The sequence below is a fragment of the Pelecanus crispus genome, chromosome 9 (genome assembly GCF_030463565.1).
Source record: "Pelecanus crispus isolate bPelCri1 chromosome 9, bPelCri1.pri, whole genome shotgun sequence".
Taxonomy (NCBI): domain Eukaryota; kingdom Metazoa; phylum Chordata; class Aves; order Pelecaniformes; family Pelecanidae; genus Pelecanus; species Pelecanus crispus.
In genome coordinates, this window is record NC_134651.1 from 25,729,180 (window position 1) to 25,985,742 (window position 256,563).

A 256,563-nucleotide genomic window follows, 5' to 3' on the forward strand; every position below is an offset into this window, starting at 1 on the left:
GGGTTTCAGTTCTAGTTCTTTCCCTGTCAGCAGTTAATATTTCAGTGCGCTTTCAGCAGCTGTATGATTCCAGAGGGCTTCGTGCTGCAAGCTTGGGGTACAGCCATAGCTCACAGAGAGCTTCCCCAGGGTTACTTCAGGCAGAGCTGGAAGCAAGCCCTCGATATACAACAGCAGCAAGTATCCAACCCCAGACTTGGAGATGGAAAAATTAGGTACTACTTTGGTCCCCTGTGTCATCCCGAGTCACTCCATAGCAGCCAGACCAGATAAGAGGTCTATGACTGCCGTTCTTCTCTGTCAAGTACTTTGTCTGTTTGAAGTTTGCATTCCTGGATTCGTTCCCCTCAACAGACCCAAGTGAGAGCATTGTTAACTGCGTGTCTGTAAGTATTTGATTTTCTCTCTACTACCAGGAGGAAGAACCAAGATCCTGGTGTTCCTGTAGTCCTGGCAATATATATTCTTGTATGGATTCCTCTGGTGCTTGTTTTCTGCTGTTATTGTAGTTGGATTAATTAGATGAGATCTCTGACATAGGTCTCCAAGTGGTATGTTCAAAACCAGGGGTGGGGAAAGGGTTATGGCTATAAAATTAGAATAAATAGCCAGGAGTAAGGGCCAAAATAACCTTGTGCCACATAACATACTTGGTAACCCGTTATGTGTGCAGTACTCTTGCATTTACAAAAGAGATCCTTTTTAAAAACAAGGTTGGTCAGACTTTACATCATCCATAGTAATTTGTTTCCCCACGTATTTCCAGAAACAAGACCCATTTCCGTGCTCCAGAAAGCCCACAAAGTGGGCTCTGAGCTGAGGTGTAGCACGTTTTGGGGAATCTGCAAGCCTTGGGTTTCTAACTTCTGCATCACTGAGAGATGCAGCAAGAGACCAAAAAGCACAATGTCGTGTGTAAAAGAATTAAGATTTGGGGTGTATGGGGTGTATCTGACTCACAGTTTTTAACTTTTGGTGACAATGATGTGTCTTAGCCACGATCTTCATTACAAAATTCTCCCTGTCTTTGCAGTTAGATCCTCTTACTCTTCTCTGTCGTATCTCATAGATGAATTAGGAAGATTTCACTGGAAATCATCAGGTGATTTCATAGTGTCGTGGTTTAGCCCCAGCCAGCAACTAAGCACCACGCAGCCGCTTGCTCACTCCCCCTACCCCGATGGGATGGGGGAGAGAATTGGAGGAGTAAGAGTGAGAAACACTCCTGGGATGAGATAAGAACAGTTTAATAATTGAAATAAAGTAACAATATAATAATGATAATAATAATATACAAAGCAAGTGATGCACAATGCAATTGCTCACCACCTGCCAACTGATTCCCAGACAGTTCCCGAGCAGCGATTGCTGCTCCCCGGCCAACCCCCCCAGTTTATATACTGAGCATGACGCCATTATGGTATGGAATAGCCCTTTGGGCAGTTTGGATCAACTATGCTGGCTGTGCCCCCTCCCAGTTTCTTGTGCGCCTGGCAGAGCATGGGAAGCTGAAAAGTCCTTGACTAGGGTAAGCAGTACTTAGCAACAACTAAAACATCAGCGTGTTGTCAAAATTATTCTCATACTAAATCTAAAACACGGCAGGCACTATGCCCGCTACTAGGAAGAAAATTAACTCTGTCCCAGCCGAAACCAGGACACATAGGAAAGCGACAACTTTTCTCTTCCCTACTGCCATCCTTCCCCTCCCTGGGGCTATTACTTTGCTGTCACTTACTTCTTACTCATTCCTCAGGAGAACAAGCAGTTCCAAAGCAGCAAAATGAACGACCCAACTTTCCCACATATTTTTGCATGTCTGAGTGACTAGTCCAAAAGGTTCAATCTCTGATAAATTTTGCTTTTTCTGGGGGGACCGTGGTGGTGGTGGGGCTTCTATGTGGGGCCTCTGATGTCTAGTGAGGTGTAAGCTCTCACAAGTGCTTCAGCTGAGGCACGGGCAGATTCCCTCTCCTTCTTCCATAGAAAACAACTGCTCCCAGAAGACTCAGAGGAGTGATCTTTGGGTCTTCTATCCATTGTGAAACGTGTTAGATACTGGCCAAAAGCCCGAGAGCTCATTTGGGGGGAGACACACGGGCATTACCTTGACACGCAGGTGATCACAGATGCCTCAGTTCTGGGGGAAGCAGTCGAAAACACAGCTGGCAGAGCTGCAGAGCACCCGCTTCAGGAGCTGGCAGGCTGCTGTAGGAACTAAACTCCGAAGTGGAGAATCTGCAGTTGAAAACCACCTCTCCTCCCACATCTGCTCCAAGAGGGGCACTTTCAGCCTCCCCAGGAGCTTGCTGGGACTCCCAGGCTCTCAATTAAGATGCTTTCTACTCACCGGTCTGGCAAAGTGTTTTGTAAGTTAAGTCTTCTATGTGGTTGCTTTCCCACGGAATTCGGGGAAACTCGGGGTCTTCAGGCTAAGCGCCTGGACCACGACGCAGACAAAGCCGGCTTTGAGGCCCGTTTTCACCGCGTCCTTCCCGAAGGACGGCGTGCGACCCCCCGAGCGCCCCAGCTGCCGGGGGCTCCACGCCCGCTTCGAAGCCTGCCCGGGAAGGGGCCGTCCGCGCCGCCGCCGCCGCCGCCGCCGGGACCTCCCGTCGCAGAGGCGGGCTGGCGATGCTCCTCGCCCCCAGGCGGCTCCCGGGGCCGGGCCGGAGCTCCCCGCCCGGGCCGCCCCGCGGGGAAGCCCCGCACTGCTGCCGCCCGCCCCTCGGCTGCGGCCGGGCCGGGCCGGCGGCGCTCGGCGCTGCGCGGCGCCCGCGGCGGGGGCGCGGGGCGGCGGCGGGGGCGGAGCCGGGGCCCGGGGCGGGGGGCTGCGCCCTGCGCGGGATTGGCGCCGGGCGGCGTGATGCCACGTCCGGCGGGGGAAGCCCTGCCTCGCTCGGGAGCCTCCCCCGCCGCCCGGCTCGGCGCGCAGGTGGAGCGGTGCCGGCGCACGCACGGAGCGGCCCGCCGAGCCCAGCCCGGCCGCGCCGCGGGAGCAGCCCCGCTCCCCGCCCCGCTCCGCGCCCCGTTCCGCCCGGCCCGGCGGCGCCGCAGCCGGCAGCATCGCGGCGGGACCGCCCGGGGATGCAGCCGCGCTAAGAACAAAAGCCCTCTACGCGGTCACGCTCCGGGGCTTTAAAGCGGCCCGGCCCGGCCGAACTTGGATCGCTGCCCCCCCCCCCCCCCCTCCTCCGCCGAGCCGCCGCGGCGGCGTCCGGATCGAACTCGCCGGCGCCTTCCCCGCACGCCGCGGGCAGCGGCAGCGCCTTGAGACGCGGGGTTCCCCCGCCTGCCGCCCTCGCCCCGCTGCGCGCCATCCCGCCGGGGCTGCCCGGGGAGCGGGGGGGGGGGCCGCGCCCCGGACCCCGCGCCGCCCGGCACCGCACCGCGCCGCGCCGGGGACCCCGGCCGCCTCCCCGCTGCGGGACCTTGGCTTTGCCCTTCGCACGGCAGGTGGCGGGGCCAGCGGAGAAGGATGCGTTTCTTCCCGTGGGGATTTTGGCTGCTGTGTGTCGCCTCCGCCCCGGCTCGCGGTGACAGCGGCAGCAAGGCGAGGAGCTGCGCCGAGGTCCGGCAGCTGTATGGGGCCAAGGGCTTCAGCCTCAGCGGCGTGCCCCAGGCCGAGATCTCCGGTGAGTCCCGCGGAGCGCGGCGGGGAGGCGGCCGAAAGTGCGGTCCCCCCCGGGCCGGGGCAGCCGGCGGGGCCGCTGCGCGCTGGGGGCTCCCCGGGCTGGGCTCGGGGCCGCCGCGGGGCGGGGGCTGCGCCCGCCCCCCCGCCGCCGGAGTTGGTCTCGGGTCGTGGGCGGCGAAAAGTCGGAGCCGGGAGACTCCCCCCGAGGGCCGGGCACCCCCTCTCCCCTCGCAGCACCCCTCGTAGCCACGGCCCGGGCTGGAAGGGGTCCCGCTCCACCGGCGGCGATGCGGCCGCGGCTGTGAGGGAGGGGGTGATCGCGCCCAGTGCTCGGTGGTGGTTCTCTCTTTCTTGTTTTCATTGTCTCGTTTCTTCTGTTTTGAGCGCAAACCTGAAACGGTTTCAGGGTTTGGGTTCAGAAATCGGGATAATCGGACTGTAATGGGTTTTGGTGTCGAAGCTGGAAAATGCCACAAGGTTATGAGAGAGAAGAATTGATTTTTCTTAATCTTCTTTTGGATGGGAAACAAGCCTCTAAACGGCATTTGTCAGTTGTTACAAATGAAGCAGGAGTAAAATGACCCTGTGTCAAGCAGGTAAAGCGCAGAGGAAACCTGAGCAACCTACATGCGAGTGTGTCCTCTTCCCTTCATTCTGGTTTTGGACAAATCTTGGTTGATTTCCTCCTCTTTGCAGAAAATCACTGAAATCCCAAAGAATATTCAAGGTCTGGTTTATGTTCGTTGGGTTTTTTTGGGTGTGTTTTGGGGTTTTTTTTCCCCCTCTTTTCCTGAAAGCTTGGTAGAAATATGCTGAGGTGTTGTATTTTTTTTTTAATTGTCATTAAGTTTTGATACACCAACTTGTGACCCATATCTGAGAGCTTTCTCCTCACTTGTGGGAGCTTCCTCCTTCAGACAAAGCATAAAACATGCAGGCGTACGTGCCAAAGCCAACCTACAGGGACATCCCAGTAAAATTGCAGTTTGTAGTTCACATCTAAGCTACAGAAAGCCTTATGTTGAATATTTCATTGTGTAGTTTTCCAGGGAAACTAATTCGTTATTTGACCCAAGAATAGAAAGGGCTGAACCATATAAATGTCTCATAAATGTGAACAAATTAATACTTTCTTTGTCAAGTTGCAACCAAGAGTAAATTTCCAAAATAAAATGAGTGATCCTTGAAGTTAAATAGTGGGGAATTTCAAAATCATTTGAACATTGCTATTAATAGAGCAGTAATTCAGTTGAGCAAGAAAGTGGCTTTTTAAAAATTTGCATCTGGTTATTACACATGTGAATACGTTAGCAGTCATGTTTCAAGTGGAAAGTTCTTGGAAGACTGAATACTTACAAATACTCATGGAGATGGCTACAGCATTGTATGCAGGGGTAGTACTACAAGGGCAGTCATTCAGGATCACGTGAACTGCGGTTACAAGTATCACGTATCACAGGTTAGCAGTGAGTAGAGCGTCTTGTGCCTACAAATCGTTGAGGTTCAAAAAGTGACAGAGGACACAAAGATTTCTAGCAACTAGGAGTTTTGTTGCCTACTGTTTGTTGCTACGAGTGTGTACGCTGGCAGTCTTAACCAGCAGTAGTTAAAATTGTAGTATCAAACTGAGCATCTCTGGCTGTTACTGTAAACAGGGAAACTCTGTAGATAAATGCTATAAAAACTTGAGGAATACCGCATGGAAAGTAATATGAAGAAGTGCTTGGGGGAAGAAGGTCCCACACATAAACCTGCTGCTGATATTATTAGCCTGGTATTTAAAACAGCTAACGGACTTAATGATTTTCATTTGTAATTATCATGTGTATCTTCTGACTGACATATTCAGGACTGCCCATTTCTATTGCTGTAGTATATACCCAGTAAACTTAAACATTGAGGTACGTTAACACTAACCTCAGAAATGTTCCTAATAAAGTATAGCGTTGTGTACTGTGTATGCTTTTTAGCAGTTGTGCAGGTTAGTGCAGAAGCTCATGCCAGTTTTGTTGTCTCCAAAAGGAAGAATCTTGAGACCCTCCTGCAGTATCCCCACATGTAATAAGTACAGGATCGTGTAGTTCATAATTCCATGTTTTGTGGAAATATTCAATCATCGCTTGAGGCTGATTTCAACAGCTTTAATTCAGCTTGCTGACCATGGGAGTTGTAATTGGTATGTAGGGGGTCTTGTCAGGTTACACCTGATTGACGCCTGTAAATGCCTACACATCAACAAACAACAATAAAAATGTTTCTTTAACTACATTAGCAACAAAAGGAGGGCTAAGGAGAATCTCCATCCTTTATTGCTTGTGGGGGGAAACATAGTGACAAAGGATAAGGAAAAGGCTGAGGTACTTAATGCCTTCTTTGCCTCCGTCTTTAATAGTCAGACCGGTTGTTCTTGGGGTACCCAGCCCCCTGAGCTGGAAGACAGGGATGGGGAGCAGAATGAAGCCCCCATAATCCAAGGGGAAATGGTTAGTGACCTGCTACGCCACTTAGACGCACACAAGTCTATGGGGCCAGGTGGGATCCTCCCAGGGGCACCGAGGGAGCTGGTGAAAGTGCTCACCAAGTCACTTTCAATCCTTTATCAGGAGCCCTGGCTAACCAGGGAGGTCCCAGCTGACTGGAGGTTAGCAAATGTGACACCCATCTACAAGAAGGGCTGGAAGGAAGACCCAGGGAACTACAGGCCTGTCAGTCTGACCTCAGTGCCAGGCAAGGGTATGGAGCAGACCATCTTGAGTGCCATCACGTGGCACATACAGGACATCCAGGTGATTGGGCCCAGTCAGCATGGGTTTATGAAAGGCTGGTCATGCTTGACTAACCTCATCTCCTTCTGTGACAAGGTGAACTGCTTAGTGGATGAGGGAAGGGCTGTGGATGTTGTCTACCTGGACTTTAGTCTTTAGTCTTAGCCTTTGATACCATTTCCCACAGCATTCTCCTGGAGAAACTGGCTGTTCATGGCTTGGATGGACGTACTCTTTGCTGGGTAAAAAACTGGCTGGATGGCCAGGCCCAAAGAGTTGGGGTGAATGGAGTTAAATCCAGTTGGCAGCCGGTCACAAGTGGTGTTCCCCAGGGCTCAGTATTGGGGCGAGTTCTGTTTAATACCTTTATCAATGATCTGGATGAGGGGTTGAGTGCACCCTCGGTAAGTTTGGAGATGACACTGAGTTGGGTGGGAGTGTTTACCTGCTGGAGAGTAGGAAGGCTCTACAGAGGGATCTGGACAGGCTGGATCGATGGGCTGAGGCCAGTTGTATGAGGTTCAACAAGGCCAAGTGCCGGGTCCTGCACATGAGTCACAACAACCCCATGCAACGCTACAGGCTTGGGGAAGAGTGGCTGGAAAGCTGCCTGGCCAAAAAGGACCTGGGGGTGTTGGTTGACAGCTGGCTGAACATGAGGCAGCAGTGTGCCCAGGTGGCCAAGAAGGCCAACAGCATCCTGGCTTGTATCAGGAATAGTGTGGCCAGCAGGAGCAGGGAGGTGATTGTCCCCCTGTGCTCAGCACTGGTGAGGCCGCACCTGGAATACTGTGTCCAGTTTTGGGCCCCTCAATACAAGGAAGACATTGAGGTGCTGGAGCATGTTCAGAGAAGGGCAACGAAGCTGGTGAAGTGTCTGGAGCACAGGTCTTGTGAGGAGTGGCTGAGGGAACTGGGGTTGTTTAGCCTGGAGAAGAGGAGGCTGAGGGGAGACCTTATCGCTCTCTACAACTACCTGAAAGGAGGCTGTAGTGAGGTGGGTGTTGGTCTCCTCTCCCAAGTAGTTAGCAATAGGACAAGAGGAAATGGGCTCAAGTTGCACCAGGGGAGGTTTAGATTGGATATTAGGAAATATTTCTTTACGGAAGGGGTTGTCAAGCATTGGAACAGGCTGCCCAGAGAGGTGGTTGAGTGCCCATCCCTGGAGGTATTTAACAGATGTGTAGATGTGGTGCTTAGGGACATGGTTTAGTGGTGGGCTTGGCAGTGCTAGGTTACTGGTTGGACTTGATAATCTTAAAGGTCTTTCCTAACCTAAATGATTTTATGATTCTATGACAACTTTTGGCTAAGTTAAAAAATGCTGATTCAGTGGTGGCTCCAGTTGGACCTGTGCTGACGTTTCCTGATGGTGGCCTTCTCCATGTTGTCAGTGAAGTTCAAGAGCTACACCAAGAACCACGTTTTTGTCTTATTTCCAAGGCCTCCAGAGGCAAAAGCCCTTTACTTTCTCCCTCTCCAAGGGGATCTTGCAGTTCCTTCTCTTTCCATTGCTTGCCCTGAAGCAAAGTTTTCTACTCATTTCTTAGCCCCATGGCCTTGTCCCTGAAGTGGTGCTGCCATGCTAGGCTGACCTTGCTCCTGTCTGCTTTGAACTGGCTCCAGGCACTGCTTGGTGTGTGTTGCCGGCACCAGGAGCCAAACCACACACTGCTTGCACCCCCAGAATATGACTTCAAAAGGAGTTTAGTAAGCTCCCATGATGCAGGCTCTGATTCAGGCTGAGATGGCTGTGTTTATGTTGGTTTTAGAACACTTACTGTACACTTTACACCTTCTAATCTCTATTCTTTGTTATGATTTAAGAGGGTTATGAGTAATCTAAAGTCTCCACAGCTCAGCAGAAGGTAGTCCCTGCTTATGACTGTACAGATCAGTTAGAGAAGCAGTCGCACAGTTATTAGCTGGCTAATAGATAAGCACCTGATTCAGGGATAGGCTCTTGGCTTACCAGATTTCTCATGAAACACCTAGAGAGGGGTTCCTGGTTTTTTGCTAATGTTGTACAATGCCTTTAACATGTCTAAGCACTTTAAGGGTGTCAGGTACTGTTATTAAGTGTGTTGAGGGAATACACAAGGTGTTATATCTCACTACTTTAAAGTCAATGGCAAAACTCCCAAACATGAAAGAAGCGTCGGCTCATATTAGTAATCCTGACAGACAGACGTGCACCCAGAGTCTCTGGTGAAGATCTGCCTAGAAGAAGGGTTCTAACGCTGGGGAAAATGCCTCCTGCCATCAGGTTTGGGAAAGTTACAACACTTGCTTCCATAAGATGTGCTAACTTGAGCAAAGTTTTACTGTGTGTTGGAGAGTGTTCCCGCTCACCGGCTGGACGACCTGCACCCCTTTTCTGTGATTGCTACAAAATACAGGCAAACAGTTTGAGAGCGTCCAGTTCTTCTGTTTCCTCTCGAGTCTTCTGGAGGTAGCAAGACGTAGTTCCTACTTTCTCACATTCTTGCTACCCAGACACGATCACCCCATCATGGGTCCCCTATTCTGGTGACTGGGGGAGAGAGGTGCCCTGCACTAGGCGTACTTCTTAGTGCCTGCACTAAGCACTGGTTGTCTTGGGCTCACAGCGTGGTTTGTGACAAAGGAGAGTGAGCCTACAGCAGAAAATATTGCGCTTTTTTGGGGATAGCCAGCTTTCTCTGCTGACTTGGAGTGGTTTAGGATTACTGATGTTGGATGGGTGACTTCTCCCCTGTGTCTCAAGCAGAGATAGTTCTCTTATGTACTGGAGAAGACTTGAGATTTGATGTGGATGTGCTCGGACCTTGCTCACTGTTTGGGCTAGGCTTTTGCTTTGGTTTGTTTATTCCCCAGATTAATCCTTCCTAGACTTGGCTCGCTGCTGGGTTGAGCTTGTTGACACGGGCGATGGGTGTAACACAGTGAAAAAAGAGGAGAGCACAGAAAAAAGCCAGCTGGGCTTTGCCAGGCCATATTGCTGCTCATCTGGTCACATATCTCATGAGTATGCTTCCCTGCTTCCTTAGCTGAAGGAGTCAGAACAATTCTTTTAATCTTTTGGTTCTTTTAGGCTGCATAATTTATTTTTTGTAAGGAAAACATTGTCAAGTGTATGTGTTAGAGCCATTTGGAGGAGTGTTAGCTAAGTAGAGAACAGGTCTGTCTACAGGATGGAGCTTGACGAGGCTCTCTGAGTATGAAGAGGGTAATGAAACCCAGTATTGGAAGGCATTTTAACTTCTGGCAGTTGCAGTACGAAAGGCATAAATGCAAAGATGGGCAAACCTGCATCTGTGGTATGAAAAAGAAAATCTGGGACTTCTCCACTCCCAGTGAAAGATCTTTACCCCTTAATTGAAAGCGGACGCTCTGTTGCTCCAGCACTTCTTGAGGTGGTTGTTGTATTTGGTTTGTAGTTACTCAAGACAGACAGGATTTCTCAAGGTTAGCTGCTATATGGTGAACTCCCAAATGCAATATCAACCCATCTACGCTAATGAATTTGTTAGGGGCAAACTGGAACGGCCTTTGTAGCCTGCTTGGTTTAGAGTGCTATTTCTGCTGAGGCATAACGCAGGGAATTGTGCCTTTTCCTCCATCTGGCAAGTATGTTGGTGCCTCCAATGTTAGAGGAGGCCATGCCTGAACTCTGTATCTCCATTTCTGTTTAACGTAAAATATACATAGATATTTGCATATTTTACACTTTGTGATTGTTTTGTTAATTTATGACTGCAGAATGTGTGCATACAAAACAATTGTGAAAATGAGATTTATGGAGAAAAATGGGCTCCCTCTAGCGGTTAGCTACGGGACCAGCGGAGTCTCTGAGGAGCCTGTGTCTCCGCAGACCCAGTGCTTACCTAAGCTATGTCTGAAATCTGGAAGGCTTTATACTTAGATATTCTTTAGAGTTTTGTGGTGTTGACATTATTTTTAAGAGAATCTGCCTTTCTGTCACTGTGATATGGATGACTAAGCTCTCACCACATAATTATCCTTATCAGCTGTGTCTGACAAAACTATTTCAACAGCTTCTTTTGTTGGTGAAGCAAAAGCCTCATCTTTTCTGTTCAGAAAAACTTGCGTGCATGTATAGCTGGAGGCACCCACCACCACCACTGTATGAAACTGTAGAGCTCACCTCATCTCTCCTTTTTCTGTTCTTGCCCTGTAAGTGCCCTGCTTTGTTTGAGAGCACACGTCAGTCAGTCTCTGGATGTGCCGGATGGATTTGATGGGAGGTGTGTGGCTTTTGGCAGGGGTTGTGAAACAGTTGGTTTAATGTTCTATTGCTTTCAGTACAATTGTCTCACATTGAGGGGACCAGATAGACATATTCCTCTGGGTAATTTCAATAATTAAGTGTGCTTTGACTTAACCAAAGGCGGGGAGGGAGCTGCTAACTTGATTATCAAAAACGTGTATTTAGAGCCAGAGGTTTTATTTTCCTCACAGGTCACAACAATGATAACTGAAAACAGAGGCCGTGGAGCACCTGTGCTTCAGCAGCAGCTGAGCACAGGCTCTGCACCCTACTCGCCGCTGCCCATCGGACCAGGGAAGGGGGGTTAAGTAGCATTGATTTTTATTGCAGCATCAAATTGCATTAGGTGCAGTATGGAAAGTGAAGGCAGGATAAAAGGATGGCCCCAGCCTCAGAGAGCTGTTGGTCTGAGCAATAATCCTGACCCTGCTGTCTGCAGTAGTCTCAGCACTGTGTGGCTGGGGCCTGTGCTGCAGTTTTGGTCTCCTGGCAGCAGCCCAGGCGTTCCTGTTGCTTGTTTTGCAGGATTGTGGAAGTGAGGAGCAGGGTGGGTGGGAGGGTGATTGGCAGGTGTCACTGGTGTAGGGAGAACTTTTGTTTCTGCTTTCAGTGTTCAGGTGGAAATACTGGCTGGGAATTTCAGGGGAAAACCAGGGAAATGGACATCCCAATTCTGTGGAAATCCACAGGCGTCCTTGAGGGAAACAGCTTTAATTTCCGTTTGCTGCCCTGGCACCTGATGAACACAAGATATTTCTATATATTGGGTTTCTTTCTTTGTCCCATGAGGTGCTTTTGTGTACATCCAGCAGGAAGACGGCACGCTGCTCTGGCATACAGTTGGCCCTGCCGGCTCTGCCTGAATTCTGTAACAGGGCATACGTTACCTCCAAATGTGATTGCTTGCTTTCCCGCAAGCAGGAAAACAGCAAGCAGCTTCCAAGATGGTACGTGCACGTGTTGCTCCCGCTCGGAGAAGCAGTTAGAAAAGCCCCCCCCGGAGAGTTGCCTTCAGTGAGGCATCCTGTCCTGCGATGGCAGGGTGCCTGCTGCCGGAAGCGCAGCCGGCTCCCCGCGCTCGCTGTGCTGCGCAGCTGCTGCCCGTAACAGCAGGGCTTGGCTCTAACTGCCTTTGATGCAAAGGTCCTCCCATATCCCCTTGAACGTTCTGTGCTGCAGCAGGCGTGTAGCAAACGTGTAGTCACCTTTTCGGCTTTACCCGTGGAAGAGCATCTCCTTAGTCAAGTGTTAATTCAGAAAGGAGTTGGACAAGCTACTTCTGGTTGCATGGCTGTAAAGCTGAGGAGGGCGCTTGACGCTGACTTTCATCTGCCCCTTCTGAACTTTCTGCATAGATCGAGTCTTTCTGAAAATCCTAAGCAAGTCCCTCGTTGTTTCTGCCTGCGTAAGTTTGGTCAGCACTGGGCCATCTTTCCCAGTGCTTCTCCAAATACTTATTACCAGGCACAGCTGTGAGAAGGAAGGGGAGTTTCAGTGGGCAGCTTGGTGGGGCAGACACACCACCTGCTTGGGTGGTGGCCTGGCGCAAGTCCGTACAGAGTCTCTCCATCTTTAAATCTCCCTGGAAAAAGTCAACAGTCTTGCTTTCCTGTCTGTGGAATGAGGATTGACAGTGTCTTCCTGACAGCTGCGAGGATAACTCTGCCCCGTCATGACGGGGAGAGACCTGGGGAAGAGAGACCCTGAAGCTTGCAGGAACCCTCGTACCAGTTGCTTGAAGATTATTCCATTGTGTTTTGTAGGTTGTTTGCACAAAGTTGCTGTAGCTGCCGTTGCATTAGGATGTTTCCCCTCCAAGTTTCAAAAAATAAATAAAATTCAAAACTCTGTGAAAGCAGAAGGTTTCCATTTTTATCTCTTACCCATGAAGGACAGACTGCCCTCTCCTGTGATGTCTATATACCCTGAGACTTTGTTCCTCAGAATATGTTATATCCGTGACAGGGGAAACCTGTCTTTAAGTAATGTTTGATTCCCAGGGAATCGGGTTACCTCCATTGCCAGATTGTTCTGCAAAAAATAATGAAGCTTTAGACTGTAGACACTTAAAATGCTTGACAGACCTGTGAGCTAGGTCAGTCACTTCTGCCCAGTAATGTGTTCCCATTTTACTTGGAATTCTTCAGATATGGAAAACTTTTTTTTTTTCTTTTTTACGGTTTGAATAAGCAGAGTGTGCTGTGACAGTTATTCACAGTGCTCTCACTCTGAGTTTTAGAAAAAACATTAATCACAGTTGTGTTGACTGTACAGAGATTATAAAACTAATTTAATTTTTTGTGCCTTTTCATATATACTACAGCATGAATCAAAAGTACAGAATTACCCAGCTGTTATAAACTCCTATGCTAGCAACATGAGTAAACCAATTTTTTAAATTGCCGTGCATTCTTCTGAAGTATTAAAAAAAGAAGAAAACAACAACAAAAAAGTTTTACTGTGGTTTCAGGGAGCAATACGATAGTACTTATGCAGACAGTCGGTCTTTTACATGACTAAAATGCAAATACTCTATGACAAATAGTTTTGGCTTGCAAAAAATTGGTATTTTATAGGATTGTAAAACTATACTGTATAATTTAGTTGGAGTGTTTCCACTAGTTTTACCCAAGTCTCTTGCGTTTTAGCTGGAGCAGACAGGCATATTTCTAAAATATTGTCCTGGTTTCGGCTGGGATAGAGTTAATTTTCTTCCTAGTAGCTGGCATAGTGCTGTGTTTTGGATTTAGGATGAGAAGAATGCTGATAACACACTGGTGTTTTAGTTGTTGCTAAGTAATGCTTACCCTAGTCCCGGACTCTTCAGCTTCTCATGTCCTGCCAGCGAGAAGCTGGGAGGGGGCACAGCCAGGACAGCTGACCCAAACTGCCCAAAGGGCTATTCCATACCGTATGACGTCATGCTCAGTATGTAAGCTGCGGGGAGTTGGCCGGGGGGCAGCAATCACTGCTTGGGGACTGTCTGGGCATTGGTCAGTGGGTGGTGAGCAATTGCACTGTGCATCACTTGCTTTGTATATTATTATTACTACTAGTAATATATTGTTATTATTACTACTACTATTTTACTTTATTTCAGTTATTAAACTGTTCTTATCTCAACCCAGGAGTTTTCTCACTCTTATTCTTCCGATTCTCTCCCCCATCCCACCGGGGCAGGGGGAGCGAGCGAGCGGCTGCGTGGTGCTTAGTTGCTGGCTGGGGTTAAACCATGAGAGTCCTTTTTGGCACCCAGCATGGGGCTCAAAGGGTTTGAGATAACAACAGATTAACCAGAGCATATTAAGGAATCTGTCAACAGTTGCGGGTCACAATATTGATTCATCTGTTCTCGATATTAGTTTATCTGATCTGCACCATGTTCCTTTTTTTGCTGTACGTGTTAAAGATTGGTGTTGGTTTTTGCAGCTTGCTGTGCTCTGCAGTGATTAGTGATGTTTTGCCTGGGAGATTTGTTATCAAAACACTGACCTGGAGCATCATCTGGTATTTGGGTTTTGTACTGAAGCCATTACTGTACTTCGGGTACCACCTCATGGAGACAATTAGCAATTATACTTCTTCCTCTGAGAGGTTTTTTTTATGGAGGAAATAAAGAACAGCACCTTCGCTACCTTCTTCTATGATGTTTCCTCCTTCATTACAATAAATTTTCAGTATCTTGAACATCCTTGGGTAGTTAAGATATATCTATTGGTATTTTGGGGGAATATTGCTTCGGTTTTGATGAAGGTCAGTAAGCAATTTAAGAATGTCATCCAGAGATCTGCCCTAAGGCTGGATAGTTATGAGTGGCAGGGTTTGTGGGATAGTATGGGCAAGTACCTAGGACAGTGGGCACCTCCAGTGTTTTGGAACTTCGCCCCTGAACAAGTGCAGAATCCTGAAGAACTAGTATAGTATTTGGAAAAAGTATGTTGTCACTCTGGCAACTCCAGAGGGACACAGATCACTGCAATGTGCTGGGGCCTGGCCCATGCCTATCGAGCCCTGTTCAACACTATTCAGAATCCTCAAAGGGAAGAGGAGGTCTCTGGATCTGATGACAAAACGACAGGCACTGTGGCTATTCGAACCCCCATGACAGGCATCGCAGTTACTCCAACCCCAGTGACAGGCACCATGGCTAAACCAGAGAACCAACCCATGCCGGTATCAGTTGCCCCTGTACACAAGAAAAAATACACAAGAAAATCAGCTCATTTAGTAAGGGATGAAGATAGACCAGGGCCATCATGAGAACAGGAGGAGGAAGAGGCAGAACCCATAAATGAGATGGCGACCACCCGATCCCTATCCCTGAGTGAGCTGCAAGATATGCAAAAAGACTTCAGTCATTGTCCAGGTGAGCACATTGTCACATGGCTGCTCCGATGCTGGGATAACAGGGCCAGTAGCCTGGAATTAGAGGGTAAGGAAGCCAAGCAGCTGGGATCCCTTTCTATGGAAGGGGGCATTGACAAAAGCAATTGGAAAAGGAGCACAAGCCCTCAGCCTCTGGAGGCAACAGTTGTCAGGCATGAAGGAAGGGTATCCCTTCAAGGAAGATGTTATATGTCACCCAGACAAGTGGAGAGAGGTATCCAGTACCTGAAGGAATTAGCTGTACTGGAGGTGATTTATGGTGATGTGGACAATGAGCAGTTATCCAAAGATCCAGATGAGGTCAGGTGCACATGACCCATGTGGTAGAAGTTTGTATGGAGCGCACCATTGTTGCCTGCAAACTCATTGGAAGTAATGGCATGCAAAGATGGAGAGGAACAGACGATGGACGAACTGGCTGGCCAACTCCAGCAATACAAAGAAAGTCTCTCTTCCTCCCTATGGGCCTGCATCTCGGCTGTGGAAAAAACTGTCTGAAAAACTGTCCCAGGAGTTGAAGCAACTCAAAGACAATATGTCCTTCTCCTCACCTATACAGACCAGTATCTCAGCCATTAGAAGTAAGCGTCCCTCTGCTCAAGAGAGGGTATAAGGGGTACACACCACAGGCCACCCTGTGGTTTTACCTGTGTGACCACAGAGGGGACATGAGGAAGTGGGATGGAAAATCTACCTGGACCCTAGAGGCACAGGTACGTGAGTTGCAAGGAAAAGCTATTACAAAAGGTGGTTCTTCCAGGAAAATTGCAGCTGCAGTTTCCAGTGAGCAGTCCCCCAGATAGAGTAAAAGGGCTGATTTTACTTCTGATCTTAATCAAGGGACTCCTGATTCACATTTACAAGAAGTGAACAATGAATACTATGACCAGGACTAGAGGGGCCCTGCCTCCAGCCAGGTGGAGGAATGGGACAACCGGGTTTACTGGACTGTGGATTTTATGGCCTGGAACATCAGACCCACAGGAGTGTAAGGCTCTAGTGGACCCTGGTGCGCAGTGTACCCTAATGCCATCTAGCTATACAGGGGCAGAACCCATCTGTATTTCTGGAGTGACAGGGGGATCCCAACAGCTAACTGTACTGGAAGCTGAAGTGAGCCTAACTGGGAATGAGTGGCAGAAGCACCCCATTGTGACTGGCCCAGACGCTCCGTGCATCCTTGGCATAGACTACCTCAGGAGAGGGTATTTCAAGGACCCAAAAGGGTACCGGTGGGCTTTTGGTATAGCTGCCTTGGAGATGGAGGAAATTAAACAGCTGTCCACCTTGCCCGGTCTCTTGGAGGACCCTTCTGTTGTGGGGTTGCTGAGGGTCAGAGAACAACAGGTGCCAATCACTACCACAGCAGTGCATCGATGGCAATATCGCACCAACCGAGACTCCCTGATTCCCATCCATAAACTGATTCGTTGACTGGAGAGCCAGGGAGTGATCAGCAAGACTCGCTCACCCTTTAACAGTCCCATATGGCCCGTGTGAAAGTCTAATGGGGAGTGGAGACTAACAGTAGAGTACTGTGGCCTGAACGAAGTCACGCCGCTCCTGAGTGCTGCTGTGCCAGACATGCTAGAACTTCAATACAGACTGGAGTCAAAGGCATCCAAGTGGTATGCCACAGTTGATATCGCTAATGCGTTTTTCTCAATCCCTTTGGCAGCAGAGTGCAGGCCCCAGTTTGCTTTCACTTGGAGGGGCATCCAGTACACCTGGAATCGACTGCCCCAGGAGTGGAAACACAGCCCCACCATTTGCCATGGACTGAGCCAGACGCCACTGGAACAGGGTGAGGCTCTGGAACACCTGCAGTACATTGATGATATCATCGTATGGGGCAACACAGCAGAAGAAGTTTTTGAGAAAGGGAAGAAAATAGTCCAAATCCTTCTGAAGGCTGGTTTTGCCATCAAACAAATTAAGGTCAAGGGGCCTGCACAGGAGATCCAGTTCTTAGGAATAAAATGGCAAGATTGATGTCACCAGATCCCAATGGATGTGATCGACAAAATAACAACCATGTCTCCACCAACTAGCAAAAAGGAAACACAAGCTTTCTTAGGCATTGTCAGTTTTTGGAGAATGCATATCCCAAATTACAGTCAGATCGTAAGCTCTCTCTATCAAGTGACCAGGAAGAGGAACGATTTCAAATGGGGCCCTGAGCAACGACAAGCCTTTGAACAAATTGAACAGGTCCTAGTTCATGCAGTAGCCCTTGGGCCGGTCCGGGCAGGGCAAGATGTAAAGAACGTGCTGTACACTGCAGCTGGGGAGAATGGCCCTACCCGGAGCCTCTGGCAGAAAGCACCAGGGGAGATTTGAGGTCGACCCCTAGGGTTTTGGAGTCGGGGGTACAGAGGATCCGAAGCCTGCTATACTCCAACTGAGAAAGAGCTATTGGCAGCGTATGAAGGAGTCTGAGCTGCTTCGGAAGTGGTTGGTACTGAAGCACAGCTCCTGCTGGCACCCTGATGCTGGTGCTGGGCTGGATGTTCAAAAGGAGGGTCCCCTCTACACATCATGCAACTGATGCTACGTGGAGTAAGTGGGTTGCACTGATACCACAACGGGCTCACATAGGAATCCCCAGTCGCCCAGGAATCTTGGAAGTGATCATGGACTGGCCAGAAGGCAAGGATTTTGGAACACTGCCAGAGGAGGAGGTGACACATGCTGAGGATGCCCCGCTGTATAATAAATTGCCAGAAAATTAAAAGCAATACGCCCTGTTCGCTGATGGGTCCTGTCGTCTTCTGGGAAAGCATTGGAGGTGGAAAGCTGCTGTATGGAGTCCTGTATGACAAGTTGCAGAAACTGCTGAAGGAGAAGGGGAGTCAAGTCAGTTTGCAGAGGTGAAAGCCATCCAGCTGGCTTTAGATATTGCTGAACAAGAAAAGTGGCCAGTCCTTTATCTCTATACTGACTCATGGATGGTGGCAAATGCCCTGTGGGGATGGTTGCAGCAATGGAAGCAGAGCAACTGGCAGCGCATGGGCAAACCCATCTGGGCTGCCGCATTGTGGCAAGATATCGCTGCCTGGGTAGAGAACCTGGTTGTAAAAGTACATCATGTAGATGCTCACGTACCCAAGAGTCAGGCCACTGAAGAACATCAAAACAACCAGCAGGTGGATCAGGCTGCTAAGACTGAAGTGGGTCGGGTGGATTTGGACTGGCAACATGAGGGTGAATTATTTATAGTTCGGTGGGCCCGTGACACCTCAGGCCATCAAGGAAGAGATGCAACATATAGATGGACTCATGATCGAGGGGTAAACTTGCCCATGGGCACTGTTGCACAGGTTATCCATGAATGTGAAACGCACGCTGCAATCAAGCAAGCCAAGCAGTTAAAGCCTCTCTGGTATGGAGGACGATGGCTGAAATATAAATATGGGGAGGCCTGGCAGATTGATTATATCACACTCCCACAAACCCTCCAAGGCAAGCGCTATGTGCTTACAATGGTGGAAGCAACCACCAGATGTCTGGAAACATATCCTGTGCCCCATGCCACTGCCTGGAACACTGTCCTGGGCCTTGAAAAGCAAGTCCTGTGGTGACATGGCACCCCAGAAAGAATCGAGTCAGATAATGGGACTCATTTCCGAAACAACCTCATAGACACCTGGGCCAAAGAGCATGGCATTGAGTGGGTATATCACATCCCCTGTCATGCACCAGCCTCTGGGAAAATTGAATGATACAATGGACTGTTAAAGACTACCCTGAGAGCAATGGGTGGTGGGACATTCAAACATTGGGATACACATATTTAGCAAAGGCCACCTGGTACCTCAACACTAGGGGATCCCCCAACCGAGCGTGCCCTGCCCAATCAAAACTTTTACATACTGCAGGAGATAAAGTCCCTGTAGTGCACATGAAAAATATGCTGGGGAAGAGAGTCTGGGTTACTTCCCCCTCTGGCAAAGGCAAACCCATTCGTGGGATTGCTTTTGCTCAAGGACCTGGGTGCACTTGGTGGGTGATGCGAAAGGATGGGGAATTCCGATGTGTATCTCAAGGGTATTTGATTTTGGGTGAAAACAGCCAATGAACTGAATTGTATGATGTTAATTGCTATATAATACTGTATGTCATCACTTCTATGGTGGCTATATGCCATATCAATGGTATTATAGTAAGACTCGCCTAGATTTATGAAGAATGAACTTTGATGAATCCGAGCAAAGTGCAGCGGTGATGGAACCAGAACTGGCTTCAGCATGCAACAATCCAACACCTCCCACCACCTCTCCTGCCCTGAAGGACTGTTAGGACAGATGGAGCCCAAAGTCATGGATTGAATGAACTCAATGGACATTTTAGAGGGATGGCCCATAGACTAAGGGAATGATATCTGTGTGTGTATATCAAAAGACAGGAAAAATGGTGGCAATTAATTGGAATGTATTGGAAACGGTAGGACCTGGACATGACGTAGATGGTATAGAATAAGGGGTGGATACTGTCCTGGTTTCGGCTGGGATAGAGTTAATTTTCTTCCTAGTAGCTGGCATAGTGCTGTGTTTTGGATTTAGGATGAGAAGAATGCTGATAACACACTGGTGTTTTAGTTGTTGCTAAGTACTGCTTACTCTAGTCCTGGACTCTTCAGCTTCTCATGTCCTACCAATGAGAAGCTGGGAGGGGGCACAGCCAGGACAGCTGACCCAAACTGCCCAAAGGGCTATTCCATACCGTATGACGTCATGCTCAGTATATAAGCTGCAGGGAGTTGGCTGGGGGGCAGCAATCGCTGCTCGGGAACTGTCTGGGCATTGGTCAGTGGGTGGTGAGCAATTGCACTGTGCATCACTTGCTCTGTATATTATTATTACTACTAGTAATATATTGTTATTATTACTACTACTATTTTACTTTATTTCAGTTATTAAACTGTTCTTATCTCAACCCAGGAGTTTTCTCACTCTTACTCCTCCAATTCTCTCCCCCATCCCACCGGGGCAGGGGGAGTGAGCGAGCGGCTGCGTGGTGCTTAGTTGCTGGCTGGGGTTAAACCACAACAAATACAAATATTTTAGAAATTCTTTTCGTTATAAACTTTGTTCATAAATAAAAATATAATAAATGCACTGTCAGAAATGAAAATTAATTTTACAATTTTTTTAATATGCAGATAAAAAGAGGCTCTTTCAGTCTCTTCTGCTCTCAGTTCATGTTGTTGCAGTACAGTTTTCAGTGATTTGATTGTATAATTGATCCTGAAGTGCGGAACAAGCACAGCGTAAAGTGAATCTTGTATGACTGGTAAAGCAGGGGGCTGCTGTATTAGCATCTCTTGTCTATTCCTGCTGTCTCCCCAGATAAGCTAAATGATGGAAATTGGGTGCTATAATTGCCGTGTGGGTCTGGCAGGAGGGAGGTCTGGTCCTAGTCCTCATCTGGATGCAGATTTTCACCATGAAGCTGGAAAAGCCACTTCACTTTGCTCTTTTCAGCAGTTTCCTCTACTGTAAACACTAAATTGGAATGAGAGAGCTTGAATAACTCATGGGAAGTTTGGTTTATTAAACTCTAGTCCCTAGATGTAAGAGTGACTTAAAAGAGAGCAGTGGTCGTCTTCCCTGATGCAGTTGCTCGCTGTGCACAGCTGCATGAGTTTAAAACAGTTGTATAACCAGTTTAGATTTTACAAACATCTGTTTGGCTTTGTGACAGAATACCAAACAAGCCGTGCAAAAAAACCCCTTCTTGTTCCCCTTTCATTTGTGGGAGGTCTCACAGAGGCTTCTATGTTGAGGAGGCTGGTATTTTTATTAGAGAGGCTCTCTAAGGCCAAACCATAGCTGGAGACTCATCTGCTGCGAATTTGAGGAAGGGCTGCACAATAGTGGGAACCCGTGGGTAGAAGTCCTATTGAGTCTGCCGCAGGCTCCCCGGGGCCTGTGCCCCATCCTGTCTGATGGTGGTAGGATGTAGCAACATCCCAACTCCTTGTGCTCTGGGGGGGTTGGTGTGGAGGAGAGATTGGGAAGTGCCTGGGGAGGTCAGAGAAGTGTTCCAGTTTGCCTTTTATCTGCCACTAGCATGTTCCCTAAATGAATTTAAGCCCAGATAAGCAAAAAGTGATATGATGTTATATAAATATATGCATGAATCTCCGTAACACATCAGGTAGCAGAGTCCCTGCACAGAGTGCAAGAGTAGGGAAACCCCCTTGTTCCTCAGTGCTGCCCTGTTCCTCAGTACTGTCCTCGGGTCAGATACTACATTATGTCTTCCCAGGTGAGTTTGTGCATTTGTCCTCTTTCTAGGCTTTGCATTAAGTTGATTTAGAACAGTGATTGTTGGATTCACTGTGTCTCTGGAAGCTGTGTTTGATTTGATCAGTTAACAGTAAACAATAACTTAATTATCTCTGCTACACATTGACATTAGAGGCAGAAAAAGTTTCGATGTGGAAAGTGTGGCTTAAATTATTGTGTGCTAGAGTTTGTATGGGGTGATAATATGTGATACCACTTACTAGACACATTAATGCAAGGTGGTCAAAACTGTGTTAGACGTGAAGGGTTGGAATTAGGTGTGGGAGAGCAAAGCAGAGTGCTGAAAATTGCTCTTTAGATTAGGTTACCTGGCAAGTGTTTCACTTGAGTAGTTGCAGAGTATGAGAAGTGAGCCAAATCGTGCTAGAAAAGGACTTGTTTAGGTAACTGGTGTCCAACCTCGGGCATGTAGTGCGCTGGTGGCCTACTCTTTGCTTCTCTCTCCATGAAGTTTCACAGCCACTCCTTGCCTTGTTGACTATTGCTCTCTGTGACTACCTGAAAGGAGGTTGTAGCGAGGTGGGTGTCAGTCTCTTTTCCCAAGTAACAAGTGATAGAACAAGAGGAAACGGCCCCAAGTTGCACCAGGGGAGGTTTAGGTTGGATATTAGGAAAAATTTCTTCACCGAAAGGGTTGTCAAGCATTGGAACAGGATGCCCAGGGAAGTGGTTGAGTCCCCATCTCTGGAGGTATTTAAAATACATGTGTAGATGTGGTGCTTAGGGACACGGTTTAGTGATGGACTTGGCAGTGTTAGATTTACGGTTGGACTCGATGATCTTAAAGGTCTTTTCCAACCTAAATGATTCTGTGATTCTATGACTTGTGACAGGTCTGTTCTATGCCCAAAATACAAATTCTTGCAGGTGCACAGTGGATATATGCTGGGCTTGTGATGGATGAGGTCATTGTCTGGCCATGTGCCCTGTGTTCACAAATACACACACCTGTCATGCAGCTGGTCATGCAACCCATCATTGGGTGTGATGCGATGCCTGTACTTTGGTGTAGCATGCACTGCACCTTTGCTCTCACAGTGCATAAGGAATCGTTGGTATGGCTTTAAATGTGTCCATAAATGGAGGAATGACTCATTCTAGTGCAAAGCCAGGGCTCCGTTGCTTTACTTTCAGTGTTGGTATGAAGGTGACATTGGCATCCAGAACAATTTTGTGTTTGAAAGGGATGGAGCATACAGCTATGTCTGTTTGAAAAGCTGGCTGCTGCTGTTGTATGAAATAACACCATAAGAGAGGTTATGGTTTATTGCCAAGAAACTGGAAACAGCTCATGGGTTTTATATATTTATATATATGTGTGTGTGCCTGTATATGGGGTGGTAGCTCTGGAAAGGGAATTCTGACAAGCAGCTCTTGAGTCTGTGCTCTGTGACATGCAGACTGGACCATTCTCGGCTTTGGCTGGAGGAGGGGATGTGGCCTGTTTTGGCTTGCTTCTTCCTGGTGCTGCTGGTTCAGTCCCAGCTGTGGAGGGGCTGCTCCCATGGCAGCTTGCTTGTGCCACTGCCCCTGTAGGATGCGATTTCCCTGCCTGAGCTCAGATGTGCAGCAACCTCCCAAGATGAAGGTAAGCAGTTACATACAGAGACATGTGTGTTTCTGACACATAACTGGTTTGTCCCATCCCGGACAGTAGCATGGAGGACAGTTTGTTTTGCCATATCCGCATGTACTGCACTGTTGAGTTGTGGAATCACTTAAAGCCCCAAATGTCTCCATGCCATGCAGATGCCTTTCATGACGGGATGGCTTGCCTGTTGCTGAGTGGACTGGTTTTGCTGCTCTGTAGGACAGTACATTCAGGGGAAACCTAAAACAAATGCTGATAGCAGTTTTGCAGAACTAATTAAAATGAAATTTTCATTGGTAAATCTTCACAGGTGCCAGCAAATATAAATAAGCAAAGCTGAAGCTGTGACTTTGCTCTTGTTTAAATAAACAGAGAGCAAATACCTTCTGACAGAGGGCACATTTCAATTGTAAACCAGGAAAGAAAGCCACTGTGTTTAAATGCAGTATCATTTCTCCCACTATCCTGGATCAGCTGTCTGGGGGCTTGAGTTTTGTCTTAATAAGTAACACTGCTGCTGCTGTTTGTGTTGCACTGAAGTAATCTCCTGTCACAGTCATAAATGAAATATTTTTCACTGTTACCAATACGCTCTGTGACAGGGTTTAGGACTTAAAATTCCTAAATATATCTGCTGATGTATGTCTATCCAGCAACATGGTGTCTTGTGTTATCTTGCTATCACTGATATGTTTTGAGCATGTTGTATCGGTCAGGCTGATCTGGCTACCTTTTTGTCAGCTAGAGAAAAAGTCATCTGAAACGCCCCTTTCCAGTATTCTTTACAGGAGCAGCGGTTGCTCTCAGAGCCCGGTGTGCCAGCATGTGCTGAGAACCCTGCAACAGCAAACTTCCAGAAGTGGTGTGCAAAAACAATGTTCCTGTGTAGTTTTGTAAACTGAGGGATGCAGGGTTTGTGTAGTTAAAATGCATAAAAATACAACAATTGATTAAATAAAATTAACTATTTGCATGCTTTATTTTAAAAAAAAAAAAAAAGCGTAGAGTGCTTTATACCCTTCTGTTCAGTGCTTGTGAGACTGCGTCTGGAACATGATGTCCAATTTTGGGCTACCCTGTAAAGGAAAGGTATGGCTATACTGGAACGAGTCTGGCACAGGCCACCAAGATGGTTAGGCTGCTACAGTACGTGATGTACAAGGGGAAGCTGTGAAATCTGGGTTTGTTCAGCATTGAGAAGTAAAGTCTAGAAGAAAGAAGGCTAGGGGAGATCCCATTGCTGTCTGCAACTACTTAATGGATGGCAATAGAGAAAAGAGGCACAGGGGCAGGATGGGAGATGGCGGACCCAAGTTGTAACTGGGGAAATTTTCTTTTCATACATGGAAAGACTCTTTCAACATGAGTGAGTGAACACTGGAACAGGAGCCCAGAGAGGTGGTGGGATTTCCATCTCCATCCTTGAAGATATTGAGAGTTTGAGTGGATGAGGCCTTGGGACACCTGCTCTAGTTGGTCCTGCTTTGAGAAAGGGGTTGAACTAGATGGCTTCAGAAGACCTTTCGGCTTAAATTATTCTGTGATTCTGTGCAAATGACGCAATTGTGCCATACACAGACAAATTGGGTGTCTGGGCAGGTAAAGCTCTTTCGTTAATGAAGATCTTCAGAGGAGGAAGGGTGAAAGCAAATTCTTCCAGTAATGCAATGTAATGTTTGTATTTTTTGAACTTATTTATCAGTTTATGAAATATGACATCTAGTGAAATCAAAGAGGAGAAGCAATGTTCTCCTACCTGAGTAAAAACCTGTGCTGGTACTCCAGAGATCTGAGTTAAATTTTCTGCTCTCGCACATGTGTCTGGCATGACCTTGGGCAAGTTGCTTAGTCTGTCTGTATGTCCAATCCCCATCTGTCATTACTGTCTTTAAATTATAGTATCTTGGGTTTGTAATTTGTCTTTAAGTTATAAAGTCTTGGAGTACTAAGTCTCACTATTTCTCTATATTTCACTATACAGTATTTAGCACAATGGGACCGTAACTCTTCATCAGTCCTGTGATACATGAATAATAAACATTAACAGCGTAATTTAGGGCCATGTTCTGCCTCTGTTCTCATGATGTATAAAGACAGGGGGGTTTTGTTGATTAAAATGCTGTGCTGTTCAACCTAACGAAGATACATGGGCCTTGCTGAACAGATTTTTATGAGCCTGTCGTTGGCTCTTTTGGTTTGCTGGGTTTTTATTTTGTTTCATCATTACTCATTGATTGCAGGTATCTAAACAATTTGCTTGGCAGATCAGGGAAAAATAAATTCCTTTAATCTGTATCTTTTTCAGTTTAATTATTGCTAACTTGTTACTTTGTATTTAGTTCAATGGGTAATGAACTCTGTTCACTCTGTGGTGGAAAAGAGTTGGACTACAGAGACAGAACTGGTTTCTCTGGTTCTTTTGAAGATACAAACCAAAATTGCAGAGTCACTGAACACTTAACTCTATGTTAGACTGAAGGTTACCAGTAGGCGTACCGCTATTGCCTTTGCAGGCTTGAATACAGGCTAACATTATTTTGGTTGGTTCCATGCCTAGCATCGCATTACATTTGTTGCTTTATTTTTAGATGGTTAAGAAACTGGTGACTACTATGTAGACAGCTATTTTTGTCTTGATTATAAGAAAGTGTCTAATAAAATCATATCTAGTACAATCCTAATTATTACAGACAGACTTTACGTTTGCGACTGTGGTAATACTGTGTTAAACTACTTCCTGCAAGGTTTAATGGTGTGTTCAGACGTTCCCATTTCAGCTACAGCCAGGGGAATAAATACTTTGTTCACTCAGGGGTGCTGCGGTCTGTAGTGCCATGCTGCTGAGCGTGTGGGTTGCGTTTAGAGATTACCCATTTCCCCCGTTTCTTCACCCTGTAATTTTTGTCATCTTTTCATCATAGAAGACTCGGTAAACCATACCTCGCAGGCGCTGGCTGTCCCGCCGTGTTGTGCCAGCGGCAGCTTTGGGGGCGGTGGCGGTGCTGAGGAGGCGGCTGCCGGCCCCCGAGTACGCACAGGTCAGGGCCACCCCCATCGCTTTGCTTTCACGTCAGCAACTCGGTTCAGCCCCTGAAGGCAACATCCACTGTGTTGCATATAATACAAACAAAAACGCACCACTGTATTTTTAAACACCTTGGTTATGTATATTAAGCTTTCTTCCTAAGACTGAGGAAAGCTAGACACCAGAAGTTAGAGGAGACTAATGTAGCAGGGAGGGGCACGGGACACGTGGAGTCACTCTGAAAATGAACAGCAGATTGTTCATCCACTGCTGCCTGCTCTTACACCCTGGCAGGCTGGCTCATGCGTGCCCCCCTCAGTTCTGCACCTATTCACACAAGAAATTGAAAGAGTAAAAAATACGACCAAGACTTTCCCCTGATCACCAAGCCTGGGACTGTGGAGCAGACCGTGAAGCCTGCAAACACAGTCGCCCTTCGTAGAAATGTAACTTTCCTATCAGGGTATTATATTATCAGCTTTTTCAGCTAGAATGAAGTCAAGAGAAGAGGGATTTCAGTGAGAAACCATGCTGAATGGCTTCTGAGGGTTTGGCAACAAGTCATGGAAAGGTTGAGCGTGGCTATATGTCAAAGATCAGTGTTGAAATGTTTGTTGTGGGCTGGCTACTGTATTCTGCTCAGTCATCAGAAGACGGTTCATAGCACTCTTATTGTCTGACCATTCTCAGCACAAATTTAATGCAATGCACTTTCTTGCAAAATAAACAAGGAGAGAGATCCTGGGTGCCCTAGAATACTAAGCTGCTGCTCTGGAGATATTTTTCCACTCCTGGGGAAGGAGTTGTTCTTTAGACGGTGTCCCCCACAAAAGACCTCTTAATATGAATGACATTACCCGCATTTGTAGAAAGAGAAAATGACACTTGCCAAATTTGCAAATCACAGTTGTGTTTCTGTCAGCTTTGGCAGTTACATGGCTTCTGGTAACGCTAATGAAGGCAATCTGCTTTTAATTTAAAATCCTCCCTGAAGAAAAAAAATATCTGGCAGTTGAGGGATTCGGCAGTATCCTTGTGTGAAACTTCTCTTTCCTTATTTTCTATGGTTTGCTTTAGCCAAGGAGAAACTGTTAATTAAAAAATACTCCTAAAGTAGCCAAATATGCAGGAATGTACTTATGCAACAACTACCTATACCAGTTCTGCAGTAAATCACTTCTTTGTTTTCATTTGATGAGCAATTCTAATTAACCAAATAAAAATACTGCTTGCCTTGCACTTAACTCAGCACGTTTGCTGCTCCTCATCTGATTGAGGGACTGAGGACAGCAGGTTTTGTTTAGATTGCTTTTTTGGATTCAGCAAGACCAAGGTGGTCAAGCAGCACAAGGAGGGGATAATGCCCAGAGGAGGACTCTGCCTGTGGAGCAGCTCCTCCTGGCTGGAACAGGCACCAAAGGCTGCAGGCTCTCCCAAAAGGCTTGCCCTGGGTCGTGCCTCCTGTGGGCACAGAGGAAGGAGACAGAGGAGCAGGGGAAGACAGCATTGCTCAGACCACATTTGAATGCAGTTTCTCTGAAGGCATTTTCCTTAGTTCAGAAGGTACTGGACCAAACAGTGGATCCGGTCAGCATAGTTCTGTGCTTTGCACAACGGTAAATAGTCTGTACGTGGAGAAGAGCGTAAGAGAAGTGTGTCTGTGTGTAAAACATGCACGCGTACAGCAATGCTGATGTGGTCCTGCAGCAGAATCATCTAGAAATGATCAAAGTGCTCATGTGTCGTGGTCGCTTGCTTCAGCCCTCTGTCCTGCCTTGAATCCTTTGCAGCAGTTCAGAGAAGCTGCAGGCAGGAGCTGAACCATGGTATTCTGCCTTTTTCTGCTGTACAGAGCTTAGGACATCTTTGGAGCTGTAGAAATTTGGGGGTTGGGCAGGAGATGTCAGAAGTTGTCTTAGCAAGTATAAGGCGATCAGACTGCCTGGTCAACAACTGTGGTGATCCAAGTACAGTATTTTCACAGGTCCCATTTCACAAAGCACCGTCAGCTGCAGCCTGTCTGCCGGCATCTGGAGCAATAAATTATTTCATATTTTTGTTTTTGTTTTTGTTTTTTTTTTTAAAGCATATAAAGATAGAGAATTGTCTCTAGCTTTAGGACAACCGAAGTAAAATCTGCTGTAGAGTTGTCTTGAGCTTCTCCATAACTAAGGTAAGCATTTACAGTACCAAATGATGAAAGCATTTTGCACTTTATTGGATTGTAGTGGCTTCTTCAGCACTGCACTTCATGTGTGCAGGAAGGAGAGGTTTGGTTTGTTTCACAAATACTTCACAATGATTTGAAACATATTTGTTCCTTTTTTCATCACAAATGAAAAATGGCCAAAGCTGTTAGGCCCGTAGCTTATTACCCCTTTCCACTAACACCTGCTTTGAAAGGGAGGGAGAGCTAATGAAAGTGCTGATTCAACCTGAGGCAGAGTATCACTTGCCTTTGCTGTAATATAAGGAATTATTACAAGCCAATAGCTGGAGCAATTTTTTCTACCCGAAGTTTGGACATCCAGCAAGAGTCCTGACCACTCTGTTGGTGCTGGTGGAGCAGCGGCTGGTACAAAGGGCCGTAGCTACAGCAGTCTTCGAACAGCTGAGAAGCTGGGCACAGCATTTCAGGGCTGCACAAGCAGTGCAGTTTGCTCAACAGCACTGATTCCATGCTCCCCTCTGCTTTAAGGCTGTACCAGAGGGAGGAAATTCTGGTCTCATTGTCTCCTCCGGGAGGATTTATCTTGGAATTTTGAAACCTAACCTCCTGCTCCATCCCTAAATTTAAATCCATGGCTTCTGACTGGAGACAGAACCATATGTCGGTGAAGCACTGGGGCACAGCCGTCCTCTGTGTATTTATAATCTACTGTTGCATTAGGAGTTTGCTGTAGAAACCGGAGCCAGAAAAGGAACCAATGTGGCAAGATGCATTGTACGGGATCATAGAATCATAGAATTGTTTAGGTTGGAAAAGACCTTTAAGATCATCCAGTCTAACCATTAAGCTAACGTTACCAAGTCCACACTAAACCAATTAAGGGTAGACTAGACTAAACTATGTCCCAGAGTGCCACGTCTACCCGTTTTTCGAACGCTTCCAGGGATGGTGACTCCACCGCCTCTCTGGGCAGCCTGTTCCAATGCTTGACTACCCTTTCCGTGAAGAAAGTTTTCCTAATATCCAATCTAAACCTCCCCTGGCGCAGCTTGAGCCCATTTCCTCTTGTTCTATCGCTAACTACTTGGGAGAAGAGACCAACACCCACCTCACTACAACCTCCTTTCAGGTAGTTGTAGAGAGCGATAAGGTCACCCCTCAGTCTCCTCTTCTCCAGGCTAAACAACCCCAGTTCCCTCAGCCGCTCCTCACAAGACCTGTGCTCCAGACCCTTCACCAGCTTTGCTGCCCTTCTCTGGACACACTCCAGCACCTCAATGTCTTTCTTGTGTTGAGGTGCCCAAAAGTGGACACAGTATTCCAGGTGTGGCCTCACCAGTGCCGAGTACAGGGGCACAATCACTTCCCTGCTCCTGCTGGCCACACTAGTCCTGATACAAGCCAGGATGCTGTTGGCCTTCTTGGCCACCTGGGCACACTGCTGGCTCATGTTCAGCCGGCTGTCAACCAGCATCCCCAGGTCCTTTTCCACCGGGCAGCTTTCCAGCCACTCCTCCCCAAGCCTGTAGTGTTGCATGGGGTTGTTGTGACCCAAGTGCAGGACCCGGCACTTGGCCTTGTTGAACCTCATACAGTTGGCCTCGGCCCATTGGTCCAGCCTGTCCAGGTCCCTCTGCAGGGCCATCCTACCCTCGAGCAGATCGACACTCCCACCCAACTCAGTGTCATCTGCAAACTTACTGAGGGTGCACTCAATCCCCTCATCTAGATCATTGATAAAGATATTAAACAAGGCTGGCCCCAAAACGGAGCCCTTGGGAACACCACTCGTGACTGGCTGCCAGCTGGACTTAACTCCGTTCACCACTACTCTCTGGGCTCGGCTACCCAACTAGTTTTTTACCCAGCACACTTGGGCTGCTGGTATGCTGCCCTGTTAAGGGGCGTGCGATCAGCCTCTTCTGTGCTTGATGAACAAGCACTGGGAGTGGTGGAAAGATGGTTGGTGTCTAATCCAAAGGTCACCTGAGGTAATCCAAAAGCACTGTGCTGTTCCATTGAAGTGCCATGGTCATGTTTTCAGAAGCAGCCATGGTCTGAAGCCTTGCTGCACAAAGGAAGTCACTTAAACAGAAGGCTCACCACCCCAGCAGAGTCTTCTCGAGACTGCAGGCCAGTTGCATCTTCCCTGGTGACTCCTGTTGACCTGGAGGGGGCAAATAATATTAACAGACGGAGAAAATGTATTCTTGCGATTAGTGGGTGATGGGCTCCTCCTAAGCAGACAAGGTCTGTTCTTTTAATTAATTAGCTGTTTAATATGTTTGTGCAGTGGCATGCCTAACTAACGTGCAGTTACTATGAATACGCATACAAATGGTAGTAATGGGTGCAGATGGCCGTAATTACCCATGTTGATTTCTGCAGTAATCACACATGCAACACATCAAGTTGGCATAAAAATTGACATGTATTGGGTGATTTGTTTTCATCCCTTCATTGTGTACGAATGTGCTCGTGTGACCATCCTCCGTACACCTGGATTCCCTGGACTTGCTGCTGGGCTGTACCCACCAAGCTGAGACAAGGCTTTAGATCTTAACGTGTGCACAAAGAACTCAAACAAGATGAAGATGACTCTAACTTAGGTCTTCTGTGCAGTGTCCTACACCCAGTGCTTTGGACTACCTGTTTTGCCTGATCATGGTGCAGAAGCAGGTCTGTAGGGCTTCCAAGGGTTTCATATACCCATATGCAGTGTCTGGTTGGCCTTGACAGGGCAGCTCGTTCTCGCTCTCATAGCCAGGCCTAGGAGTGGTGTGTCATGGGCTTCGGTGCCCTGCACTTGCCTCATAGGAACATAAGAAATGTCTGACTAGATCACCCCATGGTCTGTCTAGATGTGCAAGCTGTGTCTGATAGTGCTAGCAGAAGATGATATTTAGGAATGGAGCGTGGCTGTGGCACCTTTCTGAAGTCTCTCACTTTGTACTCCCAAACACCCACAGTTTCTGAAGAGGGGATATCGGGGGGTGGTACATCCCTGCCCTGTCCTTTATGGACCTTTTGTCCATTAATTTGTCTAGTAGCTTTTCAGACCTGCTGGATATGGTCTGCCTCCACAAACACCCATGGCAGCAAGCTCCGTAAGTTCACCTCCCACTATGTAAAGAAGCACTTTCCTTTGTCTGTTTTAAACTGGCAAAGTGCTTGAGCTTGCACAGGTAGCTGCTCTTGAGTTGGATCATCTGTCCAGATGAATCCATAAAAGGGCTTTTATTAAGCCCAAATGCTAAGGAGGAGTTGTATTCAAAAGACAATTCAAGGTTTGGGGAAGTGGTCGCACCTTCTTTTCCCCGGGGGATGCCCAGGGGAAGGGGACAATATCAGATAGTTGTAGTGGTGTAACTTCAGAAAGGAAATTGAGCTGCTTTGAGTGACTTGAGGACCTGGGAAGTCCTTGTTGGCAACAGGAGTAACACTAAATAGCACTTGCCTGAAATGCATGATGGGCTCCCTTCAAGCCCAGTGACTGAGGAGCTACTTATCCATGAGGATGAGTTCTAGTTTAGGAAATGGCAAAGACAATTTAGGGGAAGTACACATCAGAAAGCATTTCTGGGATTGCTGAGCACTGCTCCAGATACAAGCACCGAACACCATCTGCTCTGGGATAGCTCAGCACAGAGGAGAAAAAGCTCTGGAAGCTGCTATCGCTGTGTGCATTGCAGATCCAGAGGGAAGCAAACAGTAAGGGAAAACTGCCGGCTGCTGCCCTTCACCCTAGAGGCGGCTCCGCTCCAGTGGTGGGGTGTGTGCATGTACCTGCCTTGCAAACTGCTCTGGGCAAAAGGCTCTGTCAGAATGAAAGACCTGTGGATAATTCATGTGTCTGCACTTCGTTGTGGAGTGGCATTAATCTTTGCATCAGGAGACTGCTGCTTTGTCTCGTAGGGTTAAATCTTGAAGGTTTGCGGTGGCAGTTAAAAAGCTGGGGGGTACAAAGAGAAGTTTAAAGAAGCCTTGTAAGAGAAATTCATGTCAGGGAGTGAATAATGTGCAGGCTCTGTGCAGTGTAATGGAGAGCCGATCTCAGGCTGATGACTTTAACGTAGTCAGTAGCGCAGAAAAGAATGGTAAGTACTTCCAAATCCTATGGCTGTCCTTTCTTTCTACAGCAAAAACACCTCTTTTGTGATCAGTTTTTTTCAGGCTTTTTTGTCTTTCTTGTAGCAGATAGGAGCCCTGTTAAATATTTACTTTTCAACTAACATTTCTGTATCTGGTTAATTTGTTTTGGGACACTATTTCTTGTTTTTTTGAAGCTTGTTTTGTTAGGCTGCTGGGTAAAGCCTTCCTTTTTTGACAGCCTTTTTACTCATTCTTTAAAGCGCTGCTTTGATGTGAGCTCAGAAACACAGATCTTATTCTTTTTATCGCTTTCCCCTGTCTGTTTAAAACCAGTTATGAGTACCACAAACTATTAAAACCAATCTAAGCTAACCTCTCAAGTGACAGATATTCAGGGCCTATCTCTTATTTTCGGAACTCTGTATAGAGCAGACTTTAGTTTTGAGGAAACAAAAAAGGATGCTGCTTGGTAAAGAAACAAGATTGCAGCAGCTCAAAAAGTGTTTTGTAAAATTCATCTGGAAAAAGGCAGAGCAGTGGGATGTCCTGGTGAGTTTAATATACCGAGAAACTAACTATCCATGCAGTCATGTCTATCCTGAATTTCTGTTTTCTACACTAATGTAGTCGATCCTTTGTTGATAATTGAGTTACCTGAATTCACTCCTCCTTCAGCCAGAAGGAGTAACAGTCTGGCAGGTTAGCTTATAGGGATATGCAGTTGGAAAGGACAGCTTGGTCATGAAAAACCAGTCCTCTAATACCTCATGCAGCCTAATGCGTGAAGGTCTGCTGAACCACCTCCATGTGTCCCCAGACACCACTAGCCGTGAAATGCTGCAAGGGCCAATAATGAGGAGAAGGCAGGCGAGATCAAAAGCATCACTGGTATCCCAGCATATTTAGAAAAGAAACTGTAAAGAAGAGCTCCCCAAGCTTTTCATCTTCCTCTTTGTGAGACAGCAACTTTACGGTTCTCTTAACGGCCCATCTCTGCTGCTCCATGGGGCAGAAGTGTATGTTGGTATGGACTAAGTGAGGTTTTATCACTTGTCTTGTGCAATCATGGTGCTGCTACTGTTTTTTGCAAATAATACCTGCCATCCTGGAGGCAGGTCTCTTCCAGCAGTGCAGCGTGCTGACAACCCCTCATCACGCACACCAGACGGCATCCCTGGGTGCCCGGGGCTGTCCCCGTGCAACCACCTGCTTCCATTCTAACCTTGGCTTTCTCATTGTAATCCACCCAGGAAACTTGTGGGCACAAGTTATCCCATTCAGGTCAGGAGAGGCCATCTGCAGTGGGTCCTCGGTGCTAAGGGAGTCAGGTGAGAATAGGAGAATTAAAGGATTCTTGGTGCCTGTGAGCCTTAAAACAGTCAGCTGTTCCCAGACTGTTGTCCGTCAGACATCGCTATGCCTGCCAGGTCCTGAAGCTGTCTAACTAGTAGTGAGAACTGGTAGAAATATTTTGGAGTGGAAGACAAGAGGGACAGGCATAGCACTAGCAAAAGGAAACCAGCTATTAAAACTGCTAGTAGAAAACTTGGATGTCTCCTTAAAAATAATTTTTCTTACTTCTGCAGCCAACTCTGACATGGTAGTGCAAGGGGCTGGTGGGAGACAAAAAAAAAAGAAAGGAACCCACCACCACCTTCTGCTAACTAGATGAAATAATTAAAAAATGCCTTACCTTCACCTTTTTCAACACTGTCATAATTTAAATCAAAAAAAGAGGATTTTTTTCCAATAAGTAATTATTTTTAAGTAATTTTTTTTAATTGGTGGTGTACAATTACCTGGCATTGCTCGGAGGTCCTTGATGTGCTGGGAAAGCCATGTTTCTCTAGGAGTTTGCTGCCCAGAGGTGCTGCTGTAGCTGTGAACAGCAGCAGCTGGGCTGTACTTGGCTGGTTCAGGGCTCTGGCAGGCCAAAATAGTGTCTTTTAACTCTATCAGATTGAGTTTCCCAGCATCCAGACTTTCAATAAGCGGGGTTTGTAGCTTTACCCTCGGAAGATCTGCCAAGCTCTTTTGCTCCTGCCTTTTTGGTCTGAATTAACCATTTCCTTATGGGCAATTTCCTCGTACTCCTTTTCCGCAGCTGCCTGACAATCCTTCACAGACCTTTGCAAAAGCTGGAGTGTTTGTTTGCAGTAACGTAAATGTTTGAGTTGCCAAATCCCATGGGACCCTTTATCCTTTCTACTGAAAGAGGGGATCCTTTGTAAGGCTGAAGTACCACCTCTGAGTCTGTATCATCCCCTGATGGCGTATAACATTTTCTGATGGTTTGCCCATGCTGCCTTCTTCCAGCTTGGTTCCTGTGGCCAGATTTTGCAAAGCGCTTGGCACCCAGCGCCTCACAGGAGGAATGGGACTCTCCCAGCGGCTCCCAGCAGCATGGCTGGGTGAAGCCACAGAAATGGGAGCGACAGGGCTGGGCGACTCTGACCGAAGCACCGTTGCCGAAGCTTTCCCCAGTGGCCCACGTTTCCCTCTCAGCTGTCCTTCTCAGCTGCTTGTGGACACAGACAGCTGCTGCTGTCTCAGCATGGGTTTTGCTTTGTTTTGTTTTAATCTGTCCACTTCATTTATGTGCCTGAATTAGAGCTGAGCTCTTTGAAGATCTAACGACTTGTTTAGATCCTTATGGGAGTACTTTTGAAAGTCTGGCCCTTAGCCTCTAAAAATCTTTGATTATAAACTCACACCAGATTGGAGAATGAGGTGTCTCTGCATGTTTTTTCTCTCTCCTCCCTTGCATTTAGCTGAGCATCGGGATATCTGGCATTTGCCACATCAGAGGGCTTATCTATAATTCATAAAGGAAAGCTCTCTACCTTGTCCAGTCTGGGAGTTAACAGTACCTTTTAAAAAGTGCTTCCGAGATGCAGCCCAATCCTAGGTCCTAACTTTTGTTGAAGCTCTCAAGGGTGTCTGTCACCACTGTAGCCTCCGCTTTCACTTTGTTTAGGTAAACACCAGCAAAGAAACCAGAAGCCTAGACAAATCGGAGCTGCTTCCTGCATGTCCAGATCACAGCGTACAGGGCTTCCTAAACCAGCCGTCTGTCCGAGTTCCTCTCCTTTCAGCAGTATTTCTGCAGCATTTGGTAAGGCCCCACGAGGGCTGCCCGTGGTGCGCAAGGACAGCCTGTAAAGAAGTTTCATCAGGACTGACAAGGTGAAAATCTGACTTGTCACACGCAGAGGTCAGCATTCTGAGTTTTACTGAATGTAGTCATGAGGAAAGGGTAAGCGCTAGTGGTTCTGGAGCCAGAAACCTCTCTGCAACAGAGACATGTAGCCAGGGGTTTACAACTACCCTGGTAACTGAGCAGAGCAGAACCTCCGTCTTCATGTTTCTGTTGCATCCTCTTACACACGCGCCTCTGTCAGCAATCAAAGCTCAGGCCAGGCAGGAGCTTCAGTATTTGGAATAAATGGGGAAAAGCAACTGGGCTGAAGCCTCAGGGCTTCTCAGTTGGCCAAGCTGCAGCTGCCGGCACACAAAGGATTTTAAGAGTATGATTTTCAAAACCGCCTGTGCTGACTGAAGTGTTTCCATTGAAGCTCCTTTTGACTTCACTGGAAATGGTCGGGCAGGGAATGAGTGCTTTTGCAGTCCAAGTCCAACAGATACCTGTGTCCATTCACTTGGACCTAACTTGCAGCCCACTGACTGATCTTGCCTCATTCTCCTTTGAGAACCTGCCTGTTCCTTAAAACCAAGTCTGGGGCTGTGTATGTCAGTTAAATATAGGCCAATCTGTAAACAGTGACCCATCTGTAGCAAATCCAGAGCCGCACTCTGTAATCCCAGCTTTGCGCCCGCTGCCAAAGGGACACAGTGCACATATAGGAACCTGCAAATCAAAGGGAATGACGTGCGTCTGACTCTGCTAGTGAAGCATCTTGTCAGCAATATAGAGGAACCGCCAGATGCCATTAACAAATAAATACACTGCTTCACCAAACAACAAATTTTAAGCCCAAGTTCTCTATATGGCCAATGTTGGATTCAGCATGGGCTGCCCGAGTGTGTCTCACCAATGGCAGAGCCTGGCTTCACAGGGTTTGGTGTAGTGGCTTTGCTTAGTGAGGCAGGGAGGCATGTGTTTGTGCCTCAGCTCCTGTGAGGGATCAGGTGTGCAGGATCTGCCCACGCCAGGGCTTCTGTCTCTGATGAAGACGTGCGGTGGAAAGAGCTGGGACATGTTTTCGTGCTTTGTGGAAGGGGAAGCGAGCAGTAGGAGGCTGGGGAAAGGGAAGGAGTGTGAAATCTTGACCAAATGAAAACTGATCTTTACAAACCACACTGCCAGGGATGGTGCCCTGGCACATGGAGAAGAAAGGCAGTCCATGCACTTGGGTCTGTGTCTTGGGAGAGGGGAGTAGGTTTGCATGCATGTGTGTGCAGGCAGGGCTGCTCCCACATCTGCTCTGGCAGCAGCTGCCTGACCAGATTCCAGCTGTGTCGTGCAATGGAAGTTTGTCACTATCACAGGGCTGAGAAACATGGACCGGAGGCTTCCGGCAACAGAGACCTGGTTGTTATTAGGACTGAGCTCTTACCAGAGCAAACTGTCTGTGGTTTGGGTATGTGTGTGTATCCAGAGTGCGTTTCCTCTGCCCTGTTCATCAGTGATTGGGGGGGGGGGGGAACTGTTCCACTTCGGTACACATGTCTGCCAGTAAGGGCCTCCATTTGATCAAGCCTTTGTGGTTTGCAGCTCTTGGCAGCTGCACAGCTGCTCCCTTCCTGGATGGGATGGGAGCCATCACCAGGAACTTCTCTTGTACTTGGGAGAGCCACACTAGGGCTGCTGGTCATTTCCTTCCTGCACTGCTTGGCTCTGTGGCACACACCTGCCCCACCGCAGGGACAGCAGGCTGAAAATTGAGCTGAAGTTGGGCTTGGTGCCACCTTCGTGGTGCATGTATAGAGCCAGACATCAGCGATGGGAGGAGGAGAGCTGAAGAGAAGGAACCCATCAGAGCAAACATCTGTGCGGCTTGGCAGTCCCTGTCTCTGATGAACACCAAATGCAGGTGCTTGAAGAAGGAACAGGGTGGGAATATTGTGATCGTTTGCCCCAGAATGCTCTCCCAGACTTGAGCTTCAGGTATCTAAGGGTTTAACAGGCTTTCTGGACTTTTTCTTTAGGACTGGGAAATGACTAACACATCGTCTATTAAGGGAGTTGCAAGCACCTTTTCTATACTACATCAGGATGGAAAAACATAGCACATGATTTCCAGCACCAATTCTTTCATCTGTCACAGAGTAAGCAGATGAAGAGGTCTGCCCATCTAAAATATCAGATCCCATTTTGTCAAACAGTGCGCAGGAAATAGCAGTGTAGTTCACGTACTCTTCTTCAATTTCAAGTCTCCTTGAATTTCATTCCTTCCAAGAGATAAATTTGTTGCAGAAAAGCTCGCCTGTTTCTGTACAGCAAGTGCTGCGGGGTGGGTGCTGGCTACCCACAGCCTGACAGGGCTGAGGCAGTGCAATTACACCTGGCAGAAGCAATCCTCAGGCTCAGGAGAGACTGTGTTCATGGCTTTTAAGGGACCTCATCATATGCCTTCCTGCTTAAATGGAAAGCATTAAATGGTCTTCTGTAGCCTAAAGGGGGAAATAACGATAGTGTCTTCAGGGCACCTTTGCCACATGCTGACTGTGCGACTTTATTACAATTCACATTTCTTTCATTGAGGAAATTGTCTGTCTGGTATGCTGTCATTTTGCCCCATTGCCTGCAATTACGATTTCTTCATTCACTTCCTGCTATTGAGACTCCAGTTTCTTGGAATTATTCCTTGTCTAATGACTTCCATTGCTAATTTAGTTCTAAGTGATCCCTGGACAGCCACAACCATAAATGCATGTAGGTGGCTGGGCGATTTGTCAGGGCTCTGCCTCTAGGAGATGCTTAGTTTCAGTACTTTTACGAAGTATTTTAAATAGTTATCATCTGTTTTATGTCTACATTATACAGCAATCCTGAACTATTTCTTTTTTCATTTTTAAGTCTAAACTTGTTGATTTCTATTAGCAGTTCCAGTTTTCTGGCCTGCCTAAAACATTCCCGCAGGACCGTACCAGGCTCCGAGAGCAGAGCTGGTGGTGCAAGCTGCCCATGGAAGCGCGCTTGCCTTTTGGCCACGTAGACGTGTGTGTATGGACCTGAGTGAGAAACATCCCTCACACTTGCTCTCCTGACTAGCACAGCCACTGTGGCAGGCTGGTGACTTGGTCCTCCAGACACCCCTGGAAAGCCTGGTAAAGACTTGCCCCTTGCTGATACTATATTCACTTTCTGGCCCTCAGCAGTCACCACACAAGTAACTTTCAAAATCTGTCATCATTATGCAGTTGAATTGACTAAATACTTCCTTTTCAGAGGTTCTTGCATGGATCTGGGCTGCCTGTCTTTAATAGTTTAGCAAAACATGGAGAAACTCTTCTGGGAGGTAATTTCAAAATTAAGCATATAGGAAATGTGTGCCATCCAGAGCTAACAATTTTATCTGGAGACATTTGTGCAATATTTTGCAGACTTATTAGGACCTCTGTTCCCACTAAAAATATCTGCTGTCTTCTGCCTTGGTAAGGTATTTGTTTCCTCCTATTCTTCCAGGTCCTAAAACAGAGAAAGAGATGTTGCTAGTGACCAGCAATAAGGATGAACTGGTCATAGCTGGTAAAATAAGATTCCACCTCACTTACCTAGGCATGCTATGGGATGTAACTGCACCTGTGGAAGGAAGGAACTCATGTTGTTACACTTTCAAAGCTACCATTGCGAGTTAAATGATATTTTTCACTCTATTGTTGCCATTGCTTCTTTGTTGTGTTGGAAGCTCAGCATTTTGGGGCGTATGCATTTTTTATATATGCATATATATATTTCCTCATCAACTTTTCCATCTGCGAAGCATATCCTAAGAGACTTCAGAACGGCCGCTCAAATAAAGTAACAGCAAAGCATTTGCTATCCTGTTTTGTGGTTGGGGAAATCAAGTTGGTATGCAGTGGAATGATTTGCTCAAGCTTGCTTTGAGAGCTCAGTATTCAGAATTATGTTTCCTAATTTTCTTGATTTTCATTAATTCGGTTTCACTCTTCACTGTGTTCTTAAGCTTTACAATTTCTACAGGTAAAAACAAGTGGCGGGATGGTAAGAGACAAGTGATTGAGTCAACTAGGCTAAGAATACAATGACACTGTACCTGTTAAATAGGCACCACAAAAATGTGATTCCTCTCTCCTCTTGCACCAGTGCAGCTTTAGGCTTGCTTTTAATCTTGCTTTGTCTCAGGACAGCAGCATGGTTCTTTCTGGCCGTGTCACCCTACACCAGAAAGGAAAGTTTTGCTGACTGAACCCAGCTGTTCCCAAGCTGGAGAGCCAAAAGTGGCTTCCTGGGGCAGCCAGGCCAAAATGGGATGCCATAAAGAGCCCAGATGGATAAAACCTGCCCTACAAACTAACATGCTGGAATGTTAAGTAACTGACACTGTACAGTTACGGTGGTACTAATTAATGTTAAGTGAGAACCAGCTCTTACATGATTTATGCTTTAGCATGAAATTTGTTTTTTTTAGTCCTTTGCACAGAGCGTGAATAGATAAAATGATTTTTTCCTGGCAATATCATCAGAACATAGGTTGTATTGCTGGCCAGGGTTAGGACACTGGCACAGCCTGAGCAATTTGTCACTAAAGCCCTTTCCAGGGTGGAAGTAACAAAGACAACGTGAGAGCCTGGGCCACGCATGGCCGTTCAGCTTGGGCATCATCAGCTCTCTGGGGCAGGTGGCTGTAGCGTTTTCGTGTGTCAAACACCTCTTCCGCCTATGGCTTGGCTAAAGGGCAAGCGCACCTCTCAACGGTGCTGGGTCATTTGTTGCTCTGATGAAATACCTTCACAAGGTAAGTTGCATGGATGCCCTTTAGCAAGTCTCCAGTGTAGCAAAGTGGCGGAGGGGTTGCAGTGTGCTGAACTGTCTCATAAGCGAGTGGGTGAATGCCTTCCCAACGCGCTGCGTAGCTACAGTGTCTCTGGTTGCTTTGTGGTGTTGGTGCGAGGAGAGGAGTCAGGCTGGTGGGCTGGAAGGGAAGGCTGAGGGGCTGCAGGTAAATGGGTGTATTTCCCGTTGATCCTGTACTGCGCTTGGCATGCATTAAAGCCGCACTACAAAGCTTGGCTGCCAGCCTCATGGTGACCACCTGCATGAAGTAAAGGCAAATTATGTTTCTCTGCTCCTTCTGGAAAAGTGGCTTTGTGCAGGGCTTGCTGCTCTCCATCTGCAGTGGAGAGAAGTGTTGGGAACAATGGTAAAAACTGCACATGCAGCCTGTAGAGAATGGAGGGGGACAAAGGTCCTTGTCAGCCTCACATAATCCTCATTTCGGTTACCCTCAAATTGCAGACAAAGAAATAATACACCACATTTTCCTAGAGCGTGAGAAAAGCAGATCTTATATCAACACAAATGCTCAATTTGTCATGTATCTTAATGGGATATCCCCTTCAGTGTAGCCTAGTCATTGAGTTGGTTCCAGCTGCTGAACCAGCACTTTATGAAATACGCTTTTTAGAAAAAAAAACCCTGCAGACACAAAACTGCATGTTACCATACATCCTTATATTCACTATAATGTTTTTTAAATGGACATCCAGGGCAGCACCTTGGTGGGAAAATGATCTGCTTTTACACATGGACCTCTCTCATGGTGATAGCCATATAAAATATGTGGGGTGGAAGGTCCTTCTTGATAACAAGGGAAGCTCTCTAAAGCCCAGAAGAGGTAAGCTGCTGGGTGTTTCAGGGGAATGACTCGTGTGTGTAAACTGAAGCATCAGTGTAAGAGCTCATAGATTTTTAAGGCCGGGAAGATTGTCCCCGTTTCAAACTGTGGATTGTGTCCCCTTTGAGAGTTACAGAAAGATTCAAAGGATAGTGGGCTGTCAATTATTATTAATAGCCTCATAAGGTGGTTTGTTTAAAAAAGCAAAACAAACCAAATAACCCTTATCAATTGTTATGAAAAGAAAACAAGATAAAAATCAGAGTCAATAAAGTTAAGTGGTTGCATACACATTCTCTTTCTTACTTAAGTGCTGATCGTGAAATTTTACCCATTGTTTCAGCCTTCAGTGGGTTTTATGAAGACAGACGAGCCATGAAGCAAATCAAGCTTTCAGAAAGTTTGATAAACTCTGCCTTTTTTAATCGCTCTGCATAGCTCCGGGTGTAAAATTAACACAGAATAGAGTTTGTAGGTTCAGGGACTAAGTAATCATTTTTTCCTGAGTTGTACAGCAAGCCCAAGAGAGCTGTTAGACGTCCTAAAATAAATAAATATTGAGCCCAAGGGAGAGATGAGTATGTAATTACCCAAGGTCTGGCTTTTGTGCCCTCTCAGAAAGTTAATTTAAACTTTGGATAGCTGAAAGCTCTCTGCAAGAGGCAGCACCAGAACATCGCTGCTGTCGGTGAATTTGTTTGGTGTGGCATTTTTATCTGCCAGCTTTCTGACTAAAATCCATCCACACAAGGAAATCGCATGGTTTGGAGGGGAGACACATATGGGGTTTAACTAATAGTTGTGAATGTGAATGACAGGAAAGAGAAGGAGAATAAAGGGCTGGTTCTGCATGCCCTTCAACCCAGTGCTCCTTTCAGTTTGCACAGCAATTTTTTTTTTGGTTGGTTTGTTGTTTTTTGCTTGGTTTTGGTGCTGATTTACATCATTATGCTTAGAAAAAGATGAACACGTCATAGCTAGGGAGAATCAGACTTCAAACATGTTCAGTTAAACAAAGGCGAGTCAATGGCATGATACAGGTATTGAGTGTAGAAACAAAAAAAGCCTTGCTAGAGATGAATCGTGTGGTCAGGCCTTGGGAGACTTGTTTGACCCAGTTACTCTTCACACTGTCTCACATCATTATGAGCTAATGCTCCCTTACCTTGGAAATCCCATTTGCTTCGCTGGGGTCACCCTCATCTAAAACTCAGTAGTGCATAGGGAGGTCATGAAGCCCATTGTATGTTTATTTTCAGTCTCTTTAAAACCAGTTGTATTTGGCAATGTACAACCTGATCCCTCATAATTCTTATCAAAGTCTTCTGACTGCAGAAGCCAGCCCAGAGTTGAAGATCTGAGTAGAGAATTGCAGTATTCGATTGTCTTTTTTCTTGCTGTTTTAAATCCCTCTACCTTCATTGTACCCGAGGACAGTCCTGGTATGCACAGGAGCCGGGTCGTGTTCTTTGGTTGCTTCCTCTGCTTCTGTTCAGCCTTCCAGTCTTTTTATATTTTGTCTCCTTGAGGCAAGTAGCAGCTGTAGCTTTAGCCCAGTATGGGGGTGGTAGCAATTTCTGTATATTGGATATATAAATACTTCTGATCACTTTCCTAAACATTAAAGCAAGATATCAGTAACTGGTGTCATGATTCATTACTGCTGTAGCTTTTGAAGCTGTGTCCAGGTCTCTGAATCATGTAACACAGCCAACCTTGGCTGGAACAGGAACCACTGTGGCTCACATGCGACGTCCTTGGGGCAGGGAGCCATGTCTGTCCTGTGTGCCTTTGGCGTATCTGCAGTGGGATTTGGGTTTATGCTGGAGCTCCTAGATCTTAGGCCAGTATTAATAATAAACCAAATCCTTCTTGGTAGTACTCCATACGCTCCTAGTCCTGTAGGGGGGTTGCATACAGCAGAAGTAGCTGAGTGCTGTGCAGACAAAGCGAGCTGGGGTGGCTGTGAGGAAAAAGAAGATTTCCCCCCAGGCCACCAAGTACTGTGTGGCTGGTGCTGTGGCTTACAAAAGCTGCAGGTTTTCTTGTGATATTTAAGTTCATGCCTAGAAGGTAGCAATGGGCGAGCACTGGATCATCTTTCAGACGTACCCTATACAGCGATGCATATGGAGCTCCACCAGGCTGGCGCTTTTCTGTTCCTGGTGCTAATCCCATTTATCTTTTGGACAGCAGAACCCGGCAATCCTACACCACCTTTAGAATCCTTGCATTCAGAAATGTTGCACAAGATTTGCCCATTATTTTTTCTTTAAGCTGCTTGGGTTTGGAGATTTTCCAGAGGTGTTCTTGTAATTTTGGATGTGAATGTTCTGTACCAACAAAAGAGAAACTGTCAGTGAACCTGCATTTCTTTTTCAGCTACTGAAACAAGTGGCAACAGTCCAGTACCTCAGCAATGATACTCAAGAGGAGGACGTTATTTTTACCTTTTTGCATTTGCAGAATTGCCTTGGTTTTTGGAGGAGGTAGCTAAATCATTGTAAGCAAGGCGCTCAGATCCAAACTGTGCTTCTTGTAACTGTGTCCTGTGACATCTTTGGACAATTTTGGGGTTATTGCTCATGAGCCTTGTCTCTTTTAGTGTCTTTCATTGCTAATGCAACTGCGTGAGCACTAACTACGATGGTTTTTATCTTAGGTTTGAACACATCTTAAATCACAGAAAACTATCAAGAAAAAAGTGGGTAAAACCCCTATATCTCAACAGGACTAGCCAACAAAAACTGTGTGAGATTGCTTATTTTGCATTTTTATAATGTAAGAAATCATCTGAAGCTGCTCTGAATTGAAGACAAAACCAGAAGAGATGTTTGTGCTGTGAAAATACTTCTGTTGCACCTATTTGGTACAGCTGTTAACTGTTGCACTTGAAGGCTTACCTGTAAAACTTGGAGGAATAGCTCCACAAATGCAAGTGGTTCCACATTTCATCCCTCTAGTTTCAACCACATAACTTGGAGTGGGATTTTGGCACCTAACCTCCAAAGACACCTAAGAAAATCCCAGTCTTAGGTCATTAGTTATTGAATTAGCTGGTTTACTCTGGATGTGTACCTTCAGGACTGAAGAAGCTGAAGTGCACACATTTTCCTGCACCAATGCTCCTAGCCCTGGCTGATATGCGGCTGTTCGAATCTGGCCTGAACGTACAAATTTTTAAGTCATTAACTCCTGCAGCCTCCTAATACTCTTGGACCTTTTTGCATACCTTGCTTCTTTTTGTAAGTAGAGAATTTGAAAGAGTTCTTGAATCGGGTGTTAGACTTTGCTAGTGCCTCTTTCACCTGAAAAACAACACCTAATTAAATTCAGGTTGGCAGTACCAAGTTGCATGAAGCCTAAAATGCACTTCTTCTGCAAGGCACTGAACTTTAAAGTACTGTACACAGACATAGATACAAAATATGAGAGGTTATAAGTCTCGACATAATCACTGTACATAACCGTGTAGAAATAAGGGCAGCTCAAAATGTGTTCCTCCCCTGTATGTACTGCTTATGACTGTTCAGTATTGTCTCTGCTTCAGTTAAAATGAAATCTGTCTAGGGAACAGATAGTATCTTCTTCTGCATTTCCACTGTAGAAAGCACACTATTGTGGTCTATAAATAATAACTGTTTATATAGCGTTTGCCTTTAACCTTTACATTCCCTTTGCAAATAAGTAACAGTATTGCTGTCTTTGCAGTATTCTTTATGTTAAGCATAGGGAGAAATAGCATTATTTAGAGAAAGGTAAATTGCAGCATAAGGGTATAATGTATTTAGTGTGGAAGACCACTGCGGTCGTTTCTGTTTCTGGTTTATAATGAAGGCAGACTAGATTTAAAACTAGTGATTGATGGTTAATAGAAAACTATTGCAGAAATCCTGTGGTAAAATATACAATTTGCATAGATCTCTCTGGACACTTTCCAGATTTTCATTTTAGGAGGCACTATTACTTCACTATCATTATTTTTCCTGGCATCCTTCATGAGAACATAACAAGGTGCTTTGCAGCGAATATCACTCAAGTTCATGACCGGTATGAAAGTGCGCAGCAAATACCCGACTTCAGCTCCAGAGGTTGGCGGTAACTGCACCAGGATGCTGATACAGATACGTGGTGATGCACTACACAGACATCCCTTTTGCCTTCTCTCATGGCCCCCCTTTGACACTAGGCACCTAGCCAAAGGGAGAGTACTAAGGTGGTGACGCTACAGAGTGAGAGTTGTTTCTGTTCGGTTGAACTGGAAGTAGCTATCACTGATGATTGTGAGCCGTCAGAGCATGTCCTCGTACAGATACCGGCATTCATTGCTACCTTGCCCCTCATCCCATCTCCTTTTTATCTATCAGTTAGAGCTAGCCATGGTCTGTGACAGTGAATACTTGTGTGCAGGGATCTGTGCCTGGCACATCTGGGCTCTGGTTTCTGTTGCCCTGTACACTGTGGACTTATGCAGTAAATTTCCGTGCTGATGAAGCAGAATCCACAAGTTTTTTTAAACTTTCAGGAGTTGTTATCATCTTCATTACCAACTAGAAGGAAGTCACTCACCTGAAAATGGGAGGCCCTGAATTTGCACAGGAATTTCCCCTGCCATTCACTAAGCTTTATGGACTATTGCTTATATGGTAAATACCAAGTCTATACGGCCTTCATGTCAAATATCTGGGCTGAATCTGGGAGCGAATGGCTGAGTGATGAGCTTGGATCTCCAGCCTTCTGGAGTTGCAGAGGACTAGCAAGTGATACATCTGCCCTTTCCACCTACACAAGTTGAGCTTTGGAAATTTTTAGTGTTTTAATCAAATGATGATACACACTGTATAGGGAATACTTGAAATGCTGAGCAAGTATTAGCTCATTTCCTTTTGCAATAATGCTGGAGGTGGGTGGCCAAAATATGCTTCTGCATGTGGAATTTCTGCCTTATCAGAGAAGGTGAAACTGCAAGGTGGTCCTGGCAGTCAGTGGCACTTTGGAAAGCTGATCTGGAGCTGATGGGACTTAATGCAATTCCTGCAAAATGTCATACAATACACAGAAATGTATTTCCAAGGCCAACTTCAAGTATTTTACACAGGTCAGCCTGTGTTTGGATATTCTTGCTCTCCAGGTTCTGCTCTGTCTCCATCACTTATATAAGGAGATTAGCCTCCTGAAATGAAGCCTTAAAATTTGTCAGGGTAAATGTTTATGCAAGTGATGGTACTGTATCTTCATCCTGTACTTAATGTGTAATGCTTTCACTTTGACTTACTTTCTTACCCGTGAGAATGAGGAGTAACATGGAAATCTTTTTTCATTAGGTTCCCGCGTATGTTGTGTGTAATGTGGCTTGCACAGTAATTTAAATGCAAGTATAAATTTGGTCTCCCAGGCATATTGGCTTTTGAAGTCCTGAAATTGCTGCATCTTTACCCACATAGAACAATCTACCCACCTTGGTTTGGAGAAGGTTCCTTGAGGTATTTATCCAGAGGCTCCATGTAGCAGCATATAAAAAGTTTTCTGTTATTTACCTCCAGTCTGACCTCTAAAGACCCTTATTCCATCTCCCAGAAAGAAACTTATTCACTGTGGTAAAGAAGTACAGCTTCAACATCCAGTCCCAAATTGCCTGAAATTGCACAGGGGGACTCCTTTTGCTGAGTACTCTGTAGTGCCTTGAGCCACTAAACAGACTTGGAGTTAAATAGACTGACTGTCTTGCTCTAAAACATCTGCCCAGATAAACTCTTTCTTTACAACCAAGAGCAATCTCTCCTCACTGGTTGTATGTTACATCCACTAGCATTAATCGCAACTACACAAAGCAATAGAGAGGTTTGAATTCTGGGAACAAACGTTGGGAATTAGTGCTTGCAGCTCATAAATAAAATAGCTGTATTTTATATGCAACTCTGTTCATTGGATCAGATGTCTAAAAATACATGTGAAGAAGGTGGCACGTACCCAGTTTTCTGGGGGAGATTGCCATTAAGTTGAATGACCACATGAAAATCACAGAGGAGAAAAGAAACCGAGAGCGCTAAGAAGTGACAAGAGATCGGTTTTTGAAGACAGTTTGGAAGCCATTGGAGGATTGATGTGGCTGACAGATAAGAGGGCTGTTCCAGGCAGCAGAGGTAGGCGATGGGGGATGCTTTTTTTATATATAATGTTAAAGTAATCTGAAGGGACAGCATAAAGAGCAGTCAGAGGTGAGCTGGGAGAATGAGAAACATGTTTTGCATTGAAAACAATGACCCAGCTTCCACTGAGCAAATGGGAGCTTCCTGAAGTCCAGAAGTTGATTTGTCAGCTACCACTGATGGTAAATCAGTGGAGGAGAAAACACTTCATGAAACACGTAATTCTGCACTGATACTTAAAACAGTTTTCTGCATTGCTAAAACTGCTTGGTGTGGATGGAGAAGAGTTGGTGGCCTTTCAAAGGGCCTCTACTGATAAGCTCTGTTTAAAGATAGTTTCACTGCTAGTAATTGGTTGACAGTACATACAGTATGCAGCAGTGTCCTGGTTTCGTCTGGGATAGAGTTAATTTTCTTCCTAGTAGCAAGCATAGTGCTGTGTTTTGTATTTAGTAGGAGAAGAATGTTGGTAACACACTGATGTTTTAGTTGTTGTTGTTTAGTTGTTTAGTTGTTGATGTTTAGTTGTTGCTGAGTACTGCTTATGCCAGTCAAGGACTTTTCAGCTTCTCATCCTCTGCCAGGTGCACAAGAAACTGGGAGGGGGCACAGCCAGAATAGTTGATCCAAACTGCCCAAAGGGCTATTCCATACCATATGATGTCATGCTCAGTATATAAACTGGGGGGGATTGGCTGGGGGGCAGCGATTGCTGCTGAACTGTCTGGGTATCGGTCGGCGGGTGGTGAGCAATTGCATTGTGCATCACTTGCTTTGTATATTATTATTACTATTATTATTATATTGTTATTATTATTATTTTACTTTATTTTATTTCAATTATTAAACTGTTCTTATCTCAACCCAGGAGTGTTTCTCACTCTTACTCCTCCGATTCTCCCCCCCATCCCATCGGGGTAGGGGGAATGAGCGAGCGGCTGCGTGGTGCTTAGTTGCTGGCTGGGGCTAAACCATGACAAGCAGTGATAGTAGCACATACATGTAAGCACATACAAAATAATATTAGCGATCAAGTTCAAAGTCTGGCAGGAAGCATAAAGCGAACAACTGTTCTTTCTCTTCTACATGAGTTAGGGAGCATTGAATGAAAACAACTAGGTGTCAGGCACAAAACAAGTGAGTTGTGGGCCTTTTTTATTTTTTTTTTTCCTTTCCCTCATGTGTGGCTACTTTCCAGTTTCAAAATTCTGGTACACAGGATGGTGTTTTCTTGCCGCTATAAAACTTGCAGTGAACTATCTAACCTGCAGCAGCATTTCATCCCTCGCAGCCTGCACCTCAGTGTTGGGTGACCCAGACAGAGAATGTGTATTTTATCTTGTTAAATTCATAAAACACTGAGATGGTTTCTGAGAGTCAAAGTGTCACATAAGTGCAAGACCTGATTATGTTGGGGAAGATGCTGTGAAAAGTGGTCCTGATCTATATTAGCTCACGTGAGGGCAAAGTGCACTTCTTAAGGGAAAAGAGTAGGTGCAGGAGACCTTGGAGTTTGTACTGTGGACCAAGGTCATGCTGTGAAACACCTGAAACCCTTGAACTGATGATTGTGCTAAATGAAGCGCTAACTCTTGATGATGCTGGTGCACAGCTGCTCCAGGAAAACCAGTTTGCTCCCTGCAGAAGACAACAGTATTTCATTTAGTTTTTTTTCCCTTCCAAGACTCTCTGCCCTATCCAACGCTTAGATGAATTGGAGCGACTGACAGGTAAGGGTGCAGTGCATTCATTGTCTTTGCATCACTTTTCCTCTTCTCCCCTCCTGGTTCGTTGCAGCTGGATGTAACGCGTTAGTGAACTCCTGCCTTAGCAGATTTCACCAGCCTGCCTTCTGCTGGGTTTGCCTAGCTGACGTGAACCATATTCGTGCTTGTGATAATCACTGTGTGCTTGTGTGATAATGCAACAGGGTGGCAGTTCTGTGCTTTGCCTCAAAGCAGGTTTTAGATAGATGCTTTTTCTTCTCAATGGCATCTTTAATCCAAAAAACAGCACTGAACCAAATAAGGCCTTTCTCTACACGGAAAAGATTTTGTTTTTAAAACTGTCACGTAACAGGCAGGAACAGAAGGGCACCACTGGCTAGGAGAGGAGAAGATAAAAATGTCTTGGCTCAGTGAGTTGTACCTAGGAGGTTTTCAGAAAATTGCACTAATTTCTTTCTAACACCCAAAGCAGTGTACTTCATGCTGACACATAGCTTGAAACGGAGGTTAATAGTGCCAGATGTTGGCTTGTCTTATTATTAATTGTTTGTATTAGAACAGCACTTGGTGGCCTTGTTCAAAGTGAGCAGCGCTGCTTGTGGTTCTGCTGCAGCGAAAGAGGCAGTCTAGGTCATACCTGCTGAGCAGAGGAGGTGGGCAAAGGGTGACAGGGGATACAAATGCAAAGGTATTACTTGTCCCGAGTCACAAAGCAAGTCATTGGCAGGGCTGGGAATAAAAATCAGTTCTCATAAAACTCAGCAGAAATAATATGTGGGTGATACCAGTTTTGGCGCTTAACCCCAGTGTAGTGCACTCACGGGTTTATAGTTTATAAGGTATCCAGTTTGATCCTCTTTAAGGGTTTGTTATCTTTAATCTCGGTACCTGTAAGTTTATGGGGAAAACTGGAAATGGAACAGGAAAGTGGCAGTCTCTTGAATTTGTCCTAATCCCACAGGTTACAGTAAACTGGTGGTGGAAGCATATTGCATATCATGGTGCTATGCATGACTGATCAGCTCTGTCCTTCAAATGCTATTAACTTCAGTCCGGTTAATCTATATTCCTGTATGTTGAACACAAAACGGTGCTAGTTGAGGGATTAGGGGAGAATTAAGTATTTGTTCTCTAATCCTGAATGTTTATAAATCAGTATTAATTACTTCAGGTGCTTTTAGAGAGTTTACATCCCAGTTTTTGTAATAATTTCATGATCCATCTGGCTAATAAAAATACTTCATTGCAAGAGAAGAAATAAAACCTGTTGCTGTGAAGTGTAAGCGTGTAAGATCTTTTGCTTAATGGGGTCTAATTGCTGTTATTATGGATTCTGATAAGTTAAAAATAATAGTGGGGCTAGCCACATCCCACATCACTGTCTAGAAAGATGCTGCATAGATTCAGCCCAGCCTGGGGGAGAAGAGAAGGAAGCTGAACCCAGGCCAGCAGGGCCCCCCTGTTTCTAGGAGTGAATTTATGCCTTTGGGGCTTTTAAGGGTGTATGGTTTCTTGGGGGCATGTGGGATGGGTTTTTTTTTTTGTTTTGTTTTCGGGGTTTTTCAGTGATAAGGCACAGGGACATCAGTGGGAAATGAGCATCCTGCAGGGTTTGTCGGCTGGCTGGCAGTGGTGTCGCAGGCGCTACGCTGTAGTGCAGCAGTGCTGTGGAATGGCTGGGGGGGAACAGAGGCCAACATTATCTTCAAAGGCTCATCTTTCCACTGGTAAGGACAGTGGTCTCAGAGCAAAGAAAAGGGGGCTTGGCTGGAGCAGGAAATCTTGCTCTAAGCATTAGCAGGGCTATTGATTGCCCCAGATTCAGCATTTAATCCTTCCTTTAATCACAAATCAATTTCACTGTGTGTTTGTGTTTTTTAAACTTCTTACCCCAATGCTTCAGACTTCAGAACAACAGTGTACCCTGTGCAGGGCTTTGGGGAATTGCGGCCCACCAACACCCTGACATTCCTGCCACTTCGGTGCAACCAGAAAAAAAAATATTTGGGGCAAGCATATCTATCAGAGCTTGCTATGTTTGTGTCTTTATCTTGGAAGGAAGGAGTCCTTTCTAATACTTTGTCTCCTTAAAGTCCTTAATCAACTTGGGATTTTGCTAGAACGAGTATTTGTTTTTCTTCCCTTTGATCTGCATTTAGCTCACAGAATAGACAGACTGACATGGGTTACGCTCCTGCCTGCGTAGCGCTCGATCTTCTGTATTAACTTCTTCCATTTAGTCCCGGAGCTAGCTTTTTGGCCTGCTGAGAAACAACAGGACTGGAAAATACCATGAATATGTGTGAATGAACATGGCATGCCACTGTATTTCCATGATCTCCATGTTTGATGTTGCCCAGCTTTTCCTGGCATTAAGATGCATCCGTTACAATTTCTGCGGAAGCGGTGGTGTTGAGCCTGCGGAGCGTGAGCCTGGGTACCTGTATGTGCATCCTGCTGGCTGCACATCTGCTGCCAGGAGAACAGCTACGGTTTTTTAGGGTGCAATGTATCAGCCTGCTGATTGCTGGCTTTTAGGATCCTGCTTCTAATGCATTGCTTAGCTAATGTTCATTACCCTTCTACACTGATTAAAATGGAAGGGAATCAGTTGTTGTGCATATGTGTCACAGAAGTGCTTTATAATGGCTAAATAATAATCTCCACAGGAAGAAGAAAACAAAATTATCTGAGAGAAAAATTTTGAAAGCTGTGGTGCACTTTCTTGTTCCTACTGAAATGCATTTTGTCACAATATTTAGGAGTATAAATCTGACGGGAACAGAATTATACAGAGAAAGAACTGAAGGTCTAGGCTCCTGAATTGGACTTTTTTTCTTTTTTAATATAGCTAATTTTTTCTCTTGGAGTCTTGGATTTGCTCAGTGGGATTGGTGGCCACATCCCACTCCCCAGCAGCTGTGTGCTGCCGTTGAAGGGAAGGTGCCTTGCCCTGCTTGGAACGCGACACCAGCCTTGAGCATGTGTGGGTGGTTCTGCGCGCTGGTGGTCACAACGCTGCTTTTGCGCCTTAAACCTTAACACAGCGCTTGCGTGTCTCCCTGCCTTTCATCACTCTGTAGCACAAATGCGTTGTGTGATTCATTATACTGTCAGTCTCATTTGAGGTATCTTTCGGGCCCACTTTTATTTATTAGTTTCTCATGAACTGTTTTTAACCATTCTTTTCCATGATGGTAAAATATATCTGCCTATATGCAGAAAAAGGCAGGGGAGAAAGGGAATGCCATGATTATGGGTGTTAAGGGGGAAGGGGGGTATCGCCATGGTTTTGGCAACAGCACATTACTCACAAGTGGAACAGCCACTGCTGAGTTAGAGTTGCCCCGCTGTAGTAAAACTCCCAAAATTTTACAGTGCCTCATGCCATCATGTTTGTGTGTATGCCACATCTATTTGGTGACATGATTTGTCATCTGCTTGTAATATCTTCCTCTGATCTCCTACTCCGCAGTAGCAGGCATGTTATTTACTGGACAAACACTAGTGTTTCTATTAAAATTATGTTGGAGCATAACATGTCAGTGGAAGGAGAGTTATAGATGGGTTGGGGGGACTTTCCCAGATTGCTTTTTAGGTGGGTGGCACAGCTGAAATTTGGACTGCTGTCCCTCCGCTATAAAGCAAGATCCTAGCTGATAGACCATGTTCCCTGAGAATCAAAGGTCTTGTTGGGACTGCAGTATTACTGTAGGTTTACATCTTTTCTGGCTTAGTTTTAAAGAAGATTATAATCTCTGTCTTGTATCAGGCTATGGAATAGCCTTTAAATGTCAGTCTTGACATCACTGGACATGTACTAGCCTTTTCTCATTTTCCACTTTTCTCACAATTGTATCTGTACTTGCCATATCACAGTGGCTGGCACAAGGGACACCCTTATCCCTCCAAGTTGGGGAGTGAGTTTGTTTGGGCGCAGGGAGGTTGTTTTGTGGCTGGTGTGGGATTTTTTTTCTGCTTTGTTTGTTTTTTTAATATCCAGCAAATACTTTTTTACATACTAATGCTCCCTTTAGGCGTTGCTTACTCAAACCCTGAACCCCCGAGAAGGGATTCTTTCAGTGTCTAAACCCAAGCCAGTCAAGGTCATCAGGACTCTTGGTCTTGGCTGTAATGAGTTTGATACTGTCTAATCCTGAATATTCCTGCCCGCGCAGCTCTCCTAAACAGAGTCATTTTAAGAAATGCAAATTGACCTTAATACTCTTGTTGGTCAAGGTTTTCCATTCATTAATGATTTATCCTCTTCTTCCTCATCTTCTTCCCGAATTGCTTTGATACTGGAAGGCTCAGTGGAGGAGAAGGTGGGCTCTGAGGACAGGATATCCCTGACATAAAAATAAACACACAAGATGGAAAAAGAAACCATCTTTAGCAATCAGCAAAAGGAAGAATGTGGAAGGTGATGAATGACAGAAGGTATAAAAGGCTGATTTCCAGCTACTGAATTACTCTGCTAGTGTGTGGTACTGAGAGAAGCAGTGTGATATATGAAAATAAAAACATTAACTATCTGAGCTGGAGACTTCACTTCTGAAGCAGAAAGCTAAGGGCGCCAAATCCTGTTAAATTTTAATGAGATTTTAGATACAACTCCTTGTGTGTCGCTGCTTGAAAAACAACACTTGAGACTGATAACAGCAGAGAGCCTGTGAGTTAACACCTGCAACCCAGCATGTGGCTTTCAGAGCTGAAATATTGGCCGCTCTGGAAGGCGCTTCGGTCAGGAGTGGTGGGAAGCAATTCCTTTGGCCAAGCCATCAAAACTGCTGTGCAGTTGCTTTTGCTGCCTCCGAGCTTCGTGAGCTTAGACGGCATGTGGGGCCTGTCACCAGGAGAAGGGGAGGGCTGGTAGAGTCCCCGTCCTTCCCCATCCTTCCCCACCCGCCTCTCTCTTCCACCCCTCTGTTTCCCAGATGCCCTCGAGCAGAGCAGGAAGGAGGCATTGAACCCTAGTTGAATGTGACAGAAGAGTGAAGCTTTGCGTTTTTTTTTTTACTGCTGTAATCACAGCTTGACCAATAGGTAATATGTCAGGTTTTGTTCTTGTTTATGGGGAGTGGAGAGGTGTAATCATACGTTGTTTTCCTTTTTGGGCATGTTTTCTTAACAGGATGCTATTTTTGTACCAGGCCTGCCTCTCTTTCTGGTGGTTGCAAGAACTGAAATGTTCCTCCAGTCTTCAGGTGTAGAAAGTAGCATAATAAGAATGATATCATCATTCAAGTGGATGAGATTTGTGAAAACACCTCTATTTTTAATAAGTTTTGCAAATGAGCTTTCATGAGGGCTGAGAGGAAGGAGAAGGGGGATAAGAAAGCTAGAAAGCTAAACTATTTCAAAACATCACTTTAAAGGCTTTAAAGTACCAATACTTATTAATTCCTTTGGCATGTATTAGAATAATATTAATCCTGATGAACTGCAATGGTATTAGTGCAGATGTCATAAGTACTTCTACAGGCATTCAGCTGTAATTTAGCATCAATTAGCTAGACCATTATTTGAAAGTGTTATTTTAATACATTAATTTTCTCAGTGTGTCCTCAGGCAGTTGCTAGAGCTGCTGTTAGCTTCTCTTATCACTCTCCATTTTTCTTTCTAGCTGTCTCTCTTCCTGTTCTCCTTTACTTGACAGTGAGTGCTTCACACAGCCACAGGACTCCTCAAGGGTGGCTGGCAGTGTGGCTTCACGTTCTGCTTAACCTAATTTAGCCGCCCGAAGCTGCTGCAAGGGATGGTCCTGCCTCTCTCCATATCCCTTCCCTGTATTCTTTTTCCTCCCTTGTAGCACATCTAATATTTCCAGAGTTAGGATTTTGAAAATTTGAGAGCAACTTTTGGTGAATTTTGTGACCTTGAACGCATCCTCTGGGCCACACAGCAGCTGCAACAGGTTGTTGTAGCCAGCGCCCAGAAATGTGGCATTTGTTCCTGTCCCTGCTCAGAGCCACGCAGAGATGCCCACCTGAGCGCTGGAGGCTCTGTAGCTGTGCTAGTGCCCTGCCAAGGGGCTGCATGGCCTTGCCTGTCACGGTGCTGTGACAAAACGGCTGCTTGTTCAAGAGCTGGCAGGGGAATGCCTGTGCCTCCAGCTGCAAAACAGACGCAGTGATTGCTCATTTTATCTCCCTGTTCTCGGGGAATGCCCTAAAAGCAGCTTCTGCCTTCAAAGACTGACTCTTATGATGTAGATGTAAAATGCCTAGTATGGCAAAGCCCTCGCACAGATTGTTCAGGGTTTCTATACATTTCTGTAGTACAAATTTTTAATAGGAATCTGATATTGGAGAGTGGAACAACCTTTTTCCCCATATAATGTCTAAGAGCTAATCTGTGGTCAGTCACTGCTGTGGAGCAGTCCGCTGTTTTGCATGGAAGAGTTTGGGATGTGTTAGTAGGAGTTTTCTTCTCAAGAAAAAATAGCCGGTGCCTTGCTCTTTCCCCACAGCACGGTAATGGACATCTTGGCTGATGCGCAGGGGAGTGGGAGCCAGGATACGCCGCGGAGGGCAGAGAGCCCTGCAGTCACCTACGCTGGCACTGGGATCCATTTTGGTGGGGCTCGTGATGCTTCCTAAGGAGCCCGATGAACAAGCTCCTGCCGCTGCCGGCAGCTCCCACCTAGCGAGCCGTATTTCAAGTTTACACGCAACATGTCAAGACAGGCAAAATTCCCATTTGTAAAAAGTGCTGTTAACAAATGCTTTCTTTCACCTCTGCCTCCAGTTTGCTATTCCCGTTCACTCCCTCTGGAAGACAAATTTGCGTGTCCTCTGAGAATGACCTTGACGGTCCACGTTAATGCCTGCAGAAGGCAGGGAAAGGACTATGGAAGTAGCAGCCTTTGGGTCTGGCTCTTACCAGTGGGGACAGACCTCTGTCCGTCTGTCTGACTTGTCTGTAGCAGTGTTTCTACTTGCATTGTTCTGTCATGACACAGACTCACATATTTTGGACTTAAGAGTTTTATGGCATCTTTTCTCCCAGCTTTACTGATCTTTGCAATCTTCTGTGCTCTTTCTGAGTATGCCAGCCAAAGATCATAAGCAGGACTAGGTTGGCAGGGGAGGTAATACCTCCTGTTAAAACCAGCTGATAATATAGCTCCGAACCCTTTCCTTGGACATAAAGTGGGAGATCCTCCTACACTTCAATCAACACTCTCAGTGTTACTACAGTTACTACTGTAAGCAATTTTTCTGCAGACCAACAGAAGCTTGAGTGTTAGCAGACCATGCCAAATCAGGAAATTAAAAATTTGCAAAACATATGGCAATCACCACCAAAACCTCCCAATTTCAGTAGAACCATCAAAATCACTGAATTCAGACATGTCCTGTACTGCAGTATATTTTATTTGTTGTACCAGATGTTTTTGTGCTACTGGTGTGGATGTGAGCAAACAACTGAAGAACTCTGAAGTCACGTGTAGAGGATGAAATACCCATTTACTAATGGGAGAACATTTTTCACTAAGCATCCACACTGTCTTACTCCTCTCAGTAATAAACCTCATAGGAGAGCAATGAAACAAATCTGTAAATGAAAATTTATTTGAATCTCTGATTTTTAGTTGCAGTAAAGATGATGGGGTTTATGTGACAGTAAGATTTCTCCCCATACACTCCTCAGTTTCCTCTTTTGTCCCAGATAAATGGGCAATAATTGTGGGTCTCCCTCCTCCTGTTCCACAAGCACTTTTCTCTTAAACTAGATCAGAATACATAGTGTTCTTAATCTGTACTTAGCTTAATTTATAGCTTCAGTTTTAGACTTTAAGGAAGACCTGTGACCATGAAGTTTGTCGTTTGCCATCAGTCTGATAATGATACCTCTCCCTATGGTGTATTCCTGCATTTAGTTATGTGTCACTTAGTGCCAATGTTATTATTTTTATGTGCTGTATTTTTTCCCTTTTAAGCAGTCAGAATTTTTTAAAGTGTTTTGCAAGTCCTCTTTTGCAAAGAGGAGATGATTGGTGTTTCTTGGTATTTTTGTTCTCTTTTTTTTTCCCTTGTCCTGTTCCCTTTATAAGAACATCAGTTCTGCTGGACATTGCTTAACCTCAGTGCTGTACATCAGGCTGGGACTTTGATCTGCCATCTGGCCTGTGCATTTGACCATGTTTTCTGCACAGTGATGTGGACTGAGATGCTTTAAAACTGATGGCCTTTTGTGTTGTTTTGCATGGATATCTAATCAGTCATTTAGTAATTAAACCCCTATGAGCAATACAATGGCTTTTCTTTATGCACTTCTCCTTGGCTTTCATACAAGCTTCTGGGATGTGTTTGCTGAAGTATTTTAGATTTCTTTTTGTAGACCAGCAATACCCCCTGTCGGTAATGTCATCCCTCCATCTCCCTGCCTCTGAGGTTCCTCCTGTTGGACTTGCGTAGCCAAACTGGGCTGACATCGCATCTTGTGAAGATTTCATCGCAGTGAGAACAGAGTCATTACTTTCCATCTTTTGTCTTTGTGAACATCAAAGAGTTGCAAGTCCTAGCAAGTGAGGTCCCAGGGAGTGAGGTTTGGTTGAAGGTTCCCATAAAGCCAAATTGGCAAGTCTGGTTGGTTTTCCTTTGCAAATTGTATTGGGAGTCTTCTCAGACATCTAAACTGAGCAGCAACTGCTGTTTGGCTGTCTCCTTTTGACCCAGCTGCTTCTGCACTGCTTGCTGGTGCCCGTAGGTGCTAAAGCAGTAGCTGTCAATTTAACTCATGCTTTCTGAGAATGGAAAATTCATACAGTGAAACACTGGGAGCTGACATTAGTGGGAGATCCCAAGTGACAGCCATTACCCTGACTGTAACCACTGGTTATGTCTTTCAGAAATTGCGAAGTAGCTCAAGTGATCAAGAGGTCAAACCCTGGCATTTATGAGGGCAACATGTGCAAGTAAATCAGTATATTATATAAATACATCAATACCTAAGGCACAGGGTGCAGAATTAAGGGATTTCCTAGTTTTATTGTTTGAAAGCAGAATTGATCTTTTGTTCAGTTTCTGATACATGTAGTCAGTTGAGGTATTACTTATTTATTTTGACATTGGGCATAGGCAATGCTGTAATGCTCCCTGGAGACGTTCAGCTGTCTCTTTTGTTCTGTTCGGGTTTTGATATTGCTGTCACTGTGGTTTCTGTGTACCTTCCAACCACGTGTTGAGCAATATGACTAGCATATGTCTCATTTAATTTCTTCTCCAGTCCTTGGGGATGAAGTTGCTTTGGATATATTTTGCTAGTTAAGCTTTTTTTTTTAATTTCTTATTTTTAATGAGCTACAGATGTGGCTATTTAAGCCAGTAAAATTTGACCAGTTGCCTCAACAATGTCAATCTTTGCTGTGCATTTGGAGAGTTGCTTTTCCTAAGGGTTAATCCTGAGGCATGCCGAATGCCCACAACTCCTCTTACCTTCAAGACCAGGTAGTGGGTGCTTGACACCTCTCAAATTCTGCTCCCAAACTTTATACCACCACGCAGCCAATTTGCTGAGATGCTTTCGTTATGCAACATGTGTGATATGTAAAACTGCATATTATTCTGAGGGCTTCTGAGGGCTATTCCAGGTTACAGTTCATTGAGATGAAACCAGCTATGAACTGTTAACTTTGAAGGACTTGTGAGGCTGCCTATCCTATTCGTCAAATTTAGTAGAATTGTACTTTTCCTCATTTTGTAAGTAGTGCTGTAACACAGACTGCAACTGTCTGCTTGAAAATACTTGGGAAGAGAAGCTGTGTTGTGGTCCTGTGCGTGTCTGTCAGTTCAGCTGTACGCTTATGTTGTCTTATTTACAACAGTCCAACAGCTTTCAAAGTTCAGTTGCTGGAGCTTTTACAAACAGAAATACGCATATGCTCTGCCCAGCCCAGTGAACAATGTTTTCCTGCAACCTTTTGCAGCAGAGATTGCAGAGTTTGAAGTTATGTTTTAACTGCTTACATTAGAGTGTCAGGATAGATGGTATCAGGAGAAAATAATCTCTTCCTGATAAAATTTGCTGCCTCATTGATACTCAGCTTGAAATAGAAGATTACAGGGAACTGTGCAGGTCTTGACTTTGTGTTTAAACACGCTTGTAATCAGATGTCTGCGCTGAGGGAGAGATCTTGAGTGGGTGTAGGTCACTCCACCTCTGTTGTTTGCTATGGCATTATGGTAGCTTGCAACTTGTTAATTTAAAGAAGATCACTGAGCTGCTGGCTCTCTGTAGTTGTTCTTGCACCAGTTGAGTGTAATTCTTGATACAGAGTCTCGTCACTGCCACTTCTTCTCTCAAAGTATCCCTGGAGTCAGTTGTGCATCTGTTACTTACTGAGGAAATACATGGTGGTTTTCCCCAGCTTGCCCTTCAGTCAGTCCCTGTGAATCGGCTGGTTCCTGCCAGCTGCAGGCAGGGCGGGCGGCCTCGAGGAGGGCTGTGGGGATGGAGCAGTGCCCGCGGGAGCAGCACGGGTGTGCAGGGTGCTGGGGAGGAAAGTATGGAGGTCTTTAGGCAAGGCTTTTACTCAAGGATTTGCTTGGTGTCACTGAAGGAAGGAGAAGGGGATTTGATGAGAAACTGGCATGTACAAGCAGGGAAGGACAACTCTAACGATGACGGCCAGATGCAATGCAGCGATGGAGAGCCAACTTATGTCTTGGTTATGATGCAAAGCCATGAATGTTTCCTCTGGACTGTGTAGCTATGTTAACAGACTGCAAGGTTTCTCTAGCGGCAGCTTAGTTCCAGCGTGTTTGGTGCTTACAGAGCGTTCCAGGAGCAGCATCAGGAAGATGCTGAATTTCAGTCAGCCACAGTGACTTTCCTTCTTGTTTGTGATCTAGATCAGGGTCATGATCTAAAGGCCCTGAAGGTGACAGCTGATGTTTAGTCACAGAGGGGTCTGGATTTGCAGCAGCCCTTGTGGATGGCCGCTAGATACTTATCACTGGAGTACTTCTCTGAGCCCGTCACTCACTGATGCAGAATTTAACTGAAAACTGAGCTGTGGGGTGGAGAAATGCTCTTCACTCACTTCACAGAAATGAAGCACAGGCAAGACTCTGTAGGGGAAGGTTTTATGATTAAATAGTTAGGACTTAGTTCCTACTGTCTTTACACAGATTAAGTTATGTTTTGAAAATCTCAAATGACTTGCTGCTATTAGGTGGAAATCCCCTCCCTGCAGCTCTTATACCTGTCTGTCTTTAAGATATCTCCTTAAATGCATCAATACATCAGCTAAACAGACACTACCTGTGGGACTGTCCAACCACAGAGAGCTCTGCCTTTTGGTATCTTGTGGGGTCTGGGAGAGCCCACCGGTGTAGGTACCGTAGTGGCTTCACATTTAAGGCAAAAGTTCCTCTCTGCACAGCCTAGAAATACATTCGGAAACACTTGCCATGAGAATAGAAGCACAGGAGGGAGGAGAGCGATTAATAGTCTGCATACCTGGGACACCAGCACCGACATAAAACTATCACAGACTTGGGAGGAACCCAGAGCACCTCCTCGGGAATTCCTGGTACCAATTTCCCATGGTCCCATCCGTGCTGTTAGCTGTGCAAAGGGGCACATGCTGGACTGCTATGGAAACTCTGCATTTCACATGAAGTCATTCAGTCAGTACATCCTGGATTGCTTTCTTTCCAATCAATGTGTTTTATGCTTGGCTTTGCAGTGTGTGAGGTGGAAATCAGTTCAGTTTAGCAATGTTGCCTATGGCTATGCCAAAGGCGGTTGTCTTTTTATTTTTTCAAAGGATATGATCAAGAGCATGTACTTCAACTAGTTTAATGATTATTCCCTTCCCCCACACACCTTTTGGTTCAGATTTCGGGTTTAGGTGATATCAAAAGATACCACCTCAGATTTAGTCGGAACATGTTTTGTTTTGGAGAGGTCAGTAAATGCTATTTCCTAATGTGGCAATACTGTTATTAAGCAAAACTCATGTTGCAGGTGCCATGTTTAAGGAGGCCCTCCTCGTCAAAGTAAAGAAGAGTTGTGAAAAGTTGTTGGGGTTTACATAAAGCGGCAATATCCATACGTACAGCTTGGCTGAGTGCAAGGCACGAAGAGCAGTCCAGATTTATACGTGTGCTTAACTGTGCAACGATAGCCTTGTCATAGCCATGCTGTGGCTGGGATCTGAATGGGAAATTTTTGTGCTCTGCTGCTATACATAGATCCCAGCGCTGATAACTCATGAGGCTTCATCACAAGCCTGATGATAGGGCACATTTGGTTGCCACGAGTGAGGCTTTGTGAGTGTGGTGGGTTGACTCTGGCTGGATGCCAGGTGCCCGCCAAAGCCGCTCTATGACTCCTCAACTGGACAGGGGAGAGAAAAAATAACAAAAAGCTCATGGGTCGAGATAAGGACAGGGAGATCACTTAGCAGTTACCACCATGGGCAAAACAGACTTGACTTGGGGAAAACCAGTTGAATTTATTACCAGTCAAATCAGAGCAGGATAATGAGAAATAAAAACTAAATCTTAAAACACCTCCCCCCCGTCCCCCGCCCCCCCCCCCCTTCTTCCTGGGCTCAACTTCACTCCCGATTTTCTCTACCTCCTCCCCCCGAGCAGTGCAGGGGGACGAGGAATGGGGGTTGTGGTCAGTTCAACACATGTTGTCTCTGCCGCTCCTTCCTGCTCAAGGGGAGGACTCCTCACACTCTTCCCCTGCTCCAGCGTGGGGTCCCTCCCACGGGAGACAGTCCTCCATGAACTTCTCCAATGTCAGTCCTTCCCATGGGCTACAGTTCTTCACGAACTGCTCCAGTGTGGGTCCCTTCCACAGGGTGCAGTCCTTCAGGAGCAGACTGCTCCAGCGTGGGTCCCCCATGGGGTCGCAGGTCCTGCCAGCAAACCTGCTCCAGCGTGGGCTCCTCTCTCTCCACAGGTCCTGCCAGGAGCCTGCTCCAGTGTGGGCTTCCCACGGGGTCACAGCCTCCTTTGGGCACATCCACCTGCTCCGGCATGGGGTCCTCCCCAGGCTGCAGGTGGATATCTGCTCCACCATGGACCTCCATGGGCTGCAGGGGCACAGCTGCCTCACCATGGGCTGCACCAGGGGCTGCAGGGGAATCTCTGCTCCGGTGCCTGGGCCACCTCCGCCCCCTCCTTCTTCACTGACCTTGGTGTCTGCAGAGTCATTCCTCTTGCATATTCTCACTCCTCACTCCAGCTGCAGTTTTGTGCCGGGTTGTTCCCCCCCACCCCCACCTTCTTAACTGTGTTATCCCAGATGTGCTACCACTGTCGCTGACTGGCTCAGCCTTGGCCAGCAGCAGGTCCACCTTAGAGCCAGCTGGCATTGGCTCTATCGGACATGGGGGAAGCTTCTAGCAGCTTCTCAAAGAAGCCACCCCTGTAGCCCTCCCCCCCCCTTCCCCAAAACCTTGCCATGCAAACCCAATACAGTGAGAATCATAGAATCATAGAATGGTTTGGGTTGGAAGGGACCTTCAGAGGTCATCCAGCCCACCCCCCCTGCAGTGAGCAGGGACAGCTTTAACCAGATCAGGTTGCTCACAGCCCCAGCCAACCTGACCTTCAATGTTCCTAGGGATGGAGCCTCCGCTACCTCTCTGGGCAACCCCTTCCAGTGCTTCACCACCCTCATTGTAAAAAACTTCTTCCTTATGTCTAGTCTAAATCTATTCTTCATTAGTTTAAATCCATTATTCCTTGTCCTGTCACAACAGGCCTTGCTAAAATGATTGCCCCCATCCTTCCTATAGGCCCCCTTTACGTACTGAAAGACTGCAATAAGGTCTCCTCGCAGCCTTCTCTTCTTCAGGCTGAACAACCCCAACTCTCTCAGCCTGGCCTCGTAGGAGAGGTGCTCCAGCGTCTTCTCCTTGAGAAGGTTGACTCCAATTGAAAAAAACACAACCGCACACAGTAGAAATCATAACCTCTTCATGATAAAGAGGAAGAGATAAAAGATACATCCCAAAGCATTAAACTCTGGAAGGCACATACAAAAGGTATGTATAAACCATACAATGTTTTGGTTGTTTGGGGTTTTTTTTTTAGTAATTTCTTTAAATTGTATGGTTGGGGTGTTCTAGTTGTTTTCAGGGTCTTGAAGGAGGCTTTGTTTTTTGAGCTTTCTTTATTTCTTGGGATTAGCCTTTCTGAAATACCTATGTGAAGACCCATCTTGGTGGTCTCCACTGGACTCATTCTCCTTCCAGAAAAACAGCTGAGGAATGAACAGAGCCAAGCAGGAGGACAGGATTCAACCTGACAGATTCAGACTTTGGTTCAGGTGCCCTTTGCCTCGCGTACCAGAGGTGGTTATGAGGCACAGCGTGTCAGTTGTTGATGCTGTAGCACCCGAGCGTGACAGGGACGCCGTCCCTCCGAGCAGCGGTGCGTCACCACGGCCATTGAACTACGTAGGCACATGGCCATCATCTTGCCGTAGAGGAAATCCATCCAGCGGGGTGGCAGGCAGATGTTCTGTGCTGTTTGCACTCGTCTCTGGGAGTCCTGCCGGATTTCTCTGAAACACAGCGGTGTGGTGTCCTTTTGAAGAATCAGCTAAGAACACTCCCCTGTGGCATATCTTGCTGATTGTCTATATTAACTGAATGGAGAAATTCTCGTTATATTCCTTTGGTTTTGATCACTGCAATCAAGTGAGGATAACTTTAAAAAGAAAGAGCAGTGTTATGCACTGCTGAACAAATGATGAGAGACTACTAGATGGGAATAATGCGTGATAGGAGAGAGATTTTTGAAAAAAATCTGGATTCGGGAACTAACTAGATTTAATGAATGCTGTCTTTTAGAACTCACACAGCTTTAAGTAAAAATCTTCATCTGGTGTATGAAATAAGCAAGAATTTCATATAAAAGCCCATACAGAAAGTGAGTTGGAGTTTTAGATTATGTGCGTAGATGTGACATTCTCCCTTCATTCAGATTTCCTTTTATTACTGTGTGTTTTTACCATGAACACTGCTGAACTGGGATCTGCCCACACAGAGCATATTGCAGCTTCAGTGCTGAAGGCAGTACCAGCATCCGTCCACTTTCGTATCTGAATATGTTTGGGGGGTGGCGGAATCCCTTCCCTTTTGGATAGCAGATGTCAGTCTCCTTCCTACTCTCCCGCAGCTCCCAGAAGTGAACTCTGCCTGGCTCATGGTGGAGTACAACACGAAGGAAAAGTTCTCCCCTGCAAGCACTGGATAATAAGTAAACAAACAGACCTTAAAAAAACTACCTTGAGCAACATTAGCGCAGACCTCTGCTCAGTGGGTAACAAATGCTGTATCAGGTTTCTCTGTCTCCTCTCGTGTTTTACACTCAATTACACCACCTTTGAAATAAGTGCTTTGGTCAAGAGCAGGAGACACTTCTGTCTTCAGCTGAAGAGTTCCTCCAGCTCTGAGCAGGATTTGGCAGAGTGTGTGCAGCACGCAGATGGCTGAGGCCACTGTTGTTACTGATACGGAAGCTAAGGCGGGGGGAAGATTTGGGAAGTTGGTAGTACAGTCTTGGGGAGCTGCGTAAGAGCCTGGAAACTGGGAGAGGAGGAGCAAGGATTATTGGTGCTGAATAGAGATGCAGCGGTGGCCTTTTCCAAGTGCTTTGCTTCAGGTTACTTCCCACCCTTGGCACTTGGCACCCATATGATGCTACTGTGATAGCAGTGGATTTTAAACCAATGCTGGTGGCTGAGATGCACGTGCTCCTCTGCAGAGTGGGTCATACTTCGGGAAGGAGGACAGCCTCTGTAAATGAGGATAGAGAGCAGGCTGCAGACCAGAATAAATATTTGAGTGCTGGCCAGCTGCCTCACCTGCCATCTTCCCCTGCAGCCTGGCTGGTCCCAGTGCTGGGCCAGTGCCTCTCTCCTGCCGGAGGGACTGCAGGTACCTCCTGCACCACCCCTGGAGCCAGCAGGCCAGGGCAAACTCTGCTCCAGGCAACCAGTCTGCCCCAGAGCTCGCCCTCGATGGGATCCTGCAGGAAGGGCAGGGGTGGTGGGAGCGGGTTGGGAGCAGACGTGCAGCACGGGCAGGCAGCGGGTGACCAGCAGGATGCAGGTGGAGCCGTCCTGGGACACGCAGTGAACACAAACCTGCCTCGGCGCTGTCTGTGCCAGGGCCTTTGCCCAGCTGCTTCTGGGCGCAGGGCCCGCCTTGGGACCAGCGTGCCAGGCTGCAGCCATCCATCCATCCTGCTCCATCCTCTTGTAATGCTGTTAGCTGTGAGCGCCAGGCAGGCTGTTGAAAGGCCGTGGATCGTAACAGGTGTTAATCCCTGATGGGTCTGTTGGCAAACTGGCAACCACTGGCTTGTTTGATAATCTCAGCTACCCCCCGAAGACCGCTGTCTTTGGAAATGGGAGCAGATGGTGAGAGTAGCAGCGGCCCCGCCGGCACACGCAGCTCAGCGCTTGCACCAGAGCAGCGTACTCGCAATGGGTGCTGATCTCCAACGTTTCAAGAGAATAGTAACTTGTGGCTTAAGGTGGTGGTGTCATGGCTTTGCTCAGAACATAATGTTACAGCCCTGCAAGCGTGATTTTGGTTTTGACCATTCGTAAAGGGTTGCCACCGCCTGTGTCTGAAATATGACACACTCACGATCACTGCTGTTGCGGTGGTTGTGGGTGACAGGGATCTCCTTGCTGGCCCTGAGCCCGCCCCGCCGGAGAGCTGGGATCCTTGTGGCCCTGTTCCCGGCCCAGTGTGGCACCCGTGAGACGCCAGGAGCGGAGCTGAGCTGAGGCACTGCCTGGTTCTGCCTCACCTACCGAGTGCCAGATTCAATCCGCGCTCCCTTGTGCTTCCCTCCAAAGCCAGCCCGCTGTGCGAGTTTGTCAGAAAAATGTCCCCTCCTCTGGGGGAGGGGAGAGGGAGAAAAGGGGGTTTGTGCTCCTTTTTTGGATGGACAAATGCAGCCTGATGAAAGGAGCCAGCCTCCAGGAGCACTGCCCAGCTTGGGGTGCAAGGGCTTGCAAGCCTCCTGTGCTTGCCCTCGGACAAACCCTGGCGTACCAGCACTTTGCGAGACCTACTAATGCTCCACCAGCTCTGCTATGATTTATAAGCTGTTTTGTGGGCACAAAATTGCAGATGGCTGCATATTATTAACTGCACCAGGAAAGGCGAAGCGTTTTCTGGAATAGCCTTTGGCTGCAGTATTGAATGGGAAACCCTTAAAGCGCTGTGGGTTTGTTCGGAGAGGCAAGGTTAAGCATGTGGCAGACGGGCATCCTTCCCCAGTGGGCTGCTTGCGTAGGGACCTCACTGGCCCAGGCAGGCTCGTGTCTTCCCTCTCAAGGGGCAGGTTGCATCTTAGAAGACAAACTGTCTGCCCTGCAAAATCAAAAGGAAAAGGCAGAATTCGTACCTGCAGGGCTTGGGTGTTGGGTTGGGTTCCCCCCCCCACCTTGTAACAAATCATGCCCCGAAGTGGTGAGGTTCTGCATCTGCTGGGCTAAAATTACCTTGTGATCTTAATGACTTGAAGTTTTAAAAATTAAATTCCAGCAGCAATTGATGTGGCAGATGTAGTTTCTTCAAATAAGGGAGAGATGATGAAAAGTAAAGAAGTATGAATAGATGATTGTTTTTATTAAAGGTATTATGGAGGAAGAAATTCTTCTCATGAACAGGCTTTCTTTTCTTATTCCCATCCTTTCAATAAATCATTGTCACGGTGCCTGTTAATACTGTTTGAGGATCTTGCTCAGGAATGTTTTAGATTGGAAGAAAGAAATTCATATAACAAACTGTCTCTGCGATCACTGTAAGGGTTACTGTAGTTTAGAGAAAGTAAAATATTTACCATCTGATTCACATAATAGGTAAGATAAAGATTGTATGCTAAGGTGGGGAGAATAGCCCTAGGGCGCAAGCCACTCCTACCAATGCCAGTCGGGGATTAATGAACGGCTTTCGCTCCTACTCGATTTTCTTTGCTTTGTACTTGAAAGTCTTTGCTGCAGCAACTTCAGACTATAATTAGATTGACTGGAAAACTGAATTATCTGCAAAGAACTACTCAGATCACGAATGAGGTGCATGAGCTTTATTTGTCCACCCTAAGCGTGTGTCACCTTCAACAAGCAGCAAAATAATTCTAGCATTTAATAAAATAAAAAAAAAGACGTGTCTTAAGAAGTTGGATATAAAGACATAGCAGTATTAGTCTAGAGAAAGATGAAGTGTCATGGCTTCTTCAGCATGACAGACTTAAATGAATGGCTTTGATAAGAGTTTTTGACTGGCAGCATGATTCAAAGAATAGTGTTTACCTACCTGAAGTTGCAGCACTTACTATTGGGATTAGTAGATTTCACTGAACATCCTTCTTTAAACTTAATTAAGCAACAGAAAACCCACTTTCTAGGCTTGAAGAAAAGCAGTTTTGATGATCATCTCTGTTTCTTTTTAACACTCATATTTTTTCATCTGGCCTCTATATTTGATGTAATGCTCTCATAGTTTTAGTAAAGCGTGATAATGCTGTTAGACAAATGTGCAGGGTCTGAGCATCCCTGTCTCTGGCACTGTCATTAAAGGCATCTGATTTTGCTCAGCAGCTCAGGAAGATTGACCTGTAATGCGAGTGCTCTGGAAAATTTGCAGATGCCTTTAGATACTGTACCGTCGTGCCAAACTCCCAGGGGCCCTGGGGAAAAGAATTGAGTTTGAGGTAACTGAACTAAATGTCCAGAGCAGTCCATCTTGCAAAGCCATGACAGCCATGTTCCCAAACCATGCTCCCTAGGGAAGCTTTGCTCACAAGTAATCCAGTTTTTGTTTGAGATGAGCTTGAGTTGCCTAGAGAGCTGTAGTCTACCTCAGCTTTCCTCTGACAGCAAACAGGAGGGGGACCACCAACCTGTTAGGCTTGCACTGCATGTTCCCCTTCACCTCTGCCAGCACCACAGCTAGTTGGATTGCATGAGAATTGGTCTGCCTGAAAACCCTCCTTTGGGGGGGGGGGGGGGGGCAGGGATAAGTCGTCAAAGGGGAAGCTGAAAAATAGGTTTGACCCATTTTTTTCCCATGTGGTGGGGTAAGCTGGAGGCTGATCTTCTGCAATGCCCGTCTGTCCGCAGCTCCCTGCTGGCAGCATAGCGTAGTGCCAGCACCGCTGCACTGCTGCGGCCTCGGGCTGAGGTCTTGGACAAGATCTGGCAAATAAGGGCAGGAATTTTACAACTGGATAAAATGTGAAGTCTATAAATTTAATGGGGCTTGCGTTTTGAATTACAATGGAATAAATTTCCCTCTTAAAAGGAGAAATTGTCTCACTTCAGACTTACTCCAGTGTTTTACAAGGTTATGAAGGAAACTTCTGAGCATGTTTTGGCACAGTTCACATTCTGTGGTCTGTATTCAGAAGGTCTTTTTTAATTTCCCTCTACAGTTAACTTTTTCTTGGGGCATCTCCCCTGGCTACCTTTTTTGTGTTAAGCCCCTAGGAAGTTGGCAGCATCCTTAAAACTTCAAATGCATTTGTAGCAAAGGCTCTTGTTGGGACTTATGAGTGTGATCAGATGTGAAACCGAGTTTGACTGACTTCTGCTTTTGAGATCCACTTACCTTCAGTTTAAATGAGACAAGTTGTCCTCCAAAGAATCCTTTGAAGAGTTTCTCTTGCATGTTCATATGAGGTACCTGCAGGAGGAAGAATTAGCTTGGTGGTTGGAAGCCTAAGGTTAGCAGACATATCGTATGCCACTATGATTTTTTTTTTTTTTTTTTTTAAATGAGGGTGGAATGCAGGATCGAAATTACCTCATGTGCTTTGCCTTTGAAGTTAATGCTTTTCTTTGGCTGCCATCACAAGTGCCCTTTTACTGAACTAACCAGTGGTGATATTGGCACCCATGTGCTACCCAACCAAAGGCAGCAAAAGCACTGTGTTGAAAGTGAGGTCTCTGCAACCTGAGTTATGTGGCCTGTGGCTGCCTAATGCAAATGGGCAACCTGGCCCTTGGGGGAAAAAAGAATAACACGGTCTGTAGGCATCGTGGATGTCTGTATTGAAGAAGGTGACAATGACGGTGTGTTTTGTAGCCCAGTAAGCACCAGCCACTCCTGGCCTCTGAGGAGGAGCAGAGTATTGAATGCAGCGTAAGTGCATGGTTTAGGGGGCTGCCACCACTAGTGAGCTTCCCCACAGCATGCAGTTATGAATAGCCCCATTCACTTCTGGCCTCTCATGGACTCGGCATTTCCTATTCTCTTTCGGTCCGAGTTCAAATATCAAAGGTCAGCATAAGTTCATGTTACTATTTTACCACAGGAGTGTTATATGGTTATTGGAAAATAATAAGAAATACAGGGGAATAAAGCTCTTTTTAATACCAGAGTTCCTTCAAGGAGGCATCAATTGTTCTCGGAATGTCTCTGGTGAGTCTAGTGCAATAGTCTTGGTCAGTATGCTCTTTACACACCTTTATAAATCTTCTAGTCACTATGCTTGCTAAGCTTTCCCACAATATTAGTTTTTAGAGTTTACTTGATTTATTTTTTTTATTTTTATTTTTTCCATCTTATTTGCACTGTCCCTCCTCTCTGTGGTAAAGCAGAAACAGCGAACCTCTCATACAGCTCCGGTAATAAATTTTTGGTCTCTTGTGAACTGCAGCAAAGTTGAAGGAATTAAAATAAATGTGGAGAGCAAACACCTGTTTTCTCAGGAGGCAGTAGTAATACGCTGCTCCTTCCCGTAAGTCCAGTGCCTTTGGGTGCCTATGGAAATACTGGACTATTATGCCTATTTAACGTGCTTAGCTTTAAAGGTTGAAAGAGAGGGCTAACCTCAATATCCATGGGTTTCTGGCTTGCCTTGAGCCACAAAATCTGCTTCGCTAAAGACACCCCATTCCCCACCCAGCTGTGGTAGGAAACCTCAGTCCCCTGCTTAAACACGAGTGTCATTGTGTGGCTTCTGTTGAGAGCACACTGCAAACAGGAGTAATTGCACAGAGGTGGAGAAGTGCTAAGCTCAAGTTGTAAAGGCCTTGTAGAGGAATGAGCTGAATGCTCCATCTTAGTACATCACCTAGCACTATGGACCTGACCCATAACTGGACTTTACTAACAACAATTAGTCACTTTAAAGCCTTTCTCTTAAAGAACTGAAGTAGTGCAGGAAGCTTAATGAAAACAGAAAGGAATAAAAGTCAATGGGGAAAAAAGGCAAAAACCAAGAACTGAAAGGGAGTCTGTGCACTAAGGGAGTGCAGGGGAGAACAGGAAAAGAAATCAGAAGAAACAGAGAAAATGAGAGCAGAATTAAAAAGAACAAGAGGTGGGTAAAAGACAAAAGTAGGAAAGAATTAAAAAATGTGAGCAGGAAAGTGTAAAGCTATAGAAAGAAAATCAGAGAGATGCGCAGAGAGCTCACTGCCACGTGTGCTGTGTGCCCTCTGTGTGGTGCTGTACAGACAACGTATATAATAAGGTCCTGCAGACAGGCAAATCGTGGCTTCCTGCTGGTGTGCGCTGGGTGCCCGTGGGTCAGACCCTTGAGGCTGCCTCAGCAGGTAGCGTGGTGTGTTGGAGCAGAACAGCACACCCAGCAGAACGGTTGGTGCTGAGGACCAAATGTCCACAGCGGACGCATTCTGAGGGCTTTTACCACAGCCTACTTCTGGCCTCTAGGCAGAATGCCTGCCAGCAATGGATGTGTTTCTGGTGTGCTCCTGTGCACATCTCCCAGTTTAGTTTCGGCCAAAAGGAATCCCCTTCCTGTGCTGTGTGACTGCGGTAACCTCGTGAGCCAAAGCATGGTGAGTGGGGATGGTGGGGAGATGGTCTGTGAAGCACGCTTGTCTACAAACTGCAGCGTTAGCGTAGACAGATGCTGAAATAGCTGTTAGAGAGCTGCTGTTTTTCTTAACTCATTTGGATAAAGCAATTGGAATTGAGTAAAGCAATTGGAATTGAGTCTACAGGTATTGGATTTCTCTTCGTTTACATACCTCAATAAATGTGGGACAGAGACTTCAGGACCCTGAGTGTGCTGAGTTGTCATGCTGTGTGGTGCTTAAACCACTGCATTAATGCAGGATAGGTGGGGTTTCTCCATCGCAGGATCAAGGACCTGCTTTAGGAAGAGGTAAGTTTAGGGACAGTGCTGAACACTGAGCATCAGATATGACTGAATAACGTGTAGTGTAAATGGTCTCTGCGCTTGCCCACCGTCCAGTGGGAGGTTCAAGTGGGGATTAGAACCTCATGCATTAGGTCTGAAATACCAAGTCCAAAAGTTAGTTTTCTTCAGGCTGGTGGACATTTAGCAGTTGTGTATGTGCATGCGCTGTTGCAGGCTGGACAAGTTAGTTTCTCCCCAAAGGTCAGCCTCTGTGTCGCTCAAACCCAACGAGACCTAAAGTAAGGAAAGAATTCAACCTTTGATTAATACCAGCTTAGTCAGGTGAGGTAAGCTGGCCTCAAAGTGGTATCTAGGTCTCTGGAAAACTACTTTCTTAATGTATGTAATGTGGCAACGCATAAAGGTCACAGCCACATATGCCTTATAAGACTTTTTTTTCCCCAAGTAAAGGGTGTTTGGGCTACATACTTTTAGAGCTCCTGGACCAGTAGTTTGGGAACAGCTATTCTCAAACATCTCCAGATTCACTGCCCACTCCCCCGCTCTTCAATTTGACATAGGCTTATCTTAGGAAATAAATGTTTGAAAACAAACCAACAAATAACACTGTTGTGTAAAAATTCTCTGGAATGAAGATTTGTTTTTATTTCTGTGGGTGTGGAGCCAGGGATCAGAGGCAATAATATTTCCTATTATTTAAGATTCTTCCTTTTGAGAATTGCCCCAGTTCAACTTGGTTTCTAGTCCTTAAAGGTCACTGCTATTATTTTTACATGTTTTTTGCATAATATGAACAAGAAACTAAGGGCCGATATCATGTGTTGGGTTTATGCTGGACTCTGCCAAATTAATTTCCTGTCCTGGTCATGACTTTTTCTTTTTTTTTTTTTTTTTAAGCTTATTAGAAGTCAGGTCACACGGTCTCATTTCTTTCTGATGGGCCTGAATAAATCTCTCCCAGACCAAGAGGTATAATGACTACACCCAGCTCACTTATCACCTCTGCCTGACTAGCTCTGTAATCATGCAGGACAGCAGATCTCCTGTGAATATTGGATATTTGCTTCCTGGGTTCCCAGTGTGTTTGATGGTAAGAGTCAGTGTTTAAAACGGCCCTCTTGAGCTTCATGTCCCATTTCCTCCCAAAGTGCCCTTCTCTTAAGTCTATTAGCCTCTTCTGGGTTTGAGGTGTTTACTTATCCAGTGGTTTGGATCAGATTTGGCCATTTATGCCAAGTACAGAGTGACTGTGTGTGTGTATGTAGGAAAAGCACCTCCGAATTATTGATTTGCACTTCTGTGAGCCCTGCTCTTCTCTTACAAACGCTCTTCTGTGTTTGTGGAACGGCATGGAGAACCGGCATCATCTCCAAGTGAGAGATGTAAAGCAGTGGAAAGCCCACCTCACCTTGCACTAATTGGCCTTCACAGTGACTGACTTTATGGAGGGGTCAGGGAGCAAATGGGCAAGGTGATTACATTTTTCATAGGCTTCAGAGACAGGAAAGACATGATAAGTTCTGCAGGCCATATTGATTTGGAGCAAGACTGTGCTATCTTTTTAGCTCCTCTCCAGCCCAGTTCTAGCTAGCTGTCTATTAGTAGCACTTTGGGGACACTGTTGTGTTTTCTAACACATCTCAGCACACATTGCCCTGATAGTCTAAATTTACTTCTGTTGGTTTTTGTCATCATATTTTAATTCCTTATAAGACCTGCTATTCCTTCTGAGCTGTTCTTGCCTCTCCCGTGAGCCAGTCCAGTTTCCATCTGGGACGTGCTGTAAGAAGGCAGCTCATGGGGTCCCGCGCCAGGCTGTCGCCTGTGTTTTATCAATTGCTATTTCAGCACCGGTTTGGTGCGTTGTGACATTGGGGCTGGAAACCTAACAAGAGGCTGCTCTGATCAGGCGGCATTATAGGCACAAGATGCCAGACTGAGCAGGGACAAGCTAGTGAAGATACATGCTACTGCTCTTGCTGCATTTCCTCCTTTAATAAATAGTATAGGGGGCAGTTCACTGACAGCTATTTCGTATTGTGCTGTATGATTAACTGCAAAACACTCTGCTGGCCTCTGTCCCCCATTTATATAGAGCAAAGCAAACTGCTAAGAGCGCTCTTTGATTATAATAGTTCTGAAAATGAGTGTGTGAGGGAGTGCTACATCCCGTAACTGCTAGCTTTTAGGTACCACCATGTTTTTCTCATCAGACTCACTGGCAGGCGCAGCTTTAGTCAAAGCCTTCCTGCCTTGACAGCTCTCTGCTCCATCCCTGAGAGAGGGAATATTCTTCAGTCGTCAGCACAATCCTGCTGTCATGCTGAGGAGCGGCAAGCCCACAACACAGCTGAAACTCTAGGAACTGTACTAGGTTCCTGGCAAAATGCATCAAAAGGGAGAGAGATGTTTATCCTGCTCTTTTCTATGGGTGTATAAATATATATATATATGCTCAAAATACCAATGTAAGGTACTCTCTTTCCTAGCTAAAATCTACCCCATTCTGGTCTGACATAAAAGAAGTTGTTCATTCCATTGCTTGACTATAAAAGCGCTGCTTGCGTTCAAGAACTGCAGTCTCTGGTTTGAATCAGAACCAGATTGCTGGTGACCAAAAGTTTTGCAGTATAGCGGGTGTTCATCTGCATCCAGTATGTGCTCTGAATTATTGACCCCGCTCCAGTTTCTAGCGGACAGCCTTCCACATCACAGAAGTACCCAGCTGGCGGTGTTACTGGTAGGCTCAGATGGGAAGCCAGGGAATGGATGAACCTGGAGACTCAGAGGCTTCCAGGCCTCAGAAGCGGTCCGTTTGGATCTAGGTTAAAGCGGAGCAGTGTGGAGTGGTTTGATTTGACACTGTCTATGATGTGTGTGTCCTAGGTATCGGTAATTTTGCAGTTAATGTACTGCCAGTACAGATTTAAGGGGAAGATATTTTTAAAAGCGGTGACTAACATGTCAGATTTCACTATTCAAAAGCCTTTATTGTATTCCTAGTATCATTCATCTCTCCTGCACTTTCCTCTAGCAGAGCTCATGCCAGCCTTCAGTAACCTGAGTCAAGTTCTCATCTGGAGGTCCTTCCTATGCCCCAGCCCCTGTTAGGGGAGATCGTGTTTAATGTTCCCCCTTTGGCTGGACGTTAGTGGCTCTGTAGCAGTTTCGGGAATGCCAGCTCATTCCAGGAGAGAGACTGCTGAAGCTAAATTTATTTTATCAGTCTCTCAGTGGTGGAGTATTTCGCAGTCAAAAATGTGTTGCTTTGACTTTCTGTCCTGTAAATTCCTCTACGGTTAGCTTTTCCATGTTGTGCAGCCAGCCTTATTTTCCAAACATGCATATCGCAAATGGCCATGCTCTGTGTAATTACAGTGCTGCAGTGTCTCCTGAGGAGTTGGGGCTTAGTGCTTCCAGCACTCCATGCGGAAAGGAGTGGGACAGGGACGATCTTTTAGGGCAGACGGACTTAGTACAGAAAGTGTCCATGATGCCACGCAGGCAGAGTGGAGGAAAAGCAGCCACTTCCACTTCATTTTTTTCTTCGTCAGTGAAGCTAATTTCAGACCCCTGATAGAAGTCTCAGCCCTTTGTTCATCCTTCTCTTTTATTTTTTTTTTTAAGCAAATCTTAAGAAACATGCAGGCACCCACACACATGCACAGAGTTACATTTCAAGTCCTAACAGGAAATGTGTAATCTGCTTGAAGATTAAAGTGCCAAGTGCTTCTCTTAAGATTGGGAACCTGACACGGATGTGATTATGAATTAGAGATTGCTTTGTGGTATCAGTGGGGAAGAAAAATGAATGTGAAAATAGGAGGGTACAGGCTTGCTGAGTTCTGCAACCATCTTCAAACAGATATGGGAAGCCTGGAGGTTTTGGATCTTAGGGGATATGCGGAAGTAAAGCCAGAGAGTTACAAGAACACATTTTTCACTTTTGCTAAGATTTTGTGATAGGCGGAAAATACCAATTTTGGATAAAATGTTGCAGAGCAGATGTCTGAACATGTGTTCTCAACACTGAAGGTTAAAGGTGTACTAAGCAAGTTTTCAAAGAGAAGTTCCTTACTGCTGCAGCTTGGTGGGAAAAATGAACCGTCCCTACTCACAAAGCAGGGGTAGCAAGAGAAGGTGTCTGCATCCTACTACAGGCAGATCTGCTGCTTTCTGAACGAACAGAGTGCAGCGCCTGCCACGTTAGCCCAAGTTCACTCCTACTGCCAGAAAAAGTTAAAAAAAAAACCTTGTCAAAAAGCACTCCAGCAGAGTAAAAGGTTTGTACCTGGCTTACAAAACTGGAAGCAAAGAAGCAAAGTGGATAGACAGCAGATTAAGGTGCTCTCCCTGGTGACAGCTCTGCTCGTCACTACTGGATGCTGATCCCCATTGCTGGACACTTGCCCAGGTGCCGGTACAGCTGGGCTCATGTTCTGCCACTGAGCATGCCTTTCCAAAGCGAGCAGCTCTCCGAGCTTACTGGAGCTGTTTCCTAACTATACCCTTAGTTTATAAAGTCTACAGATATCTTAAAAGTAACACCTTTAACTTTTCTCCCTTCCTAGTACTCAGAATAGTGAAAAAATGTGCTTGGCTTTACACTTCAGAAAAAATGAAGTAGTTGTAGCCTTTCCTGAGACCAAAGCTAACTTTGGTCTGCAGAGCGATTTCTGTGCTTTTCCTGTTGTAGCTCTGCCTTGAGAGCTGGATTTCCTTGCTGTGTAAACAGACCATCAGTGCCCGTCTGAAAAGCATCGCCTTTGCCAGGCTGCTCTTAAGCCTGTGATGTGTATTAATAATTTCACAGAATCACAGAATTGTTGGGGCTGGAAGGCATCTCTGGAGATCATCTTGTCCAACCCTGCTGCTCAAGCAGGATTACCTGGAACAGGCTGCCCAGGACCACATGCAGACAGCTTTTGAGTATCTCCAAGGATGGAGACTCCACAACCTCTCTGGGCAACCTGTGATAGTGCTTAGTCACCCTAAAAAAAAGTGTTTGCTGATGTTCAAACAGCACCTCCTGTGGTTCAGTTTGTGCCCATTGCCTCTTGTCCTGTCCCTGGGCGCCTCTGAAAAGAGCCTGGCTCCATCTTCTTTGCATCCTCCCCTCGGGTATTTGTACGCGTTGAGATCCCCCCAAGCCTTTTCTCCTGTAGCAGCGATCGCCATGAGGATGACTGCATCCTCCTTCCTGGCACGTAAGTGGACTTGAACATGCCTGACCTTCTTACTAATATCTTGATGAACTGGACCAAAACCTAACGTGATGCTTAATTCTGTTGTGTGGGAGAAGGGCCAAAAAAAAGAAGGCTGAAAAAGTCCTTCTTTGTTTTTAGCATGGATTCAGGTCTAGGTCAAGGAAGCCTGGGGCTGCAAGGTCCGAGAGGAGCCTTGAGTAGGGCAATGCTACACCAGAGGCTTTTCCCACCCTTACAGTCAGCTGCAGGGCTCCGAGTTTGTGTACTTTCTTTTAACTAAGATGTGTTTAGGTTGGCAGAAGCCCTTTTCTGATGATCCGCTTGGTCTCCTTGCAACACCTGCCTGTCTGCTCAGTGGTAGTTTGGGCACGCGATTAATGCGGGAGCGTGCCTGGCATGCGTACGAGTGCGTGTGAGCAGGCACCCACGGGGTACATGCCAACCCTTCACGCCCCGACTTACACAGCCTCCGGCATTTTATCTCATGACACGCATATCACGTGTGTGTTATCTTAATGGGATTCTGTTATGCATACAAAGGGTAACGAGTTGTGTTCTCCCTGCTCGGCCACGTTGGACATTGCAGCACGACCGAGGTCAGTCAGAAGCAAGGGTTTCTTCCTGGCTGCTCTGCAGGGCACCAGCAGCGAGGGAAACTGCTGCCTCCCTGTGCAGGCAGTGCCCTCTGGCAAAGCAAAGCTGTTCTGTTCCCCGGCCCTGAAGGTACCTTTGAGAAAGAAATGTTGTTACCCAACCAGGCATAAGCACAAGAGAGGTATTTCGTTATTAGTCCTTCTGGTTACCAGGCTTCCTAAAAGCTCCTGCTGTATGGATTATATATGGAAGAGAGACTGATCTCTGCAGTCTCTAGTGTGCTCTTCCATGAGGGGTTTCTGGGACTGCCAATATTAAGGGGGTGAGAGCAGATAAACCGTATGTGGGTGAGGTATGAGTATATATTACTGCAACACTGCAGTAATGCAGAGCCACTTACTTGGAGAGTCTCTATGTCTGAAGTTACTTTAGAAAATAATTTCCAAATAGTCAGGAAGTTACAATACTGCTTGTTTTTTCTCTTGGCTTTCTAAATCTGAATACGTGTGCAAGCCGCAAGCTCTCTTCTTCTGAATTGACTGGCAGTACTGCTGTGGGCTCTCAAGACAACCTGACCGCTAATTTTAGCGACTGAAAGAGTTTTAATTAGAAAAAAGAAACCAGCAAACAAACAAAGGGAAGGTTAAAAGAATGAGGATCTCTCTGAAAGAGCAAATGTATGATGAAAGGCTGCAAGACAGTTTCTCGTGGTTTCCCAAAAGAATTGAGAGTGGCTGTAGATCTGCAAGGAAGGAGTCATAGAAATAACATTTAAATAAAGAATTTGGTTCTCAGCCAGGGAAAGGCACTCAGGTTTTGGCACTGGTGCTTCTCATTTAGCAGTGACAGGCGGCATATTGTACTGTAGCTGTTAACCACGGTAGGAAGCTAACCCGTGTGTGAGCTGGAGCTGCGTGAAGGGGGGAGCGAGGGAGAACTGCGGGGCTCCCTCACGCCGCTCCTGGCAGGTGGCTTAATTTGGCTGTGGGGAATTAGCCTTCACGGTGGCACTAGGCTCAGCATGGCAGTAATTGTGTTCCCGTCTGCTTTCATCCAGCCTCCCCTGTAATCTGAAGCAATCCTGAGCATTCCAGACAGTGGTGAGCTCTGGATCGTGTTTGGTGTGGGTATGCTCCATCCCAGGTTTCGTCTTTGGGGCCGTTCCTGGCCACCAAGTTTGTGCCAGCAGGGCTCGCTGCTTGCTGGGTCACCCGGGGATGGGCTGGGCAATGGGCAGTGGCCCCTGGCAGGAGCAGGCTAGCTCTTGCTCTTGGCTGCTTTCCTTAACCATGACACCCAGAGGCTTGAAAACCAGCCACAGTGCACAGCTTGGCTTGTGGACTGCGAAGCACCACCACCACAAGCTCGCCAGATACCGGGGGAGATCTAGCTGCTGAATCTGCCCACTCCTCCCGCTTCCTTTGGCATCACATCTGGGAAGAGCCAACTTTCTCACTCGCCAAAGCGGGGCCTTAAATTGATGACTGATGTGCATATTATTGCAGCAGCTCCCTTCCCCTGTTATGTTCCACTATTTATTCTCATAAGGGCAGGATGAACCCAGTCAGCCCCAATAATAGAAATGTCAGAGACTGTCGAGTATTTGCTGAGATAAATGCTTATTGGAATTTTAACATGGCAGGAAGCATCAATTTTGATAGTAATTTCCTTTGTGGAAGAGCTTGCTTGATTTCTTCTTATTCAGGTACGATTTTGTACCATCTGGGCTCCTTTATATAGAGTTTAAAATGTAGAATTTTAAAAAAAAATATTAAAAAAATTTATCAATATTGCAACATGCCAATATTAGTTTGCTGAAGCTGAGCTCCAAGGAAGTGCTGGAGCTGGTGTCATGACTGGGTTTTTTCTGTTTGTTTTTTTTAACTTGTGAGAGTATTTATTTCCAGAAGCAACAGCATAAATAATTACTGGGATTTTCAGAAAATATTTAAGGAAAACAAGAAATGTGTCACGCTTTGGACCTTTTTACCTTGATTACATATGTGAGAAAACTGTTGTATTACAATAGTTTCTACTGTTGTAGGCTTGCAGCATTTGTTCTTCCTTTAGATGCCCATCGCAAGAGCGCCTGGTGGCAAGGGAGGTCGTTTATGGGATTATTTTTTTATTCTTTCTTGTGGATTTTTTTTCCTTTTTCAAGAGACAGAATCTGTTTAGAAACATAAATTGTAATGTCACACCTCCCCTGCTGCAAATTAAAGCCAACCTAGCAGTTGTTCTTTTATCAGCTTACATGTTCGGAAAGCAAGTACACAAAGTCTTGATGGTAATTTGTGATGTTGGAGCAACTGGAGACGCAGACAAGGAGACAGGGTATCTGCCAGGGCGGAAAAAAGCCAATAAAGATGAAAGAAAACTGATCTCCCTAGACTGGTATGTATTAGTAAGCTCGGCTTAAGGCCAAAGTCGGTATCAAAGTATCACACTTCAGGACTAAGCCCACAAGAGAGATTTTTAGGATAGCTCTATCAGTTTTCACTGGGTTATTTTTAGGGTCCTTCTAACCCTGACACAGAGAGGCTCAGGAGTTCCTTGGGCAGGTATATGTGCCAGACAGGGCTGATGGAGCTGTGCTGCTTTTCATCCTGTTTTTGAGGGAAAACTTCAGGGGTTTTTTTATTGGTCAGGCTGCTTTGTGGGTAACTTTAGTGAATGGGAACAGCCTCACCCCTTGGTAGATTTCCAGGGAGATCCTGGAAATTTTTTTTCTTCTCTCTGTGATTTTTTTTTTTTTTTTTAAAAGTATTTGGACAAAGCTGTGGAAATGATCATGTTAAACAGCTGGGGCACAGACCCATGGCATATGCTGTGTAATGCAGTGTGTGCAACCAGTCGTGGAGCTTTTGTGGAAACTTCTCAATCCCTGTGAGCACTAAAGAAAAACAGGATCAGTTCTGAATCTTTCTGATATATGCTAAATCTCCTGCTGCTGCTCTGCTTTTATTGCATGGTTTCGCTCAGGGTCTGTGGTGTCCCTGACGTATGGGTAGTTCACGGTGGCAGCATCTTTATATTCCCTTGCTTGTCTTTGCAGTGAATCCTGGGGAGCTGAGCAGCCATCCATTTCCAGTGATCACAAGCATTTCGGTGTCATCCTTCTCCTTCCGTCACGTTCCCTCCCCCCCGGGGTGATTCTTTGCTGACATGCCCGCAGCGGCATTTCGGCTGCCAAGGGACGTACATCCTCCCCCAGGCTTGTGCTGGGCTGATGCATCCTGACAACTGACGGTGGGCTCTGAAGTTGCTGCCCTGTTTGCAGAGGTCGCTGCCTGCCTTGGCTTTGTCCACAGAAGGAGAGCAAACCCTCAGGAGCTTGCCGCCGCTGGCTGAGCCTGCTGCAGGAGTGCCTGCCTCAAACCCCTGGGCTGCTGTGCTGTCATTGGCGTCCTCAAGGTCTCCATCACCGTGGGCATGCACCTCGTCCCCATTACCTTCTTTCCCGATTGAGCCCAGCATGCCCACTGAGGGCATCTCAGCGTTTGTGCCACAGTCCTGCACACTAAATGAGGCTAATTTGTTTTGCAGTTGGCTGCCTAGCTGAAGTGCTCACTTGGATGTGAAGGTTAAGTTGCATTACCAAAGGATTGATTTTTCATAGGCTTACCAGGGAGACTTACTAATCATTTGAGGATTTTTCTGCACATCTCTCCACACAAGCACACCTTAATCAAGGACTCACTTGAATGTAAGAAGTGCCTTCGTTAAGAGGGCTGGCATTTCAGAGATGCCCTTTGCTTAATTCCAGTTGTCTGCTTAATTAGACATTTGAGAGTGCCGTTAATTGATTGATGAACAATTAAAACAGCTCCAGCTTCTCTCCTGACTAAGATGCATTCGGCAACTAACCCTTCTTGTCTTCCCCTCTGGGAATTTGCTCTGCAGTTGGTTAGCTGTTACCTTGCCTGTTTTGGTCTGTAGCTCTAGAAACACACAACGCAAACACATTAAAAGTGTCTCTAAATAAACACACATTAATGTTCTGGGCTTGTCATGCACTCGCAGCCACAGTTACACCCTGGGAAAAGAAAGCTGGAATGGAAAAAAATAAAAGCTGCAGAAGCCAGGGTTTTTCTTCCCTAGGATCTTGCATTTGGAGTTCCACATTTTATTTTATAATTAGACTGAGGGTCATGAGGTGTTGTGACAGTCATGCCAACTATGAATTGCCCTTTATCAAAACAGGAAAAAAAAAAATCTGAGTGAGCATGTGTTAATAAAGTCTGGTTCAGGCTATCCGTGATGATCGGCCTCACCCCAATTTCTGTGGCTGGGTGTATTGTAATAACCCTTTTTGTTTAATATTTAGAATCCCCAAGGGATTTGGCAATTCCGAGATGTTTAATAGATGAAGGGATGGCATTGAAAGGAACATCTCAGAGGGGAGCTCACACAAAGTGTATGTAAAGCCCAGTCTCGGTCCTGCCTCAGGAGCCCGGGGGCCAGCGATGGCCGCAGCGGATGCCGGTGTGCGCGGGCAAGTTGTGGCCGGCTGCCCTGGGAGGAGCACGCGCAGAGGGATCTAGGTACCTCAGGCAAAACAAGAAAAACCTCAATTAAAATTAAGATTAGATAACAGAGAGAGCAGCTGCTCTGAAGTGTGTTCTTCACAACAGCCTTGGGGGTGTTTATTCCTTCCTTCTCCCACACAGCTTTGTAACAGAGCCCTTTGCTATGAAACAAACCCAGTTGGAAGGCTCATGGTGTTCTTCTGGAGAAAGCAGCAGGCTCAGTGCCCAGCTCTGAGGAGCCTCTCTACTTCTTTGGGTCGTGCCTGCCTGCGCTTGTAACAGTGACCTGCAGCCGCCATTTCCCCGCCTGCCGGGAAGTGACCGGGACGTGACCGATGCCTGACGGGTAGCGCTGGCAGGGCTCTCGCTGGGGCACGAGAGATGCCCTCTCCTGCAGGAGCACCCCGGGCGCTCGGCTGCGAGTGGCCAGGGCAAACCACAGCGCTCCTCTGTGCTGTATTTCTGTTCAGCACGCCTTTGTGGTGCAACTTATTGCCAAGGCAAAATACGCTTTCATGTAGTGGGCAGGAAACACGGTGCATGTACTCCTTCGTTGCCCTTACTGTGCGCAGGCCTCAGGTTTGCAAAAGATTTTGCTGTAATGATTTAAGGCCCAAGGAAAAGATGTCTTGTATGCTCATTATTGCTGTGCCATGATAGGGAGGGGAACAGAGACTCGGGTGGAGATGGGTCGTGAGAAGGCTTGGGCAAATACACCACAAATTTCTTGGAGAACGAATTGAGGAGTGCGTGGCCGAGCACGGTGGGGAATGCGGGGCTCCAGGGGGCTGCTGGAAATGCGGGCACAAAGGGTGCGACGGAGCTGATCTGCGTGCAAATCACGGCGTTCGCTTCCATGAGAAACTGGGACTGCCAAGGCCCAGCCCTGCCCATCGGCGCGTTCACAGGAGGGTGCTGCGATGGGGGGTGGGAGAGACGAGACCCTCGGTGCCAGAGGGGGAAGGTCTATGGCCGTGGATCTTGATGGCAGTGTGGGCAGGCCTGTGTATCCTGCCTGCAGCCTCTCCGTGCACAGAAGTGTATGTGGACTTGTAGCAGTTTTTTGGGAGGTGGCTGGAAACATTGGATCAGCCTGGCCCCATTCCTGCCTGACTGTCTCCCCATGGGACTGCCAAGTGTGCTCTCCCTCCCTGTTCCCCCGGTGGTTAGCTTTCCAGTTTTCTTACAGATAGCGTCTTTTTGCTAGACATAAAAGTGTTTTTGAGAGGCGAGGACGTGCTGGCAGACATACAAGGGACAGGCTCGTGTCGGTTCCACATCAGCAGCTCGGTAGTTGGAGAGCAGCATACCCAGCTGAAGGGTTGGGCTGGTGTTGGGAGAAGGGCAGACTTCTTCTCCTTAGCTCTGCATGTTTTCATCACTGTGTTTCATATGAAAACAGCATTTGCAGGGTTTTCCACAAAGCCTTGCTTCTGCAGCATTCACACTGCCCCAGCACGCCTCTGGCTCCGTTCCCCAGAAGATTAGAGATCCTTCCGTCTTTGACAGTAGTGTGAGACTAAGTGAACTATTTGTTCTCTTTTTTTTCCAGCAGTGAAAACACAGTCAGCCACTGTTTGTGTTACTGCCTTTATCTCAGTTTTTGTGCAGACGGGCTGTGCTTTCCTACTGCAAGATATGTCACATGAAGCAGTTGTCAGTTTGGGAATAGCCATTAGGTTTGGACAGAGCTTGTAAGTGGTTAGAAAACCATCACCTACCTTCTGCTATGATCCTGTGGCTTCAGGGGGAAGTTCTGGTTCCCTAGAACCTGTTAAGTTGCCTTTTAATGGCTTTCTTTTCTATGGGATGCGCATCAGTGATTCTTAGCAATTTGTTAAACCTGCCTACATGATATTAAAAGGCAGAGTGGGTTGTAGGAGACTTGGTTAAAACACTAAACAAGATCAGAATATGTTTTAATGAATTTCCTTGTTCTGCCAGATGTGATTGAAGTTGTGTTTAAGTGGAAAACAAATACATCTGCCATGCTGGGAAAAAATCTCTCAAATATCACAGTCGTCTTGTTAAAGAGAGGAATAATATGCTCTCAATGACTGGTCATAGGTTGTGATATTACAGTCTGAGCTTGTTTCTGTACAAGGTAAAAAGAGCCATCGCATTTAGAGGTGTTAATTGAAAAGCACAACAGAAGATAAGAAAATAAAGGCTTCTGTTTCTCCACCTTTTCTGGCTACTGGGACCGGAGAGGCACAGAGCACTGCACACATGCTGGCTAACGGTGCTTGGATCTCCGCTCTTGAATGCCTCCCTGGCTGCTTTGACTTCCCCCCGGCAGTCTCTAGGAGGTAAAACTTCCACCACAGGCTGTGGTTGCCTGTGTGCTGTGAGGTTAGTTGTTCTGGGTGGATAACATGCCTTTCCATAATGAAAAGAAATAGGAGGTGCGAGAAATCAGGTGGATGCCTATTTGTCAATGAGATAAGGAGTATTAAGTTCATACCCAACATACAGGTTCATGAAAGGCAGGTCCTGCTTGACCAACCTGATCTCCTTCTATGACCTGGTGACCCACCTGGTGGATGAAGGAAAGGCTGCGGACATCATCTACCTGGACTTTAGCAAAGCCTTTGACACAGTCTCCCATAGCATTCTCCTTGGGAAGCTGGCAGCTCATGGCTTGGACGGGTGTACTCTTCGCTGGGTAAAAAACTGGTTGGGTAGCCGAGCCCAGAGAGTAGTGGTGAATGGAGTTAAGTCCAGTTGGCGGCTGGTCACGAGCGGTGTTCCCCAGGGCTCCGTTTTGGGGCCAGCCTTGTTTAATATCTTTATCAATGATCTGGATGAGGGGATTGAGTGCACCCTCAGTAAGTTTGCAGATGACACCAAGTTGGGTGGGAGTATCGATCTGCTTGAGGGTAGGATGGCCCTGCAGAGGGACCTGGACAGGCTGGACCGATGGGCCAAGGACAACTGTATGAGGTTTAACAAGGCCAAGTGCCAGGTCCTGCACTTGGGTCACAACAACCCCATGCAACGCTACAGGCTTGGGGAGGAGTGGCTGGAAAGCTGCCCGGTGGAAAAGGACCTGGGGATGCTGGTTGACAGCTGGCTGAACATGAGCCAGCAGTGTGCCCAGGTGGCCAAGAAGGCCAACACCATCCTGGCTTCTATCAGGAATAGTGTGGTCAGCAGGAGCAGGGAAGTGATTGTCCCCCTGTACTCGGCACTGGTGAGCCTGCACCTGGAATACTGTGTCCAGTTTTGGGCCCCTCAATACAGGAAAGACATTGAGGTGCTGGAGTGTGTCCAGAGAAGGGCAACAAAGCTGGTGAAAGGTCTGGAGCACAGGTCTTATGCGGAGTGGCTGAGGGAACTGGGGTTGTTTAGTCTAGAGAAGAGGAGGCTGAGGGGAGACCTTATCGCTCTCTACAACTACCTGAAAGGAGGTTGTAGTGAGGTGGGTGTTGGTCTCTTCTCCCAAGTAGTTAGCGATAGGACGAGAGGAAATGGGCTCAAGCTGTGCCAGGGGAGGTTTAGATTGGATATTAGGAAAAATTCCTTCACTGGAAGAGTATTCAAGCATTGGAACAGGCTGCCCAGAGAGGCGGTGGAGTCACCATCCCTGGCAGTGTTCAAAAAATGGTTAGACGTGCCACGTTGGGACATGGTTTAGTCTAGTCTACCCTTAATTGGTTTAGTGTGGACTTGGTAATGTTAGGTTAATGGTTGGACCGGGTGATCTTAAAGGTCTTTTCCAACCTAAACAATTCTATGATTCTGTGATTCTGTATTGCTCATTTGTAGGGCTGATTAAATCATTCATGTTTCAGTGAAATTTTAGAAAGTCCAAAGTTGGGCTTGTCCACGCAACCTGGTTTTAATGAGCAATAGTTTCTACTTCTTTCTGCCAGGTAACTCCACTACAGGCACAGCCATTGCATTGTTACCTAATTTTCTTTCCTATTCCTCGTTTTGTCAGGCTGTCTTCTAGGGCTAAAGGTGTAGCGGTTTGTGGGAAGTCTGAGGAACTGAGAGGTGGGAGTGATGCTGACTGCGGCTGACATAGTGCCGAGCCAGATTAATACTCTTGAAAAGGACTGATGCATATTTTTATTATTCAAAATGTCCTATCAGACATATCAGAGTTCTTTTCTCATCATATCAATATTGTCATAAAATAGTTAAAGCAGATTTCAGCCTTATATGAAGTCTTGAAGATCTTGATTTTTGAAGTGCTGGTTTTCTGATATCTTCAGTATTGTTTTCCCAGAGGGGTCGTTAAGGAGCGTCATCATCGCTTCTGGCACAAGGAGAGTGAGGCCAGTGTTGGAGTTTGGGAGATGAGCGAAGTCAGATGTTGAAAATCCTGTTCCTACATGACCTGTATCCTTTCTTAGCACTGTACAGGAAGAACTTGCAGTAGCCTTGACATAGGGAGTGTGTATATATAGACCTTCAAACAGAAGAACTTAACTTGACTCATTCAACCCAAATTTAGGTATTTCTCTCAATTTCAGAAGGGCAGACTACTCAACAGTTCCAGAAATCTGTATACTCCTCTGTAAGACACTGATTTTTTACTTTTGCACTCAGAAATGTTCATTGTTCATTTCTGAAGCTCCGAGGACCCTGAAGAGGCCTCCATGTGGGGAATTAACTTTGTGTTAACCACTTTCCAGTGGGCTTTCGTCTGCCATTTCTGTGTGCACAATGACATGTGCTTGCACTGTGCCTGGCTTTCCAAAATCTCCTGAGACACAGAGGGCTTTCCATCATGGCAAAGCTGTCATGGGAATGGCCCTTCCTATGGCCCTTGAGTAGAGTCCCCTGAAGCATGTTCAGAATTATGAATGGTGTTAATGTTTCATTCATACCGTTGAAGCAAATGTCATTCAGATGAACAGTGCTAGAACCCGTTTTGAAGGAACCCGAGTGCTTCTTCAGATGGACAGATTTCCCCCTAAGTTTTGTGTAGTTTTACAGATCAGATGCTTGGTAAGATACAGAGTGAGCAAACATACTCGTGGTTATTAGTAGCTTGCTGCCAGTATGACATTTTCTTTTTTCGGAAAAAGAATGGATGTTGATCTCTTACCACCTTTCTCTGTCAGCAGGCAATCTTTAGTGCCCTTTTAGCAAGATGACAGATATCACAGTGGATATATTTTTGATCTAATTCTATGGTGCCACTTTGTAACCTTGTGGAAATGTCAGGTTTTGGCTTAATACGAACTCAAGTTGCAGTGCGTAGTGCAGCAGTGATAGTGCTAATAGAGTCAATGAGGGCAACTTTGGAATAGAGTTTTATTTATTTGGGTTTATGAAGTGGCTTATGCAAAAGTAAGGAATAGTTTTACAAAGCAGTTGTCGTAGACTAAATACTAGATTCCCCAAACATCTGTTCCAAAAACCCTGTTAAATTCTCTTTGCATTCCATGGGGAAAGCCTGAGAAAAAAACAAGCAGCCCTTTCAGTATAAGCTAAAGGAAATTAATTGCAGACTAAGGAGGAAGGGAGTTGAGGTTCCCAGGAACACGTCCTCCTCTCATTTTTGCTATGGTGAGCTGTTAGCTGGAAAATTCCAGCTGCCACAGATGTAAATGGACAGAAGACTAGTCTATTAAGCACATGCATCTTCCAGAAGAAAATCATTTAGTTAACCTATATGTAGATTGGAAATGTCTAATTTATTAAGACAGACACCTGCCCTCACACATGCTCCAAGCGAAGCCAAGGTGCCCAATGGTGCGTGCATGCACGTGGATATTGGTGGAGAGGCTCTGAAAAGGTGTTTGTGAAGCTAAGGCCAGAGCTTAGTCCCATGCATCACTCTGGTTTATGTAGGCATGTGCTCTTTGCCCTCTGTTTAGCTGCACAGTTGAATCACCAGTCCTCAGTCAACCTTTTCGTGGTTGTACTTGCTCTTTGATTCCTTAATTTTCTGACAATATAGCAGTAAAACCAGCTATTATTTGAACTGAAATGGACAGATAATGTGTACAGTGCATACCAAGTGCAGGTTGGGTGGTGCAACCTAGCCAACTACTGTGGAGAAATAGCGCATCTAAATTTTCTAAAATCTCTCCTTTTTTAACCCCTATGTCCTAGAGTATTTTTGGAATTTAATAAACAGCATTAGTCTAGTAAACTGGTCCAGATAGTTCCTTTCTCCAGCCTCCAGCTTTTAATCATAGTCTTTTTTCACATTAATAAAAGAGCAAGTTATATAAGTAATTTCACTAATATTAGCCCCAGGCTTCTCACTGCTGAGAGTTTTGTGGCACAGAGCTATTCGCTGAATCCCAAAGCTATGTGTAATTGTACGATACACAATTTAGTTCACCATATGCACTTTATACAATTGAGAAAATTTACTTAATTTTATCCACTATTAAAACACAGCTTTAAATGAGAAATGAAACTAATTAATACAATGGACAATTCCTCCTGACTCTAATAAACTCTGTTTATGTTTTGTTGGTATCAAGCAGGGTTTATTTTATTATGGAACAATGAATATGGCTGAGCACCCAGCCATTTGTCAGTGTAATAAAGGACAGACGTAATTAAAACTTAGAGCTGACTGACCAAATAAAGTTAGAAAAACAAACATGCATTCGTATCTTCTTCAAGATCTTTGGTAGGTGTCAAGTCATGCCCCACTTACTTGGATAGAAGGGATAGATTGGGTACCTCCAAAGCAGCCTGTGTACGGCAGGAAGGAGCGATGCCAGTAACCCCGGCACCAGCTCTTGCTTTGGTCTAGTGCTGGGCAACGTATGCAGGTTCTTGAATCTGCTGCAGCCTTCCTAGAGCTGGCGCTTATGACTTTATTCCTCCGGCAGGAGAGGCTCCTGCTTTAGGCTGCTGAGGTTCTGGGTTTGGCCTCATAGATGAACTGTGGCTTCCCAAGCAATGCTGGATCCGTGCTCACGTCCAGTGTTTATCTCCATAAACATTTATATCCCTCATAACTTTCTGGAATTGTTTTTTTTTTTTACACCCAATTATTCTTATGCTATAGGATCTCCTCCTAGGCAGTAGTCTAGCCAAAAGTAAGAATGGGTATGATCCTGGACTCAGGATTCAGCAGATAAGACTATTACTGTGGGTCAGATAATGCCCACCATTTCCCCTGCCAAAAGTCATTGCAATCCAATGACACAAGGGGAACAAAGTATTAGGTGTCCCTTGACCCTTTGAGGTTATACAGGCCTAGACCTATGTCAATGTCCCATCTGGTTCAATCATCACTAGACTCTCAAAGCACCTTCTGTATGGCAGGGGGACCGGTCAAGAGGAAAATAAATCTAGTTCTTCACTCTCTCTGCTTCTGAACCTCCTTTGGAAAGCAGTCAGCATGCAGTGTTGTCGTTAGCTGGTGGATCACACAGCCATCCCCAGGTACTCTTGTACAATACCTTCTATCTTGAATATCTGATCAGATCAGTATCTTGACTTTGCCCCAAACAATTTTTGCGGTTTGGTAGAAGTGGAGTTTGTCACACAGGCTGCATGCAAGTCACAATTTACTTTGCCAGCGGCGAGCAGAACAATTTCTTGTAACAACCTTTATTTTTAAACCTGGCCTGCTGTTCCCATCGTTGGACTCCACAGTGAATTACTGGCTTCTCTCTATCTCTCCCCACGTGCGAGTGAGGTTGGTGGCTGGGGCGTGCTGAGCCTGGGTGCTGCTGTCAGCTCTCGCTTCTTGCTCTCTTTGTGGAGAACTCGGCATGGGATAGCAGATGTGGGAGAAGCTGCTTACGTTTCCCCAGATGGCAGATATTTGAACTTGGGGATATTGCAGAGCTGCATTTGTTTGCTGACCAGAGCATGGGCTGTGCTGTGAGTACAGAGCTTCCCCTTCCCTTTGCCTTCCCCTTCCGTTGCAGACGGTGGCCTGGGTCCCAGGCAGCGATGCTGAGCCCTGGCTGTACCCAGCACAGCCCAGTGATCTTCACATGCTGAGCTTAGTCCCAGTCACCGGTAACTGGTTTTCAAGTTTTATGTGAATCTCTTGTTTCCTAGGCTGGGGAACTGCTTGCCCTCATGACAAATATTGCACCTATGGGCGGGTGAATGTCTGAGTGATGCACACGTACTGTTCTTATTGCTTAATTAAACAATTTAATTAAGGTATTAATTAAAATACTCAGTGTTTATCTGCAGCAGCAAGGGGTGCTGTTTCTGCTGCTTAGGGTGGACAATGCACAGTCACTTTTCCTGTAAGAGTAGGCAAATAAAAAGTGTGGTTGATTATGGTCTGAAAAGTTTTTCCCAATAAATTAATTTCCTTCACTTCATTAACTCTGACCAGCTACCAAGGGGGCCTCTGAACCCTCTCCATGGAATATGTTTTAATTTTGCACTCATGGTCATGACAGGCAAATTTACGTCTTGGTTAGGAACTCATGTAACAAGATAGTGGAAATAATGTCTTTGGCTGAAACATGTTCAAAACAGGTTCACTGTAAAGAAAACCCTCAAGTAGTTCAGTGCTTTTTGTTAAGGCAGTGAGAAGCTTAAACAAGATTTCAAATCTATATTTGACCTTTAATTTACCTCAGCAAGGCAGAGCTGAATTAGCATCACGCATCTAAACAGAGATTTTGATTTCCAGAACGATGTGTGAGCCTTGATATCATTCTCCGATTTTGCAAGCCATGTTGTAGAAATGAGAAATGCTTTTTTTTCCAGTCTGCCTGTTTGTGGAGTAAATGTTAATGACACATTTCCTCCTCTTTTATGGGCTTTTACTTGTGAGTGCTAGCTCTGATCCCTTGCTCCATAGCTGTACTCACTTGGCATATAAATTAGGATTTATAACAGAGTTTAACTCTTCCAAATGATTGTGGGGTCAGAGGTGACTGCTGCTTTATGCTATGGTCTCAAGCACAGAAATGTTGTGATGTTTTAGTCCTGATAAGAGAGTTTATGATATGAGCTTCCTGTAGTAACACAGTTTTTAGGGGGAAAATAATTCTGTGCATCCTGGTGGCTCTAAGCAAGAAAAAGGGCTTTGCTGAGCAATATGTACATGGCTGGCTTAAATATTTGGTACCCCAGTGAGGCCTTTAAAATACGTGACATTTGGAGGGGGGTTGGTCACAGTGATGATGTGTGTGCGCTATGGAGAGCGTTGTCCATGCAGGGTGGCCAGTTCATTTGCTCTTCAGAGGCGCTGGAGCAATCTTAGCAATGGGAACTGCAATGAGGTGAAGAATAACCTCCTCCTCCTTTATTCGTCAAGGTAGCCTAGTATTATTCCAGGCCTAAAGCTTGCATAAATAAATGGAGTATAGCTCAGCACCTCTCTGTGCACAGATCCAGGTATTCATAAGAGAGGGGTTCCCTGCGCTGGACTTCCTCTAATGCAGAAAAAAAAAAGGTTGTTTCTGTAGGTCTAGAGTGCATGGGACAAGGCATTACAGGTAGGTCTCAGGTTATGGGATCCTTATGTCTCCTGACAGTGCAAGCCAGGAGAGTGAGTGAACACTGCCCTGGGTTTTTCTTCTTTTTCTCCAACTTTTCTGTTTTCTGTTGTAAAGTGGCGGGGAGGGAGGGCTTTGTTACGCTTCTGAAGCCAACTTGTGTCACAGTCACATGCAAAGAAAACATTTGCACTTTCTAACTTGCACGTGTGTAATTGCTCTTTGTTAACTTTCATGGAGTTCTTTAGGTAGGGAGCCTCCAAAAAGGTTTCCTGACATAGCAGGAGGCCCTTGCCAGAATGAGGGGATGGGGACTGAATTTACTCTAATACATACTGGAAAAATCATGCTACTGCAAAGGTAATGAATGCAGAGTCTCTTTGCCATTCTGAGCTGGGATTTCCAAAGCAGTTAAAGGCGTGAGTTATGTGCCTCAGAGCGCTGGTTAGCTGGATAGCTGACTCTGCCTCTGAAAAGCCAAGCAATAATCTCCACACAGTACACTAACTATGAAATATTCTGGGCATATTTCAGTCCTATCCTTCTGCCATGGCCACCTTTCCCTCTACTTTGACTTCCTTGTTGCTCTATTATCTCCTTCTGCTCTTGTTCCTCATCTGCTCTTACCTGTCAGTTTATTCAGTTTCATTTGTGGCCCTGTAAAGTTGGAGGAATTGAAACAATTCTTGTCCCAATGCTGAGCTTCAAACCATACCTCTGATAGAAATGGCAGAGCAGGAGCATTCGAAGTGAACTTTCAGGACTGTCATGCCCACTTCTCATTGCCAGGAGGAGGACTGAGGCATCTGAATCAGCTTTTTTGACGCTGAAGTAACAGTAGGACAGTGCATGGTTTATGTTCCTAAATGAAAAAGAAATTATTAGTGATAACTTTCCTGAAAAGATGTTATGATGGCTTTTTTCCAGAATAGAGTGGTACTGGCAAGAGTTTTGCAGAACAAATTTTGCTTTTGTGTCTTACCTTATTTGCAATGTTCGGGAAAGGCGAATGTTACACTGGCTGGAAAAGTGGCTGCGGTCACCCCAGCGGCAGGTCCCAGGGCCCTGGGGCGTGCATGTGTGCCTGGGTGCACGGGGAGCGGGTGCCTCACCTGGACTGAGAGCGAAGGGCTGAGGAGGGGGCTCAGGGCAGTGCCAGCAGATTCCCCAAAATGGTGCCATCCAGGGCACGCGCCAAGCCATGAAGCAGTAGAGCTGGCTTAAATGCTGTAAGTGAGGAAAGAAATGTAATGCAGATTGGTGCATACATCAACACGCTTGCTTTGTAGAGCTGATTGGTGATTTTTTTTTTTTTTTTTTTTTTTTTGACCAGGGACAAGGAAATTGATGCAAGGGAGCTAGAGGCGGCTTCTTGCAGAGGTTTTATCATCAGAACTTAAGTGCAGTGATAAGAGTCCTGCTTCTGTCTCCATAACTCTTCAGTTTAATTTGCCATCCTTACGGTTTCTCTGAGCTTTTGTTTAAGAACTCAGGAGGATGTGAATGTTTATATAGCCAAGCATAGAGAGGTTTTAAAAATGACTTGCACAGAGAAAATCCCTTAAATATCGGGAGCAGCAAATCCCACAAGAATGATCAGTTTTTTATGATTACTGCAGCTTATTTGGGTCAATGAAGAATGTCTGCTTTTATTCAGAAAAACTGTGACTGGGGCATAAAAAAAACATTGCAAGGACTGTTAAGGGATTTTTAAGTTCCTTATGATATGTGAGGAACACCCAGGAGGCTCTCAGAACTTTTTTTATTATTCTAAAGTTGTTTTATATTGTGCTTGGTCTTTATATGGAACACCAGAACTATCAATGCTTCAAGCTCTAATTAAGTTCAAGGCAGTTACTGGGCTCAGCAGAGGGAAATAGTACTTTACAGGTGGTCACATTAAATGATCCAGTGGCCCCCTTCTGGTCATAAAAATGTAGGATTTTTTTCCCATTATCCTCAAATGTAAAATATGCACTGAGCTCTTTGTTAGCCTTTAAATCAAGCTACAGAAGGTGCTGAAAGCAAACCCAGAGTTTTATACCAGATTATGAGAAGTATGAAGAGAATAAAAACAGGAAACAAAGCATGCCTAAAATAAGCCAGTGTCCAGCACAAGGGAGCTAAATCACTTTAATATATTGTCAGGCCTGAATATAATACAAAGCGTAGCAAACTGCTTTACGTGTTGCAGGGTCTTCTGCTTGCTGTAGTGCCCTGATGTTCTGCGTGACACCCACAGGTAGGTCTATACAAGGTGCCATGAGAGCCTGGTAAACCCAGGAGATCAGCAAACCTCCTCCACTGCTGGGATGGCTCGTTACCTCAGTTGTTCGACTCTTGCATGGTGTCACCAGCAAAACGCTCTCCATGCAGCAGTGTGTTATGTGCCCAGGGGAGCGGGACTTGCCCTGCACCTCACGTGGCTTGCCACGGTCCCCAGGGCTGCATGCACCAGTGAGCCACGGGCACCCTGTCCTAGAAATTGCCGTCATGAGCGTGTTCTCCTGGTGGGGACGGCAGCAAAGTGGTCAGAGCGTTGAGCACTTTGTCAAAAGCACTTAGAGCAGGAGGACTCCCATTAGCTTTTATTAGATACAAGTGAGTGCAGGACTTTTAGAGACAGTGGGAGTCAGCCAGGGGTTGGGGCTGCTGCCACTGTACATTGAGGTAGGAGTCTTATGGTTCATCCTACTCATTGGGTCCACTTACACTCTATAAGTAATAGAGGGCTTTGGTTTACAGGGCTAGCAACATAATCCTTTTTATGGGGCATAGAGTCACATTAGGTTTAAAGATGAATTGCATTTTTGAGGAAATATCTGGTAAAGGTGAAGTGTATTCATAGTGGCGTGCGTGTGGAGACTGTGGCTCTGTGAGGCTGAGTGGTGAACATAAGTAAGATAAAAAGAAGTCACCGGGGTAATTTAAACCAAATATGACTTAGCAACAGCAAAAAGATCTGAAACTGCATACACCAGATTGTTGTTAGCTCCCAGCTATAGTAAGGACTGACCAGATATATCTCCCACCACCCTGAATTGAGGCAGCACTGTCCTTGGTCACTCAGTCAGATTTCCTGGCTTTTTTTCCCCATGAGCCTTTTGAAAAGCTTGGGTTTTGTTCTGTGCAGCTTATAGGCTGGGTAAGAAAATGCAATCCTCTTTTCTTATTACATCATTATGTTCTTGCAAGCTATAAGGTATGTCCAGACATGTATGTAATGAGCCAGGCAGACTATTTTGCATGAACTGTCATGGCACTATTGAGTCAGCCACTTACCCCAGAGGGGCTTTAGCCCATGGTAACACAGGATGGTTTCCTTCTGGACTTGCGTCCTATCACAAATGGCATGGCTAGTATTTCTGCTTGTACTGAGAGGTCAAAGACTTTGCTACTTTAAAGTAACCACTAAAATAATGTTGCCTGCAACCCAGGGTGTGAGCAGAATGAGACTCCACCATTGACTTGGTCTGCGGACAGCGGGGACAGGTCACAGGTGTTTACAACTGGACTGCTGTCTAGCTGTGATGGGTCCCTGGTGGTGTAGATGGCAGAAGGTTGGCCTCTTGCAATTGCTGTGATGGGTAATAATTTTGCCTTCTGCTCCCCCTTCTCCATCCAGTAATAAGCTTTCCACTCAAGAAAGGCTCAAAAAACTGAAAGGCATGTTTAATCTACCATTTAAACCCCTTTGCAGGCACTAGGTCTGTCCCTGTGTTGGGGTGTTTTGGCAGAGACTTCCCTTTAAATATAATGGCATTACCTTGAAGGCTCTGCGCTGCCCTGATGACAGACAGCAGGCAGATATTTCAGGCAGCTTTTAGAAATTGGGAGGGGAGGCGGGAGGAGAAAATGCTGCACAATTGTTTGATGTGCTGATCAAAAGATAAACTAGAATCAAATTAAACCCCAAGGGTTTGTACAACCTTGCTTATGTTTTATGCAAACCCTCCTGTACCAAAGGATATAAACCATTGCCTTTCAAGGCAGATGGGGTGCAAATGATGAGCAATTTTTCCCTTTTTTATTCCACTACTTACATTGTTGTTTTACAGTTTCTCCTTACCTGTAGCACTTCATTTCTGATCATTAGGAATATGGATATGGTACTTGCTATTCGTTCTACCACTTTGAGTCAGGAACACAGGCTCTTTGGATAGCTTAAATTGGCATAGCAGCGGGTCTCTGTGCTGATTTACAATACATGAAGGTCTGGCTCGTGGTGTACTGGGGACTGTGAGCTTTCCACTGTCTCTCACTAATGCATGGTGTAGGCTCAGAAATATGGCATACCACTTACAGAACAGCCTTATACAATATTTGTGCTCTCTTGTTCTGAAATATGTTCAACACAAATGTAACCTGACCTCTTTCTCCCAAAACTGAACAGGGCAAACAGGATTAGGTCAAGATCCACACAGTGGATTCCCCATCTCATTGCAAAACCTGGATTTCACTGATGTTTCCCCCAATGTAAGAGGTGGTTGTACAAGAGAGATGACTTTCTGTGAAGTCTTGGTACTGGAATGAGCCGTGAAAAATTGTTCCTTTTCCTACCCCTGGACTTAACAGCCTGCAGGGCATGTGTGTGATTGGCACAAGGCTGGGTTTGCATGTCAATTTTGTAGACACTGCAGCAGAGACGACAAATTTTCCTTGTCACTTCTCTTGCGCTGGCTGGAGAAGTGGAGCTGTTTGTCTGTTTGCTTCTCATCAAAAGGCCAAAGGTGCACAGCAGGAGGGCAAGGAGGCATTAATTTTACTCCCCGAAATGAAGGGGAATTCAAGAAGTGGACTCTGTCAGAGGCAGAGGCAAGATCGCAAAATACAGTGAGGTATTTTCTCAAATGAAACACCTCTCAAATGTTCTAGGTCACCTCAAAACTCACGGGAAAGCGTGTAAGAAACAGCTTGTCTCAGGTATGAACAAGCCCCAAAATATCTTAGAAGAAAAATTGATGGTGCTGCTGGCAAACATGAGGCCTCTTGTAAAGCAGAGGCCTCTTGTAAAATTGCTCTTCCAGCTGAAAGTACAGTACGGTCCTCCCCTGTTCTCTGGTCTGTAGAAGCAATCCTGGGAACAGGGGGTAGTCCTGAACTGTGAGACTGATACTACCAGTGAGGGATTTCTGGGTTTTTTTCTAATGATCCTGCAGTTCTTGAGCAAGCAGAGCTCCCCAAAAAGTTGGTAGGTGCTATATCTGCTGGCAGGATTGCATGTGTGGGCAAAGATGCTTGTTTGGCCTCAACTGGACTAAAATCACCAGAGTGAAGTGTGCACAGAGCCTAGAATAGCTTTAAGTGGTGACAACTACTGTCCTGTCCAGGCTCTGATTAATGGCCTGAGAGTGAGAGACTTCATCTCCCATTCCCAGTCCCATGTTTGGCCCAGCAGTGTGTTTTGCAACAGCAAAGACCATTTCAGTGGGCATATTGGTGCTGGCTGTCCTTTGCTTACATTGTATTTGCTCTTTAGTTAAGTGTTTAGCTGTGGAAGTAAAACAAAGAAATACCTTGGTTCGTGCCAGGAGAGCCATATTGAGTTTGCAGGAAGGTTTCTGTCTCAAGAGCTAGACTTCCAGCGAGTCTGCTTGTCTCATGTTTCCAAATAGCAGGAGTCAGTGTTTTCCTTGGGCAAAGGACAAGTCAGTCACTGCTTTCAAATTTCTGGTTCTTTATCTTATCATGAAGTAGTCTAAGATGGTTTTATGAAGGTGGCTATTGCCATAACTATTATTATGATCATTTTACTTGCTTGGGTGTATTTATGGCCTTTTGGTATCTGGCTAATGAAATACTAAAAAAGCTGCTCGTGGTTGAATCCACAAAATGGCAATAAAGTGGGCAGGGTTCTGAGGCACTGTCTCATTTTTCATGATGCCATGTTTATGGCTTCTTTACTGAAGCCAGAATACCCTATGCTTGAGAATACCTCTGTGCTTGCCCTGGGTGTTGTACCCCTCCAGGATAAACATGCTCTGCCAGCAGAGTGCAGCTGAAATTCTCTGACACTTTGGTATTGTAGGCTTTGCATCTGTTAAAGCTGCTGTGGCTGGGTGGGTGTGATGGACATGAGAGCTTAAACACAGATTATGGTTTGTAATACAGCGTAGCAAGCACTGGATGCAGGAGACAACCCTCCCCTGTGCTGTTAGTGCCATTTTTATCCTGGCCTGTGATGCTGTGGGGGATATGCAGAAGTGCATTCTTTCGTACAGCACTTCCCTTCCAAGCATCTGAGTTTGTTCAGTGTGTTTAAAAGAAAACATTAAATGAATGAAAACTGATGAGAGATGCAAGGGACTGTCAACTTTAAACTTTTTTATCTTTAAATTGCGTTTTTTTATCTTTTAAATTCTCACTGCCGTGGCAGTCTGTGTACAGACGGTGATAATATGGAAATGCTGACATTCACAGAACCTTTTTCTATCACAAAACTTCTGTATAAAGATGGAGTTTTGAGATTCTGGAGCTGGATATACTGCATTTTCCTGGCCTATGCAGATGGCCCCTCTTTCTACACGCCTGTCAGTCGTAGCACAAGGACTCACAAAGAAGAACAGCCCGGTGGTTAAAGGGCACATATGAGATGCAGGAGTTGTAGATACAGTTTCTGGCTCTGTTGCACACTTGCTGCATAAACTTGAGCAAGTCAGTACCCCTTCTGCACAGAGCTTCCTTCACCTGCCCTCTTCCTGTAATGTCCAGTTAGGCTGAAAATTCTTTGGTATATGGAAAGACCTTTTCCAGAGCTAAGAAAGCACCGCTGTACCATCCATACACGCATGCAGCCAGAACCCATATTAGGTTGATGGCTGCTGGCAGTAGTGAAATAATTGCTTATGAGTAGAGAGCACTTCCCCATCTGCCTTCCCTTCCAGGATCTGCCCATAGACACCCTTGGAGGACCAGGCAGTAGCCCAGCTCCTTCCAAACCATCTCTCATCTATCCCTTGTCTCTCCAATACATGCCCAGATAGAAGATCAAAAACTCTTTGTTGGCAGTAGCATGGAGGAGGTGTGCTCAAGATTAGCCCTTGTGTGGAAGTCTGTAACAGCAGAAAATGATGCAGTGCAGTCTCTTTGCATTTGAGCAGCCCTTACACATACTCCTGTGCAATAAGGATAATTAATGGATGCTAGCTATTAGCAAATGAGGGCCAGTTGAATTGCTCTGGCTTACAGCAGCCAATTCACTGTATCAGAACTACATCCATTAATAATAGGCTGTTGCTTTTGTTACTGTAATTGAAGGTTGGATTTGGGCCTCACATCCAACCCAACTCACCTGACTATCCTTGACTGTCACTGTTATTAAAAAAAAAAACTTAAAAGCTTATCAATCCAGGTGTTCCTTGAAGCAAGTACAGGAATGAATTTTTAAAGCAACAGCAAACACACAGTGCTGATGGGGCCAGACTTCCCATACCCAATGACTCTCTGCTGACCTTATTTCTCAGCTGAGACACACACATGGTGTCCGCTCGGTCAGCCTGCTTATTCTCTGGAACAGGCAGGTTATTGATATGTACAAGAATTGTGCTCTTGTAGCCTTCAATAATCTGTCAGCTCACAGGAGCGGAGCAGACAGGCGTAGGACAGGGAAGGCACGATGGAAACCAGGTCTTGGGAGTCTGCTCACCAGTAATGAATAGAAAGGAGGCCACAGGATGGGAGTCCATGGCAGAGCTCAGGCTTTTCTTGGGAGTAAGTTGGGGATTTTTGCTAGTGTAAGTGGTGTGCCAGCTGGTGATCTGCTGCTTCTAAGTGGAAGGTGCAAAGGAAAGAGTGCTTGACAGAGTCAAGTCTTGTTTGAAGAACTTTGTGTGCTTCATGCAGGAGAAGTAGGGCACAGAAGTTGCTGAAGGCAGAAAGACACCATAATCTTTCCTTTGGACTGCAAATCCTGACATTTCCCAACACAGTGTGTTATGTTTCAATTTATATTAACCAATAATTTTGAAAAGTAAAAAATCCACTTCTCAGATGTTGTTTTCCAAACGGTGAAGCACACAGTGATTTCAGTGAAGTATTTAATGGTCAGGAGTAATCACAATTATCTATCAGCTGTTGTCGTCTTTTGGAGGGATAAATACAGAACACAAGACCTGCAGTTTAGCAGGAACATGTGTCCTGTCTGAACTGAGATGAGATACTAAGATGTTGGTAGCTTGCAGTCCCTCAGAACGGCGCTGCCTGTATTGCAAGAGGAATGATAAATTCACACCACCATCAGTGTTTGTGGACTGTAGGATAGTCACTGATTTCAAGCTGGGCTGTCAGGATTGCTGGTTGCAAAAAAGCAGCAGGATGTGGTGCTCATACAGCTGAATTTAGGTTGGAAACATTTAGCCTTCTATGTCCAAGTCTGTGCTACTAGACTGCCTGCTGTGTCGTCTTTGTCGTTGGGTTGTAATGGTGTTTGACAAGGATTTTTCCCTCTGGAAAACTCGGAAGAACTAGGCTTTCGTGCACATTCATGGACATCATTTAGTGACACCAGTACTGGGACCCTGATGGAGTTGAAACAGCAAATGAGTAACAGCCCTTAAGTAACTGCCTACGTGCACTGCCATTCTGCAGGGAAATCTTCTGTGATTTATTTTAAACAAAAACAATTAGTAAGTTGCGGTTCATTGAAACAGTTGATCGTGAAGAACAGTTCTGCTCTGAAAAATGACTGTGCACAATAGATGTGCAGATAGGCTGTATTAAGGGTCTGGCTTACTGAAGTTACAGCCAAAGTAAGCAAATGTTGCTGTTAACGCAGGGCATGTGTTGAGCCCACTGCAGCTGTGAGAGTGAGTGGGTTTTGTTGCTTTTTCTTGTATCTTCAACAAAAAGTTCACCCAGTTCCAGTCAGGAAATGGTGCAACTGCACTAAGCCTGCTGAATCTTTTGTTTAATAATTAGTATCTATTGGAGGTACCAGGGAGAAGAAGCCCCCCCAACCTGTCTCCCTGGATTCTCCAGATCCAGGCTGAATTTGCAAGGTGACCGGTTAGGGAAAGAATGTCACCATCAGCTGCATGCATGCATACATATATATATATATATATATACACACACACACACACACACACGCATCTCCTCTCTGGAGTCCGCTGCAGCAATAAGGCTACAAATGGAATCAATGGGAAGGACTGCGCACGTGAAACAGGAATCATAGGAACACAATAAGCATAAGGCTGCAAACAGCAGTGCGTTGCGCATAAAACAGCTGGTACGGAAGGCAACGACAGAGATGTATTCAGCACAGACGAACTCTGTTCAACACTTGGAAATGGGAGAATGCATATGGCAGCTTTCATGGTGCCAGGGGAGCGTTTGGGGACTGGGAATTCAGCAGGCAGGCTGTCCTGCTCCTTGCCACTTGAGTGGTTTGGATGAAACATGAAGACACACAGGCTTAACTCCATGGCATGCCTTTTCAGCTGAATAGGGGTGTGAGATTGCTCTCACCATGGTCAGCAGGGGAGACAAGGAGAGGCTGAAAGCAGGGGGGAGAAGGATGAAGTGTTGGTTCTTGAACTTCTTTAGTTGCCATTGCAGTGAATTGAAAAGGTGTTTTGAAAAGGTTCCTGGCAGGTACTCTTAGGCATGGCTGCACGTGCTGCTAGAAGGCAACTGCCAGGCAGATCATCTGAGCAGAATTTAATCTCGGCAATAACCCAGCGAAAAGAGGCACTGGGAGAAAGACGGTGGGAGATGCAGTGTCTTTGGAAACAAGTGGTGTGTTTGATCTGCGGTATCTGTCCTGGGCTGAATGCACAGGTGTGTCTAATCTTGCAGGCAAAGCAGTTCTAGCCCTGTCCAGAGCTTGGATGGGAGGTGGAAAAGAAATTCCAGATATTGCTGGCACATGTGAAGAAGTCTTGGGAGGAGAACTAGACCACAGAAATGAAGTCAGTCAAAAGGCTGCATTTTGGGTGCTGTGGCTTCTGCAGAGGGGTGGTAGGAAAGGAGGCATACACTGTAGTCTGAAGTGCCTTAGGTGGTTTAGACAGGGCTTTTCAGACAGGTCTTTGCTCTTGTTCTTGGGCTGTTGAAGCTACAAGTATATTAAAAGTCCACTTACTGACTTAAATGCTCTCTCTACATGTAAAATAAATTCCTTGCTTTATATGCTGCCAAAGCAAAGAACTGATAAAAACATTTAGATATGCAGTGCAGCGTGTCACACACAAGAAGCCTGTCCAGTGGATATATGTTTTCAGAGCTGTTCCTCAAGATAAACCTAAACAGCAAATAGCAAACTATCCCTTCTTCATCCTATTGCACATTTTCCCAAAAGGTAATTTAGAAGGAACCTTGAATACCTTTTACTGCTAATGGTAGATGATATCTTAAAAACAACCTGTGCTCAGAAAACAGCCTACTACTGTAACGTCAAGAATACTGGTTTTATGACTGCTTAAACCAAGCCAGTTCTAGCTGGGAGCCGTTGTACTGCATGTGCACTATCTTTGCAACATGTTGTAATACCTACTGTAGTTTGTGATTGTCTATTGTATATTAAAATACTAAACAATAGCATAAAATTAATACCCAACATATCTGGACTTCACATCTTTCCCTCCCGTGCCATTCACACTCAATTAAGACCTTAACGAAAAATCCTAGAGCAATATGGAAGGGAAATGCTCCTTAAATCAGAAAACCCATTTCAGCTGAATTAAGGAAGTCAGGTAGAAAATGTCAGTGTCAGGGATGCTTTACTGGAAGGCTGTTGCCCCCGATGCTCTTTGGCTATGACTGTTCACTCGCTTAGTGCATTTGCTCTGCCATGAGAGCTGCACTCGGGTTGCTGAGGCCAAGTCCACAGGTGCTTCTCAGCTCTGCACGCAGCTGATACCTGTGAGTGGTTAGATACCAAAATGCACTGATGGATTTTGGCCCGGACAGGAGAGGCCCAAAGTGCTGAGGGTTTTTTATACCCCAGGGAATAGGGAGACTCTTGTCTGGAGGTGAGCCGGTGTATAAAACTGAAACCGCCGGGGAGCAATGCTTTCTGCTGGGGGAGTAACAGCTAAGTTTGTGCCAGAGGACGTTTGCAGGTGGCTCTGTGGCTTCACTGCAGGGCAGGGGCTGGCTTTGGGGCTGAGGAGGGCAGCAGGCTTGGTGCCAGGCACTCGGGGAGCCATTCCTTCTGCAGGTGGGCTCTCCCCGGCCAGGCTGGCGTTGCTGCCGTGGCTCTCCAAACACTGCCTCCTGGCTCCGCTGGACCAGGCTGCTCTCCACCTCCACCTCTTCTTCCTTTCCCCCTTGCGCGGCAGCAATAGCATGGCAGACAAAGACAGAAGCGTCGGCCGCTCCTTGTCAGGGGGAGATCAAACACAGCCTTGTTATTGGGAGGTGGCGTGCCGCGACTCGCAGAGCGCCCGTTTCTCGCTCGTCTCCCACAGGCTGTCAGCAGCCAAGCAGATAAAAGGACAGGGAGATGCACTGCAGAGACCTGGCAGTTTTTTGAGGAAAGTTTCAAGCTCGTCCAAATGACACAGAAAAGCCACCGCAGGTTGCACCAACCACCCAGGGTGGAATGGGGAGCGGGAGGACGGGTGGGGAGGGAAGCACGTTTTTGGCTGGCTGAATTTGGCTCCACGTGGTGGGTGATGGCTTCCTTTGATCTTGCGGCTTGGCGTTTTCTCCCCCTGAGCAACCGTGGCTGCTCAGCTCATCGCCATGTGATTTGGGCACAGCAGCATCCTTATAAACCTACTGCTGTCCTTAAAGACACCACTTAGCTCCCTGGTGTTTTCAAAAAGGCTTCGCGCGGTGATTTCGCTCCCATCTCAGAGCAACATCTGCCGTTCTGAATCAGTACAAAACCAAAGCCCGTGCTCACTCAGGGAGCTGTGGCACCCCAGCAAGGGAGAGATGTGCAGTTCCCAGCACCGTCTCTGTCCCCTCTACACGTGCCCCTCTCTGGGACACAGACTGCCCTGGTGTGTCCTGGCTTGGAGGCACACTTCGAAGCGCATTGCAGCCCCCTTCACGCTCAGTGGTGATGCATTTTTACTACATACGACTACATGAGGGACCTCAGTTTTGCGCTCTCAGCAGAGCTGCTCGCTGCCTGCTCTGACGTGAGGGAGGAAGGTTCTCCCTGTGGGGAGCTCGTGTCTGTGGGGATTTTGAAGACGCAAAGCAGAGGTGCTTGCTGGGGAGAGCTGGGAGCTGGAGCCCCAGGCAAGCCAGCAGCTGCTGCTCTGCTTTGTTCTGCTGCACACAGCTCTCGGTTTCACGGGCTCCTGTCGCCCGGCCAGCGTGTTTGAAGCAGACCTGTCAGAAACTACGTGATGGCCCACCTGCGCCCCTTCCCTGGGGATCGCCCCCCCTTTGTTTCGACCTCATTGTGCACTGCCTCTCAGCCTCCTGGCCGCAGCCCTGAGCGAGCACCTCTGCTCTGCTGCAAAGGGAGGAGGCAGCTGCGCAGGCGGGGGGTCTCCACGGGGCAGAGATGCTTCACCTGCTGATGCATCACGTCCCGAACTCGAGAGGCAACAGGGTGGGAGCCTGAGTCTCGCTCTGCTGCAGGGCCTACAGCTGGCATGAAGAGCGACTTAAATATTCAGCATTTTTCCCCCCATGGGTACCTCATTATTCTCAACAGAAGGAGGATTTTAAAAGAAATCCAGATGGATTTGTAACATCGGAAGCATGGGAAAAAGGGTGCAGAAAGATGGCTGCTCCTGAATAGCACATGCTCTCCATTTTCATCATTTACTAACAGATTTTCATAGTTACTTCCATTGCCTTAACTTGCTTAGTTTGCTACACTAAGAGAGGCTCTGAATTTCGGAAAGTAAGTTTCAGTGCTTTTTGAAAACTGGGCCTCTTTAAGATGCCTGGAGTTAGTCACTCAAAATTACAAAAAATTCTTGAAAATATTAATCATATTATCTTAATAACTCAACACCAATGGCCAGAGTGGACAGGAAGATGACCAGACTATGGAATTCCCTTATGAGTCATCTACCCTAACCTCAAGAGACATATGTTTGAGGACTGCCACGTTTCAGGGCCATTCAGCTGCTGGTTTGTAGCAGTAACTGTGTAGTGTCCTGAGTCCGAACAACACAAGTTTTCACAGATCCAGCTTCAGAGTCTTGAGTATGCTCTGGAAGCGAGGGGGCAGCAGCCACTGCTTCACAGTGAGGCACATCCCTCCCACAGGAGATGCAAGAAAATTTGGGCAAAGCGGAGAGGAGACAAGGTGGGTCTCCCTGCAGCATGTTCCCCGCCTGGGATTCTGTTGTGGTCTGGCCCTGGCGTGTGAATGCAAGCAAAGGTCTGTCTGGGTCCAGCTCTCAGCTATCGATCCCACTGTAGCTGACACTGAACCAAAGTTGCAGTGACTGAAAAACACGAGGGATAAGTACACAAGTTCAAGAGGCTGTGCTCTGGAGTTAGGCTTGCATTTGGTGTTAGTCAGGCCCTGGGGGAAAAAAATATCAGTGACCAGTGGGAGATATAAACACCAGATACTGCTTAATTTACTGGCACAGAGGTTCATGGTCTGGGAGCTGAACCAAAAGCAAAACAGTGGCTGCACTGCTGGGAAAGACAAGCGTTACAAGCTCTTGTAAGGGCGTCCCACAATCTTACTTTCATCAGTTAGAATAAAGAAAAAATACAGCCTAGCTGACAGTAACCCTTTACGGCACGGGAAACAAATAGTGATTGCAAGCAGGAATGACAGACAGCTCAGAATTGTGTTTTCTAGGTCTGAATAGAGCTATTAAGCAGCATCTGAAGGGCTTGAGCAAAGGTGATTAAAAAAGATGCTATCTCCCAACCCTAGCAGACTACAAAAGGTGTATTTTCGATGGCTAAATCCTGAAACAGTTATGGCCTAGAGTGTAGTCAGGTTATTTCTTATCTTTCTGATGGCCTGCTGGCAAAATCTGTTTTCTTAAATGAGGTTTGTAATGTCTAATACTTCCAAGGAAAGATGGTATTGCAGCTCCTATGTGTGTGGTAGTGAGGGTCAAGATAGAATCATAGAATGGTTTGGGTTGGAAGGGACCTTAAAGACCACCTAGTTCCAAACCCCCTGCCATGGGCAGGGACACCTTCCACTAGACCGGGTTGCTCAAAGCCCCATCCAACCTGGCCTTGAACACTTCCAGGGATGAGGCATCCACGACTTCCCTGGGCAACCTGTTCCAGTGCCTTACCACCCTCATCGTGAAGAATTTCTTCCTTATATGTAGTCTTAAGTCTACCCTCTTTCCGTTTAAAGCCATTACCCCTTGTCCTGTCACTACATGCCCTTGTAAGAAGCCCCTCTCCAGCTGTCTTGTGGGCCCCCTCCAGGTACTGGAAGGCTGCTATAAGATGTCCCCGCAGCCTTCTCTTCTCCAGCCTGAACAAACCCAACTCTCTCAGCCTGTCTTCATAGGAGAGGTGCTCCAGCCCTCGGATCATCTTCGTGGCCCTCCTCCAGACTCACTCCAACAGGTCCATGTCTTATGTTGGGGGCCCCAGAGCTGGATGCAGTACTCCAGGTGGGCCCCTTTCAGGGGCTTCCCTGAGCCTGCCTGGGGCTGAGGGTACGTAGCACTGCTGAGCCTTAGGTCTCCAGCTCAAAGTGAGAGAACCAGTGCCTTTGCTTTGGTGGTTTTCTGAAGATAAGCACAATTTATTATTATAAACCACTTGTTTGTAAGCCTCAGTGCAACATGCCCTTTCAGTAAGGCCACTCCATTAAATATTTCTTTTTCTGAGATACTAAGGTTTCTTATGAGAAGTTTGTTTTCTTTTAAAAAGCACCACCACAGGAATGCCCATTCTGCCTTGCAGAGACAATGGATTCATGGCAGTGCAGCTGGTAGGGTTTATTTCTTCCCAAAGCAAGCAGCCTCAGAGTTGCATTCAGATAGTTGAAGTTGCTAGTGTGCCCTTGTCAAGCTTCTTATCTAGGAGACAAGGAAAAAGGACAGATGATGGCAAAGAAGTTTGAATGGATGAAGTCAGACGAAGAGATGTGAAAGAAGGACAGACAGCTGAGAAGAGGAAACACTGTCTGGGTGCTGCAGGTCTCTGTGATGCAGAGGTTTCCCAGCAGCTGAGTAGGAGCAGGTCTCAGGAATTTAACTGGTAGGTGGTAAAGCCACAAGGGAGTGTGATCTGGAGTGTTCTCCTGAATAACCCATACCATAGGATCACAATGCATGAATTCCTTCTGAAGGCAAAGCCTCCCCTTTGGCATCGGATCTCAGCCCCATGCAGCTGAGCAGGGAGGGAGTTCCTGCTGGAAAGGGAGCCATGACCCACTGCTATGAGCAGACTGAGGGGTTGTTTAGGGGGAGCTAAGGAAGTGTATGGAGAGGGGAGCTAGGGTTGGGTTCGATGCTGGGTCACAGAGATCAAATAGACAAGTGCTCTTTGGACTTGGTCTTTCTTCTCACTGTGCTCAGAGGTGCCCTGGCCTAGTACTTGCTAATACATTGGGGTTGTAGAGAAGATGTATCTAAATTTCTTTCCTGCTCTCCCTTTGTTCAGATGAATATCTGAGCATAGTGAAGAGTTTTCCACAGACGACAGAGATCCATCAGAATTGGAATAGTGGTGTGGGGGCCTTTGCGGGGCGTGAAGCATCCAAGGAAGAGGGAAGGAGTAGGATATTCCCAAATGACAACAGTCCTGAAAAGTACAGTACTGCTTGCTGCATTGCAGGCTGCTCCGTGTGGCTCCTCTGAATACAAATCAGCAATGAAAATAGAATTTGCTAGGAATTAAAGGAGATAATATGGATAAGGGACACATTGAAAATTGCCCACATTAGAGAGTGATAAGGCTTTGAGATCATTTTCCTTCCCTGAAACTGTGTTCTACTATTTTTGTTTTCATGTGAAATCTTGGTAGCTTTGAAGTGCCTCAGGAAGTATATGCTAACTTGTTCTTGTGATCCTTAGATCCCTTTATTGAACTATCACATTTCAGGCTGGGAAAAAAAACAAACCCTAAAATCCATTTAGGAGTCCACATCTTTTGGCAGGTAAAAGCAGGAAATCAGAATACTTTCAGGACTTGTGAAGGAAGCTCACCTTTGCTAGTATCTTAATTACAGGGTCTAAAGGGTCATAGCTAGGAACTAGTTGACCATTTGGCACAGAGTATACGAAGGCCATCTTGGAGGAACTGTTGTTTCAGGCCTGTAGCACCTATAAAGCATCTTACTTGCAACATGCTTCACTTCTGAAAAGCTGCACTTTGTTCAAGCTCCTGACATCAGGACAAATTGCTGTATGGTGGTTGTAATTAAAGTAATTGAGCAAAAGGCTTTGCCTACGTTTGGACAAACCTCTCTCTGCTGTTCAGAAAAGGGTTGATGGATATGAAAGCTCTTCCTGATTTGGCTAACCTGCTGTTAAACACACAGCTGGGTTACAAGAGTTGAAAGCACTATGGGTCCAGTCCCTCTGCCTTTGAAGTCAGCAGGAGTTTTGCCATCGTCTTCAGTGAGAGCAGCTTCAGGTCTCAGGTGGGCAACATCCTGAAGTTACAGCAAGTGCTTTGCATCACATTGAAAAGAAGCTGGAATTCTAACAGCAGCTCCTCTGCAAGAAGATCTGATCTGTTCCCATTTGTTCCCCTTGTCAGCTGCTGCCTCAGAAGTCAGTAGTTCAGTGTCTCTGCTGGCTTAAGGCAATCGCTGATCAAAGTGCAGGTTTTGTTATTTGTGCACCTTAATAAATATCTTATTAAGGCAGATGCAGAACTCTGTAAGCAGAGGGAGGAGCCGGTTGTCAGTGAAAGGTCGTTCTGGGATAGAAGCAGGGATATTTCCTCCATGTCAGGCAAGCCAGGTGATTGCCACGTGCTGTGAGGGAAGTGGGAACTTTGAGGAAGTCAAAGGTTTTGGCTCACAAGAGCTGTGGAGTTCAGAGCATAGCTGCTGCTCTGCTACTCCAGCATTGCTTGCTTACTCAGCACTAATGCGGGGAACCACAGGATCGGAGTGGAAGGAAAGGGGTCAAAGAAGAGGAAGAAGGAGATAGAGTGACTGGACAATCTGGGTCAGTGAGAAGAGCCTGGGAAGGAACAGGAAGAGACGACAGTCGAGCTGCCCATCAGCCACACGGTCTTCTCCTTCCTGTAGTAATGCAGTATGCTCCACAGCTGATGAGCTGTTTGAGGACATGCAGAATTGTTGATTGCAGGAGACCAGCAACTTCTATTTTTTAAATGTAACAGAGAAGTCTCACGGTCAAATTTCAGAGACAGGGACTGAAGGATGGGTGGAAGAGAGGGTTTATTAAAGGGTTAAGTGCCAAGGGAGGGAGGGCGATCTGGAGTGCTGAGGAAGCAAGTCATACTCAGAAAGGAGAGAAGGTGGGCATTCCATATTGGGGGAGAGGTATGCACTGCCGTCTTCCTGCTCGAGCGAGCCCGAGCGATGGGCATTGCAAATCCCAGGGGGGCTCTTGGCAAGAATGGGACGAACAAACTCTGCTGGTGGTTGGAATTTGAACTGGATCAAAACAGTGTGTGAAGTGTATTAATTAAGGGGTTTTCAGCTGTCACAAGGAATGAGGATGCAATTAAAGGTGCAGATCTTGTTGCACCCTCTTATTTCTAATGCTGAATAAGCATGCTTCACTGTCACTCTCACGTCCTGATGAATGTGGTGTCCTGATTCCCCGAGGAGGTGCAAGAACCTTGTCTACAATCTCTCCCAGTGCCTAACCCCTAGCCACGGAGATGGACTGGCCATAACATCTTGGGACACGGAGAATGAAAGAGTCCTCTGAGACTGTGTGGTCTCAGCGAATACAGCAAATAAGAGTTGCTCAGTAGAGTATATTTAGAGCTGTTTGTCCAGCCTGTTTCTAAGCATCCCCAGTGACAACACCTGTTCCTGTGAGATTTCCACTTGGATTTTCTCCAGTGCAGGTTCACTGAGGCTCACCGTGACTGGCATTCAAGCTGTGTGAGCACATATGGTAGGAGAGGAGCAGTCCCTCAGCAGTAGTCTGGGGAAGCCTGAAGGCTGCAACATGACTTGCTTATAAACACCTAAACCAAGAGAATTGCACAGTGTTCATTTCAGTTCTCTTCTCTACCTCAGAGAAGAAAATCCTCTCCAGTTTCCTATCCAGATCGGTTGGTAAAGGCCACATAGTTAGCTGGTAGGAGGCAAGCAACCTGCACACAAGTATGATTGCCTGCAGAACACAGTCTTCTGCTCTGGAAGCCTTTGCTTCTCTGTGGGTACCTGGTTTTATGTCAGTAGCTCAGAAAGAAGCCAAGAGGTGGGCAGGGCCAGGGGAAAGAATGCTGTAAGGCATTGCTGAAAAACCTATTGATTGTCGTGGTGGTCCTAGTGTCATTTACTTACTGGTCGGACTGGTGTTAAATTTTTCCTAAGATCTTAAAAAAAAGAGAAAGTGCTTTTGAATTACATTCATGACTTATGCTAATAGTGGCCAGACTGGTGAATGTGTGGAGGTAGTATATCACATCTTTAAGAGCGCCAAGAACATTTCCCGCTGGCTTAACTGAGTCTAGAAGTGGAGTTGACGTGCAGACTTGATAAAACTGCTTTCTGAATTCTGGGGATGGTCCCTTCTTTCTTGCAAAGACAAGAAAGAAGAATATGGTGACAATGTTACTGTGCCGTGATGCACAAAGAATGTGATTATTCAAGAGCAAAAGCATCTCAGTGAGCTCAGAGAACAGAAGGATCAAAAGGAGAGCTTGCCACTTTGACTGGGATCCTGGGTTTAGACGTGGTTAAGTACCTGCGACCTGATGTATGAGATGCACTTTGAAGCACTACAGATTTCCCCAGGTGGGAATAACATACCTACTTGGATACACAGTATTGGGAGAGCTAAATTCAGGTTTTAAAAGTTGCATCTTTTATTGACTGGCCCATGATGTCTTTTAAGGTGGCTGCAGAAGACTGAACACTTACATTCAAGGAAAAAGAGGTGAAGAAAAAAATTGTGCAGTTTGCATTTAAACTGAATCTGCCACTTCTTAGCAACACTCAAGTGAAAAAGACCCAATAACCAAAATGTCAAGAATGGACCTTTTTCAGGTTATAAATTCCTGAAATTGCAGAGCTTTTCCTTCACCCATCTTTATGCATTTAGCAGAGTGCTTAATGAGTGACAGTTTCTCTAAGATACTCCCTAATCATAACCATATTCTACGGAGACCAGTTACAGCATCATTACAGTCTCTTACTCTATGAACATGCCATGTCAGGTTAATAATGGGAAAGCGTGATGCAGCCCTCTGAAGCCAACATCTTTCCAACATTCCTGTAAATGATTGAAGGTACATGAGTAATCTTACTGAGTTCATTTGCCTCTGAATTTGTAACTACCACCTTGAAAAGCAGATTCAAGTAGTGTATCTAGGAATTCTGCTTTGTACTGTTTTTAAGACATGGCAGGAGTTCTCTCTGCAGTGATCCTCACTGCAACATAAAATACTGTAGTTGCTACAATTTCTAGCAGAGATAAGTACTTTCAGTCTAAAAGGAGAATTTTTCTTTTATGGTTTTCACAAATCATACTGGTCAAGGTGGTGGTGTATCTGCTTTCCTCCCAATCAGAAGAGATGGTGTTGCTGTTCTAGTCCTCTGAAGAGTGCATTGGGATTGCAGGGAGCTTGGTGGTAGCTGCCCTTGGGAATGCTGCCTGATACCTTGCAAGCGCTCTCATCTTTGTCACCTCTGCCAAGCTGTCCGAGGGGAAGCTCATTAGTGCTGGGGTGGCGAACTCCAAGGAAGGCATGTACATTGCAAGGTGTTAGAAGCTCAGAGGTCGCCCAGTTTCCCATAAGCCAACGTCAAGGTCCAAGAATACAGGGTTTGAAGCATGGTGGTGTTACATGGTGGCATCTGTTTCACTAGAAAATCAAATTGCCTAGATAAAATAGTCTGTTCCTTAAAAACCTGTGCACCAAGATATTGGTATAAACACTCAGACCGTTCACAGTGATGTGGTTCCAGACTGAGGCTTGTAAGTCTTCAAGTTCATGGTTTTACACTTGTTTTTTTTCAAGCTGGGTAACTGTTCCACCACTCTGAGCTGGGACTGCACTTGAAGCAGTTACCCTCTGATGTATGCTGCCTGTGGCATGCAGTGACAGCCAGGCATAGTGCCCAGAGATTGCTGTACCTTGCCATCGTGTGGTCCATATGTGTGAAAGTAAATCTCATGCATATCCAGGGCTGCTGAATCTCTAGGACACTTCAGCCAGGGCTAGTTGGAAAAGAGCAAATGCATTCTTCTGATGTCCTTACGAATGCAAACAGCAGTCTGTTTCTCTTGAGTAGGTGAAAATGTTGTGAAAGGCTCTATTTAATGGTCTGGGATAAAATGGCCCACTGAGATGTTTCTCGTGTCCCTTTCCCTTCCTCATGCTCCCTCTTAGTGGTCCCAACCACGCCTGTGTACGTGCGGAAATGTGAGTCCTAATGGAAGAGTCAGGTAGGCGGGGAGGAGGCAGCTGGGCGAACACAGGGCTCAGGGGCGAGTCCAGCAGAAAGTAATCTCTTATAATGCCTGGAAAATGTTATTTCAAAGAAGGAAAGATGTAAAGAAATTTAACAGCTCTATCCCATAAAATGTAAACATGTCTTCAGCACTAGATGAATATGCAGGGTTTACTCTGAATGTAAAGGCCCCTTAATGCACAGCAATTAACACCATAGATAGTAATACTTATGAATACATCCAAAGGAAAGTTGAGTTGTAATTGTTGTGGGAATCACAACTTCAATTTTTTAAGACTTCTATACTTGAAAATCCCCGCTAAATTGATATTTTTGGTCCCATTAACCACACAGAGACATGTACAGAAACCAAACATCAAAGAGCACACAGAAGTGGTTTTTGTTTCTTTTATGAGTACTGCTACAGCCTCAGAAGTAAGAGGGGAATTGAAGGTGGGGGGAAAGAAATCTTTAAATGGTTTAAGAAAAAAATCCTTGCTCTAAAATTTCTACTGCCAAATTTAATCACAGACTAATTCCTTGCAGCTGAGCTGCAAACCTCTATGAAAATAGGGGTTTACAGTGGAAACACTGACTAACTATAGCTATGCAGTCCCATGAATAATGATGCTGTAATTATGCCTTATGATTTACCAAGACCTGGTTTCTGTATAGCTCATGAGCTTTTGCTGGTTGCTGGTTTTGGGAGCAACATCTTTTTTCTTGACTGTGGTTTGCTTCCTTTTGTTCATATTATGTTGGCACATACTTTTTGAAAAGCTTTTCTCTGAAGGGAGCTGGGCAGACAGCTATGATTAAGTATGAAATGATTGGGTGAGCTGTTTGTCAAAGTTATAAATAGGATACCACACAAACCCAACACTAATCTCACTGAAAGACAGATACTGGCAACATTTCTTAGTCATCTGTTCTTGACGCTCAGGGGAGAACAGCTACACTTCCATTAAGTTTTCAAACAGAAGTTGCCTAAAATAAATTTCTCTGGTAAAATTTTGGGCATATGCACTATGAGCCATGCTGAGATCTAGCAGGGCATTCGAGTTTTAAATGTTCATCGCAGTTTAAACCTGGTCCTCTGGGCCACTCCTCTGTGCGGGGGTGAAAGGTGATGGTTTGACTCTTGTGGGAACAGAAATCTGTTCATGAAACGGTTGTGGCAGGAACAGACTGGTGCCCTCATCTCCTCATACCCCTGGATTAATTTTAAGGGTACAAGAGGAGCTCCTTATGGATATCCATTGCATCTTTGGGTTTACTGGCAGCTTTCTGTAATCTGTTTTTGGAAGATCAGACAGAGACATGAAAAGAAGAATGATGGCAAAGGTTTCATCTACGTTCTTGTGCAACCAGAATTGAACGGCAGCATATTGAATTCCTTCTGCTGCAGATCTCTCACATGCAGTGGCCAGAGGCTTCTGCAGACTCCAGCCTTGATGCTGGTACTCATCCATCCATGCATCAGCTGCATCAGTTTTGTCAAACTGGAAGTCTGCAATTTCATGTTCCCACAAGATGACCCCGTACTTGCCATTTCCTTTCATGGTGACTCAAATTGTAGGAAAGGGCTCCACAGTTGTTCAGCACTTTTGCTGCTTGCCAAATCATTCATGAGACAAATAAAGCAAAGCAATAGCTGAAGAAGAGCCAAGTATTTCTAGGGCTGACAAAAGCTTCAAGTTGCAATGTGAAAAAGCCCACAGCAACCAGAACTTGCCCCTCCAATCCTGCACCTTCCCACATCCTTGCCAACACATACAGCAAAGAGTTTTAGAGGAGGTATAAGCACTCCTAATTTATGGCGCAAGCCAGCAACTCTGCGTAGGTAAAGTCTTTTAAATTTTTACAAAGATCTAAAAGAGGATGATCTTGAATTTGTGGGGTTCAGACAATTCGTTACATGCATCTTTTTATTTTTAATTTTGAAAAGTGTACACACATTTAGGGAATTTAAGATTAATGAGTGTCATTAAACCTAATTTCTTAAATTTTCAGGCATAGGCATTTTGGTTTTGCGAACTCTCAGAATCAGAGTCAGATCCAAGTACTTTGTTTAATAACGATTTAAAGACAAGGTTTTTTGCAAACTCAGGAGTCATTTTCATTGTTACCAGCAGACAGAGTGGTTGAGGTTTTTTAGTTTGTTTATTTTCCCTTGGGAGATTTTTGTTGCTAGAAGGCAAGATCCTTCTTGGACGAACACATCCTCCTGCAGGAAGGGAATGAGCTGCCCCTGCAAGTCCCCAGTGCTACCAACAGTGTCTGTAGCTGTGCTCAGGAGGTGGAGGCAGCGTGCGGTCCTTGCTTAGGTGAGCTAGCAACCAGGAGTGTGGCTCATCAGGGTGGGCAGCCGTAGCGGCCCACTTGTGCATCATGCCCAACCTCCTCCTCTGGTGTGGTACGTCCTGCTCATCACAGCATCCTGTGAGGGTGGCAGAGGGATAAGAAATAGGGGGTGCCTTGCAGGAGCCCGTTGTTGAGCATGAGTCTGAAACCCAGACAGATGATTTTCATGGTTTTCACACCAGCATCTACTGCTTGAGCAGCTTTGCTGGGGTTAGAAGGAAATATTCTCTAAATGCTAACTTCTCCATGAGAGGTTAATCCAGGTTTGTTCTTTGCACTGAAATGATTGGGACTGGCCATGAGCGCTCCCCATTCTTGAGCAACAATCTTACAAGCTTGCTGAAGCTCCTTAGTCTCTTTATCCCAAAATAGCCCAAAGTGCAGTATCACCATTTCCGTTGCAGAGCTTCAGCAGGGGGACTGGAAAAGCCTTTTGGTTTTGACCAAATGCTTCCTCAAGTTCCTGTCATGGATTATACAAATTATTGCCCCAAAGCTTTTTTTTTTTAAAGTGGAGAATAAACCAAAAGCTTTCACCTCTTAAACCTCTTAGTGGCAATTGCATCTTCAATCCTCAGTTTACTACCAAGATTCCTTTTCCAGTCTGATCCTTCTGGCAGCAAGCTGCCAGGGCACAGGGAAGAGCTGACAGTTTCTCCAGTAGATATTTTTCTGAGAAGAAATTGGAAAAAAAGATTCTGCTTAATGAATTGTTTTGCCTCTTATGTAGTAACATATTTATGTTGTTATGAAGCCTCCAGTGAAGCTGCATCTGATAAGGGTGATAGGTTTCCAGTTTGATCTTATTTTAGATTGCAGCAAGCTGAGGATAAAATGACTCTTTGTTCCAAGAAGAAGAAGAAGAAAAAAAAAGAACCAAAACATCTGGTGAGAAGCTGATGTGCTCAGGACAGCTCTGAAAGAGGTTGAAGTGATGGATTACGACACACAACTTCAATACGTCCCCACGAGTGTTATGTGAAGAGACAAGATAATTCTTCCCTTGTCTAAGATTCTTTTTAAGAGTTTTCTGTTTTTCAGAGAAGGGGAGAGGAAAGAGTGTAACAGTGAACTCCCTGTGTGTTTCTCCATGATCCTTGCAACTGGTCTAGTCTGAACTGAAGGCTTCTTTCAAGATTGATTTATGTGGGGAGTGCTAATTGTAGACCATGTCCTGGCTCCCCTTTGAAGGCTTTCATAATGGATCATCTCCTTTCCTGGAGCAGAGACCTGCTCAGGAGCTCCCCAACAGTGGGTCCAGTGCCCAGAAGAGGATCTGAGAAGCGCTGGGTTTTGGTATGTTCAGTCAGTTCTGCTAGACAGAGGTCTTTCATTGCTTGTAGTACGTGTGGATTTGGCCCTCATTCTTTCATTTCTCTCTCAAACCGCTGAAAAAGATATCTTCTACTGCAAATTATAAAGCATTTCCTACTTTGTCCTTAAACACAGGCTTGGATCATTGCACCCTGTGCTGATTCCTGCTGTGTGTGCACAGCTCAGAGGCAGAGTCAGGCCCATGTAGCTAAGGGCAGATCCAGGTCCTGAGTGAGAAACTGGGGGAGCAGAGTGATGGGAAGGGGTGTTCTGTTTCATTCAGAAGACACTCCCAAAACCCAAAGGAGCAATGCGTGGGTGAAGTGCTTTCGTGCAGATCTTTTCAGTAAGAATCAAGTCTGTTGTCAGCATTTGTGACATTTTTCTCTGTTCCCTTCCTTTGGGCAGTTTGCCACTGTAACGTACACAGATGACATTGGGATTTTCAGACTGTCATTTCTGAAGGCATTCTTATCTACTCTGTACTTAAGATTTTTCCAGGACAGAGAGGTGGCTCTTTCTCCTCTGTTAATTAACTTTTTTTGCCCATGTTTGCCTGCCTTATAAATTCCTCTGACATCAGGGTCTAGGATTAAACAAATTGATACCACACTTCTAGTGTGTGAGCATGACACTGAGCTGACAGCCTCGGGGCGTGAAGTATTTCGACACACGAACAGAACAAATACAGAGGAAATTCCCATTCGGCCTGCCCCGCACCCTCCCACCCACCTCCCAGCTTGAACAGCCTGTGTTGGTAGGAAACAGGGCAGTCCCAAAGCCCTTGCACCCATCAGTGGTTTGCCAGCTGTGACGTTTCTCAGAAATACCTGTATTTATTCGCTGTGTTGGGGTTTCACCGTAATGCAATTACAGAACAGTGCTAACCTGGTAGGGAGCCAACTCCATGCAGTAGCCAGATTAAGTTGTCTTATTTGGTTAACAGTGTTTTGATAGTTTGTTAAATCCTGGTAGGAGTAGAAAGGTAAGGAGTGGAAAGAGCAAATCTTACGGATTATCTGCTCTTGGTTGTTCACTTCTGTTGGTATAATCCTGGTCTAAATGACGAGCTGTGGGAGTAAGCATTTAATGTTTTGCTATTGTCTCATCTTAAACACATGCATTGCTGTAACAGAATAAGCATATTCTCTAGCTATTTTTTCCAGTTTGCTGTTTTTATCACTGACGTGGAACATAGTGCTTGTTTTCTTTATCTGGAATGAAAACATTAGTTCATCTCAGCACAAGCTATTTGATCAGCTGTCAGATGGAAAGGCATTATAAAAGCTGCTGACACGGGACAAATTCAGACCTGTGGCATGCTGCTTGAAAAGACTTCATGCCCTTGTTATCAGTCCCTCGAGATCCAGCTACTCCCTCAGCAGCAGCAAAGAGAGATAGGAGTTGGTTGTGATAAAGCCAAATCCCTCTCACCTTACCGAGGCTGGGAGGCAGCAGCGATGTGCGTGGGGTAGCTGGCGTGGGTGCAGCAGGTGAGACGGTGCCTGCCTCTTCCCCGCAGTCCTCAGCGTGTGAGCTGTGACACTGCTCTGTGGCAGCCTTGGGCTGGCTGAGGTTAACCTGGGTCTTGCTACATAGCACGTGCTGAGGTCCATGGGGGGTTCCTGCGGGGTGCTGGTGAAGCAGACAGCTTCTCTCTGGCTCTCCTCTCCCCCTTGCTGCGTTAGCTCCCGGTCTGGCTCATCCAAGATGCCCACCGAGTCCCTGGCAGGGCTGGTTCCCAGCTACACCCTGCCACCTCTGCTTCTTATCCTGAGAGTGCTTCTTGGTATGAAAGTGCAGGGAATTCACATGAGCACAGCCCTGCGACCATATTCTGCCCCTGATTTCTTGGCCAGCCCATAGCCCTGCCCCTCCATGGCATATCCTCAACCCGTGGTATCGCTAAGACCGAGGAGAACGTGTCTCTGCATTTGATCAAAGTGTGAAGGTTTGCCATACAATACTTAATATTCAGGCCTGCTATGACTCCCCTGACATTATGTGCAAACTGAAGTCAAAAAAGACGATACTCTTAATACATAATCAAAAAATAGAAGATATCATATTTTGCCGACAGCTGACTGCAAATCAAAGAAACAGGCTGCACAGCGCTTAGCTAACACCTGCCTTTGCAATATGGGAAAATTCCTGATTTGCACTCTCCTTAATAGAGCAGTCTGGTAGCCGGTTCAGTTTGATGCTAGCAGCTACTGTGAGAGACCAGCTGTACGCCCGGACACCTTACACAAATATTATGGGGCGTAGGTGTTTGGAAGCGGCTTGCCAGCTGACGTTTCTTAGTGCATCTAGAATGAAAAGGGCATGAAGAGCTCTTCCTAGGGTGCTCAGCCAGGACTGTCTGCTAGCCCGAATGCTTTTTGGGTACCCCTGTTTTCTCTAGGAGGTATCTGTGACAAGACTGGGTTTCAAGGTAGCATCGTGGTACTAGTGCTAGAGGCTGTGCTGTTACTTACTTATCAGCATGCGCTAAATCCTGTTCTCTTTAAAGATATGTATTTCAAGAGAGATGGGGACAGGAACACCTGAAGCAGGAAAAGCTGGAGGCATAAGGAAGGGGATTTACCTTCATTGCACTAGCTCTTTGCAAGGTATTTTTAACATCTGTACCACCTCCAGGCTCTTTTTGCATCAGCTGCAGACACTCTTGACATGGTTAAAAAAAAAGAAGAGGGGAAAAAAGAAAGCCATGGTCTGAATACACTGTTTTGTCCTCAGTTCCTGGCTGTGATGCTCATTAGCCTGGATGGGATTTAGGTGTGAAGAGGGAGAGGCCAACAGATGGTAGTGCCTACAAGGAATAGTAGGAAAGGACTGGAGTTCCTCAGCTGCCAGGTGCTGTACGTGGCTGGGGGCTGCATCCTGGCATGCCTGGCAGGGGGGTCTCAGCAGCATGGGACTGCAGCGAGCCTGATTGCCTGAGACGTGTCCACCCAGAAACTCCCAAGGCGGGGGGAGTGTTGGGCTGTAGGTGCCCTGGCATGGGGGGCTAGACTGAGGCAGCCAGGGTTCAGTTTTGGTCTAGGAGCATGAGAGTTTTTGGAGCAGTTTGGAGAGTGAGTGGGAGGACAGTTACAAATAAGAGGGAAGAATCATGACAGATTTATCACAGCCTGAAATGAATTAACCTCTGGGAGGAATGATTTTGTAATAATTTGCATTTAGATACTCTGACACATCCAAATAACCCCAAAGCTTCTGCAAACGTTGTAATGAATTCAATCTCCAACATCCTGTGAGAGGGATAGAAATAGCACTATTTACATGGTTAAAGGAGCCGAGGACTTTTCTCTCAGTATTGCATTTTACACCCCTGGGACTGCCCTTATCTCTTGTTTTCGTGACTATGGAGCCTCATGGTGGGGTGAAATGCAGCAGCAGTGAACAGCTAGAGAGCTTTTCTGAACTCATTTAGCTGCCCCGGTGTGTTAGACCACACGCCGTGGCCGCAGCGGCTCCCGGCACAGCCCGTGGCAGGCGGGCCCACGGCCAAGGGCAGCCTGCGTGGGCCAGGGCAGTGAGGCCGGGTGCACGCGGGGGAAGAAGCAGAGAGCTGAGCCCTGTCTCAGCTCATGGTGGTGGCGGCTGCGGGCAGGGCTATTCCCCCTGCGGGGACCCTGCCACCAAGCAACCTGGCTCTGTCCTCGAGGGTAAAGTGGTCAGGTGATTTAATATTCAGCACTCTCAAATGCAGTAGTGAATTTGATAGCCAAAATCATCTGCTAACCCAGCCAGCTGAGAGGGTGTTTGAAGGACGATCCAAGCCCGTAGCCAGGCAGTGTGATATTTTCTTGTCATCAGTCTCCTGCCTATTCCTTTCCACTCCAGGGCAGTTAATCATAAATGAGATACTTGTTCGATGCTGTTTTCGTGCATGCTCTGCCCTGTGTCCGTTTCTGAGAGATTGTGAAGTCAGTGGGTTACATCCCACCCAGACTTCAGCAGCCTTTGCAGGAGAGCCGGCTCTTCCAGGGGGACCCAGATTGAACCACGCATTTTGGCTGCTGAAGGCTTGGGCAAGCCGATAGTTTTCTGAGGGGAAGCCCAGCATCCCAAAGTGCATCTTCTCTTGCTTACAATGTGTCTTAAATCCAGAGTGCTTAGGGCGGGGTGGAGCTGGTGTTAGCTGAGCCATCCAATGCACCTTGAGCACCTCCGTGCTCCGCTGCCAGACCTGCTCAGCTGGGGGGTTGCAAGTCAAAGGCTGGGGAGAGATGGCTGAGTTTCAGTTACAGACTGATATGGGATAGTGTAATTCTCTTTGGGCCTGACCCAGAGTTGGCCTGAGTCACTGGGAGTGTATCTGTTATCTTCAAGGAGATTTGGAGCAGCCCTCTCCTTGCTGCCAGTTTGGCTTCTGCCGTGCTCACTTGCTTTGTGGAAAGCTCTTCCAGGGGCTGGGAGCATCCGCTCTCGAGCCAGCGGTTAGCAACATGTCAGCTGTATACAAGGGGAAATTTCTCTGACGCAGCAGTGGAGAGGAGAACGCGCACTGTGTCTTGCAGATTTACTCCTCATAAAACACCTCTAGCTCTCCATAGATATCTGCAGATAATCTGCTGCCAAGTGAACCCAGAGATATTTATAGTGCAACTTCAGCAATGACATAACGGCAAGTTAGCAAACAAATGAACTTTGAAATATAAGGAGAGCAAAAATACGGTCTAGAGTGTGTTTGTTTTGGAGTCAATAAAAAAAGGTTAAATAATAATAGTGAATGTTTCCAGGGTGGGTCAGGTTAAAAAGCAAAGAAAGCAAAGCATTTTCATAGTGCTGTAAGACTGTTTTGTGTGCACTGAGTTTGAATTACAAAGACAAATGATAAAAACTTTGCTTCCCACTGAGATAAAGTGCTGTAGTGCTGAGTCCTGTACAAATGCCTGCAGAAAGCTAAGATAAATGTTGCTTCTAAAGGGATTGAAACTGCTCTGAGTTCAAGCATTAAAAAAATTCTATATTCAGTTCACAAAATGGTGTAAAATTAAGCCGTTTTAGCTGCAGGTGTGACTTTTCCCTTGCTTTCTGTCTTTTTTTCCTCTGTCTCTTTCCCCCTCTGTTCCGTGGCGCTGGCTGGCTGGAGGTTATTTGAAGCTCTGCTAGCACAGCAAGGTGTTGGACCAATGCCATCCTGCTGAAACATGCTCTCTGCTTTGCCTGGGGTGGGAGCATGGAGGTTTTTTGTCTGGTCATGTCACATTTTAATTATCCCGCCTCGCACTTCTGCTGCTCTTGATTATTCGGCAGGGAGCTCGGGCGCAGCACTGGGCCCTTCCTTCCCCTCCATCTTCCTCCTGGGGGCAGGCCCTTTTCTTCCCCAGAAGCAGTCCCCGCACTTTCCCCCTTTCTTTTGTTTCTCAAGCCTGTGTGCGGGGACGGCCTGACCGGCAGCTTTGATGAATGTATAGGTGTCTCCTTGCTGGGGTGGCCACGTTTGCTCTCCCTAGTTTCAGGCAGGTCCCCTGCCAGAATCCTGCCTGAGGGGGTAGGAGACCATGGCGCAGCCAGGCCCTGCCTACGGGCAGCAGGCCAGGAGGTGGGAGTTCCCCAAGCGATGGGTTCCCACTGCTTTATCTTGCTTTACCAAAAGGTAAAGTATTTTATTTTTTTCAGCTTAGGCTGAACCTGCAAGCCCTGGTGGGTAATGGCACACGGAGAGGCGGTGGGAGTGCTCGTGCTTTTGGGTGCTAACCAGTGCAAGGGCTTGCAGGACCAGGACCTCATCTGCAAAATTTATCAGTGACTGAGCCAGTGGGAGGTGGTAAAGGCAGTCATTGGGAACCACTGGGATCCTTTGGGATCCATTTCTTTGTTTAGAGGCCTTTCAGAGAGGCTGGGCACTGAAAAGGCCTCACTTTGTCCTGAGGGCACCAAGGGCAGCGTGGAAGGATGCATAATGTAGTAAAACAGCTGTCAACAAAACTTCCATCCTTGTCAGAAATCCTGTGGCAGCAGAAATCGGATGGAAGAGGCTGGACAAGAAGAAAATTTTTAATTTGCCATGACAAGAAACGAAGCTGTGTCTTGTCAAAAAATTGTAGTTCCCTTTTTCTGCGTGTCTGTCACGTGTGAGCAATCATCGCAATGACTTTCTTGTACCAATGCAGCTTTACAGAAATGAGCTCAGGGAATGAACTGCAACAGTCTAGTTTATGAAGGAAGGAAAGGCTTAGGCAAGCACTGTAACTTAAATTGCATTTGGTATGGCAAGCATTGAGCCACATGATGTTTATATTTGACTCTTACTTTTTATATTGCGGCAGGTTGCTACTTTTCCTGCTGCTTTGATGGTGTGGTGCAGTGGTGCCTGGGTACTTGTGGGGAGCGGGAGGGGGGGTCCCATGGGAGACAGGAGCCCATGGGACACACTGCCCTCCGTGACACTCCTCTCAGCCGGGAGCACGACACAAGCCTGATATGGGAGTTATTCTCCTACAAAAGCTGGTGAGCAGCAATTCCCATCACATAGGCAGGAAGGCTGCTCTGTTGGTGCAAATGCACACGATAACCTTTTTTCCAAGGGCAGGCTCACCCCAGCACCCTGCAGAGGTTGCTCCAGAGCCGTCTGTGAGCAGGGACCCAACGGCCAGCAAAATGCAAACTCATCCCGAATGGCTTCTGCCTAAAATACATCAACTACAGAGCAGTCCTGCCAAAATTGCTCTTAGGCAGGCTACTACTGACATGGCATTCACAAGGGTAGGACGCATGGCTGGTTTCGAAGACCCTAACGCACCCATTTGCGTAGGGCTCTATGCTGGAAATAGCTAAGGACTTCAATGGGAAACTGGAGGACTGTGCAGGTTCAGGAATTGAAGCTGTCGAGACACACAAGATAAAACACAATTTTAAATATGCGTTTGAGCTCAGCTGTGATGTTAAGACAGCAGTCCTGTAAAACTGCCAGCAAAATCATTGGCGATCCCAATCAAATTATGTTAACTTCTTTGTAATTGTTTTATCTCAGTGCGTGCTTGGAACAAGGGGGGGTTTATTCTTCAAAAAAAGGTAACCCTGATGTTTGATTTCATTCAAATGAATTCTTATTGCTGGCTAGGGAGAAACGTAGGGTGTGTTTGCAGGTGGATGTGTCTGTGTTTGTAAGGACTCATAAAAACTTAAGTAATTATTTTTAAAATGTTGCTGGCTCTGCCTATGCAAACACTTGCTCCTCCACAATAAAGAGATTGCAAAGGGCAGGAGGAGCTCCCATACTGAAGAATTTTTCAATTTGACTGCCGAGTCCTCTTACCTTTCCTGTCCCTCCCTGTAGCAAAGGGTATATTCAACCAGTGATTGTCATAGCAACCCTTTTTTGGGTGGTCTTGTCTCTTTCTGGGAGATAAATTTTTCATTGAAAAAATAGTAAATGGGCAGATTTCAAAATGCGTGGAGGCGAACTAGTCACACAGATTTCACTGGCATTCAGCACTTCTCTGTCTTTTGAAAACTTGCTAGTCTCACCTCTCTGGTCATGGAAATACCTTCTCAGGATAGGTTTTTTTGGAGGGTTGGGTTGGGTGGGGGGCATGTTGGAGTTGGGGTTTTTTTCTTGACAAAGTAGTTTCAAACAGTTGTTCTAATATACATGTTAAGTCTAATGAGGATGACTAATATGTCATTTAATCAGAGACTTCCATGTCTTCTGGGATTCTAGGCAGAGCTGGATTCTAGGGCAGACTTTGAGCAGGACACTTGTATTTCTCTTTTCCTTGCCCTATGTATGAATTTTATTTCCTTTACTTTCCCTTCCCTCGCAGTCAGCAGTGAAAAAATTTGTAGCTGCATTCGCACCAACCACTGTACTAATGCAGAATAACTCAAATTAGGGGGTAAACATGCAAAAGCCTGATGCAGATCCACATTACTATGGAGCTGGAATATTTTTATGCTGAGGTTGTCTGGGGTGAAATCCTTCCTTTTCCAGACCTGGATATTCAGCTACATTTTCTCTCATTTTAGGGGAGCACCTGCGAATCTGCCCCCAAGGCTATACCTGCTGCACCAGCGAGATGGAGGAGAACTTTGCAAACAAAAGCCGAAGTGAATTTGAAGCCATGATGAAAGAGGCCGGTCGCTCTGTGCAGACGACCCTAACAGCACAGCACAGAAGCTTTGACAGTAAGTAAAATCTGTTCGGTTCCCCCATACTCAGGATCCAGTTGCTGCTTAACTTTCCGAGCACTGTTTGAGCCAGGGATTCATGTTCGACACACCTTCCTCTGCTCAACAGTTTGCGTGAAATGTTGACCTTCAATAGAAACTGTACCTCTGGCGAGGTTTGTGCAAGACCAAGTCATTTTGAGAACTCCATTTCAGTGAAGCCATTGAAGGAGGCTGGCACGCACTCATACCAACAAATTGTGTACCTTGGCACTGAGACAGCTTTTACAAGCATGGCATAATCGGCTCTTACCACAGCAGCATAACATTTGAGGTAGTGATGTAAAACTTGGCGCTATGCCTTGAGCTGTAAGTTGAAAAATATGGTAAATGTGACTGGATAGCCCTTGGTAGGTGGGGAGGGTTTAAGGAGGCATGAATTTTTCTTGTCCTTTCCATATAGCTTGCAAATGAAAAGGAGGTTAGTTCACATTAGACACGTACAACTTTCAGCTTCATACAAACATCAGAAAATGTTGTACAGCAGTGAAGGTCTTAGAGACTGTGGTGCATAAGATGTTGTGGACAGACATACTCTCCAAAGTACAGTATCACTCCTTACGTGCTAAGCAAAGGCTAAGGATGGCTCTCTCACTTTTATTGTTCCCTGAAGAATCCATTTTGCAGTGCACAGTAATCCTCAAGGTCTGAAGGCCACTGGAAATAAATGGTTTATTGGCAAAATTGAGATGACCTATGATTCAGAAACTGTATCCATTATCAGATTTTGAAGAAGGTCAGACATTTAGAATCACGGTCCTCCTAACTTTATCAACAGTCATCATGTGGAGTTATCATGGAAAGAATAGGAGTTGGGAAAAGAAGCTGTAAAAGCCAGAAAGGTGGAACTGGAAATTTCAAGCAGAAAATAATACATCTAAAGAAATAAGCCTGACCTTCAGGGAGCTGATAACCAAGATTAAGTGCTTTTACACTAAAAAGAAAGAAAAGGCAGTGCATCGCTGCAAAATGCATTGTAACTGTGTGGCCAGGGTTGGCATTCCTTTAAAAGGCATTCCTTTAAAAGCTCAAAATTAATTGATTTTCACCTGCCTTAAAAAGCAATAACCGGGATTTTCAAGAGAGCCTTACAATGCTGGTTGCTCAGACTGATGTCTGAATGGGACCTGATGCAGCTGCCGCTGAGCGCACTTGCTGACCTCTGAAATCCAGCCCTTTGCAGGGGTTAATGCGGAACATCCACCAGCCTTGGCACCCTCTCCTTCCGCTGGCTATTGCAGCACTGGCTGGTATAGCTGCTCTTTATTTTTGCCACAGACACTCCAAAGAACACAGTTCTACGTCTGTCATGTAAAAGAGTGCAAAATTTGATGGAAGCTTTGAGGATTATATTGACAAGCAGAAATTGCCTAGTTAAGAACTGGTTTAGTATGAGTGTGATGTTTTGGTGGATTAATAATAATAACAGCAATAAGAATAACAGTAAGCAAAACCAAGCATATGAAAAGGGAATGCTTGTGTTGAGATGCCAATTAGAGCTGTAAGGGCTTTCCTTTTTTGTTTTTGTTCCCTACCATTTTACAAAAATAAAGCTTTGTTTCTGTGGTGCATACCCAAGTTTCATTTAAGCATCAAAGTAAGTGTTCAGTAAGCCAAGTATTACTTTAACAGACCATAATGCACAGATCATTGGTGTTTTGCAGTGGGAATAACCCCAATTGAGCCCACAAAGCCAAGAAGATGTCTCCTGCTCCCGTTATACCTTTTTAGTTTGCTTAACGACCCTTGCAATCAATATAGAGTTTATAATTTATGCAAGACATGATTTTAAAAGAAAAAACATTGTATTATGTCCGAGTTTCAAGCATGACTTTACTTATAAGCATTATTATTATTTTTTTCTTTAGCTACTGCATAGACGGTTTAAAATTGAGGGAGTTCTGGTGATGAGGCAATGGAATCACTTCAGCTCCTGAAACAATGCCATAGAAACCACCCTATCTTCCAGTTAATGTTATTAATCTCACAGTTAACAAGACTTTTTGCAGGTAGTGCTGTTTAGAGCTGTTCAATGAAAGAGTTTTTTAATGTCAGATTGATGAGTTCTAATCTTTCTGGCACCGGATGCCTGGTTTTGCTGGATATCCTTAGCAGCAGCTTATAGTGCAGGGTTTGGGGTTGCAGACGTATCAATGCACAGCTTGTCTTCATATTAGCAATTTCTTTTGGCCTTCAGAGGACGTAGTCGGGGAGGCTTCACTGGATGAGGATGTCCAACCCTTTCTCATAGTATTTGCAGCCTGGAGATCAGATTATTCATATATTCTCTGCTAGCAGGTGTGGCACATTGAACTTTAGGCCTGGAGCTGTCTTTTTTAGATTCATCACAGCAAATCATGCTTCTGTAATCTAACCACTGATCGTGGCAATAGTCTCTACTTGTAAATTGCCCTGAAGCTCCAGCTAGAAAATAGCAAGACTACAGCAATCTGCCTCTGAAGTAATATTCTCCATGCTAGTATTCAGCATTTTGCTTTGGAGAAAAATTCATCCTTGCAGGTTGTGGTCTGTAAAGCCCTAAATTGTCAGAGTGCCTCTAGTCTGAGCTACGGCTTTGTCCCGGTGTAAGGATGGTAATCTCTTGTTTCAGTCTCACTGGCTGCTTCTGAGGCAAACACTTTGTGGCCAAGAGCAGAGTGTCCTTTATCTCATACGAAGTATTTTTAGAGAAAATATACATATGAAATACAGATGACATACGATAGGTATAGACATATATTCAGAAGTGATGTATGTGGAATAGGATCCTATGGTTTCAGTGCTCTCTCTGCATAGCAGAGGACACCTGCCTTCTGGGATGCCCTTCCTCCAGGATCTGCCGGGGCTAAATTTAAAGTTTAACAGCCTACAGTATTGCTTAGCTGCTTACTAGTGTGTTTGTTGTTTTGCTTTAGTTTACTGTAGTTAGCAGGATTTGGGGGCATCAGATTTGAGCTACACGTGGTCATTGGCTTGCTGTTAACCTTTTAGCTGAAAAGGTAGTATTTTGCTCTACAACCGATTGGTTTTAATTTAAAAAAGAAAAAAAAAAAAAGGCCCAGACCGTGAGTGATGGGGGCATATGCTCTTCATAAGTCAGTGTGAGGGAGGACATTGAAGTTGGAGTAGTGGTATTTCATTAGCAGGATTATATGCACAAATTCTTTGTTAATTCTCATGTCCCAGGGCTCTTGGTCAGGCAGGGAGGGGGGTGTAGTTACCTGGGTGCACAGCCTGTGGCGGGGACCTAGTGGAGGCTGCTAGGTTGGCTGTGGTCAGAGTTTATGTGCCTGGAAAATTGTACATACCCCATACGTTAAAAGAAAAACATGAATAATAAAAACGAAAACAAGATTGGGAGTCTTGGAGAGAGCTGGGACAGTCTCTGTTGAGACTGGTACTAAATATTGTTTTAAAGATGCTACCAACATTATATGTGCCTCAGGGATTTTAATTGCAGAATGTGCTTGTTTTCAAACTGGTGTCATCTCAGTGGATGGGAAATTTTTGGTATCTTATTATAAAATGAAATACTTTGAGAGGAACTTTGTTCAAGCATATGGTTTCAAGAAACGGACGAGAGCTGCCTGTTGCCCCCTCTGCCGGCTGCAGAACAGGAGTTAGCCAGTAAAGTGCTTTGGTTCTTGAATTGTGCTGAGAGCAAGCTATAAACATTGGGCAGGTTTGGGGAGATTCCTTGGGAAAATGAGCTTTTTCTTTTGCATATCACACATCCGTATGTCAGTGTTGCACAAAGTCATGGGACTTTCGAATTCCTGTCCTTCCCAATGAAACTTGTGCCTCCATAATCTGTTACAGAGATGAGCCTGGAAAAACCACTGGACCATGCAGGAAAGGCCAGAGGAGTGATTTGTGATGCCTGGTCAGAGCAGTTGCGTTCAGAGGCAGTGCAGCCTGGGACGGCAGCATAGGTTGGGGCTGCATGGCTGGCAGAGGGGGCGGAAAGAGGGAGCAAGAGCAAGTGGTGCTTCGATTGACAGTGAGGGGCTGCAAGCAGCAAGGAACAAGGCTTTTTTTCTAGTCTTGATGAAAGGTCACTTGTTGAGAGTCTAATCCTTGTCTGTTTCTCTCTTTTCTTCCTTTCCCTCCACTTAAATCACTTTTTAATAATACTGCAATGTTGTGCCAATCTTTCCTTCCCAATCATTTTGGTACACTTAGCAAGCGCTCCCTGTGTGACTGCTGACCTTTAGCTGTGAGCCAGGATATCTGTCCTTTCAGAATTGTTTCATGTTTTCAGGAAATATCAACAGGCTGAACCAAAAAATCTTCGCTTTTATTCCACACTGCACAGTCTAAAAACAATTTGTAGCTCTCATAAATTCTGGGATTTTTAAGCTGTGGCAATCAAATGCAGATTAAAAATTATGTATTTTATAGGTGGCTGCTCATTGGAAAGCTGATGTCATGTAAAAGCTTTCATAATGTCCAATGTTAGTAGCTGGAAATTGCATATGCTGAAACACAGACCATGCAGATAATTAACATTATTTGAGAGTTAGTTTTAGACAGTTACATATTTCTTATGAAGATGAATCATTGTTTTAAATGTTACAAGGTGGGGAATGTCCTAGAAGCTGTTACACACTGATGGTTAAAATTTTAGATATTTCTAAAGGCCCCTTGTTTAAAATTCAATCAAATTTGTCTTTGTCAGAGGAACTCACTTATTTAACCCACAGTACCTAGGGTTTCAGCCTCTAAAAGGACTGTTTGGGGAGAGAGGCATATATATATTTATTTACATATACTGTGGTGCTTAAGGAAGCTGATCAGCAGGCTGTGGAGTAAGCCCAGCAGGCAGAGCTCTGTCCTACCCTGCTGAATTTAAACCTGGACTACAAAATCCAGAGTTGAATCTGAATTTTGCAGGTATTTTCTCAGTTGATGATAAAATGAAGCAAACCTTGCCAGCCTGAAATTCTAAGGTATCTGAATTTGGTGGCCCATGTACCAAAAGATATGTTCTGAGGGATATGGGGCTACTCTGTACAGAAAATGATTGACACAAGACTGAAGCAATGATTATCTGGGCCACGGGGACTGCCATGCCTGTGTCCCCAGATGCGTTGCCCCAACACAACTGCTCTGCACTTCCAATGTCCTGCTGCCACCGCTCTTGGCTGTGGGTGTTTCATGGAGGCATTGCATGGTTTGGGTTTGGTGAGGTGCTGTCTAAGAGATACTGCATTTATGTAGAAATAGGAAAGAAATCTTTCAGGGGCTGGTCATGCCTCAAAATATGGAAATGCTGCTGTGTTTTGAAATAAATGCCTTTGTTTCAGAGTTTGCGGAAAGGAGCACTTCTGGAGTAAGCAGTATCCCTCTGGCAGTCCCAGCCTGTGCTTGGTGAGCTGGCTGCTTCTCGCCACCCCTGGCATCCAGCACTGGCTGCCCCCTTGGGGGGGGGCCCTTGTTTGAGTTTGGACTTTAAAGGTATTGCTTTTGATCCAGAAGCTCCTAATTAACCGGGAACCCTCTTTTTCCCCATGCTGGGGCTCTGCCCCTGAAATTGTAGTGTGTCACCTCAGTTGGTGGCCTTGGCCATGGGCTCAGCTCTGCAGGAGAGCGCTGACCTCCAGGGTGTCCTCAGGCAGACAGGAGGCGGCAGCAGGTCCCAGCGCCCCGCGGGGCAGCAGGCTCAGCTCCGGGTACGTGATGGGGACACTGGGATGACTTCCATGGCTCACCTGATGTTTGCCTTTCCAAACAGCAGTCTTGAATTGGCCTTCTGCTGGTCTCATAACTAAACATCTAATATCAAGCAGTGCCTGTGCACAGGCATCTTTTCCAAACTGAAAAGTATAAACGGACCTAAAACACTTCAGCCCCCAAACAAAAAGCTAGTAGAGTCAGGGAAACTGAGGAAGAGGGGGGAATTAAGGGGAGGAAGGTGTTTGAGATAAGCAGGAAGCTTAACCGTCTTTTTTCCTAGTGAGATGATAAAGAAACCAGAGGAAAAGAAACCTGGGAGTTTCTTTTGCTAAATCACTTTTGCTAAATAAGTGTTCATCACCTGCAGTGCATTTCTGTGACAGGCCAGGGATACCCTGTTTAGCAAAATTGCGCTACTCAGAGCACCATTACTTGTTCTGTGCCCCCTCCTGTATGGCATTTGGGCATCACTCAGAAGAAGCCCAGTTGCCCCCCAGCTTTGCCTCTGGGATGCGTTATCAAATATCCCTGGAAGTGTTCAAAAAACGGGTAGATGTGGCACTTTGGGACATGGTTTAGTCTAGTCTACCCTTGATTGGCTTAGAGTAGACTTGGTAGGGTGGGTTAATGGTTGGACTGGATGATCTTGAAGGTCTTTTCCAACCTAAACGATTCTATGATGCTATGATTCTATGAAAAGTACTTATATGAGGGACTATCAAAGATAATCCTTTGGTTCCCCTGGACTTCCTTCCCTTAGAGTTGGTTTTGGGACGAGGTAGAGAGAGAACGTCCTTTAACCTGGAAATAAAAAAGCAGGGTCCCCAGTGGATCCAGGACAGAGAAACAAATAAGGGGGTTCCCCTGGTGGCCTCCTTAGGAGGAAGCCAGCAAGCACCCACGCTCACCTCTTTCCTTGTTTCCCCCAAGGACACCTTAAGAAAACCCCAGCACGAGGCAAGATTGATGCTCGTCTGGCTGTCACTCCCCCGCAATCATGCTCCACAGAAGGAAGATGCTTTCATGTGTGGTTTGGTATTTATGGTTTCCTGGAATGGGGTGCGGCGTCTACCAAGGCACATTCCTGGGCTCAGCAAGATTAATCCTGACAGGTAGCTGCCTCGGGGAAGCAAATGCTTAGGCTCACCTGTAACAGCTCCAGCACCTGGAGTTTTCTCTCCCCTCACAGCCACTTCTCTTCACATTTAATCTGCAAGGCTCCGTTGTGTGCTGCAGGGTATATTGCAATGTACGTGCAGCACTTTGCTTAACAGATGGCATATTCTTTTTTATAGAGAAGAGACCAAAACAAGGCAATGGCAGTGGCTGGGATGAGAGCACTGCACTGGGTGCCTCCTGCAAGGGCTTGCACACCCCAAGAGATGAGCTGCTTCATCTCTGCAGAAGTCAGATTACGTAGAAAAGGTAGATCAGGCATCTCTGTTTCAGCAGCTGTCACCATATTTTGTCACACACTCAAAAAAAGCTGCCTCTGAGTGCTCAGAGAACGGTGAAATGTGCATCTGGTTGGGGACATAAAAGAAAGCACCTGCTCTTCCAAGATACTGGATGACACAGGCATATTTTGTGAGAAATTAGTCATGTCCGGATAGTCATTTCAGAAGAAAATGTCGGCACAGTTTATTTTAGCGTTCAGGAATCAATGCACCCTGCACAAATGCAAAACCTCTGATTTCACAGAGTAAGCAGCCAAGCAGCCAAACTTATTACAAGTGCTGGATGTTGCCTTCAGTGATTGAAGAAGCATAACGCCCAGATGGCCGGATGGAGGTCAGAGCAGTGAAACGGGAGGTGAACAGCTGAGGTTTTTCTGCATGGCTTTGCAGAAGAGCCTGTGTCTTGAACCAGTTTACGCTCAGCCATCTTCCAGCTGGTTTACTGGTTTCCACATGAAGCAGGTTTCATCCTTCAGCTCTCTGATGCTCCAGGTTTCTCATAAGAGGAAGATACTAGGATTTCCTGAGGTGCTCTTATTGCAAAGAAATGTAGGTGCTCTGAATCAACTCTTGAGTTGGTAATTCCCCGCCAGCTTGGCATTTGCCAAGAATCACGTCTCTGTTCCTAGCCAGGTGCTATGGTAATTTGGGAGCATCAAGGGCTCCAGCAGCAAGGTGCTGTCCCCACTTACAGATCGGCACACATGATAAGCTTGAAAATATGCTCCTGAAATATGTGGCATGTCCTGACATAGGAGGTTGTGTTATTTGGAGTACTTCAAGATATCTGTTTCTCATTTGAGATGATAGAAGTACTTTGTTCTCTCTCACCAGAAATGCTCACAGCAAACTGTTGATTCTGCTTTATTAGTTATTGGCATTGAAGTAGCACATCCATAGAGCCAGGAAGCTTCTGTTACCGTAATGCACTGCAGGGCATCCTGCCTGTCTGAGACTTAACCTGTGGTCCAAGGACTTTGTTTAAAAACAAACCAAACAAACAAAAAGCAGGTTTGGGTGAGTGGGCTATGGAGGGAAGAGATGAGTGGAAGGTCGTACAATAGGTTTGTGCTAGAGGTGGGAACAGAACTCAAGTTCTTTGGCTTTGGGTAAGGTACAGGAGTACCAGAAGTCCCTCTAGTTCATAAAATGCAGTGATCCTCTTCTGGTAAGAAAGCAAAAGGCATCATGTCATTCCATGTCTTACAGGGGTTTATCAACCAAGACCTTTCCATACATTTGCTCTCAGCACCCCCAACCTACGAAGAAATAGGCACTGGCTCTAAATGCTCCTTAGGTCATTGGTACAAGTGGGTTTTTGTGTAAGGCCCTTTCCAAAGTGGAAGTAATGATCAAAATCATGAGGGAGGTCTGCAAGCAACTTGTATAAATGGGGACAAGGGTGTAAGAGAGTTGTTTGGCATCTGGTAACCTGTGTGATTAGGGGAGTTGGGCTGATTTTTACAGTGCAGCATTGAGTATCAGCGGTACCAATGGGAGCTTAAAGGTGTTCTGTGCCTATGGAAACTAGGCTGAGAATTGATCTATCTACAGGGGCAGTCAAAGATAATCCCTCTTTGCAGTAGAAAGAGACTGAATGCCTTCCCTGACTAACATGTCACCTTTGTATTTCCTATGGCTGCTTAAGGATCCTTCACTTCTCCAACCCTTTCCTATTCTCATTTAATTTCCTCCCTTCAGACCAACACAGCTTCTTGCATTTAAAAGCACAGTTAACATGGGGTAATATGTGCAGAACTTCATCCAGTGCCTCACTTCCCTTCCAGGCTATGTTGGGGTATATTGATTCTATTTCTTGTATTTTCTGAAATTAGCCAGGTTAGAGGGAAAGAAAACCCTCATTTTACCCAGCAGTTCATAGCTACTGAAGAAACTGGGTAGTGTTAAGTCATTCTCATTAAACCTGCAGATTTGGCCAAGACACCAATAAGCTGGGTTTGTTTTACTGTAAAGAGAAATAGAAATCAGAAAACCCAGCTTCCACAGGACCTGATTCTGTAAAACGTGAATCCAGCATCAGGTGCTTTGAGTCAGTGGAGCCAGGGGTAGGATACACTACAAATTTTACTTCAGCTAGATTGCCATCTTTAGGAGAGGACATGTAAAAATGATAGTTTCATCAAGGGCCTTTAAAGATTTCTCTTTAGTAATGCTCCCTCTACTTCACTGCTATCCCAGCAGGATCTGTCCTTTGCAGAAAGTTGCTCCACATTGCTCAGCGATGATTCTTGCTGACCAAAGGGGTAACACCAGTGCATGCTTCACCTGAAGGCCAGCATGAAAGCAGCCCCTAAAGAGTCCTGGTAGAAAAACAGTGAAGCTGCATTCATTAGTAGAGAAAAGAAATAAGGATTCATTTTTTTCCCTCCGAAGCACCTTTTTATCGATTACCTAGCTTTATTTTTGCATGTAATGCTGGAACTCTTGTCTCCATTTGTCATAGCTAGATCTCCAAGAGGGATACATACATTTCCACATTGATCACTACACCTGCTGCTTAAAATAACAACCATAATCTCTTTCCCTGGCTCAACCTGCAAGAGCTGCCAAATGATATTCTGAAACAAAATTAAACAAAATAGGAAAAATTACTGTAAAGAGAGCTATGAAACTTGCTTAGATTTTCATTCTTACATGAAGAATGAGGGCTGTGGTATTTTTCAAAGCAGTACAGTCAAGAGCATGAATTCATTGAAGCTCAGTGGCTTGGAGATGCTGATTAAGGGAGAGGGTCAAATATATAAAGAAATACATATATATGTGTGTATGTGCATATGTAGACAGGTGTGTGTATTTCAGGGACAAGCCCCAGTTTCAGGAATTGCTGTATTCTTTATAGGTGTTTCTGGGAATGAATATTATAGTATATTTACATGTCAAGAGGTCACAAGCTTCTTAATTTGACTTGGAAGTGCCACAAATATCTAGTTAAATGTGAATGCTAAATTGTGGTCTCCAGCTGTTCTTAAACACAAATGAAGCTCCAAATGAAGGAGAAATCAGATATAAAAAGAGGAGCAGCTTCACTGTGAACACTGGGGCCTTCGATCTTTTGGTTTTCATTTCTAGTAGTGTTTTGCAAGTAAGGCACTGCTGAGCACCCCAGTGGTGACTGTCTCTGCTCTGCAGGTTCCCAAGCTGCATGGCAATGATAAAAATAAATGAACAAACCCAATACCCCAACCTCCCTCCCAAAAGACAGCTGCGAGCTGGGGATCAGACTGCCAGTTAATCAAGGCTCGGGGAAATAATGTTTGTTACAATTTAAGATTAGTATCGAGTCTGGATTCAGCTTTTAACACACTGGAGATAATTGAGCGTCTTCCTACAGGCCCAGCAGTATAGCGATTCACTTGTAAAAGGCAACCTCTGTTTTAATGCCACTAAAAATGAATAAAATGGTCCTCAAGGACTAATGAATGCCAATAAAAGCATTGTGTGGCAGCATGTAGTAAACTTCTTGTGGAGGAAATGGCTGGAATTTACTTTCCTGAGAGCAGGATTTTGGCTCTCTTCTGGTGCGCCCATCCATGCCTGAGGCTCTGCTCCTGCCCTCCCAGTCGTTAGGAAAGCAAGGGCTTAGGTGGAAATATCCAAGAATAATATATAGCCATAATTTGTTTGCTTTGTGCTTTATTTGTGACATCTGAGGGCAGAAGTAGAGCATCCTGTTTGTCTTGGTTCACTGTAAATCAAGGATTTGTCTGTATCTTTGCTCTCCAATTTTGGCTCCCAATTAGTAACAGTAGAGAGGTAGCATTCCTCCTCCTCCAATGCTCACCGCTTTGGCTGGCATCAAGAGCCTGGGAGCACCGACTGATCCTCCTCCTTCACACTTTCAAGTGAATAGGAAGGCTCTGCAGTTGGCTGTACCCATGACAAAAACAGCCAGTATTTTAAATGTCAGGCATGCATTTGCTGCAGCTCAGAAGAATCATGGCTATTTCAAACCTGAATTTTGTCCAGCTTGAGGAGCTCTTTGAAAGGAATATAATTGTTCTTGTTTCTGCAGGATTTGGCATCCTCTGCTTTTTATGTCTGTCACAGCAGTTTTTAGTCAGGTTGGAGAAGACATGGTTGAGCTAAGCCGGGTGAGCTTTCCTCTCGTCCCCTTGCCGTGCCGAACTCCCTGCAGGTCGTGGTGAAGCCCAGCGTGGTAGCAAGTTTGCCTTCCTGGTGGTGCCTGACCTGTCACAGTTCAGCTTCTGTTTGACCATGTCTGCTGTATGGAACAGATAAGAAACACTAAATATTTTCATGTTTGCATAGTCCATCATGAAAAAGCAAGAAGGTGAAAGACTAGAACTGAAATTTCTTGTGCAGTCTTGATTTGCGCCTCCTTCTCTGGCACAAATAAACTATTGATATTCACTCTTTAATGGTGTGATCCTAGACTGTTTTTTTTCTCACCGGCCCCTTGCCTCTTGCAGGGCATATGATAGATGATGTCTGCTGAATCAGCATCATTTGTTGGGTAGCATGGTGCATTATTTACTGTACAGCAGCCAAATCCTGCACTCAGTACATAATTATTAATTTCCTCATAGGCTAATTAAAGATTGTATCGTAATGCACACGCATCAGGGAGATGAATTAAGGTTTCACCAGCAACTTGAATTTTTTCCTTTCCCTAAGTATGGGGATGTTTGGCTTCGCAGTTGTAAAGCGGACTTGACTGTAGTCTTTACAAATCTAACATAAGGCCCCACTTTCACCCCAGAGATTCTGGTTTGTGGCATCAAATCGGCAGCAGCCAGTTTGGGAACCCAGTGCTCTGGCAGCCCCCTTCCCCGCTTTGCAGGTGGCTGGATGCGTGCTGCTGGCCCAGGAGGTGCAGAGGGAGCCGCAGCCCCGAGCGAGCAGGCGGCCAGCCTGCCTCCCTCCCATTGATCAGCACCCGCTCCAGCGTGCCGCAGCCCGACAGCTTCTGGGGAAAAGGAAAAGCAAAGGTAGCTAGCTGGTCCTGTTGTAAAGCACCAACTGCTTTCCTTAATCTCAGCCTTAGAAACAGTTAACATGTTTGGCTGATCTTCTTCCCCAAAATTAATCTTAAAGCAGACCCCCAGCATGGAAGATTTGTATAAGATGTGTAAGGTAAGTTTGCTGTGAGGCGTATCATTACAGGAGCAGAGTAGTCTGGGAGCTTTTCAGTCTGCTTATCAGAAATTTGCATCAAGTATGATTAGTTAAGTGAAATCTTTAAAGACCTCTTTATTTGATTACCCCTTTTTTGTTGTTGTCTAAAAGAGAGAAAATGACATGTTTAGACAGGAAAAGCTTTAGAGAGGGGTGATCTTTTTATTATATGTTTCTTCGGTGTTTGGCACAGTGTGGTTGAGAGCTTCCAGCACTATAATAACAGTTATAATAGATGTGCATTGCCAGTGAAATTGTATTTTTGTACTTCAGACATCACAGGTGAACTGATACAGATTCAAACTGTTACCTAAGGAAAAAAAAATAGCTTTTCTTTGTTGTTGCCTTTAAACTGTGATAAGCATTTCTCTCGGAGAACGAACAAGTGCTTTTTTGCATTTTTAAAGTTAATGCACAGAAAGTCTTCAGTTGATTAGCAGAGGTCCTGCGTAGGATAGCTGTTTCATTACCAAGAGTTTAAGTGAGCTATAAATATATTTTATGTCCTTGTACAAGTTCAGAGTACCATGAAATATAATTAAAAGATTCTGGGCACTGCACACATAGGAGCAACATAGGAAATAAACGTTTGACCTTTCTTACCTTTGGTCACCAGTAAGCAATTGCTCTCTATGCTTCCTGCCTACATTACTTACTGTTTTGGCTTAAATACAAGAGGAAAATGCTTACTGAGGCTGCTGAATGAATATTCACAATTCAATAGTTCTTCCGTCTGGATTTTTCTCTTCTCTAGAAGGTGCAACGGAAAATGCCAAGCTATTAAGAAGCTAGCAATTACCTTTAATTATGCGGGCCAGCTTTGGCTATGAATGAGAAAGAGATCTGGAGTCTATTGTTATTTCCTTTTATTTCTGAAAACAAAACAAGAAATGCTAATAGAGACATTTTATACAGCTGAAGCACAGTGTGTCTGAAGCAGTTCTGTGTTATTCCTAGCCAAGGAAAACACCATACATATATCACACCGGCGTAGGATCCGCCTGTGGGTTAACATCCCTGAAGGTTTACTGGGAAGCTGACTCACTGAAGAGCCTTTTCTGTAAAACTGAGCCAAGTTGTGACACTGAATAAGTTGATGTAACTGGGTTAGGCCATGGCCCAATGACTTTCAGGTTTGCACTGGGGAATAAAGCTGTGACAGACTATATCATTCTGAAAAAAACCCGGAAAATTAAATACATGGTAACAAATACAAAATTTTATCTCTCGGGGCCAAAGAAAATAGAACAAGCCCTTGTCTGCTGTGTGTAAAACAGCTAAATAAACCATTGGTGAGCGGAGCTAATGGAAATGAGTTTACAAGATCCGATTATCTGTTATTTGAGTCTGTAGTTACTGAGCTCAGAGAGTGAGCCTGTAGGGCTCACAGCCCTCTCTTACGAAAGCTGCACGCCACGGTTTCCTCTAAGCTCTTTGGGGCCATTTTCTTGACTCATTCTGAGTGCTGGTGGGGCTGCCTCAGAGCTGGGAGCTCTTTGGTCAGCGATGCTGAGATCAGTAATGCTCCTGGAGGAGCTGCAAGTGTCCGCGGTAGCAGTTTGGGACACTTTTTCTGGAGGTGTTCACGGTAGAGGGTCGATAGACACCTGCCTCGTGCATCTTCAAAGGGAAGGGAGGAGGTAGCCAGCATGAAATGTGAAATGCTTGCTGTAAACCTACACTCACTGCCCAGAGAACAGCTGCCTCATGAGTGTACCCGGGTGAACCGAGGGTGCAATATGAGTCACCCCGAGAAATCATCTCATCAAACCAACTGCTTAGTGAACAGCAAGAGCAGAAATGTAGCTGTGGGAATAAATGTCTTTATTAGACCGGGGTAAGCGTTGTGGCAAGACTTATTAAAGAAGGGTTACATGTAAAGCCATTAAGTGGCTGCAGTGCCGGAGGGCTGTGATCCTGGTAGCCACTGCTCTTGTTTCAGCATGGGAGCCGGTGGGGCACAGGGATGGGGAGGAAACACATGCCTCATGCTGCGCTGAAGGGCACAGCCAGGCATCCCTGTTGGGGGATCTTGACTTCTCCCTGCAACAGGCAGAGATTAGCATCACCAAAAAAATGGCTATTGAAACAAACTGGCCTGTCCTCGCAACAACTCTTTCCCTGGTATCTCTGCTCTCCCTTCCTAAAAGAGTAGACACGCTCCTAGTCCCATGGCCCTCCTTATGGAGTGTAAAGCTTCCCTTCTGTTTAAATAAACACGACACATGGCAAGGATCCGATACAGAGGCTGTTGTAATTGCTGGAGGGGTGCTTCCATGGCCACTGAAGTGGACACTGTGTGCATAAGGTGAAAAACCACCTTGAGACTTAGGTGTGAAGAAGCTGGAAAGACTGAGTTTTAACAGGCTGTCCCTCCTGGGCATCAGGCTGACAATTTTGCTGCTTTGCATGCTCCACATTTGCAGATCAGAAGGATTTTCTATGGAAGGTGACTCTGCTTTGAAGATGGGGGTAGCTTAACACCAGGAGAATATATAAATAACCTGTAACCAGTAACACTTGCACACCTCTATTCAGGCTCTTTAGAGGCATATTCCTGAGCACACAGAAGGGAGATGTTGGCAGACAGCAGTCAAGAGGAGATAGCCAGATCAGCAGCAGTCATGTTTGGACATCTATGGGATAGATTGGGGTATACAGACAAAGAGAGAAAAGGGATATTTCTTGCAAACATGAAAAGCACATTTAAAAGAATTAGGAGTGATACACAGAACTCTGTCAGCAGGCACAGTTTAGGGTTGGTCTTTTTCCTTCAAAAAAAGTATGATGATTAATTTTCATTAAAAGGACTAAAAAGATTGGAATCTGTGCTGTCATAAAACTTGCAAGTCTCTATTGTGCAATATATTTTAAAAGGACAGGCATTTGAGATAGCATGCGATATCTGCGCAAACCACAAACCGCAATATGGATAAAATGCTTCCCTGCCAGACCTGACTGATGGGTCACAGCGTGTTGACTGAGCACTTTCATCACAGTAATTGGACTGTTTGATATTTGTTGTGTTCTGCATCAGAAGCTTCCCAAGCAACCCAGGAAGCAAGCAGCCACCAACAGCACATTTAAATCTTCTCAGGTCTCTTCTGCAGTCATAGCGCTACAGTAAATCTTGCTAATTATTTCACTAGAGTTTTGTCCTCTTTGTATGTAAACCCAGACATTTATCTGTAGAGTTGCAGATTTAGGGTATTTCGTAGCCGTGTTAAACTGGAAATAGAGTACGTTTTCTCCATGCTTCCAGAGATTCACAATGAACTGAAACATTTTGGAACATGAAATCAGATACTGGAAGTTCTTTTTCTTCCGATAATAGAAATTCACTGTGTCAAGCTAAGCTGATAAAATACTTCCATTTCAGATTGCTGCAAACAGGCAATTTGCGCAAGGAAGCAGTCACACTTTGAACTCCTATTAGGAATACAATTCTTTTTCAACACTGTCAAATTAGCAAAACTAATGTCCAAGGAACAATTTGTAATTTACAAGAATTGCTGATCTGATGAACGAGACCAATGTTCATGCTTCTGAGGGACTACGGTTGTGACCATGCTAGCATGTTAATGTCTTAGACAAAGTGAACAGTGCAAGTCCAAAAACCTGATATAATCCTTTATAGAGGGAGCTCTCATCTTCATCGCTCCTACCCTCAAAACACGTGCAAACGTGGTTGTTGTGTTTGTAAGCCTAATACAAACCCTCAGTTTTTAAAATCCTAGAGTACCCCAAGTTAATATAAAAATCCACCTAACAGGCTCAAGACATTTTTCACATATGGGCTAAATAATAAAATATTATTTTGAGTCTGGAAATAGGCTTTTTTTTCCCTCAAATTCCACTTTAGGGAACTGAGTGGTCAATTTCCAGAGAAAATTCTGTGGCTTTAAAGTAAGGAGCATCAAAGACTGTCTGTTTTTAAGATGTTGAAAGACATTGAAAATGTTCAGGTAGTTAGCTTTGGATGATTTAATACTTGGCTTAATTTAAATCCTGGAAAGATTGAACTAACACATATCTTAAGAGGTAATTGCTTTGAGGAAGTGGAAAATACCGTCTCTTCTTTATTCAAAGGTGTGTACCTGTGGCAATTAGGATGGAACAGTATTTTGGGGTTACTCTGGGCTCCTTGGTGACCATGGAGGAAAAAATCACGTCTTCCTGTGGTTGCAGTAAGAAAAAATATTCTGCCCGTGCTGTTCTGATGAGTATTTGGCCGCTAAAGGTCATTGTGCCATTGGACAAGGAGGCCAGGGTGCTTGTGGTAACCCACCCAAGGCAAGATGTTCAGGGTAGCTGCTTGTTTGACTACCCAAAGGTGTCTGTATAAAGCTCAGTTTTGAGACAGGGAGTTTTTGTTTCTTTATGAAAATTGTGTACTATTACCTTGTGTCAGACCAGTTTGCTGTTTGCTTTTGGGAAGTCTGACGTTCGAAATAGATATCCAAGTTCGTAAGCAGAGTATGTTTAGACAAATTCCCAAGCGTGGATGACAGGAGCTACGCTGGTCCTGTTGTGCCTTGTGGGTAGGTGGCTTGTGTGTTTTGTACATCTGTTGCTCAGAATTGGGCAGGGAACTGGTGGAGCCTCCCAGGAATGATGGAAATTTCCTTTATAAGCTGGCCATGCTGGTAAGGTTGCATGTGTACAGACACTGCACAGCTGCCCAGCCCTCAGCCGAGCACTCTCTGCTTTGCCGAAGTGACTGCTCACCAGTGCTTCTGCAGAACAAAGCCAGGTGCAAAGGGCAATAAAAGTCTATTTGCTGCTCTGCAGGGAAAGAAGTCAGGAGTGTTGAGCTAAATAAAAGATTTGGTAGTTATTTGTGGGCTTTTATGCAGAGCCTTTTGAGAGAAAACTGAGCTGGATTAAAGCAGAGTATACCAAAGTGGTTGTAGCCAGTGTATGCCAACAGCTGAAAGCTTTTAACAAAGATATGCGTAGACAGAAGAGAATAAGGATATGATTTTTACCTTATCTAATATCTTCACCCTTTAGCAGCATAAGATTAAATCAAAAAGGAAAAGCTGGTGCAGAAGTGAGCCCCCCAGCCTAGGTAGTGAGACTCTTAAGAGTGGTTCCCTGCTTCATTTAAGATGTCCTTTGTGATTTTAGGGACATAGTGGAGGCTCTGAGCCAGAAAAGCCATGGGGCAGCTAATCCCATTTATCTCAGTGGCAGGCCCCTAAATATCTCTGATGTTCTGAGCCTGAGACTGTAATAGGACTTTCCCAGCTCCCACAGGTATTATGAAGATAGATAGACTAAAAAGGTGCACACATCCTTTAGTAACAACAGCCGCATAAGTTCCTTAAATGGGCTTTATTATGCATGGAAGGAGTAGGATAGAGGAAGGATAACATTATGTGTTAAAACCAGAGGCTGGCTCTATTAAAGAGGAACAGTTGAGAAATAAGCAATAGCCAGGAGAAATCCATGTTAAGAAGCATTTTTGTAGACATGTCTGCCTCATTTTTCTTTTCTCTTATTTCTCTTTATTCCAAAATTAAAATGAATGACTATTTCTTTTCAGAAAGCCCTGAACCCATAAATTAGACTAAAAACTTGCCTGCACATAATGAGGGAGAAGCCTTAAAGTACATCATCATAACTCCGAGAGGTAATTTCCAGAGCTAGATGGTCCCACATTTGTGAACGTTCATCCTTCAAAGCCGTTCACTTACTGCACTTGCCAGGATTGTCTGGCTTACTGGAACTTTACAGCACAGAAATATTGGTTCCTCTCTGTCTAATTTCAGAGCAGCATAACAGAGCTACTGTACTCGCTGGTGTCATTGCTCAGTACTCTCTATCCCCACCAAAATCAGTGGGTGTTTGAAGGGAGGCTCAGGATGGCCCAAGACAGGCACAGTAATTACAATTAAAAGACATTTCCTAGGCTTTGAAGTGCTTGCAATGATGGTATTTGTAAATGGATTTCACTCAACATAAGCATGCTGGGAGGGTGAAACTGCAAATCACTAGGAAATAAAGCTTTCTATATTCTCAACGTTTTAAGGATATTTCGGGTTAAAAGGCTGACAAACTTATGCATTAGGAAGGAAAGTGTATGCAGTCAGGCCTCTTTACACAGCAGTGCTTCATGGGGCACTTCTCTGTCTTGCTTCCATGTACTCTGAGAAATAATAAAATGAAGACGACATTGAATTTAACATTAATTCTGGAAACAAAACCAAGGGGATTTTAATATTTTCATTTACATTCACTTTTGGTAGCTGTTCAGCTTGCTGTAAATTACATACAGTTCTATCACACTATAGCCTTATAAAATGGAGTCGTATGCAAAGATTTGCAAAGAATCCACAGCACAGGTTATATAGACTTATTCTTAATAGATGCAGAAATCAAGCCACAGTGAAGGTGTCAAAAAATAGCCCTTGAAATATTTCCTCTTCCAGCTTGGAAAGTAATAACATTTCTACTGCTGCTAAGCCGAAGCCTGGCAAATATTTTTCTGTCATTAAAATAAGCATTTCCCAATGCTATTTCCTTCCTGTCACACTGAGTATTGGGCTATAATTCTCCCCGCTGCTGCTTTTCTTTGTGAGCGGGTGGAGGAGTCTAGACGGTCCGTGGTTTTGAAGGCACGTTCTTAGCCCTTGTGTCCTGGCAGTGTATAGTTTTGCTATAGACAGTTTGGTGGTGGTATCTCTTTTGCTGCTCATTTGAGGTTGTATATCTTTGCCTTTGCAAATAGCCCCTTGGAGCCAGTGGGAGTAGTTGTGTGCTTAAGGCAAACAAGATTTGACCTTAGAATAACATAATAGCAAACATATGGGTTCAAATGATTCTATGATTCTATGAAATTGATGTCTTGGTGGACAGAAGTACCAAGTAGTACCTACAACAATTAGTTGCTCATGGATTAGAAATTTCATGCCCTGCAACCCTTGTTGTAATCCCATTTATTTTTTAGCGTATTTCAGGAGAGGTATCATTTTGTTTACATTAGCATGAATGATGAGTGGTAATCTGAGATGACAGAGCAATTTAAAACTGGCAGTAAGTTGCTGAGGTAATATCTAAAATGTGAAATATCTCATTCATTAGGAGAGGTGAAGATGACGAGCTTAACTGCACCCTCTCTCAAACTGGTTTTATGCCATGGCAGGTCTGCTGATTTTTGTAGAGGCCATACTTATACTCTCTTTGTACTAGCTTCAGTTCAGATTAGAGTCAAGGTCCAAATATCACCTTCTTCATAGCAGCTCAGCAAGGTGGGTATAGAAACCAAGTGCTGTATATATGTCAGCAAAAATCAAACCAAAAACGTTAACAGGGACTTCACCCTTTCTTTTCCTAGTGACAGGTAAGATAATTTAGAGTGATCCAAGAAAAATTAGGTCTCTTAAGCAAGGCGGTCTGCTTTCTATCTTCTGAGAATGGGAATGACAGCTGTCCTCCTTGAAAACGCAAGTGACACCATGGCACAGCTGGCATAATTCGGATTTTTAGGAGGATGCGCAACTTTTTTCATTACAGGCTCCACTAAATGATCTTGGCCGGAAATATATGGCCAGATGGCATTAGAGCTGCTTTCCCTGTAAGATTACAAAGTGCCACTGTTCACAATCTCAGCAGCTGAGATATTATAAATTACTAGTGCAACCGGTCATTGCTTTTTCAAGCTCATTTTCTTGATGCATGGGGAGTCTTTAGGTTTCTCATGATAGTATCTTCAACTTAAGTATGTCAGGTTTTATTAGTTGCCTGTTTTAGCTCTCAAAACCCACCTCTTCTTTGTTGTGAAATTAGTGTGATATTGCATCCTCACCTTCTACTCTTTCTTATGCTTATTGTCTGTCATCTATGGGCTTTCTCCACATCTTCGCCTTCTTTATTGACTGCAGTGTGTACTTCTGACCTGTGTATTGACTTAAGTGAGTACATTTAGACTTTTGCTAACCGTGAAACATGCTGTGACGTTCTTGTGTGACAGATACGCCAGCAAGGAGGTAGTAGTGCTTTCCTTGCTGTTTGCATGTGCACCAGCAATGAAAGCACATGATTTATTCTGGTCTTTGTCTATCTTGGGTGCTAGGGTGTCCTGCCAAAGTAATAGCAGCCTGTTCTGGAGCCAGGAGGTGTGCAAGTGGAGTTGGGGATGTGCCTGAGCAGACAGTGGTGAGAGGAAGAGATGCTCATTAATCCTGGGCAGTGTCTGGGCAAGAGGGAACAGCAGTGGGAAATGAACCTTGCTGAATGGTATTTTCAGATCATCTTGGGGTATCAGCTGTTATTTTAGCAGGCAGCTCTATCAAATTAGCCCAGTCTATCCACATGACCCTGCCTTGTAAGACCATGGAAGCAAGGATGAAAAAACTTTATTGTAGATTCCTGGCTATGTCCATTTTTTGAAAGTCAGCTCCGGAAGTGTTACATCATCCCAGAGAATCAGATAAAGACACTCATGGGGTGAGTAAAAGAGGATTTATGGGTGTAACCTGTACTTTGGAGGGATGCCCTCCGTCCCTCTGCACTTCTAGTGGCATACCAAATGACACTGAGATTTTCTATGGCGGGTGACGCAATTAGTTTGTCTTACAGGTTTAATAGCAGCAGTATTTTGCAAATGCGATGTTTGAAAATACCTGTCTCTGCTGGAATCCTTTGAAATGGAAATGAAAAATACTGCGTTTGGTGGCCTGCTAACCCTAGTTAAGTACAGAGCACACTAAGTCTTAAGCAAATGGTTTTAGAGGACCAGAAATAGGTTTCTCATTAAACATTCCAAAGAATGTTTTGCAGATACATATTAAAAGACATCCTCTATCTATATACACGTTTATTTATTGCCCGTAATTTTCTCTGCACTGTAACTCTGCTTGCACAGTGCAGCTGGGCATAAATCTCATTTTTAGGAGCCCTGCTCATGTTATGTTTCTTGACTTTCTATAATAACAAGAAATGGGATGCTTTGAGATAATCCAAACAAAGGAGTGTGCAATGTAATGCCATCTAGAAGAGTTACAAAGGGATCATTAATGCCAGTGGACCTAATGACTGAAGCCTGATCATCGTTGTGATGTGAAGGTGACCTGAATTGGAAATCAGTTGCAGTTGTGCTGGCCAAAATGCCCATTTGAACTCCAGAACAAGGTATAAGGATCTTAATGTGAACGAGTATTAGCTTGGTCAGCATTCAAGAACAGGTACTGTCCTGTCCAGTGCGCGGCTGTCTGACCAGGGCTTCTCAACACATCTAGTATCAAAGGTGGAGTAGAGTGGATGGGGGAACAGTGTAGCAGAAGAGGGAGGAGGTGAATAAGAACAGACTGCAGAGCTGGGCTAGACGAGAGCCAAGATGGGCAGAGATGTTGTAGATGAGGGCGTAAGGGTCTGTCCAGAGATGGATCCTGGAAATGGGCAAGAGCGGCCCCTGAGTCAGAGCCACTGCTGAGTAAGAAGGTGCTGCAGTTTTTATCACTGTGGTGGTGGTATTATTATTATTATTATTGCTATGGGCGTTACTGTGCATTAGGGGAATGCCAGAGTCTGAAAGGGGTCTGGCTCATGTCTTCACCCATGCTAGCCCTATGTGTGACCTAAGGCAGATCCTAAGCAGAGAGAAGAAAAGCAACCTTTAAATTTGCAAGCAGTGATTAATTCTAGCTGTGTTTGAACTGATTATGGAGGGGAAAAGGAATTAAAGCTGGGATTAGAGGCTTAGCAATGATGAGTGCATTCTTGGGCAGCTACTGCTCTCTTACAACTCTGTAGCACTTGGGTGTCGCTGTGCTGGTATTACGGCGTTGTCCCAAGTAACCTGCAGAAGTCACAGTGGCTGCACCCAATGAAAAAAGCATCTTGGTGGTTCTTGGCTTCCTGATGTTCTCCTGTCACAGCCTGAGACAGACTTGTTTATTTCCTAATAAGCTTCTGTATTACATTTTATTATCCTCACCATGTTAGGCTGATTTCTGCCTGCTATTGAATGTGAAGGATTGCAATTTTGTGCACAAGTGAAATTTCAAATGGCTAGAAAATTTCCTTGACAAGATAATACTCATTGGCTGTGCCTGTAGCTCACTGGCCTGCTATATCTTTGTATTAATATTCATTACTTTGCATTTAGAGTTGATCTCTCCAGCAGTAGCCTGGAAAAGTTGTTGCCTGTCTCCTAGACTCTCAGTGCCTTTTTCTGTTCAACTAATGAACTGTAGATATTCCCTCACCAGGAGAGACAAGGTCTATCTTTCAGAGCATGCTGTGGAGCAGATCTTGGAGCAGCTCATGTTTATGAAATGCTGTGGCTGTGCTCCCTGGCCCGGGCCATGAGGCTACTCCATCAGAGAGCACATGAGCTCCTTTTTAGGGAAGCATTTCTGTTTGGGGCAGCCTAGGAGCATGGGCATAAATTGTTGCCCAAGCCAAGATTTGTTAATGTAAAGAGGTTCCGAGGCTTCATTTGCCTCCTACACTCATTTTAAGGTAATTAATAATTGTTACATTTGGTCTTTGTTCTTTGCAAGTAGCTCTTTATCAAAAAAAGTATTAACAAAAACTTACTAAAAGAATTTTGCTTTAACGGGTATTTGCCAATTAATGTTCTGTGTATATGTACTTTTACATTTTGAAGAATATTAGCACTCAGTCTTTCATGAGCTGTATAGGACCTCTCTGAAGTTGACCCGAACATTTTAAAACATTACTTAAATAGGATCAAGAATCTTGAAAATAAGATTTGTTGTAAGCTTTGTATTGTTGCCTCTCATACCCTTGCATGTCTGTTTTTCAAGCAGCGTTTTATAATCTGCAGTAAGCCCTGAGGGGTGCTTAGTTGTTATGGTTTGACTTAATATCATCTAAAAATGGCTAGTAATAAATCCAGTCATTTCCATGTAAAGGAAATGTAGGATTGGACTGGTGGAACTACTATGCCTCACTCGAGAGAAGAGCCAGTAAATCCCATATATTTGTTCAACTCCAAAATACCCACCTTAATTTGGTGCAAGGGGAGACATTAAAAAGCACAAGCCTGTATTTTGAAGTAAGTACACCAGTAGTGAGAACCATGTCTTAGCTTGTATTTCTGAGAGGAGGGAAGGGAGAGAGGAGTGGGATTTGGTGTGATTAATACTGTACCAGGGATAGGGAAAGTTGAAAGGAAAACAGAGCTGTCTCCTGAAGGCTGTTGATCGCTGCTCTGGGCTCCTGGCCAGTCTAACTGTCCGCTGAAATGACTGTAATTTCCTGAATTATACAGAGCCAAACTTCCATTTTTGAAAAGGACAAATTAGGCCATAGGAGAATCACTTGTCTTTAAAGCTTGTGACAAAGTGCTCCCAACTTAGAGGTTGGCCTCACCTTTCCTTGATTTTTATAGAGCTCTTATTGGCAAGTACTAGTCTTGTTATGGTTTAATCAATATTAATCTCAGTTGGAAGGATACTTCTGGTTGCTAATTGAGATCAGGTTCAATTCCATCTCGTCATATTTGCTGTATAATTATTAGATGCTTTACATCATGTCAAAAGAGTCTTGGCTAATAGCATCAGTATAATGTTCCCATAGGCTGCCACAATGTACAGCACAGAAAAAGCTTTTGCGAACTTGTTGCTGTCTATGCAGGGTATAATTCACTGAAGTTCTCCAAACTATGGAAAGGTTCACAAAACCAAGCAGCAGCTATCCTGTTTCTGTTCAGCATATGTTGATACTCTCATTTATAGTTTAGTTCTTCTACATACTTAAAGATGATGGTATGGTTGGATATTTCTGATATGTGCTAAGTACGTTATACCCTATTCTGTGTGTTTCCCTTCAAATGAGAAACATTTCGCTTTGGGAGAAAAGATAATTGACCAATACCGCCTCTAAATATCTGTGATGGGAAAGATGCGTAAGAAATAATATCCGCCTGAAACCATTCCTTCTCTCTGAAAAAGAAAAGTCCCAGGGGGTATCGCGCTGACCAGCCATGTGCACACCACATGCAGCAGAGATTATCCACGTTATCATTATCCAATCTCATCTGACCATCTGCATATCACAGGCAATTTTTATTTTGCACAGGTGCTATTGAAGAATTTACTTATATCTCAGTAACGTTTCTTCTCCAGGCTGCACACGTGTTCCTGCTGTGGGTGGCTGCGCACCCAGCTGTCGGCTACTGCCCTGCTGCGGGATTTGCTCCCCTGTCCCCATTGCGGTCTGGGCTCTGGCACTGCATTTCTCAGGAGTGCTGCCTGATCCACAGCAGCTTTGTGCGGACAGTTCAAACGCCTACACTAGCTTTGCAGATTCGGTAGCACAGGGTGAAGCGGCTGTGCTGGCGGGGCCTGGGGCACCCACTGGGCAGCCGCGAAAAGCCCAGGCTGGAAAGGCTGTCCCCAGGAAAGCTGCTCTCTGCATAGCTTCACATCTTTGTGCTGTGGTTTGCTTGAAAATACAAAGATAATCCTATTAAGCTCCCATTCCTGGCACCAGTCTCTTTGATGCCAGGGGGACTACTTCAACCCCAGGAGATGGAGCCAGATTGGGAACGAGGTGTGTGATGGAAGGAGCAGGTGGGGTTTGTGTCCGTGTTGTGTTTGATGCCCTTGACTGAAGTGTGCAATGTTCCCATAGGAAAGGGAGTCAGGTCTGGGGCAGGGGACTGCTAGAGTTGGGGAAAAATGTAGCTGTTCCCTCTGTTCTTGCTCAGTGTCCCACACTGAGAGTGAATGACGTTTTACAGGTTAAAAAAAATCGGGGCAAACATCAATGCACTGGACGATTTCAGTGGGAATCGGAAGGTTTTGACAAGAGTGAGATTTATTTTTTCCCCTCTTTGGCATGGCTGCCTAACTGTGGTTCTGCCAAGCGCCGAGTCTGGCCTTTGACTGACAGGTTGCCTCTAGCCAAAATGACTGAGATTAACCCAAAAAAGGGAGCGATTTGTGTCATCTGTGCAAAGCTGGATACAGCATCCGGCCTGCGGGAGCCTCTGGACGTGGTGGGTGAAATGGGGCGTGAGTGCCAGGGCTGGGCGGCAGCCGAGGGCAGCTGTCAGGTAGGAGGGCATCGCCCGGGTGCCACAGGCAGCGGTGCTGGCGGCGGGGTTGGGTTTGATGTCCAAAGAGCAGCCTATGGCTCCTGCGGAACCTCGCTGCGGAGTGATCTGGCTGCGGTCTCGGGGATGCACACGTGTATTTTTAGAGCTGTATATTGCAACGTGCAAATTTATTAGAGCTTGTTAATTAAAATTACTGTGGTGAGTGCTTGTTACTATATCTGACCAAAAAGCTTCCACAGACAGTTAAAAGAAAAACCACCAAAACCCACGTTAGAATAAATGCAGGTTAGTGACTAAAATGGGATATCTAAAAATAGTTGCACTGCAAATAAATTTAGGTATTTATGTGGTGGAATTGCTGCTTTTTTCTGCCTTTCTTTTTATGGGTTTCTTTAAAGATTTTCTGGTTTCTTTTTTGTCGTATATATTTTTTTATTCATGTGTCCAGAATCCATTTTTATTTCCATTATATTGATCCAGATGTACAGCAGACAGCATCGATTTCTGCTTGTATGTAATACATACACATTAGCAATGTCATCCACCTCTGGGAATAGTGAGAACCTGTCTGACTGTGGTCTGCAGAAGGATAGAAGTGATTTTCTAGGATGAAATGTAGGTGTAGGAAGGGATACAGAGTGTAGGGTAGGATTTAGCTCACCAGTAGGCAGTATTGTAAGTGGGGATACGACAACTGATTTCTAAGTAGATCCACGTGAAAGACCAAAGAGGGTGGAAAATTTAAACTTAGAAGAGTAAGGAAGAGAATGCAAATGGATAAGAATATCAGGACAAAGAAATGGCATTTCAGAAGCAGCTTAGGAAACTAAAGAAGGGTATAAAGAGGCCAAAGGATCCTCCCAGCCCACAAATGTTTCTGTGTTTGCTCTTTTCTGCACAGGGCATGTGGTTATCTTTAGGATGTGGTCCAGACCCCATCACTCGAGCATGACTGATGACCAGACTAAGAGGCAAGGGAGAGGGGTTTTTTTTGTGCCTCACCCACGAAGTCCTGCTCCCACTGGCATGTCTGGGCTGGGCTCACCCTTCCTATGATGGGGCTTTCAGTTGTAGCTTGTAGAGCAACTCAGGTAGTTTTTACCCTCACAATTAATGAGTGTGGTTTAATCCTCTTTACCTTCTAGTCACTGGCTATTGTCACGACTTTTTTTCTCACAGAAGAGCTGTTTGTAGACAATTCCCTGTATTAAGTTGGTTTGACAGGCTGCACACAAGTTATTGTCTCCCTTTAATTCCTTACAAGACAAACCCCATGTCAGGCAGGGCACTGGCATCAGGCTGGCAGAGCTGTAGCTGCTCATTTACCTTCTTAAGAATTTGTACAATATTCAGTTTTCTTCTTCTGAAGTATGTCCAGTGTTTTATGGGTTACTAAAAGTAACTATGACAGCTACAGCATTTTAGCACTCACAGATACTGTGTAGCTGAGGGTTTTGGTTTTTTTTAAATGGGCTATTTCAGTTGTTACTGTTTTACCTTTACTGGTGGAATGAGAAATATCTGATCATCACCCTGTGATAGCACTGCATTCATCTGAATTTTCTCTAAATAGTGAGCAAATATAATTACTCTCCCCTTCGTGTTATCCTTGGGAAGTCTGCTAATTCTGCATAGAAATAGTTCTGTGTAATTGTGAAGGTTCTTTTCAGGATCCTTAAGTTTTTTCTTAAAATCCTCCTCCTCGTCTTTTTTGCTTCTGGCTGTAGATTCTCCTCCTTGCTTTCCTCTGTGCTGGACCATGAGCCTGTCTGGGATATGAGGAGCACAAAAAATATTCTTCAGAGGGTCTGTAGAAAGACCACTTTGGGACACCTGTTTCATTCAGGTCATGCTCTCCTTCTTCTACAGGAAGTCCATGGTGATTATTATTTTTAATAAGCAGCCACATAGAAGAGACAAGTAAGGAAACTTCTCCCTACCAACTTTGAGGAGGACTGGAGAGGATGGTTTTCTAAGGTCTCTCCTACCCTGAGGTAGTGTTGCATTTTAACACTAACTTTGAAGTCTATTCTGTCAGAGGTTTTCAGTTCCTGAGTGCAGAAATGTGACGCTGACAGACTGCATCACTTGCTGTGTGTGACACTCCTTGAAAGCTCCTCCAAAAGGCAAAGTCCCCCAGCCAGCCCTCCCGCATGACAGGAGGGAAAGGCCACCTGTGCCCTGTGGAAAGCCCCCGGTGCTTAAGCAGGAAGAAGGGAGGCGCCCGTTCGCTTTTAAGGCATGCATTAAATATTAAACAAGGTTTTACTGTTCTCGGGGTGTCAGAAGTAAAGACAAGCCCTAACCAAAGCCTCCAGGACTGAATGACCACAGAACTTGAGAGAAGTATGGCTGTAAATACCAATTCTGTGGTGAAGCTCAGCGGTCCTTAATGTGAGAAGTTGGGCAGGTTGGTGCTGGCGAGCGCAGGTAGCCCTGTGGCCCTTTGCAAGCATTTGTCTTGAAGCACTGGGACCTTTTGAATGAGAATATGGGAAGTGTTTGTGACTGCGTCTGAAAAGATGTGGAGCGTAGGCTTGTCTTGCAGCTATGTAGTGTTTAAAAATCCTTATTTCTTACAGTACCCAAACACGTGCCAGGCATTTCATGACACGGAGGTAATGCTGTACTGCCTTTCCTGGAAGGATATGCCGTGACAGTACAGGAAAGACAGGGTGGATGCAAGACATATAATAAGAGTATCTGTCAGATAACCTGGTAACTCACTAGAGCTCTGCATAGACCTCTACGCAGTAGGGAGTATGTTTTTGAAGAAACAAAATAAATTGCAGAGCAGTGGAAGAGGGAGGAGAAGAGGGCTGAGGAAGGGAGCAGTGGGGGAAGAAAGCACAAGACAACTGCGAGAGGAACAAACATTGCTTTGAGTATGATGTGCCTTATGCTTTTTGCGGCGTTTTCTAAGTTGCCTTCAGGCAGTTCAGGATGTGCAAGAGAAATCGGGAGATCAGTAGTGGCTGGATAAAAGTCTGTGCTCAGCCTCCTTCATCACTAAGCACACTCTCCTTGTTTGAGATGAAAAACAAAACATTGGGTGTGCAACCTGCTGTTTACATGTCTGGTGGATCTGTTCACACAGGGCTCTTGCAGCCAAGGAAAAGGCTCTTTTCATGGCTTCTTTTTAAGGTTTCTTTTTATTTTCACAGAAGGGATAAATATGCAGTCTAAGTAGGGTTGAGCAAATGACTTGGGAGCATGGGCCTGGAAAGGCTGAATCTCCAGGATGGCAGATACATCTCTTGGGGCAACACAGGGCTTCTGAGACAAATGCAGACCAGGGCTGAACCAGGCAGGCACTGTGGGTGCTGTGGACAGCCCTGTGCCTGTGCGGAGAGGCCGGGACAGCTGGGTACAGCACCCACCTGTGCAGCGAGCAGTCGTGGGGTGCAGCGCTGGGCTCTGCAGCAACGCGTTTCCAGGATCGCTGCATGCCTGTGTGCACCATCCTGGCCCCATCCTGGGGACGTGCTGTGTCTCGAAGCAAACCCGCATGGTGTTATGATAGAATTGGTGGGGTTTAGAAGTCCAAATAATTTCTCACTGCAGTATTTCAAAGCATGGACTTGATCCTTGTGTGGTGGTGTGTTTGGAAAAGCTCGCTGTGTGCCAGGCACATAGCCTGTATTTTCTCAGGTGTCCCGTGTGAGCACTCTGTCAGTGGGTGGGACTTCTGGAGGTATGTGCTATAAATATACTCTAAAATTTAGAGCTAGTTATCAAAAAGAATTTAGAAAGAAGAAAGCTTAAATGTAGGCACTGCTCACTTTGGCTGTGTCAGCTTTGTTTCAAAACTGAACTCCGTGGGCTGGGGAGCATTTGCTATCACTGAGTATTAGTGGTTTGTAGCAGCCTTTCATTGTCAGATGGATTTTTAGTCTTTATTTGCTGTTCTGATCATATTCCCTGTTAATGCCATTCATCACATTGTCTTCTGAAGAAGAAATCCCAATATTACATGTATTCTTGGAGTTGAATAAAGTTATTAATAGCTGGAAATGAGATGCTAATTTCAGTTTCTAGTCCTCCTGTGAGACATCAGACAGCTAGGTTGAGGAACCTTTCCTGGCACAAGGCTGGATGGGACAAGCCTGGTGCAAGCAGCCTGCAGCCCCTCAGCATTCAGTGGGTGCCCAGCAGGTAGAGCACAGGGCTTGTTTGTCAGAAGTATTTGCCATTAGCTTCCCACTTGGAAAGTAAGCAGATTGAAGCCTATTAAGCACTGCTTTTTGGTGGTCATTTGACGACAGGCATGAATTTATGGAATATTACAGTGAACACAGGGAAAAAACTGCATCAGTTTTCTGTAAACATATTTGTCTTTTCAGCTGCAAATTGAACATTACAAATTTAATTGCAAATTAAACGTTTGGGCCAAAACCCAGAGTGTTGTTATTTAGAAGTGGTGCCAGGAGCTGTGGGATGTTTCCATTCTTGCTGGCTGGGCTGTCACTGCGCTGCCACTGTGTCGTGGGAGCAAGGAGCATCCCCTGGGATGCGCTTTGACCAAAAACCCACAGATGGGATGGTGGGCACAAGGGAACTGAACTATGGATCCCTCTCACGGGCTGTCCAAACTGAAATATCTCAGGTTCAGTCCTTCCTTAGAAAATGACACTTTTGACAAAATGCTTTTCTCAAAAACATTTTTCCAGCAATACAAGTTTCTGTAGAAAATGTTTACCATCCTTTCCTATTTCAAAACACTTTGCCAATTAAAGTAATCCATACTTGTTATTTAATAGAGGGTAATGGTTGCACCAGCCCCGGGCAACATACCCACAGACTGTCTTTAATAGCAATAGTTAGTTGTGTTCTCTTAGTTATAAACTAAATAATTTTTCTTTGTTGTTATAACGATTAACAATAGGACAAATTTCAATTATGACAGCAAATCATTACAGAATATTAAGATAAAATCAAGCTAAAACATGTTGTAAATAAGAATCTGTAACTTATCAGAATTGCGCGGGTAATACGTTATTGGATTTTTCCCTTAGTCCCATGGCAAAAAGAGAGAAATTTTATTAAATGTCTTTTTGCTTTTGAAAACTTAAAGTTCACATTGCTTTCATTTTCACTAATAAATTCAAGATGTCTGTATTAGTTTAACTTGAAATTAATTCGGTTTATTGCTGAAACTGAAATTCCCCTGTGAACGTCTCAGTGGATTAGATATATGTTGGTTATATTCTTCCGTGATTAAGTTTTTATTGATTTTTTTTTTTTAAGTCAGTTTATGTATGTTACTCCTCATTCCCCACCTATATTCTGCTGTACTGCCCTTGACGTGTCAAAAAGGATGATATGTATTTAATTTACTTGGTTTCTCAAGAAGTTATTAATCGTTGTTTAATACTCTTGAAGGCATGCTAATTTGGAATCTAAAATAGATGGTGTTTTATACAGCAGGATTCACCTAACACTGCTGATCTGCAGAAAAGAGATGTTGTAGCCTGTTCTTTCCCTGTCCCCTTTCTAAAGTTCAACAAGGACTAGGTGTTTCTTTTTTTTTTTATGCTGCTGTTGTAGCCTCTGTGGTGGTACTGCACCACGAGAAGGGATGGGGCCATCTGTGGGATCGTGGGTGGCTCTTTGTAGGTATCCTCCAGTAAGGTTTGGTTCATGCTAGGAATGGATTTGAAACACTGGCCAGTGTTCATCTCAGTAGAAAGAACTCCTGTTTTGGTAGATAATGATTAAAGTAAGCAATGGTCAAGCTTTTTTGAGGGGAAAAATAACTGTTACTGTTATAAACATATCTTGTTGCTGAGGTGCTGAAATGCAGACCCGCAGAAGCTGGATCAAGTATAGAACATTTTGCAGGAGTGACCCATCACAGTATTGTGTACTTAAACAAAAGAAATACCAGGAGTCGTCAGATATTTCTCTGTGTTTGATTTAGGTAATCCCTATTTGTCTCCACTGGCTGAAATTATTTTCTTCCCAAGCATGTGAAATAGCTAAATTATTTTTTTCCATCAGGTCATGACTCAGTAGAAAAATTTTCTGATCGCTTTTTTTCATCCACACCCAGCAAAACTCCCTGCTTTGCTTCAGCACAAACGTAAAGGCTTTAATCATAATAGGGTCACACCTTGCATTTTGTAAAAGCCAAACAGCTGCACATCTCACCTACCTGCATGCGTTGCACAGCTAAGTCCAGACCCTTCAAACACAGGGTCAGCTTTCGGTTTGGATTGCGTTTTTGGGTGGTGGTGGCTTGTTTTTTTTCCATGGAGGATGATGTTAGAAAAATTCATAGTTGCTTGAGCAGATCAGTGATCCTAATCGTCTCCATCACATTAAATGTTTTAGAGGGAGGGGGACTGGGAAGACCAAAAGTACAGTAAAATCCATTTTGCTAGGAAGAACGACCATTGGAAATGCAGATATTGTTTTCCTACAATGTGAAGGTCATTTTCACACTGCATGGAGATTTTCAAAACGCATCCATGTATAACACGTTGCCTGTTAGCATTCTGCTGTCGTAACTTTATCTTGATTGTCCTCTACAAAGATTTTTAATAACAGAAGTAATATAAATTCACTTAATGTGAATAGAAGCTAATTAAGAATAAATGTGCTGGTCGTGTTAGGAGGTTATTTATCACTAATTATGTACCCTTCATCTGTGACTTCCCATATATACTCTCGTCCAAGCTGACTCTCTAAAAAAGCCAGTCCTACCTGTGGGTATTTGGGCTGCCTTTCCTGCAGGGCAGCCAGGCCCTGCCAAGAAGGAGGAGGAAGGGGGCTGGGGCTGGGGCTGGGGCTGGGGCAGCCCAGCCCCTGGGTGGGAGTGGGAGCGTTTGCCAGAGGAATCCAGCTCCGCTGGGAGAGCTGGGGGAAGCTCTGCTTCTAACAAGAAGCCCTTTTGCAAACTTTCGCATACTTTGGCGCTGTAAAACCCCTGAGAAGTGTGCACAGATGTGCCTCAGCCCACCGTGAATATCACTAAGTGATATCCCGGAGTGGCTGTGTTTTGAAATCATTATACTTCAGCCATTTTCGCCCTGTGAGTCCTTTGCACAGCTGAGAAAGAGGGGTTTGTTTGCAGCAGGGCGATGCGGAAGAGAATTTTAAACGCGCCCACTTGAGCATTTGTATTAGCGTTAGCGTTTCGCTGTGCATCAAGAGCTACTGCTTGACAAAAGCCGAGGAGCCCTGGCATTAGGCAGTTAAATGGTTGAGAGAAGCGTCCAGCAGTACTGTGTGCGGGCAGAACCACCCATGCTGCGCTGTGACAAGGAAGCAGGGCAGTGGTGGCGTGTTGGCATGGGACAGGACACTGCTTAACAGCAGCACGAGACCAGTGCTCCCCACCCTCTTGCAGCTCAGGCTGTGGGTATCGTGCAGAAGCCTGAAACACGGAGTCTAAATCCAAGCACTAGCTCTTACCTCTCCTCTTGTTTCCCTTGGAAAGGTGCCTGTGCCAGTGTAGCTGGCCCGGAAAGGAGAGCGGTTACCTAGTGCTGCTGTTCCACCACCTTTTGCTGAGCTATTGAAAAGCTCCAAAACTTTCCCAGACCCTCTCATCCAACTTGGGAAACTGAAACTTCCTCCTGGGGCTGGAGAGACTGGCACTCCTTGGAGCTTATTCTTTGCAAACAGTTTGTGATAAAGCTCATAAAATGAAAAGAGCCCGTGAAAATCATTAGGTACCTTCAAATAAAAGGACAGTACCTGAGAAAGATCGTTAATTAAATAATTGTCTAGTGTTTTCTTGTCTCTAACGTGCATATCCATCCCATATTGCAAATTATTAACTTAAACCAGATTTTCTCAGGGAACAAAATCCGTTGTTTAGCTTTTCTCATGAATATGCTTCTGTTCCTGGGAGCTGATGTGTTATTACAACATGCCTTTTGCTATCAGCTTCTGTACATTTGCTTAGAGCGGAGAGATTGTATTTGCTGTTGAAGATATCCTAAGCTCTGTCCTAACTGTTCTAGGATTTCCCATTGTAATGGGGGAGGTATTGCATTTCGTGCTGGAGAAAGCGCCATCGGCAGGCTCAGCAGCTGAAGGGAGCTGGCTCACCAAATGGATCCTTGAGACGTTCCCACCACAGCTGTATTGACAAGAAACTAAGTTCAGGTTTAAACAACGCTGTTCTGTTTTCAAGGGATGATATATAGTCACTGGTGCAATAACAGAGTGATATCATATTGTCCAGTGAAATCCCTTAGCAACTGATTCAATATTTACAGAAAAATAGTTGGGATGGTGGAAGCCAAAGCTGCTGAATGACTGACAGTGTCCCAGCTCCAGCTTGCGAAGCTCTTCCCTGTGGGCTGTTTTGCACATTGGATCCTCGGAGCTTCTGGGAAGGGTTTCAGAAGTGATGATTCAATGGTACCTGTAGATAACAAAATGTTTCTTTCTTTCTTTTTTTTTAACTAACATTTGTTTAGTGCTTGAAGCTTGGCTGGCAGCTGCTTCTAGCATTTGAAGTGCCCTGGAGCTCACGTTTCAATGACATGAAGTGGACAAGGCTGTTCACTGGAGACTGTTGTACATTGAAAAGCTCAGGTCTGAGGGAAGTGTTCAGTGTCTGCCTCTGACATTTGCCTTAACAAAGAAGCGCTGTTCTAGCATAATAATGCAGAAGACCATAATAATGCTTCTCTGGTGTTTGAGGCTGCTGTTGTAAGGGGTTTCTCTCTATGTAGTCTTCATGTCAGGGTGGGTGGGGGTGTTAATTTATTTTTCTTTAGTGGAGGTTAGAAGAGGGGGACCAAATTTCCCGTGAATCCGCTGGGACCTCAGCAACTCGTCATGTTTTAGCGAGCTGTTAAGATTTATTGCACAAACCATTCTGAAAACTATGAAGACATTTGCCATGCATTTCAGTGTCAGAGGAGCTGTGGGAACACAAAGGTTGGCATTTAGTGCTAAATGACTCCCATAAGCAATGAACCAGTTTCTCCAAGTAGATGAGAGCTTCTGCACGGGTTGAAGGCATTCAGCATGTTCATCATCTTGTACTGTAACTAGCAAGCCTGTTAATTTGTGATGAGAGCCCAGCTAGGGTCAAACAAACAGACAAGAGAGCTGAGCTGGGGAAGAGGAAACCTTGGAGTCAGCAGCTGAGGCAGCTAGAGGGGCACAAGCATTTTTGAATATACTCTACGTTAAATTTAGTTCTTTTTGGAGGTTGTGCCCTCAGAAATGTTCAGGAATGGTGCCAGAAGTGTGATACATAAATCCTACCTTTCACCATGAACTGTCTTCCTTGTCTTCCCTGTCATCTGCTTCTATATTAGTGCTGTCAGCACTTCTGCTTTCTTTACCCTCCAGTTTGTTTTCTTTCTGGCCTAGTCTTCTTTATCTCTTCTCTTCCCCTAAGCTTTCTAAGTGTTTGTCACTCTTCCACCCCCCACCCTCCCCCTTTCAACCCAAGAGCATGATATAATTCTGCTTTATCTGATTTCTCTTTAGTGATGTCTGGCTGAGGAAGCTGTCAATAATCCACTTCCATCACAGTGTTCAAAATGTTGGATACAACCAGGCTTGAGTTTTGTACTTCTAAGTTTATCCTCTGTCCAGTCACTTGGACTTTGAGCTCTTTCCTTATCTACTGCTCCTGAAAATGCATATTCCCCATTATTACGGGCTTACTTGCAGTGTCGCAATCTGGAATCCGGGAGAAAAAATAATAAATAAATAAAGTCAAACGTGATGATTTAACAATGGAAGTGAGAGTAGAAAAAAAACTTTAAAACTGTCTGTTTTCTAAATGCTTTATTTCTGTGCTTATCTATTTCAGTTATAAGAGGCTGTAGTTCGGTTCAGATGTGCCTGTTTTGATAGTGGAATTTAACTGGGTTTTTAATAGCATGACCCTATATAGGCTTGAGCTTCGACAAAAACGAAGGTTGTGATCTTATCATAAGGCTGGTGTAATAAAGGAGATTAGTTCTCTTTCCAAACCATGTCTTGCTAGATAGTGGAAGTGTTTGGGCACATTCAGCATTCAGGCTTTTTAATCAATTGTCCTTGATTGCAACCTCTTTAAAAATGCACTGCAAGAGTCATCTAGAGTCATCTAAATTATTGGTTTATTTTTAATGCACATGGAAGGAAAACCCAACCAATATATAATATTTTTATTAGATTTGTTTATTTGTTTTGGTGTATTTGCTTTTGATTTTATAGGATGTTACTGAACATTTGTGCCATGTGTTTCAACAGTCTGACGTGTTTTCTACCAACTCTTTAGCTGGCGTAGGTTGGCAAAGGTACTGGACATCAGCAAAGCTAAGCTGAAGATTGTCCCTGTGATCTAAGCAGTTCCATACAGCTGCAAAACTTTCTGCTCCACGCATATGGGGAGAAGGCATATTTTTAGGCTTGTCCAGCTGAATACCAGCTGCATTGATTTTGCTCCAACTTTCCAAAAACAGAGAAGTTTGAATGATGAAGCAAAAATAAAGCAAAGCAGGAAGACTTGGTCAAGCAGAAGTACCTCAGGCATATTCTCTGTTTTGTCTCTCCCATAGTCTCTGAAGAGCCTTTGCTGTTGCATGGATGTTCAGAGAGGGGAATTAACCTGCGCCGCCGTTGGTGAAAAAGCTCTGCATGTGCTTTCCGCCTTTGTCATGCTGCTCAAAGCAGGCAGCCACGTTACTCATGCTGCTGGGAAAGCACAGGGAGGTGGGAAGCTGGCATGGAAGAAGTCTCCTTTCACAGCGATACCGTTTTGTCAGGCGGGAGAGAGGGTCAGTGTCTCTCTATGTGCACTCCCATGGGCCCATCCTCGGTGGCTGGCCGCTCAGAGGATCAGTGGGAAATTGGCACCATTCCCATCACGGCCATTGATATCGGCGTGGTCTTAGCAAGCTAGGGCTTGCCAACTATGGCAGCTGCCAGGCAGTTTGTTGAGCCCAAAATTGACTTGTGCATGTTTATGTATACTAGCTGAGGTCCTCATTCGCTCTCTCTCTGTGCTCCTAAATTTTTATGGGCATGTTACAAACAATTAGAAGATAAGCATTTGGTTTAGGAAACATACTTCACCCTTAACTATAGTTCCAGGATCCCAAGTTTATCAAGGCATTTGTCCCTATAACATTTTCTATTTGTAGCCCTACTTTCATTTACAATTTCAGGACTTAAGTGCGCAAACCACCGCCAGCATAAATGACTGCTTCTGCCAAGCCTCATATGCTCTGGGAAGCCTCCATTTCCACTCACTCTTTGGTGAGTCCTTGGCCAAGGCGTAGCCGATGGTGAACTCCTCATTTCTCCTACTGGTGCCAGCTCCTTTCAGAAACCTCGTCATTGAAGTCACATTGCTCTTTGTGCAGGGAGTGGAGGCTTTTGAGGTAGCCACTGCATTAATAATGTGCCTGAAGCTGAGCAGATGGAATAGGGATGTTTGTACAAATAAAAGCAACATGTCCAGAAAACAACAATTTGCAAGAGCAAAAGGTCTATCTAAAAACGGGTACAGTGTATGAAGACAGAATGTTGAGCATCAGAAATGAAAAGTGTGTGCTGTGTACAGATAGTAATGAATCTGCCCATTGGGTAGCATCTACATAGGTAAAATACTGAGACAGTTTTGACACAAGTCAGAGTGCTTTGCTAACTTTGTTTTCATTGAAAGCTGGTTCTGTGGGGATAAGAGCATAGATGTGTTAGAGAGACCAGGGAAATGCTTGCCCACCATGCAGCCTGCATCTGGAAGGACCATCGTGGGAAGAGCTGCCAAGAGCTTTTACTTTACTCTTCTCCCTGTGCAGAGGGGTACAATAGTTCAACACGTTAAGCCTCTGCTTAAAGTTGTATTTTTAAATTGTTTGATGGTTTTAACCACCACGCTTCTACATTAACTTCCAACTTAAAACCAGTTTTCTGGCTCAAGTATCCTGTGAAGTCAGAGGGAGGAGAGGAAAGCTGTTGCTTGCACAGTACGTCTTGTTAGTTTGACCTGGCAACACGCTTTCTGATCTGTGCAGTGATTAAAGCCCATGCTGCACTGGGAACCAGATGTACCGCTGGGCTGTCTCAGTCATACAGGGGTCTTGTACGGCTCCCCAGGGCAGGGCTGTTGGCAGAGGGAGCTGGCTTGCCACACGGTACCTGGCGGCAGGGCGCAGGGCTCCGGGCAGCTCCCATGGCGGCTGTGTGGAGAGGCTGCACACTTGCTAGGGTCCGTGTAATTTAGCCAAGTGTTCCTTTTCCACTTCCATTCCTTAGAGGGCTTTTGCTGGCACTTCTGTCCACCCTTCTCTAAAGATACTGGGTCATTTGGGGGGAAATCCCAGTTTGAAGACCAGCCCTGATGAAGGCAACTGTTCTTGGCTGTTGGAGAAATAACATAGGTTTTGGTTATAAACGCCATTCCCTGGAGCTTCTTCCTGAAAATGAAAATAGTATCTTTTCGCTAAAGGTAACAATGCACATTTCCAGAGGAAGTGTAGGGCTGATGCGTTTGTTCATTTTCTTAGAGAGTAAGCTGCGTTTTCAGAAGCCTGATAACCTCCCCAAAGGAGCCTCGACCTCAGTGAGTTGACTCCAGGTTTTAAAGAAGAGGGCAGCGCATTCTCCTGAAACAAGAACGGGTCTTGTCAGCCTTGTGGCTAAAGATCCGGTTACTTTTGGTGACTGACTGTTTCTTTCCATCATGGAGGGTGTTTTCAGATATTACAGGACAAATTGCTGCAGCTTGTAGGTGGCACAGCACGGATGGGTCAGGCCTTTCCTCTAGCTCAGGAAAAGCAGGCTGGGGTGCACTGCCTGGGCTTGCAGCCAGCCAGGGCTGAGGTACCCCGGGGCTGGGGTCCCTCGTGCTGCTCCCCGGGGCTGGGGTCCCCCGTGCTGCTCCCTGGGGCCGCACCGGCAGCTGGGAAAGCCGCTGCCTACCGCACCGCAAACCACAGGGAGCAAATGGGTGGCAGGAGCAAAGCCAGGCTGGGGGCCAGGCAGAGCCGTGCGGGACCCCCCCAGTCCCGCCACGCAGGGCATGCGTGTGGTTAAAACAGAGAGAACGGCTTGTACGAAAGGTGGTTTGAGGGGCAAAATAAGTGCTCATGGAGTGAAGGAAAGTTGTTTTAATTGGGAGGGGAAGGGAAGGGAGAGGAATGTAAAAACCACACAGACATTCCCTTCGCTACAGGGCTGCCGGTCACCAGCCCATTCTTCAGGGGGAAAAACTGTGCCTTTGGAAAGGGATTTGAATAATTAAATTACTAGTTAGTGAGACCGTATGGGATTTGGGTCGGTAACATTTCCTAGCATAAAAATTGTCTTGTTGAGAGATTTTTAGTTTTGCCCCGCTGGAATTTTTTGCTTTGGCATGTCACGTCCAGCTGCTCCTCCAGATGGAGGCAAGGGAGCAGTCGCCAACCCCCTCTGGGAGCAGGAGAGGGATGGGAATGATTATCCAGGAGCCGCCATAGTGCAGCTGTTCGGCTGCAGACACGCAAAATGCTTGGGCTTCCCAGAGCTGCTCGGCAGCCCGCAGCCACGGCTCCCACCGATGTCACCGAAAGCTTAGAGGCCTCGCTGAATGGCAAGGCTGATTGCTCAACAGCTGGATGCATGGCTTGTGGCCCCTCGGAAAGCATGCCTGTCTGCCGAACCCCAGCTGGGAGGGTATTTTTGGAAGCATGGTATTTTTGCTGGGTCTCCTGAGTTATTCTGTATTCCAGCTGCTCTTAGGAAAAAAAGAAAAAAAAAATCAGGAAACTCTGAAGTTATAGAGATCTTTCCTAGGTGCTGCTCATCTTTTCCATAGTATGATTTCTGAAGTGGGGAAGTCAGTAGGATTTACTCTTTCTGGGTAGTAGGGAGGGATTTTATCTTGGGCATTTTCTGTTGTTTTAACTTCCCATCAGAGACCCAGTGTGGCATGTGGACCCCAGCAGGCATTTGCAAACCTCCCTCACTCCTCCAAAGTGATTTGGTTATGGTCGGTTTGCCAAGATAGTGCAGCTCTCCTTCAACTTGATCCTGTTGCATCCTTATGGTTCCCAAAGGGCTAATTTCAAGGTGAAACTTCCTCAGAGTTTGAGATCAGTTTTTACCCCTCCAGTCTTTATTTTGAAGGCTTTCATTTCAAAGTATAATACCCTTTCTACTAATATTGATACACAGTTATATCACGCTTTATATATCCAAGCTGGCTAATACTCTGTGTTTCATATCATTCTCTGCACCTTCTGGGAACAGTACCTCCATCCCTGAGAGGCTTTCAGAGGCAGGAGAGATATCACTCCAAATTCTGCCTTTGCATCTGGGTACGTGAGGTTTACACTGAAATCCAAGACACAATGAAAGGGATGAGGGCAAGACAAAGCTTGCTGTGATCATCCAAACTTTAATTCATCTGGCTTGCATTCCTGATAAGGAGGCTGGAGCACACGGAGCTGCTGAGCAGCAGGGTTATCTGGGAGTTACTGGGGGAAGAGCTCAGGTGTTAGGACTCAGTCTTGCAGCCTTTCACACATTAAATAGTTTTTACTCATTCATCTTTCCCCATTACATTCTGTGGACTGACAATGACTTCAGCTGGAGACAAGCCTTAATTACAGAGAGGGACCTGAAGCCTTTAGAAGTGTGATGGACTTACTCTCTGTTTCCAAGTCTCTTTCCCTGGCATTATTTTCTGCGCGATTTTTGATTCCATGTTCTGCACCACATCAAATTTTGCTTATCCAGACTTTACAGGTACCTTTCCCCTTTGATTTTAGTGTGACTGTAAATCCAGCCTGACCATGGTTTCTGCATGTAATGCTTTTGCATGACTTCAGGCCCAGTCTAGCCTGTATTTTCCCTCTCTGACAGTGCAGGCAGTGGGTTCAGGACACATTAAACCCATCCTTGCTCTGTTCCAGGCTGCCACGTTTCTAGTGCATTTCCTCTCCTCCGTTGACACAGTAGTAGGTTGTTTTCAGGTCATTGTGATCCTTCTTCCAGCACTGCACCATATGAATAAAGTTACAGAAATGGTTCCTGGTGTAAGACACAAGATTCTCACCTGATAGGAATCAACCATGCTCTGCTGAGATCCACCAAGCTGCACCTGGCCGGGGCACCTGGCTCTGAGGCTGGAACTGCATGAACAGGGCTGAAGGTAGTGAGTGGATGTGGATGCGGACACAGATGGTACAAGAAGCTCAAAATTTCCTTTAGCCAAAGGCACTTGACAAACAGGACAGCTTTTTTCAGCCTGTCTCGTAATATTTATGCATTCTACGTATGTGAGATGTTCCAAACTTTCATCTCCAAAATAACAGGAACAGAATGCCAGCCAAAGGAAAACTAAAGCAAATCCCCAAAGAAGTGATTTGTAGGATGTAAATCACTTACAGTAATGAATGTAATCCTGTTGAACAAGTTCTTCATTATAATGGCTTAACAGTCATCTGTTGATTTTTATATCAGATCATAAATGCAGTCTCTGCAGTTTTATAAAAGCATTTATTCGCAATGATGTTGAAAACTGTCTGACAGAATAAGTCTCATCTTATACATGAAGGGCAAAGCTCTGCATTCTTTTTAAATTTTTAAATAACAAGGGCTTGTGAGTCTGCCCTGTCTGCCTGCCCATGATGAGAACTGAACTGGCTCTGTAAACATCATCTCTGCAGCACAGTTCTCTTGCTGTGAGCTGTAATCAGTGCACATGTAATAAGATTGTATGACTTAATGTGCAACAAGTCGGTGCGCACAGACCCATCCTGCAGTCTTCAGCAAAGGGGAGGGGGGGTGAGGGGGTGTGTGGTGGGCAAAGTAGTAATTGGAATGCTGAGAGCTACAATTAGAAGTTAGATATTTATTTTGCAGACTTTGTTGTCATGTGCTAATCCTTTTCTTAGTACAGAGGAATATTTATTTTCTTCTGTACTTGGTGTTTAGCTTTGAAGTTGTGCAATAACATCTGCTGGTGACCACAGAAGATGTTACAATTCTGGTACATCAATTGCAGCTTAGACTTCATTTGAGACTCTATTAAAGGCCCTGGTTTTCTGTCAGTTCTCTGACAACTCAACTTTTTTCCCTCTGAAGACCCTAGCCCTTAAGGCACTGGGTAAAATCTCATATTTTTGGTGCTATGCTAATTAGTTATTTTAATGAGTGTTTAATTACCTGCCTGCCTAAAACACTGTTTACAATGTCAAGAGAAAACTTCAAGTAAGAAGAAGGAAAAACAATTTAAACAAAATAAAAATCCATCCCCAGTTCCTAATTGAACTAAACACAAGCAAATTTTCAGAGTTAGAAATGGTATAACGCTCATATGGCTGTTGTGTCAGCTTGTCTTATCACACTTCATCTGGATGCAGAAACACAGAGATCTCAAATGAGCAAGTAGGAAGAACAAATACAAGCAACATAAGGAAAGCGATGTGGACGTGTTTGGATAAATGGGCAACAAGCGGCGATTTTTCTGCTGATTTTTCTGAACTCAAACTTTTGAATAGGTTTCTGTGCAAACCAGGAAGCCAGTGGTTGAATTTTAGTGTCTGAGGGTGTGGGAACCTGAAGCCACAGCTCAGGCTTCCATCTCCCTCGGAGATGTGTTCCCTATCACCAAATTACATAGTCAGTCTTAAAAGTGTTAATGATTTGTTTGTTTGCCTTTTTTTAACCTTGATTTTTCCTTCAGCAGTTGCTCTTGCACATCTCCTTTTTTATTCTCGCTCCTATATTTGTCTGTTTATAAAGTTTTTAAAAGGTGACATTTTGAGTATTAATGATGGTATATATTCACATCCATCATATGATAATGGGCAGCATTCAGGATCTGCTGGATGTGATCCAAAATCCCACTGAAGTCAGTAGGAACACTTCTTTTGGAGGGCTTTCAATTAGACCCCTAGCTGCGAATATGATCTGCCTTTTCACAAAAAAATGCCGAGTAGCTAACTGTGGCTTGTTTCATTCAACATATTATACTTTCTTCTATATCTGTTGCATTCCTTTCCTTTCTTGATATGCATAAAGGACCTTCATTGTGATTTGGTTAGTATTGCCTTCTACTGCCTTAATGTAAGACAGTGTATGCAGTGCAAATACAATTAGAGCGTATTCAGCAGAGTACACATGTGCAGCAGCGCTTGGCTTTACCGTATGGATTTTGTTAATTTCTAAGGGCGGGTTGGACATTTTTCTTTGGCATTTTTTTTTCCTGTACAGCAACTACAACTCTGATTTTGCTGAAAAAAATAACCTTATCTTGAGGGTGCATGTCGTGCTGAGGGAAGTATCCATAATCCGCTGTTAACTTAAATGGGTTCTGCCATGAATACAGAGTTTATTTTTCTAAGTTGATATATAACAAACTGATTTGTCTTGACAGACAGACTTGTATAGCAGCTCATCATCCAAGTGGTTCCCACTGTGGCATCAGTTGGGTTTAATTATAAAAAACTGTTTTGAACGGTTGAGAATGGAAAATGTTGGCTTAAGTAAAGGCTCAAATCCCAGAACATCTCTGAAAATTAAAAGATCGGAGTTGACATGGGAAGATTCGCATGCACAGAAGTGTTCCTGAGGTTTAGACCTCACTGATCATCTGTTACAGTCCCAGGAAGCTTTTTTAAATGTTTAGATATAATTAGTTTTCTCAGCTGGGTGCAGGGAATGAGTTCTGAAGAGAAGTCTGATGCACAAGCTAAATTATATTAAATACTGTGAAAAGTAAGTAATTTTAATGAAAGCGACCAAGAAGTGTTATTCCCTACTATGCAGCCTTGCGTGCCCTTGGCTTTCAGTGTGGACAGTGTTCATCTGGCAAGGGAGCAAATTCCAGATTTCCTGCTGACAGAAGAAAAAATACTAAATGTTGCTGTAGGCAACTTGCCATCACACATTATTTCTTATGAAACATGTTTTTGTGGTTTGATTTTTGAGTCATGCCATTTTTAAGGAACATGGAGGGTGTGTCAGGGTAGCCGGACTGGTACTTCGTGTGAGGCTCACCAGCACACTGCCAGGCTTCACACTAGCTTATTTTGTTCTATTTCTTATCTGTCTGTTGCTTGCCTGTGGCTTGTGAATCACTTACTTCAAGGGCGTTTTATAAATCCCCCACAACAGGTGTCTAATACTAGATTTAAATATAACAGGGGTTAGGGTTTGTTTTGTTTTTACTCTAATTTGTTTTTCTCAGTAGCCTCAGGCTTAGTAACCGCCTTAATTATGCATCATCACCTGGAGGCTCTTCTGAAGGTTATCACAATGCTTTAGTCATGGCTTTGAATGTAACATATACATTATGTATGTAAGCAGCCCCAAATCCTGGCTCTTAAAGCCCAAATACTTAGCTCTTTGTATCTATGTGTACGTATATAGGCAAGTAAACCAAACAGCATGACATATATGAAGTTTAAAAAAGAAGAAACAACACAAAAAGCATATACTATATTGGGAAATACGACTCAAAATTAAATACTGATATGTCCAAGTCTTTCTGTGTTTGCACAAAACTCACTGAGCATTACAAGCAAGGCCAGCACCGGGACTGTAATTTCACCGCTGCCCCCCTGCCATAAGACTCGCCTTGGCCAACCTACACTTGCAGCTTTGTATGTAAAGGATGTCTGGGTAGGTTCTCAATCATTCTCTTTTTCCCCTTCACCGGGCAGCTTTTATTCCTGGCGCTTTTATTCCTGGCTCACCAGTTTTTGCTTTGCATAGATAATTAAGGTAGACCTGTCAAAAGCATCAAGCTCTGTTATAGGGAAACAGGTCAAGGAGGAGGGCTGGCGACAGTGGTACATGCTGCGGGCGCCGCTGTAGCTGAGCACACATTACGCATGCACGGTCACAACAGGTGGGCTGAAGATCTCAAGGAAGGTATGTCAGGTCATGGATAAATTATTGCAGATACATAAAACAATAGCCAAAATTAACATTTCGCTATTTTCAAAGGTCACTTTCAGTTGCTCTTCTTTTTAACTTTGCCTACTGTGCTAGATTGTGAAATGCAGTGTGAGTAGGTATGAAAGGGCAGTGCTTGGGAAACATTTGTAGTGTTAGTAGCCAAGATTTTGGAGTGGCTCCATTATAGGGCTATAGTATGTATTGTATATTCAGTAATCTGCCTGAAGCAAAAAAGATATACAGGAAGTTTGCTGTCTGCCTTTAGCTACTGACATCTCTGCTTTTGTTTGCTGGGTCTTAAAGTCAGCCCTAAAAAAGCTTTTTGTAGAGGTTAGTCTCCTACTTGCCTTCTGAAACAGTCTTCCTGTAGTAGTGACCTAGTAAGAAAAAGCCAAGCCTTTGTGATTTATGAGCTGATTGCTAGTAATGCTATATCAGTAAGGTGGTAATTTGCATGACTTATCCAATGTTATGTGGAAAAATTGTAGCTGAGTGTTAAAATTGAATAAAGGTACCTTTAAAAAGTAGGGTAAAGGAATAAATAATTTCCAGCGCTGTTGCCCAGTCCTCGAAAGTGATTCTTATCCAGCTCTAAATTTACATTTCCCTTGACAGAAACATGCATGGGTAACAGATGAAAATGGTTGACTTGCTGTTTTGGATACAGTAGCAATTAATTACAGAGAATCCTACTATTTTGTTCAGACCTGCCTGTAGCAAGAGGAGACAAGGATGTTCTTATTTTGATTTGCTGTCATTTATGAGGTTCCAAAAGGGAACGGCCCTTTATTTTCCATTTTCTATTCAGGGTAGCCATAGGCTGGTCCCCGAGCCATGGATACTCGAGTGTACAAGTATTATATAGAAGCCCTTTTCCCCCCCTAAACAGAAACTGAAAAATCCCCGGTTTGCAATACCCTGATAATCACGTACTTCTCTGACACCCTCCATCTCACAGGCTCACAGTGCTCTGGTGCCTTCTGAAACTAGCCCAGCATCGTGCCTTTATCCTTTGGAGTGGGCAAGCAGAGCTTACAAACTCGCCTCTCTGCGGTTCACGGGCAGCAGCAGCGTTGGGCACAGCCAGTTAAAATCCAAGTTAATAGAGTGGGTCTTGTACCTGTTCACTGGGGAGAAAACAAAGAGCGTTAGCTTCTCTCTATGCCTGCTGACAAAATGGCATTGAAAATCCGCTAATGTCAGAAGAAACCACAGAGCCTGGCAGGGCGAGGACAGTGTGCAATCAGTGGCTGCAAATAGAAAAGACTGATGGCATTTGCGGGTTTTGGTTTTATAGAAAAGGGCACAGATTGGAAGGGGTGGCCCCCGTGGCATCAGCGAGAATGGAATATGCGTGTTGGCCTTTCTCGGCAAAGCAGCCCCTGGCAGTTTTCCCAAGTGGAATATCTTTCAGCTTTTCATGGTACTGCAAGGTGGTAAATACTCGGTAATAAACAAATGGGACTTAATTTGTTGGAGGGACTTAGTTTGGGTTGGCAAACCTCTATCGCTTCTGAATGGCTGAATCTCTTTTTAAAAAAAGTCAGGCAGTAATTTGGGTTGGTTTCAGCTGAAAGTCGGTTCTCTGCAGGCAAGAGTTCTGCATGCTGCCCAGGGATGAGCCCAAGTTTCTGAATTACATGTGGCAGCCTCCCACCAGCTATCACTGCGGCCAAGAAGGGCCTGAAAAATACAGGTTTCTTTCATTGGGCTCCAGAGGAACTTGACAAAAAGCCACACTTTTCAGACAAAACATGGAGGATTACATCAGTTTGAAGGCATGCCACGCTGAAACCTCCAACACAAACCAGCTGACTTAAGCATGGCAACATATCCAATTGCACCTAGATTATAGAGCTGTCATCAGCTGTGGCAGGCTGCAGCACTGTGAATATTTCTGTAAGGACCATGGGCATCAGTGCTCTGGGTCTTAGAGAGAAAGGGGGCTTGCCTGGGAAGGCAAAGAACTGTTGAAAACGTATAGGATGAAGAAATGTATTTCTGCCATTCTTGGCACCATTTGCTGAGGGGTTTTATTTCCATTTCTTGGGACCATTTGCCAAAAAACTACAAGCACATGGTTTAAAAAAAAAAAAAAACCAACCTATTTTCCAGAGAAAAATAAATATAATTGAGTAAACATTCATTCTGCTGCTGAGAGACTCTGTAACAGGACTGAAGAAGCACCTATACAGAGATACACAGATACAGCATCTATCAAAGCTTCAATTCAAAATTAGTAGGTGCTGTATAAATATGGGACAAAGAGACAGTCCTTGGCCCTAAAGGCCCTAGTGGCAGAAGCTCATCTGAAAGACAGGGAGCAATCACAGCATCACTGACATTTTTGTAGGATTTGTATGATTTAAAAAGAGCTCATTCCATGCATGAGAGCAATTACATGGGTGCCTGTGCAAAACATGCCTTCCATCAGTTCATCCTGGATGCCCAAGTGCTTCAGACAGGATTCCTTCAGAGTATGATTGTGACCCTCACCTCTGCCGCTGGTGTCCGAAATATTCCACTGTACCCTAAAGAGAGAGAAACTTTCTGCTTTCTGCTAAACTCCTGGACAAACATTTCTCCACTGGAGCTGCTCCTACCCAAAGTGTTTCAATGAGCTTCATTGAGACGTTCAGCTCTCTAAGGCTTCTGCTTGTGTTACGCTCACAGTTTGCTAGCAGGCAAGCGGAGTGCTAAAATCAGTTTGATGTAAACTAAGGCACATATTCTAGCACCTAGGAAGATTAACTGTTGGAACATATTTCTGAGAGGAGCAATGGAGTCTCTTTTTTATATAACCTTCTGGAAGATAGGCAAAATGCAAGTTATGGCACTTCTTGTGATGCAGCTGATGAAATTTAGTTGTCTCTGACATGAAAAAATCTTGGTCAGCTTGGATGACCCAGAGGCGCTTTAGGACTCAGCTGTGGAAGCATCATGCAAGGAGGGACATGTACTTTGTCGTTAACAGCTTCTTCTCGGAGATGCCTTACTTTCTAGAATCCACATTAGTCCACGAGACAGGCTGGGTCCAAGGGACTTGTGTTGCAGGACAAGGTAATCTAATGCTCTGAAAGATCTTGCTATTACGGCTTTGGAGGCGAGTGTATCGGCTCTAATGGTTTCAGTTTCTACACAGCCTTAGGCATTCAAACCCATGTTATCAATACAGTGGGGAGCACTGGTTGCAAGCCTGATCCAAGAGATCCTTGCTCTTTATGAAATATGCCACAGGATCCCCAACTTTCACCACATCAGCTTCTACATGAAGGAGATACATGGAGGCAAACCTGTTTAGTAGGGAAATAGGTGCTTCTCCTTTCCAACAGCTACTGAGCCCTGTGGGGTTTGGTCTACATGAGCTGGTGTTCTTTGAACCTTTTCTTCTCTAAGCAGCATTGCAATGTTTCTGTGATGCATTGATTTCATCTGGGGAAATGCAATTTATTGCTGTCATCAGCTTTTGAAGAAAAAAAAAAAGGGGGATTGTTCTATGTGGGACCCCATAGATTAGGTCAGTTAGGGAATGCAGGAGATGTCTCCTGAGGTTTATTAAGAAAATTGAGTGGAGCTATTAAATTGATGAGCAATCTACTCTACCAAAGTTATGTAAATTCTTTTATCAGCAGCTTGTGGTTAGCTCATATACAAGACGGCAGCAGTAAGTAGAATGAGTGCATTGAGTGGACCCCATCAAAACCCCAGGAAGGCATTTTCCTGGCTTAACAACCAGTTATGTTGTACTGCAATGTGAAGCACTGGTGTACAGCATGTGTTAGCAGATACCGCGCTCTGGCTGTCACTGTTTTTTAGTAGGAGCAGGGAGCTGCACAGGATAGAGCTGCTAAAGCAGAGCTGAATCTGATGAGTCAGACTGTCAGACCATTTTCTCTATGGGACTGGCAGACTTCACCTCCATGGAAGAGTTGCTCCCTGGTTTTGTTTGCAAGTGTGTGTCTTTGCCATTTTTATCAGGTGGGAGAGAGTCTCGGTGCGACTCAGCTGAATCTTTGTGCTTCTTGAATGTTAGGTGGGACCAAAGTTCCCAATAGGTGGTGGGTGGTTAATAAAACTGGGAGTTTTCTGTCTTAGTGGACTATGCTAAAATTTTCTTGGGTATTTGCACAGAAGCAGCTTGTTGAATGCTGCTAACCATGCTTTGCTGGCTCTGTTGCAGAGGAGGAAGCCCCTCTGAGTAGCAAAAATGTTGCTTTATCAGGCTGTGATGCTGGTTTGTGAGTCCTCCCCAGGAACACTGGCTGTAGATTGAGTAGAGGAAGAGGAGTGTCAAGCATCGAGGACACTTGTCAGTTTTGGCATAAAAGTCAGATATTTTTAACTGAATCAGTTCATGCAAAGTCTGGGATGGAGGAACTGTTTGGGTTTTGTGAAAGGGTAAACCTCATTTGAATTTCAGCTCTGGACAAATTCATACCCCTTTACTGAACTGCCTACTGGCTTTCGGCATCGTGCCCTCAGGACCTCTGCGTATGTTTATTTGATTAATAATTTGAAGCTGACTAGCTATTGCTGAGTTGAAGCATGGTAACACGAAGAGTAACAACAATAAAGTTAATGTCAAGCCTCTTTAAAAATCATATAGCAGGACCTCAGGTGCAGAATCACTTTTCTTAAGATAGAGGTGTACATATGTAAATTGTCTCTCTTTGTGTCTATAAGTGAGTTTTCACATGGTTTGGGCAAAATCTTGGGTAGAGGTAAAGCATCTTACTCAGTAATGCTGGAGATTTTATGTCAGCTGCACGGTTTCCAACATGTTCACACTGGTCAGACTTCAAGTTTCCAGCTCATTTCTTCAGGGTTATGGGTTTTTTTGAAGCATTCCCGTCTTCCCCACAGAGTTCCCCCAGGGCAAGCAATACTTTGCAGTATGTGGGAATTGAAGTGATATGTCTTTATCCAATGTTTTCTCAGTTCCATTGTTTGTATGCATTGGATTGCCTAGGAAACCATAATAATCTTATTAAAATAAAGATTCAGTCTTTCTGTGGTGTTGGGGCTAGTTCAAAAAGCCAGGCTAATACTGGCTGCTCGTCACAGAGCACATTAATTTAGACAGGCTCACTTTCCGGGGAGTGGGCAAGCACCAGCACCCTGCAGCCCTGCTGGGCAGAGCTTAGCGCAGGCAGCTGCCCAAGGCAGCCCCGACAGTTGCTTTGGTGTAGCAGAGGCTGGGCACCACGGCAGACCAGCTGCACCAGGCAGCCGTGGCTGGTGTGCAAGCCTTCCCGGCGGTGCCACAAGCAGATGGACAGAGCCTTGAAGAGAGCCCTGGGTTAGCATCTCTCTTGCAGGACTAGCGCCGTAGTTTGTGTGGTAGCAGCTCCCACGGAATGAGAGCCAGCTGCAGCAGTCACCAGCTGATAGCTGCCTCTCCTAAACTCTTCTACTCCCAGAAGACCTGGAAGTAGAATAAGCTGCATTTCCCTGCGTTATGGCCAGCTCATTTGATATCTGAATGGGCAATGCACTGCCACTTTTAAAAGCTCTATTCTGCTTAGTGTTTCCCCAGTTGCACGTGCTATTATGTATTTTATCAAAAGAATAGGCTGGCCTCTCCTCCTGGTCACTGGCAGATCCCACTGATGTAGGCTTTCCAGGAGGGAATCTGCTGTGGCCTCTACCATCTCCTCCACAAAACTGTCCCAGTGGCTGGGGCTGGTGTGGCCAGATCCATCATCTGCTGCTCAGGATGCTGAAACACTGTAGTTCGCTGTTCCTCCTCTCTTGGTCGTAGCTTTTAATTTTGGATTGCATTAGGTCATTTGTACATATGTAGTTAAGAATAAAAACCAAAGTGCTGACCTCTGTTGACATCCAGCAGCTCCTTCAGACAACCCCATCCTTTCTTCTCTTTCCTGGTTCTTAATTTGCACTTTAAAGAGCAGACTGTTGCTCAGAAGGCAACCAAGTTGATGGAATAAAACCTGTCACAGTTTGAAGATAATCAACAAAGTTAGTCCATGAAACAATTTCTAAGATACAAACAAGATCAAAGCACTATCAGATGTGGACACCAACAGACTAGACTTTGATAATTTAATCTACCAAATTACCAATTTTAAGGCATTTGATTTGTTATTTCTGCACATTAGGGGCCAGACACTGCTGTACTTTCTTAGTTTCTAATCTTTTAAAAACAGAAGAGATTACTGCTGGAGGAATGTGCTGCTCAGGCAGAGTGATGCTGGTTAACCTTTTCTTTAAATATTTTTAATTGCAATTTTCTGTTTCTTTGTACAGCCAGGGGTTCAGCTACTTAGACCATTGGACTCGCTTTGAAAAACCTAGTCTAAGGGGGGAGCTGATGAGGTCTGTCTGTCAGAGAAGGGGAAGAGTATCTTTGGTCATAGGCTTGCCAAGCTGGTGAAGAGGGCTTTAAACTAAAGTTGCCAGGGGGAGGGGAACCTCAATCCATCCCACTTCTACCCATTTGGTGCCAGTGCCAGCAATAGATGCCCAGAGCCTGGAGAAGGATCACAGGTCAGCAGGAGAGCACCTGAAGAGCGGCACAAAGGAATTCCAGCCACTCCAGCCAGTAAGTCAGCTTCATCTGGGGCCCAACTTAAATGCCTCTATGCAAACACACATAGCATGGGGAATAAACAAGAGGAGGTAGAGACATGCGTATGCCTGCAGGGCTGTGATCTTACTGGCATCACAGAGTTGCAGTGGGATGGCTGCTATGACTGGAGTGTTGGAATGAAAGGATACAGGCTCTTTAGGAAGGACAGGTAGGGGAGGCAAGGAGGGGGTGTCGCCCTCTATGTCAGTGACCAGCTGGAGTGCATGGAGCTCCACCTGGGGATAGAGGAGGAGCCAACTGAGAGCTTTATGGGTCAGGATTAAAGGGATGTCAGGGACAGGTGACATTATAGTGGGGGTCTGCTACAGGCCACCTGACCAGGAAGATCAAGTGGATGAGGCCTTCCGTAGACAGCTAGGAGCAGCCTTATCTTCACAAGCCCTGGTCCTCATGGGGGACCTCAACCACCCCAATATCTGTTGGAGGAACAACATAGCAAGGCATAAGCAATCAGGGAGGTTCCTGGAATGCATTGATGATAACTTCCTTCTCCAAGTGATAAAGGAGCCAACAAGGAGAGGTGCTATGCTGGACCTTGTTCTCACCAACAAGGAGGGTCGGTGGGGAATGTGAAGCTCAAGGGCAGCCTTGGCTGCAGTGACCATGAAATGGTGGAGTTCAAGATCCTTAGGGCACCGAGAAGGGCACACAGCAAGCTCACTACCCTGGACTTCAGGAGCGCAGGCTTTGGCCTCTTCAGGGATCTGCTTGGTAGAATCATAGAATAGAATCATGGAATCGTTTAGGTTGGAAAAGACCTTTAAGATCATCCAGTCCAACCATTAACCTAACATTACCAAGTCCACCACTAAACCAATTAAGGGTAGAGTAGTAACTCCACACCTCCTGGCTTGGTGGCTGGATTATTTATAATGAAAGTAAAAACTAGGAATCATTAAGATTGGAAAGGACCTCTAAGATCATCATTCCAATCATCAACCCAACACCACTATGTCCACTAAACCATGTCCCAAAGTGCCATGTCTACCCGTTTTTTGAACAGTAGAGTAGGTAGAGTACCATGGGATAAAGCCCTGGAGGGAAGAGGGGCCCAAGAAAGCTGGTTAATATTCAAGGATCACCTCCTCCAAGCTCAGGAGCGATGCATCCCAAGAAACAGGAAATCAGGCAGAAATGCCACAAGGCCTGCATGGATGAACAAGATGCTCCTGGACAAACTCAAACACAATAAGGAAGCCTACAGAGGGTGGAAGCAAGGATAGGTAACATGGGAGGAATACAGAGAAATTGTCCAAGCTGCCAGGGATCAGGTTAGGAAAGCTAAAGCCCTGACAATTAAATCTGGCCAGGGATGTCAAGGGCAACAAGAAAAGCTTCTATAGGTACATCGGTGATAAAAGGAAGACTAGGGAAAGACTAGGGAAAGACATGAGACCTGGTTACCTGGGATATGGAGGAGGCTGAGGTAATCAATGACTTTTTTGACTCAGTCTTCATCAGCAACTGCTCAAGCCACACCACCCGAGTCAGAGAAGGCAAAGGCAGGGACTGTGAGAATGAAGAACCGCCCACTGTAGGAGAAGATCAGGTTTGAGACCATCTAAGGAACATGAAGGTGCACAAGCCCATGGGACCTGATGAGATGCATCCACAGGTCCTGAGGGAACTGGCAGATGAAGTTGCTAAGCCACTATCCATCATATTTGAGAAGTCATGGCAGTCCAGTGAAGTTCCCACTGAGTGGAAAAGGGGAAACATAACCCCTATTTTTAAAAAGGGGGAAAAGGAAGACCCAGAGAACTACAGTCAGTCTCACCTCTGTGCTAGGCAAGACCATGGAGCAGATCATCCTGGAAACTGTGCTGAGACACATGGAAAATAAGGAGGTGATTTGGTGACAGCCAGCATGGCTTCACTAAGGGCAAATCATGCCTGGCAAATTTGGTGGCCTTCTATGACGGGGTTACAGCATTGGTGGATAAGGGAAGAGCAACTGACACCACCTACCTGGACTTGTGCAAAGCATTTGACAGTGTTCCACACAACATCCTTGTCTCTAAATTGGAAAGACATGGATTTGACAGATGGAGCACTTGGTGGATAAGGAATTGACTGGATGGTCACACTCAAAGAGTTGCGGTCAATGGCTCAATGTCCAAGTGGAGACCAGTGTTGAGTGGCATTCCTCAGGGGTCGGTGTTGGGACCGGCACTGTTTAACATCTTTGTCAGTGACATGGACAGTGGGATTGAGTGCACCCTCAGCAAGTTTGCCAACACCACCACGCTGTGTGGTGCAGTTGACACACTGGAGGGAAGGGATGCCATCCAGAGGGACCTTGACAGGCTTGAGAGGTGGGCCCGTGCAAACCTCATGAAGTTCAACAAGGCCAAGTGGAAGGTCCTGCACATGGGTTGGGGCAATCCCAGGCACAAATACAGGATGGGTGGAGAATGGATTTAGGGCAGCCCTGAGGAGAAGGACGTGGGGGTGTTGGTTGATAAGAAGCTCAGCATGACCCAGCAACGTGCACTTGCAGCCCAGAAAGTACCCTGGGCTGCATCAAAAGAAATGTGGCCGGCAGGTCGAAGGAGGTGATTCTGCCCCTCTACTCTGCTCTGGTGAGACCTCACCTGGAGTACTGTGCCCAGCTCTGGAGCCCTCAGCACAAGAAGGACATGGACCTGTTGGAGCGGGTCCAGAGGAGGGCCACGAAGATGATCCGAGGGCTGGAGCACCTCTCCTATGAGGACAGGCTGAGAGAGTTGGGGTTGTTCAGCCTGCAGAAGAGAAGGCTGCGAGGAGACCTTATAGCAGCCTTCCAGTACCTGGAGGGGGCCTACAAGACAGCTGGAGACTTCTTACAAAGGCATGTAGTGACAGGACAAGGGGTAGTGGCTTTAAATGGAAAGAGGGTAGATTTAGACTAGATATGAGGAAGAAACTCTTCACAATGAGGGTGGTGAGGCACTGGAACAAGTTGCCCAGAGAGGTGGTAGATGCCCCATCCCTGGAAGTGTTCAAGGCCAGGCTGGATGGGGCTTTGAGTAACCCGGTCTAGTGGAAGGTGTCCCTGCCCATGGCAGGGGGTTTGGAACTAGATGGTCTTTAAGGTCCCTTCCAAGACAAACCAATTGTCGCGGTTTAGCCCCCACCAGCAGCTAAGCACCACGCAGCCGCTCGCTTACTCCCCTTACCCCAATGGGATGGGGGAGAGAATTGGAGGAGTAAGAGTGAGAAACACTCCTGGTTTGAGATAAGAACAGTTTAATAATTGAAATAAAGTAACATAGTAATGATAATAATAACAATATAATAATGATAATAATAATAATAACAATATAAAAAGTGATGCACAATGCAATTGGTCACCACCCACCGACCGATACCCAGGCAGTTCCCGAGCAGCAATCGCTGCTCCCCAGCCAACCCCCCCCCAGTTTATATACTGAGCATGATGTCATATGGTATGGAATAGCCCTTTGGGCAGTTTGGATCAACTATGCTGGCTGTGCCCCCTCCCAGTTTCTTGTGTACCTGACAGAGCATGGGAAGCTGAAAAGTCCTTGACTAGCATAAGCAGTACTCAGCAACAACTAAAACATCAGTGTGTTATCAACATTCTTCTCCTACTAAATCCAAAACAGCACTATGCCTGCCACTAGGAAGGAAATTAACTCTATCCCAGCCAAAACCAGGACACCATTCTATGATAATATAACTGTGTGTTCAGTGCGGTTGTTCCAGATAGGTGAACATACAGGAGCTGCCTGGTGCAGTAAAAAAGACCCATTGTGGTTTTGGCAACTTCTTCCTTTGGTTTATATTTTTCTGTCTCATATTTTTCTGCTCTTACTGCCACTCTCAGTCCAAGTGGGTACATCCTGTATTTTCACAGTCTTTTCATTTCAGCCTATCTCTGTTGCCTTCAGTGCCTCTCCTCATTCTCCTTTCTGTCTGTCCGGTCTCATGCTAACTTCCTGCTCCCACTTTTTCCACCTCTGAGAAAATCTATATCCAGTGCCCCATATTCTGCTGCCTGAGAGGAATGAGCAAGGTTTGTGTCTGTGCTGGAGCGGGTGGAAGGAGGAAGAGGAGCCATGTGGATCAGTGAGTGGGATCACTGCAGCCGTGGGGAGAGGGGCTGTGAGAGGTGAGCAGTGCTACAGAAATCAGCTGAGGTTCAATAGCCATCTCGGCTCAGCTCTGCAGGGTGTCCTCCAGCATAGTGGGAGGCGCTGGGTGGACTGGTGCCTCTCCAGTATCCACTAGAGAAAAGATAATGAATCTGGCACTGATAAAAGCTGTTCACTTTACGCCTCTGGGTGGAGGAGGCTGGATTATGTGATGGGCAAGTCTGTGTGTACGTATTTGTGACAGGATTAAAGAGCTGATGTTTGACCTGGACACTTCCCATGCTTTGGGCTGTTTGAAAAACCTCCCCTGGGAAGGGAGGTGTCTTCAAGTGGCAGAGAGTTTTCTTTCGTATAAAAATAATACATAATAAGCTCTCACGTTATAAGTCTGTTTTATTGTCTATATTTGCTCAGTCCAAATTAATTCAGCATGTTTTCAAGCCAAGAGAGGCTAGCTGAGCCCCACCAGAAGTCAACAGCAAATTTGGTAGTAGATACATTCTTTTCTTTCAGCAATGAAAACACATTAAAGATCAGGAGGAACAGCCTCCAGGGGAAAATTTTATCCTGGAAGGGCTACTTGGAAGAATTTCTAACCTTGGGGCAGAGAGCCTGGGAGAAACAATGAGATGACACATCTGCTGCTGCTGCTCTGCTCCCTTCCCACTCTCCTGAAAGCTGGTGTTGAAACACTTTTTCCTCTTCTGTTGACAAGTGCTTATTATGACCTGATTTTTGGTGAGAGAAAGTTTGTAAGTGAGCATTTTTGTTTCTCATTATCAGTGCAGGCCTTTTCCCAACTACATACCATCCAGCACCCTCCTACCAATTAGCCTGCTTGGTATTTTCATCCCATGCAAACACTGCCGTTAGATGGTGATGGGCCAGCGCACGTGTCACCACGCAGCTGTGGCCTTGCAAAAGGACAGGCACGAGCACACTGACTTTTTTCACCAGCTCACAAAGAAAAAGGGAATTATTGCATCCTGCAGTGTTGCGAAGGACACTGACCTTTGAGCAGCGCTGTTCTAACAAGGGATATGGCCTAATATGCAGCCTCCTGCCATAAAACCAAGGCAAGTGGTATGTTTCAAGGAAATAAAGCATTCCTGCCAGCAGGTGCATCAGCAGGAATTACCTGGCCTTCATCATCTGCTCCTTTCAGCAGTCCTCTGATTAACAGAGGGCAGAAGAACTGGGGAGATATCTCTGGGGAAATGTGGTCCACTGTCCTCTTCGCAGGAACAAGACAAACCTGAAACAAAGCGCTTGTTCAGGACAGCATCTCTGTCCTCACATCACTGAAGTGTGTAACTGAGCATCGTCCTGAGCTGGCGCCTCTGTTCATACCAGCCATTCAATTTGCCCACCATACCTGTAAGCAGAGTGGCGCAAGGACTTTATTTAACCACGTCACCAGAATTGGCAGCAGGGGATTCTGGTTTTTTTTATTTAAAAAAAAAAAAACAACAGATAGTTCACAGGCCTTTAGAATCTGTCTCACCCATTCAGGAAATACACATAAAAATAACAACCCTGCTGGCTTTTGAGATCCTGAGGGAGCTGCCTGAGCTAAAACCCAACGCAACAGTAGATAACACTGAAGCAATGCATGGAAGGGTTTCACAACATGAAGACGAAATGATTAACCACTGTGGCTGATCGTCACTGGAATCCAGCAGCCTGCGGCTACATGCTGAGCTGCTGAGTTTTATATCTGAGGAGCTGCAAATTGTGTATTGGCTGAATGATGGAGCTCTGCTGCAATGTCATCCCTTGGTGTGGTGTAAAAACCTACTGTCCGTTTCTTGACAGCGATAAGAAAAATGAATGCCCAGACATACCAGCTCAATTAGCATTCAGTTTTCCATATATTCATAGCAGTAAATTAACCAGAGATAAAAACCTGAACACATTCATTTTTATATCAGGATCCTCTCTCACACAGTCATCATGCTGCAGAGAGTTTCCCTTTGTTCATGCCTGGAGGGGCAGCCACTGCTGGGGTGGACACAGCAGCCGTGGGACTCCACACACCCGTGGTTTTAGGGCTAGGTACGACAGGGAATGCCACATTCAGCTGCAATGGCAGCAGCAGTGTTGCAGGTAGAATGTAAATGACTACAATTAGCTGGCATGGGGGTTGATCATGTGATTTATAGTCCCATTAATAATAACTGTTTATTTGTTATTGCAGTATATCAACAGTGCTGCAATCTATGAGGTCTATACCAGACGTGAAATTATAGATTATGGGTGTGGAGAAAATTGGAAAAGGGAGGAAGGAATGATTTGTAAAATCGCCTTATCTTACATGTGTAACAAATTTTCTTGGGGGCAGTTTGGTATCTATTATGTGCTGTACGAAAGCAGTAATATACCCTTTGAGCCACTGGGGACCTTCTATCTTTCATGCTTGCCACTGGAAAGCTTTTCCCCATGTTGCTCAGGTTTGATATACAAAGCCACACCACACATAACCACTCTAAGCAGCAGGTTAGTTAATGTTTGGTATGCAGAGGTGCAGCACTGCCATGGGGCTCTGCAGGATGAACCCCGATGAACATAGCTGCAGTGATCCCAGGTGTCCCTGCCTGGTCAGCATGGAGTTACCAACCCCAAGGGAGTCTTCCCCTGCCAGGTAGTTGCCAGGTGAAAGATGAGTTTAGCGCCAGGGCTTGGAGACTGGTCTGGGGCAGTAGAAGATGGGCAGCAGCGTATGAGGAGGGAGTGTGGGGCTCCTGAGGGATCTTTGCTTGTACCTCGCAGCCTGGGGGCTGCTGGCGCTGTCTGCCGGCAATGCTGCCACTCAAGAGGGCAACCCTGATGGACATGCCCTTCTTCCCTGGGCACAGTCTCCAGCCAGCAGCTTTGACATCTCTTTGCTTAACGCGAGGGTACAGCACACAGCACGGGCCCTTTGTGCCTTGGGGCTTGTTTGGTCCGCAGTAGCTGTAAGCAGAACTGCAAAGCCCTCAAGCACAGAGTTGCCTGTGACTGCAGAGCTTGCCGCCTGCCTGGGTTAGGGGACGTGGCAGGGCATGGCCTGACCCCTGTTTTTCCGCTTCTTATTACAGCAGCTTGGAGACCCGTGCAAGGGCCCTGTCAGCAGCATGGAACAGTTAAAGTCAATGCTACTACAAATTACCTTTTAAAAAAGTGCCTCTGAGGCTTTCTGAAATGAGTTAGAAAATATGTACAACTGCCTTTCACAGTAAAACCAATAGCTGAAATACAAAGGCTGGCATTTCCAATATCCCCCACAAATAACCCACACACCCCCCATGAGAGTCATGTTACTTAAATATCACAAAAGCTATGGCAGGCAAAGACAAAACAAAAGCAAAACACAAATGAAGGCCCCGATCCCACAAAGTTCAGTTCTTATAACTAGTTTAACTGGTGTGACCTCTCCCATTGACTCCTGTAAGACAACCAGCAGGCTGCAAATTAAGCACAGGCGCAGATGTTATTCCTGAAAATGTCTATTTGTGGAACAAATTATTTGTAATAGGAAATGGCATCTGTGTTAATTTAAGAAAAGCTATATATGCAACAAGCGAGGATAATGGGTACTTTATAGTCTAAACTAGAGTGGGACTCAAGGTGAGCTCCTCATGTGCAGAGTGCTGGCTCCGCAGCCCCGGAGAGGCACGGATGAGTTACAGCCTTCCTACTCCTTGCCTGGAGGATGCTCAGTCTGTCAATTTATTGCCATGTCTATCACTCTTGTAATTATAGTAGGAGGATTTTTTGCATCATCAAGCCCCAGACTTGCCTTTTGCAGCTTAGAGGAATATTTTAAATGTAAAAGTAGAAATCCTATGTGATAACCCTGAAATTCTTTTAGGAATTAATGGCACCCAGTTTAGCCTTGTAAAACTGTGGAACAGCAAAGAGGAAGGAACAAAACTCTGGCAGCAGAGGAAGAGAAGTTTCATATTTTAAATGTTAAGAAGACTTAAGGTCTTTGAATTCAGTGGTTTTAGTTAGAGCCCTCTGCATGCCTTCCTAACCTCAGCTGGGGATCGTGTTGACTCCTGAAGTTGCAGAGGTCCATGAGCCTTAATGCTAAATTTTGCAACACCTCTGACTGCAAGCTTTGCATTGCCGAGGAGCTGCCGTGCAGCTTGTGAGCCACAGGACTGGAAAGCTTTTGTCGTAGCCATGAATCATTATTTTTTCCTCCCTCACAGAAAATTCAGCCATAAACGTGGTGTTTGTCAGGGGCTGTACTTCAAGTGTTCCCGTCGCTTGGTACACTGTGAGCCTTGTCTGCCACGTGTGGACGCTGCATATGCCCTCTGCGGCCCTTGGGACAGAGCAAGGGCTGCGAGATTTAGTGCTTTGGGTATGGTCTTTAATATTATGCTGTTGAATTCTACTAATCAATAGCTTACCAAAAGAAAAACCTTGAAGAAAAATATGAATGCCGTTTTGAAAAGTCATGGTTGTGTATGCATGGTTTAAATCAATAGCTTTTTCTTATTAATAGAATCACAATTAAGTAACTGGAAAATTCAGTATTGTGATGAATTGATATTTTTCAAATCACAACAAATGGAAATCCTAAAGGCTGATTGGATTAAATTGAAAAAGCTAATATTACAGAATTTTTATGCGCTTTTATATGTGGAAATTCAGTGTTATCTAATTTTTGCTACTTTTTGTGCAATTGCATGTTTGTTGAAACCAACGCTTTCTAATCTTCTTCTCCTTCCCCTGGGACAGTCCAGTGTCAAAACCCTAAAACACACATAATTTTTTAGTAAAAGCAATTACTGGTTTTGCTTTGTTTCTGGTCAAGATCAGCAGTACTTGATAGCCTACCTAAACTATCACAGATTCTATTTTTATATAGTGTGAAATTATTGGAGAATCAAACCCTCCAGCATGGTGGATGACTCAAGATTGCAATAAATACTCTGGATGAATAATTCCATGTGTTCTTCATCCCTTCCTCTTATCTGCCAAATGCTTCTGGAGGATCAGTGGGTTTTACAGAAAAAAGGCAGAACATGGTGCAGACAGCAATGATCCCTCACACCTGCAGTGACTGCTGCAGCAGGGGACTTTAGGATGGTGCTGGTTGACACTGCTGGAAGCAATGAACCCCGTTGCCTTCATCAGCATCTATCTAGTAATGGTGCGTATTCATAGAATCATAGAATCGTTTAGGTTGGAAAAGACCTTTAAGATCATCCAGTCCAACCATTAACCTACACTACCAAGTCTACTCTAAGCCAATCAAAGGTAGACTAGACTAAACCATGTCCCCAAGTGCCACATCTACCCGTTTTTTCAACACTTCCAGGGATGGTGACTCCACCACTTCTCTGGGCAGCCTGTTCCAATTCTTGACCACCCTTTCCGTAAAGAAATTTTTCCTAATTTCCAACCTAAACCTCCCCTGGCGCAGCTTGAGCCCATTTCCTCTTGTCCTATCACTGACTACTTGGGAGAAGAGACCAGCACCCACCTCACTACAGCCTGCTTTCAGGTAGTTGTAGAGAGCGATAAGGTCTCCCCTCAGCCTCCTCTTCTCCAGGCTAAACAACCCCAGTTCCCTCAGCTGCTCCTCATAAGGCCTGTGCTCCAGACCCTTCACCAGCCTTGTTGCCCTTTTCTGAACACGCTCCAGCACCTCAATGTCTTTCTTGTACTGAGGGGCCCAAAACTGGACACAGTATTCCAGGTGCGGCCTCACCAGCGCCGAGTACAGGGGCACAATCACCTCCCTGCTCCTGCTGGCCACACTATTCCTGATACAAGCCAGGATGGTGTTGGCCTTCTTGGCCACCTGGGCACACTGCTGGCTCATGTTCAGCCGGCTGTCTACCAGCACCCCCAGGTCCTTTTCGGCCAGGCAGCTTTCCAGCCACTCTTCCCCAAGCCTGTAGCGTTGCATGGGGTTGTTGTGCCCGAAGTGCAGGACCCGGCACTTGGCCTTGTTGAACGTCATACAGTTCGCCTCAGCCATTGTCATGGTTAGGGCTAAATGTCATGCGAAATGGCATTCGCTTCTGCCAGTGTCAAAAGGGTTTGGTTTTCTCTGTCTCTGGTTGTACAGCTCAGGTCTTAGCCAGGTGGCGCTGGCTGCTATTTGTCATGCTGCAAGTATAGCAAGTTGGTTGGGGGGTTATGCGGTGTAAAGAAGACTCAGAAGTCAGCCTGGCCTAAAGTATGGTCTCAGCAGCAAAACAGTAGCTGGTTTTGCAGGTAGGAGGCTGTGAGATGGTACAGTGCTCAACCGCAGCCCTCGCTAGTGCAGCACCTTCAGTAAAAGCGTGCAAGCTAAAGGTTTGGCAGCGCTGCCTCCCGCGCCCAGAGAGCTCTTCCAGGCAGAAGCAGCAGGCTCTGGGGTTTAATGGGTCCTTGGTGGCAATTTCTGAGTAGTAAACAGCAGGTTTGTGTTGGAATAAGACCTTTGAAGTGAGACAACCTGTGGTGGTGTGCAGTCTTCTTTATGCAATAAGTACACTGTGATTTTTATAATCAGTGACATACAGTTGCTTAAAGGCCTCTGAATTGCTGAAGAAAACTACTTTAATTGAAGTCAAACATGAAAACACAGGGCAGAACTAAATACTACTTTAGAAAGCAATTCAGTGTATTTGGTTGATCTTATTCTAGTAGAGGGTTTATTTTTAACTTTATGATTATGGATTTTTATAGTGTCACATCGACATAAAGGGCTTTTCTTCACAGCGAGAGCAGAACAGAGGAAGTCCAAGCAAATGAGATCCAAAGACTTTCAAGGAGGCCGTGGCAAATATGTTCTCAAAGACAGAAAAGTTCAAATATAAACTAATTGTGCTTGCTGTGGGGAGAGAAAAGAATTCAGTAGTTTGATTATATTTGAGAATACAGCTGGTTGAAGACCAAAATCAGTATTGTTATCCCCAAAGTCTACCACAGTGATATTTCAGAAACCCATTCAAACCTCATGGGGCACAGACAAACAGACAAAAATAAATCTGGTGGTGATAAGTCAGTGTTTTAGAGAGTCCTGTTATGTGGTATCTGTTTAATGCCAGACAGCAAAAGTCCTTCAGATCCATTCAAAGCCACATAAGGAAAAAAAAGGGTGGGGTGAGGGGGAAGGAAAGCATTTTGGAAGGAGAAATTTCCATAAAAGCTAATAATGAAAATGGCTGTGGTTGTTCAAGTGAAACTCCCAGGCGGGCAGGGCCGCTTGCCTGGGTTTGGGGATCTGTGCAGGATTCTCCCTGCCTGGCTGTAACAGAGAGCCCAAGGAGCCTCTCTCCCTCCTCCATTAGCACTCTCTGTGGCTTGGTGTCCTTAGGAGCTTCAGATAAAATTAGTAAGGAGGCACAAGTCTGTGATTCAAGCTACACTTGTTTTTCAGCTAATTGTCATCCTGCTAATGAATGCCAAATAGCTTTACTCATAATAACAATACTTTAGCGTCACGCTCTAAGCATCAGCTTGAGTAAACCTTTGAAACAGCCTATTTTAAGAGGATTAGAAAAAGGAGTGCTATTAGATCAAACCAAGTGATAGAAATACCAAGGGCTAAAAACATTAATTAGACTTAGTTAAAGCTTTCAGTAATACAACTGAAGTTAGATACAAAGCGCATGCTCTGCTTTTGATAGTGTGAGTATTCTCCAAGCGGTCTCATCTCGATGTCTGTCATACAGCCCACGTGTCTGGAAGCAGAGGAGCAAGGAGGAAGGGCATGGCTTTTTCTCTGGTTAAAACTGAACCCACATTTCTCTCTCCCACCATCACACTGAAGCACGAACTGTTGCTGGGGCTGAACAAAGTTGAAAATCCAGCAGATGTTCCTTCCCCTTCCATGGTCAGCAGGGAAGTCTAACACTAGGCTAGTACTGGGCTCTGGCTGCTTTGGCAGGGTGTTCACGCCTGATCACCAGGATTTGTGCTGTTGGCGTCAGTGGCTATGGGCCCATCAGAGACCAACTGCCCTGTACTCAGGTGCACAGCAGCTTCACTCCACGCCTTTGCGGTTGTATTTACATGCAAACACAGGTGACTTTTTTTCCCAGCCACTTGCATTCAAGGTGCTTTCCCATGCAATTTGCTGAATTAGAAATATGTCAGTAAGAGTGTAACAAGTCCTGCCCAGTCTTCAAGGTTAGCTGTTAGACTTGAAAAAGTAGTACTACATAACTTAAAAAATATAATAATATTCACAAATACAGTCTGCTTTAATATTGCTACAGATTATTTCATTCTAAGGCAGTTGTTTAAGGAAACAGCTTTTGCTTTCTCATTTTTGAGGATGAATTGGTACAGTAGTTCCCAGGGCCATTTATTCAATAGATCTCTAATAAATAAATGCAGCTATTTGGCTTCTCTTTTTTGTTCTGACTCATTTTAGCTTCTGGACATGCAGCTGCACTCTGCCAATATTTTATGACCGGGTTTTCTATTATTATTTTTTAACGTATTGTGCAAGTGGTTCTATGAGCACTAGAACTAATGAAGTCTGTTTTTCTAGGGCTTGGTATTTCATGCACAATTGACTTTCATGTCAGAGAAGGTGTAGGATCCCACTGAAGCTTTTCCTGAACTCAGTATGTTTATATTGGCTGTCTCCTGCATGCGTTCTCTAGGAGTCTTGCTAAGTCTTGCTAAGCCTTTCCCATGCAGACAGCATGCTGAGGGTCCCTCTCCTCTTCCTGGCCTGCTCATCCTCATTTCAGAAGACTAGTAGGAGCTGTGTTGCTACCCATCTTGTTCCTGCTCTCTGTTAGTATTGGCTTGAATCCACCAGTGCATTCCAGCTCCATCCCAGAGGATGGACCAGTATAGAGAGGAAACCCTGCTTGTGCCCCACCCCCCCACTTCTTTTTTACTTGTTCAATCCACTTGCACATATTTCCATGTGCATGTACGGGCTTCTGTGACACTTCCTCTCATTTGAGAGACACTGCAGACACTTTGCACACTGTCAGCTACGTGAGACTGCACACAAAAAACCTTACCAAGGAGCACCAAAGCCTGTGTCACAAATTGAACAGCTGCAAAGACCTTAAATGACTTCTTCCCTGTTGTCAGCACCACAAAGCAACAGTGGTTTGTATCACTGTAGGACACTGACTAAAGGAATTGAAGCAGGAGCAAGCTTGCAAATGCCAGGGGTTTCCTTCCCCAGGCATTTATAATAAAGGGCAGGGAGGTGGTCCCAGGAGAATAGCATATTCAATTAATTAATTGAATGGGAGACTAAAGGCTGAGGGTGAGTTTCATCTCACCTCAGCTGAGGTCTCCAGGTGTCTAATCTAAGCAATTGCCTGTAAGTCAGTGAACAGAGATGTCTCCATGTTGCTGGTAGAACTACCATATTAGGTGCTGAAGGAGGAGTTAGGCAGATGGAGATCATGCAGAGCAATTCCTCTGTTTGTTATGTGAGAGAATAATAACAGCAAAAGATCAAGACAACAATGTCAAATACCTTGAAGGCTGAAGGTCTGGTTATCCATTGTGTGAAATGGGGGGGTTCTCTTGTCTTTGACTTACTGATAGTGGCACACAAGGCCACCCATTCCTCATGGTCCTTATTCTTTTCTGCATGAAGAATCCAGTGCCATGAGCCCTGGAGTATATCAAAGGGACACGGGGGATCTCTAAATGAAGTAATATTGCTGTTTAGCTCATTAACAAAGAGTTGAGCTGCTTTTCCCTCAGTAGAGCAGTATAAACAGAAAGTTGCCAAGCATGTAGTTAAAATGGAAATTAAAAGCGTAGGAAATCAGCTACCTAAGTTGTTGGTTACATGCAGCAGTTAAATGGCGTAAATGGGGATTTTGGAAAAGGTACTGTGGGAACATGCCCAGTCAGGGGGTTGTTCCTCCTCCAGGGCCCCTCCAGCTGGCAGCTTCCACATCTGCAGTATTTCAGGACTGGGAGCAGCTCTTCAGCATTGGGAAAGGTCTTTTGCTTGCTTTGTCCTGTATAAACTGCACAGAAAAGTGCTTGATGTCCTTTTGAAAAGCTCACAGAACTTAACCCAAAATTGGTTTCTCCAGACACAAATTGGCTTACTTGGATGAAATTCTCTGGGGAATGTACATCACTTGTCCACTAGTATTTTTTCCTGAGCACACCAGAAATATATATGACTGTTTTATAGCTGGCAAGTTAAAAGCAGACTTCAGCTGAAACAGCTGGGTGGGCTATTGATCTGAACCCAGATGGAGCATCCTGAGGGAATCAAAGGTGAATTGTTGAATTACCCCCCACCACCACAAGTGTGGAAAAGTCAATACGTAAGATAGGTTCCCCTTACCAGAGAACCCTAATGAGGGTACTGCTCAAGTTGTCTTGTTATCTATTGCCTCTGCCCACGGCTGACAGTAAGCTGCATTTATTATTATTGTTGCAGTGGTAGTGTAAACCATCTTTGTAGGTTTACTTGGATTCATGTACACACAGAAGAGATTTTCAGGTCTCACTCATCAGTGTGTTTGTAAAGAAAAGTCTGCATCTGTGTCACCTGGACAAGCTGTCTATTAATGAGTTGGGTTATAACATGGTCTGCTTCATCCAGTCTGAGCTCGTGTTCAGAAAGCACGTCTGCACATCTTAATCTGGTGGTGTATCACACGGCTTTTCATTAACAGGAGATACGTAAGTTGCTATCCTACTTAAGTTAATCACTGAGCTTTTGGGTCTTGGAAGATCACTGGGGATACATTTAGGCACAACAAGGTCACAGGACGGGTTTTGCATCAGGAAGAAGCTTCTGGTTTAGGGGAACATTGCCAGAAAGAAGAGCTTGTCCAAGCCCCGGGTCCCGATTGTAGCAGGCTGTAGAGTGCCTCATCCCCGGTGAGCCGAGCAGGTCCCAGAGGTAGCTCTGGGAGCGGTGCATAGCTAGGACAGTGAGGGTTTGCTGTGGTTCGGTGGGTCTGTGTTCTGAGTCTAGAGACTCATTTCTTAACTTTCTTTTCCCAGTCACCTTGATTCTTACCTCAATCTTGGCAGCATCCCAGGGTAATGGCAATTAGTAAGGTGCACCCTTGCTTATGGAGGAAGCACCAAAGTTATCTTGTGTGCCTTCTGCCTCATTGTCGTGGTTTAGCCCCAGCCAGCAACTAAGCACCACGCAGCCGCTCGCTCACTCCCCCTACCCCCATGGGATGGGGGAGAGAATTGGAGGAGTAAGAGTGAGAAACACTCCTGGGCTGAGATAAGAACAGTTTAATAATTGAAATAAAGTAAAATAGTAATGCTAATAGTAACAGTATAATAATGATAATAATAATAATGATACACGAAGCAAGTGATGCACAATGCAATTGCTCACCACCCGCCGACCGATACCCAGACAGTTCCCGAGCAGCGATCGCTGCTCCCCGGCCAACCCCCCCCAGTTTATATACTGAGCATGACGTCATATGGTATGGAATAGCCCTTTGGTCAGTTTGGATCAACTATTCTGGCTGTGCCCCCTCCCAGTTTCTTGTGCGCCTGGCAGAGCATGGGAAGCTGAAAAAGTCCTTGACTAGCATAAGCAGTACTCAGCAACAACTACAAACATCAGCCTGTTATCAACATTCTTCTCCTACTAAATCCAAAACACAGCACTATGCCTGCTGTTAGGAAGAAAATTAACTCTATCCCAGCCGAAACCAGGACAGTATCCACCCCTTATTCTATACCATCTACGTCATGCACAGGCCCTCCCCTTTCCAATGTGTTCCAATTAATCACCACCCCTTTCCCTATCTTGATATACACACAGATATCATTCCCTTCGTCTATGGCCCATCCCTCTAAAATGTCCATTGAGTTCATTTAGCCCATGACTTTGGGTTCCATCTGTCATCACAGTCTTTCAGAGCAGGACAGGTGGTGTGCAGTGTTGGACTGTTGCATGCTGAAGTCAGTTCTCATTCCAACATGGTTTCATCAAAGTTCATTTTCCTTAGGCTGGGCAATTCTTACTGCAATACCATTGATGCGGCATATAGCAATCATAATACATAGTATTATATACTTAATATTAACCTACTATATTATTATATTAACATGCAGTTAAGAGATAACATATAGTTAAGAGATAACATACAGTATTATAAAGCAATTAATATTATACAATTCAGTTCATTGGCTATTTTCACCCAAAATCAAATTCCCTTGAGGTACACATTGGGCTTCCCCATCCTTTCGCATCACCCACCAAGTGCACCCAGGTCCTTGAGCAAAAGCAATCCCACGAATGGGTTTGCCTTTGCCAGAGGGGGAAGTAACCCAGACTGTCTTCCCCAGCATATTTTTCATGTGCACTACAGGAACTTTATCTCCTTCTACAGTACGTAAAAGTTTTGATTGGGCAGGGCCAGCTCGATTGGCAGATCCCCTGGTGTTGACTAACCAGGTGGCTTTTGCTAAATGCGTATCCCAATGTTTAAACGTCCCACCACCCATTGCTCTCAGGGTAGTCTTTAACAATCCATTGTATCGCTCAATTTTCCCGGAGGCTGGTGCATGGTAAGGGATGTGATATACCCACTCAATGCCGTGCTCTTTGGCCCAGGTGTCTATGAGGTTGTTTCGGAAATGAGTCCCGTTGTCTGACTCAATTCTTTCTGGGGTGCCATGTCGCCACAGGACTTGCTTTTCAAGGCCCAGGATGGTGTTCCGGGCGGTGGCATGGGGCACGGGATATGTTTCCAGCCATCCAGTGGTTGCTTCCACCATGGTGAGCACATAGCGCTTGCCCTGGCGGGTCTGTGGGAGCGTGATGTAATCAATCTGCCAGGCCTCCCCATATTTATATTTTAGCCATCGTTCACTATACCCAAGGGGCTTGAACTGCTTGGCTTGCTTGATTGCAGCGCATGTTTCACACTCATGAATAACCTGTGCAATACTGTCCATAGTTAAGTCCACCCCTCGATCACGAGCCCATTTATACGTTGCATCCCTTCCTTGATGGCCTGAGGCATCATGGGCCCACCGAGCTATAAATAATTCACCCTTATGTTGCCAGTCCAAATCCACCTGAGCCACTTCAATCTTAGCAGCCTGATCTACTTGCTGGTTGTTTTGATGTTCTTCAGTGGCCCGACTCTTAGGTACATGAGCATCTACATGACGAACTTTTACAACCAGGTTCTCTACCCGGGCAGCAATATCTTGCCACAATGCGGCAGCCCAGATGGGTTTGCCTCTGCGCTGCCAGTTGCTCTGCTTCCATTGCTGCAGCCACCCCCACAGGGCATTTGCCACCATCCATGAGTCAGTATAGAGATAAAGGACTGGCCACTTTTCTCTTTCAGCAATATCTAAAGCCAGCTGGATGGCTTTCACCTCTGCAAACTGACTCGACTCCCCTTCTCCTTCAGCAGTTTCTGCGACTTGTCGTATAGGACTCCATACAGCAGCTTTCCACCTCCGATGCTTTCCCACAAGACGACAGGATCCATCAGTGAACAGGGCATATTGCTTCTCATTTTCTGGCAATTTATTATACAGTGGGGCCTCTTCAGCACGTGTCACCTCCTCCTCTGGTGATATTCTAAGGTTTTTTCCTTCTGGCCAGTCCATGATCACTTCCAAGATTCCTGGGCGACTGGGGTTTCCTATTCGAGCCCGTTGTGTGATCAATGCAACCCACTTACTCCATGTAGCATCAGTTGCATGATGTGTAGAGGGGACCCTCCCTTTGAACATCCAGCCCAACACCGGCAGTCGGGGTGCCAGCAGGAGCTGTGCTTCAGTACCAACCACTTCTGAAGCAGCTCGAACCCCTTCATATGCTGCCAGTATCTCCTTCTCAGTTGGAGTATAGCGGGCTTCGGATCCTCTGTATCCCCGACTCCAAAACCCTAGGGGTCGACCTCGAGTCTCCCCTGGTGCTTTCTGCCAGAGGCTCCAGGTAGGGCCATTCTCCCCGGCTGCAGTGTAGAGCACATTTTTAATATCCTGCCCTGCCCGGACTGGCCCAAGGCCTACTGCATGAACTGTCGCACGTTTAATTTGTTCAAAGGCTTGTTGTTGCTCAGGGCCCCATTTGAATTCGTTCTTCTTCCGGGTCACTTGATAGAGAGGGCTTACGATCTGGCTGTAATTTGGAATATGCATTCTCCAAAAACCCACAACACCTAAGAAAGCTTGTGTTTCCTTTTTGCTAGTTGGTGGGGACATAGCTGTTATTTTGTTGATCACATCCATTGGGATCTGACGACGTCCATCTTGCCATTTTATTCCTAAAAACTGGATGTCCTGTGCAGGCCCCTTGACCTTACTCTGTTTTATGGCAAAACCAGCCTTCAGAAGGATTTGGACTATTTTCTTTCCCTTCTCAAAAACTTCTTCTGCTGTGTTGCCCCACACAATGATGTCATCAATGTACTGCAGATGTTCTGGAGCTTCACCCTGTTCCAGTGCTGTCTGGATCAGTCCATGGCAAATGGTGGGGCTGTGCTTCCACCCCTGGGGCAGTCGGTTCCAGGTGTACTGAACACCCCTCCAGGTAAAAGCAAACTGGGGTCTGCAGTCTGCTGCCAAAGGGATGGAGAAAAATGCATTAGCGATGTCAATTGTGGCACACCACTTAGCTGCCTTTGACTCCAGTTCGTATTGAAGTTCTAGCATGTCTGGCACAGCAGCACTCAGCGGCGGTGTAACTTCGTTCAGGCCACGATAGTCCACTGTTAGTCTCCACTCCCCATTAGACTTTTGCACTGGCCATATGGGACTGTTAAAGGGTGAGCGAGTCTTGCTGATCACTCCCTGGCTCTCCAGTCGACGAATCAGGTTATGGATGGGAATCAGGGAGTCTCGGTTGGTGCGATATTGCCGCCTGTGCACAGTTGTGGTAGCAATCGGCACCTGTTGTTCCTCCACCTTCAGCAACCCTACAATTGAAGGGTCCTCTGAGAGACCGGGCAAGGTGGACAACTGTTTAATTTCCTCTGTCTCCAAAGCAGCTATACCAAAAGCCCACCGGTACCCTTTTGGGTCCTTGAAATACCCTCTCCTGAGGTAGTCTATGCCAAGGATGCACGGAGCATCTGGGCCAGTCACAATGGGGTGCTTTTGCCACTCATTCCCAGTTAGGCTCACTTCAGCTTCCAGTACAGTGAGCTGTTGGGATCCCCCTGTCACTCCAGAAATACAAATGGGTTCTGCCCCTCTATAGTTTGATGGCATTAGCGTGCACTGTGCACCAGTGTCCACTAGAGCCTTATACTCCTGTGGGTCTGACGTTCCAGGCCATCGAATCCACACAGTCCAGTAAACCCGGTTGTCCCTTTCCTCCACCTGGCTGGAGGCAGGGCCCCTCTAACACTGGTCACAGTATTCGTTGTTCACTTCCTGTAAATGTGAATCAAAAGTTCCCTGATCAAGGTCGGAAGTAAAATTAGCCCTCTTACTCTGTCTCGGGAACTGCTCACTGGAAACTGGAGCTGCAATTTTCCTGGGAGAACCGCCTTTTCTAATAGTTTTTCCTTGCAATTCACGCACCCGTGCCTCTAAGGTTGAGGTGGGTTTTCCATCCCACTTTCTCATGTCCTCTCCATAATCACGCAGGTAAAACCACAGGGTGCCCCGTGGTGTGTATCCTCTATATCCTCTCTCTTGAGCATAGGGACGTTGACTCCTAATGGCTGAGACACTGGTCCGTGCAGGTGGGGAGTAGGACAGATCCTCTCTGAGTTGTTGGAACTCTTGGCATATTTTTTCAGACAGTTTTTCCACAGCCGAGACACAGGCCCGTAGGGAGGAAGAGAGCTTTTCTTCGTAGTCCCGGAGTTGTCTAGCCACTTCATCCACCGTTGGTGCCTCGTCGTCTTTCCAGGCTAGTATTGCCAACGAGTTGGAATACGATGCTGGTGCGCTCCGTACCACCTTCCGCCACATGGATTGTGTGCACCTGACTTCATCTGGGTCTTTGGTTAACCGCTCATCATTCAGGTCACTGTAAATCACCTCCAGCACGCCTAATTCCCTCAGGTACTGGATACCTTTCTCTACGGTGGTCCATTTGCTTGGGCGGTATAAAACATCCTCCTTGAAGGGATACCTTTCCTTCACGCTTGACAGAAGTCGCCTCCAGAGGCTGAGCGGTTTTGCCCCTTTTCCAATTGCTTTGTCAATGCCCCCTTCCCTGGAAAGGGATCCCAGCTGCTTGGCTTCCCTACCCTCTAAATCCAGGCTACTGGCCCCGTTATCCCAGCATCGGAGCAGCCAGGTGATGATGTGCTCGCCTGGATGACGACCAAAATCTTTTCGCATATCTCGCAGCTCACTCAGGGATAGGGATCGGGTGGTCACCATCTCATTTATGGGTTCTTCCTCCTCTGGTTCTCGTGATGGCCCTGGTTCATCTTCATCCCTTACTAAACGAACTGATTTCCTCGTGTATTTTTTCTTCTGTATAGGGGCAACTGATACCGGCGCAGGTTGGTTCTCTGGTTTAGCCACAGTGTCTGTCACTGGGGTTTGAGTAGCCGCAGTGCTCATGGCTGTGGCTGGAGTAGCCACAGTGCCTGGGGCAGGGGTTTGAGTAGCTGCAAGGCCTGTAGTGGGGGTTGGAGTAGCCGCAGGGCCTGTAGTGGGGGTTTGAGTAGCCACAGTGCTTGTTGTTTTGTTATCAGATCCAGAGACCTTCTCTTTCTTTTGAGGGTACTGATTAGCGTTGACCACGGCTCGATAGGCATGGGCCAGTCCCCAGCATGTTGCAATGATTTGTGTCTCTCTGGAGCTACCAGGGTGACAACATACTTCTTCCAAATACTTTACTAATTCTTCAGGATTCTGCACTTGTTCAGGGGTGAAGTTCCAAAACACTGGAGGTCCCCACTGCCCTAGGTACTTGCGCATACGATCCCACACACCCTGCCACTCATAACTATCCAGCCTTGGGGTAGATCTCTGGATGGTATTTTTAAACTGCTTACTGACCTTTATCAAAATGGAAACAACATTCCCAAGAATTATCAATAGAAGTATCTTAACTGCCCAGGGGTGTTCAAGATACAGGAAAGTTGTTGTAATGAAGGAGGAAACATCATAGAAGAAAGCAGCAAAGGTGCCATTCTGTATTTCCTCCACAACAAGCCTCTCAGAGTAAGAAGTATAATTGCTAACTCTCTCTATGAGGTAGTACCCGAAGTACAGTAGTGACTTCTGTATGAAACCCAAATACCAAAGAATGCTCAAGGTCAGGGTTTTGATAAGGAGCCTCCCAAGCAAAAGATCATGAATCACTGCAGAGCATAGCACACTACACAAACTGACAGCAAGCTTTAACGCGTGCTGCAAAAAAAAAAACATGGTGCAGATCAGAAGAACTAATATCGTGACCGGCAACTGTTAACAGACTCCTTAATACACTCTGATTAATCTGTTGTTATCTCAAGCCCCACGTTGGGCGCCAAAAAGGACTGTCGTGGTTTAGCCCCAGCCAGCAACTAAGCACCACGCAGCCGCTCGCTCACTCCCCCTACCCCCATGGGATGGGGGAGAGAATCGGAGGAGTAAGAGTGAGAAACACTCCTGGGCTGAGATAAGAACAGTTTAATAATTGAAATAAAGTAAAATAGTAATGCTAATAGTAACAGTATAATAATGATAATAATAATAATGATACACGAAGCAAGTGATGCACAATGCAATTGCTCACCACCCGCCGACCGATACCCAGACAGTTCCCGAGCAGCGATCGCTGCTCCCCGGCCAACCCCCCCCAGTTTATATACTGAGCATGACGTCATACGGTATGGAATAGCCCTTTGGGCAGTTTGGATCAACTATTCTGGATGTGCCCCCTCCCAGTTTCTTGTGCGCCTGGCAGAGCATGGGAAGCTGAAAAAGTCCTTGACTAGCATAAGCAGTACTCAGCAACAACTACAAACATCAGCCTGTTATCAACATTCTTCTCCTACTAAATCCAAAACACAGCACTATGCCTGCTGTTAGGAAGAAAATTAACTCTATCCCAGCCGAAACCAGGACACTCATGAATGTTTTGTGGTTCCTCTGCCACTCTGGACGTCTTGTTCATTTTGTTTCATGTCCACCAAATGGACTTCCCTTTTTCTGATTTGATCATCCTTTGAGTCTATTTTAGTTTCTAGCATCCAGGATGTTTTGTAACAGGGGTGAAGATTTCCATAACTTGTCTGTTTGAAATAGTATTTGCTTTTGTCTGTTGTAAATCTTCTGCCAGATCTGAGATTTGTCTGATTGTCCCCAAGCGTATGTGATAAGAAAAAAAGGTAAATGACAGCTGCTTGTCAACATCTCTGTGCATTCTCATAAATGCATTCATTTATCCAGCTGTTTAATGAGGATTTCAATCTAAATTCATGGGAGAACATTTAAAAGAGGTCAGAATTTATTACTCATGTCCAATTCACTGGTGCAATGTACTTGGGATAAAATCTGACAGGAAAAAAAAGGAAAGTTTGAAGTTGAGTAAAGTGGAACAAGCACATACTCTTAACAAGTATCCATTTCTCCCATCCTTCAAACTTGGATCTGAGCCAGAGACGCTTCAAAAGCAGCAGAAACCCCAACTCAGGCAAGAGGCAAGTGCCAGCATCTCAGGGTAACCAAAGCCTTTTTTCAGTTGTTTTAAATGAATTTTTAAAAAGAAGCAGCACATGTAGTTTCCCCTCTTCTTTTCTTCCCCCCCCGCCCCAAGCATAGCTGCAGTCAGAGTGCAATTAACATTCTGGTTCTCAGCTAATATTTTCTTTAATTTTTTAAATTTTTCATCTCCATTCTGTAAGCATGATGACAGCCCGTGGCGGATGCAGATGTTTTCAGTCATTGATGTATCCAGCTGATAGTCCTGAGAGGCCCAAGGTGCCCAAGCAGGTTGTCTTCCAAGGTTTTCTAATGCTTGCAAATTCTAAGGTGGTTTATGTTTGAATTACATAAATTCTAAATACATGTTTTATATGTACATCTTAAAATGGAATTAGTGAGGATGGGAGATAAGACACATTTCTCACCTTCTTGCAGATTCTCCCCCAGGTCTTCAAAATTGTAATTCCTCCAGATGATGTTCTGTTGAGGTTCAGGTGTCTACAAATGCTGTGGAGGTGACTGCTGTTCTGTAAGTCAGCCCTGGCTGAGGGAAGCACACTTGATCTGGAGGGATGGGACATCCCAAGCAGAAATTGGTTTCTGCTGTGCTTTACTTTGGCCCCTAAATAAGGACTATATTTTGTTCATGGTGGTTCAGGTTTGCAGTGCTCAGACAGAGTGAACGTGCTGCATGGGGCAGTGAAAAAGCTGATGTCTCCTGTCTGTTCTGTTCATACAGAGGGTGCAGAAGGACTACTAGCCACGTATTTATAGATTGCTGCTGCATTATGCACCACTGTCAGGTGTAGCCTATGTGGCTATCCACAGAGATTTAGCCAAATTTTTGGACTGGGAACATTCACTTGGTTACTGTGCCTCATCTGAAAATAGTGTTGGTGAACAGCTGAGGGATGGGGATTTTCAAGCCATAGTTAGGATTGAACAGCAGCTTCCTCCATCATACAATTTTCCAAAGCAAATAGATTTTGTTGCAGATTTTCATGCTGGTCACAGTCACAATTTTACTTTAAAGACTTATACACAAGTAATAAATCAAACCAGTAATATGTAACGTGTATAATCCACAAAGAAACAAAAATATGTTTTGTACCCATTTATGCCTGTTAGAAAATGCATTCGGACATAATTGAAAAAGGCCTAACGAGTGGACAAGGTCTTTTACTTTTGTGAATCTCAATGAAATGCGGTGAAATCAGCCTGTAGTAACTCCGTAGTAGTACAGTTATCTTTACAGCTTAGGTGTCCATAGCTTGTGGTGTCTCAGTATTTTGACTCATTCTAGCTTTGAACTGATCTTCTTCATAAGGGTTTCAACACCAAGTCAAGGCTTAGGACACTTGAGCTATTGCAGCTCCTGGTCTGGTGCCGCATTTCCATCCATCCATCGAGATGACATCCATTCAGAAGAGATGACAGGGCTGAATGAAGTCTTTCTGCTTGTTTGGTTTTCTGCAATCTAACATTCACTGAGTGATCAACCACATCTCTTTGGCTAGAGCCAGCACTACCTGGGGGTCACAAGTGGGCTCCAGCCAAGCAAGGCTCCCAAGATCAGACAGAGAATCCAGTGGTTTTATCCCAGTGTGGCTATAGGCCAGTACATGCTTAGCAGCCTTTTTACAGGGAAAAAAAAAAAAAACCACAAAAAAACCCCACACCAAACTTTAAAAGAAAAAAAAGGTGGGTAAGCTAAGATTAAATCTCTCCTTAGGACTACTTTATAAGTGACTTTGTGTTTTAAAATAGAAGTAGCTGAATGATGTTCAGGATTTTTGAAAATCAAGCTATATCTAAGTTTTTCTCATTGGACAAGGTGAAAAATTAGTGGTGTTTAGTGAAACAGGTGCCAACAGGTGGGAGGGAAACTAAAATAAGCTACTGGTTTTATTATTGTAATATCTGCTAGAGAACACAAATTCCTTTTCCTTAACAATTGATAAAATTTGCTTCTTTTGAAGCAGACACCTAAAATTTGGGAAGAAGACACGCTTCTCTGTCCTTTGAGGAAAGAAGTACCATGTGGCTATACCTAGTATAATCCCCATGCATTGAAGGGCTGAGGGAGTGCTGTGTTACCCACCATCCTTCTGACTTTTCCTGATTTCTGAAAGTATGTTGTAATGTTGTAATATTATTTTAGGGTAGCTGTATATAATATAGCCATATTTCAGCTATATTAAAATAGCAATTGATATTAATTTCATAGAATCATAGAATCATAGAATGCTTTGGGTTGGAAGGGACCTTCAGAGGTCATCCAGCCCACCCCCCCTGCAGTGAGCAGGGACAGCTTTAACCAGATCAGGTTGCTCAGAGCCCCAGCCAACCTGACCTTCAATGTTCCTAGGGATGGAGCCTCCGCTACCTCTCTGGGCAACCTGTTCCAGTGCTTCACCACCCTCATTGTAAAAAATTTCTTCCTTATGTCTAGTCTAAATCTATTCTTCATTAGTTTAAATCCATTATTCCTTGTCCTGTCACAACAGGCCTTGCTAAAATGATTGCCCCCATCCTTCCTATAGGCCCCCTTTACGTACTGAAAGGCTGCAATAAGGTCTCCTCGCAGCCTTCTCTTCTTCAGGCTGAACAACCCCAACTCTCTCAGCCTGTCCTCGTAGGAGAGGTGCTCCAGCCCTCAGATCATTTTGGTGGCCCTCCTCTGGACCTGCTCCAACAGGTCCATGTCCTTCTTGTGCCAAGGGCCCCAGAGCTGGGCACAGTACTCCAGGTGAGGTCTCACCAGAGCAGAGCAGAGAGGCAGAATCACCTCCCTCGACCTGCTGGCCACGCTTCTTTTGATGCAGCCCAGGATTTGGTTGGCTTTCTGGGCTGCAAGCGCACATTGTTGGCTCATGTCCAGCTTTTCATCTACCAGTACCCCGAAGTCCTTCTCTCTCAATCCCTTCATCCCGCAGCCTGTATTGATATCGGGGGTTGCCCTGTCCCAGGTGCAGGACCTTGCACTTGGCCTTGTTGAACCTCATGAGGTTCACACAGGCCCACCTCTCCAGCTTGTCCAGGTCCCTTTGGATGACATCTCGTCCTTCTGGTGTGTCAGCCGCACCACTCAGCTTGGTGTCGTCTGCAAACTTGCTGAGGGTGCACTCGATCCCACTGTCTATGTCATTGATGAAGATGTTAAACAGCACTGGTCCCAGTACAGACCCCTGAGGGACACCACTTGTCACCGGTCTCCATGTGGACATCAAGCCATTGACCATGACCCTCTGGATGCGACCATCTAGCCAATTCCTTATCCACCAAACAGTCCACCCATCAAATCTATATCTCCCCAATTTAGAGAGAAGGATGTTGTGGGGGACTGTGTCAAAGGCTTTACAGAAGTCCAAATAGCTGACATCCATTGCTTTTCCCTTGTCCACTGATGCAGTCACTCCTTCATAGAAAGCCACTAGGTTGGTCAGGCAGAACTTGCCCTTGGTGAACCCGTGCTGGCTGTCTCAAATCACCTCCCTGTCTTCTACGTGCTTGAGCATAGCTTCTAGGAGGATATGCTCCATGATCTTCCCAGGCACAGATATAATAAGAATAGAATAAAAACAGAATAATTTGCCTATTATTCAAATAACAGACATGCATATTTGTATATGTGTACGTTCTTAGCACTTCCAGCTGTCAGATACACATACATATTGCCTGTTAACTGTAGCTGTCTTCTCTCATCTTTACCTGTTTCTCCTTTTCATACTGGTTCCATGGGTGGGAATGTCATAAGCAGAGAAAAGTTCCTTTCTGATGGCATTGAAGGAGAGAAAGTAGAGATTAAGAGCTTCATACAGACTTAGGTAAACTCCTGCAATAATAACAGGGGAACTTTGCCTGTCTAGAATATTATCCATACAGCTGGTAATTTCTCTCCTCATTCTTTTGGGAAAGCCCATGTGTCAGATACTCAAGATACTTAGATATCCAAGGACCATGTGTATTAGATACTCTATACTGCAAAAATGCAGTGGCAAGCATAGATTCAAATGATCTAATTAACCAACAATAAATAGTTTGTCTAGAGGCCATTTTGAGTGGAGGGCAACACTAATGAAAAAAGATAAAAAGCCAAAGTCACTTGTCTCCCACTGTCACAGTATGAAGCATACAGCTTTCAAAAACTTAAACAAGGAGTTTTGATCTTGAAAAATATGCAGTGAGGATGCTTGAGTGCACAAGTCCCTCTTTGAATATGGAAAGTCAGAGATAGGCACAAACCATGGAGTTTTTTTGGTCTACTTTTTTTGCAGAGACAATGAAATGCATTTAATTTTAAAGATATAATCATTCGCTGCTGTTTTTCTCAATTAAAATATTACTGCAAAGAGCCTGACTTAGTGACAAATTGGTTCAAGATAATGGTATATTTTGTAAGTAAGGAAGAAGTTAGATGTGTATCAAAAGTTATAAAGGCTTAATTATTTTAAGCCTTCAGCAGTGTAGATTTGAGGTGAGGGAAGGAGGCTGAGATGTGCTCTGGCAGGTTAGTGTGCAAAGCGGCAGCTGTCTGGCTCTTGCTGAAAGAGACGGAAAGTCAAACTCAGCCTCAGTGAGGCTGATCAGGAAGGTGGTGTTGGAGACGTGACAACCTGCATGGGCATCTCCTGGGCGGATCCATTGCCTCTCTCATTCATGCCATGTCTCTGCAGTTTGTCACCAGCCCAGTATGTGGGCATGCAGCCGGGGCATCAGGAGATTACCTTCGCCATCTCCCTTTTACCTGCAGCTGGGAGAGCACATTTCTGCATAACCGGCTGTTTATTTCAGCTGGAGGAAAGGAACACTTTTCTTTCTGGAGTGAAAAATACCTCCGCTGTATAGGTATGTACTGTGCATTCATCCAGGGTGTATATCACACCTTTTAAACCTGCCAGCAACCCTCCATATCATAAGATACTTCTGAGTTTATTTTACTGTTAGAGAAATCGAGCCCTTCAGGCCTTACTGAATAAACCTGGAAAGGAACAGGCAGTATTAGCAATTACTTTTACCACCTTTCATGTTCCTGTCAGTGATAGCTATGATGCTTGTTGGTTTGCCTTTAAATGCAGGCTTTCTTAGTGGAAAAAATGAGAGTGGAATTCATCTTGCAAAATTTCATTTATCCAAAAGTTCAGTCTACTCTAGCTCAGTTATCCCAGCTCCTACTACAGTCTGTAGGAGAGATGAGCAGCTCTAAAGAAGAGCTCAGCTCATGCTAAAGAGGGAGGTGCCTTTTCTTCCTTAAGTGAGGGCTAAGCTGCCGGATCACACTTGACTCCTGTTTGATGAATCCCACCCACGCGCCTTCCCAGTCCTTATCTCGCAGAGAGGTTGTGGTGAAATCTGTTTGATAAGAGCCTGCTGGGGCAACACTTGCAGTTCATCATTTGCTGCAAGTCTGCAGTTGTAGCACAGATATATTTAGAATGAGCCGTAATTAAAACCCCTCGCCAGCTCAGATCCCAGGAACACACACAGGGAAAATAATCTTAAGATTCACATCTCTTGTATTTGCTTATCCCACCCTAGATGTAAACAGACCAAGTCCTGTCTGCAAGGGCTTTCCACCTACGGCAGGTTTCCTCGCACCAGGACCTTGCAGCACAGCTCTTTGTTCTCCATCAGGCAGGCTGGAGCGCAGGGCTCTGCCGCATGGAGCGTAGCACCTCGGACCGCAAGAGTTCTCAGCATGATACACTGGCAAAAGGAGCCTGTGCTGAGGAAGAAAAGGGTAACAGCAAAGAAAATGAAAGAACACAGTTACTTTTTATAGCTAAGACTCTTCAGCTTAGCAAAGACATGGAGGTATGATAGACGTCTGTGAAACACTTAGAGATGGCAAATAAGGAGTGAGTATACTGTATTTCTTGCCCTAGAAGGTTTATGGCTGTTGTACTGTAGAGATTTAAAACCAGTGGAGGGAAGTACTTTTCCCCAGAAAATATAACTAAATGTGGGGCTCATTGCAAGAACCCAGTAGTGTACCTAAGCTCAAAAAAGGTCTGATAAGCTGGTGGCCACCAGTGACTCTTAAACATTGAGGCTTGGCCAGGAAACCTTTTAGTGGATGGGGTTTGAGGGGTAAGATCATCCCTTGTCTTGTTGTTAGTGCCTTTCCGAAGTATGCAGTATTGCCTTGCCTCTCCTCTAGGGTTGCACACTTGCCTGTAACTCCAGACTGTATTGCTTTGGTGGTAGCCTCACATGTAAATATTCGGAGTATCCAGAAAAGACACGCGGTTTTGTGGCTTGTTGCACTGTGTTGGACTATAGGCTTCAATCAAAAAAAAGGTTTTGAGACATGTACAGGGAACAGGGTTGAAATTTGATGGAGGCCCAAGTTTGAGAAAACCATATGAAAAATCTAGCCTATGTGCAGCTTGTCTTTCAGTCTCATATGCAAACACAGAGCCACAGTCGCGTACAACTTTTAAATATTTCCAGCCATGCATGTGCAAGGGGCCATCTGCCTGCATGCACTACTGGAGGCTGTTTGACCTTGTCATTGCCCACACAAACCTTGGCACACCTTAATAGCTGATTCCTCCTCGATCATTTCAACCTTTGGAGCACGGCCGCACGCACGCGTTTCCACATGTGCAGCCCAGAGTGGCCGTCGGGCCGCCCTTGCCCTGAGCACCCCTCCTCCTGCCCCGGGTGTTGCACTGCAGCAAGCTTCCTAACATGGAAACTTCAAGCCTACACAATAGAGGAGCTCCCCAGGCAAATGGTTTGGATGTCAGCTGCGTGACATCTTGTGGCATTTAATATCCTGGGGTCTGCAAGGGTGTTGTGTGGTGCCTGGAATCACTTTCCAAGCAGGTGTGTGCCACTTGCTCCTGCTCCCTCCTAGCTATTTTTCCACCAGGCAGAAGGGAATACCGCAGCAGGCTTGGGTGCTCCAGCGGGGGAGACGCTGGCTCCTGTTAACTCTGCAGCATTCACACAGGCTTTGCTTATATGTCCTGCCAGTCATACAGACTATTTAGTCTACTTTGCCCCCTAGCCCAAGTGACTCTTGTCTTTGCAAGGTTGTTATATGAACTTGAATTCAGGGGTGTCTTAAGGTTTGCACAGATCTGTTTCCGAGGGACATTAGGAAGGTAATGCAGAGTGCATCAGGATCTTCAGCGCCTAAAGTGGTTTCTTCACTAGCCATGTTTTGGAGAGAGCTGCTACTGGGGCTGCGGAGGGTCTCAGTGGCTGTGCTTGTGACACCCAGGCTTGTTGCTGTCACCTTGGGTGGGTTTCCGTGGGCCCCCGGTAGTTGTACGGTGCTTACCAGGAGGACAAGCAGAATATCCATTTTCCTGCTGTTCCTCAAGTGAGGGTCACCTCTTCCCTCTGGGGAACTCTCCAGCCAGTGAATGTCCTCCACTCCCTTATTTTGATAGCTGGATCCAGTTCTGCTTGCCTTAGATAAAAGCAAACTACCTTGGCAAATTGTAGAAACAGGGGAGGGGGAATATGCAGAATAAAAAAAATAGATGCAAATAATTACATTTCTCTGCCGTTCAAAACAGTGTCAAATGGGCACAAGTTTCCATTAGAGAAGTATGAAAACATTATCTGAGACTTGGCAGAAAATGTGCACTTTCTTTGGAATGACTGCCAGTGCTTCCTCTTAGGTCTCTCACTAGCAGAGCCATGTTCCAAAATGGATTTGCATGCAACAGCAACTTTTTTTTTTCAGGAAAAGGTTTCTTTGTTTTCTCAAAAAGCTGCTTTTTTCCCTAACAAAAGAAACCAGCTGTCTGATGTATATCCCAGTCTAAAACTAGTTTAAGGTAGGCTGTCTTTTGCTCTTCCCCAAAGCCAGCTATTGCAGAGAGTAAGTCAAATCCTATATGGCCACCTGCTTTCACTGTTGCTCGTGGTATCTCTGTTCTATCAACTAATCTCATCTCAGGAGACTTCAAAGGCATTTGCATCTGTGCCTTTGAGTAGTTAATTAAGCTGAAGAAGATGGAAATTAGTAAAGGAATTATCAGGTGAAGGACTTGCTAAAGAGGAGGTAGCAATATATTGTGTTGAAACAAGCTCCTTCTGGGCTGGAGGGAGGTCTCAGCTGTGGTTCTCAAAGACAGGCCTAGAGCCTAGCCTGGTTAACAGCCCCATTAAAGACTGGCACAAATGGTAAGAAAGGTGCTAATGACATTAATTGATGACACAGTGCTGGGAAAAGTTGTCACTATTGAAGAGAATAGTGGATAGCCATGAGGACCAAAATAATAGAAATGGGGTATTTCAGTATTCCAGAGTGAGGCATACAGCTGGGGACTAATTGGTTGGAAATGGCAAAGGAGAGAGTTGGAGAGATACCAGTTAGTGGCAGAAAGTCTGTGAAATGCTGACGTGATGCATTCCTTAAAAAGGTAAGTGTGGTCCTTGCAGTATTCAGTGTTATTTCCAGTGAAGAAAAGGAGATGTTCTTTGTAGTTCTGACCACTCACAGTGAAGGAAAGTTAATGCCAACCAGAAGAGGTGAAGAGAATAGACAGTGGAATGGTCAAGAGGACTGGAGAGTCTGTCAGGTGTAAGGAGGGGAAAGTACCTTTGCTTGTTCAGCAAGGCAGCATGGATGCTGAGAGAATATGGGACTTTGTATACAAATATCTCAGAGACTGAACACCAGGAAACAAAAACAACTGTTGAAACTGTAGGACCACATTGGCAAAGACCAAGTGAATAAAGAATGAACTTAGACCAGAAATTAAGAAAAGGAGTCCACCCATGTGAGAAGGTGTTCTGGACCAGCCTTCCAGTAGGAGCAGGGAGGGCAAAATCTCTAACTGCTCTTGCGCTGGGCACTGAGCAGGCCTAGGAGAGTCCTAAACTGGATGATTGCATGGCAGAGCTGGCACTTGTCTCATTGACCCACAACACAGAATCATGGAATCGTTTAGGTTGGAAAAGACCTTTAAGATCATCCAGTCCAACCATTAACCTAACACTACCAAGTCCACCACTAAACCAATTAACGGTAGAGTAGTAACTTCATGTTTCCTGGCTTGGTGGCTGGATTATTTTTTAATGAAAGTAAAAACTAGGAGTCATTCTCTTCAGTCCTATGTTCCTACACTGTTCTCAGCACCCCTGGATGCAGAATGCAGAGGAGAAATCAGATAAAGGTATTTGGCTCCCCACTAAATGCGAAGTGGCTCTTTGGAGAGAATCCTGAAAGTTTAGAAGTTGTGCTACCTAAAAGCATTGTAATTCTTGCATCCTGGCACGTTTGTTCACACTGTTCTTCCTTTGGCTAATTTTATCTCCATTTGTTTGGGCTTTTTTGCCATCTGGGCCTTGGTTTGTCATGATGCCTCTTAGGTCACAGCCACCAAACAGGGGTGATGAGTAACATGGGACGGACATTGTAGAGGAGAGTGATCCAGAATACGCAGGGAGGGACTGTGTTCTCTGGGGTGGATCAGGACTGAAGGAACAGCTACACAAGAGCAGCTGTTTCACAGGAGTGTGAAACTGTGAGGACAGAGGTATCTCCCAAGGAAAATGCCATCAGGATTGCTACATGCAGGGCTATTTGCGTGTGGAGCCTAAGCCACTTGGTCTCGCCGTCGTTATTTCCTTTGGCAGCACCCAGCTAAGGAACAAACCGGAGCATATCACTGCTGTTGTATTGATATCAGCTCTTCAACACAGGGATGGGTAGTACTTAAATTAATAATGAGTAATAACAATTTTATAAATAAAATATCACTGTACTTGCTGAAGTGAGTAAAATAGACATGAATGCATTAGATTTGGATTTTAATGGCTTAAACCTGTTGCTGAATTCTTCTCTTCTAATAGGAGTTTGACTGCAAGGACAGCATTAAAACCAACTGGAAAAGCAAATTGGGTTTGGGATGTGCAGCAGTGTATTAAATGGGAACTCAGCCCAGGAAAATACTGTGCCTCAGACCAACAGGGCTGGCCCTGAGAAGGAGCTCTGCTCTAGTAGACATCCCCATGCTATTTCTTTCCCTGCTTTTACTGCTGTACAGGACACCAGAGTCAGCTTATTTTTCTCTCCTGTTCTTCATCCAGTCTTCTTGAAACATGATAGCAGTGTTAATGGTGAGCATATTTCACTCGGCCTCCCTCCAGAGTTGCAGAGACGCTCCATGGCTCTGGCCCTGCATGAATTCCACCACAGGCTTGTGTGCTTGCTCAAACTTGAGAAATTAAGATACAGTATTTGATACTTCTTCCTCCTCACATTTTTGCCACCACCCCTGGCTGTCCTGGCAGTTTATGGATGCACTACAAGGCCCTTGGGTCACAAACCTAGCTCGCCATGCAAAGCTGTCCAGCCAGCAGGAGTGTGGTGGTGCATCTTGCTCCACTGCTGAAAAACTTTTGTAGCATTTGCACGAGGCCAACACTCCTGCAGCTGTAGAGCACTGCTGCACTACATGGGTGCAGCATAAGTCATTAGGAGTTCCTGCAGGGACTACTCAAGGCTTTTCAGAAGCATAAGCAAAACTGAATTTTGCTGTCCTGGGGTGGAGCAGTCTGCTCTTAAGAAAAGAAGTAGGGGAGAACTTGGAGCCAGGAGGTGGAGGCAGGGCAGAGCCCTGGATGCTGCTTCTGCTGCTCAAAGGGAAAGTGAAGGGTTGGAGGTATCACCTGTCATGGGCTTCCTTCCATCACGAGTCCTGCACCCTGATGCCTTTCCCCTCCTCTTATGTCTGACTTCCAGATGTCGGTAGAGGTGGTTACCCAGAGTCTTCACCAAGTCCAATCATCCAATGCTAAACCTGCCTTTAGGAACAGATTTCTTCTTAAAATCTGATTTTGGTATTAATTGGCATCATCTGAGCAATGTCTTTTCCTCCCTCATCTCCTCTGATCTGGTACTACTCTTTTCCCAGTTGTACTTAAGACTTTTTGTACTGCAGTTTTCTGCTTAAGGCTTTAATAATATTCAGATCGAAAGTAATTCAGTCGCCTTTCTCCAACTCTCATATTTTTTCTAGTATGCCTCTAAAATTTGATGGGTTTTGAAGAAAGTCAGATCTGCTGCATGCCCAAAAAGCATTTGGATGTTCTTCCTTCAGTGACCTCTTCATTCCACCCTACATCCATTCCCATTCCATCATTATATTAGTTGAAGAAACCCCAGTGTGTTCCAGATGTTGAGTGATCAAATGATATCAAAGAGGTTGGATAAAGTACTTGGTGCTGGTGGGGGTGAGAAAGGGGGAACTCAAAACTTTCCATCTTCAGAGACAAAATGCCGGTCCCTGCCTTGCTGTTCACAGCTTCCCAGTTTGAATCCAGAGTTGTGAAAATGTGGAAACTGTGAAAATATGAGCTGTGAACACTGGGAAGCTGCAAAGTGAGGGAATGGGTGGGGATTTACAATCTCTTTCAAATGCAAATGTTTATAGATTCTGGTTGAAAACTTAATTCTCTGAAAGGTAAGTTTTTGTCACTACAACAGCAAGAGAAACAGCAGCCAAGGATGCAGAATTGTGCCAGTTGTAAAAACCTTTCATTTCTTTGCTCATAACTTTCTGGCATTTTTGTACTTGAGGCAGAAGTTTTTGAGACCTGGCCTCTGCCAAAAGGTAAATTTCATTTGAGCAAAGCCGGTTGTCTTGTTTCTGAGCCTGGAAGTGAGAGGCAATAATAATAATAAAAAACCAGAGTCCTATTTCATTTTTTTTTCATTTGAATACTTTTGCAGCAAGAGTGTGAAAGGGGATGTTTCATGTAGGAACAGCCTTGACTGAGGAGCTGTGCCTTTCATTGGCCCAGGGAAAACTGAGTTTGTTTTTTCTGAATTACTGGCATTAGAAAATCACCTGCTGGGCTTTGTAGTGTTGCAAAGCCCTTAGCAGGCAGCAGTGAGGAAAGGCTCACCTGTTCAATGGCTCTTTGAGAAAACTTTTTGAAAGAAGGGAAGCCCAGTCATGGATTTAGCATGTAACTTTCAGGAAGGTATCTGGCTAGTACACTTCTGTTGTAAAATTTCTGAGGCTGGCAGAAGCTGAGAACATCTGTGGGTTTTCAGCATGGGTCCAGAAAATATATAACTGCTTTCTTGCGACTCCGAGTGGAAACAAATGCATCATTTCAGAGGGGAGCTTGCCCTCTGCAGAGCCACCTAAGGTGTTTGTGTACCTGCTCCCAGGGAGCGGAGTGCAGCAGTGACTCCTGGAGCAAGCAAGGGCTTTAGAGCTCCAGCGCTAGCTCCTCATGAGCCTTTTCCCTCCATCCCTGCCATTCCTGAGGCTACCAGAGCCACATGCTACGGTGCATGAACACAGACATAGGTTGAGCCTATTCCTGCTGGCCTGGAGAATGTGGAGTCAGCAGAGCTCAGGGGCCCTGGGGATGTGTCCAGGATGTGACCTGAATGAAGCTTCTTCCATGTGCATGTTCCCTGCCTGAGCTAATCACTCTAATTATCCTTTGGGAGCCAGGGCAGACGCAGCAGTGGTGGACCAATTTAACAAATCCAAATGGACCCACTGGGTGGTTATTTTTAACTTCTTACAGAAAAAGTGGGACAGCTGTATTATTAGAGGTTTCCAACCACCCAAGTTACCTAAGGGTCCCCCACCCACTATGGCTACAGATAATGGGGTGCTTCCCCTGGAATAAATAATTGCTTCTACCTGAAATCAAGAAGGACAGATGCCAGAACTGTGGTTCAGCAAGTTGTTTTATCCTGAGGCCCTGCACATCCTTAATCGCGGAGGCCCCATCCCTAGAAACATTGAAGGTCAGGTTGGCTGGGGCTCTGAGCAACCTGATCTGGTTAAAGCTGTCCCTGCTCACTGCAGGGGGGTTGGCCTAGGTGACCTCTAAAGGTCCCTTCCAACCCAAAGCATTCTATGATTCCATGATTAGTAGGCAGGGAGTGTCAAGGAGAAGATGCAGTGTGAATTGGAGATGCCTGTGTGTTGTGGTTTAACCCCAGCCAGCCACTAAGCACCACGCAGCCACTCGCTCACTCCCCCTGCCCCGGTGGGATGGGGGAGAGAATCGGAGGAGTAAGAGTGAGAAACACTCCTGGGTTGAGATAAGAACAGTTTAATAATTGAAATAAAGTAACATAGTAATGATAATAATAGCAATATAATAATAATAATAATAATATACAAAGCAAGTGATGCACAATGCAATTGGTCACCACCCGCCGACTGATACCCAGGCAGTTCCCGAGCAGCAATCAGTGCCCCCTGGCCAGCTCCCCCCAGTTTATATACTGAGCATGATGTCATATGGTATGGAATAGCCCTTTGGGCAGTTTGGATCAACTATTCTGGATGTGCCCCCTCCCAGTTTCTTGTGCGCCTGGCAGAGCATGGGAAGCTGAAAAGTCCTTGGCTAGCATAAGCAGTACTCAGCAACAACTAAAACATCAGTGTGTTATCAGCATCATTCTCATCCTAAATCCAAACCACAGCACTATGCCCGCTACTAGGAAGAAAATTAACTCTGTCCCAGCCGAAACCAGGACACTGTGCTAAGTGTACGAGCAGTGCAGGCTGAGATAGTGAGGACCAGGGCAGTTAGCACAAGCTTCTGTGCATTCCTCTTGACAAACCCCACTTCTTCATGCCTTCTAATGCTGCAAAATGTGCATTTAAATTCTCTGCCAGGTCAGCTATTCATCACAAACACATTGAGGCTTAATCGCTAATTAATTTTCCCTAGATAATGTAGACTTTTTTTTTTTCCTCAGTGTGTGAAATGTAGAAGAACTTTCTGAGAACCAGCCACAAACGAGTTGACTGTAATTGGTGTTCTCTCACTTAGGTGAGAAGTAACAGTTCATCAACTCTTAATTAGCTTGAATTTTTCGAGAGCAGTTTCCAATTTTTTGACAGAAAGATATACATCTTGTTTCTCCTGTAGCAATACAAAGAAAGTTACTTTACGTTGAATTGACAAATCGGGCTGTGTTTGTTGGTGTTTTCCTCCTGATGGTGAGTGCCAAGCTGCATGTCATACCTGGATTGCTGAGCAATGTATTCAGTTAGCATCTTGTCACAGAGAAAATAGCACTTATTATACAAGAAAGAGAGTTCGAGCTCAGTTTAATTAAATTGTGAATGGGTTACCAGCAGCGCTTGGAGTGATACATTAAGATACGGAGCAGCTTTTAGATAACAGCGTCACAGAAACTTTGTACTTTGTGTCTGTTGTAGGTGAGTGCCATTTCTGTTCATTGTACAGGTAGGAAGGCTGTGGCAACAGAAAAATGAAGCCACCTCAGATTAGTCAGACCCGAAAAAGTGCCCTGCCAGGACAAATCGTCTGCCTGGCAGTTATCTGCTTGGCTTGTAAGGCCGGGAGTGAGCCCCCTCAGGACATGCTGCAGGGGAAGGTGACCGTGCAACAAGAACTGGTGATGCTGCAGCAGGATCAGCCCCGAGTCAGCTCACAGCGGTGCCAGACCAGGCGGGCTGGGAGCCTGGGGCTGCGGCAGCCCTGACGTGGGCTTGCCCCACTGTCACCTCCTTTGCCCATGCTCATGTGCGATGCTAGCGCGGGAAAGAAATGCTGGATGAGAAGCTCCCAAGTTTTAAGTCATCCTCTTGCAGCCTCTCACTTGTGGTGGAGTGGCCAAAATTGCCTAGAAGTGGGCGCACACAGCTGCTACTCCGGGGACGGAGCCGTGGCTTTCGGTAAAATGAGAGCTTTCACCTGTATTAGCACCTTGCAGTTCATAGTGATAATTTTGTCACAAGAAAATGCTGCCCTGTGCCACTGTCTTTGGGACTAGCAATGGCTGAACTGTTCAAGTCGGGGAAGATGCAGACTCAAACGAGTCCCCTGGGCTGGGATGAGATGCCCCAGGCTTTGCAGACAGCCTGTCCTGCCCTGGCAGAGAGCTCCCCTCTGGCAGCTGGGGCAGGGGAATAGGAGTTGGGATGTGGACAGTAGGGCCACGGGGAGAGGGCAGGGGTGGAATCACTTTTGCCTTGAGATTCAGTAGGAGAGGCTTTGATAAGCTCTGTTAGGATAACACATGCTGCAGTCATCTCTTATTAAACTGATGTCCTTTAGCAAAGTACTTATTGATGGGATCAGCTTTTGACTTTTTGCCTGAAAAACCCCCCATTACAAGGTACTTTTATGGGTGGCTTAGGTGCCCTGACAGCCCACTGGCAACACACTTACACTGCTGTCTGTGGAAGAAATCTGGTTTTAATAGGGAAGATGGACAATCACATGTGGATCAGTCATTTGAGAGATGGAGGGATCCCAGTACAAATGTTTGGAGATACAAACTGTCAGCCAGGTCAGGTTGAATAACAATAAATTTCTTCCAAAAGTACACTTGAAAACCACAAGTTTTATTCAACATTTTAAGTAACACTTTTCTTTTCTTTGTAAGTGATTAAACCAATTTTCTGCTAAGACCTAGTTTGCTCACAATCTTTTAAAAGCACTTAAATCAAATTTCAAACTATTAAGCAGTACACGATTGTGGCTGGAGGAAGCCAGGCTATTAATGCTCGGTATCAGTTTATTAAAATACTACAAGGGGTTTCAGTATTAGCAGCCTGTGGTGCAGATGCAGAGGGTCACTTGTTTGATCCACTTGTTGAGTTTTAGCTTCGTTCAAATCTGAGAAGCCAATGAGATATTTTTAATGTAGGAAAGCTTGTATGGCACTTCAGTGTGTGCTTGAAAATAAGACCTGTGGGAATGAGCTTTATTAGTTCTAAAATTTTAGAGGTGTTTAATTGTAGTCAGTGCAATTCCCTCAAAAAATACTTTGTTTAATAAAGCTTTGTACATGCAATATGCATTTTTCAGAAGCTTTTCTTTCTTTTCCTATATGCCTAGCACAGTGAAGTTAATTTATATGCCTAAATACATGCTGTTTGATTTTAATTGAATAACCATTTCCCTCCAACTAGAGCTTATCATACATCACCAAAAAAAATAATAGTTATTTAGATTTAAATAATGGTATAATCAGGTTTGCTTCAAAAAGGGCCTAAAAAGTACAAATGTAATTGAAAAGAAAATGATTATTTAAATCATTTTTCCTCTCACTGACTTAAATGATGATTAAAGTTGCTTATGTAAATCAATAAATTGAATCAGGCTGGTCCTGCTATGAGTTCCGCACTGTGCAGTCTCAGAGAGCCTGAAGGTAGCTGGCAGTTGGGAAGATGGAAATACCTACAGAGGTTGGTAAGGGAGGAGTCGAATCTGTCATCTTCACCCCGCTGTATGTAGCAAGACAGTCACATTTCTGTCACTTCTACAACCACTGAACCTACGGTGTAAAACCATGTAGTTGTTTATACCTAAACAAAACCAGGATGCAAATTGTAAATTTTTTATTCTGGGGTGGATGGTAATATTGATAGACTAGTCTGACTCTAACAGCAGTCATTAGAGGATAGACCTCCATTGCCTGAGCAGCATCCAGGAGTCCTTGTATGTTTACAATGTTTTCTAGTGATGTTTAGCAAGCATCAACTTATGTGCCAGGAGCAGGTGGTTCTTGGTTCAGGCTTGAGTGTGTGCTATGGTGACAGCTGGCAGTTATGGCAAATGATGGTATATGTAAGCAATGCCAGTTGATGCGTTCTGTAAAGAAAACCTATGAGTGACACCATGGCACTTTACTTTTTCTCTTCAATTGTTTAAGAAATTCCTTAGATTAATGACACTTAACGTTCCTTTCTTCATAAAGCAGTTGAAGTTTTGTGTTAGCCTGAAAATTACCTGTGTGTCCAGGTTGTTATTAAAGCCTGCTGCAAGTCAGTGGGAGTTTATACAATTGTGTACTGCTTAGAGGGACAGTCTCACGTGCTGACCCTAGTGAAATGAACAACAACATGATTCTTCTGTGGATTTAGGCAGACTGAAAAAGTGCCAGTGATTACATTTAGTGCTTGGCCAGAAGCAAATGATGTGTCCAGGGACTAAACGTTAAGGCCTAACTCAAGGATTTTTCTATTTGGAGCCTTAATGTTGAGTCCACTAAAATTCTGTCATGGTATGATTTGGCAGAAACACAAAAAATACTTTTGCTTGCTATTAATGTGCTTAAGGATAAGATGGTGGTGTCGTGGTTTAACCCCAGCCAGCAACTAAGCACCACGCAGCCGCTCACTCACTCCCCCTGCCCCAGGGGGATGGGAGAGAATCGGAGGAGTAAGAGTGAGAAACACTCCTGGGATGAGATAAGAACAGTTTAATAATTGAAATAAAATAAAGTAAAATACTAGTACTCATAATAACAGTATAATAATAATAGTAATAATAATATACAAAGCAAGTGATGGACAATGCAATTGCTCACCACCTGCTGACCAATGCCCAGACAGTCCCCAAGCAGCGATCGCTGCCCCCCGGCCAATCCCCCCCAGTTTATATACTGAGCATGACGCCATATGGTATGGAATAGCCCTTTGGGCAGTTTGGATCAACTGTCCTGGCTGTGCCCCCTCCCAGTTTCTTGTGCGCCTGGCAGAGCATGGGAAGCTGAAAAGTCCTTGACTAGCATAAGCAGTACTTAGCAACAACTAAAACATCAGTGTGTTACCGACATTATTCTCATCCTAAATCCAAACCACAGCACTATGCCAGCTACTAGGAAAAAAATTAACTCTATCCCAGCTGAAACCAGGACAGGTGGTTTAATATGTGCTTGGCATCTTTTATTGCATACAAACCTTTCTTACTGTATGAAGTAGTTGTGTTGCATCTCTTGCCTTTTGAGTAAAGATTCAGGCTCCAGGAGTCACTTGCACATCTTCCATGTGCCTGAATTCTGGCACACGCCCTTAAATGTTCTCTGTTAACTTGTGCATATGAGCTCATCATGTGCACAATGAGCAGTGCAGAAGAAAACTTTCAGCATCTTCCATGTTGACAACTCTATGTCAGAATGACTTTCATGGCAGTTCACATACATGGCTCAGCGTGATTAGCCAGGCAGCAGTCAGGCTGCAGAACTGCGTTTGGTGATAAGCACATGGGGTTGCTGTAGGGTTTCTGCAAGCTGCACTTGGATGCGTCCACATCGACCCACTGCTCGTGAGCCCTGGCTGGCGTGATGCCTGGCGAGGGACTGACTGGGGGAAACGGGGTTCTGCAAGTAGCAGTGTGGCCTTTTGCTGCTGGAGCAATGCAAGGAGTCCTTGGGAAACACGCTCGGAGAAGAACCTCAATTTTGGTTCCAGGTGAGGCTGCCAGAAGAGGCAGAGAGGCCCAGACCATGGTTCTCTGGCACTGGCAGCAGGGCCTTCCTCCATCAATCTTCTCAGCTAAGGCTCAAGACTGAGAGTGTGGGTAAGGTTGATTGTAGGAAAAGCTCTGTTAGGGCCCTTCTCTTTTCTCAGGGCATTTGGTTGTGCTGCCAAACAGCACAGCCTGTTGGATTCCTGCTTGTCTAACTGATGCATCACTGTCTCCTTTTTCTTCTCTCTTCAGGTTATTTCCAGGACTTGTTGAACAAGTCAGAAAAGGCCCTTTATGATGCTTTTCCAAGCATGTATGGAGAATTGTACACTCAAAACATGAAGGTCTTCAAGGACTTGTACAGCGAGCTACGCCGCTATTACCGGGGCTCAAACATCAACTTGGAAGAGGCCCTCAATGAGTTCTGGACACGCTTGCTGGAGCGGCTCTTCAAGCTGATGAATCCCCAGTACCATATCACAGATGAGTACCTGGACTGCATGGTGAAACATGCGGAGCAGCACAAACCCTTTGGGGAAGTTCCCAGGGACCTGAAGGTGAAGGCAACCCGAGCCTTCATCGCAGCACGCTCCTATGCACAGGGCTTTCTTGTGGGCAGCGACGTGGTCAAAAAGGTGTCTCAGGTATGTTGGCGTTCTTCCTTCTCCTCCATCCTCAGACTGGCAGGAGTCAGTCAGCTACTGCTGTTGGGGAGAGGGGGATTTATTTCCCCTAATGTTTTCATTACAAAGTAAGCAGGTATTTTTCACTTTTGTAAACCAAACTGCTTCGGGGTCACCCATCAGTGGAAGGGAGCAGCAAGCCTGGACTTGTACAGGCACTGATAGCGCAGAAGCAGCGAGGTATAACTCACTGCAAATCAGTCTTTACCTCATTTTAACCTATGCAGCAGAGTGCCAAGGAGATAACAGTTGCCCAGGCTGTAAAGCCATTCTGTTGCTTGCCTAGATTCCTTGCGCTTTCCCAGCAAGAAAATGTCATGCCTCTAAATCATGCTGCCTTGATTTCCTCCTTGACGGTGATATGATGTCGGGTGTGCAGAGCTGACTTGCCACGAGTATGCTCGGAATACACGCAGAGAGATGTGTTTCAGCAGTTGGTGATGGGATTGCTATGTGTTTATGTAGCCGTGTATATTTGTACAGCTTCTGTGTACAGAGGGGGTGAGTTTGTAAAGTGCATTGGGATCTTTAGGGATGAAAGGTGCTATATAAATGTAAATTAACATGACTGAATCCAGGGTTTGAGGAGGAAGGAAATTGTCTGTATTCTTTACTGCAGAAGCAGCCTTTCTGAGCCAGAAAGTGGTGATTGTCTTGAAACAAGATATTCAGGCTTTTCACACAGGTAGCGAGGAGAAAATCTGTACTAAAAAATTACTTGCATACTGCATGTGGAGATGCCAATCAGCAGGTATGAGAATCAGGGCGTGATTAAACGGTGAATGTAAAAATACAGAATTGCAATTAATTTCCTCAGAAGGTAATGCGTGGTAATACGTAGCAGAGCACGGTACTACTTGGTGCAGTAGATCCAGACTTTGATCTCAGGAAGAAACATTAATGTGGTAACAGTGACAAATGCTTTAATTTATCAATGTGGGACTATAAAACTGTTCAGCTACCCAAAAGCCTTTGTACATCTCATTAACATCACACTTTTCTGACAGTTAAGATGGATAAAAGAGGAGAATGGTGTAGTTTCAGTGGGACCAAAGTAAAATATTTTTCATAAATCCTCTGAATGGTAGAGATTTCCAGCTTGATGTGCGTTATTCTGCCTGTAGCCAAGTTTGGTGGGTAAAGCAGGCTGCCAGAGCAACTGGTATCAGCGGAAGGGAAGGACCTGAGATACCAACATGCAGCATAGTTTTCCCCCACCTTCATGTAGCCTTCAGACCCATTGGATTTTGATTCTGATCCCCATTTTCTGAATTCTCCTCCTTCTCTTGGCATCGCTTATCAAATGGGATGTGGGGTACATGACCAGTCACAGATCCTCCTCTCCCTTCTGCCTCCGCCCAACCCATTCCTCCAGGATGGAGGGTCTTCTGGGAGGGTCCCAACCATTCCTCTCTCTCACAAGAGCCCTCCCTGGGGCTGCAGTTAACATGGCATGTTGCTGTTGTAGCACAATCTGCATGAACTGAGTCGGGAAACCTCAGGAAAGCCTCCCTGAGAGCTGATTTTGTAATGAAGGCCAAAACTGGCCCATTTCCCCTGGCTTCAGGAAGGGGTTTAGTACTTTAGGCAAGAGGGGGTGAGAATGCTGAGGTGCAAAATCTATTTTATGGATGCCCTGGTACCCCTCAGCTGTGTCTAAAATAAAAGGCCTATTTTACCCACTTTCCTTTACCAGATGTGGATTTACACTAGTGCCAGATGGATGTGAAGTGCTGAATGCGATCCACAACTGATGCTTTGGTTTTACTCATTTTTCATGTTGCTTTATACTTACAACATTAGAAGAAAGTGTATAAGACTTTTATTAAGATCAGAGACTGGGATTTGACTTTCCTGTCAGCTGGTAGTAGCAGTCTTTAAAAATAACTCTTTGAGCTGAAATTTCTTAGGGAGCGGCAGTGAGTGTTTTGGTCAGGAAGTCTGGGGAAAGCCCATGGAAACGGGCATGTAGAAATAAATTACCTAGCTTTGGCCTTCTGAAAAATTAGATAACTTTGGGTTTATTTATTTGCAAATCCCAGAAAAGCTACTGATTTCTATTAAAACCCTCCTGGTTTCATCTGCTCACACACTTCCAGTTCAGTGTTTGTCACCAGTATCCTATTGCTGTTTCAGGTCCTTGTGCAGAGTCTGCATTACGGGGCATCCTAGAGAAAGACTGGTGCTGTTTGCCAGTTTTTGTGGCTGTCTTAAAATGGGGAAGAGCCTGCCCCGACTGAGCTACAGGTGGGGATTTCATGAGATTTTTGTAATCCCTGCTGCCTCTCCGCTATGCCTAAGGGGCATTTCTTCCCCAGCCTCCAGCTGCCTGATCTCGTAGGAAGCCATCACTTTGGGCAGCCCTTGGCCGGTGGCTGGTGGGTGCGCAGGGGTAGGAAAGGGAGCGGTGTGCCGAGACCAAGCGCTCTGCGTCCTGCTGGGGATAAATAGTTTGAGGGCAGCCGGGGAGAAAATGGCAAAACCATTTCTCATCTTTACTGCTGTCCTAGCTTTTAAGGCAAAGTCACCCTGACAGACTGCAAGCTCTGACACCAAGATCTAAAGCTCTTGATGCCATGGTTCCTGCCACCAACCTGGCCCCATGCTGACAGCGGCAGAAGCACTGCCGTCTGCACGGTGGCTGTGGGAGGGGGCCCGGGGGGCCCGGGGCACACGCGCGGCTGGTGCAGCTCCTTGCAGCCCGGGCAGAGCGGCAGGGCTGGGGATGGATGTGCGGGTTGGCACCCTGCCCTGGTACAGGGTTAGGGGCTACTGAGGTGCCACGCACAGGTGGGGGTGTTGGGGCAGCATCTCAGTGTTCACGTTCAGGTTGTGTGTTTCTGTAGCACAAATTGCAGGTTTTCATTTAAGTTGCATGGTGCCAAGTGAGTTTTTCATCGTCCGCGTGAAGTAGCAGCTACCAAAACGGCAGCAGCCCCAAAATCCCTAGTGAAGGGCACACAGAGAAGGGGCTCCCCCAGGGATGCACACCTCGTGCTGTGCGCCAGGGCAAGAGAGAAGAAATATCCCAGTTTTGTTGTTCTTTGGTTGTGAGATTGGCAGCTGCCCCAAAATAGCGTTTGGTGCAACTCTGAGCTTCATGTGAACAGGTGAAGGCCTTGTGCTGGGGGACTTGCTGCCTGCCAGCTGCTGCCCAGAGATGAACACTTGGTGTGAGCATTTGCCGCGTTCAGCAACGAGAGCGAGAATGCGCTCCTGCGAAATACGTGTGTAGGTGAATTGAAATATGGGGGGGGGGCGGGGGCAAAACCGAGACAGTAAAAATGGCAAGGGCTGAGAGAAAACCCGTTATAAAACCAAAGCAAAAAATCCTCAGAGAGATGCAGCATGATAAACAGGAATATCCTGGCTGGTTTTTTTTGTTTATTATTCACATGACATACTGCTCAGGCATCTTAGGTCAGGACTATTGCACAAAGTGCTGCGGGGACAGGTAGCAGAGGTGACCCTGTCTGCACCAGGGCACCCAAAAAGGGCAGTGAGGCTGTGCACGCGTCCTTGCTGGCCTCCTGCATCTCAGTGCCATGCCCGTGCTGCACTGACAGACAGGGAGGAGAGCTTCCCCATGCGCATCAAAAAATGTCCAGAGTCCTCAAATTCCGCTCGGAGACCTGGCAACCTGTGAATCTCGGGTGAGAGCGCAGAAAAAGCAAAGAAAAAATGTTCCATTTCCAAAGGCAGGGAGAGGAGGTGTCTTAAAGCTCATCAGTCAGAAAGTGAGTTATTAGGACAGTCTTTCCTTTGCTGGATCTTCGTTGCTTCTTGCTCCTGAATTTTAAGTTCCCCATGGTAGTGGGGATTGATGTGAAGCAACATCATAAGCAAAAACCACTTCTTTAAATAATCAACTATTAAAATAATAGGTTTTTGCATTTCCTTTTCTCAGTAGATGTTCTTAAGGCTGATTCTCATTTGAGTTTGAAACAAAATATGATTATTTTCTTTACTAATTATAAGCTTTTTCACTAAATCCTGTGTTTCATTTTACCGATGAAGTTGGTCTATCAGTACACTTTTATTTAAGCAATACTGTGTCTCACAATACATTTCAGCCTATTTTTTAAACTTTTATGTTAGTATAAGGTAAGTGGCAGCTTTCCTATTCACCATATGAGTAATTTTTAAACACATGGTGGGTCAAGCTGCATTTGGATGGGAATTGAATTCCAATTAAAAAGGCCCAGAAATAGAATTTTTATAAATGTTTTTAATAGTTAAGTGAGTGTGCTGGGCACATATGGAAAATAATGTTTATCTAAACATGCTTTACTTTTCCAACAAGTCAGTAGTATAACAAAGACAGTATGGTCATTCCTGGTGCTCGTGTCCTTTTAGACTGTAGCCATTTCTCATACCCCACTTTTTTCAGACATAGTTGACTTCTGTCTTTCAGCTTCCAGTTGCTTTTTGGGTGAAGTAGGCATAAAATTGATCTGACTGAATAAAATGAAGTGAAGAATATAATCTTTTTCACACAGCTATGAAACCACTGTGCTAAAACAGCTCGAGTGCAGTGATCTCCCGTCCCATGTGCTTGGTGACACATCTCCATCCTTTCAGTGGCTTATCTTTTTTCAGAGCATCAGCTGCAAGTACATACACCCGTAAATAATATTTCATTTCATTTCATTTAAAGGATTTCACTTTTGTAGTAGAATTAAGCATTTATCTAAATTGGCCTCCTCTTGATCCTGAAAAGACAATATTAGTGTTTGTAAATAGATGTTATGAGAATGTTGTTCCGTGGCACTGGCAAGTGGCAATATCCTCATACCGCCATGTTTATTTCCTTTTCACTGGATGTTATCCCACCTCTCACTTTGGATCTGTTCAGTTTTTGCACGGCAGAGGCGTGTGTTCTTGTGTTATGACGATGACTCGACAGCAGGATGCCATTGTGCAGAGACTAGCTTTGCCCCAAGGAGACATAAAGTACCACAGTAAATTATCTCTCCATCTGGAAGATGCTCTCATCTGGGACCTGCTCCCACCAAGGGAGGTAGCGTTTTCCTTCAGGGAGATCACCTCTTTGCTTGCATGGGATTTAATAAGCCTCCCACCTTCAGAGGGCAGCTGCCTGTACCTTTAGACAGCACTGCTTGGTAAGATACCATTCATCCAGGAATTCAGCCTCAGGTCTGGTCTCCTCTGTAAGAAAATGAAGGGAGGTAATGTGAGACGGAGTCCTGCAGGATCTCTGTGTGGGACACAAGCAGCAGGGAGCAGCAGGTCCCAAGGGTGCTGGCGTCACCAGCAGGGATGGAGGTGGGATGGAGCTCATCGCAGCCAGGTACAAACACCAACTGCTGGAGCGTGCTGGGTTTTTTCTTTTTTTTTCCCTACTGTCATTGCAAACCACCGATGGGGCTTTCTGAAAATGAGCTGGTCGATGCCTGTGCTAAAAGTTTGTGCTGCTGCGGACCCAGCAGCAATTCATAGGGTGGAAAATGCCACAAGCACCCTTTGCAGGTCTGGCTGTACGGAGGAGGAGGAGGAGGAGGACTGAAGTCCCAGAGTTGAGAAGCCTGTGGTACTTCAGACATCCCTGCCTGGGAACGCCCTCTTGGACTACAGGCTGAAATAAGCTCTTGCACCTTCAGGGACTAGTTCCTACAGCGGCTCCTGCGCTCGCTCCCTCCTGCCCACGCACAGCCTCTGGCACAGCTGCCGAGACCTGCCCCGCTGCTGGGCATCGCGGGGCCCGCGGGTGCGGAGGGCTGGGACGTGCCCTTCCTGGCCGAGGTCAGTGACGCCTCTGCTGAAGCGTCTCATGTTTTCTTGGCAAGCTGTCCCTGGACAGTTTGTACATGGGATTGCATGGCTTAAAACATTTTAGTTCTAAGTCCCAGTCAGCCCAATTCCCTCTGCAAACCTAGAAGCTTAATATCCCTTTCCCCAAGCTGGCCATGCTCCCTGAGTCACCAGCCTGCCATCAGCTGCCTTCTTGCTTTAAACAACTTGGTACAGCAGCTCCTGCAGCCCCACACGCACCCCTCGCAGCCCACTGCTCTTTTCCAGCACCGCTGCATGTAAAGCAGCAGTAAAGAGAGAGGTTTGCAATAACATTGGAATTTGTTTGGGCAGATTCAAATCGAGCTGGATGGGGAGCATGCAATCTTGAACACTTCCTTATGTATTTCACATATAACTTTCCAGTATTTCTATCCATTATTATGTTTAAATCACAACCCTTCAGAGATAAAAGCCTATAGGTGTTCTGAATCGCATAGAAATAATGCAGACAAGCAGTTATATGTCTCCCATATTTACCTGGTGGTTAAAAGTCAACTGAATCTAGTTTTCAAAGGATTGAAAATTGTACCAGCTGGAAATAACTGCATCAGATGAACAGAGCAGGGAGTGTGTTGAATAGGCAGGTGGTGGCTTGCAGTATTTTCCTCCAGAGGGAGAGGAGAATGACAGCAGTCTGTCTGTCAACATGAATCTTCCTCATTTTAATATCTGAAGGCAGTTAGGCACTAGACAGGAATCCGAAGGCGCAGATCCTCCCAGTTAGCTGTGGGTCCTGCCCTCGGGTCCAATGTCCCTCGCAGGCTGTACTGCCTTCTGGAGCTATTGGCACTGCCCTCATCACTGGCTGCGGAGGGAGATGGGGCCGACCCTGCTCGCTGGTTCACTGCCCCACTGAATTACCCTAGCCTTCATTTTTTTAATGGTTTTTTTTTTCTGAGCCTGCAAAATGGCCATTTGGCTGCTGGGCTGGCAGGGATGAATCTAGGCAGTCTGTCTGGCCTTAGGCTTAACAGCAGCCCTGGTTTGCTGGAGCGCGGAAGGGCACGGATTTGGCATCAGCCTCCATCCTCTGTCCCCCTCACCCTGCGCTGAGCTGGACAGAGCGAGGTGAAAGCAAGAGGGTCACCAAACTGCGGGGTTGTCTGTGCCCCACCCCTGCCACCAGACCCCAGCACGGCCACCACCCAGCACGCTGCGCCCCACTTGCTTTCTGATCCTTGACGGGGGTTTGGAAACGTGCTAGATGTGTCTTGAATGATGGGCTTGGTGAGGCTTAAAACTCACTGTGCCCCAAGGACTCGTGGCCATGCATTTGTGGAAGAAAGATGCAAAATAATGACTGAAGTGATTATGCAATTCATTAGACTTTGAAAGAATCCTATTTCTGTCAGCCCAGCAGCTGTTTCTTTTAGAGTTTTATTCTGAAAGATTGGAAAGCTTGGTTCATTTAACACACGTCAAGGTGCTAATTACATCAGGGCTGGCATAAACATGCACAAGGCAGCTGCTGACCATGTGGTGGAGACAGCGGGGTCCGCTCCCCGCGCCAGCTCCCCCGTGCCGGCGGAGGGCTGGGAGCACCTGCAGCTCCTGCTCCTTTAACCGGGGAAATTGGGCGCTGACGGCCTGGTGCACAGAGCAGCCATGGCCCTGATTTCCAGCTTGCACACGTGGAGATGCAAAGAACAGCACAGCCCTGCTTTTTTGGTCGTAGTATTTGAGGGTCCTTCTGTGGGGAGACTGTAAAAATGAAATGTTTCCCAACGTGAAATTGCCACGTTGCAGATAGCCCCAATCACAGAGCTAGCCAGCTCCCCAGCAAAACACAAACCTGTCCTCCTGGTGCCGGTCTTGTTAAAAAAGAGAAGGCAAGGCTGGCTTTCTGAGCACGTTCCTTGGCTGCTGGTCGTCCCATGGGTGGCTCGGCAGCGCTCCTCACCACTGGCCTGGCAGGACCCACTCCCCTGCTTGGCCTTTTTTTGTAGCTGCTGTTCTTCATGCTGACAACTTTATCCCAACTGTACAATTCCAACTGAGGTAATTTGAGTGGCTCAGCCATTTCCCAGCACACACGGCCTGATCTGTGAATTGAAGAGCTGACCTGTTTTCTCTTAAACACTATCCCACAACGGGTTTTTCACAGCTGGCAGGAAAAACTGCCCTTACTTATATCACCTGCCTTTAAAATATGCATGAGAAGGTAAGCGAGGGTGCTATGAATGCCTCGGCTGCAGCCACCTGCGTAGCTGCATTCAGCCCCCGAACCTGTGGAGGTCTCCAGCTATAGGTGCTTTCTGCCTCTGACTGCGCAGGACATGTGCCTACCTCCAGGAAGCTGCCTGCTATCTGCTGGTTTAACTGGTGCTTCTGGAGGTTAGAGTGGCCATTCAGACATTAAGTCCTTCTACCTGGAAAAATATACCTGAGAGTTAGTGCAGGCACATTTTGACATATATCTGACACGTCTGGAGGTATTTTGTGTTCACCCCAACCATCCCCGCATCACACCAAAACTGCAACCAGGTGCTACAGGTCCCCGTGCCCACCTTGGGTCTGCAATGCTCCTTGGAGGCTAGAGCCAGGAAGGGACCGGCAGAGCTCAGGGAACACCAACACCATGCCACAGAGAGCTCCCTGCAGGCTGACCTCATATTCCTTTGGGCAAAATTTTTAGAGGAGACAGAGCCCACAGAACACCACCTCCATCAACAGCATTAGGGACTAGCTCAGCCTTCTCCCTCCGTCAGCTGACCTGCCTTCATCCCCGAGACAAGCCAGGGGAGTTGACAGCACGTCCATCAGCCTGTATTTTTCACCCAGGCCTCTTTCTCCATCCCCACATCTCTCCCCTCTACCTAACCCTGCTTCCCCTGGGAAGCAAGGCACAGATGGCTCACAGCAGCCTGGGGGTGAATGTGCAAGGGGAGGGGGGCGGTAGGAAGAATACCAGCAAGAGCTCAGCTTATTTCATTGGTGTTAAATGCCTTTCAGATGTACTTAAAGGCCCCTGAAGGCCGAGGAGTCCCATCACATTGCAGCTAGGCTGCAGGTTCTCATTTGCTTTTAAGCCAGGCTTCAAAAGGAGAAAGGATTTGGAGTCGGGTTTTTTTTTTTTTCCTTTTTTTTTCTTTTCCTTATTTGAAGCCAGCACTTCAAAAGCAGCATCTCCAGCTTGGCTGCAGGTTCTGGGTGCCAAAGGAGCTGGCCACCTCCTGATGGGTGCAGAAGGAGCCGTGCCGCCGGCTGCAGAGCCGGGCTCAGCCCTCACAGCTAGCTGGAGCCAGGCATGCTGTGCCTGAGAGCCGGTGGCACAGCCCGACCGCACGCTGTGCTGCTGCAGTAGCAGCTTGGTACTGCCACTGTTAAAACGATTTTCCAGATGCCTGTGGCTTCCTAAAGCTCAACCTTTCTCCGATGCTCAGGAAGCTGGGAGCAGGGGAGAGGATCATTGCTCAATCTAAAAGCCCCTGTAACTGCTGAACACGGCGTACGGAGCTTGTCCCAGCACTAGTGCCTCTTTGGTCGCTGCTCCCCAGGGCCTTGCTCTCTGCATCCCACACTTAGTTCTTTGGTCTTTCCAGCCACTTTTTCAGGAAATAATTGGCTTGGATAAAGAAATGCTTTTTGGAGTGAGGAGGGTGTAGCAACTTTTAGCTAAAGGAGACAGAGTGCTTGTGAAAACTCAGTAACATCGAGGACTCACATCATCACTTCCGTGGTCCTTTCTGTGCCCTGATACTAGCTGGGGTGTTTCAGAAGGTCTTGAATGTTTTCCAAGCAGTAGGCATTATGGTAACAGCAGAAAACACATCTCTTCCTTGCATCTCTGTGTTCTTCTGTGTGACCTGTCAAATGAGGTGCCGGTCCAGAAGGGTAAAAAACCTCCCACTATTGTAGATTCAGAGAGGTCCAGGGTCAGGCCGGGAGGAATTGCACTCCTCTTTTGTATCCCTTGTGACTTGCACCAAACCTTATGCTGAAAAGAGGTCTACAAATCAGTGGGTGTTGTTTGGAAAATCAACATATAACCTAGGTAGGTGCTTTAGTGGGAGAAAGAACAGATAATGGTGGGTCTGAGCGAAGTGTCCCATGGCTCTATAAAATGTGGTTTTGTTACCTGTGAGCATGTGTATTTGTGCAAGGATAGTAACTTGGGTTGAACATGCAAATCACGGGTTCGATTTGTTCTTTAAAGGCACAGAGGAATGACAAGAAGGCTTCTTCCTATGTTCTGGAAAAATCTAGCCCATTTTTAGCAGAGCACTGCCCTGCTGCTGTGTGTCCTACAGAGACTAAAGGCTTGGCCATCCCAAGAACTGTCTGCACTCAGGTGTCTTCAGTCCCTCGAGTGTCTGCGCAGGGGTGTCTTGCCTGTTTGAGCTGAGTGCTTTCCCCTTCTACAAGTAGTTTCACCTCCCTGTCTCTTCATTTCAGAAAGTTTGTACCTGTTCTGAAGTTATGTTTTAGGTAATAAGAGAGAGCTCTTCACGTGTGTCTCAATGCAGGGAGACAGACTAGGTGACTGCTGTCCTCTGTAGTAGGTGACTGCTCTGCTGTCCCTGAGCCTCCTCTGTTTCTGTGATTCTCTGCTTGGAAAGCATATTAATAAAATACATGGCAGAAGCTTTTTTTTTGTTGTTAGAAGCCTTTCACTCTGAATATTTTCTAAATTGGCTGGGGGGTGGCAAGGAAACCAGCTAGCGACTAATCCCCCAGCCCATCCTCTCAGCAAATTGCTTGCAAAAGTCATTAATTTTACTGTAATTGATTTAAACATTGCTCAGGTGGAGGAAAAAATAGGGAAACCAATGCCACTCCGAATGCTGAGTGTTCTCAATTTTCTGTCATATTATCTCCACACATGCCTGTTGTCTGCTGGCTGCTGTGCAAACACTGGTGCTGAATAGTCGCACGGTGAGCCCCAGCTCAGCGGTCGCGTTGGGCGGCTGTGCCGTGAGCTGTGCAAACCGGCGAGCGAGCTCCAGCTCTGTCCGAGACATGATACAAGAAAGTCTGCAAAGATCTTTTGCTCTGGCGAAGCACTTGCCTCCAGCAATTCACATCTGGTCAGGTGGCTCCATCGACAACGCATGGGCACATCAGGCTTTGGAAAGTAGCCATGGAACAGCACAGGGCTCGGCTCTTGCTGCAAGCCACAGTCACAGGATAATACCTGATGACAACCTCCTTGAAATGTCAGCGCTTATGGTGGAACGGGGCTTTTTATGAGGCAGCCACCTGTTCCTGATGCATTACCTCATTGCTACTTGAATCAACTACTGTATCCCCAGCTGTAAAGTAGTTTTAATTAAAATGATTTATTGCTCAATACTAATTTGTCCCCTGTTTTGTGTATATCTTAGAAGATAATATTTTTTCCTTATCACTTCATCACTGGGCTTACACTTTAAGGGACTGTACCCACTGATGTCACTGGGATCAGAATGGAATTATGTGGATTTTAACTGACCAATGATGTAGGAACAATGTATTTTTAGGCTGGGCTTAGCTTTGTTTTGCATATTTATTTATACCTCTGGCAACTGAATGGGGAGTGCCCTGGCTCCAAGCCATATCTCTCAGTAAAAATTTTTTTTCAGATCCTTGGGAAATGGCTTCTCCAATGTATTGTGCATGTTCTCTTGACATCTTAATGCAGTTTCTAGGTCACTGAGCTAAGAAAAGCGTATAGGTGCCACTGAAGTTAAAGGAGAACCACATCTCCTTAAAGGAGAGCCAGCCACAGGCTGGGGCAGGTTGATGGTACTTAGAGAAATCAATTATTGCCATGTACTGTCTTCATGCTGAGCCAGATCATTTAAATATGAAGAAATTATGTTAGCTTTCACTTCATTTGCAGGAGTTTGCATGCTCCTGCTTTCAGGCCACCTGTGATGAATAGAGGGTGTTGCTTATTGATCTATCAGTTATTGCAAATCTGCGCTGGCAAGCCAGAGGGGCTCTCCATCAGGTCTATAGCTGGCATCCATTACCTGCTGGGCAGGGGGATAGGTCATAACATTGCAGGTTCTTTTAAAGGCTGAAGGGTGAAAGCAGGAGCACAAGGAGATGAAGATGTCTCACTGTGCAGGTGGAGGTCAGTCTTGAGTTTGCCAGCCTGGAGAAACCGCTTCACTCTCACTGCAGGGGTGTTTATGTGGAACGAACCGCCATGGAGGGCATGTGGTCCCACGGCTCCAGCCTGAGGAGCTCTTCTCCCCAGTGCCACTGCTGGAGCTGGCTGTGCCCGAGAGGTGAGCAGGCAGGAGAGCTGCAGTGCTCTCCTGCTTGTGTTGCTGTATCCATACAGGGGAGGGAATCTCGGCCCCTCCTGACTGAGGCTGGGATTCCCCTGTGTGGATACAGCATACCTGAAAAACCTGGAAGTTTACTTCAGCAAACTAATCCACAGGGGCTGAGAGATGTTTAAAGGGCTCCGTTCCTTAACACGCTGCAAGCGCCCCAAAGGGATGGTGCAGAATCAGGGCCGGGAGGGGCTCTGGGAGCTCCAAGCCCTCGCCTTTCTCTGCCCTGTGTGGAGCAGAAGTCCATGGGCTGGGTGGGACGAGGAACTGAGCTCTGGCCAAGCAAAACATGCAGAAAATACTCTCCAAAATTCCTCTTCCTGCCCTCTCCTCCCTCTGTTCTCGGTTCCCCTCTGCAGCCTGCCTGTGAAAAAAGAGTGCTGCTGCCAACAGGAGAGGTTTGAGTCGTTCTTTGGGGGAAGGGAGTAGAGCCTGGCCTCTTCCACCTGCAAAAATTAATACTTACCCTTTCTGCCAAGAGATTAAGTTGAATGCTTGGCACCTGCCAGATTCAGTGGAGCAACAGCTGGTGGTGGATGTGTCACCTGCTCATCTTCAGAGGAGAGGCTGTGGGGCGGGGGAGCAGGGGCGAGGGGTGCTGCCTTGCCTGGGCGTCGCAGGCTGCCCGCGCCTGGGGCACTGCGGCACTCCGCTCTCGCCCGGGGGACAAAGCCACCTCGCGAGAGTGACAAGCTGGCAGTACACACACAGCTCCTCTCCGGCATCCAGAAATGATCGCTGCTGAGGTGCAAAACCAGCATTTTTTTCCCCCCAGAGCCTCAGGAGCTGAGCCCGAGCCTTGGGCACCGTTGTCACCCGGTGCTCTGCCGGCACCCGCGGCCTCAAGGCAGGTGGCAGCAGCCCACAAGAGCTGCACGGGCCGGAGGCGGCTGCTTTATGGACACCAGCGTGGATGCAGGCGGTGTAGCTGAGGGCAGGCGGTTTTGGCTGGCTGACAGCCATGGAGAGGTTGGAGGGAGGTGGGCTGTAGGACAGCAGGCAGCTGTCTGCATCACGGGGAGCCTTGGCAGCTGCCTATGCTCACCAGTCGTGCTGGAGGCCAGATGGAGTAGGTGGGCAGCGAGGAGCGGGCCCCTGCTGCCGCTCCCCTTCTACAGCTCTGCGTGGTGGCAGGGCATGGGTGGCCCTGCACGAGGACTGCCTGGTGGGTGGGGGAGTGCTGTGCTCAGGGTGTGAAGGTCCTCTCTGTTTTGTCAGGAAAAGACACGCACAAAAATAAATGCAGAGACCAGGATAAATTCTGCAAGCAGAAATGCTTGTGAAATGCCCGCTGGGCCTGTCACAAGCGTGATTTAAATATGGGCTTGCTGTGGTCACCTGGGTAGCTCCAGTACAGTTGCTGGGTTTACACCATACTTTAAAGCTAAGCATGTTGGAGACGCTTCTCTGAGCCAAGATCTGTCACGTGCCTCTCTCTGTGTCCCCCCAAGGCTCTGGCAGGGTACCCACTAGCTTTGTTTTCTAGCTGCTGGTCCCTGTCCTCTCTGCGGCTGGGTGGCCAGCCTGCACCACCACAGCGGTGCTTCCTGTGCAGGCGACGCTGCGCTTCCGCTTTCCAGCCAAAGCACTTCCAGCGCTCCAAAAGGCTGCGCAGTGCAACCACAGACATATGTGGGTGCAGGCAAACCATCCAGCTGCTCCCTGGTTCTCATCAGTACTGTGGAAAGTCCCACGTTTCAGGGCCCAGCTGTGTGACTCATTTGTGCCGCGGCTCCCAGGATGTCGCAGCCCGGTTTGTGCTGTGCGAGGTTACAGTGCTCCAGGGCCACAGCTGGATAAGCCGGGACGAGTGGTGATGGGGCATGCTGGTAAAACACGGAGACAAAGTTGTGTTCAGGACCTGATTGCCTGCGCAGGTTACGTGCTCTGGTTGGAGCTTCACCGTATAATTCATGTTCGTGAATACCCTGCCTGGGAAGGAGAGGTCGCAGCTCCTTTCCTCGCTGCATCTCCCGGTTTCTGTGTAAGTGCTCTGGTTTGGGAAGGTCTTCAGCTACAGCCTGTGTTAGTGTTCAACGTGCTCTTGCCTGTTGTCTTTTCAGTCACTATTCAGTCATGGGTATTTAAACCCTGGGTTGAAAAATAAACTGTTCTTTTGTTTGCCTGTCCCTCTGCTTTGTTGCATTCCCTCTCAATTGCTGAGGCGGGAGACGGCGGTGCCTTCACCGGCTTCTCCCGGGGATGAAGCGTGTGGCACCCATGCGGTGCAGCGGGACAAAGCCTCCATCTCCTGGCGGCAAGGCCGCACGGCAGCCGGGCGCTGGTTTCTGTCTGCGGGAGTTGTCCCAGAAAGGAGGCAGAAAGCTTGCCGAGGAAGCAGAGTGAAGCCTTGGCATGCGTGGTGTTTCCTGCAAGGCTCAGCACCTCCGGCGGCGGTGGAGCACGGCATTTATCCACAGGCATCTCAGGGCTTGCTCTGGCTGCCGAGGCAGGGAAGCGGTCTCCACTTGGGTTCTCTCTCTGAGACCTAGAAATTTTTGTCCTGGTCCTGAAGAAGGTTCTCAGGAGGTTATTTTAATGCATTCCTGCCTGATGAAGTCCCAGCACCATCCAACATCTGTTTTCCGAGGCTGACTGGAAGTGAGGTGCTACCGTGCAGGCAGTTTCAGGAGCAGGGAAAACTTAGGGATTTTCTCTCTCAACCTCTGATAGTGGGCTCAGCATGTTCACACTCTCCTAAGGGTACCTCAGAACTGAATCTTTCTGGAGTCCCCCAGAAGAAACTTAAAAGGCCACGTTCAAAGTATTTTTCACAAGTAATAAAGAGGTTGGGGCAGTTCCCAGCGTTGCAGCTGCAGCTCAAGGCTCAGGGATTTTTCCATGTCGCGATTTGCCCCTTCCATCACTTTTCCCCCTTTGTGCTCCTTGTGAGTGCCGAGTATCTGGTACCAAGGGAGACTTGCATGCAGACACTTATGTTTATTTTTGAAAATGGTTTTAAAAGAACAATAAGGGACTTGCAAATGGATCCAAGCAAAGATAGAAAAAGAACACAAAGGAGAAAACACTTTAGCAATAAGACAGGGGAGCACTGAGCTCTGCCAGCATCTCTGCAGGGTCTGCCACGTTGTTATTCATCCCTCAGCTTACGCTGACAGCCCGTGGCAGTCAGAGGGGCACTGTCCCATGGCTGACGGTCTGGGGGGACTTTGGCGTGCTGCAGAGGCTGCTGCCCTGCTCTCTGGGCTGTGCACCTGCACTGGCTCTGTGCTTATGGGACCAGGGTGGTTTAATTAAAGGTGGCAAAGCCACCTCCAGAGTCGCCTCTGGAAGGCGTCAGCTGCACCTGCAGAGCCTGCGAGTCGCTGGCACGGCATGTGTTGGCCCACTTCACTGGCTGCCTGCAGCTCCTGAAGTGCTTTCAAAGAGCAACCACTTCCCAGTGTCGAGTGCTCTCAATTGCCCGTATTTTTGGAATTGTTCAAGTCTTCCCCCAACACCATTCTCCTTTCCAAAGATGCCAGCTGAGAACTTTCCATGTCCAGGCCCCCCCCGTGCATCCCTCCAGGAAGCCGGGTGCAGTTTGTGGTGGGACACCTGCATCTGCTGGGCAGCGACCACAAATGCTTCCTGCAGAAGGGGCACAGCGGTGGCACTGATTGCAGAGGCTCCAGGGGCACACGTGCACCATGTGTCTGGGTCACAATTACAGCCGGTCGCAGCCCAGGCTGTCCTTGTGGCCACCAGACCTGGCTGGAAGAGGGATGGTGCTCACATACGGGTTTTTCCCAGAACCCTTGGGCTCAAACACAGCCTGAGGAAATAGCAGCTGCCTTGGAGGTCCCATCCCTCTGACAGGGGTGGCACCCAAGGAAAGGTGCGGGGAAGGAGAGGCACTAAGAGGGGAAGTGACTTTCTGAAGGCCCCGCATGCGGGGAGCTGTGCTGCCTTTCAGATCACACCAAGCTCCTTCACCCCAGGAAAGGGTGGAGTTCGCCCACATGCCCCCCTGACCAGCCTGTGTGTCTGACTCTGATCTGTCTCCCCCAGGTATCTCTCAGCCATGAGTGCACTCGTGCCATCATGAAGCTGATGTACTGCCCGCACTGCCGGGGCATGTCCAGCGTGAAGCCGTGCAACAACTACTGCCTGAACGTCGTGAAGGGCTGCCTGGCCAACCAAGCGGACCTGAACACCGAGTGGAAGTACCTGATGGGTAAGGTGACCCTACTCTGCTGCAGCACAGCTGCCTCTCACAGCACCTTTTGAACTCTCTGATGTAGTGTTTGGAAAGTAAAGAAAGGACCATTGGAGGCTCTTTTACACTACAGTTTCTCTGTCCATGATCTGATGCCTAGAAGCTATTGCAGGACATTTTGCTGGGCTTTACTACCATTAGAAAGGACACTGCTGGGCTGGCTAACAAGGGCTTAAAGAGTTTTCATCTTGCCTGTGCTCATTTGAGATTGCCCCCTCTTTGCATTCAAGTAATTCTTTCTTCCCTCCCAAGTGTTGAAGCTTAGGGACAGATCCTGCCACCTGTACACTGCCAGAGCTGCCTCCTCATCCACACCCAAGCACTTGTGAGAGCACAGGAGAAGCACTTGCTGCCCTCCTGGGGAGGTGGTCTAGAAACTAGCCATAAACTGTTTCCATGGGTGGAGAGCAAAGGGATCAGAATTGTGTACTTCTAAATGGGAAGAGGTGTCTTAAACAAATACATGGGGAGGGAGAAGTCACAGGCATCGCCAGGGATGGGAAAATTAGACTTGTATTTTAAATAAGAAAACAGCTCATTTAATTTTTGTTTTGTCACTCTGCTAAGATGATGGGTCTCTTAAAGTGGGTTGTATGTGTATAGAGGTGTCCATTTCATTGAGTTTAAAAGCAGAAATATCACTGTGATGGTGTGGTCTGATCTCCTGTGCAACACAGGCTGGAAGACTTCAACCAGGCATTTCTGCAGGAAATTCTGCATTGCCTGATCAGACCGGCCATCTCTTTTAGGACCTCATGTGTCACTCAGCTGTTTTTCCAGAGCCTGTGGCTCCTGGTTTAAATGTGAACTGCTGCTGAGAATGGCTTGTGGAGCTGATGGGCATGGTTTAAGGCTGGTGAGGGTCTGTGTTTAGAAAATGGTGTGTTTCTGTTCCAGTGAATGTCCTCTCCCCAGCTGTAGTCCATCAGGGGAGATTGTTTGCAATGGTAAAGCTCTCACTCCTCCTTGTGCCCACACAACATCAGCCTGCAAACTCCTTTTTCTCTCCCAGGTTGTACATTTAGACCTGGAGTGGTCGGAGACCTGAGGGAGCCTTGATGTTTGTCTGGGCTCATGGAAGGCAGGCACCAGAGCAGTTGAGCTTTGGGCTTGGCCTTTTCCCTTGTCTTGGCTCCCGCTGCCTGGCCAGCAAGACTGCCAGCTCACTGACCAGCTGCAGCCCGGCAGGCTGGCTCAGAGTTGATGTGTGGTGGTGTTAACAATAAAAATCCCACTGAAGCTCAGGGAGTATCATCTGTCTCTCAAGGGACACTGCAAAATAAATATCGAACTGCTGCACGCAGAAGCCGGTGCACTTGCTCAGTGAGGTGTGTTGGCCAGCTGCCCGCCTCACGCTAGGGGCTAACGAACCAAGCGGCAACTTACTGCAGCTAATTGGAAGCACTCCCCATGAGAGCGGCTTGGGAGGCTGCTGTAAAAGAGGGGGACGAATATTCCCTTCCCCAAGGGTTTACACCATTTTTTTTTTTTTTGATGGTGCTTTGGCCTTTCTGACCAGAGCAAGGCAAGTGTTACCTGTCACTGCTCTCCTGGCAGGATGACTGCCCGTCTCCTGAAAGGTCAATGTACAGCTCTCCTTGATTGACAGGGAGGCAATTCCAAGTGCGTTTTGCACTTATTCTGTCTTCCTCTTCCCCAAGAGACACTGTTCTTGTCAAGGGGTGATGGCTAGGAGCAAATTGGAGCTTCTTTCAAACTGCAGTTGGACATTTTAGTGTCAGAGGTCACGATTTGATCAAGGACTGGAGCAAGACGTAGAGTCAAAGGTAGCAGTTCACTGGCATTGTCCATTCTTCACCCTTCTCCAGGCCCTTCTCTGTAGCTGGAGAAGATTTTGTTACGCTAAACGCAGTCTTACTCTTTCAATTTGACAAATGAGGGCAGGTCAAATTAGGGGAGATTTTTATAGTAAGTGGTTGAAACATAATTTATCACTAATTTTGGGATGCAGCCTTTGATTTAAATGTCTCTATCTCAATATTACTGCTTCTGCAAGCTAAAATTGTCTGGAAAATACAGTCTTGAAGATGACACCGCAATCCCTGAGCAGCAGCAAAGTTAAACTGCAAGCTCTTTAATGTTGCAGGAGTTGTTATTTCCCAGAATACAAAACAACATTGCCCCCTTGTATGACATGTTTAGCTTTAGAAATCAGCGCTGCCATAGGACTGCGTTGCAGGAAAAGAGAGCACATTAACTTGGAAACAGTGGCCCTTGTTTCCATTCTTGCTCAAACTAACCAGCAAAACCTTTTTTCTTTTTTTTTTTTTTTTAAAAGTACTTGCTGAAAGTAAATACATAGTTTTTCCAAGCTGTGAATTTGCATCTTGTTAAATCCTATATTATAGACCCAAGCAAAGAGTATTTTGTGATCCACGCTCTAGACTGGCTGAAGTTTTAGCCCTCCCAGTTGTTTTTCTAATTACTTGTGCCATTGCTCCCCACTGGCTGGACCTGCTTTCAGACTGTGAGCCCGGTGGGCATGATCTGATATCTTCTGTGGATTTGTGCTATCCCTCATCTAGTCCTTGCCCAGCTTGGTCATTCTCTGAGAGCTGTCAGGGTCTGAACATCAATTGTGTAACAGCAGAGAGAACATACTTGCCAGGGTTGAGCGTGCTGTTAAATTGACCACAGTGGGCTCAGGATCATGCCTTTGTTATTAACATACTACCTCTACTGCAGACCTAGTGGTTCTGCACAAACCTCACCTAGACCTTGTGGAAGTCATTTGGGGTCTTTCTGCTGAGTCCTGCTGGCTTGCCCAGGCAAGGGACTGAACACTTTCCTAGCAGGTTTGAAATGATGGTAGTCCCTGGTTGTGCCCCAGCTGGCCAGACTCTTGATCAAAGGAAATTTGCTGTGTGGCTCAAAGATAAGCGTCAGTCCTTTAAAGCAGCATCACGGGTGACACATACACAGTGTGGGATGGGGTAGGTTGAAGGACATGTTTTACTGATACTCTGTTGAACTGCTGGGTATAATTCACCTGGTGGTTTCATTGCTCATGAATAATGTTGGCAGTACAAACTCATGCTGAATAAGCTTTTCTGCAACATCACACCATCTGCTGTGACAGTCTCCTGCCAGGCTGATGGGTGAGGTATCAGGATTTAGGACAGAAGAATTAATCACTCCTAATGAATAACTCCATTTGCAAATGGTACAGATCTCCAACCTAGACCCTGGGATTTGACCCTCTTTGTGTAGAGAGGAAGAACCAACATGAAGCCATCACACTTGCTTTCTTCCATGTGGTGAGGCCACAGGAATGTGAAGCACTTTCTGTTCCAGATCAGCACAGGACACCCCAACGCTCCGACAGATCCCTTGTCCTGCCAGGAGGTTTCTGGTGTGCCCTGGGCGTTGCAGACCACAATGGAGCCATCCGAGGTCACATGTAACTGAATGCCAAGTCCCTAAATGCTGATGAAGCTTATGCATGGCCTGGCCTCCGGCCTACATAAGCACAAGTGGTAGGAAACTGAGGCAGTAGCAGCATAGCAGTGACTTTCAGAATTAAAATTTTTGACTGGTAAAGTCAGACCTGGTTAAGATCCTATTTTAGACAACCAAACCCGGTTTTGGCCCTGCCCTGAGATCCTATTTAAATCTCACTGGACACTGAGGATGTCAGCCTTCCTCTGTAGTGGCATTCCCCAGTGCCTTGAGCCCTCTGAGCATATAGGCTGCCCTTGCTTCAGACCCATCTGGAGTGCTGAGAAACATCTCCGGAGGTAGGCAGAGATTGGTAATTTTTTTGTAAGCCAGGCACAGTCCCAAAGCAGCCATGAAGGCAGGAGCTTCCAGTCCAGGCAGGAGCTTCCAGGCCAGGCAGGAGCATTGGGACAGCAGAGTTTTCCAAGATAAGAGGAGCTGAGAGCAAGAGATACCCCTCAGTCACTCCCTGTCCTGTTTGCCAGTTTAGTTGTGGGCATTTTGGTCTACTGCTTGGCCTTCAGAGCCTGATATTTCCCTGGCTGGTCATGTGTTGTCCTTCCAGAGGTGATGGTGAGAAGAATTACTCCTTTTCTCACTCCTTCACTGCCACAGAAGCTATTGTCCACGTCCAGTACCTTTGGCACTTTGCAGACCCCAATCCTGCCACTTTCTGCTGGCTGCGTTGCTTTGCTGAAGATGCACAGTGAGTTAGGAGGATTAGGTCCAAGTATTGCTATGCAGTACTTAATATTTCAGCACCAATTTTTGATTTTTCCTTTCTGGAGCACCCCAGGAAATGTTGGTCACTTTGTGTTTCATGTACCATTTGCAGGAGGTGACCTCTGTTCCCCTGCCACTGAGCGTGGCTTTACCTATGTGCTGGGAAGGGACAGCTGTCCCATGCCAGAGAAAAACAAGCATGCACTTGGGCAGTAGTGAAAATGGGGAGATGTTTCTCAAGAAGCCTGCCAAGGGGCCAACAGCTTATCCCACCTGGCATGAGCATGATCTTTAACTTGGTTTGTACAGAGTCTGATGAGAGATGTCTCTGTCTTGTTTTACTAGATTCCCTGGTCGTAGTGGCTGATCGGATCGATGGACCATACAACGTAGACACTGTAATAGGGACTATTCACATGAGGATCGCTGAAGCTATTTCTAACTTGCAGGAAAACAAAGATTCAATCACAGCCAAGGTAAGAGTGTGTGCCTGGGCCTGGCTGAGGATACACCATGGATAACTGCCAGGACCAAATGTTTTTTGTGCTTGCTATTCAGCTGAACTAAAGGAGATGAAGGATGAAAGAGATCAAATGCCCAGTCTTTTAATGATAGGAAACCACCCATCTTACACAGGCAAAAGCCTTCTCAAGTGTTTCCAAATATTGCTGCCTGCCACATCCAGCCAGCCTCCTTTAGGTACAGACACACAACGTGGGACTGCATATGCAGTGACTGTGGGAGGCACGGTGCCATTTGCTATCCGGTGCCTCTGTGTCTGAAGAGTCCTAAAGTATTTTGGCTGAGCTGAGGCATTTACAGAAAGTGTGCAGTCCCTAGTGACAGAAGGCAGCTGCTTTAACCTGCCTTGGGGTGGTGTTCTGCAGGGTAACACTGGGCTATCAGGTTGTGTCTGTGGAACAGAGTTGCAATCTGGCAGTCCATCTGGAGAGTACAAAACAGGGTCTCCTGGTGCTCACCTGTCTTCCAAGAAGTATATCATGAAGCTCTCTTTTGTTGGTCTTCTAGTTTTAGTATATTCATCCACTTCACCACCATCACCTCTGTAGCTGCAGGTAAGAGAAGCTTTGGGAATAAAAACAGCCCTCCAGGGCTTCTGCTTTTTGCCCAGACGTTCCCCAAGATGTGCAGCTATCCCACAGTTAGGGCAGAGATGCAGATGAAAGGAGTGGGGCAGGTCCTAACTGGGTCTTGGAGAAGGGAGGGGGCCAGAAGTATTGCTTAGCCAAGCAGGAATTCACTGGCACACGTCAAAGGGCTAACAGCAGCATGCATACAAGTGCTCGTTTAGGTTTCTTTTCTGACATGAAAGGCCATATTCTTTCTTCCCTTGTTAGGTGAGACTGAGGTTGTCCACATAAAAGCAAGCCCATGGTGTGGGAAAACATGGCATCATCTGCAAAGAAAGGTGTTTCCGAGAGGCATATAGTAAATCTGGTAAAATGGAGTAAATAGTCTAATTGGTGTTTGACTGAAGCAACCAAACGTGTTTGATAAGCTTCTCAGTATGATCTGGTGGCCAGGTGAACGTGGCAGTCTTTGCTGGTGGCACTGGTAGCAGAGATCAGGAGCTGCAAATTGCTGCAGCGCTAAGCTCTAGTTTTGAGCACGGCAAAGTGATCGAGTAAAGGATATCGGTGTCAGATGAGCTTGGGACTGGCCCAGGCCAGTCCTGGGAGTCTTCTCTCGCAGGGCCGAGGGCAGCAGGCTGGGGCTGCAGCTGAGGGCTTCAAACATTACCAGCCTAGAGCTGGGGCACTGTCTGCCATTTGTGAGAAAAGCCGCAAGTGGCCCTTGGACCCAGTGACGCCCTCAATCGTGGGTTCTCCTGGGATCTGGGGAAAAACTGGAAAGAAACACTTTTGGTACTGAGCCCTGTGTTCACTGCACTGTGGAGCACTCCCTGCTTCCTTGCACTCCCTCTCGCTCCCTGTGGCTCTCTGATGGATTTCAGGCAGCAGGAGCTATCAAAGGCTGCAAACGTCTCTTTGCTCTTGTTATGCAGGAGACTTTTGATCACCTCAGTCTGCAAGACACATGTTCTCTCCATCAGTAATGGGCATTGCTCACCTAAAGCCCTTGGGCTGGCAAGCGGATGGCCTTGATACCATGCTGTGCTGGAGCTGCTACAAGAGCCACTGTCCTGGAGGCCTCCCAGGGCTTTTACCTCCTGAAAGAGTTGTCTCCTGCTAACAACAGTAATAGGCCATTAAGAAAGATACAGCAGTGAAACCAAATTGGTTTTATTTTGGTAGAACCAAGTTGAAAATGCTCGACATGCAGTGTTCAAGGTGGGGCTTTTTGCACAGAGCAAAGGAGACAGATGAACAAATTGGCTTGGTGCTGAACTGCCATAGTTGTTGAATCCATCTGGTCAGCAGGACAGTGCACCCCAGGAGGAGGCTTTCTCAGCTGAATGTCCCTCAGACACACCGATGAGACCCACTGTCACCCAAGGGACTCTTGCCTAGATTAGGACTTTGCTGATGGCTGTCAGAATCCACTAGCAAAAGCATTCAGCAGCTGACACAGGCTGCGTCAGCAGTGCTCCTGTCTGAGGTCTTTATTTCTCTGCTTTAAGGGGACACCGTGCAAAGTCGAATTTATTGATAGCTTCTGACAGCACCCTGGTAACCACAACCAGCTTGGAACCATCTTTTCAAATCAGGTGGCTTTCTTTGTAAAGGCTGGCATTTCCTGAATCAAACTGACAGTGCAAAGGCCCTCCTGACGTTTGACCCTTCATTAAATCTGGCTGTCCGAGCACTCCTTCCACCAGCCACAGTGAGGTGCAGTTGCTGGACAACCACTGGCTCTCTGCAGCAGAGGTGGCGTTGCCTGGACTGGTCATGCAGAGACTGGGAGAAACAGGCACTTCCAGGGCACCCTTTGTCTCCTCCTAGAGGCAAAGTCTGAGGATTTGTACCTTCAAAGTGCTTCTGCTCTCCTTTGGGTACAAAGCACGCCTGAGGAGGTAGTTAGGATGATGGGAAGTACCCAGAGTTAGGAGGTAAATCAGTTCAGCTTCCTCATTTGCCCCTGAAACATCCAACCTGACAGCCTGTGACACATCTACTGTCTTTGCACTCCCCTGGTTGGAGGGGGCATTCATTTGCTGAGCGTGGGTGCTGACTGCAAGAGGCATTGGAGTAGTCCCACTCGGTCTGTTGTCCAAATGCTCACATGCTCTACAATCTTGAAGCCCACACCACTGGTGTAATGAATGTGAGGAACGCCCATCTTGTTCTTCCCAGAATTTTATTTTTCAGTCATAATAGGAACAGATAAAATTGCTAGAAATAATTTAATATCAACATTGGTGACTCATCCGAAAACGTGCTAATTTTGTGTTAGTGCTGAACATTTTGCTTGGTAGTGGTAACCAAAACCACTGTGCTGAAAGCACATCCTGGCACAAGAGTAACCTGCCCAGAAACTAAGTCAGAATCTCGGAGGTCTTGCAGGTAGGAGAGATAAATATACTTAAGAAGGAAAAAAACCCGTAACTGTGGAGTGCTAATTCATTAAAGAAATAGCATCAAAACATGGGATAGAGAGTTTGGTTTGTTTTTCAGGTTTTCCAAGGCTGTGGAAATCCCAAAATCAGCACAAAAGGCTCCAGCACCGAGGACAAGAAAAGGCGGGGGAAGGTTGCATTGGAAGCAAAATCCTCTGCACAAGCATTGGAGATGCTGGTGAGTTTGCCTCCGAAGCTCCCTCCCTGCTGGTGTGCCAGGGCAGGCGTGCTGGTGCGCTGCCTCCCCTGGGAGCCCGGCCGGCGCAGCGCTGGGTCCTGTGGGTTGGGGCAGGCCAGCCCGCAGGCTGCTGAATCGCCTTCGCTGGCGAGTCTGAAGAAGATCAGATCCATGAGTGCTTGGCGTGATCTAAGCAGATCTGATCTTGCCTCAGCACAGGGTTGGGGTCTAGGTTGCTGATAACCAATTTCTCGGGGATTTGGTCCCAAACTTATCTGAAAAGGTTCCTTGCCATTGGTGTCATTGAGACTCAGGCAGTCCAGCTTGGATACTGGGGCCAGAGGTCCTCCTCCATGGAGATTTTGGATTCTGTGGATGATGAGCTGTGGGATCTGCCATGGTCCCACATTTCAGAGGCTCCTCACTCACAGATACCTGCCTGTCCCACCAGCAGAGCCCTGCTGGCTCCCACCAAGGCTGCTTCTCAGCATTGCCCTCATGGCCCAGAAGATGATCTTCTCCTGGTTAATCTTAGAGTACCAGAACAGTCCTTAGCATGTAACCTTCAGCCTTCGGTGCTTGGGTCGACGGTTGGTCTTTAGGGGAGGGTTGGTGACACATCCCTGTCTGCATAAAAACAGATTTTGTGATGGTAAAACAAACAAAAAAAAAGGCAGAATCCATGTCGTTTCCACAGCCCTGGGGCACCCCAGAGCTCTCCTGGCTCTGAGCATCCTCTTTGTTTACAGGTTTTAGATGCCAAAGGGAATCTGACAGCTCTCAAGACTTACTGGATCACCCTGCCCGGCAGCCTGTGCAGCAAAAAAGTAATGGCCAGCTCAGCAGCGGATGACAAGTGTTGGAACGGGATGACCAAGGGCAGGTATGGAGAGGGTCAAGGTACCAGGATAGCGCTGTTCTGGGGTGAGAGAGGGAGGGTTTGATAAAAGGCCCTTATACATCATATCAGCCAACCCCACTTGTTGAGACTGAGCCAAAAGGTCTGTCCCTGTTCAAAGAAATGCTGCGTTTCCTGAAAAACTGGCACCCGGGAATGTCAAGACCGTTGTCATTTTGCTGTGTGTCAGAGGGTTAAGCATTGAAATGCATTTGCCATGAAATAACTGTGTAGGTTTGTACTGATGAAGCAGTTTTGCCATTCCACGCGCACTCAGAAGGCAGAAGGGCTGGATTTGCCTCACAAACTCCAGAGCTGTTGCTGAGAATTGCATACACATCTTTCTATCCATACCGGCTCTGAAATGCCATTTCCTCATGAGAGGAGGCACCCAGGTGACCTCAAACAGCTGCAGAAACGCCTCCCACCCATGGCTGACAGTTAAAGGATGGCTTTGAGGGGACATGGGCAGCTGCTGGACATGCACCTTTCTCCGCTCCTCTCCATGGACCTGCTGGACTGGTCTCTGCCAGCCCGGAGCCAGCGCCTTCAGTTCTTCCATATTTCACATCGTTGCCAACAGTGCCGCAGATCTGCGGGAGCAGATGGGCCCAGGCACTGCCGAAGGGAGCAGCGCAGCTCTGTTTGCTGGTGACAGCTCCCAGTTAATTGAAGCTTCCCTGGGGGCCTGTCTGGTCATACCTGGCTGGGGGCATTCAGTCGTCCCAGGGTGTCAGTCCCCAACAGGATTTAACCTGGGCTGGGATGAAGGTGCTCCTCAGCCTCCCATATGGATAGAGCTTTTCCACAGGGGTGTGTTACTGTGGCTCCACAGGTACCAGCCTGGGAGCAAGCCCTCAGCCCCGCGCACAGCCTTTACTGCAGGAAACCCCTCCCCGTGCTGGGACAGTGATGCTGCAAGGCCACCAGTCACCTCCTGCAAGCTGAGGTGGCCTCAGGGCGAGCCCCAGGCCCTGATGGGGTCTAGCTACGGCAGCATGGCTCGGCCATCCGCAGAGCTTGCTGCCTCGCAGCAAACAGCAGCATATGGAGGCTGTTCGACAGGCCAACGCCACTGACTGCAGCTTCTCTGGGGTTCAAAGAGGCTGGATTATCACTGGTGTCTGTAATGGGGAGAGGTGAGCTTAGCTGGGGGGAGACATCTAAACCTGTCGCCTTCCTTCACAGTTACCTGCCTGAAGTGATGGGGGACGGCTTAGCTAACCAGATTAACAACCCAGAGGTGGAGGTGGACATCACCAAGCCAGATATGACCATTCGCCAGCAAATCATGCAGCTAAAGATCATGACAAACCGCCTGGGCAATGCTAACATCGGGAATGATGTGGATTTCCAAGACGCAAGTGAGTTTAGCAGAACCGGAGAGGTCCACAGCAGGCGAGAGGGGCTGAGCAGTCAGTCCTGGCAGCCCGGATGGGCCTGCGTGCAGACCTTGCAGCTGGGCCCTGATGGCAGAGAGGGGTTGTGGCGACTTGGCTTCTGGCTCGGGGCTGCGGAGGGTCTGTTCGAGTGCAGCCGACTTGCTGCAGGGTGGCTGGAGGCTGTGCTGCTCTCAGCGCCTTACTGAAACCTCGAGTGCTCTCTCAGTCCCAGCCCAGCCCTGCTGATGGGGCCACTGCTCCCGTTTGCTCCTGATGTTTCCAGCTGCTGCAGCAGCGGGTGGTTAAATTCAGCTGGAGATCAGGTACGGGCTTGCATCCCGTAGTGGGGGGTGCAAAGAAGAGGAGGTGGCCGGGGCAGGGCTGGTGGCCAGAGCTCCCCGGGGTTGCAGCAAGGGGAAGGCAGGGATGTTGCCCACCATAAGGAGGGCAGTCGGTGCTCACCCCACGTTTGTCTCTGTGCAGGTGATGACATGAGCGGCTCCGGGAGTGGTGACAGCTGTCCTGACGACGTCTGTGGCAAAAGACTTTCTAAGAGCCCCAGCACCAGGCAGCCAGAAACACACGCTATTCCTAAGCAGTCTGGACACGGCATCAATGGGGCCAGCAGCACATCTTTGCCTTCTGCCTTCCTCCTCCTCCTTTCGGTGGCTTTCATTGCCGCGCAGCACTTGTGGCGGTAACTCACTAGCACAGCCAGGAAAGAGACTGCAGCCGAGGGCTTCACTTTGCCAAAACCAACCAACCAACCAACCAACAAAAGGACATATTTAATTCACCTTGGCAAAAAAAAAAAAAAAAGAAAAAGAAAAAAAAAAAGGGAGGAGAAAAAGGTTTCAGTTGTTTGCTATTTCTGGCAGTGCTCGAGCTGTTTTCTTCTTTCTTGGTCTCTTCCCCGATGCTGGGCCCTTCTTTCCGTACCTCATTGTTTTACTTTTGTTATTGCCACAAACTGGCTCTGGGGGCTGAAACAAGCCTTTGCAGAGAGGCCTCCGGGGGGAACCCGGCCAGCCCCTCCGAGGGCAGCTCTTCTGCTGCCTCCAGTGGAATATGCAATTGCCCTGATGTTGTTACCCAGCCGCTGGCCAGAGCGCTGCTTACCATACCGCTGCCAAAAGCACGACGGTGCCAAAAGCAACGCCACTTCATAACGTGGAGAGACTGAGATCATCAGCGCTGCTCAAGTGCTGCATTCAGGGGCTCTTTCGGGTTTTTCCTCTGTACTTCCTAGGCAGGCAGAGATGGCCCTTCACTTCCAGCGGCGTACGTAGGAGCATGAGCAGGTTTGGTGGGTTGAACTGAAACAGTTTGGCAGTGGCTGTTGGACCCAAAAACGCAGAACTCCCTTTTTCTTTGGAAAGGTCACAAGTGGGTTTCTTGACTAGAGCTCGTAGCTGATGACAATTTGAAATGTAGGTCTCCTACATCTAAGTGACTGGGAATGAGTGTTAGGGTTTGGGGTTTGGGGTATTTTTTCTTTGCATGCTAGTTGGAAAGCCATTTTTTACCCAAGTGATAATGGTCCAATTTTTACCTGCAGTGCAGTACCGTCATAGGTAACAGAGAGATGAAAATAATCACTGTGGGATTCTCCACTTTACAGACAGTTGTGCTGCCTCCTCCTCCTCCTCTGGCCCCAGCTGTGGATGGGAATCCCTTTTTTTTTTTTTTTTTTTTGCTAATAAGAAAGACCAGGGACTTTTTACTAACTGGAGCATTGTGACTGGTTGTGAGAGCTCACACCAGGCACATGCAGGAGTGACCCCCCAGGCAGCTGCCTTAGGGCAGAGAGGGGCTGGTAGCCATTAGCCCTGGGCAAGTGTCCCCACCCAGGAGACTGATTCAAGGTAGCACCTACTGGGGAGGACGTGGGGACGGGACATGTTTTGTTTGGGGGGATTTTTTTTGTTTTGGTGTTTGTTCCTGTTGCATTGTAGGTTTTTAAGTGAATCCCTGCTTTTCCTATCCCTTCCCCATCCTCCCATGCACCTTCCCTAACCGCTGCAGGGGTGGGGTGAGGCAGCAGGTCAGACACCCACCTGCAGCTCCATTTTGGCTCAGGGAAGGGCCAGGCTCACCTTCTGCTGCCCCGTCCCAACACGCATCAGCCTCTGGGTCACGCAGACGGCTGTCCTAACCCCAGAAGGCTTGGTGGGGCGTACTCCATGCCGGGTTTTGAGACTGGGGGTGGTCGGTGAAAGATATAAATTTCCTCACGTAGCTGTAGGAGTGTCTGTGCTTGTAGGGCTGTGTGCTTCGGGGCTTCCAGAAGGCTTCTGTACCTCACAGGTATGGCAAGCGTCAGCTGGAGATGTAGGTTTAGCAGATGTTATAGATACAACACAGTCACTGTGACCAGTTGGGCCAAGAGCACGCCCAGGGGTTGGGCTTCATTCGTACGGGGTTGGGTTTGACTTTCAAATGTGTTTGTACTGTGGGCAAGAGGGAGGGCAGAGGTGTATCTATCTCCTACTTTCCTGGTCTGCACAGCACATGTTGGAGCATTTCTCCTCTGTCCTGCCAGAGGAGACATGTCTTCGGGCTGAGCAAACATTATGGGGTTGGGGTTTGGCTGTTTTCTAAGAAAGGGGGGGGGGGGGGGGACCAAAAACATTTTTAACATTAGCAGTTTCTAGAATGTGCAATTTGAGGGAAAAGGAGAACACGAGCAAGGTAATGGCGAAAGCTGGCGCAGGCGGGCACGGAGGGAGCTGGTTGCCTGCCCTCCCTGGGCAGGAGTCCCACCAGGCTCTGGGAGGCAGCGGCAGCTCCTGCCCGCCTCGGGCTGGGGCCAGGTAACAACGCTCACGGTTCGTCAAACTGGGCAGGGATTTTCGGCCAGCTTTGACTGGCTGCTCCAAGTCACAGTGACTGGTGTTACTGACTTGGTATACCTCCTGCCTTGTACTCGCCGCCTTCTGATCTAAGCTGGTAGGGTTTCGGAAATGAAAGCCAGGATGCTGGACATTGGCTAAAGGACAGACAACACCACTAGACCCATCAAAACCCAGGAGTGGATAAATACAAGTCATGGATTTATACAGATTTATTTACTTCTAGAAATATGGCAAGGTCCGCATTTTACTTTTACTGTTCTAAAGAGTTCCCGTCTTTTTTTTCTTTTTTTTTTTTTTAACCAGAATTGCCAATACAAATTTAGCCTTCAGTTACAGAAATCCCCACAACCAATCCTGCAGAAACTTTACATCCAAAGTAAAAAAAAAAAGGGGGGGGGGGGGGGAGAGGGGCATTAAAACATTGTACCCTCTTCAAAAAACAGTTGGGTTGAATTGGAGTTTTAACACATGACTGCCGAGGTCGTTTTGCTTTGCAGAATGGGAGATTGAAAGGAAAGTCCTTGTTGTTTCCATTTCTGTGCCATTAGTGTTCGCTGTCAGCCGATTACCCTCAAAAGCTTCTTATGGGCCCCAGGGGGAACGCACCTTAAATGGGAAGCCAGGGATTTGCTGATGGTCCAGTTAATATTTTAACAATTTAATAGCCCAAATTATTGGTCCTGTTATGATAATAAAACCCAATAGTCCAAATTAATAAGGCAAAGACTCAAGAGTACAGTAAAAGCTGTTACGCAGGAGAAACCCTTCCTGATGCCTTCCCCCTTTGGCTGGGGTTTTGCTCACGCATCCGTGTCCCTCCGGGCCCCGAGGGCGCCCGCTCCTGCCCTCCCGGAGCCGCGCCGGGGTTAGGGCAGCGTGGGCAGCCTGCGGTCCGCACGGGCGGGCGAGGGCAGTGCCGGGGGCTCTCCCCCTCTGCCAGGAGGCACATGATCTTGGGGTTGATGCTTCCTCCCTGCTCGGCCCTGGGGCTGCTGCGTTTATTTGGTATACCTTTTCACATGGCCCGCCTGCGCTGCTGCTTTTTGTCAGTTCCCAGTTACTCAGTTTTTCTGTTCTCTTCATTGCCCTGACGCGGTTTCCCCGACCTGCTGCAGTTCGGTGGCCCAGGGCTGCGCTCGGCCATGCCGCCTTCCGCTGGCGAGCCGAAACAACGCAGTCCCCCCAGGGTATCGACTCGGTATCGCTCTAAACTAAAGCAAACCATAGTTACCCCACGGCTAGACAACCGCTGGCGCTGCTCAACAAGCTGAAGTCACCCCAGGTCCAGACAAGCCCCGAGCCTGCGCTCGGGCTGGCACGGAGCCTGGGGCCTTTCAGTGCTTATAAATGACATTTTCTGGGCTACCGCCTGCTGAAAAACATTGTGACGAACCTCCCCAGCCCCATGGTGGCCGTGGGCTGGTGGCTGCCGCGGGTTGGTTACGTGAATAGGGAGCTCTGGGCAACGGGGGCGGCTGGGGAGGAACATTTGCTTCAACGTTACCGAGATGGTGATGCGTGGTGTTCTGGTTTGAAAAGGCCTCCTACTTCACAGGGATGCAGAGGGGGGTAGTGGTCTAGAGAAGACCCCCCACTCCCTGGAAAGGGGGGGGAACCAGAAATAGTGGATTTCCAAACATCTCTGTCTTTCAGCCTGCTCTTCTGTGCCATAACGTGTATGTTTTAACTAAGGGCGAGGATCTCAAAAGGCTTTGAGAGCATAGCTACTTATCATTTACAAATGACAAACTGCCTGTTGTTTTCCGGTGGGCTTGGTAGGGGCTAAGGTATAGCAAAAATATCTAAAGTCCACCTTTGCTTTAAACAGATGCATTTCTATCTGCAGGAGTAAGAATTATTTCACTTATTGGCATAGCCGGACAGTTATCTATTTCTTTCTGTTACCAAGGTACTTGTAACTCTCTTGCACTGTTTATCTAAAGTTGAAATATGTTCTTTGAATCCTTGTATAAATAAAAAGGCTGGAGACTTAAATCTGTATTTACAGGGCAGTTTTCTTTCTTCTCCATTTAAGCTGAGTTTGGAGTTTTCTTTCCTTTTCCTTGTTAAGGCACAGATAAAGGCCGGGTCAGGAGTCCCGAGGAATGAAAGCTTGCTTTCAGCCACCAGGTTTGTAATGGGCTGATGCCAGTGTTGGCACTGCGGGTTTGCTTGCATTCGACCCTGTGTAATCTGGAGGAACAACTGCTGGGGTTGTGTGGAGGTGATGTCTGTGGAAGCAAGGTGAACCTGACTCGAGTCATCAAAGCACAAAGCAAGTATGCTAAACATTCTCTTTCTCATAGAGATGCACAAAAAAATCATGGCATAATAGTACAAGGAATCAGAAATACCCTTGGTATTTGTCATTACAAAGTGTTATGTTAATTATTTACCATGGCATTGTACTAGTGCAGCTGTTGGTAGGGTTAACAGCAAGCGAAGCAGACGGCCGGTCTGTCGCCGTGATGTGGGTGTTTAATCTTGAGCGAGTGCCTGAGACTGGACTGATGCAGCAGAAAGGTTTGTGCTTCAGCTCTGCACTGTCCAATTCCAGAAGCGGGTGAATGCAGGAGTCAAGGTAATGCGGCAAAAGCAGCTCATGAAGTGTCTAAGAGAGACTTGATAACTGGAAACTACTAAAAGTGTATCTGCCTGGAAGCAAATATCACTTAAATTTAATAAATTTATACCCTTGAGTGAGCAGATATTTCTTCAGTTTCATGTCCTGCAGTTACAGCTATTTAGGCACCACATGCACACATTTATATACGTATAGACAAGTGCAGAAAAGTTGTTGTTCTCCTAGGTGAAGTTGTCTGCAGACCAGTCGCCTCCTTTGCCTCCTCTGTGTGATCTTAAATAATGGCCACTTACTGCTGTTTGTGTGTTAAAGCTGCTTGAAAACAATTCTGGTGGTTTGTAAAGCCACTGAACACCGTATATTTGCAGTCACTGCTAAGAAATTGTGACGGGGCCGGCGTGATACAAGCTCAGCTCCTGCTTCCCTGCAGCCACACACAGCCCTGCTTCCCCGAGAAGGGGAGGCTTCAGGGACCCTAGTAGCAGCCCTTTACCTACAAGGAGCTCACCAAGAAGACGGGGCCAGGCTTTTTACAGTGGTGCATGCAAGAGGCCAAGAGACAGCTAGCGTAACCAGGGCTGTTTGCACAAGGTGTTTGCACTGCACCCCAATGGCAGCAGCATGAAGACCAAAAACTCCCCCAGCAGCCCCCAGCAAAATCTGGACCGAGGCACCAGACCTTTTCTAGCCAGGGGATGAGACTGTTACCCTGTGGTTCAGCAATCTTCTCTCAGAGAAGGCAAATGTCTTCACTGCCAGGAGATGGCATTTGCATTTAGCTTATAATTACTCTCCATGTAACGATAACTGCCCTGTTCCTATTTCCTCCTCTGCATGGGGACGCGCTACAGGGCAGGCTGGTGGGAAGGCACAGCCTTTCAGGCGTGAAGGGCCGTCTTGAAGTCAGCTGCAGGCAGGTAGCTAGTAAACATCCACAGCCTCATAGTGAAGCATCACGGGTGCAGAAGCGGTGACATTCCTGTGCTAATGCAACAGCAACGCTGCTCTGGGCTGGTGGCACCCAGGGGCCTCCTGGACCAGCGCTGGGTGAGCTGCAGGGAGCTGGTAAGCCAGTCGCACCCTGGTAGGTCACACCAGGCACGTCTGGAGGGTGCATGCCACATCAAGAGTGATGCCACATGAAATAAAGAGCACGATTTTGGTAACAAGAGCCGCTGTTAACGGGCAAACTCAGCACAGTGGGCACTTTTCAAAGGGAGGAGTGGTTTTGCCGTTAGTCATATTCTTTTAACAGGATAATCCCTCTAAAGAGATTTTTTGGGCCACACTAAAGCCAAGTATGACACACAGAAGCGAATAGCAGGCACTCGGAAAGGAAAATGAGACGGTGAAATAGGTTTTTCTGATGGCGAGATGTGATGCTGCCCAGCAGAAACGCATCTGAGGAAGTGATGGGGATCCTTGTGCCCTGCTTGTGCAGGACAGGGCGGAGGGCGAGGCTCCCTCAGGAACGGCAGCCTCTCCGCCCCGGCCGGGCACATGCCAGGGGAGGAAGGGGCTCCCTCGCCCACCAAAATGGCACAGCCCAGCCAAGTGGCAGCCGCAAAGGCAGCACCCAGGTTCGCCCACCCCAGTAGCTCAGACATTGGGAGACAGGTGGAGAGTTAGTTGTTAGGAAAGGCTGTACTGAATAGCTTCACAGCTCAACACATCAGCCCAACATTTAAGATGAATCAAGGGGACAGCTAAAAACACCAGTATTTCTTCTGTTCTTATTTATCATAAAGCGATGGCAATTTAACTGTACAAACTAAGGCAATTACAGCCTAAACAAACTTGCTCTTTCTTTCACTTGCCACTTACAGAAGCAATTTTCCCAGTAATTTCCACAAGGCAGGTAGCAAGTTGAAGGAAAGCAGGGTTGCTGTAGAAAGGCTGCTTGCAGAGAGGTGGCTGCGAGCAGCCCCTCCACGGGCCGGAAAGGCTGGGGAAGGCACTAGCAATGCTGGAGCAGAGGGCTGGGCTGCTTCTGCAGCCTTCCCCATGGCGGGGGCCCCGCCGGCTCCTCCAGGCAGCCCCAGGGCTGTCCCGGGTGGCGGCAGCAGCAGCAGTGAGCTCCCACGGAGGGCCTGGGAGACACGGCGGGGTGCAGGCCAGGCAAAGCACGGCAGGGACGCATGGGGCGTCGGGACCTGCCAACGCAACGCAGGGCCCCTGTTACATCGGCCCCCTGCCCCACATCACCCCAGCCCCCACCTGCTCTGTGGGGCAGCCCCTCGCTGCAGTCCCTCCGGCCACTGCCGGCAGCACGGGCTGCTCCGCTTCGCCATGGGGGGAGGAGGGCAAGGGGAGGCAGGGCGCTGCCCAGGATGGCCCTCGGGGAAGGGCTGAGCTCCCCACGGCCCCTTGCCATGGGGAAGCACCCTGCCAGAAGAGGTGGGCAAGGATGGACTTCTGAGACACGGGCTGGGGGGGCCCATGGTGCCAACTGCCACCGCCCAAGGTAAGGCTGCCCACAGCCATCGCAGGCGTGTGTCCGCAACCCACCATCGCTGCATCGCAGTGCCAGCACACCCCTGCAAGTCTCCCCATGCAGCCGAGTGTCACCAGGGCAAGACCTGGCGCTGGGCTGCTCTCCAGGAAGTCTCCAGTCAGGCTGGGGGCAGCCGTGACGGTCCGTCTGCCACCACAGCACCCGTCGCGGTGAGCTGAAGAGCTGGGTGCTGGTGAGGCGGAGCATGACCTACCTTTCACTTGCTTCCCAGTGATAGCTGCTGTCTGGGACACTGCGGCTGCCTACGTGCAACACCAGCTCCTGCTGCACAAGGTGGGCTCACAACCTCCACCACCTCTCTGCCCTGGGGGGCTCAGGAGTCGCTCCAGGGACTGCCATAACTTCCCTTCCCTGGGAAGCAGGGACCTCATCCCAGGACTCTGGGCCACGGGAGAAATACGCCTTGCACAGGTGTGGTCGCTATCCCAGTCACTGGAAACCCCTTGGATGCCCTGTGGCTGAGGATGCTGCTTCTGCCCTGGCTCCAGCACAGCTTTTATGGCAAGCACAAGGACTTGGCAGCTCCTCTCCAAAGCTCTGGCAGGGCAGCTTTGGTGCTTTCCCTCCTGCCAGTCCTCACCTTTCTGCCTTTCTACTTCATCTGCTCGCAGGGTGTCTGAATTCCCACCTCAGCTCCTTCAATGCCATCCCTGAACGAGTCCAGGCTGGGGACAGCAACCTGACTGTGCAGAGACCTGTCTTCCGCCTGGCCAGGAACCTCGCTGACATCCCCTGCCTGACAGATGACAAGGCATATGTGCCAGGTAAAACCCCACCGCTGCATGGGTGGGGTGACTGGACATCTCATCTCCCACCCCCAGGTTGAAGAGTAGCTCACACCTCGCAAAAGCAAACTGCCTGCTGTGGAGCAGGTCCAAAAATGGACCCTTTGTGTGCAATGGGGGCAACAGCCAACACTCCTGAAAAACTGGCCAGGGGGAGACAGGGCCCTGGGACCTTCTCACCGCTGGCTCCAGCCACAGCTCAAAGCCATGTCGCCTGTAGTGACTCATCGCCCAAGAGCCTTGGGGCTGCTGGCACTCGATCGCAGCCTGCTGATGGGTGAACCCCATCCTTCTCAGGTGGTTTTCCAGGTGGCCATGTACTGGTGCCCCTGTGGTACGCTGATAGCTGCAGCCACCTTTGTGTCTTCAAAGAGAGTGCTGGGGTGCATCCAGGACACCATGTCCCTCTTCTCCCGCTGCATCAGGAAGGGAAAGACCATCATGCTCATCTTGAGGGACGTAGGTATGCTCCTCCTTGAAGACACATGAGTGCAAATGGAATACTACCATGACTTTCTGAAAATTACGACTGGAAAGGACACCCTGGAAGAAGTGCTGTTGAGGATAAGCATTTTGTTTCTCCTCTGCTGCTCCTCACCCTTTCAAATCCCACTGCAGCACTCCTGCCAGCACCACTTGCTTTAGGCCAGCCATGACCTGAGCAGCCCCTTGGGCTGGACGGGACCTCCAGTCCCACAAGCTCTCACTCTGCCAGGCTCTTGCGAAATTCAGTGCCTCAGCCACAGCAGGGATGCCCCAGCTCAGCAAGAACCAGTCCCTGCTCAAGCATCCTAATTGCTGCCCTCACAAAAAAGCAGGGCGGTCTGTCATGTGGCACCATGTCTTCACTGGGCAGCACCTGCTCATTAGAAGGGTGGGCTAATTGTGATGAGAGAGCACGTCTGAGGGCTTCAGAGAGGCAGTGTCATCTCGTGTGGGGGCTTCAGAGAGGCAGTGTCATCTCGTGGCGGCGGGCAGCCAGCTGCCTTGGTGAGCAGAGGTCACCTCCCTGGCACCTCCCCAGCCCTGTGCTCCTCTGCAGCAGGTCCCAGGGGTGCTGGACTTGGTGATACCTCGCACAGCAGCCACAGCTTCCCTGACCTACTCTGGCTGCATCACTGTCTTCCCAGAGCATGTGTGCGCCCATAGCCCTCGGCTGACCAGGCTGGCAGCTGCTCAGGCCTGAGCTGGCAGCGCTGGACTGCTGGGGCTTGCCTGCACAGGCAGATGCTGGGGACTGCTGCCCTCAAAGCAGTTGTTCCCAGCACCCTCCTTGGCTGCTTTTGCAACTACATGTGGCACCACACAGGGGCATGGGAGAGGGGCTGTGGGCTGCATCCCCAGCACGCAGTCATGCCATTAGGCAGGACTCGTGGGCCAGGCAGAGGAATTCAGGCAACACTGTCTTTCCACCATGGCCTGGGCATGGCATGGTGTTGGGTAACAGTATTTCCTGGCATCCTGGGTGTACAGCGTGCTCTGCTTTCGAAACCGATGGCCTCCGCAGCATGGCCAAAATGGCTCTGATGAGTGCTGCATGCTGCAAAGGGGCTGTGGGGCCTTGGGTCATGCTGGCATCTTCTCCTTGCGCCCAGGTTTGAACTGGCGCATGTCCGTAAACCACCACCCAGGCACCCCTGCAAGGGCCCAAGAAAGCCCACCAGTGAAGGCAGGCAGAAGAAAGAAGAGCCTCTGCCACCTTCCAGGTGGGAGAGGGAAGGTAAGGCAGCAGCTGGCTCCTTTCCACAGCGTGGGGAACTGATGTGTGCCTGTCCGATGCGGGAAATCGCTGGCAGTGATTGCAGAAAGGCTCCTTGTCTGATCCACAGTGTCATGGCCCTGGGAATAAGGGTGCGCCGTGGAAATGCTGAGCTGGACAGGAGGCAGTGCCAGGGAGGGCCCAAGAATCCCAGAAGCTGCAGCTGCAGGAGGACTCAAGGGCCCTCCCCACACTGCTGGGGTGGGCAGCATCAGGGCGATGCTCTCCTGCTGAGCTTTCTCTTCTCCAATTCTAGAGACCCAGCCTGAACCGTGACTCCTCGGGCTGGCAGAGCCTTTCTCCAGCCAGATGCCCTGAGCCCTGGGCAAAGGAAGCAATGGGGCAGAGGAACAAGCCCACGGGCAGCTGAGACTCGTGCTGAACGGCCGGAGGGGACACCATGCTCTTGCGCTCACATTAGGGAGCCATGTCCTTTGGCCCCGGCATGTCTCTGGCAGGCTGTTATTGACACAAGTGATGGCAGGTGTGTCAGCTTCCCCTCCCTCCCTGATGGGATAAAAATCTCATCCTTGTCCCTCACAGCTGATTCCTTACTCGCTGGCACTGCATTTCACACTGGTCCTATTAGTCCATGCCCTGCTGCTGTGATCCTCCAGGTTTGTCTTCGTGCCAGCAGCAAACACCAGTCACAGGCTCCTTTTTGCGTCATGACCAGAAAGAAAAGCATTCAAGAAGCTCAGTCATACATTCGACCTGCCAGGAAGCGGCTGGTACCCGCGTCCAGCCCTGCAGCACCCGCCTGGCACCGGCTGATGTGGCGTTTCCGTGGCCGGGTCCTTGGCCCATCCCCTCCCATGCTTCACAGCTTGAACGCGTGTCCGCACACTCGTGCGTAAGACACTCTCTGCCCTGGCACCACAGCAGCAATTCTACTGAAGTTCAGAAAGATTAGGGCTATCGTATCTAGCTAGCCTAGTAAATAATTTTCTGGTTACTCAAAAGACGCTTTTGTTGTAGGTGAGGGACAACTAGATGATCTGTAGGTGATCAGATCAATATTGCGTCATTGCACCAATATTGCATCAGTGCTGACCCCAGCAGCAGCCTTCCTGTGAGGAGGACAGGGCTTTTAGCTTTTGCAAGAAGCTGCTATAGTGATATGGACTGTACAAATGCGATTGTTTTACAAATGACCTGCAGGCTCTGAAATTGCTTTTAGCTGTTTGAATGCAACCCTCAGGATCCTGCAGGCACTAGGACCTGCGTGAAGCCTTTACACCGGAGACTGTTCAGAGAGGATAAATATAGCGCAGCCCGTACACATATACGCATCGCCAGGGGAAGCAACCCGCACCCGATCCCCCGGCGTCCCGCCGCAGCGGGGCTGTGCCGCGGCTCGAGTGCCAGGCGGAGGCGGCGATCGGGGAGCTCTGCGTCGGGGCAGCGGTGCCGGTGAGCCTGCGGCCTTGGCCGGGGATGCTCCAGCTCTCCAAGGTCACCCCCTCGCTGCTCATCGGCAACGCCAGGGCAGCCTGCAACCAGGACCTGCTCACGCGAGAGGGAGTCACCTTCTGCATTAATGTCACCAGGCAGCAGCCGTTCCCCGGCCTCCAGCAGGTCCGGGGCATGCGCGTACCCGTGTTCGACGATCCGGCTGAAGACCTGTATCGGTATTTTGAACGGTGCAGCGATGCTATAGAAGAGGCTGTGAAGAGCGGTGGGAAGTGCTTAGTTTACTGTAAAAACGGCCGCAGCCGATCAGCTGCCATTTGCATTGCTTATCTGATGAGACACCGAAAACTCCCACTCAAGGATGCCTTTGAGGTATTTTACTTATCCCCAGATTTATATTTAGACATCTTTTGGGTAAGAAATACAAATGCTTATTATGAGTAATGATGATTTCTCATACAATTATTTTTGTGGTCTCACCTGTTTATTAGCAGTTACATAGATATTCAACATTTGAATAAAAATTCCACTGTTTTTTCACCCCAACTTGGACAAATAAGCTTGCAATGTGAGGTTTCTGGGACAACTATAATTACAAGTGCAAACAGGCTTTAAGCACTGGTAGCAAATAAGCAAAGTTGGTTGTTTTATGAACATTTTCCCTATCGTTTGCTTACTCATGATAAGTGAAGACAGAGACATAAAGCAAATGAGTGAAATGGATGCAAGTGCATGCAGAAGTTGTTTTGCAGGATTTGCTCTAATTACCGACGTGACAGCTCAACACAGCAAAGAAATATCACCTGATAGGCCTGCTAAATAGCTAGGGACTAGCTAGCTGTGAGTAATAGAATCTCAACTTTATTAGGAAGCCTGTCCAATATGTACGACTCATGCTCTATGGTCTTTTAGTCTTCACCCATTTGGTAGGTACATCACTAAAGTCTCTAATTTCGATAACCGTTTTGCTCAGTACTAGACAGAGGCATGCAGATATGTGACCAAGTTCCACGCTATCTTAAACATGAGTGGTGTCACCACACTTTGTGAGAGACATTCACATTTCCAGCAAATTCAACAGCTCCCTTTCACGTCTTGCCCATGAATCCATTCTGTAACAGGGACCACGTGCCACGAGGTCTTAGCAAGCACAGAGTGAGGTCAGCTCACCAAAATATCTGTTTATTATTCTGTAGCCAAATCAAAGCCAAAGTAAATCTTCTCAGAAGTCTAAGAGGAAAAAAAAATCCATTTGCATGATACACACCCTTGCTTCTACAATGTCTCTCCTTTTTCCTAGACTGTGAAGACTGCCAGACCAGTAGCAGAACCCAATGCAGGATTTTGGTCTCAGCTGCAGAGATATGAGGAAGATTTGCAGATACCAAAGTAGTCCGATCTGCTGAGCAAAGGACTTAAAAATAGCAGTGTGTGAACACATTTTAAAGAGAGTTAAGTGGCTTGCTACAAATTTAAAAAAAAAAAAAAATCACTTCATATATCACCCCTACATAAAATGCCTTACTCCCCAAACTGAGTTGATGGTTCATTAAATTCATTCAGAGCATTACCGTCAAAAGTGCATGGGGAAGGGGCAGGTAAGCAAGGAGAAACAGAAAATGGTTGGAAGGACTGCGAACAAACCAGTGAAAGACATGGTATCTTTGGCATTTATTTTCCCCAGAATGACACCGAATACAGTAACAATGTATTGAACAAATGAATGAGTTACTACATAGGGATTTAACTCTTGGTTTGTAATTAAACTTCCCAATGATGTCACTGGAAGACCTGATGCCAGACCAAGAAAGTTCTGAATTCGTCGCTCCCCTACTGGATTATAATTCACGTTCATGAGCTGACGCAACCTTTGGTAGGAAACCAGCACTGGAACTGCTTAGTCACTACCTGAGCTGTGTATTTTCCTTACGTTCAACTAGACCAAGATATCATCACAAACTTACCTAAAAATCCAGAGGACAGAATATACAGACGATGCTAAGGAGTTCAGCTCCCACCATGCAAGTTAAGTGCCTTTTCGGCTTTTGAAATTATTCTCCGAAATACCAAAGGGATGATTTTTTAAAAAGTAGTGATAGCAGAGGGAACAAGATGGCATGGGAAATCTAAAAGTAATCCTCACTCCTTTTAGCTCTCCTTACTAAGCCTAGCAAGATCTACCAGTGCCCAATTCATGCCTTAATGTGTCAGTTTACAAGTCAGCTGTATCTGTATGCAAGCAACATGGCTAAATCGTTTCTGCTAAGACCACTTGCAGGTTGCCCTGTGAAATTATCTCTTGGGATATCAAGGAAGCTGCACGAAGCTTCTAAATCAGACTACAATTATGTTTATCATAAGATGTTAAAAGTAGAAACATCAAGGTATTTTGTCAAACTGTATTAATATATTTGTAATTTAAAAGGGACAAGTTATGAAACCTGTGAACCTGCAATGTGAAATTCCATTCCACGTTGCTCAAAGCACCAATATGAAGTACAGTTAGCGCATTGTCATCTGTCTAAGTGCTTCCACAAGGCAAACATATGCTCCCAGCAGTGGAGTAGTTTAAGGCGGAAATCTAATGATGGAACAATGACGGAGAATAAAGCCACTGGGGAATTACATGAATTAGACAACTCACACGCAGTAGAAGTTCACGAAGTTAAAGACTGCTCAAAGTTAAAACAGAATTATTTTAAAAGCTGAAAACATAAAAATAAAAATTAAAAAATGGGGCTATCATCTTCTTAGTTATCACAAGGCATTT

At 46.2% G+C, this 256,563-nt stretch overlaps 2 protein-coding genes across 2 annotated transcripts; both read left to right on the forward strand.

Annotated features, from left to right (window-relative positions):
- The first annotated feature begins 3,478 nt into the window (after positions 1-3,478).
- Positions 3,479-242,583, forward strand: GPC1 (glypican 1). Its single transcript, XM_075716728.1, has 9 exons — positions 3,479-3,635; positions 122,920-123,078; positions 214,975-215,366; positions 231,497-231,662; positions 236,232-236,362; positions 239,483-239,602; positions 240,352-240,485; positions 241,689-241,864; positions 242,366-242,583. The coding sequence occupies exons 1-9, from the start codon at positions 3,479-3,481 to the stop codon at positions 242,581-242,583; spliced, it is 1,653 nt and encodes a 550-aa protein (XP_075572843.1).
- An 11,234-nt stretch (positions 242,584-253,817) lies between these two features.
- Positions 253,818-255,186, forward strand: DUSP28 (dual specificity phosphatase 28). The gene is made up of 2 exons (XM_009484939.2): positions 253,818-254,165; positions 255,094-255,186. The coding sequence occupies exons 1-2, from the start codon at positions 253,818-253,820 to the stop codon at positions 255,184-255,186; spliced, it is 441 nt and encodes a 146-aa protein (XP_009483214.2).
- The last annotated feature ends 1,377 nt before the right edge of the window (positions 255,187-256,563 follow it).

Coding starts and splice junctions, on each gene's coding strand:
- GPC1 (XM_075716728.1), top strand. CDS start 3,479: ATGCGTTTCTTCCCGTGGGGATTTTGGCTGCTGTGTGTCGCCTCCGCC. Junction 215,367..231,496: donor TGGTCAAAAAGGTGTCTCAG/GTATGTTGGCGT, acceptor TGTCTCCCCCAG/GTATCTCTCAGCCATGAGTG. Junction 231,663..236,231: donor CGAGTGGAAGTACCTGATGG/GTAAGGTGACCC, acceptor TTGTTTTACTAG/ATTCCCTGGTCGTAGTGGCT.
- DUSP28 (XM_009484939.2), top strand. CDS start 253,818: ATGCTCCAGCTCTCCAAGGTCACCCCCTCGCTGCTCATCGGCAACGCC. Junction 254,166..255,093: donor CACTCAAGGATGCCTTTGAG/GTATTTTACTTA, acceptor CCTTTTTCCTAG/ACTGTGAAGACTGCCAGACC.